This window comes from Balaenoptera ricei, chromosome 3 (genome assembly GCF_028023285.1).
Source record: "Balaenoptera ricei isolate mBalRic1 chromosome 3, mBalRic1.hap2, whole genome shotgun sequence".
In the NCBI taxonomy this organism is placed as follows: Eukaryota; Metazoa; Chordata; class Mammalia; order Artiodactyla; family Balaenopteridae; genus Balaenoptera; species Balaenoptera ricei.
Genome location: NC_082641.1, coordinates 169,159,491 through 169,415,012, shown reverse-complemented (window position 1 = coordinate 169,415,012; position 255,522 = coordinate 169,159,491). Strand labels below are relative to the sequence as shown.

The 255,522-nt window shown below is 52.9% G+C and overlaps 12 protein-coding genes and 1 non-coding gene across 34 annotated transcripts; 6 read left to right on the top strand and 7 right to left on the bottom strand.

Annotated features, from left to right (window-relative positions):
• Positions 1–3,024: 3,024 nt before the first annotated feature.
• COPE (COPI coat complex subunit epsilon) lies at positions 3,025–20,520 on the bottom strand. The gene is made up of 10 exons (XM_059918057.1): positions 20,329–20,520; positions 14,307–14,369; positions 12,290–12,390; positions 9,049–9,201; positions 7,779–7,832; positions 7,197–7,278; positions 5,887–6,042; positions 4,531–4,599; positions 3,372–3,446; positions 3,025–3,221 (listed from the first exon to the last, which is right to left on the bottom strand). The coding sequence occupies exons 1-10, from the start codon at positions 20,452–20,454 to the stop codon at positions 3,174–3,176; spliced, it is 927 nt and encodes a 308-aa protein (XP_059774040.1). The 5' UTR covers positions 20,455–20,520; the 3' UTR covers positions 3,025–3,173.
• Positions 20,521–20,791: 271 nt separating this feature from the next.
• On the top strand, positions 20,792–27,822 carry DDX49 (DEAD-box helicase 49). Of its 2 annotated transcripts, none has more exons than XM_059918056.1 (13): positions 20,792–20,948; positions 21,822–21,945; positions 22,555–22,640; positions 22,729–22,850; positions 23,192–23,379; positions 23,469–23,663; positions 24,406–24,481; positions 24,784–24,860; positions 25,037–25,134; positions 26,221–26,295; positions 26,944–27,032; positions 27,124–27,195; positions 27,287–27,822. In XM_059918056.1, the coding sequence occupies exons 1-13, from the start codon at positions 20,834–20,836 to the stop codon at positions 27,473–27,475; spliced, it is 1,506 nt and encodes a 501-aa protein (XP_059774039.1). In that variant the 5' UTR covers positions 20,792–20,833; the 3' UTR covers positions 27,476–27,822. The 2 variants fall into 2 exon arrangements, with proteins under 2 accessions (XP_059774039.1, XP_059774038.1); XM_059918055.1 differs by having other exon boundaries at positions 20,796–20,948; positions 23,523–23,663.
• A 615-nt stretch (positions 27,823–28,437) lies between these two features.
• HOMER3 (homer scaffold protein 3) lies at positions 28,438–35,763 on the bottom strand. 5 transcript variants are annotated; one of them, XM_059919730.1, is made up of 11 exons: positions 35,576–35,700; positions 34,938–35,067; positions 33,942–34,023; positions 33,698–33,854; positions 33,314–33,445; positions 32,194–32,301; positions 31,072–31,193; positions 30,401–30,557; positions 29,957–30,070; positions 29,761–29,847; positions 28,438–28,906 (listed from the first exon to the last, which is right to left on the bottom strand). In XM_059919730.1, the coding sequence occupies exons 3-11, from the start codon at positions 33,953–33,955 to the stop codon at positions 28,715–28,717; spliced, it is 1,083 nt and encodes a 360-aa protein (XP_059775713.1). In that variant the 5' UTR covers positions 33,956–34,023; positions 34,938–35,067; positions 35,576–35,700; the 3' UTR covers positions 28,438–28,714. The 5 variants fall into 5 exon arrangements, with proteins under 5 accessions (XP_059775713.1, XP_059775714.1, XP_059775711.1 ...); XM_059919731.1 differs by lacking the exons at positions 34,938–35,067; positions 35,576–35,700 and adding an exon at positions 35,708–35,763; XM_059919728.1 differs by lacking the exon at positions 34,938–35,067.
• Positions 35,764–59,516: 23,753 nt separating this feature from the next.
• On the bottom strand, positions 59,517–61,356 carry LOC132363991 (heterogeneous nuclear ribonucleoprotein H-like). The gene is given in 4 exon segments (XM_059919727.1): positions 59,517–59,825; positions 59,876–60,193; positions 60,195–60,850; positions 61,060–61,356. Coding segments are annotated over 4 exon segments (1,344 nt in total). The 5' UTR covers positions 61,310–61,356; the 3' UTR covers positions 59,517–59,705.
• A 19,248-nt stretch (positions 61,357–80,604) lies between these two features.
• On the bottom strand, positions 80,605–110,597 carry SUGP2 (SURP and G-patch domain containing 2). Of its 8 annotated transcripts, none has more exons than XR_009502517.1 (11): positions 110,089–110,597; positions 108,502–108,633; positions 103,108–104,715; positions 100,208–100,328; positions 94,201–94,688; positions 93,040–93,151; positions 89,544–90,064; positions 87,643–87,704; positions 84,180–84,316; positions 82,792–83,541; positions 80,605–81,240 (listed from the first exon to the last, which is right to left on the bottom strand). XR_009502517.1 is itself a non-coding variant. In XM_059918046.1 (11 exons), the coding sequence occupies exons 1-10, from the start codon at positions 110,117–110,119 to the stop codon at positions 83,421–83,423; spliced, it is 3,333 nt and encodes a 1,110-aa protein (XP_059774029.1). In that variant the 5' UTR covers positions 110,120–110,597; the 3' UTR covers positions 80,605–83,222. The 8 variants fall into 8 exon arrangements, 6 of the variants coding, with proteins under 6 accessions (XP_059774029.1, XP_059774030.1, XP_059774028.1 ...); XR_009502518.1 differs by having other exon boundaries at positions 80,605–80,848; XM_059918046.1 differs by having other exon boundaries at positions 80,605–83,222; positions 83,421–83,541.
• On the top strand, positions 110,179–124,384 carry ARMC6 (armadillo repeat containing 6). Of its 3 annotated transcripts, none has more exons than XM_059918051.1 (8): positions 110,179–110,534; positions 114,401–114,570; positions 115,748–115,830; positions 118,664–119,237; positions 120,999–121,144; positions 121,815–121,946; positions 122,321–122,458; positions 123,609–124,384. In XM_059918051.1, exons 2-8 carry the CDS (start codon positions 114,444–114,446, stop codon positions 123,819–123,821), a joined length of 1,413 nt encoding a protein of 470 aa, XP_059774034.1. In that variant the 5' UTR covers positions 110,179–110,534; positions 114,401–114,443; the 3' UTR covers positions 123,822–124,384. The 3 variants fall into 3 exon arrangements, with proteins under 3 accessions (XP_059774034.1, XP_059774035.1, XP_059774037.1); XM_059918052.1 differs by having other exon boundaries at positions 110,179–110,638; XM_059918054.1 differs by lacking the exon at positions 110,179–110,534 and adding an exon at positions 110,651–110,733.
• A 5,077-nt stretch (positions 124,385–129,461) lies between these two features.
• SLC25A42 (solute carrier family 25 member 42) lies at positions 129,462–154,899 on the top strand. 2 transcript variants are annotated; one of them, XM_059918042.1, is made up of 8 exons: positions 129,462–129,670; positions 142,625–142,739; positions 147,096–147,201; positions 148,866–148,891; positions 149,581–149,747; positions 150,144–150,260; positions 150,762–150,913; positions 152,545–154,899. In XM_059918042.1, the coding sequence occupies exons 1-8, from the start codon at positions 129,510–129,512 to the stop codon at positions 152,850–152,852; spliced, it is 1,152 nt and encodes a 383-aa protein (XP_059774025.1). In that variant the 5' UTR covers positions 129,462–129,509; the 3' UTR covers positions 152,853–154,899. The 2 variants fall into 2 exon arrangements, with proteins under 2 accessions (XP_059774025.1, XP_059774026.1); XM_059918043.1 differs by lacking the exon at positions 129,462–129,670 and adding an exon at positions 140,769–140,922.
• Positions 154,900–162,654: 7,755 nt separating this feature from the next.
• TMEM161A (transmembrane protein 161A) lies at positions 162,655–174,919 on the bottom strand. Its single transcript, XM_059918041.1, has 12 exons — positions 174,852–174,919; positions 171,894–171,997; positions 171,162–171,242; positions 170,669–170,766; positions 170,400–170,556; positions 169,397–169,548; positions 165,090–165,150; positions 164,850–164,993; positions 164,633–164,746; positions 164,317–164,491; positions 164,099–164,195; positions 162,655–163,485 (listed from the first exon to the last, which is right to left on the bottom strand). The coding sequence occupies exons 1-12, from the start codon at positions 174,852–174,854 to the stop codon at positions 163,232–163,234; spliced, it is 1,440 nt and encodes a 479-aa protein (XP_059774024.1). The 5' UTR covers positions 174,855–174,919; the 3' UTR covers positions 162,655–163,231.
• Positions 174,920–183,458: 8,539 nt separating this feature from the next.
• On the bottom strand, positions 183,459–221,563 carry LOC132362894 (BLOC-1-related complex subunit 8). 5 transcript variants are annotated; one of them, XM_059918031.1, is made up of 18 exons: positions 221,025–221,563; positions 219,942–220,113; positions 218,153–218,249; positions 216,475–216,992; positions 213,132–213,244; positions 209,945–210,055; positions 208,379–208,454; positions 206,305–206,366; positions 193,554–193,653; positions 192,013–192,087; positions 187,684–187,766; positions 186,946–187,149; positions 185,805–185,939; positions 184,818–184,965; positions 184,519–184,652; positions 184,337–184,430; positions 184,069–184,180; positions 183,459–183,768 (listed from the first exon to the last, which is right to left on the bottom strand). In XM_059918031.1, the coding sequence occupies exons 4-18, from the start codon at positions 216,509–216,511 to the stop codon at positions 183,543–183,545; spliced, it is 1,710 nt and encodes a 569-aa protein (XP_059774014.1). In that variant the 5' UTR covers positions 216,512–216,992; positions 218,153–218,249; positions 219,942–220,113; positions 221,025–221,563; the 3' UTR covers positions 183,459–183,542. The 5 variants fall into 5 exon arrangements, with proteins under 5 accessions (XP_059774014.1, XP_059774015.1, XP_059774019.1 ...); XM_059918032.1 differs by having other exon boundaries at positions 183,683–183,768; positions 184,069–184,202; XM_059918036.1 differs by lacking the exons at positions 183,459–183,768; positions 184,069–184,180; positions 184,337–184,430; ... (5 more) ...; positions 193,554–193,653; positions 206,305–206,366 and adding an exon at positions 212,591–212,655 and having other exon boundaries at positions 187,685–187,766.
• Positions 216,607–222,154, top strand: RFXANK (regulatory factor X associated ankyrin containing protein). 3 transcript variants are annotated; one of them, XM_059918037.1, is made up of 10 exons: positions 216,607–216,706; positions 217,302–217,441; positions 217,946–218,139; positions 219,381–219,464; positions 219,606–219,671; positions 219,934–220,034; positions 220,215–220,340; positions 220,743–220,809; positions 221,221–221,301; positions 221,935–222,154. In XM_059918037.1, the coding sequence occupies exons 3-10, from the start codon at positions 217,953–217,955 to the stop codon at positions 222,003–222,005; spliced, it is 783 nt and encodes a 260-aa protein (XP_059774020.1). In that variant the 5' UTR covers positions 216,607–216,706; positions 217,302–217,441; positions 217,946–217,952; the 3' UTR covers positions 222,006–222,154. The 3 variants fall into 3 exon arrangements, with proteins under 3 accessions (XP_059774020.1, XP_059774021.1, XP_059774022.1); XM_059918038.1 differs by lacking the exon at positions 216,607–216,706 and having other exon boundaries at positions 217,150–217,441; positions 219,384–219,464; XM_059918039.1 differs by lacking the exons at positions 216,607–216,706; positions 221,221–221,301 and having other exon boundaries at positions 217,150–217,441.
• Positions 221,659–223,775, bottom strand: NR2C2AP (nuclear receptor 2C2 associated protein). The gene is made up of 5 exons (XM_059918040.1): positions 223,341–223,775; positions 223,055–223,145; positions 222,730–222,835; positions 222,590–222,657; positions 221,659–222,335 (listed from the first exon to the last, which is right to left on the bottom strand). Exons 1-5 carry the CDS (start codon positions 223,376–223,378, stop codon positions 222,216–222,218), a joined length of 423 nt encoding a protein of 140 aa, XP_059774023.1. The 5' UTR covers positions 223,379–223,775; the 3' UTR covers positions 221,659–222,215.
• A 9,831-nt stretch (positions 223,776–233,606) lies between these two features.
• On the top strand, positions 233,607–251,905 carry NCAN (neurocan). Its single transcript, XM_059919725.1, has 15 exons — positions 233,607–233,686; positions 234,569–234,976; positions 237,495–237,669; positions 237,780–237,907; positions 238,461–238,754; positions 239,662–240,258; positions 240,456–240,923; positions 240,984–241,916; positions 245,775–245,891; positions 246,880–246,993; positions 248,331–248,489; positions 249,625–249,707; positions 250,434–250,578; positions 251,325–251,507; positions 251,760–251,905. The coding sequence occupies exons 1-15, from the start codon at positions 233,614–233,616 to the stop codon at positions 251,903–251,905; spliced, it is 4,023 nt and encodes a 1,340-aa protein (XP_059775708.1). The 5' UTR covers positions 233,607–233,613.
• On the top strand, positions 235,063–235,135 carry TRNAK-UUU (transfer RNA lysine (anticodon UUU)). Its single transcript has one exon. It is a non-coding gene; the product is annotated as a tRNA-Lys (tRNA).
• Positions 251,906–255,522: the final 3,617 nt, after the last annotated feature.

The window sequence follows — 255,522 nt, the reverse complement described above, 5'->3', positions numbered from 1 at the left end:
GGGAGTGGGTGCCCACGTGGGGGAGCTCAGGCTGGATCAAGACCACCACTTCATTGGGACCACCCCCCATGATCTTCCACTATACACCGACCAGGCCGTGTCCAAAGCCCCCAATGGCCATCACTGAAGGCACCGGTCACCTCTTGGGGACATCGTCTCGCCTGCCACTGGTAGCCCTCATCCCAGCCCCCGGGACTCCCGCACGCCTGTGCCCCTCCCTTCTCCCCATCTAGGAGTCCTCCCAGAGCCTTCCGAGGTGCAGCATGCAGGAATCAGTGTGGGCCCTGCAGGGGCCAGGCTGCGTCCCATATGGCCACCAGCCTGACCTGACCTTCAGGTGCACAGGTGAAAACAGGGAGGGGGGGGGTCAAAGGGGCCCTCATCCCCTGTCCTGCAGCAATCCAGTTCTCCCCATCTTCAAATGTTCCCAGAATCCAGCCACTTCTCTGCACCTGTACAGACTTATGCGACCCTCGGCCACCCTTGTGCCTCCTTCCTAGTGTCTCGGCCTCCTCCCTACCCCGCTCAGAGGCCAGAGGAAACCTACCTGTCCCTCCTCCGCTCACAGCCCTCCATGGCTCCCATCATGCAGAGTGAAAGCCCATCTCCTCACTGTGACTCACAACCTATCCTCACGCCCTTCTCTCTCCATCTTTCTCCTTCCGTTCCAGCCACATTGGCCTCATAGCTGGAGGTGGTTCTCCAACACCCCAAGCAGTCCTGCCTCAGGGTCTTTCACTGGCTGTTCCCTCTGCCTAGAATGCTGTTCCCCCAGGTATTGGCAGGGCTCCTCCTTCACCAACTTCAGGCTTTACCTACAAATGTCACCTGCTTGTTGCACCTCCCTGATCCCCCATCAGTCTTCTCCTTGGCACTTGTCACCATCTGTCCTGCTGTACCTCCTACTCATTATTATTTTAAACTTTTGGCCTTATTTATTTAATTAATTAATTTATTTATGGCTGTGTTGGGTCTTCGTTTCTGTGCGAGGGCTTTCTCTAGTTGCGGCAAGTGGGGGCCCCTCTTCATCGCAGTGCGCGGGCCTCTCACTATCGCGGCCTCTCTTGTTGCGGAGCACAGGCTCCAGACGCTCAGGCTCAGCAATTGTGGCTCATGGGCCTAGTTACTCCGCGGCATGTGGGATCTTCCCAGACCAGGGCTCGAACCCGTGTCCCCTGCATTGGCAGGCAGATTCTCAACCACTGCGCCACCAGGGAAGCCCTACTCATTATTTTTGAATGTGCACTCCATGTGGGCAGGGGTCCATCTGTCCCGTTAAGATAAGTAATGCCACAGCCAGCGTGGCAAGCAGATGGGGGCTAAGGGGTCCCGGGCTGCTGGACATGCCCTCATAGGTCCAGTCGGGCCTGTGGGGCAGCCCTGTACCGTCCCAACCACCCACCTCTGCCCTCCCACCCAGGCACTATCTGGTCACTATGGCACCCATCAGTAATGGGAGAGGTGCCCCCACCCACCAGCCCCAGCCCAGCCTCGAGTTTCATTTTGGCAGGGCCCAGATAGGAGGCTGCCAATGTGTGGGTGCAGAGCGGAAACAGAAAGTGGCTCCCGGTGCTGGCAGCTGGGAAACAGAGCTCCCAGGCACCAGGGGCTCAGTGAGGGGCTGCCGAGGTCCCAAGGATGGCACCCATACCCTGCCCCATCTGAAAGGGCAGGCCTCCTCTTCCCCAGGGAGCTCAGCTCAGCCCTCACTCCCCCTACACACCACCGCCCCTGACTGATGCCCCTGCCCTGGGGCATCCGCACCAGGCAGGGAAGGGCTGGGGGCAGGTCCTGATGCTGGGGGTCCCTTGCTGTATGTCTTGTCTTGGCAATCAAGGACAGGGCTTCCCAAGGCCACCTCTGAGGCAAATGAGGCCAGGCTCTCGGAGCCCAAGTATCTTTCTTTCCCTACCCAGACACTGGCCCAGAGACAGAGCCCTGTCCAGCTCACTGAGTCCAGTGTGGCCTCAAGGTCTTTGCACAGGCTGCTCCTACTGCCCAGGATGCTCGTCGCCCCAGAACCTGTCCTGGCAGATCCTTCTTCTTGTTTTGGTGGACACAGCTCAATGGTGACCTCATCCAAGAGGCCCCAGCCACTCCCCTCCCTCCCTCTGTTGTTTAGCTTTTTTTTTTTAAATAAATAAATTGATTGATTGGCTGCATGGGTCTTCGTTGTTGCGCGCGGGCTTTCTCTAGTTGCGGTGAGTGGGGGCTACTCTTCTTTGCGGTGCACTGGCTTCTCATTGCGGTGGCTTCTGTTGTTGCAGAGCACGGGCTCTAGGCACGCAGGGTTCAAGGAGTTGCAGCACATGGGCTCAATAGTTGTGGCTCGCGGGCTCTAGAGTGCAGGCTCAGTCGTGGCACATGGGCTTAGTTGCTCCGCTGCATGTGGGATCTTCCCAGACCAGGGCTCGAACCCATGTCCCCTGCGTTGGCAGGTGGATTCTTAACCACTGCGCCACCAGGGAAGCCCTTAGCTTCTTATTGAGGGGCGCTCACTATGCATTTCTCTCTCTGGGCAGGGAGCTCGGTGCTTTGGCCACAGCAGCGTTCCGGCACCCACAGCCCCGACCACAGTGGGTCTGTCTTGGCTCATGACTCACTACAGGGCAGCAAGGAGCAGGGGTCTGGGGGGCTGATGTTTACTCCTGTGAGGACCCGGTACACACCCTCCCCACTTGGCTGAGCCTGAGTGCCTCTGGCACCCTCACCACCTGCAGACTACCCAGGGGTCCTGCGTTTAAATCCTGGTGCCCCTTGTGATGGCTGTGACTTCTCTGTGCCGCAGTTTCCCTGGATGCCAACTGGACTTGGGGAACATGGCTGTGCCACCTGCAGCTCAGTAACATGAGGTGGCTGTTTGAGGGCAGGGGAGTCTGTACAGCTGCTGCTCACAGACCCTGGTCACCAGGGCCCCCTCCCAGCAACAGCCCTGGGTGATGGTGCCCAGGCCCCTCCCATTTGAGCCTTGGTTCCCACGTGCTCCCCTCAAAATGGCTAGAGCAAACATGGATCCGGTGGGGATACCTGGAGTAGAGACATTTATTGACAAAAGGGGGCTGGGCTGGGCTTCCAGCCTCTGCTTCTGGCCAAACAGCAAGTGCCCGGTTGAGAGGGCAGCACAGCCCTGGCCTTGTATCCCCACAGCTCCGGAAACGCGTCTGGGGCCGGTCTCAGGCGCTGGGGGCGTAGTGCAGCACCAACCGGTCAAAGTCGTTTTCCTTCAACGTGAATTGGGGGCGGGGAAGGGGGATGGGGGTGGGCAGAGAGAGAAAGGGGAGAACTTGTGAGCCAGGCCCCGAGCTCCGCGCTTTGCCTGGCAGAGCCTGGGGGGTCTAGGGCTCAGAGACGGGCCGCCTGCATGGGCTCACCTTGGCCTGGTACTCCTTGATGAAGGGGTGGGACCTGTGGGCGTCCTTCAGCTGGGATAGGTAGCGGTTTGTCACCTGTGGGGGAGGCAAGGTTAGCTAAATATGGGGACCCCATGGTGGCTCTGACCTGCAGGGTAGGGAGTGGGGTGAAACAAGGGCCACCTGGCCAGACCCAGGCAAGAGCCCTGGTTTCCCCACATTTTCTCCATCACACCCTGCTGCCCCGGAACCATGCTGAATTAGAGAGGACCCTGGCGGGTGGGGAGTACCACCTGGCACAGAGCCTGCACTTGGCACATGGGTGAAGCATGCACCAGGTTCAGGGATGTGGGCTGGGCAGGGACCCAGGCCCTGGGAGAGGCAGGGGGCCAGGAGTGGAAGGCAGGTCAGGGGGGGACGGGGTTGGGAAAGGAGATGGATTTGTTCTGGGCACGTCGTATGGAGACACCTCAGAGGCTTGGGGATTGGAGCCCTCGCTCCCAGCCTTGCCCTACCCGCCAGGCTCAGCCCTGACCATGTGGGGCTAGGGGCGTCTGTCTGGCTCTGTTTCTCCAAAACTGATAGTCTGGGGATGTCTCTGCGGTGAGTGGGAGAGTCGTCCTATCTGTCCTGCACCACCCCAGCCCTGAGGCTGTCTGGGGGGCTCTTCTTCGAGGAACTGGTGACAGACCGTCATGAAGCCCTGAGGTGGGTCCCTGGCCAGCTGGGCAAGGCACCTAAATGGGGCAGTGCCCCAGCATCCTCCTCCCGGCCCTCAGACAAGGTAGGCTCAGCAGGATTGCTCCCCTGAGCCCTGTTTCTCTGTCCTGGTGTCCGCCCCCAATCCTGAGGTGGCACAGGCCGAGTCCCAGCCTGGGAGCCCTGAGCCTCAGCCCACTTGTCCGTAGGACCCACATAGCAGCTGACCTGCAGCCCCGACCAGGGTGGGGACCCTGGGGGAGTACCTGCAATGCCAGCTTCCCAGGGCCGATCTCAGATGCACCCACTCGTGGGGAACAGGTTTTTGCCCCAAGGCCAGGCCAACCTTGAAGTTCAGACCCTGAAGCCCCAAGCTCCCTCTAGAGCCGGGGCCACACCAGAGACCCCTGCCCACCCCAGGCTGGCACCGTGAGGGCTGGAAAACCCTCCTGCACCTGGCTGAGGGTGGGGAGGGTCCTACCTCGGGAGGCTTGCCCAGGTGCTGGGACAGGACGATGAGGTTGATCAGCGTCTCAGGGTGGCCACTGTCCTGGCAACACAAGGGGACACCAGACAGGCAGGGTCAGCTCCTCCAGGCCCCCATCTCAAGCAGGGCTGGGATTGCAAGACCCAGCATGCCCCCACCACTGGCCGCTCCGCAAGGCAGTGATCTCAGGGCCCTCCCTTCTGCCTCCCCACACCGGCTGCTTTCCCAGTGAGCGCGTTGCTTCATGTGCAGACCAGGCGGACACAGAGCCCCCTTGCCTGTCGCAATTTGGGAGGGGCGTTTTTATCACAAATCTCAAAGTAATGGAGTCCAGACCAAGGCGGCCTCAACCTATCACAGCCCAGCTAGCTGCTCCTCCTGCTGCAACGATGAGGCCTGAGACCGTGGGACAGACCCCTCCCGCCCTGCCTGCTCCCCAGGGGCATTGGCAGGAAGCTGCGGGAAATTACCAGAAACTCCAAGGGGGTGGGTGACCTCACCCCACCCGCCCATATTGGGCTCTGAGGCACAGGGAGCTCTGGGAATCAGCTCGGCTGCTGCCTTGGCGAGGAACCCCAGCCAGAGCCCGTGGTTGGGGCGAGGCAGGGACATGCCGCTCAGGATGCAGGGCGCCACAGGCTCGAGGGGCTGCAGGAACCCGGGCCTCCTACACAGATCTGGCTCCACCCTGTGCTGCCCTTCTTTGCAGAGACCCGCATTCTCCCCACAAGCACGGGGCGCTCTGGTAGGCGAGGCAGCTCCACACGGGCAGCCTGACGACGTCAGCCAGCAGAAGCACCCAACTGCCCCCCCTCAGCCTGTCCCCCACTCGGCCAACAACCTTCTGACGATAGCTTGGCCCCTCGCAGAGACGAGCACGGAGAAAGCTTCCCATTGGTGTCAGTTTCTCATTATATCAAACAACGTTTCAGATGGCAGCCGTGAGAAGACAACTGCGGCAGCCCTGAGGGCAGCGCTCCAGGCCCTCTGCTCAACAAGGATGGGCAGAGGCGACACCGCCCGTGTAGCTCTCGGGCAGCCTGCTCTCCCCTTGGCAGCAAACGGGAGCTGTCTCTCCCAAGCACACACCCAGGTGAGGGATCACCGCGAAAGGCCCCGGGCCAGCAAGCCAAGGCGTCAGTGAAGAGACAGGGCGTGGGTCTGCTCAGCTCAGGCCGACGGGGGGCCCAGGCTGACGGGATCCTCGCCTTTCCAAGAGAAGCTAGAATCAGGATTGTCGCTTGCAATCCCGAGTTTTAACTGATATGGCATTAAAATCCCCACATGGCCACAGGCAGGCCACGGGGTCTCGCACACCTGTTTCTGGGGTGGGGCTGCGCCTGCCCATACCTTGTCCAGCGCCTCCTGCAGCACGCCCTCCGCGGCCTCCCACCGGCCCTGGGCCATGTGGCAGGCTGCCTGCCCGTTGAGCAGCAGCAGGGTGGACGAACACTTGTCGGCCATCTCCTGGAAGATGTAGTAGGCGTCCTGCAGCTTCTCACCACCCTGCGGGGACAGTTGACGTCACCGCTTTGTCACCCTGCTGCCCGGCCCTACCCTGCCTGCTCCCTCCTGGAGGGATCCCAGCACTTTGTGGAGACAATCCCAGTGCAGCCGGCCCACGGCAGGCACTCTTTGGACACCGCCCCCTTCCCCTAAGAGACCCCTGTGCAGCTAGTGCTGTGAAGGGGCAGAAGCGGCACGCAGACCCCCTCAAACCCGGCTCCCCAAGCCCTATGTTTATAGACTCGAAAGCCTCGGCTTTGAGAGGGAGAATCAGTGCATGGGGAGCTGGGTCAAGGTCTGAGCTGGGAGCACTGGGACACATGGCCCATCGGGGCGGCCTCTGCTCCAGCAGCCGTGACCCCGACCACCCGAATTCTGAATAGAAGGTTCTGTCCGCCTGGTAAAGACACAGCGCCACACTTGCAGGGGAACCTGAGACCAAGATGTGTTTGTGAAAGACTGCTAGGCTATGGGAGAGAGCTGTTCGGGTTTGTCCCACTAAACTGAATGGATACTGTGGGGTGAGGCCTCAGTCCTGCAAAAGGATGTGCAGATGCACACAGACGAGGAGCACAATTTAAAGGCCCGTACGAAAGAGTGACTCAGAGAAAGGAAGCCAAATGTCCAAATCCAGAAATGGGGCTGCTGCCAGGAGAGGGGCGCCCAGGCACGTGGGGACGGGGGGCTGGGCCCAAGGGGGGAAAGCGCAAGGGGGATACAGGCACCAACCCCGTGCCGGGAGCCCGGAGAGCAAGCTGAGCAGCAGCCAAGACCAGGGCCAGACCCCAGAGGAGGGTGCGCTGCCAGCTGGCTGGCTCCGTGCACCCGGGCTGGGGGGCGGGGGGGGGGGGGGTGCGTGCAGGCAGAGGTACGCCGAGTCCGGTTCCATAAACCCCCAGTTTGTTCACTCTGGCTCTGGCCAAGCCACTCAGCTGCAAGGAGCCAGAAGGGGTCAAGCCCGAGAGAGGGGGAAAACGTGCTGGGGCTCCTCCAGGGGACTAGCCCCCAAGAAAGCAGGAGGTCCAGTGCGTCTGTGGAACCCCACGTGCACCCTCCCCACAGGAGCAGCCAGCGCTGCGCGCAGGGGGTCGCCGCCACCTCCTGGCTCCCGGATACTCCTGTCTCTCATGCCCGCACACAAGCCGGGTGCTCACCACAGCCAGGCTGACCCAGGCGGTGGCCAGCTGGGTGAGGGTGGCGTCCTCGTCCTGGTCCTGCATTTTCTTCAGCTCCTTCCTGGGGGCAGAGGAGAGAGGCGGGAAGGTGCCCGGTGGCTGAGTGGCCAGTCACTGTGCCCCGCCCCCCCCGAGTTCCTTGCTCACGAGGCCCCAGGACCTCAGGCCCCGGCCCGGCCACCCCCCATCCACGGCTGCACACGCCTCTGCGTGCTTGCAAAGCCCACCCCAACCCTGCAAGATGGGCCCCGCTGCCTGCCTCACAGAAGGAAACTGAGGCACAGTGACGTCCCTTGTCCCAGGCAACACCCTGCAGAGAAGGGCAGGTAAACAATGGTGCAGTCACCCCAATAGACTAGAATGAAATAAATGGAGAAACACTCGTGTCACTGATAATCAGAGCCAGGGGGAGGGCTCTGGGTGGTCCCCATGCCGCATGTGCCCTTGAAGACAGAGGTCTGGATGCTGGAGAACACAGGGTCCCAACATGGCCTGGCCGTTGCTAAGATACCCCCTGATGCACAGGCCACAGCCCAGCAGACCTGGGGGGGAGGGGCTTACCGGGCGAGGTCCAGGCGGTCTAGCTTCAGCAGGATCTGCACCGTCATGGCCATGCTGTGGGAAGGGCGGGCAGTCAGTGAACTCCCACCCCACTTTATCTTCCACCAGGAGCTCACTCTGTGTAAGCACCACCTTCCAGAAACCTCCCCTTGAGTGCTCAGGCCACCAGCCCCGCCTTACAGAGGGGAACACTGAGGCTGAATGTCAGCCCAGCAGGGCCGAACTCAGACCTGGGCGCTGCTCGCTGGGCTGAGCACCCCATCGCTTCCCAGGCCCTGCACTCCCGCCTGTCTCTGCTGAGTGTGACTGGGCCGGGAGCTCCCGTGGGGTCCCCAGGCCTGTGGCCCGCTCCCTGCCCGCCCCGTGGCTGGCCATCCCATCTGTACCCCCCTCTCCTTTCCAGAGTCCCAGAGGAAGTGCTGCAGGGGAGCACCTGCTCCCTGCCTTCAGGGCCCACACCCACTGCACCCCCGCCTCGGGCCCAGACAGCTGTGACCGCCGATCACTGATGTGGCCACTTGCTCCCAAGTTTTCCCACCAGAATGTGACCCAGCGCCCAGACCAGCCCAAGGAGAAGCATGAGAAACATTCGTGGGGTGCACTGCCTCACCAGCCGTGTAACATGCCTATTGCAAAGCCCCCTCTGGATCACAGTGGGACATAAATGGATATGAAGGAATACGTGGTGACCAACTAACCAAGGGAAGGCAGAAACCAGAGCGCTCATGGGGGAGAATGGCTGCACCCTGCAGGGCTGGAGCCCTGGCCGCAGGGAGCTGGACACAGCACAGCCCAGAGCCACCTCCTGGGGTGGGGGTGGAGCCGACAGCAGGCTGCACGGGGCTCCAGTGCCCAGGCCTGGAGTGCCCTGAGGGGCGGCCTCAGGGGAGGGTCCGTGGGGCCCAGGGAGGACATGGAAAGTCCAGGGCCCAGGGCAGAGAAACACAAGGCTTCATGGGAGAAGGGAGGGTACAGAAATTCTCAGGCAGAAACAAAGGTGCTTTCTGCTCTGCTGCTGGGAACAGAGGGTTTTCAGCCCCGGGTGCTGTGTCCTCAGAGCAACGGCCCAGCCATGCGGAAAAGTGTGTCTCCTGGACGGAGAACAAGAGCTGCAGCCTAAATGGGAGGCCCATGCCCCACCCCAGTCCCTCTCTTTCAGAGCAGCCCCGCTTGCCGTTCCTATGATGATGGCTGACGAGGCCCTGAGCTGCCCGGACACCAGAGGGGCCACTCACGCTGGCCGTTCCCCCAGTGCAGGACAGCCACTCACCACTCCAGGCTGTCCCCTTGGTGCAGGGTGCGCAGGGCTGCGTCTGGGTTCTGGTTGTGGAAGTAGATGGAGGCAGCCATGAGCAGGAAGGTGGTGTTGGTCACGTCCACGCTCCGGCTCATCTCCCGGTCCAGCTCGGCCACGATCCCATCCCTGCGAGACACGCAGCTGCTCAGAGCCCAAGGCAGGGGCGGGAGGCGGCCTCTCCCCCGTGGGAACAGACAGGCCCAGAGAGGGCGAGTCAGGCCCCCCGGGGCACAAAGCAGCGGCGGGCAGGATAGGCCCAGCTGTCTCTGCCGAGCCCCACTAGGTGCCAGTCTCGCCACCTCCCCACCAGGTACTCCTCACCCCTCACATAAACAGGGAAACCAAGGCCAGGAGAAGCGGGGTTGGGTGCTCCAGGCCCTGTGGGGAGTGTGGGGCAGGAAGGGCCACGCCTGGCTCTGCCCACGAAGCAGCACAAATGACCATCCAGGTCTCGAGCTCCCCTGGCCCTCAGTGCTCGGGGGCTGAGGTGTCCATGCCGCCCCGCATGCACAGGGACAGGCTAGCTCAACGGGGACACCTCCACAGGGACACGAGGCCACACAGGTGAACCTCACACTGGCGACGTCACCAACTTCCCAAGGAGGCCAGTGGTCTCAGCAGAGGGTCCTGATCTACCTCGGTCAGCGTCGGGCCTGGGTCCTGAGGGCGGCTGTGCAGGACGACACCCCACTGACGGGGTGGCTGCCCCCGGTTCCCGAGCTTGGTGTGCAGGCTGCTCCCGGCAGGTGGACGTCGTGCGGGACTGGGGGCTGGGAGCCGGCAGCAGGCTGGAGGTCAGGCTTGCCCGAGGACCAGCCGGACGCCCTCACCCGCCACAGGATACCAGAGCCTTGGTCTGCTTAACCGAAACAAGGAGCTGCAACTCCTTGTTTCAAAGGGCTGCTGAGCGGTTAATGAGAGAAGGGAGGCAAGGGCCCGGCCCTGTGTCACCGCTGGACAAATGCTGTGGCTTGGGACACACAGTCTCAACAAGCGCATACGTTTCATGCGGGTTGCTGGGGGCTGGTGGCCAAGTGCCTGTGTACCTGAGGGCCCCTGGAGGGCAGGGATGTGCCTATTACTCCCTCTGCGCCCACCAAAGAGGTGCCTGACAGACAAATGACTTCAAATCTGAGTCTCTTCCCCGCTCTGCACAGAAGGACAGGGATCACACAGGGTTGGCGTGAGGAGCCCCAAGGCCACCTCACAAAGCTTCCTGCCTGGTTCCTGGCACACAGGCTGTGAACACGGCGCCTGCTCTTGTCCTTGTAACGTTAGTGTTGTACGTTGTTACTGGAACACATTGTGGTTATCCTTATGGGCTCCAGCACTTTCTCCACCACCTGCTCGCTGGGCAGTTTGCATGGGGCGGTGGTTTGTACTGCCAGGATGGATGCACCGAGAGCCGCTCTGCTTTCCCGAGCACCTGCCCCACGCCGTGGGCTTCCTGCAGGTTCTTTTCTGTAGTGCTCACAGCAGCCCTGGGGCTCCTTCCCCTTCCGAAAGGAGAATGGGGTTTGTCACCCCAGCTAGAGAAGTGCACAGAGAGGGTGAAGTGATGGCCTCAGGAGGCTGCCTGTCTTAGTGTCCCGGGGTTGCTGTCAGAAAGCCCACGAACCAGGGAGAGGATCAAAACAACAGGGGTTTATTCTCTCCCAGTTCTGGAGGCTAGCAGTCTGAAATCAAAGTGCTGGCAGGATTGGTTCCTTCCTCCTAGGGAAGATCTGTCCTGGTCCTTTCTCCTGGGGCTGCGGCAGTCCTTGGCTTGTGTCTCTTTCACCCCAATCTCTGCCTCCATCTTCATGTGGCCTCTGCGTCTGTGTCTTCTCTTCCATCTCTTATGAAGATACCAGTCACCGGATTTACGGCCCACCTTATATCCAAGATGATCTCAAGATCCTTAACCACTTACATCTGCAAAGACCCCCATTTCCAATGAGGCCAGGTTCACAGGTTCTGGGGGTCAGGACACGGACATGTCTTTTGGGAGTCCCCACTCAGCTGCCACTGCTTAAGCCTCTTTGAGTAAATCCTTCAAGTGTCTGTGGACGAAGGAGCCTGATCACAGAAGGTGGAGCACAGGGCGCTGCCCTCCATGAGGAAGGAGCAGGGGTGGGGGTCACAGCAGATAGTCGTACCCACACTTGGGACTCACAGATGGCTGCAGCAGCCTCCGAGGAAAGCGTAGTGTCAACAAGGTCATGACCACATCCTGGTCTAAGAAGTTCCACAGGGCAGAGATCGGGGGAGGGCCCCTCTGTGAGGCGTCACAGTGCTGTGAGGGGCAGCCTGGGTGGTGGAAGGGCCCTGGGGCTGGGACAGGTAGGCGGGAATCGGTTCACAGAACAGAGTGGCTCCCTATCGTGGGCTGTGCTGCCCCAGCCTTCTATCCCAGCCGCCCTCTGGGGAGTGTTTTACCTCTGAAATCCCAGGGGGCCTCACGACCAGCCCATTCCGAGGGCCGGGGGAAACCGAGGTGCAGAGGGGCCACGGGGCCTGCTGCGTCAGGCTGGTGCTCCACGCACAGGTGAGGCAGGGCCACACGGCCCCCACCTGCAGAGGCCGAGTTCACGTGCACCTGGGCGAGCATCCCAGCCAGCAAGGAACAGCCCACGCGCCTGCCTGTGCAGGAACCACCTGAGGCCAGCAGGGCTGGACCGTGAGCTGTCTCAGACCCCGACGGAGCAGCAGGTAACAGGCGGGCCTGGTCCTGGGATGCTCAGCACTTCCAGGTCCCCACAGCCCGGACCACCCCGCCTCTCCTGGCCATCGCCTGAGGGAGTTTGATGACTGCTGGTCTGTGGCACAGGTGGACACGCCCAGCTCAGGGCGAAGACTTGCTGTCCCCTCCCACCCTCCATCTGGGCAGAGATGAACGACGCGTGGTGTGGCTGCCATTCCCTTCCCCGCACAGTGGGTGAGCAGCAATGGCTGGAAGACTGGCTGCAGGGTCCCCGCCCTTATGTACCAGGGGAGGCCCTCCTGGCAAGAATGAGGCCCTCACAGTCCCTAGGTATCTGTACACAAGGCCTCATCTCTGATCCCCAGCCCCCCGCCCCCTTTGAAGCAGGGTCCATCACTGCCTCCCACTGTGCAAGTGAGGGAAACTGAAGCTCAGAGAGGTGAGAGGGCAGAGGAGGGATGCCAACTAGACATCCTCTGCCCACCCGGGCCCATCCACCGTGCCCCAGGCCCGCCCCCCACCCAACCTCACCGCCGGCTGTCGCTAGCCAGGTACTCAGCAAACATGCGCACGGCCTGGAGCTCTGGGGCCGAGGAGGGCTTGATCTCATCCAGGACCACGCCGTACTTCCTCTGTGGGCAAGACAAGCAGGCTGTCAGCCCCGCCCGAACTCCCCGTGGGGTTTATATGTTCTCAGACCCCAGGAACATACAAGGACTTCTTGGCTCCAGCACTGCCCTGGTGGAGCCCCAATACCAGGGGCTGGTGCCCACCGCTCCCAGGGACCCCCTCAGCCCACGGCTGCCATCCCCACTGGAGTACGCTGTGGAAGCCAGCACAGCATCACCCGTTAGCTGTCGTGCCACACTGCCCACTGCTCTAGCTGGAGACCCTGGCAGGTCACCGTCCAGCCCCCGGTGGTGAAGTGACGGGGTGAGGGCCCCGCCAGCTCTGGGGGTGGGGTGTGGTGGTGTCACCAGGGGCAGGGGGTCTGGGCATTGGCTTCTATTGAGCAGAACATGCACCCCACCGACAGACACCCAGCAGGGAGGTCACTGCAGGGAGGGGAACTGGAATCAGGGACCCATTTTTCACTGTCTTTCTTTCTAGGTAGTTTCAGTATTTTCGTTGCCACCGACATGTATTCATCTTTTAAAGATATATATACACACACAAATATATGAACACATCCAAGGAGATTCTGGGGTGCGCCGGGGCACCCTACTCTGCTGGGGACCACACACACTGTCTGGACCCCAGCTTCACCCTGGAGGTTGGTGGGGGGAGGGTGGTGAGGGGGACTTGGTCCACAAGGGGGAAGTTCCATCAGGCTCCAGAACGCTCCGTAGAGGGAAAGATGCAAAAAGACCTGGGAAGCCACCCGAGGCCTGATGTGAGGTGGGGGCATCTGCGGAGCCATGTACCCACAACAGAGCAGTCTACGGCTGTGGCTGTGGGACGAGGTTGGTGGGAGGTTGGTGGGCCTGGGGTGGGAACAGGGCGGGGCACAATTCAATCCTGTCTGCAGAGTCCAGATTGTTTTTAGAACAGAAGAATGCAGTCTTACTGTATTATCAGGGTAATGTTGCTTTTTAAAAACCCTAGTGTCTGTGGAAGCAACCTAAATGTCCATCAACAAAGGAATGGATAAAGAAGACGTGGTACATATATACAACGGAATATTACTCAGTCATAAAACAGAACAAAATAATGCCATCTGCAGCAACGTGAATAGACCTAGAGATTCTCAAACTGAGTGAAGTAAGTCAGAAAGAAAAAGACAAATATCGTAAGATAGCGCTTATATGTGGAATCTAAAAAAAGACTACAAATGAACTTACCTACAAAACTGAAGTAGAATTACAAATGTAGAAAATAAACTTATGGTTACCAGGGTGGGGTAAGGGGTCTGGGGGGAGGGATAAATTGGAAGATTGGGATTGACACACACACGCTACTATATACAAAATAGATAACTAATAAGGACCTACTGTACAGCACAGAGAACTCTACTCAATACTCTTTAATGGCCTATATGGGAAAAGAATCCAAAAAAAAAGTGGATATATGTATTTGTATAACATATTCACTTTGCTGTATACCTGAAACTAACACAACACTGTAAATCAATTATGCCCCAAATAAAAAAAAACAAAAAAAAACTAGTGTCTAAACTGTGGGCTTCGGTTAATAACAGTATCAATATCACTGCATCAATTGTAACAAAAGCACCCTGTCAACCCAAAATGTTAATAAGAGAAAATGCCTGTGTGGGGGATGGGCATTTGGAATTCTCTTTGCCATCTGCTCAGTTATTCTGTAAACCCAGAACTGTACTGAACAAGTGAAATCTATCGATTAAGTATAAAAAGAAAAGCAAGAAACCCCAACATTGGCCCTCTGGCCTGGTGCTCCAGGGCCTCAGTGACGTGGCCACCTTCTTGTGGGGGCCACACCAGCTGCTCGTGGTCCCCGCCCCTGCCGACACTCTGTTCCTTACTCTCCTTCCCCAGGGTGTTGGCAGTCATGGTCAAGGGCCCACACTCACCTGTGCCAGGTACGCTCTGTACAGGAAGACATCCCTTTCCACATCTCTCTCCAGGCTTGACGGCTGTGGAAAAGCGGGTCAGAACTCTTGGGGGCTCCGTGCCCAACAGGCTCTCAGAGGCCAGAAGTGGGCAGCTTTCCCAGTGGAGTCTGGGTCCTAGTCCCGGCCCCGGCTCTCAGCTGCCTATGACCTTAGGCAGCAGGAGAGCAGCCTCCGCTGAGGGCACGCAGTGTGCCGGGCACCTCATTCTGTGCCACCCTGACATCTCCCTGGGAAAGGAGGCTCGACTGTCACCCCCACCCATCCAGGTGAGGGATGGGGGCACCAAAAGTGCTGAAACTTCTCCAGCCACACAGCAGGGGCCAGGGCAGAGCCCACGCTTCTGACCACTGGACACGTGGCTGCTTGTGTCAATGGGGAAGGACCCCAGGGTGCAGTGGATCAAAACAGAAGCTGCTCAATGGTATGGGTGGTCCGAGGACAGCAAGGGGTGGGGGTGGGGGTGGGGGTGGGTATGGGAACGCCCTGATGCCCAAGTTTGTACAAGCCGAGAAAACAGGCCTGGGAGGATTCCTATCCGGACATGAATGGTGGATACTGGAGAAGGGATGGGACCCAGCGGGAGATGTGCGAAAGGGACTTACTTTCTGTAATGAATACTTCCATGCCTCTTGTTCCTGTCCTGCTTTTGTTTCAAAACGTTCTTTAAACGTGACAACAGGAGAGATGAAGGTCTGCCTCACTCAGAGGACCTTTCTGGGAGAGCTCAGCTTGGCTGTCCCAGCATAGCGATGTCTGGGTCTAGCCAGGCTGGGTGAGACCTTGGGGACCGCCCATACTCGGGGACAAGGCCCAAGGGCCACACTCCCTCAGCCCAGCCACCACACAGAACCCAGAAGCAGGTGCGAGGTGACCTCATACAGGGTTCACTGTGGGACTGCAAGGGAGGCCCCCACGAGGCTACGGGCAGGCGAGGGACCCTTCCTCGGGAGAACAGCTTTGGACCACGCCCCAGGGTGCTGGCTGACTTCCTGTAGGCCCTGTGGCACCTGGGGTGGCACAGAGCAACTCAGCCCAGAGGGCATGCGGGTGCTGGGACAGGCCACCTGGGGGCTGGGAGAGGAAAGTGACATGGGGGAAGGGGGCCCGGCCACCTTGGAGTCACTACTCCAACAACCTCTAAACCACAGGGCCTGGGGAAAAGCACAGAGAGAATGAACAGCCTGTCCAGCTGCCAGAGCACAGGGACAAATGTTCTGGAGCCCCGCCGGTGGGAGCACGCCAGGACTGCTCTCCCCCAAGGCTGAGAACCAGACTCCTAGTCCCCAGGCCTTCTTCCCAGCCTGAGGGGGTGAGGGCGCTGAACGTGTCCTCCTCCCAGGCCAAGGGAGACTGCGAACAAGAAGCCTGGCTCCTGGCCCCAGCCAGACTCAGGCCAACTTTGCCTCGGGGTCCCAGCAGCTTGCTCTGGCCTTGGTGGCCAGGCTGGGGATCCGGCCATGATTTGGAACACGGTGTCCTCCAGATAAGTGACTCTGAAATGACCCTCAGAGGCGGACACTGGTGAGGACAACCCACCTGGGGTTCCCACACCACCCTCAGTAAAAAAAGAGACAAATGTTGGCTGTTGGTATCTTTGAAGCAGGGACACAGTGGGATGCCTTGTGGGGGACCAGGGTCCCAGAGGCAACTCTGAGCCTCAGCTGCCCCCTTTGTAAAACAGGCACCACCACTGACCCTGCAGGACTGCCAAGGGGGGTCACCGAGACCCCACACACAGACGCTCAGGACCCTCTCAATCAGCCACAGAGAGGAGAGCTTCTGGGAGGTGTAAGAACAAGGACAGGTGTACAGACCCGGGAATGCCGGGGACTGTGATGCATGCCACCAGGTGAGCGGTCTGGTCCCCAGTCCTGACGGCTCATCAGAATCACCTGGGAGCTCAGAAACCAGAAAAGCCAGGAGGCTTATGTCCACCAACGATGTCCAACCCCGGGGTGGCCTCAAACTGCCTTCAAACAGCTCAGAGGCGCAGCCAGACCTGAGAGCAAGGGGTACTGTCCAGGGAAGTCGGTGATGGGGTTTGGGAAGGAGGATCACGTCCCCTCCCCTTACTGGCCATCAGTGTCCCCTGACCACACTAGACGGTGAGCTCCTGGAGGCTTTCTTAGCTGCTTCATCCCTAACACCTGTGCGGTGCCTGCCATCTTGTGGGCACTTGCGAAATGTCTGACAAGTGGGGAAACAAACATCATCACGGTGCCAGCACTGAGACACACCAGGTGTTCTACCTGGGGCCACCTCTGGTGGTGCCTGAGGTTGCTGGGGCTGCTATAACTAACCACCAGCTGGGCTGGGGGATGTGCTTAAAGAAACAGAAACTTATTCTCTCATGGTTCTGGAGTCCAGAAGTCCGAGATCAGGGTGTTGGCAGAGCCGTGCGCCTTCCATAGGCGCTCTGGGAGGATCCTTCTTTGCCTCACCCGGCTTCTGGTGGCTCCAGGTAGTCCTTGGCTTGTGGCTGCCTCACCCCCATCTCTGCCTCCATCTTTTCTGTCTGCCTCAAGCCTCTCTCTTAGAAAGACACCAGTCATTGGATTTAGGGCCTATCCCAGCTGATCTTGTCTAGAGATCCTTCACTGAATTACAGCTGCAAAGACTCTTTTCCAAATAAGTCACATTCACAGGTCCCGGGTGGACATATCTTTTCAGGGACACCATTCAACCCAGTACAGGCTGCCTAAGAAGGTTTAGGTGGCCTGTGGACCAGAATTAAATCACGTCAAATGGCTCAGCAGGGATAGGACTCCCACTCTTCTGGATGCGTCAGGTAGAATCTCTTGGTTTGGTGCCGGTGCATCTCTACCACGTTGCTAAAGAGGGTGTATATCCCCCAGCTCAGAGGTTGGGCCACAGTGTGCCTCCAGCAAGAGTGACTGCTGCGGGTTTCCCTGGTGGCGCAGTGGTCAAGAATCTGCCCGCCAATGCAGGGGACATGGGTTCGAGCCCTGGTCCGGGAAGACACCAGATGCCGTGGAGCAACTAAGCCCGTGCGCCACAACTACTGAGCCTGCGCTCTAGAGCCCGCGAGTCACAACTACTGAGCCCACAAGCTACAACTACTGAAGCCCGCGTGCCTAGAGCCCATGCTCCTCAACAAGAGAAGCCACCGCAATGAGAACCCCACGCACCACAACGAACAGTAGCCCCCTCTTGCCGCAACTAGAGAAAGCCTACGTGCAGCAACGAAGACCCAACGCAGCCAAAGATAAATATAAATAAAAATAAATAAATTTAAAAAAAAAAAAAGGAGTGACTGTTGGGACTTCCCTGGTGGTTAAAAATCCGCCTGCCAATGCAGAGGACACGGGGTTCGCTCCCTGGTCCGGGAAGATCCCACATGCCACGGAGCAGCTAAGTCCACGTGCCACAACTACTGAAGCCTGTGCGCCTAGAGCCCGTGCTCGGCAACAAGAGAAGCCACCGCAATGAGAAGCCTGCGCACTGCAACGAAGACCCAACACAGCCAAAAAATAAATAAATAAATAAATTAATTAATAAAAAAAAAAAGTGACTGCTGATCTGGTTTCCTTTGTTTTCCATCACTCTCTACATACAGCAGGTCACGCTGATTCTTTCAGGAGGGAGGTAAAATTTGCATATTATGACACAATAAGACTGAAAGAACACATTGCTGTAATGTAAGCAAAACAGACACACAACGGAAGACAGACGGCGGATCATGAGTATAACGCTGAACCTCACAGGGACCCTACTGAGATGAATGTCATCGTTCCCATTTGACAGGAGGGGAAAGTGAGGCTCAGAGAGGTGCAGTGACTCAGCCCTGGCTGCAGAGAGAACACAGAAGAGACAGAATCTGAGCCCAGGTCTGTCTCAGTCTTCTCGTGGTCTACACTACCCCAGCAAGGAGGCATGTAACAACCATGGCGCTGAACGGATAAGGTCCCCCAGAGATGTCCATACCAGTCCCTGGGACCTGTGAACAGCTTACGTTACATCACAAAAGGGACTTCACAGGTGTGATTAAGATTATGGACCCTAAAAATGGAGACCCTATGCTGGGCTATCTGGGAGGATCCAGTCTAATCACGGAAACCCTTAAAAGCAGAGGACTTTTAGACAAAAGAAATGAAGGAGAAGGGGAAATTCGAGAGACTCCAAGTGAGAACCCTGTGGCTGGTTCTGAGATGGAAGGGTGATATGCGAGGTTGAGGACTGGAGAGAAACATCCAGAAGCCTCCAGGAGCTAAGGGTGGCCCCTGGCCAAGAAGCAGCAACTTGAAGAAGTTAGGAAGGTGCTTCTTCCCCAGAACCTCCAAAAAAGGACATAGCTGGGCCAACACCTTGATTTTAGCCTGGTGAGAGCGGTGTTGGACTTCTACCTACAGAAGCTGCGAGATAATAAACGTGTGCTGTCTTAAGCTGTTGTTTGGTAATTTGTCACAGTGGCGATGGAAAACTAATACAGTCATGCAAATGTTATTTCAATGATTCCTAACCTCTTACTGAAGTCTGTTTGAGGTTTTACCCCCCATTACGCAGATGACACTCAGGGACATGGGGTTCACTGCCAAAGGCCAGAAGGGAAAGCAAGCCTTCTCTACTTCAGAATCCAAATTCCTCCCAACCCTCTGGCTGCCTCTGGGAAGATGTCTGCCACTCCCTTGTGTTGTGTGGTGCTCCGATGGCCTCCCACACCTTCGGAATAAAATCCAAACCCCTGCTGAGGCCCTTCAGGCCCTGCCCCTCACTCTGCCCACCTCATTCTTCATCTCCCCCACTGTGCTCGCCCCACTCCTGCCACACCACCCTCGTATGCCTTGACTATATGGAGCTCACCGCTGCCTCAGCACCTTTGCAGCAACTTATGGGGTTAGAGCCTTCTCAAGGCTTGGTCACAGGTTAAAACGGCAGTCAGAGAGGCCTGATCTGACCACTCCCACGTGAAGCAGCCCCCGCCCCCATTTCTGATCAGCACTTTTTTATCTCCCCTCTCCCTTAGTGGACTCAAGCTGAAACTATGTATTCACTTGATTCGTTACTTGTTTACTCTTCAGGACACTAGACCATGAGGGCAGGCAAAGACCCCGTCATATTCACTGCTCTTAAAAATTCTCCAATGGCTCACTCTCAAAGTGACAGCACCATCCATGTGCCTCCCCAAATGGTGCTGCTACTGGCCCCTGCTGCCCCCTCTCCTGTCACCCACTCAATGCCTGGCTGCCTGGGCCCTGCCTTGAAGGGCTATATTTTCTAGCTCTCAAACAGTCAGGCTCACTCCCACCACTCTCCATCGCACCACCTCCTGACATCTTGTTTATTTACTTGTTTACTGTCTGCCTCCCTTGGGAGCTGAGGCTTCCAAGAGAGCTGGGAGTTTTGTCTATTTTGTCACTGCTTTGAGCCCAGCACGAATATCGTGCCTGGCCCATACAGATGCTCAATGAGGAATGGGTGAATGAATGAATGAATGAGCAAGTCTGGGGAGAAATAACCTGGTTAGTGGGGCAGGGTAACGAGCGAGAAGCCATTTCTCTCTTGAGCCTCCCTTTTCTCACCCGTAAAATGAGGATAAACAACAGTCCCTACTTCACGGGTACTGAGGGCATGGCGGCACAGTGTGGGTGCTCAACAGATGGAAACTATTATTGTTGTTGCTGTCTTTAGTATTACTACTGTAGCGTAATATCATTACCATTGTTATTATTACTATAGCGGTATGAACCCCTCTCTTACTCAAATGCCTCCCAAGGCTCAGTCTGAGTGAGCGCTCAGAGTAAGAAGTATCGCTAAAGTGTTACTGCTTTGAGTTTGGTCATAGAACAAGGATAATTCTTCACCGCGCTCTGAAGAGATGTGGCGGGGGTGGGGGGTGAGGGGGGATGAAACGGCGCGAGGTGAAAAGGGAGGGTTTTTAAAATCAGAGCGCGACCCGCAGCCACCAGGAAGCGTCTTCCGCCTCCGCCCTCAGGGTCCCCCAGCCCCGCAGCCGCCGCACCTTCACCCGCTGCGCCTCGTTGATGCACTGCTGGTAGCTGCCAATGTAGAAGGCATTCTTCACGTCGAACAGCTCGTCCACCTCCCCGGAGCCTCCAGAGGCTGAGCAAGGAGCCGGAGGCGCCATGTCACTGCCCTCTCACCCGCTACTCCCACTAAGAGACACGTCGGCCGGAAAGAGAGAGCCACCGCGGGGCACGCCGGGAAATGTAGTTTACTCGTTCCTCCCTAGAGATGAGCCAATGGGAGACTCTTAAACGGGAGTCAAAGGGGCGGAAGACGCAAGTGCGTCTCTCAGGGCATCTGTAATTCGATTCGATCCTGAGAGCCAACAGGATTCGGGGAAGAGTGGTAAGGATGTGGTAGAGGCTAGGAATGGCAGTGAGCTTGCAGAGGGTGGGACCAGGCAGGAGGCAGATCCAATAAACTGGAAGGCTTTCCTGACGTCATCAACACGCGCCGGAAGCACGGCTCACACGGCTGCTTACACGGGGCTGGCTGCGAGGATGGCTGGCTTCGCGGAGCTTGGGCTGTCATCCTGGCTCGTGGAACAATGTCGACAGCTGGGTTTGAAGCAGCCCACGCCCGTGCAGCTCGGCTGCATTCCCGCCATCCTGGAAGGTGAGTGTGGCTAGGCCTCTTCTCCAGGAGGCGTCCCCGCTCCTGTCGCCTCACTTTGCCTTCTCCCAGCTTTTGCCCACGCCGGCCCCGTGAGGCGAAGGGCAGTCTTGGGCCTTACGGGCGATCCTGGGTTCCGGAGGCAGACTAGGTAGTGTTGGCGTTTAGGGTGTACGGCTGACTCGCCGTGTGTCCGCACCCAAGTGATGTAATCTCTGAAACTTTTATAGCCTCAGAGCACTGGGAGGGTTTGATGACTAACTAATAGTACTGGGAAAATTAGGTAGAGCTTGGATTACTATCTCCATTTTAGAAATGGAAACTGCGGTTGTCAAGGTTACTGGTAAATCCACGGCTCTGGTCCCTAGACTGCTCTTCTCCCCACTCCTCTGGTCCAACCTAGTTTTGCCATTAAAGAGACGCCTTCAGGAAGCCTAGGATGTGACAAATTGAGGCATTAAATAAACAAGGATGAAAGAGTCAGTAGGGAGCATAGGATGCAGATTGTGGGGAGGGCATTCTGGGTTTCCCAAGCCCTGATACCCCGGAAGGAGTCAAAACGAGGTCGTGGTTAGTAGCAGGCATCTCAGGTCAGATGGATGTGGGTTCCATTCCAGCCTGATACTCAACTGTCTGTGTATCCTGGGCAAATCTTTGAGACTCTGTTTCCCCTTCTGTTAAATGGGGATGATAATGGCTTCGCCCTTCTAAAATGTGTCAGTTGCTCTAAATGGAAAGTTGTCAGAATGCCTGGAACGGAAAGGGCACAGGCCAGTACTGAGCACACAGTAATTGCTCATTAAATGTTAGCTGCTGTAAACTGTGCCCGATACAACACCTGCCTACACCTGTGACACTGGTTTGCCCTCTGCCCAGGTCGGGACTGCCTGGGCTGTGCCAAGACAGGCAGTGGCAAGACGGCAGCCTTTGTCCTGCCCATCTTGCAGAAGCTGTCTGAGGATCCCTATGGCATCTTCTGCCTCGTCCTGACACCCACCAGGTGAGCCCCCCAAAGGCCTTGTGGTGAGTTAACCAGCTGTGTTCTCTTGGGCAAGCGCCTTTACCTCTCTGAGCGCACTTTCCATGTGTGCAAGATGGGGACAGAAATTATGCCCACCTCTTAGAAGTGCTGAAGAATTAACAAGACAGTGAGTGAAAAGTTCTGAGCACAGGGCTTGACTCAGGGCAAGCAGGAAGGCCAGAGACACAGGCAGAGAAAAGGCCTGGGCGGAGCTGGGGCTGGGGGCAGAGAGGAGAGGACTTGGACACTGACCAGCCCTAGGGGAGGGGGGACTGACACTTGGGTCTCAGGCTTTGATGACTGTGGTGTTGAGGCCATTGCTGAGGACGTGGGAAGAAGAAAGGCCAGTGTGGGTGGGACTGGCAGGGGACAAGCCATGGGCTGTTTGGGGACCCAGCCTAGTGAGAGGGCAGGGGCCACAAGGGGCCTCCAACACTCAGTATCAGAACCGTTGTCCAAAGGGAACTGGGAGCCTCGGAGGGTGTGTGAACAGGAGAGGTCCAGGCAGGAGGCCGTAGGGTGGAGATGGGAATGAGAGGCAAGCACAAAACCGCTATCTGACCCAGGCTGGCCCCTTCATGCCCACAGGGAGCTGGCCTACCAGATCGCAGAGCAGTTCCGGGTCCTGGGGAAGCCTCTGGGCTTGAAAGACTGCATCATTGTCGGCGGCATGGGTATGGGGGGCCCAGGGAGGCTCTGGGCATGGACCCTCTGCAGTCTCAGACCATCCACCCAGCCCCATCTCTCACCCTCCACCCACAGACATGGTGGCCCAGGCCTTGGAGCTCTCCCGGAAACCACATGTGGTCATCGCCACACCAGGGCGCCTGGCTGACCACCTCCGCAGCTCCAATACCTTCAGCATAAAGAAGATTCGCTTCCTGGTAACTCAGCCTGGGGCCCTGATACATCCATGTGGGAAATTTGTGTCCCACAGGCCATCTAGTACCGCATTGGGAATGGTGACAAGAACAGCTCGGGAACCAACAAAAGGGGGCCTGTATTAGTAAAGATAGTTGGGGGCTGGGCCTCTCTGAGGAGGTGACATTGGAGCTGAGATGGGTGAGGGAGCAGGCCTCCAAGACCTAGAGGGAGAGTGCTCTAGGGCCCAGGTCTAAGACCAGGAAGCAGGCACATGGGGAAGGTGGGTCGAGCCCAGGCATGTAGTCAGGACTCGGACAGCGCCCTCACCCCAGATCCCTACCCACTGCTGCCGGCACTACAGGTGATGGATGAGGCGGACCGGCTGTTGGAGCAGGGCTGCACTGACTTCACCGTGGACCTGGAGACCATCCTGGCGGCTGTGCCGGCCCGCAGGCAGACGCTGCTCTTCAGTGCCACGCTGACCGACACGCTGAGGGAGCTGCAGGGCCTGGCCACCAACCAACCCTTCTTCTGGGAGGCTCAGGCCCCGTGAGTCCATAGCCACGTTCCTGGGGGAGCAGGGCAGGCGGGGGGCCAAGTGGGGGTCACACCCAACAGAGGTTATTGCCCATGGGCAGGGTGGGCTATTGGCCTCATTCAACAGAAGGGGAAACAGGCCCGCCTGTCCCCAGTGTGCGCACAGTAGAACAGCTGGACCAGTGCTACCTGCTAGTGCCTGAGAAGGTCAAGGATGCCTACCTGGTCCACCTGATCCAGAACTTCCAGGACGAGCACGAGGACTGGTCCATCATCATCTTCACCAACACATGCAAGTGAGCATGGGCAGGCCTGCCTCTCCCATCCCCCAGGCTCCCCTCCCACAGCCCTTCACGGAGGCCCGAGAGGTGGCCCAAGGTTGGAGGTATGGGGCACACAGCCGGTCCCGGCACTCTGGGGCCTCTGCTCAGGCCGGCAGTTTCGGAGGATGCACTCAAGGGGGCTCAGAGAGGTCAAGCAGTTTGCCAACGTCACCCCTCCTGAAGGCAGAGCCAGGATTTGGGGTTCCTCAGACCTGCCTTTAACCGGAAGGGCTGAGGGCCTCAGGCTCTCCCCAGGAGACCCCTGCAGCAGCTGAGAAGGCCCTGGAGCAGCCTATTCGCTGTGGTCTCAGGATGTCAACGAGGCCCAGCACATCAGCACCAACACCTGGGGCTGTCCTCTCCGCAGACCCAGGGATTTCAAAATCTTTTGAGGCGTTTAGGGAGAGCATCAAGGAGCTGTAGGGTAGCCTAGCCTGAGCCAGCGTAGAAGGGCAGTCCACAGCATGTGGAGGAGACCTCCTGACTGCTGCCCCCCAAGAATTTCTTGGCCACCAGAAGAGAAAAGTCTGGATGTAGGGCCCACTCCTGTTGGCTTAGGCCAGGGGAGGGGTCAGTGGGCAGGACACTGCACCGCGGCTTCTCCTTCCCCAGCTGTGCAGGGCCACCTACTTGGGGTCTCGGCGGGTGGGAGGGCCAGGAGCGCCTTTCCAGGACCCTAGCGCTAGACGGGCTGACAGCACATCTTTCCTGCCAGGACCTGCCAGATTCTGTGCATGATGCTGCGCAAATTCAACTTCCCCACCGTGGCTCTGCATTCCATGATGAAACAGGTGAGGCGCTGGGCGGCCCCACAGATCCCCTCACCCGCCAGCCTTGCCCTGGGGACTTCTCCCAGCCTCAGGGCTTTTGCCCAGGCCCTTTCCTCTGCCTGGAACACTCTTCCTGCCCCCTGTCTGCCCCAGTCTGGCCTCCTCAAGCTCATCTCCCTCACTGGACTGTGAGCCACTTGAGGGCGGAGACTGTCCTGGCCTCTGCCCTGTCCCCAGGCCTCACACAGTAAGCGCGCAAACGTTTGTTGAGATGCTACCTCACACCCCCCCCAACCCCCAATTCTCTCCCCAATCCGGCACAGAAAGAACGCTTTGCCGCCCTGGCCAAGTTCAAGTCCAGCATCTACCGGATCCTGATCGCGACAGATGTGGCCTCCCGGTGAGCAGCTCCAGGGTACTCCCTTCCCCATGACGCCCCCCACAAAAGGGCCAGAGGGAGAGACTGGCTTCAGGCATGGGTCAGGCAGCCTCAGCTTCACTGCTGAGCGACCGTGGGTGAGTCCCAACCTCAGTTTCCCCACATGGACAGAGGTGCTGACTGACCTCTCTCTCCAGGGGCCTGGACATTCCCACGGTGCAGGTGGTCATCAACCACAACACCCCCGGGCTCCCGAAGATCTACATCCACCGAGTCGGCCGGACAGCCCGTGCAGGTGAGCAGACAGGGCGGGGCAGCCTTTGGGCACCCGCCCCTCCTGCCTGCCCACACCATGAGGAGTCAGAGTCACAAGCTGGTGGGACACGGGAGGGCTACAGGCCACAGGTGAAAGACACTAGAGGCAGCACTTGCAAGTTGGGGGACTCGCCCTTTCAAACCCATAGGTGGGGATGCTCTGTCTTCTCACCCCTGGCAGCACTAACAGCGACACGTGCTATCCCCTGGGGACACGGCACACACTGGCCCCATCCCCACCACTCCCTGTTGCCTCACCCCAGGCCCCTTTACCCGTCAGGGCTGCCAATCCATGCCCAGCAGCAAATAGGTGTACGAGTCCTGGTGGGTATGACGCTGCCCTGTGGGATTTGGCGTCCAAGTTCAATCCCTCGCTGTGACTCTGGCTAGGAGCCAAGGAGGCATCCTTGTGTCTGCTCCCCATCCCCACCCCGGAGGGGCACGGAGTCCAGGAGATTTTCTCACACCTGGAGTGGACAGAGATACGGTTTCTGGGGCCAGACTGGGCCTGGCCCTTCTCTCCTCCCCTGTGGCCTCAGGAAGGTCACATCAGCTCTCTGGGCCCCCACTGCCTCATCCAACAATGGGTAGTAAGAAGGTGACACCTGTTTGGGGCTGCTCCGAGGGTCATGGGCCTGGTCAGCTGCCAGTGCTGTTCCAGCACCAGTCACTGTCACAGAAACGGTGAATGGAGAAAGTGGTGTGCAGAGATCTGAGCTGAAGCCTGTCTGGGCTTATTGCTGACAGAACTTGGCCTGGGCTCCCTGGCGGCCACACCGAAAAGGGAAATCACATCACTTGTATAAGGCCAAGCTGGCAGGAGAGCCGCCTCTCCCTGGAGTCCTGCAGCTCCCCTGGGACAGACCTGCCTACTACGCAGAGGTCAGGCAGGGGGTTGAGCCCTGACGCCCTGAGCTTCGTTCATTTCCACTCACTCACTCACCCACCGAGCTCCTGTACTGTTCCCCTTGATTGAGAGGAGCCCTGAGCCGCCTGCTGGTCAGGACCTGCTTCTACTGGCCCTTTGTCCTGGCCTCCAGCTCACAGCCTGGGTGTGTCCCCACAGGGCGGCAGGGGCAGGCCATCACGCTGGTGACGCAGTATGACATCCACCTGGTACACGCCATCGAGGAGCAGATCAGTGAGTGGAGGGGCAGAGGAGGGGAGGGGAGGGGAGGCGGGTGCTTCTGGGTGAGATGCCGCTCAGCCCTATCAGACACCCGCTAGCCTGCTCACATGGGCAGGCTTTAACTGCGCTTTCCTTCTTATGCAACCCTCAAAGAAGTTTCTTTGCCCAGTTGTTGAAACAGAAGCTCTGCAATGGCCTTCAGCAGCTGAAAGCCACATCTAGTGGGAAGGGACTTTGGTTTCTCAGACCAGAGTGTGTGGGTGGTCCCTGTGGATGAGTCAGAAGCCCCAGGGCTGGGGCCTGGGCATGTTTGAAAAACCCCCTTGGGTGGTTTAATGTGTAGCCAAGACCGAGAACCTCTGGGGCACCTCCAGTCACTGCAAAGACTGTCCTAAGATTCAGAAATGTCTTGACTTTAAAGAACACTGTTTCCAGGGGAAAAAAAAAAAAACCCCTAGTCAAATTCATAGTATTGCTAACAACAAAAAAAGAGCAGTCTATACCATCCTTGGGTCTGAAATCTTAGATCTTGCCCACCTGATCCTTATCTGCTATGGCCCTGGATGGCCTTGCATGCCCTACTACACAGGGAACTTGCTACATGGTTGAAATCCCTCTCCGTGTTGTGCCTGCCCCCCTGTGACCCTGCTGTCCCCACAGAGAAGAAGCTGGAGGAGTTCTCGGTGGAGGAAGCTGAGGTGCTACAGATCCTCACACAGGTCAACGTGGTGCGGAGGGAGTGTGAGATTGTGAGTGTTGGGGAAGGGGCTGGTCCTCGGGGCCCAGGGTGCTTCCTGCAAGATGGTGACCCCCAAGACGGCCTCTCTCTCCCCCCACCAGAAACTGGAGGCAGCCAACTTTGATGAAAAGAAAGAGATTAATAAGCGGAAGCAAATGATCCTGGAGGGGAAGGTGAGGGCTGAGCCAGTGGTGGAGTGGGCGTGGGGCACAAGCTTCCCTGTGGATGATCAGCTTAGCCACCTTCTGGTCCTCCCCGTGCCAGGATCCCGATCTGGAGGCCAAGCGCAAGGCCGAGCTGGCCAAAATCAAGCAGAAGAACCGGCGCTTCAAGGAGAAAGTGGAGCAGGCACTGCAGCGGCAGAAGGCCAGCGGGGCTGGCCGCAGGGGGTGTCCATCCAGGGCCCAGCCTGAGGCCTGCTTGTCCCCAGCACCCGCTCAGGGCCCAGCCTGAGTTCCACACGGCCCCCGTCTGCCCAGCCTGGGATACCTTCATCCAGCTGAAGGTTGGAGGGTCCTCCCCTCAGGATAATCCCTCCTCCCAGTCTGCCCAGTCCCCCTCAGCGGAGCCCACGGACACCCACGTGCAGTGCGCAGCTCTCCACCCCACCCTGCAGCCCCTGGTGGCCCCTCCTCAGAACCTTGGCCAAGAGGCAGGCTGCAGAGGAGGAAAGAACGCTATGAGGTTGGGCCCAAGTCCACGTACAGTGACCCCAGCCCAGGGTCACCCTGGGGGTGCTGTGGGGCCCCAGAGCGAAGGTGTGTCGCTTGCAGGAGATGCTCAATAAATGAGTCTTTTGACTTCCTCAGTCTGACTCGGGGAGCAGGGGCAGAGGGAGGAGGGTATGACTGCCTGTACTTCTCAAGTCTCCCAGAACACCACTTACCACCCCCCACCCCCCAGGTCTCCTTTCCTGTCAGGCCAGGCCCAAAGCTTTGAACTGCAGTGCTGACCATTCCAGCCGAGTGACCTTGGGTTGGTGAAGCCCCTTATGTGGGCCTTGGTTTCTTCATCTGGAAAATGGGCATAGCAACTGCTCTACTCTGCAAATGCAGATGTTTTGGTGAGATCCCTCCCATACCCAGTGAACACAGCCATGTGCTAGGACCTTCCCCTCCTGCCCACCTGCTTGCATTTGGGGTTTGTGGCCAGAGCAAAGTGGTGGGGGGATTCCTTAACCAGGGTCCACCTTAGTCCAGACTGGTCCAGACAACATGGGCAGAGCCCAGGAAGATGGGGCAGCAGAGCCATGTGGCCTGGGCCCCAAGTAGGTGGCCTGGTCAGGCCTGCCTGACCCTGAGGCTTTCTGAGCCTCCCTCATCTCTGAGTGGCTTACCAAACCCTACACAGACTGAGGGCAGAGGGTCCAGTGACGGCGACTAGGTACCTAGGTGCTCACACACCACACACACAGCCACGCTTAGAAATGTAATTTGGGCACCAGCACGTGCCCTGGAGAGTCTAGAAATTCTACACGATGAAGAGCTCAAAAACAGCCCATGAGCTGTGAACAGCCAGGGCCGGCTGGAGTACTGTGGACAGGCCCTCCCCAGGCTGAGTCGGGCCCCACTCCCTGCCAGGGGGAATGGCCCACTGTGCCGCCTGCGGCCTGGCCCGTGCCCCAGGTGGGAATCGTTCATGTAAAACTAGCTCCCGCAGGCCCCTGCTCCCACGTAGACCCAGAGGCCGGACTCAGGGCGCGCCCTCGGCCAGGCGGGCCAGGCCCTCCCGCAGCTCGCTCAGCTCAAACAGCCTGACGTCCAGCAGCTGCGCGGCCCGGCCCACCTCGGCCCGTGCCCGCTCCCGCTCCACCCGTGCCTCCTCCAGGCTGCGCTCCGTTGCCCGCAGCTGGTGCTCCAGCTCCGCGTTTCGGGTCTCCAGTTCCTGCAGGGAGAGGGCAAGCAGGGTTGGGGGCCCCAGCAAGTCTCAAGGGTCCAGCATCTGAATGCTATCCCCACAGCCTCCCCTCTGGGCCAAGCCGTCTCTGTCTCCTGGCCTCCTCCCTGCCACCTCTACCCAAGACACTCCCTGGTCCCCTGGCTGATTGGAACATCATTGAAATGACCACATTCCTCTTCTGCTCAAGACCCTCGTCACCCATCATGCTGGGAATGAAATCCATGCCCCTCCTTGCTCATTCCAACCCAGGCTTGCTGGCTTCCTTGTGGTTCCTTGAACATACTTTCTCCCCACCTCAGGGCCTTTACATGTGCTGTGCACTCTGCCCAGGAAACAACAGGGAGCATTCCCCCAACTTCTCTCTCTTTGGGGGTACCAGCTCCTTTAACTTCTCCCTTCTGCTGGACTCACAGGACATGCTTGAAGCTTTCTCAGATAAAGTCTTCAGTGAGGGCCAGGCCAGCCCACACCTGGGTACAAATGCAAGCTCCTGACCTCAGGCTGGGAATGTGTGAGGATTTGATGGGGTCAAGAATGAAGATTCAACAGAGACTCAAAAACTGCTTGTTGAATGAATGGAAGGAGATGAAATATTGTACTAATAACCATCTTTTATAAACCACCCACTGTGATTCAGTCCTTCCATGCACCTGGTCATCCAAATCCTTCACAACCTTAGATGTCTTCCTGACTCCATTTATAGGTGAAGAAACTGAAGGCCAGGGAGGCACATAGCTGCCCAGAACCCACTAGGTAGGGAAGATGCCAGGTCTGTCCTATGTCAGAGGCTGGCTGCCATGGCTGGTCACCCCAACCCGCCTCACAGCAACCGCACACACCTGCACCTTCTGCTGCGTCTCCTCACGCTCGGCGGTTTCTGGGGCCTCACGGGGACCACCAGTCTGGCTCTTCAGCGTCTGGATCTCCTAATGGAGAAGTTCCCAGAATCTGTTCTGAGAGTCCTGGCTCCCCCATGGGAGATCAGGGAAGGCAGGGCCCGAGGAAACACAAATGCGTACAGACACGCTCACACACCTGGTCCTTAGTTTGCACTAGTGCCTCCAGCTGCTCCAGCGACTGGCCCGGTCCCTCCTTCTCACTGACTGCGGGTGGCTCGGCGGTGGCAGCCTGGGCCTCCAGCTCAGCCACCTGTGCAGACAGGAAGGTCAGCCCCTGACGCCCCAGCCTGTACTCTCCTGATCCCTGGGGAATATGCCTGACCAGCCAAGCCCATGACTGGGCACTAACCCCTTCTGGTTGGGGCTGCCACCCCGCCTCTGGCAGGTAGGTCTTTTGGGTCTGACAACCCTCTGAGGCTGACATTATTTCAGACCCATACTACAGAACAAGAAGCTAAGGCTCAGGGAAGTGATTTGCCGAGATCACACAGCCAGCCGGGGAACCCAGGACAGATAGGAGGCAGGGGCTTCACAGTGGTCCGGGCCACTTGGGGTCTCTGGGAGGGAGGGGCTTCCTCACCCGCTGTCGCAGCCTCTCGGCCTCTGCGCGCTGGGCCTCCAGCTGCTGCCTCCACTGGGCGGCGGCCGCGTTGGCCTCTCGCAGGGCGCTCGCCAACTTGTTGTTACTGTCCTGCAGCGCGAAGAACTCGGCCTCCCACTGCACCTCGCCCACCGAGCTGCGGGGACGCTGGAGTCGGCAAAGGGCAGGGCGGGGCCTCACTGGGCCTGAGGCAGGGTGAGGGAGGTGCTGCGCTGGGGGCGGGGTTATGGGCGGGGTCAAGATACCCCGGGACTAGGGGGTGGGGACTTCCCGGGGAGGCGGAGTCTTGCCGGGGGTGGGGTCAAAGTAGGCGCTTTGGTGTCAGTTCAGTGAGACACAGTCGGAAGGCCAAGCAGGATCAGCCCAGGGGATGTGGACAGAACAAAGTGGGTGGGGAGGCACCCGTGGGTTTAGAATTAGCCGCGGGAGATGTGGACAGGCCGGGGTTAGCCCCGAGGAATGGATGAGGCAGGAGCGGGGTCGGCTCTGGAAGGGTCATAATCTGGGTGTCTCCTCTCCTACCACAGGCCTTGGGTCCAGTGTCAGATCCCGCCGCTTGAACAAGTCCCTACAGTTTCTGAGAACTTCCTCTCCCCTCTTCCCCCGCCCTTCGTCCTGCCACGCCCCTGTGCCCCGCCCTACCCCCTCACCCCTCGGACAGCATCTTTCTGAGCCGCTCGCGCTCAGCGGGGCCGGGAGCGTCCGCGCTCTGGCTGCGGAATAGCTTCTCGTCGCCGGGGCCGTTGGAGCTGACGAGGGGGCTCGGGGGCACCTAAGAGCATGGGCAGAAGTGAGGGCACAGTAAGGGCTGATGCTACTTGGGTCGTGACTGAGGGCAGGAGGTCCTTCCCAGCTCTGGGATCTGATTGCTCCTTTCCCCTCCTCACCCACCACCCATGGCTCCCGATGGCCCCTTTCTGGGCCCTGCCCCCCATCTTGCCTGCTGGGCTCTCACCAACCCCCAGGAGCAAACCTGATGCAGGCTAGCCTAAACCCCGGGAGATACTCATAATCTGCAAAGTGGGGAGCAATCCAAAACTTCCATGCTGTTCCCTCATAGCAATGACCTTCCCTGGGGCCAAATTTCAACATCCATTTAAAATTCCTACAGGAAACCCACTCCATCAGGCTAAATTCATTATGAATCCACCTGCTGCCTGCACCAACCTACTTTTACATCTCCTTAATCCCTGTGCCCAGCCCTGGGCCTGGCACACAGTATGTGGTCAATAAATGATGCTGAGGGACTTCCCTGGTGGTCCAGCGGGTGGGACTCCATGCTCCCAATGCAGCGGGCCCGGGTTTGATCCCTGGTCAGGGAATAGATCCTGCATGCATGCCACTACTAAGAGTCTGTGTGCCGCAACTAAGAAGCCCACATGCCGCAACGAAGATCCCACGAGCCGCAACTAAGACTCGGTGCAGCCAAAATAAATAAATAAAATAAATAATAAATATTTTTTAAAAAATGATACTGAATAAGTTAGTGGGGGAAAACACCCAGGGACAGTTTTTTACTCTGCCCCTCTACTTGGCCATTTCAACTTCCACATTTCAACTCTGCCCTGTGAGCTGGTTTTCTGGCCTTCCTTGATCTAACATTTGGACAGCCTATGACACGCTCCCATGGCACCCAAAGCCCTCTTCCATGGTCCTTGCCATGGATCTAGTTTTACATCATCTGTGAGCGTTTGGTCCTGGGAACCGGCACAGCACCTAGACTCCCCAATATCAGTTGATCTCCTGGCACGCATGCGACAGGGAGTGCTGACCTGGTGGGCAGTGAGCCCCAGGGCTGGACTGGTGAGCTCTCCCCCATCCTGAGATTTCTCCCGTGCCAGCCTCGCTGCTTCCTTCACTTCCTGGAACTTCTCAGCAAACTGAGGAATGGGGGGCAGGAACAGACAGTCAACAAACTCCCAGCCCCCTCCCCCCAGGTTCCCACCACATTAGCTCCACCCAGTGTCAGCTCTGTCGCTTTGGAAGGAACTTTAGAACTGAGTGCATCCTCTCCTCTCATGAACTGGAAGAGTGGGAAGAAGGCTTGGAAAATGATGCCCAATGAGCAGAGTGGGTATCAGGATGGGGGGTGGGTGGGATGTTCATGGAGGTGTATCACATTGAGCCACCTTGAGAAAGGGACCCCCTTTCCCTCTCAATCAGGCTTATTTCAGCAAGGAGAGCCTCAAGTGGGTGCTAATCTGTCTTTCATTTCCAGCTAGGGTAGGATACACTTTTTTTTTTTTCATCTTAAAATAAATTTCCTTAGCTTGAAAGTAATTTTTTAAAGAAACATATTTACAGACATACAGCCACTTGATTTGTGCAAAGGGGCCAGTGCAATTCATTGGGAGTTGGGGGGGGGGGGTAGATGGTTTTTTCAAAAAATGGCCCAAGAGCAACTGAATACTCATGTGGAAAAAAAATACTCCTCCTTTAAACCTCTGGTAGAAATTAATTCAAAGATCTAAATTTGAAAGGAAAACTAATGCTTCTAGAAGAAAAGCGAAGAAAAGCATCATGAACTCAACAGGATTCAGAGAGCACGAACCATACAGGGAAACAATGGATAAGACAATACTGAACTCTAGAAACAGCAGAGGGTGGAGGGAGGCGATAAAGAAGGTAATGCCAGGGGTGCGGGGAAGCACCCAGCCCATCCTAGGCACCCAGAGAGGGGCAGGGTGTGTCCGAAATCAGAGCAGGTGGCCAACAGAGCTGGGATGTGAACCAGGGAAGTGGGAAGAAGCTACTGGCTTGTCCAATTCTGTAGGCCCATTCTGCAACTGGGAAGATGGAGGCCCAGCATCTGTCCAGGGTCCCACAGTGCACCTCCAAGAGAAGACCCAGCCCCAGCCTCATTCCTCCCACCATGTATCCCTGCAGGCCCACCTGAGTCAGATGCTGCTCAGAAGCAAAGCCAAGGCCATAGACGGTGTTGGCGCGACTGTCTGCCCACTGCCCGAACTTCTGGGAGGTTTTGGTAAATGTCATGTTGGGGGTGACAGTGCTGTTGATGATGGCCTGGGGAAGGTGGTGGGGAGAAAAGTTCCCGGGTGATGGGACTGGTAATAATGAATGTGAAACCCCCAGGGGTATAGCTTTGTATCAACACCTCAGAGGTCCTTGGTCTGAGCCATTTCAGGAGGAAGATTGAGACCCAGAAAGACTCAGGGTACTCCCCCGGCCCCCAAGGCACACAGCAAGGAAGCGACTGAACCAGGCTTGTCCCTGGGATTCTTGGCACCTGCCACCCCACCCAAGCCCCACCAGGACCTTGGCACCCCCAAGGCTGATGATTCGGTAGACGTTGCGGGTGGCATCGTAAAAGTAGGAGACAGTGAGTGCGTGTTTGCCCGCGGGGATCCAGTTCCGCTTGGTGGCCGGGTCGATCTGGAACACGTGCGCCCGTGTGCTGAAGATGGGCTGCTCCCTGCATGGGGAGAGGGTGTTCAGCGGGGGCCAGGCACCGGCCCCCCAGGGGACTCAAGGCCAAGCTTTGGTAGAAGCAGGGGCTCACCTGGCTGTGGACATTGGTCAGGCTTGTCTGGGTGGGCTCCAAGGGACAGCCAGGGGGATGGTAGGAACTGCTGGCTTGGCCTCTGGGGGGACAGGAGGTTTGTGAGTGTCTCCGCAGACCAGGTTGAGGGAGGCCAAGCATGTCCAGCCCCAGGACCCACTTCCAAGTACACCATTCATAGAACTTCAATCCAAAAGTGAGGGAACCACTCAGCAAGAAGACCCCAACTCTCTCCATTGGGAGGAAGCTCTTGCAACACCCTGGGCAGGAGACGGCCTCTGATAGGAGCCAGGTGGCATCTAACAGCCCAGCATAAACCTCACATCTTCCTGGTTACTGGACCCCCAGTGAAGTCTTCTCAATCTCTGGGCTGGGTGGAGGAGGCCAAGGTGGCCAACTCCTGTTCAGTACTTCCTGACACTTTCGTCCATCACTCCTCAAAGCAGGGCCTCCATCAAAAAGTGGGGCATTGACAGGTGCCTACTGGGAGACCAGTCCCCCACTGGACCCACAAAGAGACCCCTCAGCTTCCACTGTAGGGCAGAGGCACACCTTGGAGTCAAAGTCCAAATCCCCAGGGAGCCTCCAGCCTAGTTAAAAAGACAAGATGTGGCTGAACAGGTCTACCGTGGTGCCCACCCATCACCACTCAATCCCAGTACCATGGGGCTGGGCGGGATCCAGGTCCACGAGGGACCTGGGGGAGGGGGGGAGGCAAACTAAGGGAAGGGAGGCCCGGACTCGGTAGCCTCCGTGGTCAGAGGGGGGAATGGCGCCCCACTCTGTCCTGGGCAGCTGCTGTCCCGGTCACAGGGTCTGAAACCGGAGCCCCAGGGTGGGGGAGGGGCAGAGACTTTGACCGGGGTTGGGGGTGGGTCCTGGGTCGAGCCAGGGTTCCGGGGCGCAGGGGTCCTAGAAACTCAGGCCCCTCCTGGCCGGACGTTCCTGCAGCGGACGTTCCTGCAGCGACTTGCGGCATTGGGAAAAGTTACTCACCAACTAGTCATGCGCCTCGGACGCTGCCGACCGCGGGGCTCCAAAGGGGAGCCCGACTCCGCCCGGTGTCCGGGATCCACAATCGCGTGCGGGGGCGAAGCCCCACCCCAGGAGCCCCAGTCCAGGGGATCTGATATTCAGTCAGGATCGAGTTCCCAGGGTCAGGACCAGGGTGCCCTATGCGCGCCCCAACTTCGGGAAGTGCCGCCCCCGACCCTGGAACTTCCAGGATCCCTGCGACGCCCCCCCCCACTCCGGGTCCAGAACTTCGGGGACACGTTATCTACCTCCTGCAACCGCAGGTCCAGAGCTTAGGGTATCCTGCGCGCTGTCCCTGACTCCTGAACTTCGGGGAACCCCCTGCCACCCTTCCATCCCCGGGTCCTGAGTTTCGGGGTTCCCTCGCGTCGCCCCTCCACCCCAGGTCCGAAACGTCGGAGACATCTTCACAGCCTCCTCCAATGACGGGTCCGGAACTTCGGGGTCCCCGCGCCCTCTCAAGCCCTGGAACTTCGGGGCTCCCCCAGCTGCCCCCAGCCTCCGTATCCGGAACTTCGGGACCCCCAGCGCCCTCTCCCCGGCCCTGGAACTTCGGGGCCCCCCGCGCCCCCAGCGCTGGCTCAGCTGGCCGGGCTCACCCTGCCGGCTCGGCGCCCCGCAAGTGTCCGGGCGCTAAGCGGGTGCGGCCCCGCGGCGCCGACTCCCCGCAGACGGGCGCCCCGCTCGCTCGCTGGCTCCGGGGCCCGCGCCCTCCGCGCCGCCCTCCTCACCGCCCGCGCCTTTGTCTGCGCCGCCGCCGCCGCCGCCCGCGCCGTCTCCGGTCCCATCGCGGCGAGTCCCGACGCGGCCGCCGCCCGCCCCGCCTCCCCGGGCCGCCGAGGCCGCCCCGCAGCGCCCCCTGCCGGCCGAAGGTGGAGGGAGAGGGAGAAGGAGGGGCGCGAGCAGGGAGGAAGGGGGGAGGATTGGGGACGAGAGGTTAAGAAGGGTGCGGAAGGGGACAGGGAATGGGGTGGAGACAGACACCCAGACCTAGAGACAGAGAGATGAAGGAGAGAGGCAGAGACACAGGAGACAGACAGACAGACAGACCTAGGTGGACAGAGGAGAATGTGGCCTCATCCTCTCTTCAACGGGGGCCCTGACCCTCGGGGCCTCTGCTGCTTTTGCCCGTGATGGGGAATCAGGTTCCTCTTCACCCGATGGGAGTCCAGGGGCAGGGCACATCTGCTGCCTTGGTGGGCCCAGGCGCCTGCACACAGTAGCTCTCAGTGGCTGTATCCAGAAAATGAAAGAGACCTCAGCAGAGAGGGGGCTGGAAGATGAGAGAGAGGCAAACAGTAGGCACTTTATGGGGCTTGATCCCAGGTCCCCTGCTCAGAATTCTTCCTGCCTGCTCTCCCACCTCACCCTGATCCCCAGGTTGGGTCTTCTGTCAACCTCGGGGCTTCTGTGTCCCCTAAAACAACTGTAACAATGCCAATGAGCCTGGATTAGGATTATCGTTGCTGTGTTATAGGGTCCCCAAATCCAGGTGGAGGGAATGTCAGTGTCCACTTGCCACCAAATGGGTGAATTGCCTGGAGGTCCACAGGCCCAGGTTTGCCACCTCTGGTCAGAGGGAGTCCACCCCTTCCTACACTTGCTGGGAGAGGGTCCTTTTAGAGCCAAGCCAGGATCTCCTGGTCTGAGCCTGCCTGTGGAGCCCACTTTTCAGTCCTGTATCTGCCCTTTCTCTGGAGACACACAGTGTCTCCAAAGTCACAGAGTGCCATCGGGTTCATGGACAGAGGTACCGGGGCTCCTCAGAACCAAGCCCTGCACTTCCCTGAAGCTCTGACTCACATGCCAGGTTTTTGCTTTTCCTCTCCTCTACGTCCTTTCCCTGTTCTTGTCTGTCTGTTTCCGCCAACAAGAATCGCACATCTGAGCTGGTAGCTTCCTTCAAATTACCTTTAGATGAATCCCAGATCATGTCATTTCCGGAGACTTACTCCCAGGCCAAGATCTGAGTTTTCCTCCCTCCAGGCCTTTGCCCAAGCTGTTTCTTCTACCTAGAATGCCCTTCCCAAAGGCATATATTCTGTTTCGTCCTTCCAGGCTCAGCTCCACTGCCCCCTTGCCTCCTGGAAGCTTCCCTAACTATCCTGGGTTTGGAAGGGATATCACCTGCCCCTGTTCCACCACCCCATCCCTTTCTGTGGGATCCCTGATCTATTTATTTGTTCGATTGTGGCCAGAGCTGGCCCATCCTGGAGCCCCAGCCTCACTCAGCATGAGAGGTACTATCACTCCAGCTAGGAAAACAGAGCTGCAGACTCAGTTTCCCCAGTTGCCTTTAACTTCACACGGCATCTGCATAAGCAAAGGATTTGGCTTCACTCTCAGGCCCGAAGCCACAAAACGCTTGAACACTGTAGGGAACAAAGAAAATACCGTCTGTTCTGTGCAAAGAATGACTTTTCCTTATTACCGAAAAAAAAAAAGAAAATTTAAAAATTAAAATAAAAAAAAAAGTAACTGGAAAGGTGCCGGCAGAGCCAAGGCTTCTGGAAGCTGCTCGGTGTGTGCTGAGTGCTGGCTGGCTGTAGAGCTGGGGCCTTGTGGTTGTTCTGTGGGGGCGGCTGGGCGAGGAGCCTGGGCAGACTTTACCCCTTATGAGGGCAGGAGGCAACAGCATGAGGGAGAATGGGGTCCCCTCTCAGGTCTCCAGGAAGGACAAGGATGCGGCTGGCCTTGAGCAGCCCTGACCTGACGTTGTCTTAATCAAGTTCAAACTGAGGGAGTGATTTTGTCAGTGTAGACCTCAGTTTTCTTGCCTGGAGAATGGGCTGATGCTTACAGGGCTGTGGGTGGGGGGAGGAGGCAGGAAGGATCCAGGCAACACCAGCAGCTTCTCACTGTCCCCTGGATATAGATGGGTAGGGGGCTGCCCTGAGCTGCCACTACCATCCCAGCCTGAGCCCTCTTCTGCCTGGTTCTTGGGCCTCTCTTACTGGGAATGTCCTTGAGGGGCGAACAGAGGCCACCAACCCAAGGTGGCTGACTAGTAACAACAGCTTTCTCTTGGGGCTGAGGAAGGACATGAGGGAATGAGCTTCCTGTCACAGGAGGAACCAAGCAGGAAATAGAACAGCTTGTTCGGCTCTAGGGCAGCCGCGTTTACAGAGTGGCTCTTAGAGGTCAGGATCTGGCCTCTGCCTAGTTAAATCTGACCCAACCTTTGGGCTGAAGTTATATCATTTCTCCTCCCTGGAGGGTTCCTGTCCCACCAGAGCAGGGGAGGTCTGTCACACTTCCCCAAAGCCACATGCCCAACCTCATGGCATGAGTCACAGTGGCCACTTAGATCTGTTTATGTCATGATTTGGTTACTGTCTACTTCTTCCATGGCTCTGTCTCTAGAGCAAGGCCTGACTTGCAGCAGGAACTCTATAAATGTTTCCAGAAGGAAGGGGTCCCAAGGCCCCGCCTTGGTCCTTGGTGGCCTCCAGAGTCACATGAGCCAGGGAGTGAATCCCAGCCCTGCCTCCTACCAGCAGGGTGACCTTAAAGAAGTCACTTTCCTTCCCTGCACTTTAGTTTCCCCATCTATAAAATGTGCATAAGAATGGTGCTCACTTCTGAGGTTTCCTGTAAGGTTCCAACATGTCCTGGCGTGAAGAGGGCATGACCCTAGGAATTTAATAAATGCTTGCTGTTATAAACATTATAGTTATTCTTGGCATGTGGTTTCGACCCTGAGCCAAGTTCTTAAGATTTTCTCTTTTAGGGTTTGAAGGGTCCCAACCAGGCGTGAGCTCTTGAGAACAGAAATGGGTCCAACCTGGCATGATATCCTCTAAATCTTTAGCTCTGGGCCCTGTATGTGCCTCTCTAACCATTCTCCTTCTCCTACTCCCTATTGCCCCAGGCTGGCTAGTTGGGCCAGCCACTAGACCTTATCCTCCTGGCAAACTCCTATTCATTCCTCAAACCCCCACCCCCCATGCCCTCTTCTCTAAGAAGCCCTCTTTCCTCTTCTGCTGAACCTTTCCCAACATCCTCCCTCCTTGTAGCCCAACCCTGACCCCAGGGGGTGTCTGTGTCCAGCGCTGATTCCCCCAGCCTGAGGGTATCTCAAGGGCTGGGCTGAGGACTCTCTTGGGCTTGGCATCTCCCAGCATGGGGTGGACGCATAGGGGTCATGGCAGAGGAGAGTTTGATGATTCAATACTGGTGATTTTTCTTCACTAGAAAGTGACCCCACCTAAAATTCAGATCCAATTCAATTTCTGCCCAAGGCCAAGGTTAATTAATTAAACAAACAGCCCTCAGGAAGTAATGGAACCAGACCCCCTCAGGCCCAGACATGAAGGGGCTGGTGCAGGGGGTCTGGCACTGGGCTATGGACTCAACCTCTCAGGACCAGGGCAGGTTGGGGGTTGAGGGAAGCGGCCCTTGAGCCCCCTCCAAACTCCAAACCTGGATCCGTGGTTCAGTTCCCACAGACCTAATTACACTCATTTGCCACATGTACTAATTACCTCTGCGCGGTACCAGGTGGCTGGGCGGGGCTGCCCCACTTTTGGGAGGTAGGTCAGGGCCTGATTATTTTTGGCTGTGTTGTCCTTGAAGGCTCCACCATCTACTCATGTGAAGGGCAGAAAGTGGGGCAGAAAAATCACGGCCACATCAGGAGGGATGGTGGGAGACTTGAGAGTCAAGTTGGCCCAGGAGCTCCCTGAGTAGCAGGTTTGGGCCTAAGGACTGAGAGTCTCTGGCACTCACCTCGGGTAGCAAAACCTGGAGAGGCTGAGAATCATTCATCTCCATGGTGGACTGGTCTGGAGGCCTGTTTTGAACGTGACACCATCTGTGGGAGAGGGCTTGGATTGGGGGGTAGTAAGTCAGGCCTGGGTGTGTAAGTCCTGACTCACACCAACTTGATGTGTGTCCCTGGACACATGATCCCCTCTCTCTGCACCTTTGCTGAGGGATCAGATGGGGATAATAAGTCACAAAGAGTGCTCTGGGCAGAGGCACAGCATGTGCAAAGGCCCCGAGGTGGGGATGGGCTAGGTGTGTTGGAGGAACAGCAGGGAGTCCAGGGTGGTCAGAACAGAGTGAGTGGGAGGAGACTAAGGGGATGCTGAGGGCTAAGGGAGCCAGGTGGGAGCTCGTGGATGGCAGTGAGGTATTGAGGGTACTTGGGAGCCATGGGAGAGTTTGGAGCCAGAGAGTGAGGGATGTGATCAGATTTACACTGCAGGCTCCAGACAAGGTTTCAACTCTTTTTTTTGGCGGGGGGGCAGCGGCGCTGTGCGGCTTGCGGGATCTTAGTTTCCTGAGCAGGGATTGAACCCAGGCCCTCAACATTGAGAGCGGGGCGTCCTAACCACTGGACGGCCATGGAATTCCCCAGGGTTTCAGCTCTTAGGAGAGAACGAGGTATCTATACACTGCGCAGAATAGGGGCAGACCCTGACTTTCTTTGAGCCTCAGTTTCCCAATCCCAGACAGAGTCCAGAGGCTTTGGCAGCCCCAGGACACTCAGGACCCTCAGCCAGGGAATCTTCCCTTCCCCCAAGCTCCCAAATTCTGGCCAAGCAGCCTACATGGCCTCCCCTTCACCTGCCCTCTCCTCCTACTCTCCTTCTGTGGCCTTGAAGGAACAGCTGTGGGAACAGAGAGCAGGAGGCCTCGGGGAAGTCTGCATGGAGAGGCTCCGGGGGCAGTGTTCCTGCTTTGTGACAGCCCACGTGGGGCCGCTGGGTGCCGAATGTTCTTGCAGGAACCGGGTGACTCAGATGCTGCACCCTCCTCCCTCAGTCTGCCAGGGGAGGTTGTTGCTGGTCCCCAGGCACAGGCTAGAGTCCGGATTCACTCCTCTGGCCAGCCCCTAAACCAGCATCCCCACCCCCGGGACCCCTTAACTGGTGGCATTGCTCACTTTCCTACTCCAGCACCTTCTATGGCTCTCTTGTTAGGTTTCAGAGGGAGAATCAAGAGCCTCATTTCCATCAGCCAAGCTGCTGAACCCCATTTCTGAACCTATGCATTCGGCCTCATTTCTGAGCCTTTGCACTTAACCCCACCTATGGCCTGGAATGCCAGCTCCAACACTTCCTCTTCCAGGAAGCCTTCCCAGACTCCCTCTACTACCCCAACCCTGACCCTACATGATGAGGGGGTATCTCTGTCTGGCTCTGCCACCACCCCAGACTGGGAGTCCCTCAGAGTCCTGACTTGGGCAAAGGCCCCTCAGGGGCGCCAACGTCGTGCAGTGTGGGAGGGCACAAAGAGGGAGGGAGATGCCTGCTATGGCAGCCCATGGCAGGACCCCACAGGCTGCCTCCTTGATCCGACTTCTGACTTCATTTTTATAGAAGAGGAAACTGAGGCTCAGGGGAATTAGGCCACTTCCCCAAATTAAAAAATGGCCAAGTGGAAAAGCTTGGCCTCGAACCTGGATCTGACAGGCCAGGCCCTGCTCCGTGCAGCCTTTGGAGCCTTATTTACCCATTGGAGGGGGTGGGGGGGCATTCACTTCCCTGCAGGTAGATTTGATACAATCTGGGCTCAGACTCAAACGTTCCAACGGCCCATCTCCATGGATGCACGGGGGGGGCCTCTGTTTCCTCCTCTTTTTTTTTTTTTTTTTTTGTCGTGCTGCGCGGCTTGTGGGATCTTCGTTCTGCAACCAGGGATTGAACCCAGGCCCTCAACAGTGAGAGCACGGAGTCCTAACCACTGGACTGCCAGGGAATCCCCTGTTTCCTCCTCTTTAAGATGGGGCTCTTCATTTGTTAACTCATGTTTATTGAGTACCTACTGCATGCCAGCATTGTGGGAGGCTCTGCCCTCAGGGCGCTCACAGCTATCTGGTGGACAGAATGGATGACAGAGGACAGAGTAGGCTGGCTTCTGACAGCATTATGCGAAGGAAAGAAAACCAAGCAGAGCAACAGTCAAAGACAGGTGGTTGGCAAAGGCTGCTCTGAGGAGGTGGTGATTCAGGGGAACAGCATGTGCAAAGGCCCTGAGGTGGGAACACACTCAGCCCCTTGGAGCGGCATCGAGGAGGCAGGTGTGGCTGGAGCAGGGTGAGTGGGGGGCACAGTTGGGGGCCGTGTGGGCAGAGAGCTTCATAGACTGGGTCAGAAGGGGCCTTCTGGGACCCAGTGAAGAATGTGAACTGGGGAGCCATGGGAGGCTTTAGAGCAGGACAGGGACAGGATTTGCTTTTACATGTTGAGATAAGATTCGCCAGCACACCACATGGCAAATGGACTGAGGAGGGTGATTCTAATACTTTCCTCTTCGTTTATCACGAAACAGAGGGTATCCTACTCTGTGCTTGATATACAAATGACATTGTTATTAGCGCTATCATTATATCTTTGGGGACGGTCACAGGCTCTAAGCGCATCCCTCCCAGGGCTTCCGGGAGAAAGCTCATCTCAGTAACCCTCTTTCTGCTTTGTCTGGCCTTCCTCTTTCTCTCTCTCAAAAACTCTTGATGCTGGCCCCTGGTCTTATCACTGAAATCCCAGGCCTCCAACAGGACGGAAACATCTGGTTTCCGGAACATGTGGATCCTGTAGCCCCAAGGGAGGTCACAGAGGAGCCTGCTTTGCCCTGGGCTGGATTGGAGGAGGGGACCCACTAAGGGACAGAGAAAGGGTCACACATTGGACACCAACCGCATACACAGGGGAGACTACTTCCAGGCTGCAATCAGAGGCCTGGGTTCGGATCCTGCTCTGTGTTATTCTAGCCAGGAGGCCTGAGGGTAGCGGCCACACACTTCCAGAGAGGGGAATCATGGCTTGGCTTTGCTTGCATTCACCTGGCGCAGCATAAATGCTTGTTGATTGATGCAGTGGGAGCAGCGTAGCCTGTGTGATTTACAGGACCCAGCGTGAAAGGAAAATGCAGGGCCCCTTGTCAAAAAATTATTCAGATCTTTAGGACTGTGACATCAGAACAGTAAACTTAGAAGCTGGTCCCAGTTGGGAGCTTTCGTGGACACCTTTTACAGCTGGAGAAACTGAGTCTGAGAGAGGGAAGGGGCATGCCCAAGAGCAGAGGGACACACGGGGACCCTCCCACCTCCCAAAATGTTGGCAAGTGTGATAAGTGTCATGGGGACAACTAGGACTCAGCCTCCTCGTCACATCTTGGGGACCCCAGGAGGGGGATTGTAGAACTCTGTGTCCCCGCTTCTCAAAATCCTTTAATTCTTTGTTATAACAAATCCCAAAGTGAGCACAGACCGGAGGAACTCAGAGTCTGGGGAAGGGGTGTCAGTCTCATCACATCTTGGGGTGTCTCGTCGCACCTTGGGGCCCAGGCAGGATGTGTCTAGTGGCTGGGCTGAGGTGTCTCTGCTGTTCTGGGGGCACCTTCTAGGGAGAAGAAGAGCAGAGGCAAGAGGGAGGGAGGCTGAGGGGCCCCCACAGGGTCGGCCAGGTGGTCAGTGGTTCCGAGTGGCCTGCCCTGTCTTATTCACCCATCCACTCATCCACCCACCCACCCATTGTCCATCCATCCACCCATCCATTCATCCACCCACCCACCCATTGTCCATCCATCCACCCATCCATTCATCCTCCCACCCAGCCACCCATCCATCAATCCACCCACCCACCATTCACCCACCTACCCATCCATCTACCTACCCTCCTAGAGATGCAGGCATCATGCATGATCCACCCCCAGCTCCTCCATCCATACATCCACCCAGCTAGTCTTCCACTTCTTTTTTTTTTTTTATTAATAATTTTATTTATCTATTTTTGGCTGCGTTGGGTCTTCGTTGCTGCGCGCGGGCTTTCTCTAGTTGTGGGGAGTGGGGGCTACTCTTCATTGCGGTGCGTGGGCTTCTCATTGCGGTGGCTTCTCTTGTTGTGGAGCACGGGCTCTAGGTGCGCGGGCTTCAGTAGTTGTGGCTCGCAGGCTCCAGAGCACAGGCTCAGTAGTTGTGGTACACGGGCTTAGTTGCTCTGTAGCATGTGGGATCTTCCCGGAATAGGGATCGAACCCGTGTTGCCTGCATTGGCAGGTGGATTCTTACCCACTGCGCCACCAGGGAAGTCCCTCCTCCACTTGTCAACCTAGCACACTTCTACTCATCCAAGCCCCAACTCTGTGCCCCCTCCTCCATGCAGCCCTCCAGATTTTCCAGGAAGAGCACCTGGCTCAGGCCTGATGGCAGGGAGCAGAGAGCAAGTGTATCTGATTTGGTGTCCCTAGGCCTGGGGCTGAGGCTTCTTGGGGAACCAGGAGCACCAGTGTGAGGTGTATACGAAGGAAAAGACCAGCAATTTCTGCCAGTGGCCCATTGAGAAATCAAACTCCATGTGGGGTGCAACTCCCCCCATCAGTAATAAAGCCACCATCATATAAACCTAATAAAATGGCTGCAGGGTAGGAAGGAATCCGGGCTTGGCCTGAGTCCATTCCAGGTAGCAGAAAGAGCTCTGGAGGCAGACAGCTTCCATTGACACTTACGTGTTATGTGACATTGAGCAGGTCAACTTACCTCTCTGAGTCTCAGTTCCCCCATCTGGAAATCTCTCCATCTCATCCTGCGGCTTGCAGGATCTTAGTTCCCCAACCAGGGATTGAACCCAGGCCACGGCAGCGAAAGTGCCAAGTCCTAACCACTGGACCACCAGGGAATTCCCTCTCCATCTCATCTTAACTGCACATTTTCTAGGAGCCCAGCCCAGCCCCAGACCCTAGGAACTGGGATGTATCAACTCCACTCTCAATGAGAGGTCAGGAGGAGCCAGACTGGAGGAAAGGAGAGGCACCTGGGAAGATAAACAGCCATGATGAGGGGCGGGGGAGGGTGTGAAACATACACGTATATGTTTTCTAATGGACTTAGCTTTATGTGGTTTCTCTTCTTTTTTTTTTTTTTTTTTTTTTGCAATACCTTATTTATTTATTTATTTTTTAATTTTTTGGCTGCATTGGGTCTTCGTTGCTGTGCGTGGGCTTTCTCTAGTTGTGGCGACCGGGGGCTACTCTTTGTTGCGGTGTGCAGCCTTCTCATTGCGGTGGCTTCTCTTTGTTGTGGGGCACGGGCTCTAGGCACACGGGCTGCAGTAGTTGTGGCTCATGGGCTCTAGAGCGCAGGTTCAGTAGTTGTGGCTCGCGGGCTCTAGAGCGCAGGCTAAGTAGTTGTGGCACACGGGCTTAGTTGCTCCGTGGCATGTGGGATCTTCCCGGCCCAGGGCTCGAACCCGTGTCCCCTGCATTGGCAGGAGGATTCTTAACCACTGTGCCACCAGGGAAGTCCCTGTGGTTTCTCTTCTGATTGCCAAAGTCATATGCTCAGTGTAAAAACAGTTTCAGAAAACACAAACAAGCACGACATAAATAATTTAAATAGGTCCTTTGTTATAGCATTTAATTTCCTGGGTGAATTTTTATGATGCACCTATGATGTGCCAGGTGCTCACTGTTAAGTTAAAAAACACTGGCAAAGGAGGGCTGGCACACACCAAGTGCTCAGTAAATATCTAGAGTGAATGAAAAAAAAATTTTAGGGCTTCCCTGGTGGCGCAGTGGTTGAGAATCTGCCTGCCGATGCAGGGGACACGGGTTTGAGCCCTGGTCCGGGAAGATCCCACATGCCACGGAGCAACTGGGCCCGTGAACCACAATTACTGAGCCTGCGCGTCTGGAGCCTGTGCTCCACAACAAGAGAGGCCGTGATAATGAGAGGCCCGCGCACCGCGATGAAGAGTGGCCCCCACTTGCCACAACTAGAGAAAGCCCTCGCACAGAAACGAAGACCCAACACAGCCAAAAATAAAAAAAAAAAAAAAAAAAAATTTTTAATTAATTAAATTATTTATTTATTTTTGGCTGCGTTGGGTCTTCGTTGCTGCGTGCAGGCTTTCTCCAGTTGCGGCGAAGGGGGGCTACCCTTCGTTGCAGTGCGCGGGCTTCTCTTGTTGTAGAGCATGGGTTCTAGGTGTGAAGGCTTTGTGGCACATGGGCTCAGTAGTTGTGGCTTGTGGGCTCTAGAGAGCTGGCTCAGTAGTTGTGGCACATGGGCTTAGTTGCTCCGTGGCATGTGGGACCTTCCTGGACCAGGGCTCAAACCCGTGTCCCCTGCACTGGCAGGCGGATTCTTAACCACTGCGCCACCAGGGAAGTCCCTGAAATTTTAAAAATAAAATCAATGCCCAGAAACCACTGTTACTAACATGATCATCTATTTCACTCTAGATTTTTTTTTTTTCCTTTATTTATCTCAGCCACAATGGAATCACACGGTACACATGATTTGTCAGTCAAGGCCCACTTTCCACACTGATCAGTACCATTCTATTCTCTTGTGTTGAAAGACTTCATCATTGTCCAGCTGGGGGCTCTTCCGTGATTTATTCAACTGATCCCCTATGGTTGGGCATCTAGGTTGCTTCCCTGAGGGATGCTTTTTGGAGCTAGCCTTACAAGTGGAATCACACGTTTTCAGGGTCTCTTATGTATACTTAGGGCCACACCAGCTTCTATATTTCCATATGGAATACCCATATCTCACTCTGCTCCCAGCAGCAGTGGGTGAGTGTGTCCATTTCTTTGAACATCTGATATTTGCAAATAAATATTAGAGACATTTACTTCGCAAAATGTGGATTAAAATCAGAGGCCCCCAATGGGGCCCAAGGGGGCATGGGGAGTGACTGCTTAATAGGTATGGGGTTTGCTTTTGGGGGATGCTTTCATCAATGTTCTGGAACTAGATAGAGGTGATGGTTGCACAACATTGTGAATGTACTAAATGCCACAGGATTGTACATTTTACAATGGTTAATTTCATGTTATGTGAATTTTACATCAAAACCAACCAAGCAACCAACAAAATAAAGGCCCCAACCTGGGGTTTCTGGCTTCCAGGAAGTCCCCAAAACTCTGCTCAAATGTCCTCCAGTAAGCCTCTCCTCACTACCACACCCAAGCCCCTGTGCCCCTTCCAGCACTTTCCATCAGTCCTGTTATTTGTCTTCACAGCTCTCATCACTCCCTGGCATTCATTCATTCATTCACTCACTAGCTGTGCTGGTCACACAGTAGGTCCTCAGCAAAAAAAACACTGATTTGTTAATCAGTGTTTATGAAACAACAGTCACAACCCAATTATTGCTATACTGTCCAGCAAAAAGGTCAGGCACAATATACAACAGAGAAATCCCAGCCAGGCAAGAAAAAGCAAAATCCACCCAGAAAGAGTCATTCCGGCTAAGGGGTGGGGGTAAGGACTCCAAGGGAGTGGGGATGGAGCACACAATTCTCAGCCCTCCCTGATTGTCTGTATTTTCCTCATTTCTATCTTTATGAAAAGCCAAAGGCCAAATGAATTGTGGGCATTTAATCACACAGAGTATGGAAGATGGGCAGAAATTTTTCCAGGAGTCGCTCCCCAAGGTTAAAGGGGAGGGAAAGAAGGTGTCCTTGGTGGCAAGTTGGGGGCCCCAGCCCAAGGGAGGGACCTCTGGGTCTTGAGTGGCTGGGCAGCAGGGCTCAGCAGGGGGTAGTGGCCAGAGAGAAAAGTGTCACCCTCTCCCATGGCTTGAGATGATACCCACGTGGTCCCCAAACACAAAACCCAAGCCCTGGGGCCCCTTGGTTATTTTTCCTGGTCCCTGGTCAGCGTTTACATTCTCTGGACAGAGTTTTTTTTAAAAAACCCAACATAAGCCCCTGGTGGGACTTGCACGGAGGTAGCAGAGGTGTCTCTTCATTGTGTGTCTCCCTACCAGCCAGGGGACAGCCAGACATGCTTCCTGGCTGTATGCTCTGAATTAACATCCCCCCCCCCACCAGCAAAAAAAAAACCAGGAAGGAAGCAGGCTGAGGGGTGGGGCCCCATCTCCATCCCGCCCTTGCCAGCTGCAGGACGGTGTGTTCCCAGCCTCAGTTTGCCTGTGTGAAAAGTGGGGATGAGCGCAGGCTTCCAAGGGCAGCATGAGGAGTCATCACATACGCACAACACTGAGTGCCAGGCGGCCTGCGTGCAGCAGGTGCTCAATGGATTCTGGTAGCAGTTATGGTTCCTGTAGGTATCAGAAGTCCTCCGTAATCCACCTCAGCTCTCTCTCCTGCCATTCCCTACAGTGCAGTGAAATCAGGCCAATTACTGGCCTCAGAACCCCTCCGGCTACTTCCCATCACCACACCTTTGCCCATGCAGTGCCCTCCGCTTGGAATGCCTTCTCTCCTTCCCCCCTTGCAAAACCGTGCTCAGCCTTTGAGGACACTCAGCGCTTGCTCCTGAAACAGACAGGATGTCCCTTGCTTTGAGGCCACTCAACACTTGTGAATTATCGCGATGGGCTTATGGAGTGGTTAAGACAGCTGAGGACCCTGAATTTAGGGTTCAAATCCTAGTGTGCTGTGACGCCTCCATTCCCTTGCCTGTGAAATGAGAGAGAGGAAAGCCCTTTGTCCCTGCCTCAGTGGGCCAACCAGAACTAAGAGAGGGGGGCCAGGCCAGGGTGCCAGGCCAGGGGGATGCCGTGGGCAAAGTGCAGGGCCCTGGAGCAGTAGGGAGGGGACTCAGGCCAGCACTCAGTCAAGGCCGAGCTGGTAGTAGCCTCAGGCCACTAGTGGAAGCTGCACCACTCAACTCTGTAAGGACACAAATTGGAGGCCTTGGGGGACAGGACTGGGGGGCTACTGGGCTGCAGCCTGCCTCTGACCTCCAAAAACCAGGCTCCCTCTGTGGTCAAGCAGCCCTAGGATGAGGTGGGCAAGTGGAACAGGAACCCGCAGCCTCTTCTCTGGCCTCGTCCTGGGCCTTCCGGCCTGCGCACAGCCTTGAGGTGGGCAGGGCTGAGACAGAGCCCCCTTCTAGCACTTGAGGGTGCTGGGGAGACGTGACCCTCCAGGGTGAGCCCGGGCAGGGTCTGGGCAGGAACCCGGGAGGCTGTGGGGACAGCCAGCAGGATGGAGCTGAGAACTGAGGAGGGAGAATTGTCAGGACCAGAAGTCTGAGTGAATGTGGGTTTGAGAGTGAGAGGCATCAGGGGCTTCAGTCTCAGGGGCCTGGAGTGGATGAGGAGGATGGTCTGAGACCAAGTATGCTTTGGGGACATATGGCACTGAGAGAGGGATTCAGGGAACTTCTGGCCTGAGATTCTGGGATGCAGGTCCTTTCCCAGCCTGCAATCCTGCAGATCATGTGGGGCACACAGTCGCTACTCAATAAACATTTACTGAGAGAAAGAATGGAGAGGGCTGTATACACAGGGAGGTCCGGGCCTGGAGGGTGGGGGAGATTTATTCAGCATGCATTGAGTCCTATCGTGTGCCAGCCTTGGGTTGAGCCTGGGATGCCACTGGGGGCAAGTAGAGACCTGGGCCTAACCTCATGGAGTAACGATCCAGTGCAGAAGATATAGTCAGAGAAATAAATGTCTAAGTCTAAATGGAGCTATTTGGAAAGAAAGGAACTAGTTCTATGAGAGCTTTATCAGGGGGCCTAACCTGGGCTGGGGAGTTGGGGAAGGCTTTGGGAGGATGGCTGGAGCTAAGGGATGGAGAATTCAGTGAAAGGGTCAGGCACAGGAGAAGGTGTTTCTTTTTTTGTTTTTAATTAATTTATTTATTTTGGTCGTGCTGGGTCTTCACTGCAGCATGCAGATTCTCTAGTTGCAGCACACGGGCTTAGTTGTGGTATGTGGGATCTTAGTTCCCCGACCAGGGATCAAACCTGGGGCCCTGCATTGGGAGCGTGGAGTCTTAACCACTGGACCACCAGAGAAGTCCCGGAGAAGGTGTATCTTTTCTTTTCTTTTCTTTTCTTTTTTGGCTGCATCGGGTCTTCGTTGCAGCATGCAGGATCTTTCATTGCGGGCGTGCAGGCTCTTCATTGTGGCGCGAGGGCTTCTCTCTAGTTGTGGCGCGAGGGCTTCTCTCTAGTTGTGGCATGCGGGCTCCAGGGTGCGTGGGCTCTCTAGTTGAGGTGCGTGGGATCAGTAGTTGTGGTGTGCTGGCTTAGTTGCCCTGTGGCATGTGGGATCTTAGTTCCCCGACCAGGGATCGAACCCGCGTTCCCTGCATTGGAAGGGGGATTCTTTACCACTGGACCATCAGGGAAGTCCCCCGGAGAAGGTGTTTCTGATAGAGGGTGCTGCATGTGCAACGGTCCAGCAGTGGGGATGAGGTGGATGTCAGTGTAACCAGAGTCAGGCAGAGAGTGGCCTGAACTCACTTGGGGGCGGGGCCATCGGGAGGGGCAAGATGGAGCAGGGTCTTGGTGGGGAGTTGGGGTTTTATTCCTAGTGGGCTGGGGGCCACAGGAGGATTTGGAGAAGCCCGCTGCAGCCGAAGTAGGGAGAGGAGGAGGAAGCAGGGCTTGGGACCTCTGGGAAGAGACCGGGGCACCTTGAGTGGGGGCATCGGGGTGGAGAGAAGTGGGAGGACAAAGGATGTCTTTGGGATAAGAAGATGTCTTACAGTCGTCCCTTGGTACCCATGGGGGGAATTGGTTCCAGGACCCCCCTTGGATACCAAAATTTGTGGATGCTCAAGTCCCTGATATAAAATGGTATAGTATTTGCATATAAGCTATGCACATCCTCCTGTATACTTTCAATCATCTCTAGATTACTTATAATACCTAATACTACGTAAATGCTATGTTAGTGGGGCCTGTGGGGCTGGCTGGAAGGGCCAGGTCAGTGACACTAGAGCAGTGACACTAGAGCCACTGTGACTTCACCCCTGGGGTGAGACCACTCTGCGGTGTGCTCTATCCTGTCTCGTGAGGTCCTCAGTGGGATGGAGCCCCGGTTGCCCACCGCGTTGCCTGCAGAACTCCCCCCGCCTTAGGTCTTTACCCCCCATCTAGGTCTTCCTGGAGCCACTTCCCAAGTAATCCAGGGACCCTCAAGTCTTCGTCGTGGAGTCAGCTTTTGGGAGCCCCAAACCACTACTGATAATGAACAGTGGCCAGATTGAGTGGACTGGATTTGCTCATTCTACAGCCATTTAAAGAGGACCTCCCGGGGCTTCCCTGGTAGTGCAGTGGTTAAGAATCCTCCTGCCAATGCAGGGGACATGGGTTCGAGCCCTGGTCCAGGAAGATCCCACATGCCGCGGAGCAACTAAGCCCGTGCGCCACAACTACTGAGCCCGCGTGCCTAGAGCCCGTGTTCCACAACAAGAGAAGCCACCGCAATGAGAAGCCCGTGCACCACAAGGAAGAGTAGCCCCCGCTCCCCGCCAACTCGAGAAAGCCCATGTGCAGCAACGAAGACCCAACACAGCCAAAAATTTTTTAAAAATAAATAAATAAAATAAATAAATTAAAAAAAAAAGAGGACCTCCCCACTCCGCACCCGCCAACACCTGACCAGACCCTCCCCATCTCTGGGATATTTGGACCTCCCAAGCTCAGCATGATCATCTCCATGCCACAGATGCAGAAACTGAGCCCAAGGACTGTAATGGCCATGGCCACAGGCCCACAGGTCAGGAGGGGCGGGACAGTTCTGGGGTTTGAACGTGGGCCTGGCTCCCTTCCCACCCTTCCAACTCTCCCCAATGGCTTAATTTGTATGGGACTTGGGGTGTGAGTTGGGGTGAGGTGTATTTGGGGGGGCAGATGTGAGGAGAGCCAGGCAGACTCCAGGCCAGGACTCGGCTTCCGGACTTGGTTTCTCAGCCCCTCCCTCACCACATGCCCCATGAAACTGCAGGTTTAATGCATTCTTCTCCTCCCTGACCCAATTCAGGTTGGCCCACATGGGGAGGGTGTCCTGCTAACAGGAGGATCTGGGCTAGCTCCCCACTGCTCACACACCTCTTTGGCTTTTAGCTGCCTAGCACCTGTCCCTCTCCCCACTCCAGCTGGCCTCAACAATCTCGTCCTCAAAAGCCCTAAGCAGGGACTTCCCTGGTGGTCCAGTGGTTAAGACTCCGCACTTCCAATGCAGGGTGCTCTGGTTCAATCCCTGGTCAGGGAACTAGATCCCACATGCCGCAACTAAGAGCCCGCATGCCACAACTAAAAAAAAAAAAAATATCCCACGTGCCACAATGAAGACCCAGCGCAGCCAAAAAAATATTAAAAAGAAAAAAGCACCAGGCTCCCCTGGTGGCGCAGTGGTTAAGAATCCACCTGCCAATGCAGGGGACACGGGTTCGAGCCCTGGTCTGGGAAGATCCCACATGCCCTGGAGCAACTCAGCCCACACGTGCCACAACTACTGAGCCTACGCTCTAGAGCCCGCGAGCCACAACTACTGGACCCGTGTGCCACAACTACTGAAGCCTATGTGCCTAGAGCCCGTGCTCCACAAGAAGAGAAGCCATCACCGTGAGAAGCCTGCGTACCGCAATGAAGAGTAACCCCTGCTCACCACTAGAGAAAGCCCGCGTGCAGCAACAAAGACCCAACACAGCAAAAAAAAAATTAAAAAATAAATGAAATAAGTAAATTAGAAAAAAAAAATCTCCATAGCAGAAAAAAAAAAAAAAAAAGCACCAAGCATATTCCAGTCTCCATGCCTTTGCCTGGGCAGTGGTTTCTATGGGAACACCTGGGGTCTGCAGTGCTAGCCCTGGGCCCCCCCACTTGCTGTCATCTCCCTCAGCCACCACCTCCTCCAACCACTGCCTGTTTCCTCATCTCCTTACCTGGAGGAACTAAGCAAACAACTCCAAACATTTATTGAGTGCCAGCTGTAGGCTGAGAGTCCAATCTTCCTCCTCAAAGTTCTCCCAACAGCCCATTATGAGTGGGGAAACTGAGGCACAGAGCAGTTAAGGTCCTTGCCCAAGTTGACACAGCTGGGAAATGAGGGGCTGGGTTTTGAGGAGGGAGCTCATTGTACCCATTGTACAGAGAGGAAAACTGAAGTCACAGAGGTGAAGTGACATGCCTAAGGTCACACATCAAGGACGTGCCGGAGCAGGTTTTGGGGTGACACTATTCCTGCGTTCAGTGTATAGAGGGGGAAGGTGAGGCTCAGAGGTCAGCACGTTGCCAGAGGACACATAGATGCGAGCATCGAGGAGAAGACTTGAATCTGGCTGCCAGAGGGGTTGGGGCGGGGCTACCCCATCAGGTGGGGCCAGCTGGGATGCACCTGTGCAGAGGTCGTGTGCAGCTGGGAGGATGGGCTTACACGGGGCTGGTGGGGCGCGGCTACTCACAACGGGTGGGTGGAGCCATGGAGTGAGGGGGTGGGATTGTTCCATTTGGTGGGCGAGGTGGGGTGGAGTCACACATGGTGGGCGGGGCTGGGGAAGGGCATTAGTGTGCCACGAGGTTGAGAATATGCTGGGGCGAGGTTAGGCAGGCCAGCCACCCATGGTTGTGCACAAACTGTGGTGTCTGCTCTGGCAGCTCCAGCGAGAAGCTGCAGGGCCACGCTGTCCATGCACTGTGGAAGGGAGGGGGCTGCCGACCTAAGCTCCTCTGCAGAGAAATGGGACTGCGATCCCCACCCCCTGTCTAAGCCCCACTCCCCTAGGCCTCTCTAAGCCTCAGTCTCCAAGTCTGACAAAACATTTGCAATATATATCACAGACAAAGGGTTAATATACCTAATATAGAGTTCCCAAAAATAAAGAAGAAAATCAACTACCCTATATTTAAAAATGGACAAGAGATCACATTAAATAAGTGCACTAGCCCTGAAAACATGCTCAACCTTGCTCTAATAAGAGAAATGGAAATTAAAACTAAACAGAGGTCACTCTCTTTGCTACCTTCTCTATCCCTTCATCATTCCTATGCCTGGAATGCAGATGTGATGGCTGGAGCTGAGGCAGCCATCTTGAACCATGAGACATTGGACATGGAGGCCACCAGGGAAAACAAGGCTGAATTCCAGAGGACTTTGTGGAGCAGTCACCATGCCTGCCCTGGACCATCTACCTCTGGACTTTTACAAGACAGAAAATACACTTCCATTTTGTTTGGGGAAAAATATACATGGAGATAGAAATATGACCCTTCATTCTTGGTGAGGTTGTGAAGAAACAGGCACTCTTATTCACCACTGGTGGGAATGTAGAATAGTATAATGGCATGGTGGAAGTATGTAGCAAATCTGCATGTTCATTTGCCCTTTGAACCAGCAACCCTACTTCCAGGAATCTTGTCCAAAGAGATGTGTGGGAAATGCATGATAATAACAGAGACTGGAAATGACCTAGAGGGGATGATGGGATGAACTATCCATACATCTACCCAATGGAATACACCACTGTAAAAAGAAATGAGTAATGGGACTTCCCTGGTGATCCAGTGGTTGGGAATCCATCTTGCAATGCCGTTTTGATCCCTGGTCAAGGAACTGGGATCCCACATGCCGCAGGGCTACTGAGCCTACACGCCACAACTAGAGAGCTCTCATGCTGCAACTGGTGAGCGTGTGCGCCGCAACTAGAGACAGACCCACGCGCTGCAGTGAGGAGCCCACACACCCCAACAAAAAGATCCCCCGTGCCGCAACTAAGACCTGATGCAGCCAAAACAATAAATAAATAAATAAATATTTAAAAAGCAATGAGTAAAAGCTCTATATTACCGGAGTCATCTCCAAGGTATGTTATAAAGTGCAAAGGACAAGATAGAGAAAAGTGCATGTAATAGGCTATCATTTATCTAAGGGGGATTATGAATGTATATTTACTTACTTATATTTAAAATGGAAGAATAAACCTCAACATTTAAAAGGAAGAAACGGGATGAAAGGGACAGGCTAAAAGCTGATTTATCTTGTTTTGTAAATGTGACTTTGGGATCATGTGAATGTTTTGCACGGTTACAAAACAAAATTAAATGAAAGAGAGAGAGAGAAACAAAAAACTTGAAATAAAAATGAGACAAATGGGGAATTCCCTGGCCGTCCAGTTGTTAGGACTCCGTGCTTTCCCTGTGGAGGGCCCGGGTTCAATACGTGGTTGGGGAACTAAGATCCCACAAGCCGCGCGGAGTGGCCAGAAAAAGAAAAAACGAGAGAGAGAGAGAGACAAATGAATCTAATTGTGGTTCTGAGCTGTTGGCTTAACCCCACAAACAGGAATTATTTCAGATGACTTTAGAACACAGTCATTTGAACACAGTACACAGTACATAAATCATATTCCCTGGTGGGGAATCATAGCATTAGTAATAATATTGGTGTTGCTATTCTGAAACTATTATATATATATATTTTGGATAAAGCAACTAAGTCATTTTGTTAATGTTAGAAACCAAGATTTTTAGTGTTAGAGGAAAGATGTACAAATAAAGCAAAGAAGTTAAGTAAAATTCTGTGATCCTAAATAGTTGAATTGGAAAATCAGTAAGAATACAGCATGTATTGTCTCTCAAACAGAAGAAGTATGCTCTCACTCTGTCCACTGAAAAGGCCTAGAAACAGTGACCAGATGTGCAGCAATGAGCACCCTTGATGCCAGCTGCGGTCTCTAAATACCATTTCCCACAAAAGAAGCCAGGGCTCCTGGAGGAATGGCTGATTCCAGGTCTGGGCAGGAAATGGGCCAGAGGATCCAGGAGCATCTTGCGAGGCCAGAAAGCAAGGATGTTTCTAAAGACCTTCGGGGTCATATTAGAGAGAAGGAGGGAAGGAGGGAAGAAGGGAGAGAGGGAGGAAAGGAGGGAAGGAGGAAGGAAAGGAAAGAAGGAAGGAAGGCAGGAAGGAAGGAAGGAGGGGGAGGAAAGGAAGGGGGGAGGGAGGAAGGAAGGGGGTATTTCCTGGGTCTCCATTGAAAGGTGCTCAGAATCATCTCATTTTTCTACAAGGTGGACTCTCATACACCTGACACTTGTCAGCATTCAGAAGCAGGCGTGTGTTTGGGCTGATTTTGCAATTGTCCTGCAGGGCACAGAGCCAGCCTGGGCCCCTGTTGTCTCAGGAGAACCCCGGCTTTGCCCCTTCCCACTCTACCTCTGGGTGTGTAAGGTAACCTCCCTGAACCTCGGCCCCCTGGTGCCATCCTCAGCCTGTACTGGTGAGGTCCAGAGAGGCGTCGCTTGGAAGACCCCCCGCCTTAGTTCCCTCCTCAAGGCTGGGCAAATAGGGAAGCCTCTCTGGGTCTCAGTTTCCCCTTCTGGGCTGTCCTGAAGCTCGGGGTCCCATGGATGTTCCCTCATTGGGGTGAGGTGGGCGTGGGAACGCCAAGGACCAAATTCCCCACCTACTCTCCAATCCGGGGGTTCAATTAGGGCAGAGATGACATATGCCCCTGGAGCAGGGGTAAGGGGAGGCAGAGAGAAGAACTTGGAGCTCTGCCAATTATGAGCCCAAAGGGGCATGAAGTGTAACCATGGCACCCAGGCCTCCCAGCTCCTCAACCATCCCAGCAATGGCAGCAGCTGATACTCCTGGACTCTGCCCTGGTCCAAATCAGGTAGAGGAGAGCAGAGGAAGTCAAAATTATTATGCCTGTTTTCCAGAGAAGGAAACCGAGTCTCAGAGTGCTGGGGTTGCCCCAGGGCACCAAGCCAGGTGAGTGCAGGTCTGGGCTGCATCCTCACATCCCACCCCGGTCCTGGCCCCTTCCAGAGATGCCCAGTGGCCATGGCTGGGGTCATCTTCAAATTGGGGAAAGTGTAAACAGTCTACCCCGTAGCTGGATCTCAGAAGAGGTTCTTGTGACTTCTGGTCCCTTAACCACTTCTGTCCCTTCATTTATTCATTCATTCATCCATCCATTCATTCATTCCATAAAGATATGTTGAGGTCTAACCATATCATGGGCCCTGGGCTGGGTGTGGGGGGTGTACAAAAGGCATAAAAGGCAAATATATAAATAAGGAGAGGTCACATGACAATAGGTACTGAGAAGGAAATCAAACAGGAAAGGGGAGATGGCTGGGAGAGCATGGGGGTGGTGCACTTGGAGACGTGACATTTGAACTGAGAGCAGAAAGAGTAGAAGGAGTCGGGCACACTGAGATCAGGAGGAAAGGCATCCCAGGTCGAGGGCACAGCACATGCAAAGGCCCTGAGGTAGAAAGGAGCTGGGAGTGTTTGAGGAACATTGAGGAGGGTGGTGAGGCTGGAGCAGGGTGAGCAAGTGTGGGGAGGGAGAAAGAGGAGGCCAAGGAGATGGGCAGGGACTGGGCCTCCTTGGAGGGCCGCAGGGAGTAGGATTCTAGGATGATGGGAGACATGGGTAAGCTGGGGAGTAACCTGATATGGTTTTTTTGTTTGTTTGTTTTTTTAAAGGAATTCCTTTTTTTTTTTTTTGGCTGTGTTGGGTCTTCGTTTCTGTGTGGGGGCTTTCTCTAGTTGCGGCGAGCGGGGGCCACTCTTCATCGCGGTGCACGGGCCTCTCACTATCGCGGCCTCTCTTGTTGCGGAGCACAAGCTCCAGACACGCAGGCTCAGTAGTTGTGGCTCACGGGCCCAGTCGCTCCGCGGCATGTGGGATCTTCCCAGACCAGGGCTCGAACCCATGTCCCCTGCATTGGCAGGCAGATTCTCAACCACTGCGCCACCAGGGAAGCCCCTGATATGGTTTTTAAGTTCTGGAAAGCCCCCAGCGGCTGCTGTAGGGAGAAAGGACTCAGGGACAGTGGTGTCAGGGGGCATGGAGTATAACTATGGCTCCATTCAACATTTATTAGGCACCAACTGTGGCCCCTAGGCCTCCTGGCTTCCTGACCATCCCCAAACCTTCTGAGGGAGAGATGGCCTGCCTGAACAGGGGGAGAATTTGGCCAGTGGAGGAATGTTCTAGAGGCTGAGGGAGGCAAGAAATCTAGGGAGACTCCTGGATATTTGGGTGCTTGATGGAGCCTCTCCCTGACTTGGGGAGACTAGGGGGGAACTGGGCCAGTTTGAGGGTGGCCTGGGAGCCTCATGTTCACCTCTCCCAGTGGACAAAAGTGCTATATGTAGGCATGCACTTGAACATCCCCTTGGCAAAGACATGCTGGACCTTCCGCACTGGGACTGCACACACAGTCCAGACAACTACCTTCCCCCTCAGAAGAAGGCAGAAAAAGGAAAAAAAAATTTAAAGGTGGGGTCAGGGTGGGAAGGAGACAGAGTGAGATGTTTCGCCATCCCTGCAGGAAGGAAGCGAGTTAGAGCTGGCCTCTGCCTCCCCACCCTGCTTCCTCTGGCAAACGCTCTAAAAAAGTCCTTCCATTCTGCTGACAGGGCAAAGCTTGCTTGGCTGGCTAGCTGTTAGGACAGGCCCACAGGCGACCTGGAGACTGTTCTGGGTTAAGTCGGATATTTCTGGGTTGGAGTCCCTGCCCTATCCCTGGTTACCTGTGCGAGCTTGGGTATGGATGGACTTTTTAAGAAAATTTTCTGGAGCAACTGGATATCCATGTGGGACAAAACAAACCTTGATCCCTACTTCATGCCATACACAAAAGTTCCCCTTTTAAAACTCTGAGCCTCTTCTGGGAGATGGTCTCCACCTTGCAGAGCTGTGGTGGGATTGGGTCCCAGTAGGCCTGCTGTGCAGCTGGCACTCAGACTACTGCCATTATTATTTCTTTAAAATTCTATGAGGCGCACACATGAGTACATGTAAAACCGGAGAAATCTGAATAAAATCTGTCGATTGTATCCATGTCAATTTCCTGGTTGTGATAATGTACTGTAGTCACGCAGGATGTTCCCACTGGTTGAAGTGGGATGCAGGGTACCCTAATTCTCTCTGTATGTTTTCTTTGTTTTCAACAGTTTTATTGAGATATAATTCACAGGTCATACAATGCACCCTTTGAAAGTGTTCAACTCAGTGGTTTTTAGTATATTCACAGAGTTGTACAATCATCACCACTATCTAATTCCAGAGTATTTTAATCACCCCCAGAAAGAAACTCTGTTCCCATTAGCAATCACTTCTCATTTTCCCCTCCCCCAGCTCCTGTCAGCCGCTAATCTACTTTCTGTCTCTACATATAGATTTGCCTATTCTAAACATTTTATATAAATAGAATCATATAATATGTGACCTTTTATTTTATGTCTGGCTTCTTTCACTTAGCATAATGTTTTTAAGATTCATCCATGCTGTGCATTTATCAGTATTTTCATTCCTTTTTGTGCATGAATGATTTCCCACTGTATAGATGTCTCACTTTTTATTTACCCATTCATCAGTTGGTAGACATTTGCATTGTTCCTACTTTTTTTTTTTTTCAGTTTTTAAAAGGAAGATTTATTCAACAAGTTTCACTTAGCGCAATACACCTAAAAGGAAAATCACAATACAATGAAAAGATTTAAATCAAGGCCTCAGAATTTCATACAAACACCAAGGCCAAAATCCTAAAGTATTGGTATTGCGTCTCAAATTTTCCCCATGAACTTAAAAAAAAGCTTAAACTTACGTGCCATAGAGGTTTTTAAATGAAACTAGAATTAACAAACATGCCAAATGTTTCACTTTTAATTGTAGACACAGCTATATTGAGTTTTACAAAAAAGCATGTCTTTCAACAATGCATCCAACAGTGTTCAGTGTAATGTGGTGTAAGCAACATGTAACATAATTCAACTGCTTTAACCTAAATACACCTACTGCTTAAGTACATACTACATTATAACTAACGTGAGAAAAGCTGAAAATTATTTAACAGTAATAGATTACTCAACCTAGTTACATCCTAAATGAATGTTTGTGTTAAAAAATACTGAACCTTAAGTCTTTAAAACAATCCTGATTTCCACTTAGAGTAAGCATAAATCACAAGCTTGTATTGCTAAACTGTTAAAACTTAAGTTTTGTTTTTCTTTTAAAAAATGTTGACCAAGAGTCAGTGATCAGGATCAATTACATTCCGCATCCACCACTCACACTGGACGTGCTAGACATCTCTCCCATTCCGTTCACTCCCATAGATGCTCGGCTTCCACTATTGCAGTAGCTGCTGTTCACTGCTCCTTGGCTGCCTATGCAATGTTTGATTGAAAATCACTGGAGTTTTCCTGTAAAACTTGGTCATATCCACTCATGCTGCTCTGGCCACCATAGCCGCCTCCATAACCACCACTCAGCTGCTGGCTGGCTGGGCCGCCAAAACTGGACTGGTTTGACAAGCCCATGCCTCCCATCATTTGGCTACCACAAGCACCACCGCTTGCTCCTGCTGTAGAATTCAAGAAGACTTCTACATATCTGTGTTGCGTCTTTGCTTTGTCTTTTGACATATCTGCCACAGCATCTTCATGAGTTGCAAACTCGACATCTGCTTCACCAGTTACTCTGCCATCGGGACCAATTTCAATATGTACTCTCACAGGGTTGAGTGGTGAAAAAAAAATTATAAATGTCGTTCTCAGTAGCTCTGTAAGGTAATCCCCGCATGTGTACACAGTGTCCTGTTGTGCTCTGGAAAGTAGAGCCACCATCCCCGTATCTGTGATCTGACATTCCTGAAAAACAAGAATTGAGGTCTCTTCCAAATCTATCTGACCCAAATCCATAGCCATCATTATAGCCATTATAATCATCATAGCCTCCATAACCTCCACCATAAGCACCACACCTCATCCTTTCAAAGCCAGCTCCTCTTCCAAAGCCGTTATACCCTCTGCCAGCCCCAGGTCTGTCATAGGGACCTGGCCGCTGCATGGCCGTACGTTTTCGTGGTGAATCATAGTGAGTTCTAACTTCAGCTCGACTGCTCTTAAAGATTTCGATATACCTGTGCCCTATTCTTTCCTTGTGTTTCTTTAGAGCCTTTTCAGCTATTTCCCGTGAAGCAAACTGCATGAAGGCCTCCCCCGTACTCCTCCCCTGGAAGTCCACCAGCAATGTTATCCCATTTGGCACGATTTCCAACCCTGAGAAGAACTGAACAATCTCTTCCTTGCTACATCCTCTAAGCCGTACAAAGCCATCATTGGCCGTGTCAGGACTATTTGGACCAGTGTGCTTCAACACCCAATCCATTTCAACGTTGTTTGACTTGAATACTGAAAGAGGTGCTTAGAATTAGTCAACTTTGGAAAGTTAGAAAACCAAGTTCAGACTTCCTGGGTCTTTAGATAATCTAGGTAGAGCTGCCATAAACTCTTAGATGACCATTTCCATGCGGTCAAATACCTAAAATTCAGAAGGGGTAAGATAGATTTCTATTTGTTTAATGTTTTATTTACTGTTACTAGGGCAATGTAAATCAAACCTTCAACATATCTGTGTCCCATAGTTTCTCTGTCTTTTTTCAGGGCCAATTTGACTTCATCTTCTGATTCAAGTTCAGCAAAAGCCTCGCCACTCGGTCTGCCTTCTCTGGTGTAGATGAAACGAATACCTTGAGCCCCATTTTGAATTTTGCAGTCAGAAAAAAACCGCTGCACTTCGTCGGCCAAGCAAGACCAAGGCAAGCCCCGGACCTTCACCACGAATCCCTCGCCGCCTTTGGTGCCCAACATCGTCGTCTCTTAGGGGGTCCTGGCGTCGAAACAGCCTGCAAACACAACTTTGGCGCGGCTGAGAAGAAAATCTGTTCCTACTTTTGACTGTTATGAATAATGCTGCCATGAATATTCACATGCAAGTTCTTGTATGAACATATGCTTTCAAGTCTCTGTCTTATTTTTACAACCGCACATGAATCTAGAATTATTTAAAAATAAAAAGTTTAATGAAGATAACCAACAAGGACCTACTGTATAGCACAGGGAACTATACTCAATATTTTGTAATAACCTATAAGGGAAAAGAATCTGGAAAAGAATATAAAACTGAATCATATACATAGATATATAACTGAATCACTATGCTGTACACCTGAAACTAACACAACATTTTAAATCAACTATACTTCAATTTAAAAAAAATGAAAAAAAAGAACTTGAAAGCAAAAACAAAAACCAAAGTTTAATGAAAGGGAGAAAAAGACTTGCAACGCTGAGACATTAAGATCAGATAGTGAAAATAATGGAGGACAATAAAATTATTTTTTAAAGTGGGGGACAACCTCTATGAAGATAGTGAGATGCATACAGCTATTTGAAACATGATGTACTGGGAAGGGCACCAGGTGACCTGCCAGGTTTACTTGGGTGGTGGTTACCTGGGTGTGCCCATATCAAAAATTAACCAGGGACTTCCCTGGTGGCACAGTGGTTAAGAATCTACCTGCCAATGCAGGGGACAAGAGTTCGAGCCCTAGTCCGGGAAGATCCCACGTGCCGCGGAGCAACTAAGCCCGTGCACCACAACTACTGAGCCTGCATGCCACAACTACTGAGCCCACGTGCCACAACTACTGAAGCCCGCGCGCCTAGAGCCCGTGCTCCTCAACAAGAGAAGCCACCACGATGAGAAGCCCGCGCACCGCAACAAAGAGTAGCCCCCGCTCGCCGCAACTAGAGAAAGCCCGTGGGCAGCAACGAAGACCCAATGCAGCCAAAAATAAATAAATAAATAAATAATAAAATCCATAAATTAAAAAAATAATAATAATAATAAAGAAAAAATAAAATATATAAATTTACATTTACCAAAAATTTTAGAGAACATTAAAAAAATGTCAGTGGGGGATTAAAGTAGTCCATTTAAGGAAAACAAATGAGGTAGATCTATGCGTATAGATGTGCACATATATTCATAGAACAGTGTATAAACAAAACAATTTGCAGATTAATATGCAGAGTAGAATCACATTTCTGTAAAAATAAGAAAAAAAATTGTATATAATGTCTGCATCTGTATATTTATACCTGGCAGGTATAAACTAACTGGAAGGATGCATGTCAAATTGCTCTCAGAAGGGCAAAGTGGGGATTCTCCCTTTATTCAACAGGACTCTAAATTTGAATTTTTCACACTGAGCATATAATATTTTTGTATTTAAAATAAAATAACATATTATACATATCTTAAAAGGTGCATACTCTATTTGGTAACCTGGATTTTCATATTATAACATATCATAAATGTCTTTCCATACCAATAAATACAGGCAGGCATAATCATATTTCATTTCTGAAACACATTTCACTGTACAAGTGTACCATAAGTTTTGTAAGCAATACTGTATTTCTGAATGTTTTGTTTCTAGTTTTGTATTATTATTAACAGCATTTTCTGAGCACTTATGTGATTATTTCCTCAAGATAAATTTCTAAATGCAGAATTGCTAAGCAAAAGGGCATGCATATTTATAAGGTTTTTGGGATATAATGTCAGATTTTACTTCAAAAAGGATGGACCAATATATACTTTCACTAATTGCAGGAGTTTCATTTTTTTAGGAGTTTCATTTTTTAATCTATAAAATGGTTTCATCCAATAAATAAATAAATAATAAACAAATAAAATAAAATAACAAAAGGAAAAAAATTTAAGAATTAGCTTTTTTCCTAATCACTTGACTCTTTCATCCATGTCATAGATCAAGTCTGGACCCTGGACAAGTCACCTACCCGTTTCTGGGTCCCAGCTTCCTCTTCTGTAAAATGGAGAGAAATAATAGCCCCTGCGAGGGTGGATTTGGATATATTAGCCCAGCCCCCTCACCTCTGAGCGAGACAAGCTCTGGGGTGCTGTTCATGCTCCAGGGCTCCCCGTGGGATCAGGCTGGGGCTGGACGTCAGCTTGTCTCTTGCCCTAACTTGCTTTAGGCTGGGCTTTGCTGGGTGGGGTTGCCAACCTTACCCTTCCTATTAGCTGTTGCTACGTGTGTGTGTGTGTGTGTGTGTGTGTGTGTATTTTTGTGTATATGGTATGTACATCTTAACTTTGTAAGCAGAGGAAAGAAGCATAAAAATCAAGTTGTAAAAAATGTTCTGGGCACAGCAAGTGCATTATCTCAATCTTCACTGTGCCTTGGAAGCATGATGATCATCCTTCCTGTTGTATAGATAAGAAAACTGAGGCCCAGAGAAGTGAAGCTACTTGTCCAAAGTCACACAGCCAGCAGGCAGAGCTAGGATTTGAACCTGAGCTGTCTGGGTCCAGAGTCTTTGCTCATAAGCATTTGCTGTTCTTCATCTCATGAGTATTCATAGTGTGAAGAAACCATAGAACTGGAGTTAACGAGGCTCATCTATGGGTGAAGGAATAAAAAGAAATTGTTCTGCCTTTGGTTTAGTTGTATTTTCTAAATCATTTGCAGTAGACATGAGGTGTTGCATACTAAGAAAAATAAATACTTTAAAATAGAAAGAGTTCTTGGGGGAAAGTGGCTGGGGGCTGGTGGTGGTGGGATGAATTGGGAGATTGACATATATACACTAATATGTATAAAATAGATAACTAATAAGAACCTGCTGTATAAAAAATAAAATAACATTCAAAAATTCAAAAAAAAATAGTAAGAGTTCTTGTTTTGGAAATGATAGGTAATTTCTGCTTACGTTTTCTTTCTCCTTATCTTGTCAGTTGCTTATTCTCCAGGAGAGTCACATTACTTGGATAATAAAAATACAATAAGGCCATTTTTTAAATGCTGGGAGGCAGTACATGAAATGCCAGGGCAGATTATCTCTGAGCTGAGCAATTGTGGGACAGGTTGTGTCTTTTTTTGTTTGTTTGTTTTCTATTCTGTTTCTTTGGTTCCCCATCAGGAAATTGCTTAACATTTTTATAATTAGGGGAAAATGATCATGTAAAACCCTGGGGTGACTCCAGGTGCTCCCTCTGGAAGGGACTGGCCTTGAAAGTGGGCCTCAGCCTCCTGCCATTTTGAACTCGGGGTAGGGGGAGATGGGTGCAGGTGGGGGTCTCAGGCTCTGCATTTCCTTGGAGGCACCAGCACTATGAACCCTCAAGCAGAAATCCTCTCTTGGAGGTTCAATAAATGGAGATCAGACTCTCCTCCCAAGTGTTGGGGGTGAAGATGAAATGAAGTGATTCAAGGAAGAGATGGCCCCGTCTGGCCCAGGCCTGCAGCCGAGTGTTCAAATCCAAAGCCCTGAACCTTCCTGAGCTGCTGTTTTTGCCTCCGGCCATGAGGAGTTAGCATGCAGTGGATGTCCTATTATTGCTCCCAGAGGCATAGAGGTGATGCCCACTTACACTGCAGTGTAAGTTTCCCGTAAGAGAAAGTTTCTCTCTAGTCTTTAGTCTTGCAGGATGTTGACGTGGAAGCTAGTCTCGGGATGGAGCATATGAGGCCGAACTTGAGGAAGACTGTCCACTGCTTCTGCAGGATCTGCTTCCCTCTGAGGTCACTCTACAGACAGGGATCCTTAAGCAATGTCCCCCCTGCCTCCGTGTGCCCACCTGCTCACAGTTCCCCATGTTTGCTCAATGTCCTTGGACTCATGCTCTTACAAATTCCCTCTGTCAGGGTCACTGCCATCTCTTCCTCACCCACTGAACTCCTATTCATCCTTCAACACCCAGTGTCATTGCCCCCTCCTCCAGGAAGTCTTCTTTAAACCCCCAGGCAGGGCCCAGCTCCCTGTTCTGGGGTCCTCCAGCCCCAATTCCTCCCTCCAACCCAGCCCTGACCCCATGGGACTGGAGGAATCTGTGTTTGCCTTTGCTCCCCAGACTGGGGGGATCTTGAGGATTGAGGTTTCGTGAGTCCAGCATCACTTGGTGTGGGGCCATGCACAGTGTGGCAACATAATATTTGTAAACAAATGATGTAGACAGGAACATAGTGGCCTCAGCTTCCTGGAACTCCCTTCTCTTTCAGGAGAAGTTCAGAATATTCATTCATTTTGGGCTCAGTTCAGAGCACTAGCAGCTAGTAATTTTGTAGTCAGAAGTGGAAGATTTGGGGAATTCCTTGGCGGTCCAATGGTTAGGACTTCGCACTTTCACTGCCAAGGACCCAGGTTCAATGACTGGTCAGGGAACTAAGATCCCACAAGCCGTGTAGTGCAGCCAAAAAAAAAAAAAGTAGTGGAAGGTTTGAAGGGAAATCAACATGCAGGAACCCTGTGACATTGGTCACTGGGGACTTCTGGAGGGAAGGCCAGATGGCCATGGATATCAAGGACTCTCAAATGCCCCTGCCCTCTCATTCCTCAAGAGGCAGCTGTGAAATTTTGGCACAGTAATGCACAGCTCAGTGACATTTCTTTTTTTAAAAGGTTGTCCCCAACCTTTGGGAGACAGAACTGGATGCAGACATCCTCAGAGGGGAGTCAGGGCTCTGTTTGAAGGTAGGGAGTGCTTCCAGAGGAGGGACCCTTTGAGTGGGGTCTTGGAGGTTGAATAGGAGTTCACCAAACAGAGAGGTGGGGAAGAGCAAACTAGGCAAGGGAACAACTTGCGTTTGGAAAAGAGTCAGCAATGAGACAGGGCCCAGTCTGAAGGGCTCTGGAAAATGAGCAGAAGGGTTGGAATGTTCTCTTGAGGGCAATTGGGAGCCATAGAGAATGTGAGAGCAGGGGAGGCCCATAGCCAGACTTACATGTTTAAAAGATTCCTCTGAAGGCTGCTGTGGGGGATGGAACGGACGGAGTGAGGGTGGAGGCTTCAGGAATGGCTCAGGCAAGCAATAGGAGAGGACCAGGAAAGCAGTGGGATCAGCGTCTCCATGGTGACATCAAAACTCTGGGGAGAGGAGGGAAAGGAATCCATGAGTCCAGAGTCATGGTTTGAAGGGTGAGAGAATGATGAGAAGGGGATGTGGCTCTTTATTCATTCACTCGACAAGCAGTTACTGAGAGACAGGTGTTGTGGGAACCGAGGATGAGGCAGTAATCAAGGCAAAAAAATCCCACCTTCATGGCTCCATACTCCAGAGGGGGAAGCATAAAATAAAATAAAATTGTTTCAAATCCTGGGCGGTAAGACAGGTGATGTCATAGAGGCTGACAATAGTGGAGAGAGCTTCCTGGGGGTGGTGAAAGTTAAGTTGAGCCTAGGGACGAGGAGAAACTGGCCATGGGTAAAATGGTGGGAAAAGCATTCCAGTCAGAGGAAACCGCCAGTGCAAAGGCCCTGGGGTAGGAAGGTTTTCATGTTTGGGGAATGGCAAGATGGAGCCCGTTTTCCCTGCCAGACTGTCTGCCAGGGGAGAGGGGTTGGCTTTCCACTGGGGGCAGGGAGAGGAGGCAGCCATCTCTAAGCAACAGCTCCCCAGTGGTCCCACAGGGAGTGGGAGGCATTGGTGTCACAGACATTCGCGGTCAGGTCACTGACCTTGTGCAGCCCAAGGAGGTATTTTCTGAAATAACTCCTGGAAGAGATCAGAGGCCTGAACCGATGGTCAGAGCTCAGCATGACAGTTTAGCAACTCACATTCATCCCAGACTGATGTATCTGGAAACTCTTAAATCGGCCCCACCCCCATCCCCACAGCCCTTGGCCCAGACCTTGCCATTTCCTGCCTGGACTGGGGCCTTGACCCCCGCTGCCCCCATCTAGGGGTGCTGAGAGACACATATCAGTCAGTGACAATTTTTTCAATCGTTAGTGTATCCAACCATATCACTCTCCTGCTCTAAAACCTACTTTGGCTCCCCATGGCCCTGGGGCAAAGTCCAGAGCCTTGGCTGGCCTTGGAGCTCTCACCCTTGCTGACATCTCCACTGCCTTCCCATAGATATCCTGCATGCCTGCCCTGCTTGCTTCCCTTCTGGCTCCCTCCATCCAGATGCAGCCGGTCAACATGCCTCCATGTTCTCTCCTTTGTGGCCAGGGAACATCACAGCAGTCTTCTCAGAGGAGGTGGCATTCTCATGGATGGTTTGTGGTGGGGTGGGGACGTGGAAACATACTGATGGTTTAAATTTATGTGTCAACTTCATCAGGCAATGGTGCCCAGCGGTTTAGTCTAAATGGTGCTGTGAAAGTATTTTCTAGGGACTTCCCTGGTGGTCCAGTGTTTAAGACTCCGCACTTCCAATGCAGTGGGCATGGGTTCGATCCTTGGTTGGGGAACTAAGATCCCACATGCCACGCAGTGCAGCCAAAAAAAAAAAAAAAAAAAAAGATAGAAAGTTTTTCTAGATGTGGTTAACATCTCCAATCAGTTGACCTTAAGGAAAGGAAGTTATCCTCGAGACTCTGGGTGGGGCTTATCTAATCAACTGAAGGCCTTAAGAGCAAAAACTGAGTCTCCTGGGATAAAAGAATTCTCCTCAAGACTGCAACATAGAAACCCTAAGCCAATTCCTTGAAACAAATCTCTTCATATGGGACTTTCCTGGTTGCACAGTGGTTAAGAATCCGCCTGCCAATGCAGGGGACATGGGTTCGAGCCCTGGTCCAGGAAGATCCCACGTGCTGCAGAGCAACTAAGCCCGTACACCACAACTACTGAGCCTGCGCCCTATAGCCTGTGAGCCACAAGTACTGAGCCCACGTGCCTAGAGCCCATGCTCTGCATCAAGAGAAGCCACCGCAGTGAGAAGCCCGTGCACCACAACGAAGAGTAGCCCCCACTCGCCACAACTAGAGAAAACCCGTGCACAGCAATGAAGGCCCAATGCAGCCAAAAATAAAATTAACTTAAATTTAAAAATAAAATTAAAAAAAAAATCTTTGGACTTCCCTGGTGGCACAGTGGTTAAGAATCCGCCTGCCAATGCAGCGGACACAGGTTCGAGCCCTGGTCTGGGAAGATCCCACATGCCGCAGAGCAACTAAGCCCGTACGCCACAACTACTGAGCCTGTGCTGCAGAGCCCGCGAGCCACAACTACTGAGCCCACATGCCACAACTACTGAAGCCAGCGTGCCTAGAGCCCGTGCTCAGCAACAAGAGAAGCCACCACAATGAGAAGCCCGCGCACCACAACGAAGAGTAGCCCCCGTTCGCCGCAACTAGAGAAAGCCCGTGCAAAGCAACAAAGACCCAACACAGCCAATAAATAAATAAATAAATAAATAATTTCCATCTCTCAAACCACACACACAAAAAAAGTTAAAAAAAAAAAAAGAAAGTAGATTAGTGGTTGCCAGGGGGTGGGGGGAGGAGGAGTGGCAGTGACTGAAATGGGCACAGGGTTTATTTTGGGGGTGGTAAAAGTGTTCTAAAATTGATCTTGGTGGTGGCTGTACACATCTGTGAATATCCTAAAAACCATTGAACTATATATTTTAAATGGCGAATTGAATGATATGTGAATTATGTCTCAATAAAGCTGTTTTTTAAAATGTTCCCCCCAACCTCCACATTTACTGAGCACCCACTATATGCCAGGCACTGCGCTGGGTGCTAGAACAGAGCCCAGAGAGGGACACAGAGTCATAAACAGATGACCATAGTACCGGAGGATTCCTCTTTTACAGCACAGAGAAGAGAAAGATGTAGCATTTGTGTGGACATGTGAAGGATGGAGGAAGGAGTCTGTGTATTGGGTTTTGACGGATGAATAGGAGTTTGCCAAGTTGAAGTTGGGGACTGAGGGTGAATTCAACTTTGTAAAATTTAATAAACAAAATAAAATAAACATAATTTTAAAAATGAAAATGAATGCATCCTTATTTGTCTGCATGAACTAAAGGAGTGTATATTTGGACACTTCACAACCCACCCCAAACCATGCCTGGCTCACCCATGTCAATTTCTAAGTGACGTTGTTTATGTCTACAGCAAAGACAGTGCTGTAAACTGGCATGTCAGTCTCTTCGTTCGTCAGGAATGTGGAGAAATCCGAAAATTCAGCCGCCCGCACTCCTAGTTGCTGTCTATGGGGATAAACAAAAGATCAAGAGCCAGGCGTGACCAAGACCCTCCCCCAAGGACCGGCCTTCTCTCAGCTAGGCTGGATTCTCTCTGGCCTTCCTTCTCCCAGCGTGGCCAGCGCGCGGCTCTGGCAGGTGGCCATGAGAGTGAGGAGGACCGATGTTCTCGTCCAAAAATAAATCGTGGCCCTGAATGGGTAAATAATAAACTAGGGCGGAGGAGGGGGCTGGGGAGGCGCTGAGGGGAAAGAGAGAATTGTGATTTTCCTGGGAGGATGAATGCAGCCTTCAGAGGCTGACCTCCCAGGGCTGGGCTGGCAGCCACATGCTGAGCCTCTGCTGTGTCTCCAGCTGCTCCCAACCACCTGACACCTTCCCTGCTGGGTCTTGACTCCTGAGCCTGACACCTCTCCCAAAGTGGACCCCATCAGCACTCAGAAAAGTCCTTTCCTTGCATTCTTAATGTGGATCTTACTTTTTGTAAACCCAGTGTGACTTTTGACTGTTCACTGAGTGCAATATGCTCCCTCCCTATGACCCATTTTACAGAGGAGGAAACTGAGGCTCAGAAAAGGGGAGAGAGCAGAGACTGGGATTCAGTGGTGAGGGGTGTGCATCCAGCAGAGTCCCTGGAGGGTGACTTTGGCTCTATCCTGCTGGGAGATCTGGAAACACCTTATGCTATTGATCAGGGCTGCCTGGGGGATGTCAACTCAAGGCACTTCTGGCCTTCTGTTGGTCATGCAGGCAACGGGTGCTCCAGCAGCCCAGGCGAGCCCCTGGCAAGCACAGGCAATCACACAGGTGCCTGTTGTTAAACAGGGAGCGGGATGGAGGAGTGTGGATGGAGCAGCACAGCTCCTATTTGCATTCCTGTCCTTCTAAGTTGCCTTTTAAAAGTACGCATTGGAGAAGTCAGATGTAAAAGGCCACATGTTGTATGATCCCATTTATATGAAATGTCCAGAACAGGCAAATCCATAGAGACAGAAAACAGACTGGTGGTTGCCAGGGGCTGGGGGACCGGGAATGGGGAGTAACTGCTAATGGGGACAGGGTTTCCTCTTGGGATGATGAAAATGTTCTGGAACTACATAGAGGTGATGGTTATACAACATTGTGAAGGTGCTAACTGCCGTGGAATTAAACACTTTAAAATGGTAACTATGTTATGTAACTTTTACCACAATTTTTAAAAAGCATAAATTGGGCTATGCCCCTTCTGTGCTCTGAAGCCTTCCGTGATTCCCCATTGCTTTAGGACAAAATCTATACTTGTCTCCCACCCCAGAAACCCCTCACCCTTGTCTCCCTCCCTCCTCTCTTCATCTCACTCTTCTTCCCACAGCTGAGATCATTTGCACCTCAGGGCCTTTGCACATGCCACTCCCTCTGCCTGGCATGCCCCTATTCATCCTTCAGTTCTCCAGTGAAATGTTATCTCCCAGACCAGGCTCCATTATGGGCCTTTCTTTGTACCTTGGATGTTTCCTTCAAATCACTGACTGCAGTTAGTATTGGGTGGGCCAAAAAGTGCCTTCGGTTTTTTTGTTTGTTTGTTTTTTGGCTGCGTTCGGTCTTCGTTGTTGTGTGCGGGCTTTCTCTAGCTGTGGCTAGCAGGGGCTACTCTTCATTGTGATGTGTGGGCTTCTCATCGCGATGGCTTCTCTTGTTGCGGAGCGTGGGCTCTATGGCACGCAGGTGTCAGTAGTTGTGGCACGTGGGCTCAGTAGTTGTGGTCCACGGGCTCTAGAGTGCAGATGCAGTAGTTGTGGCGCATGGGCTTAGTTGCTCCACGGCATGTGGCATCTTCCCAGACCAGGGATCGAACCCGCGTCCCCTGCATTGGCAGGCGGATTCTTATCCACTGAGCCACCAGGGAAGTCCCACTTTGGTTTTTTAAGTAAAAACAAAAGACACATTTTTCATTTTCACCAAGAACTTTATTGAGCAACATATTCACTGTTTTGTTCTGCTACCTTCTGCCATTTTCAGGCAACTTCATAATTCCATCTTCCCAAAACTTTTTATCTTTTTGAGCAAAGAACTGTTCCAGGTGCTTTTACAGTCTTCCAGGAAAATGAAGTTTTTTCCATTAATAGAATTTTGTAAAGACCGAAATAAATGGAAATCCGCATGTACAATGTCTGGTGAATACAGTGGATGAATCAGAACTTCCCAGCCAAGCTGTAACAGTTTTTGTCTGGTCATCAAAGAAACATGTGGTCTTGTGTTATCCTGCTGGAAGGTTTTTTTTTTTTAATTCTTTATTTTATTTATTTTTATTTTGGGCTGCGTTGGGTCTTCGCTGCTGTGCGTGGGCTTCTCATTGTGGTGGCCTCCCCCGCTGCAGAGCACGGGCTCCAGGCACGTGGGCCTCAGCAGCTGTGGCGCGCAGGCTCAGCAGTTGTGGCGCGCGGGCTCCAGACGCGCAGGCTCAGCGGCCACGGCACACGGGCCCAGTTGCTCCACGGCACGTGGGATCCTCCTGGACCAGGGCTCAAACCCGCATCCCCCGCACTGGCAGGCGGACTCACAACCACTGCGCCACCAGGGAAGCCCCCTGCTGGAAGATTATGTGTTTTCTTTTTTGTTGTTTTAAAGATTTATTTTTTATTTATTTTATTTATTTTTGGCCGTGTCGGGTCTTAGTTGCGGCACGCGGGATCTTCGTTGTGGTGTGAGGGCTTCTCTAGTGGTGTGAGGGCTTCTCTCTAGTTGTAACGCGCGGGCTCCAGGGCGTGTGGGCTCTGTAGTTTGCGGCACGTGGGCTCTAGTTGAGGCACGCGAGCTCTGTAGTTGTGGCACGTGAGCTCAGTAGTTGTGGCACGTGGGCTTAGTTGCCCTGTGGCATGTGGGATCTTAGTTCCCTGACCAGGGATGGAACCCGCGTCCCCTGCATTGTAGGGTGGATTCTTTACCACTGGACCACCAGGCAAGTCCCAGATTATGTGTTTTCTGTTGACTAATTCTGGACGCTTTTCATCAAATGCATCCAATTAGACCAAATTCATCAGTTGGTCTAATTGGGAGCAGTATTTGTTGGAATTAATTGTTTGGTTTTCTGGAAAGAGCTCATAATAGAGGACTCCCTTCCAATCCCACCATATATGCAACATCACCTGTTCTTTGGATGAAGACTGGCCTTTGGTGTGGTTGGTGGTGGTTCATTTCGCTTGCCCCACGATCCCTTCCGTTCCACATTGTTATACAGTATCCACTTTTCATCGCCCGTTACAATTTGTTTTAAAAACAGAACGTTTTCATTACGTTTCAGTAGAGGATTGCATGCGGAAATATGGTCAGAAGGTTTTTTTCGCTTAACTTATGTGGAACCCAAACATCAAAGCGAGTCACATAACCAAGCTGGTGCAAATGATTTTCATCGCTTGATTTGGATATTTTGAGTATGTCGGCTATCTCCCGTGTAGTATAACATTGATTGTTCTCAATTATTGTTTCGATTCGGTCACTATCAATTTCAACCGGTCTACCCGAGCGAGAAATCTCCAGCACGAAACTTCGCAAACCACTTCTGACACGTTCGATCAGTCACAGCACCTTCTCCATACACTGCACAAATCTTTTTGTGTTTCAGTTGCATTTTTACCTTTCTTGAAATAATAAAGCATAATATGCTGAAAATGTTGCTTTTTTTCTTCCATCTTCAATATTAAAATGGCTACACAAATTTTGATGTCATTTTTTTAAATGCACGCCGATATGACAGCTGTCACATACAATCTAACAAAATTGTTTTGAATGAAGTTAAAGACCGCTAAGTGCTACTAGAGCCACCTTATGGAAAAAAAAACAAACGAACTTTTTGGCCCACCCAATAATTTCATACTAGTTTTAGATCTTGGAAGGAAAGTTCCACCTGGAAGGAGCAGTTAGGTGTTCCTCAAATACGTAGTGAATGAATGAGTGAGTGAATGAATGAGTGAGTGAATGAGTGAGCCAACAGATAGATGGACAGAGGCTACTGAGAGTCTGCTAGGAAGATGCTGGAGGGACTTTCATGGCAGCCTACAAACAGCGGTCCTGGAGGAAGCAATGTTTACTCACCCATTTGACACAGGAAGAGACTGTCTAGATTCACATCTGGTGCTTTTTTCTCCTAAGACCACAGCTGCCTCTGAAACAAAGACCGACAATTGCCGCCAGCACATGCTTCATCATTTTTACTTCCTCTGAATGTTCTTCAATGGGTTTTCTTTTCAAACTGCATAAGCATGCACTCTTGGTGTGCCCAGGCGCATGGCTGGGGAAGGGATGGGAAGAGCTTCTCCCTGGCCCCCCCCCCCCACATTCCCCGTGACTCAGACAGTTTGGAGCAAACCCCTCTCACTCTCTGCGTGGGGGACTCTGTCTACATTTTATATATTTTCTACAAAAATCACATCACACTTTGCAATTTCATCCTTTTGGATCCTACAAAAATCACATCACGCTTTGGATTTTGTCCTCCAGGGTCTCTTTTGTGAAAAACGTCATCATATTTTACATCCAGAGACCCCTTAACTTCTCCCTACCTTCCCTCTATTTGCTTTGTTCCCAGGATTCCGCCTCACATCTGTGGACATTGAGAGTCATGCCCTGAGTTGACCTCCGTGGGTTTGCCCCATGAGGGAGAGGATCATGGCTTTTAAAGACACTGGCCCAGATCAGTTGGCAAAAAAGGCTGGAATATGGAGCAACCCCGAGGAAAACAGCTTGGCAGTTCCTCAAAAGATTAAACGTAGAGTTGCTATAGGATCCCGTAATTCCACTCTTTTATGTATAGACCCCAAAGAATTGAAAACAGGTGTTCAAACCAAAACTTATTCACGAGTGTTTTCAGCAGCACTATTCACAATCACCAAAAGGAGTAAACAATCCAAATGTCCATTGACAGATGAATGGATGAAGAAAATAGGGTCTAGCCACACAATGAAATATTACTCAGCCATGAAAAGGAATGAAGCACTGACACATGCTACAATATGGATGAACCCTGAAAACATCATGCTGAGTGAAAGAAACCAGACACAAAAGTCCACATAGTATATGATCAATTTCTATGAAATGTCCAGAACAGGCAAATCCATAGAGACAGAAAGCAGAGTAGACATTATTAGGGCTGGGGGGGGGGGCTGGGGAGTGACTGCTAATGGGCATTGGGTTTCCTTTTGGGGTGATGGGAATGTTCTGGAACTAGATAGAGATGGTCCTTGCACAACACTGTGAATGTATTAAATGTCACTGAATCGTTCACTTTAAAATGGTGAATTTTATGTTATGTGAATTTTACATCAATAAGAAACAAAAAATTGGGGTGATCCTCATGGAAGCCAGCAAGGAAGGCGGTGCTGTCCCTGCCAACACAGGCAACCACTGGGCATTAGCAATTCATTAAACATTTGTCTGGGCGTGTGGTCAGCAAAGACACCCCTTCTCAGGTACCTGCTGGCTGCCTGCATTGCTTTCCTCCAGATCCCTTGCTCATACACACTTCTTGGCTGATGCTCCAGGACGGGGGTAATCTCCTTATTCTACAAATGAGGAAACTGAGGTTCCAAGAGGTGAAGTGAATATTGTAAGATCACCCATGTGGCCCTCCCATCACATCACGAACTTGGGACTTTATTTTTAGGAGGAGCAGGCCAACAGGAAACCTCAGTGACAGGCTCCCAGTGTCACAGAATGATGGAAAGAGTGCAGTGAACGTTTGTGAGCTTCGAAGCATGCTGGTGCTGATTCTCAGAAGCCTGGCATTAGATACTACCATTCTCCCATTTTATAAATGAGGAAAATAAGGCTCAGATAGGTGGATCACTCACCCCAGGTCACACAGCACAGGGAGGACATATTAGGACTGAGGACTCAAACCCTCAAGTTCTGCTTTGCTCTGAGCTGCCTCTGGGCAAAAGCAAGTTATCAAGATGTGGACACTGAAATCCTGAAGCTGAAACCTCAAATCTCACACCTGGACCAGGAATTCCAGGAACTGGGAGGTGGTGCGCCCACAAGTCCAAACAGAGGAATCTCTGGAGAAAAATCAAGCAAAGAAAAGCTCAGCTCATGAGGTCCCCCTCCTTGGGTCCTGAAGGAAGCAGCTGGTGTCAGATTCATCGTGGGGCTGCAATTCCTCAGTGTCAAAGTTCCCAGGGCGGTGAGCATGGGCTTGGTGGGAAATAGGAATGGTGCGTATGCATGCATGTGTGTGTGCACGTGTGTGCGCGCATCTGTGTCTGTAAATATACATGTGGTTTTGAGTCTGCATGTGCACATGTGTCTTTGTATGTGTGTACGTATGCATGTACATGCACACGTGTGTGTATATATGGGGAGCTTCAAAACCAGATGAGACCAACTGGAAATCCTGGCATTTAGTGTGAGTCTGGAGTCAGGCTCCCAGGCCTCAGTTTCTCCACTGGGAAATGGGCCAGTTTCTGCTGGATGTGAAGATTAGAGTCCAGAGAGACCACTGTCTATCAGAAGATTTGTCACAGATTTGTATGAGCTACAGGCTGCGAAGCTGACACCTGTGATCTCCTTTGATTCTCAAAGCAAACCCAAGGCTCAGTTTATCATCCACGTTTTCATAGACAATGAATTTTTGTCACTCTAAAATCATGCAAGCAAAAGCTTTCAAACCACACAGAAATGTATGAGGTAAGCAGGAAAAATTCCACCCGCAGCTCAGCCCACTTCCCAAGGACCCCTGTTGATAGGTGGGTGTGGAGTTTTCCAGAATTTGTCTGTGACGGTGCATGGTGCAGGTATATATGTTGAGTTTTTATCTCTATTTCCATATAGTTCAATACAGTGTATTAAAACAGCGATGTATGGGAATTCCCTGGTGGTCCAGTGGTTAGGACTCAGTGCTTTCACTGCCACAGGCCTGGGTTCAATCTCTGGGTGGGGAGCTAAGATCCCACAAGCCGTGCGGCACGGCCAAAAATTCAAACAAACAAAAAAACGGCAATGTAAATACTGGAGAAAAGTGGCTTTTCAATTAATGGTACATTTTGGACTCCCCAAGCTCATACATCATCATCTGATGTTATGGATGAAGGAGATGGAGTCCCAGAAGTCATGGGGCTTGCTCAAGGTCACGCACTGTCATGCCCCCGGTCTAGGACTTGACTTGGGTCTGCCTGTCCCACCCCAATGCGGGTCCCCTTCAGACACTGTACAAAATACACTTGTTCATTGTCCTTTCATGAAACACTCATTCAGTGCTGGGGGTTTAAAGACAAGAAGGCCCAGGTGAAGGAGCTCTCAAGCCAGGTGAGACAGGGCCAGACTTGGACGCCCCAAGCCAGGGGTGTAAGGGACAGACCTGGGGAAGCCAAAGGGGCAGCAGGGCCTCTGTCAGGGAGAGCAAGACGGGCTGCCTGGAGGAGGAGACATGGGAAATGGGCCTTGAAGGTTGAATGGAGGTCCGGCAGGCATAGTGGAGCCTGGGGGCAGGGTGGAGAGTCACCCCCACTGATGGCCAGCTGGGCAGCTTAGGAGTTTCCCTAACACTTGACATCCAGGAGTAGGAGCCAATACTTGACCCCAGGGCTCAACCGTAAGTCCCAACAACAGGCTCAAAAGTTTGCTGCCTGCTGCAGCACAGTGCCAGCCCTACCTAGATGGGGAAACTGAGGCTCGAGCAGGCACTGAGACTTTGGAGAACTCATTGTGCAGCCTGAGACCAGGCTCTTCCCCTTTCTGGGCCTCAGTTTCTCCATCTTTACAGTAGGACAAGACAGCTGGCAGAGTCGTGTAGCTGGGCAGGAGTTTGGCTCCAGCCCCAGCAATAACTGTCACCCCTGCTCCTCCCCTCCGACTGTCCCCATGCCCCAAACACATGGGAGTTTGACAATTTACCCCTCTCCTAGGGACTGGACCCTAGGCCTCAGCCCCTCCTCAGTGGAAGGGGGGCAGTTTGGGGGTGTGACCCCCACCCTCGGGCTGGCCAGGGAGGGGTGAGGAGGGCACGCAGTGAAGGGGGTTATGGATCCTCAAGGACAATGCCTACTTCACAGGTGGGGAAACTGAAGCCCAAGAGGACAGGATATGGAAGGATCAGTAACAAAACCAGTCCCTCTAAACCCTCTCTAGGAGTGGTCCTGGATTACCCTGCAAATCGGCTGTACCATTTCACTAGAGGAAGCCAGGCACCTTGTCCCACCACCTGCTGTGACAGGCTCCCCTTCCCCTCCCCGCAACTCCCAGCTGGTGCATATCCAGCCCTCATGATGCCCCTTGGGTGGGTGTTGGCCAATTACTGGATAGAGGGGGAAGTCAAGGCCTGGAGAGGCAGGGTCCCCTGCCCAGGCCGATGGGCCCCCTGGGAAAACAAGGTCACCTGCTGCAGCTGTGCTGGCTCCAGAACGGTCAAAATTGGAGGGAGGGGGTGAAGGGGTTAGAGGGATCTGGGGGTAGAAGAGACGGGTGGCAGCTGGACCTGTGTCCTGAATATAGTGCAAGGACATGGTCCGGAGGGGTCAGGGCTGCAAGCTCTGGTTTGCAGTGGAGCACTTCCCAGGGTCCACAGCCCCACTATGCCCTGGCGAGGCAGGCATGGCTGGGGAAACAGGGACACCCCCAGGGTTGCCCCCAAAGTCGGATGACACAGGAACACTGGAGGGAGGCAGTGAGGTGGGGAGACCCCAGAAATGCCATTTGTAGGGCTTTATCCACAAAGGTTTTCTACGATGTCGGGGCCAAAGTTTTGGGATAACCCATATGGCTATGGATGGGGAAGTTGTGAGATAAATGACAGTCCAAGACATATATACATACTTAAATGTTTTTTGGAAAGTTAAGTGGAAAAAAGCAAAAGGCAAAACAGAATGTGAAGTATAATTTTCTTTTTTTTTTTTAAATAAATAAATTTATTTATTTATTTATTTTTGGCTGCGTTGGGTCTTTGTTGCTGTGCGCGGGCTTTCTCTAGTTGGGGCGAGACGGGGCTACTCTTCGTTGCGGTGCGCGGGCTTCTCACTGCGGTGGCTTCTCTTGTTGCGGAGCACGGGATCTAGGTGCTTGGGCTTCAGTAGTTGTGACACGCGGGCTCAGTAGTTGTGGCTTGCAGGCTCTAGAGCACAGGCTCAGTCGTTGTGGCCTCCGGGCTTAGTTGCTCCGTGGCATGTGGGATCTTCCCGGACCAGGGCTCAAACCCGTGTCCCCTGCACTGGCAGGCGGATTCTTAACCACTGCGCCACCCGGGAAGTCCAATTTTCATTTTTAAGGTCTGTATCTAAAATATGCCCATATATACAATCATCTAGGGACTTGCCTGGCGGTCCAGTGGTTAAGACTCCACGCTTCCATTGCAGGGGATGCAGGTTTGATCCCTGGTTGGGGAACTAAGATCCCACATGCTGCGTGGCCAAAACTAAACAAAGAAAATAAAATAATCTACACATAGGGATCTGATACCTGAGCGCTGTGGGTCGTGGAAAATTATCTTCCCACAGAACACACTTCTGTACCTTCTGACTTTAGCCAGGCATTACTTATTCACAAACAGTACTTGAAATCAAACTCATGTGGGAAGACTGTTGAGATGACGCGGAAGCAAGTCTCTAGGCGGCATGCATGGTAAGCCTTACTTTAAATTATTAAATTTATTTTTTGTTATTTTTACATGGGAGTGGGAAAGAGGGGAAACCTCTGTGCTTTGTTCCGCGTCTATCTGGGTCTTGCATTTTCAAAAATCTTTTACAAAGAAAATGTACTCGTGTTGCTTGAACAGGCATGTTTGCATGTTATTACGCGTGCATGTTATGTAGGTCCGTGTGCAGGCATAGCAAAGGCCTGCTTTAACACTGGAGACTGGAGCTTCTCCGGCAGCACCCTCTGCCTCTCAAGGTCCTGGTCCAGAAGGCTTCCAGGGAGAGAAGAGGCTGTGGGGGAAGGACGTGGAGGGGAGGGGCCCTCCAGGCTCAGAATGGCATGTTCAGGTTCCAGTTAGCCCTAAATGACAAGGTAGCAGAGGAAGAAATCCTTCCCAAATCGCAGAGGGGAAACTGAGGCCTGAGGTGGAGAGACCTGCCGGAGGTCAAAGCCTGAACAGCGTCCTGGGCTGGAGAACCTCATTCTGTGTGCCTTTGTCTAAGTGACCTTCCCCAGCCCTGCACAGTGATAAAGGGGAGCTGGGAAGGGCGTCTCCCAAGAGGGAGGAGGAGAATGGGTGGGGTCCTTGTAGGTTCTGAGCAACTTTCTCAGGGAGTGGCATTAAAGCTCATGGTCAGACACCAACCTCCAGGGCTCTGGTGAAGATGATAGCAAACGTGGGGGAGGTTCTTGGGTGACAAGAGCTCCCATCATGATCATATGGGTCCTCGTCACTCCTGAGTGTCCTCTGGGACATAGTGAGAGGAGAGGTTCAGGGGTCTGACACCAGCTTCCTAAGGGGCCCTGTCTCCTCCATCCCCCCCTTTCTTGCTGACAAAGCCCCCCAAACCCTTCCTGGGCTCCCTGCTACCCCGGGCACAACCATACCCCAGGCTCCTGCCCATTACACTGTGCTCAGGTGGAGGTCCCTGCAGGTCCTGTAGGTGCCAGGCTTGCCCACCTATGTGCTCTTTACCTTCCCTCCTCACCAGATGGGCCAAGGGGCTGCTGATGGAGGAATCAGACACAGGCTGGGCAGAATATGGGAACAGCAGGGAGCTTTGAAGATGTCCTACAGGCCAGCTCCTAACTCAGGGGGAAGCCCAAGTGGGCCTTGGTCTAACTCTGGCAGCTGGAACCCCGACCCTGAGATCAGGGAAGGCCTTGAGGTGGGCAGGTGAATTGTGGGCAGCTCAGGTAAAGCTCCCATGTCCCGACACCCTCTCAAAGGCAGATTTCTGTACCCAGCAATAAACCCCCCTCTCCACAGAAAACAGGGTGGACCCACCCACTGTTTGGCCCTGATCACTACCTGCTTTCTGGTACCCTCTAGGCTTTCCCAGTGACTTACCAGGCCCCCCCAGCTGCAGCATGCCAGTCAGAAAGGCCCCCGCAGGCAGAGGGCATGCCTGGGAGGCAGCAGTGTTTACGACCTAGCTCCACGTAGGCCCTACAACATCTACCATGTGTTCCCCAACCAGTCTGATTTTAAAACACATCAATGGAGACCATGGAAAACTGGGTTTCCTCTACATTTATTTCAACTGCTAAATGATTAACAACAACCACAACTTCTTAGATTAAAAAAAAGAAAAAAAACCCAAAGCTTCCATTTTGTAACATCACAAACGTCTTCTAGGTTTTACCAAGGACCAAAAACGCTAAATTTCTCTATATGATTTCCAGTGATGGAAACAAGGCAGAGACAGTAAGCACCCAAAGTGGTGAGTTAGCACTTTCCGGATGCCTGTCGTCCTCATGGAAGAGACCCTGGAACTAGAATGACAGAAAAGACACTGTGACTTTGACAAGGCTATGCAACTGCACATCGCACTTGCTCACGCGTGCTCCCCGTAGAGCGGTCTCTGCTGGAGAGGGCAAGGGCGGGCACAGAGGGCCAGCGCGCTGGTCCCCAGCTGACAGCTGGCACAGGGACGCACCACCACGCTCCTCCCCGGCCCACGCAATGCCTTCACTGCCTCAATGCCAACTCCACAGAAGCGCCACCTGAGTGCTTACAGGACTTTCCAGGCTCAAGAAGTAGGTGCTCCCTTTGACGACTGCCAAAGGCTCACAGTGTCAGCTCAAAGCAGGACACCCCCAGGAGGAGGAGTGGCAGGAGGCTGTGGGAACAGGGCTCAAACCCCGGGAATTCCTAAAGTATTTTACTTATAAATAAAAGCAGAGAAAGCCAAGGATGAGCATACTAGGACAAAGCGAATATGATGGTCAAAGCTACGCTTGAAGAAAGAGCCAGGACCCATGCTGGGGGGTGCACACCTCACTCAGCACCAAAGCGTGCTGTGAAAGGCCATGCGGGATCGAGGCCCTGTTCTCAGAGTTCTATCCCTTTACCTGACCCCCAGCCAATGTGGAAGGCTGTTGGAAAGATTAGAAGAGAAAGGAGGTGAACCCCCATAGCTGTGGTTCCCCCAAACCACACCACCCCTGCAGGCTATTTCAACTCTGCTGAAGAACCTCCAGCATGTCCGTGGCCATAAAGATCTGCCAGTTTCCAAAGCAACAAAAGTGACCAGAAGCAAGCAGAGCCCTGGGGACTACCCGTGGCATGAAGAAGGGCAACATCAGGCTGGCACGTAAGATGCTGGCACAGGCCCGTGACGCTGTGCTGGTGAGTGTGGGCCAGACAGACAAGACAGATCCAGAGAAGCCTGGGACTACAGCCCAGGAGGTCTCGGGCTTTGAGAAAGCAAGGATTTCACAACAGCCAATACAAGTGGCTGACAGGGAAACTCACTGCTGTGTCCCCCAAGCTTATAGTATCAGCAGGATCCTGTTTTCCAGACTTTAGCATGTATTTAAAACTTCAACACTGCTTCTTTATGAGGAAGGGCTGAGAGATTCCCACAGCCTGAGAATTTCGCATGTAGTTGCAAGAGGCAGAGTGCGAGAAGCTGGAAGGGGCGGCAATCATATGCCTTGAAATAGCAAACAGCTGCAGAGCCCACCCCAAGAGGATCCTTTCTGCTCTGTACAAAGGCCCTAATAAAACAATTCTTTACACTGCCACACATGCAAAAAATGAAGAGTCTTGAAGAGTTTACACCTCCCACCCCTTTGTAGGAGAGACTCCATATGTGGTTTAAAAAAAAAAACAACTAGTTTGCTTTGTGGATTCTAAGAGACACGTAAATTTGGGGAAAGTTTCATCGGTGTAATGATTACTCCCCACTGAATACAGCTGCTGAATACATTGCTGAAATTTCGTTAAGTCTCTTGGGATGCATTTAAGAGATGAGACTCCATAAATAACACGTTCATCGAATCCAGTACCTCCACTTGTTTAAAGAGCTTCAGCACTCCGACTGACAGCTATGGTACCAGAGCACAGACCTCATTATTACTGATTTATATTCCCTATTTAAATTTGAGAAGATACGATCTGTGACTGTTTCGGTATCAAGTTTGCTAGCAGATCACTTTTAGAGAGCAATGTGTCCAGGGACAGGAAAACCGACAGGAGCTGGTTCCTGAGCACTTAAAGGGCGCTGGTGCTTTCAAGGGCAGCCCCACCTTCTGAGTGGAACCAGGGGAGACTTGGAGAAGACTTGCTGCCAAAAGCATTTGGAAGAGGGTGAAAGGCAAAAGCAGATTGGAAATGGTGCGTTCTTTTTTTAAGAAAAAGAAAAGCCAGCGGGTGGAACCTCCGCACCAGAAACTGCAGAGACGTTTGTTTTTTGTGTACACACCAAACCTACTTGGGCACTGGTTCCAGGGCAGATCCGGGACAGAGGTGGCGTTTTAAGAGTAATTGCTGCTTCAAGCCTTATCTTTCTCACCAATGGTTTTCATCTATTCAGGGAGAGAACGATTTTGTTCAAAACTGAGATGGAAATTATGGGTGGGGAGGACAACTAAAAGGAGAGGAGAAAGATAGGATATTTATAGGCCAAAGGCCCCGCAGAAGGAAAAGGATTTGAAGACCCTAAGAAAGGGATGAGGCAGAGTGGCGTCCTCTGCAGCACCAGCTTCCAGGTCACCCTTACACTTCCAAGACACCAGGCCGCTCCCGTGGTGGCTTGTTTCCACAAGATGGCCACGTACAGTCGCACCTGGGAGCCCAGTGCTGAGGCCGCACCATGGGATGTGTGCAGTGGCGCTTGGCGAGCATGGGGCTCGTTCCTTCAGCCTGGAAGGTGAGAGGTGGGACACATCCACATCCAAACACTCCTTGTTTCCCTCACAAAATTTTATGATCTTTTGGGGGGAGTGATATTTTGATGTTTGGGTTTTGAGTGGGGCACACTAACTTTTCTAGAGGAAGCGTCTCTGTGTACCAGAACATCAGCTTAGGCAGAATGCCCCCCACACTAGCTCACACACATACCTATTTGTTGGCCCGTTTGTGTCTGTACATCTGCATCATCCTCTGACGGAACACGTCAAACGTGTCTTCTTTGTGCTCCTGCCCGTCGGCACCCAACCCCTCCCCTTCCGAGGCAGTTCCCCTAAGGAGCAAAATGGAGAGTTAGCCACACCTGAGCCCAGAGCCCGGCCACCAGGAGATGGAAAATAGCCTGAGCCATCAGAGTGGGACAGAGGTATGAGGGACACACAACAGTGACAGCAAGGGAGGGGGAAAATAAAGACACAATTCACAGTGGGGAACAAGGGATACTCACCCGTGCAGGCATGCAAACTTTCTGAGAAGGGTGCTCAGAAGCCAGCCCCTGATTACAGCAGAAAGCCTCCCCAGCAGGTGCTAAGCTCAATTTTAACTGAAATGCTTGCTGGATGCTAATGGGGCTTAATAAACTCTGGGCCGTGCTCTACCCTGGCTAGTCTTCATGTGGGCTCCTGGAAAAGGGAAGTGGCTCTTAGCGTAACTACCCAGCATTACCACTCAAGCTTTTATGATAATAATGAATGTGGCCAAATGCCAGGGACCAAGTCTATGCAAGTGCAGCAAGGAGCTGTGTGAACACCTGCATATGTAAATGATCTGCTATAAGCCATGTTTGACATGAAGGAAACCAAGAATCAGGCTGCAGGTCAAAGGACTTAGGACCAGAATCCCACAGAAAGCCTCATCTCCCCAGGCACGGTTGCCCATCCCCACCCCTGGCCCCCAGCGCCCACTGCGTACACGCTGACGGGCTCCCTGATGCCCTTCCCACAGGAGCCCAGGCCGTGGCCCTCCTTCCAGCCCATCTTCTGTAGCATCTGGAACCCCAGGTTCTTGTCGGTCAGTTTCTGCTGGGCGAAATCAAAGTCCTGGGGTTTCTGAGGAGAGAGAAGAGTGTGGCATGTGAGGTGCAGCAAAGCCCCTGGAGCAAGGGTCTGCGTGGGTTACACCTGGACATGGTCCAGTACTAACACCCCTAATGCCTCCCTGACTCCACAGATGCTCAAGATCAAGCCATGGTCCTGGCAACATTCCCTGGGTGGGTTGAGACCTCTAAAGGTTGTAGGTCACCAGCTTGAGGTATCCATCCCCACAGAACCACGCCAGACCAGCCTCTCAGGCTTCACCGTGACCACTCTTGTTGCAGTGTTGAGGCTGTGAATTAAACTTCGTGAGAGGATGGTGGGTCCTGGGGCCAAAGGGTGAGTAGGAAGAGCCCAGAGTGGAGACCTGGATAAAGAGAGTGGCCCTGTGATGACCAGAGGGCATATCCCAGGCTGAGGGACACAGGGCACAGGACCTGAGGCAGGAAGGCCCCTGGAGTGCAGGAGTCAGAGGGGCAGCAGGGCTAAGGCAGGAGGGATCCAGAAAGGCAGTGGAGAGAGGCTGTACAGAAAAATCGGTTCAAAGGGTCCTCCCTATTTGACCCCCACTCCTCTCCCACTGCTTCATTCATTCTCATGGGCTTCCAAAACTCTGAGCAGTGACCCCATCCTGGAAGCTTCCCTGGCTGCCCTCAGGCATTACTCAGCAAACCTGACTGACCTATGTGTCTGTCTGGTCCTTCCCAGGTCTGGAGCTCTGAAGGCTCCCCAAGGGCAGGGACCGGGTTTTACTTGGACTCTGGGGTCCATGTCTAGCACAGAGCAGACCTCACTGAGAGCCAGTGCAGCTGGGAAGAAGGATGGGGCCTGGGAAAGACCCTGTGGATGGAAAGGTAAGAAGCCCTAGAGGAAGTCTGGGCTCCAGAGCTGACTGTGGGAAGACAAATTAAAAAGCCTAGAGGCCTCTGGAGGAGGAGCCTGCCCCGTGTGAGCAAAGGGAATTTCCATTCACTCATGAATATTCATTAGCACCCACAGTGTGCTGGAACCGCTGGGCAGCTGGGGGCTCAGAGTCCCTGCCGCCTGAGCCTGTTTCTTTAATCCGTTTACTAAACACTGAACACAGCCTGTCCCCAGGGCCTCACATGCTCCCAGGGAGAAGGTTCCTCTGTCCTGATCAATGCAGCTGGGAGTAGTGGAGAGGGTCTGAGCAGGGGAAGTGTGGGAGGGGAAGAGGATGGGGAAGGCAGAGGGAAGGCTGGCCACGGGTCCCCAAATGGCAGGCTTGCATCCCCCTTCAGGAAAGCTGTTCAGGTGGGAGCAACAGGAGGAACAGGGGTCCACTCAGCTGGACAGATCTTTGTGAGTGTTCAACTGTGTCTAAGAATCACCCTGCCTGGTTTCCTGGGGCTGGAGCAAAGCCATGCACCATAGGCCAGGCTGAGGTGTGCACAGAGAGCTGCAGGGGAGACCTCCCCCCTGCCTGCAGTCACCCCAAAGAGAGACCCATGTTTGCAGGACACCAGCTGGCTGCACACCGGGTTAACACACATTTCATTTAATCCTCAAGGTATCTCCTACATGCAGGATAGGTGCAACTGCCCCACTTTACAGATGTAAAAACAGAACCCCAGGATTCACATGCCAAGATTAGATGGCCAGGCTGAGCCTGAAAAGGCTGCCTTCTCAGCAGGCTGTGCCTCACCCAGGCCACCAGATGGGTACCCGGGTGCTGGGTCAGCTTAAAACCCAACACAGCTGTTAAGACCACAAGCTTCGGGTACAGGAAGGTCCCTGCTCTCAGCTGTAACTGGGGTCACACTGACGCTTCCTCTGGCCATTGATATTGACGCAATGCACTCAGAACAGGTCTGAGCCACAACTTGGGCTTTGCTCACCCCCTGACAGCAGCAGAGACCTCGCCTGGTTCCCCACTCACCTTCCTGACCTCTAGAGACCTGTGATGTCCCCACATGTATCCCAGGTGAGCTTGTCTAGCCTCACCTGCCCCGACATGTGTCAGCCCAGCTGTCTGGAGTGTGCCCCCTTCTCCTTCCAATGACCTGCTCCCACAGGGGCTCCCCATTTCAGTCAATGGCAGCTCCATTCTCTTAACTGTCCAGGCCGACAACCCTGGAGTCACCCTGGACTCTTGGCTTTCTCTTCCACATCCAATTCATGAGCAAGTCCCACCAACTCCACCTTCACCTCTCCTGGCCCCCCGGCTCTGCCTCACCCCCCACCCCACAGGCTGCTCTCAACACAGCAGCCATAGTGGCCATGTCTTCCACCCAAATCCCCACCGTGGTTCTCCAATGCCTCTCCCAAAGAAGGGGCCACAGTGCTGACATCCATCTACAAGCCCTATGTGACCTGGGTGCTTGCCACCTCTACTTCCTCACCCCATCACTCCATTCTAGGCACAAAGGGCTCCCTACTGACCTGTGACTGATCTGGGGCTTCTCCTAGGCCTCCCTGCTTAAAGGGTACCCCCCAACCCACCTTATTCCTTGTCTCCCTTTGACCTGCTTCTCTGCACCCACAGCACCCACCATTCCTGGTCCTGCACATTTCTGTTGCTGCCAGCCCCGCTCATGGCTGCCTCTAGGTGGGCAGATGGAGCTGGGAGCACAAGAGGTGCTGACCAGTTAATAAACACACACACGCACGCACATGTACTCGGCGTACTAGCAAAGTAGCACACTCTTTTAACCACAATTATAGTCTACTAAATCTGAACTTCTCATTGGCTGAGACATTATCTTGTTCATCTCTCCAATCCATTGCACATATCAGGCCTCACACGTCCATTAAATAGACTAATTACTCCCTCTTGTGGTTTTGGGCAATGCAAAACACTTTTAAGAAGTCCCGAGGGGCTTCCCTGGTGGCGCAGTGGTTGAGAGTCTGCCTGCCAATGCAGGAGACACGGGTTCGAGCACTGGTCTGGGAGGATCCCACATGCCGCAGAGCAACTAAGCCCGTGTGCAACAACTACTGAGCCTGCGCGTCTGGAGCCTGTGCTCCGCAACAAGAGAGGCCGCGACAGTGAGAGGCCCGCACACCGCGATGAAGAGTGGCCCCCACTCGCCGCAACTAGAGAAAGCCCTCGCACAGAAACGAAGACCCAACACAACCAAAAATAATAAATAAATAAATAAAAATTAAAAATAAATAAATAAATACAGGCTGTTGTTAACTGACAAGAGGCTTGTGCTTAAAAAAATATGAAGTCCCGGGAGAGAAAAGGCTGTGTGTTGTGCTTTGTATGCTGACACCTGGCCTGAAGTATGAGTATAGTAGCTTAGTCACGCCAGTGCCCTTTGGAACTCTGGCAAACTCTGACTACGTCACACGTAAGGACTCACAGCCACGCTCACCTTCTTCTTGGTCACGGGACGACCCCGAGGCCTGTCATAAGCAATTCGAACTGGTTCGTGAACTGGAAGACAAAAGAAATGTATATATACACATATATGTACTTTCCCCGAATTATTTAGAAGATGAGGGTGCTGTAGTTTGGGCTTATAGCCCCTCTGCTGACAGAAGGTGGCTAGGAGCTGCACCACAGGGCCAGCCATTCGGCCCTGGCTCCTCTAAGGAATCGTGTGACCCACAGAGTGCAGAGGCAGAACAGAGGCTCAACTGAGGGCTGCCTTGCAGTGGGAGAGTCTACCTAAGTGTGACTCCCACGTTTATGACGAAGGACCTGACACGTGGATCATTTTCCATGACCGTAGGAATACATTTTGCTTCAACAAATGAGCTATTTGCAACACCGTGCCCTCCTCATGTCCCTGCGACTGTTCCATAGATAGAGAAGTAAAGTCCACTCAGAACTTTCTAGTAAAAACAACCATGCTTCTCATACACAGCACCACATCACATTATTATTGTTATTATTATATTTGACAAAGGAGATATCAGCAGGTCTGGTACTATCTCATCAACCACCCTATCAAAATAACTGAGAGCTTCTAAAGTAGAAAGAATTCCACTTTCCCCCCATGAAAGCCATCTTAACAAGCATTCTGATGTGCTACCACACTGTGATAAGTTCTGAAGGACATAAGAGTTTAGTAGAACAGTTAGAAGTCCATTGCAACACCAAGGTTTCCAAACACAAACCACGAGAACTGTTCCTTTAGCAGGAGAAACTATACTGACACTGCTGGGTGTGAATATGATGGTCTCAATAACGTAGCACACACAGGCTCTCCGCACACGATGGAGGCCTGTTCACCAAAACCACCTGCCACACAAGCGTCGCAGCATCAGCTCCACGCAGGCCCGGCTGTGTGGAGACCTGGGTGGGCAGCGAGCAGCCCAACAAAAGGCGGGACATGATGTGGTTCACCTACTGACAGTCTAGAAAAGGCAAAACCACAAGGCCAGAAGATGGTCAGTGGTTGCCCTGGCTGGGTAGAGGAGGAAACTGCAGAGGGACACAGAGACACTTCTCGGACGAGCTCCAGCTAGGCCATACTGGGGGGCTCATGCCTATACACCTTTGCCAAAACTCCGTGAACTGTCCACTTGAAAAGGGTGCACCTTTACTGCTGGTAAATTGTACCTCAAGAACCTTGACCTTCCCCACAGGTAGGTAGGAGATGGTCTTCCATGGCCAAGGCTGGCAGAGCATGGGTTGCACAGCTCCCACTAACCGCTGCCCAAGACTGGTCCCGGTCCGTGTCCTCCTGCCTCATCGTCACTAAGCAGTCATCACTACCCTGGGGTCTTCGGGGGGGTGGGGGCACTCAGAAAGCTGGGCACGCCTCAAGATCACAGGCAGGAAACAGCCAAGATGACCCAGGCCCATTTCTTCCACAGCCAGGACTCCCCTGTTGGAAGCTGAGCAATAATGGAAAATAACAAGCAGCATGTGGGGTGCTAGAAGCCAAACACAGCATCTCCTTAGAATGCCAACCTCAGACCAACTGGAAACGTCAGTTTCTCATGAACGTTTTGGACTGTGTGCAAAACCAATAGGACTATTTTAGGTTAAAAACATAAGACTGAAGAACTCCATGTTGTGTTGGCCCTGGGAGTGTTCTGGAAGGTAATGTCCAGGTTAGCTGGAGCAATCAGAGGCGGAAAGGGTGACAGGGGCCAGCTGGTCATCTTGCACCTGAACTTGGGCTGAGGGCCAGGTAAATTCTTCAAAACAGTCAGACAACGTCTCCACAATTTTTCATGGCCCACAACCGAGCACCATGACTCCTCCTCAGGTGTTAAACAGAAGACCGTGCTGGGGGCACTGTGTCGATAGCCAGGCACTCACCTTTGGGCTCCTGGATGAGACACAGCCTCTTGGGAGCCGGAATCATGCCGACCTTCAACGACTTGCTGCTGACTCTCTTCCGGGGGAAGCAGGCCCCTGAGGAGGACTGTGACAGGGCAGGCGCACCAGCCGGGCCATCCTCGGCCACCTCGCTCAGGAGGCCATCAGCTGGGGGGATGCCCTCCGAGCCCTCGGACTTGGTCGACCCTCCTGCCGGCCTGGAGGCCCCTCCAGGAGTGGGGGCCTCCTCACCCCTTTCCTCGTCCTCCTCCTCATCCTCCTCCTCGCCCTCATCTTCCTCAGGCATCACCTCTGGGCTCTCCAGCTCAGCCTCGTGCTGAGAGGGCTCATCCTCAAACTCTCCTTCCCCCTCCATGGGCTCCAGGGGGCTCTCCTGAGAATCGGCGCTCTTGCTGGCATGAAGGTTCAGCGGAGATGACGTAAAGCAAATCGATGGGCACAGTTCAAATACTTTCTTTCGATAGAATTTGAAAGCTGAACTGTTTTGGTCATGTAGAAACCTGGGATAAAGATGAAATACATTGGTTAACCAGAGGGTTCTCTATAAACATTCCTATTTTCTGAAACTGTCCAAATGGACCTGACAAAGCTAGGGGTGGGACAAAGAAGCAAACGCATGACCTCTTTCCACCAGCTGTGGCTGATGGGCAGCTTTACAATGAGATAGAAGGCTTGAAGAGTATTAGTAATTTAACGAAGGAGCCAGAACATAAGAGGCCTAATTGCTTTCTGGGGGAGGGAGCTGTAGGAACAAGGTATGCAGGGACGACCAGAGAACATGCTAGAACGAGCTCTAACACTACAGCCAGGAGATCCGACCTGGGCCTTACCTCATCTCTTTCTGATTACATCACCGGCCACTCTGGGCCTGTGTGTGCTCACTGTGACTCTCTGGTTCCTCCCATACTCCAGCCATGAGATGGAGAGAGGTGTGTCACCTCCTGCCTCATGTCATGCAGCAAAGCTGCGTGAATGTGCTGGCAAAAAGGCCTCTCTGAGCCTCGGAGTCCAATGGCCCTAGCCACAGCTTGGAGCTGCGGCTGGTGTAGGAAACCAAAAACACACAAAATTTACTTGGGCCAAAGGAAAGACAGCCCTTGTTCTTGGACAGGACAACTCAGGCTCATAACGAAGTCAATTCTCCCTTAATTAAATATTAATGTATAAAAGTAAAAGCATCATTTTTTTCTGGATCTGAACATGATTCTTAAGTTCATATAGAAACATGAGTATGTAAGACTATCTAGGAAACCCCTGAACAAGATCAACAAGGGGCCCAGTTCCACCAGGTATTACAAGGTGTGCGAAGCCTCTATAGTTAAAACAGCGTGCTACTTGTCTATGGACAGACAGACCAAGAAAAAGGCCAGAAACACAGTATCTGATGAAGGTGCCCTCTCAAACCACTGTGAAAAAGAATAGTCTTTTCAACGAATGGTGTTGGGACAACTGGGCAGCTTTTTACAAAAATATTTAAATTGGATCTATGCTGTACTCTCTGCTCCTGAATAACCCTACACCGATCAGAGATCTAAATGTAAAAACCAAGCCATACAAGTTGTAGAAGAAAATACATAAATGTCTTTATAATCTGAGTGTAGGGAGATTCTTTCTAACTGTAACTCTGTATCCAGGTGCAACGAGATAAAACTGAGAAATTTGACTACATCAAACGTTTCTGCGCTGCAAAACATACCATAAGTAACGTGAAAGATAAATATCCAACTATGAAGGAAATAGATACAATTACATTACAGGTAAAAGGTCAGAGAAACTAGAAAGAATAAATCCAAAAAGCCCAATCAAGAAAAGGGCAAAGATTAAGAACTTCTGCCCTCCAAAAGACACTGCTAGAATGAGAAAACAAGTCACAGACTGGGAGAAATTATCTGCAGACCACACACTTGACAAATAACTTGTATCAAGAATATATAACAGGGCTTCCTTGGTGGTGCAGTGGTTGAGAGTCTGCCTGCCAATGCAGCGGACACGGGTTCGAGCCCTGGTCTGGGAAGATCCCACATGCCGCGGAGCAACTGGGCCCGTGAGCCACAACTGCTGAGCCTGCGCGTCTGGAGCCTGTGCTCCCAACAAGAGAGGCCACGATAGTGAGAGGCCCGCGCACCGCGATGAAGAGTGGCCCCCGCTCACTGCAACTAGAGGAAGCCCGCACGCAGCAACAAAGACCCAATGCAGCCAAAAATAAATTAATAAAAAAAACTTATTAGACAAATATGTGCAGTTTATGGCATGTCAATTATACCTCAACAAAACTTTTTTTTAAAAAAGGGCAAATGATATGAACAGTTTACAGAAAGATATTCAAAGGACACAAGTTTATGAAAAGAGGTTCAATTTCACTCATAAGAAAAACGCAAACTAAAACTTCACTGAGAAAATTAGAAATTCCTCACCAATCCCACTGGCTCAAAGGCATGCCAAAAGGTGGGGGGTGGGGACAGGCACTCATGACACTCCTAGGAGAGTGGCCCTCAGGGAGGGGAATTTGCACTAACAAAACTTAGTTTGCATTGAACTATGATTCAACAATCCCCTTCTGGAAGATACCCAAAAATTCTCACCACAAACACAGAGATTGTGTGTAAGGCCAAACTAGAAGTGTGCGCTTAGCCACTACTGGGTCCCAGAAATGCTCCAGGAAATGTAAAGTTTTTAACTGTATTCTTAACTAAGCTGAGGCACGACTCTCCAGCACGTTGGGAGCAGGGTGAGGGCCCGGAACCCCTAGCTGGCAATAGGACACAATCCACACAGCGTGGGAACCCCACCCACTCCAAGGGGAGCCCAGCCGGGTTACGGCTCAGTACTGGGAACACATGGCCCTCAGGCAGCCTCTCCCTGAAGGAGAACCCGCACCCTGCAGGCAGAGTGGGGCTCTGGTTCTGTGGCCTCTGGGCTGTGTAGTGTTGAATGATTACGCCATCTGAAGAATGGAGAGGATAATGGTGCCCCCTCCTGGCACAAGGGTGACAAGCCATCACTGCGTGGAAGTGCTTGTTGCTCACACCTGGACCAAAACCCACCAACATGCTACATGAGCTGCACATTCTCGTCCTGCCCAGAGTAGCCAGCATGACCAGGGACAGTGCCCTCCTCCTCCTCAGACTCATGGGCGAGGACACACTCTCCTCTTTGCCTCTGCAAAGGTCCGGGGAAACTATAAGCCCCTTGGCCAGGGCATTCTCTCCCCCTTCCCCGGGCCAACGCCCACTGAACCTTAAGATCCAGCTTAAACTTCCCTCTGGGAGAGGCTTTTCCTGATGCCCCAGATGAGGGCAGGTCTCCCAACAACCTAAAACAGATGCTCCCTAACAGCCCTGAGCTCAGCAGAAGTGAAGTTGTGATTTATCCTGGGGCGACCCGCTGTGGGCTCTCAGGACACTCATGGGGTGAACTCCTGTGGGCTCTCAGGACACTCATGGGCTCAAATTAAAGGGGTGTGATGGGTACATACCAAAGGTCGGGGTTGTCAATGCTGTTTTCTATGCTGAATTGTTCAATCTCTGGTCCCACCTGAGCAACAAATTTGGCCAGTTTCTCTGCAGTCTCCATTGTCTTCGTATCAACTACAAAATAAAGCAACTGTCATGTATTGGTTCTGAGCTGCCGATTCCCATGTGAACATCGTGGGGTTGTGGAGGCTGATTACAAAGATGGCCCCTCACTGTACCCTTGCCCTTTGCCATGTGACTCTGCAGCTCTGTCCAGCAGAGGTGGACTCTCTTTTCTCCCCTTGAATTGGGGCTGGCCCTGGAACTCTTGCTGGCTAAGAATGTGACAGAAATGTGGAGTCCAGGCCTGAGAGGGCTCAAGCACCTCCTCTGCCTCTCCTGGATGCCCAAACCCGACTGTCAGGTGAACTGCTGGTGGGTGACAGGCATGTAGCCCACTACCCCTATCACCTCAGCTGACAGTTCCAGACAACTGGCCGCTGCCTGCAGACAGTGTGCAGGCCCGGCCCAGCTGACTCAAAGCAACACTGGATGCCTCCTGTTTGAAGCCACAGTTTGGATTTGCTTGTTACGTAGCAATAGCTAGAGAAATGTAGCAGTTGTGTAAATTTTTTCCCTCTCCATTCCCACCTAGTGCTGAGCGGGAAGCACTGGCCAGAGGGCAGGCCTGTTGCAGTAGGAGAAGGTAATGGCTGGGAGAAACAAAAGAAACTGCAGGTCAACTAACTCTAAGGAAGGAAACACAGAGACCTTAGCGGGGAAGAGGAAGCAGAACGAGAACACGGGCAGCCTTATGGAACATATAACGGGCAAGAATAGAGAGCAATGGATCAAGGAGCTCAAAGCCCTAAGCATGGGCACATGGCACACCCTGCTGGCCAGCAGGAGGACCTTGCAGGGAAGCACAGAGTCACCAGGCAGCACCTCGTGTCAGCTCCACACTCAGGATAAGAGGAAGGGGGCAGCAGGAGTCTAGGGCCAGCCCCTTGAGGAAGCAAGAGGAGAGAGAGTGCCCGTGTGTGTGCCATCCTGGCCAGGTCCCTTTCGCTGCTGTCTGCTGCCCAGCCCAGCCCACTGAAGCCACCTGTCTCTGCAGAGACCCCCGGGGATAGATGAGCATTGGGGCTGCGGCCCACAGGAGGGGGACAGGAGTGAGCACTCACCATCAGTAGACAGGCAGGGAGAAGAGATCTGAGGGGCTTCGGAGACATCCACTCCTGCTGGCTTGGGGGATGGGCCTGAGGCTTCTGGGCTGGGGTCCCGAGGAGAGGGTCCGGCTGGGTCTGGCGGGCAGTCCTTGGCAGCATCATTTCCGTCTGGTTGGGGCGGCTTTCCCTGCAAGGAGCCTGGAGCCTGCCGGCCATGGTGTTTCAGCCTGGTGCCTGAGGAGAGGAGGGTCTGGGTCCCGGTGGTCGCTCTCCTCACTTTCCAGCCCCGGAGTCCTTGAGCTCGAAGCAGTCCCCGCCGCCGCCCTGGTAGGAGCCTCTTCTTGAGGCTCCGGACCGCCCGGGCATATAGCATGGCCCGGACTGCACATTCTGCCGCCATCGGCTTCTGATCTGCTCCTGGCAAGGTCTGGCTCATCCGCTGCATTTCTGCCAGCTTCAGCTTATAATATTTATACTCCAGACTACTGTCATCAGATAAAAACCTGTATAACAAAAAAAGAATAGCAGGACATTTGTGAATACACCAGCATGACCAAATTGTCACTGTAAATACACTTCTGCAAACCCTTTCTACTTGGTGGCCTCCCTGCTGTTGGAGAGGCTCTGCCCGGCTCCACCAAGGACCCAGAGCTGGGCCCTGGTCATCTGTCCTGCTCAGAGTGACCACAGGGTGACCAGGAGCTTTGACCGAACACTGGTCGACTCCTCCTCAATTTCCGTCATCAGCAGTCATGAAGGAGCTCCCAGCTCCTGGTGGCCTCGCAATACAAACCAGTTACCCTGAAACCATGGAAGCGCTCTGCTGTCAGGGAGAGGCAGGTGTTGCTCCTGGACATCACTTTCAGGAGATGACGCCCTTCAAATGGTGGACACTCAGCGACCTTTTAACTACATCATTAAGGCCAGTGTGCCACTGCTGTGAAATCACGTGCCAGAGTCATAATGAGGACAGTACAGAAAAGAGGAGTTTGAATTACATGTACTGACATAGAAAGAGATCTGTAATATAGCCCATGGAGAGCAAGCTAGAGAAGAAGATTGATACGTACCATATGAAACTGCTCTGTGTACATAACATCCACGTATATTTGTTTTTTTCACAAAGGTTGAAAGAATATAAAGCAAACTTAAGGATTTGCTCAAGGAACGGGTTAGAAAGGGGAAGGTCACATTATTTACTTTGTTGACCATTTCATTAGCACTTTCTTTCATGTCTATTAACCCTTTCCTTGTAGTCTCTGGGCTTTTTGCACCACTTCTTTCTTGCTTCATGAGTTGAATGCTTACCTTCACTCTTTATTTCTGACACACACGCAAGGTCACACCTTTCCCCCAACCACTGTTATGGCTGCATTCTATATGCAATGCTCTCCCTGCTACTTCCTTCTGAAGAGTTTCTAATTCCAATTCTAATTCTCTTTCATACAAAAGTTATTTAGAAGCCTGTTTTATTTTGGCTGTTGCTGGTTTCAACTTCTATGCATTGCACGATGTGGCCCACGTGATTTTCCTTTCCTGGGATATTCTGTAATTTTCTCCACAACCTCATTCATAACAAGGTTTTTGTGAACGTTCAATCTCAGTTTGTGTTAAAGAACGAGTACTGTTTGGTGAGTATGGCAATATTTCATGCGGCTTTTGGACTGCTTGACGTTGAGATCATATATTAGATGAGGTTCCCAACTACCAATAACAGAAACTGATTGGCTGTGAGGTGGCAGTGCACAGCAGGACACTGGCAGCACCGTGTGATGTGGCATGTCCCTGGTGGGCAGCTCCATATGAAGCTCCTGTTGATGCTCACTGCACAGTCAAGGTCTGGCTGGATATGAGGAAACAGCCTGTGTGCTGGCTCCTCTGCTGCCCTGGACACTCTGCTGGGCCAACAGCAGCATCCTGCAAGACTGCACCCTAACAAGCAAGGGTTCCCACATAAGGGAAGGTTGACCAACACGGAAGCTCCAGTTCTCAAGTCAAACGCAGCCCCTCATCCAGGGCAGAAAGTGGAGTCAGTGCCCAGGTGACCTGGATCCCCACGATGTAAGTCCCTTTCCCCTGGTCGGTTCTAATGCCAAGTGCAGTGTGAGGACATAAGTCACAAACCCATCTCCCCTAGTTCTAGTGGAGCATAACATCAAGAGCATAGAATACTCCTAAGCTAGCCTGCCAGGTTCAAATTCCAGTGTAGCCACTTATTAGCCGTGAGATTTACTGAATCTTTCTGTGCCTCAGTTTCTCCATCTGTAAGATGAGACGGATGATAATAATAAGCTACTACATCATGTTGCTGTGAGGCTTGACTTATACACTTTTCATTATAAGGAAAATGCTTTGAGGAATTCCCTGGTGGTCCAGTGGTTAGGACTTGGTGCTTTCACTTTTGGGGCCCGGGTTCGATCCCTGGTTGGGGAGCTAAGAACCCACAAGACCTGCAGTGTGGTCATAAAAAATAAAATAAAATAAAATAAAAAAGAGCAACATAGGCTTATCATCTCTAGAGATACAGAAGTAACTGTTAAAAGTAGTTTAATGAACTAAAAGCGACTGTCTCCAAGGAGTAGGACTTCCCTGGCCGTCCAGTGGTTAAGACTCTGCACTTCCACTGTAGGGGGCACGGGTTCAATCCCTGGTCAGGGAACTAAGATCCTGCATGCCGCATGGACACAGCCATGGTTTCTGCCATGGATATCATGGCAGAAACATTTTGCCTTCTGTGTTTACTTCAATTCATTTTTTTGGTAAATCACATACAAGTACTACTTTAACTTAAGAATTCAAATATACACACCAAAAACCTAAGTTTACTAGTTCTTTAACACTGTTTTTTGCACACTCTTTCTTCTTACAGGCTCTGGGTAATTCTTTCTGAAGGAGGTCACAGGCGATCAAGTCTCTGAGTCCAGCTCCCTAATCTGTTCTTCATCCAGGTCAGTTCTATCAGCCAACCACTGAGATCATTTCAGCAATCACATTTGTCAATTCCAAGATCCTTAATTGGTTCTTTTCCATAACAAGCAGTTCCTATTTCATGGATACAATATGCTATTATTCACCGAAGACTATTAACTACACATATGTACTTGTAGACAATCTTCTTTTTCTTATAGTAACTGTCTTCTTAGGTGCCAGATCTGCTGAGTTGGGTGGTCTTCTTTCATGCTGCCAGTTTCCCTCAAATACTTGGTTTAGAGCTCAATGCTCATTTCTGATTTGCAACCCCCTCCCACCACCACACATACACCCAGCTCTGGCTATGCTTCCGTCCGCCACCCCTGGCTGTCAGTGATCATGAACTTGCTGGGTAGTGCGCAGTGGTCATGCGGCAGAGAGGCATGCTCCTAGTCCTCTCAGGGTCCCCCTTCCCTCCAGCCCAATCACCTCGGCAATCACCTGGAAATTGCCCCTGGGTCTTCCAAGTCTAGATGACATCTTGCCCAGAGGATTTGGTCTCTGCTTTCATCTGTCAATCTGAGGCTATCTAGCCTCCTTCCTTCAGTATGAGCACTGGTTGAGACCACAGAGCCAGAATGTGAATTTCAGCTCTGTCTTTTACTAGCTGTGCCTCCTTGAGGCAAGAGGTCTCTTTTGAGCCTCAAGTTTTCTGTCTGTAAAATCAGGATGACAACATATCTACCTCAAAAGGTTGTTTATGAGGGTTCGGCCAGCTAATGCTTAAAGCAGTAAAGTGCTTAGAACGGTACCAAGTGCACAGAAAGCAAAAGTATTTGCTAAATAAAAAGTATTCAATAAATGATACTGGGGCAATTAGGTTGCTGGGTTTCTTTTTTTTTTTTACCTTTTAAGTTACATGCCTATCTTATTCAACACATGAACATAATCTAGATGAATTCAAGAATTCTGTAAAGGATTTCCCTGGTGGCTCAGTGGTTAAGAATCCGCCTGCCAATGCAGGGAACATGGGTTCGAGCCCTGGTCCGGGAAGATCCCACATGCCGCGGAGCATCTAAGCCCGTGCGCCACAACTACTGAGCATGCACGCTAGAGCCCAGGAGCCCCAACTACTGAGCCCAAGCGCTGCAACTACTGAAGCCTGTGAGCTTTGGGGCCTGCATGCTGCAACTACTGAAGCCCACGCACCTAGAGCCCGTGCTCTGCAACAAGAGAAACCACCGCAATGAGAAGACCGCACACCACAACAAAGAGTAGCCCCGCTCGCCACAACTAGAGAAAGACCGAGTGCAGCAACACAGACCCAGTGCAGCCAAAAAAAAAAAAAAAACGAATTCTGTAAAAATAAAATCATAACAAGTTCCAACTCTTCTCCTGAAAAATCATGCTGGTTAGGACCAAAGCCCTGGTGCCATTACACAGAAATTTACACCTTTCAAGCATCTTTAGCAATTACAACAGCAAGAATAGAGAGTTTGGTATGAATACAACATTGACTATACCAGACCTAAACAGACCACTCAAAACAGAGGAACTACAACTAGAAGCCCTATGAGTAAACACATTATCTCTTTAATTAACAAAGGAATATAAGGTAAAACATCACACTATGAAATTATCTTAAGTCAAAACACTCATGTGAGGGCATGGCACATGTACGGAGTGGCAATGAGGGTGTCAATCACGGAAAATAACCTGATGATAAAGATCAGTGGTCTCCACCAGGGACAACTCTGTCCCCCAGGGGACACTGAGCAATGTCTGAAGGTATTTTTGGCTGGGATGGAGGTTTCTACTGGCATCTAGTGAGTGGAGGCCAAGGATGCCCAGGACAGTCCCCCCGCAGAGAATTATCCAGCCTCAAACATCAATAATGCTGCAGTTGAGAAACACTGACACAGATCAAAAGCCTCTAAAATGAGCTTTCCTTTTAAACTAGCAATTTCACTCCCAGATATTACCGTAATAAACTGCCAGAGATGTAGACATAAATAAAAGCAAAACAACATTCATCATAACTTTATTAGAATCTAAGAATCCACCAATGGGCAATAGTTGAGTGTAGTATACTGTGTACGAAGGAATAGTATGCGTTCATTGATAATAAGGACAATTATGTTAAGTTTAAAACACAGGACACAACTACAGAGCACACACTGTGGGGGAAAAGTGGGAGAGCTCTGAGTAACACCATCTTTGCCTTTTTACTTTTGTCTATTTTTACGAAGGGCGTATGCCACTGTGATCATTTTTTAAAAAGTTAACGAAGTATAAAACCTTTCCACTTCCAGCAATCTAATCTAGAGATAATCCTAAACACACACAAAAATGTGACGCATTAAGCTATTCACAGAAAAAATTAAAAATAGTGTACAATCAAAAACATTCTAAAAATCCAACAAGAGAGGAATGGCTAGATAAACTGATCACCTACTCTGCGGACCGGTAAACACAGCCATCTGAAATGTTTACAAAAAGTAGGGAATACGAGCATTTTCCTGTGTTATCTAAAAGGAGTAGGGTATATCACAGCATAATCACAACTGTGTTAAAAACCAAACAGCTCACAATGAGCAGAAAGACTGGAAGCAAATACCCAAAAATGCCAGTGAATGCCAGTAAGCACACAGGTGGCTTTGCCCAATTTTCTGTTCTTCTTTACCTTCTCTAATAAGCAAATACTGTATTTATGGTGAAAACCTTAATTTTAAAAAGTTCTAGTCAAGTGAAGAGGCAATAAGGCAAAAGGAAAAGACAGTTTAACAAACAGTAGCAATAAATCACAAACAACTGCTGTGATATATTCCTTACCTTACACTCACTCTTTGCATACACCTCTCACCTCATCCTCAAACCAGCACAGCAGGGACAAAGTGCTCCATGTCCAGATGAGAGAAGGCCACATGGCAGGTAAGTAGCAGGCTGGAGCTTGAACCCACATGAACCTGACCCACCCTCATGCTCTTCCCACTGACTACACCACAGCGCAAAATAAGCATCTCACCCTCTTCTCTGGACATCATCAGAGCAACAAAAACATTGCCATGTACTTTACGGGAGGAATTCTGAAGAGCAACATCTAAAGACCTACCAGTAAGCAGGGTCCTCCTTGAGAAGAGCTCTTTCTTTGGGAGACAGGCTGCCTCCAACAACACGTGTGACCAGCTGGTCAATGGTGTCCACCACCTTGTGGTCTGCTCGCTGGGGGACCTCTGGAACACAGAGAAGGGCTTTTCTGAGAAACACACTGGACTACATGGGGCCTGGGAAGACCAGGACAGAATTGAAGGCTTAGGATGGAGCCTAAGCAGGCACCTGGAACTGAAATCCTCGTTCACGACAGACCAGCATTGAAAAGAGGAAAGGGGCCTGTTATTCTCGAAACCAATATGCAAAATATCCTCTCAAAAGCTATAACAGCATAATCGCTAGGAGAGAAATAGTCACAAACTTATGATGACTGTACAGAGCAATATATATACATATTCTATAGGAGAAAATGGTGTGTAGCAACTCCATATCACTTTTTGCATACATCTTAACTTGAATGTTCACAATATTAAGGGGAGAACAAAAGACATAAAATGTATCTAGGTATAAAATATGTAAAAAGTATATCTAAACTGTGAGTTGCAATACGAAAAAAAGGAAAAGAGATACATAAATACAGACACACAGAAAAAAATTAGAAGGAAATATACCAGAAAGTTAACAGAGGTTATCTATGGGTGGTAGATTTATCAGGGATTTCACTTTTTGTGTTTGCTTTATCTATAAAAGTTAAACACACATGTGTTTTGTAATCATAAAACATATACATAAATTTACAAAGAAAAATTTCCCAATTAAAAAAGTCAGTAGTTCCAAGGTAGGTGTTCACAGAAAATATCTGCTGAATGTACGAAAAGAAAACATTTCTTAAAGTGTGAATTTCCTCCAAGAACTTGTAATTTACAATGCCACCAGCAACACAGAAGAGCATTATGTCCTTAAACACTAAGATTGTTTAGTTTTCTGATATTTGCTAGTTTTAATAGCACAGATGGTCTATTTGTTCATTCATTCAATAAAAATCACCCCTGAACTGGAAAGGTTTTCCAGTTTGTTCTGTGGAATGGTATTTTAAACATCAATGTGAGTTCTTAACACAGGATGAGTCAATCCTTCAATTGTCATGTCATTTCCCCTCTGAAATTACTTTCCCTTTTTTTGTTGTTGGCTCTTACTTTATAGAACTGCTAGTTTTATATGATTTTACAAAAGAATAAGAGATTCAAAGTCAGAAGCTTTCAAAGACAATGAAATTTGTGCATCACTGCAACCATCTCTAGAGAAGATGACCCATAGTAAGGGCCAGAAAGTGGGTCCTACTTTTGGCCCAGCAATCATTCTGTGAATATCTCCTTTAAGGGAGGATTCAAAAACATTTTTAACGAAAATAATAGCAATAATAAATGCAACCAAAGATGTCATCCCAGCATTTCTAACAGTACTGAAGTAATGGCAGGGCAGCGCCCCATAAGGCGTGGGCGCTGGTGCTGTCTACCTGCTGACCGGAAAAGGAGCCAATGCTTTGCAGATGCCAATCTCATGGGAACCGAGCTCTGCTCAGCCTCAGAAGCCTCTAGTAAAAGGCACTATGAGTCCAACATCAAGGGAGAGGTGAGGTAAATTTACATTTAGTCATGATGTTGCAAATGCCGCAGAAACACAGAAAAGAGCCTTTGATAATCCTGTGAAAGAGCAGATTGTAGTGTTTTCAGTACAGCAAGACTGCAGCTACAGGCATGCTTGCATAGCAGCACAACCAGGGGACGGTGGCAGGCAACTTTAGGTTATGGGGGACTTTTTTGTCCTTCTCACGGTTCTTCAGTATTGTTGTTATACTGACTTTCCACCCCACTACTTTGGGGGATGTGGGGAGGAGAGGTCCTGCTTCAGCCCTGAGCCCACTACTGGAAGGCTCTCTCTCTGGGAGTAGGTGTGCCCGCCCATCCATGGAGCGACCTACCCAGTGCCTGTTGCAGTCAGGGCTCCACGAGGGTGGAGAGGATTGAAGAGACTCAGGGACAAATGAGACTTCCCAACTTGGCTGGGGCAATGGAAGCTGAAAACTGTATCAGAGGGAAAGGGGACTTCCTAAATAGCCACATGGCCACTATGTGTGCTCATGACCTCTGGGATGTCTGGGTTGTGAGAACGTCCATCCTGAGAGCAAAGGGGGAGGGACAAGGGACCCCAAACAGCCAGTCATTTCTATTTCTATTACCTTCTTCTAGGTCTTTCCCCTCCCCAGTAAGCCAACTCGTTAACTGCAGGTTACCAGGTATACCTAAGTGATCTCTCAACCTTTAGCCAGTCTAGAAAAGCGAGCAGGTGAAAAGGTGCCTCCACCACGCATCCCTCAAAACAGCTCAAACATGGCCTTCCCGACTCCCCAGGCTGAGCTGAGCTGGGGCCTCTCCTATAGCCCCCTTAATCCCAGCAAAGGAGGGGCTGGGTTTTGTGATTTCTTTCCCTTAGAAGCCTGGGGAATTCTTAAAGAGACTGTGCCCAGCATTTACTCTCCCTTCTAGTAATAAGTTGGCGGGGGCGGGGGTAGAGAAGGGGTGCTGTTGGAACAAGGCTTCTTAAAACTTGGCTGCAAGATGACACAAACACCCCAGAAAGTGCAACATTGTGTACAAACATATATGCATTTTCCCTGGCAAGGACCACAGCTTTTCATCAGATTCCCAAAGGAGTCCGTGACCCAGAAAGTCTAAGGACTTCTGTAACAGACAGAAGATTCCTAACGCATGCTTACATGCTTACAGAATGAATGGCAGGCATGTACACTGGTCATTGTGAGTTTACTACTAAAATTCTGATTTGTTTCCAACTGGCTAAAGGAGTTTTATGTACAAATATCAAAGAGAATGAGAGACATTACAAGAAAACATGAAAAGCAAGCAAATCGCAACAAATAGAAACTTTTGCTGCTTTCCTTACCATCACTCAGACCACTCAGAGCCTTAGCCTGAATTTCAGGTTTGGTAGGAGGAACCGTTTTCTCCTGATCTCGGGTTGGCTCGGGTTCGGCTTTCTTGACCTGGAGTGGACACCCACTGCTGACCAGCCAGGCCTTCAGGTGATCGATGTACTCTCTCCCAAACAGAGTAGAGTCCTCGAAGTTTGGAAATGCGGCAGGAGAGGGAGCTATATCTTGGAGGCCGACGGCTTCTAAGATTTTCTCTTGCCGGAAAGAAGAGGCCAAGGAGAACGTCTGTCCCAAAAGAGCTAGAGACTTCCGGCAGAGAGAATTGGTGGTCTCCAGGGCAATAGCCAAGTCCAGGGGGTTACTGAGGGTCTTCATCTTGACACTCAGCTCGTAGGCATTGCAGGCCATGAGCAGGGGTGTGACACTCTTCAGCAGCCGGTCTTGTAGCCTCATTATGTATTTATCAAAGGGCTTTATGATTTCAAAAAAGCAATTTTTGGTCTTCACAGCACCTTTGTCTAAAAGCATGTTTAAAAACTCGTTATCAACTCTGGGTGTTTTCAAAGCAGAGTGCTTTAAAAATTTGATAGTAAAAAAGCAAAAATCTCTGTGCTCTGGTTTTAAGGAGCATTTGAATGAGGCGAGCATTTTAGCACAGGTTTCGGTTTCAAGTTCAAAGAGAGTCTGGAAAAGCTGGGAAAATTTAACATCATCTTTTATGGTGTGGAATCCTGCCCATTTGATTATTTCTATCCCAAACCTTGAAAAAACATCAGACTTATCTATCAGGTCGAAGCTCATCTTTCTTCTGGGGAGCCGAATATCCTTCAGGTTAAGCCCCAAAGGGATTTTCTGAGTGGGGAATTGGACATCTTCTGTCCCTGGGTTTGTCCCCAGGGTCAGATCAGGACTTGGGGTGGTTTTCTGAATTTGGTTAGTGCCCTGAGTTTTGGGAGTGATACAACTTATAGTGGGTACCTTTTTTGTGCTCACATTTCTCAGCATGACAAGTTTCCCGACCCCCCCTTTAGGCGTGAGCAGGCCTTGAGTCTCCCCCTTTCCTAGGAGGGCACCCTCCTGGTCAACGATGTTTAGACCTCGGCCTCTGCCCTGGACTTGGCTGCTGCCCCGGAGCACAGTGTCTGCCTCTCCTGGACGGTCCACGTCGTAATCCCGACTCTCTTTCTCCAAACACTCTTTCTCAATCAGCCTGGAGGAGCCAAAATCCCCCAGTAATGCAGAAGGACCAAAACTATACTCCTGTGACCAGGAGGATTCTTGAGAAACTGAATGGCCAAAGTCTTGTTCCCAAGAGCCACGGAGTGCAAATTTCCAGTCCTGAGAACGGAAATGTCCCAATTTCCGGTGGCCGAAGACCTGGTCTCGGGAGTCAGGGTGGGAAAATTCCAGGTCCCGACCACATTCTTTGCGAAAGTAGCTGTCGTCACTTACAGAAGGGTTGCTTGATCTGAAGGAAGGTCCTGGAAATATATCACCTCTCAGGCCTTCTCTCCCAGTGTCTCGAGGATGAGCTACAGATCCGCCCAGAGTGTATCTGCTGTTGCTATGAATGTCATCATACATATCTGCTCTGGCTCTTGGGACTGTCCTTAGAAGATCTGAAATAAACAATCCAAAAAGAAACACAAAGGTACTTTAGACCACAGGTTGCAAACGGATAATCCACAGACCACCAGCCAGCAGGGGTGCTTTATCAGTCAGGGTGCATTTTAGAAGCTCATATTTGTTGCCAACATTGAAAACGTGTGTGGTTTCACTTAAAAATAGATTTACTACTTATAAAAACAGAAGACCTCCAAGTACTGGGCCTGCATTTGCCCTTACGACAGTCCATCGAGGCTGGGCAGCAGTGCCTCTCACTCATTCAGATCTCCTGCCCTGGCTCTGTTTTACAAGCCCTCTTTTAGATTCAGGGAAGGGTATTTGGTCCCCAAATAACCTGGGCTTCTTTACTGCGACCAGAACACCTGTGTATTTCTACTTCTATCACACAGCAGATGGGTTTTCTAGAGGATGCCTGCTTCCCCTGCTTCCTATGAGGAACTCTTGGCCCACAGTGCCACTGAGGCAGGAGCCATATCTGACACTGCACCCACCACAGCTGGCTGGGCCTTGGCTGAGCATCTGACCCAAAGTTGGCTGACAGGCTCCCTCAGAAAGGTCCGTTAGGCCAACCAATACCTGAAAAAACAGAGACTGAAGCAGATAGGAGGGAAGGCAGAAGCTAAACAAGCCACAACAACAGAGGCCACAACGGAAACTAAACACTGTGTACTTTTGTCCTCCTCTGTGGAGAAATGAGAAAAATAGGAAACTATGTTTGCATTTGCTCATTTGTGCATAAAGAAACTGTAAGGGAAATTCCCTGGAGGTGTAGTGGTTAGGATTCCACGCTTTCACTGCTGAGGACCTAGGTTTAAACCCTGGTGGGGAACTAATATCCCATAAGAAGTGTGGCGCGGCCAAAAAAAGAAAAAAAAGATGAAACTGTAAGAAGCAAGCAACAGAAGTGAACTATGGGCATATGGGAACAGTGGGCCTCAGAGAGACGGCACAGAGTGCCTTTCTTTCTTTCTAGCTTTTGAATCAGAATCTATTACCTAGTCAAAAAGTCAAATGTAAGAAAAGGGAGAGAGAGATGCCAGGAAGTAGTGATGGGCCAAGAGGGCACAGGAAGCCAGGGCTTTGTATAAATCCAAGTTTATTTGTCCAACCAGTACTTTCTAAGCACCTACTGCATGTTGGCACTGTTATAGGCCCTGAAGTTACAACAGGGAAAGGAGATAGCAAAGACCCCACTTTCCTGGGCCTGTCAGTTGAGGGAGCCAAACATAAAAAGTCCTTGAGGTGTAAGGAAGTGCTAATAAGAAATAAACAGGCAGGAAGGTGAGGAGGGAAGGACATTTTTAGACAGGCTGGTCAAGGTGGGCAGCTCTGAAACAATGTGTCTGAGTAGCAGAGACCTGTTGTGGGGGTCAGAACGGGCAGTTATGGGGAAAGCCTACCAGGCAGAGGGAGTGTGAGGGCAAAGCCCTGAGGTAAGACGAGGAGGGGACAAATGTGGCCAGAATGGAACAGAGGGAAGGAGGGGCAAAGTGGTAAGAAGGCAGAACCTAAACTCTGCTGCACACTGAAGTCCCTGGGGCATCCTGACTTAATTAACTAGAATGAGGCGTGACCTGGGCATTAGGGTTTTTAAAAAGCCCCCAAGGGCTTCCCTGGTGGCGCAGTGGTTGAGAATCTGCCTGCCAATGCAGGGGACACGGGTTCGAGCCCTGGTCTGGGAAGATCCCACATGCCACGGAGCAACTGGGCCCGTGAGCCACAATTACTGAGCCTGCGCGTCTGGAGCCTGTGCTCCGCAACAAGAGAGGCCGCGATGGTGAGAGGCCCGCGCACCGCGATGAAGAGTGGTCCCCACTTGCCGCAACTAGAGAAAGCCCTCGCACAGAAACGAAGACTCAACACAGTCATAAATAAATAAATAAATAAAAGAACGTGAATTTCTAAAAAAAAGCCCCCAAATGATTCTAATGTGCAGCAAAATTAGGGAACTATTATGACAGGAGATGCAAACAGAACGGGGTGGGTACCAGATCAAGCCAGGCCCTTGACGGGACTCTGGGGTTTACTATGAATGAGACAGAAAGCCATGGGGGTGGAGGGTGAGGGAGGGTTGGAGCAGAGGGACGACCTCACTGGCTGCTGTGTGGGGAATAGACCACAAGGGACAAGAGTGGATGTGGATGTTCCAGCAAGGAGTCCATCAAGAGAATCCAGACAGTGATGGTTACTGATGGCCTGGTGAGGGTGGCAGCACTAGAGGTAGAGCAGTGGCTGGATTCTACACAACAGGATCTTCCAATGACTTGGTTTACAAGGCACTGGAAAAGTGCAGAGTAGAGCACACGCACAGAGAAAGGCTGACCGATGGACCATGCAGCTCTGTGACAAAGAGATGGTTCCAGAATCATCTAGCACCCTACTGGGTTCACAGTCTCCCCTGCCCCCAACCTTTCCTGAGGGAACTTAAGATATGTAATAGTGTTTGAATCTCTAAAGATAAACCAAGATTCAAATACCCATACATATACACACACGTTTATGTATATACACATGTATATGCACGTACATATACACACATATATGTATATACATATAAAAACACATTAAGTATTCAGGATCCACATATGGCTAAAAGAATTAAAGGATGCACAAAACACCACAGATATGGTTACTGCTGAGGGGTAAGGAAACAGCAAAGAGGCTTTTTAACCTATTTAGCCTATTCTTAACTACTTAATTCTTCCAATCTTTTGTAACAGGAATGGTTTTGTCTGCTACTCATTTTTGAAAACTCAGAATCTGGAGACAGCCTCTAAGCCTCATTTTCTCCAGGTCCAAAGCACATAATAACAGTTATCCCTACCCCAAGCACTTAGGCTCATCCAGCCAACACTGAGGAAGCCTCCTCTACACCTCGGCTGGCTCAAGGGCTGGTGCAGCAGCAAACAGCACAGGCCCAAAGGAGGCCTGGAGGAGGCCAGTGCATGGCAGAGGAGCAAGTTCACAGTGCAAAATCAATCTCCAGGCCTACTAGAGTCTCCTGGGGGAAGGCACCTGTGAGCTGGGTCTTAGTGCCTGAGGGAATTAACCATGCAGAGCTGGGATGAGGGAGTCAAAACACAGAGAGGCAAACAGTATAACTGAAACAACAGGCCCAAAGCAGGGGATGAGGGCTAGGAGCCTCGTGTGCTGTGAAGGACCTCCAAGTTGTCCTGCAATCTGCGTGGGCACCATTTTTAATTCTGCTGGCATGATGTTTCAAAACTTTGCAAAAGGAATGTTTTCAGGCAGGGCCTACGTTCAGCAGCTCCACAGGACCCCCAGGCCCTCCTGTCTCGCACATACCAGTTACCTGTCTGCTCCTGCACTTGTCTGAGGATGTAAACCCAAAATGGGGAGCCCCAAGAGTCCAAGCAGGGCCTTGGCCCAGCAAGGTTGGCATTAAGAGATCTGTGGGGAAAGCAGATTTGAGGAAATGAAGCCAGAAGCTGAAAGACCTTTCAGGAGGAGATTATTGCAATAATCCAGGTAAGAAATGATAAGAGCTCAAACCTGGGTAGCGATGGTGGGGATGGAGCCAGGAGGTTTATTTAAGAACCGTTCTTTAGGTGGGGGAAGGTGCCCAGGGAGAAGAACCTCGACATAATGACAATACCTCCTTCTACATAATGATGTGACATGACAGGTGGACCAAGAGAAAATTTTCTCTCCCCCTAACAAATAAGAAGGTAGGATCTGAAGAGTTGCAGGTCGGGGTCTTGTCCCAACCCTAAACACACGCTCCATCCCCCCCCAAAAAAACAGGCACTTTAATTTACCTTGAGCTTTAAACTGAAGAGCTTCGCCTACAGCCTCACCACTGGGGTCCATATGATATCGGTTAGCCTTTTCCTGCAATACAGCATCAAAAGTCTCCTGCGCAATTCTCCTTGCTGCCATGTTTCTCTGACCTGTAGTGAGAAGGGGGAAACGAAAGACACTAAGAATGACAACTAATGCTCACAGAGCCTGATCTGTTTCACCTAATCCTCAAAGTAAGGAGGCAGTAATCCATAATCTGGCATGGTACTTCAGAGGGAGGCTGGATTATTTTAAGGGGAGCTCTGCCCTCATGAATCTCACAGGTGTGTACTGGCTGAGAAGGAGTTAAGACAAGCATGTTGATCTTGGACAATTTATTTTGCGTCTCTGAGCCCATTTTCCCGGAGTCCCTTAAAAGAAGCTCTATAAAAGCAGTCCTACCTCCGGGGTTGCTGAAGGACTACATGAAGCAACACACATAACTGAACACAACAATGTAGGGCAGTAGGAGCATAACCGTTGCAAATGGTGGTTAGGAACGATGTGATCTTTCCCATTTCTATTTTCCTATTTTCACAGACATGGCGAAGAGGCTCTGAGAGCTAACTTCCCCTCTGAGAGAGGTGTCTCAACGAGTGAGTGGAGAAATCCCTAACCAGTGAGGATGACCTACTGACAGAGCTTATTCTGTGCCAGGTCCTGTTGCAGGGGAGGGACTCCCACAATCCCGTTTACTTCTTGCAAGAACCCAATAAAAAAGTGGGTCCTATTATGAATGAAATTACACAAAAATGCAAAAGGGAGATTCAGGCTAATTGACCCACCCAAGGTCAGCCAGCCCAGACTGAAACCTGGCAAACAGGGCACTGGAAGTGGGGACAAAGCCCTGAAGACTTAGTAGAAAAAGACTGAGAAGCAACACTGAGCAATCCAGTGGCAGTGTCCTTACCCACCAAGATATCCCTTCCATCTTGAAACCTCCAGCCTCAAAACCCAAGTCTGCCCCTGCCTTATAGTCATTTCTTATAACCATCACCCCCTTTTCCTATCCTTCAGCCCTTTTCCCGGGGCCCCCTTGTTCTCTACTACCGAAGGGCAGGGTCTCCTGGCCAAGTGGCCCGGGATCAATTCAAGTGACCTAACCTTTGCGTGCCTCCGCTTCCCCATCTATGAAATGGGCAGCTCATGATGGGGGTTGCTGTGGGCATGGAACCAGTTAAAAAATGGCAAAGAGCCGGATTCAGCGCCCCGCCGCCGTTATCGCCCCACCAGAGGGGTCGCTCCCGGCTCAGGTTGAATGAATGAACGACCGAACGAATGAACCCCTTCGGGCGCGGCCTGCCTCCTACCGGCCTCCGAGGACGAAGAAAAGGGGGCGTCGGGCCCGGCAGGCCGCAGACAGCCCCCCAGGCCGACCCGGCCGCAACGCGGCCGCCGCGCAGCCAAGGGCCGAGCCCGCTGCGCCATCGTGGAGACCCGGGATTCCCGGGGTGCAGCCCAAAGCCCCCACCCCGGGGCCCATACGTCGACGACGCCCTGGCCCGGGCCTCACCCCGAGCCCACCGCGCGCAGAGCCGCCCCCGCCGCCGCCTCAGGTTCCTCACCCGCCGCCGCCACCGCGCGAGGCGGGGACATGCAAATGAGCCAACGGTCTCCGCAGCGCCGCGCCGCGCAGGCGCAGGCCGCCGCCGAGCCTTGATGCACAGGCGCAGACAGCCGCCGCCAAACTCTCTTGCGCAGGCGCACTGCCCCGTCTTCAGGGCGGACACTCCTGAGGCAAAAAAATTTCTCTGCCTGGAGCGGCGGCAACGGGAACCGCCCGAAAAAGGAGACAAAGACGCCGCCGTCGCACACCTGTTGGCTCCCTCGGCTTTACCTGCACTCACGGTCACCCTTGGTCACCCCGGGAGCGGTTCACAGGGCTGAGGGAGGCCGAGGCGAGGCGGCGCCAAAGCGCCTGCGCACGTACGGCGGCCGAAAGGGATCAGAGGCGGCGCAGCCGGTGACAGCCGCGAACCTCACCGTTTCCCCACGTGGCCGCAAAGACCGGGTGAGGAGCGGTGGCCGCCGAGCCCCCTCGCGCGCGAGGCAGAAAGTGGACGCCGCGGGGTCGGACTAGTGATTGTGGCGCGCCCGTCTGGGACTTGGTTTTGGGTAATGAAAGACTGTTACGAATGCCGTCCAGGGACAAAATCGCCCACGTCCGTGCCCTTCGCTTTTTTTCATTTATTCATTCTTTCACCTCCTATGTATGTACTGACTGCGTGCTGCATGTCCGGCCCCATCCTAGGCATTGTGGGGGGAAGGTGTTTAACAAAACGGGCCCCAGCTCTCATTCAGGTTAAATATCATTGGGGAGGAGACTAGACAGTAAAAGCAAATAAATAGATGAATCATTTTGCTCCATGTTGAGACAGTATTAAAATACTAAAAGAGAGCGATGCGGTAGGAGAGCGGGGCTGCTTTAAACAAAGTGGTTATGAAGGATATCCCTTGGGTAGCTGGGAAGAATGAGAAAGAAGCGGGGAAGCACAGGTGAGAAGGTGTAGGTAGGGAAAGTGCTGGTAAGGGAACTGGGTTTTGTTCTGAGAGGGTTGGGAAGCCACTGCGGGATTTTGAATAGGTGAGTGAGGTGGTCTCTGTGCTTTCAAGTCTCCCTCTGGCTGCCTTGTAGAGCACAGAGGCACGGGGTATGGCAGGGAGGAAGCAGGTGAGGCCACCTGAACCAGGGTGGGTGTGGCAGGTGGAGGAAGATGAATCATTCAGGGTCCCCGGTTTGTCAAGGCCCCATTTTCTTGAGAAGCAGAACCATAGCTTAGAGAGGGAAGCAGGCTGTCAGTTGAGAGCCTTGATAACTCCCTTCCCCTCAGCATGCCTTGGATGCAGCATGGGGGTTGGTAATGCTGTTTCCTCTCCTGGCCTGGGCTGTTCCCCAGGTGGCTCCCAGATGACCATTCTCAGGCACCATCTTTCTCATGAGCTGTACTTTCATCCCTGTCCCTGCCCCCCACAGGCCTGTGCTGGACCCAGGGGACCCTGAAGGACTGTCCTAAGTGGTGGTTCCAGAGCCAGACACTGACTTCCAGCTCAGGGATCTCAGGGCTGAGCAGAGGGAGATTCTTGGGGCGGGGGGGGGGGGGGGGGTACCGAGAGTACACAGTCTCTGTCTGAGTATCTAGGGAAGGCTCCCATGAGGAGGCGGCCTGGAAGGGCTGGTGGAAGCTCCGCAGAGGACCTAGGTGGAGGGAAAGTGTTAATGAGACAGGATAGGATCATGGCCAGGCCTCTTGCTGCCTCTCTGAGCTTCAGATTCCTCATCCTTAAAGTAGGCACAATGACATTCCCGTTTAGGACTGTGCTTCTATGACCAAGTGGCCACTCATCAATGGCCCACTCGGGTCTGAAGCATGGCCAGAGTAGCAGAAGCAACGTCTGGTGGCAGAGCTGGAAGCAGAGTCCCTCCAGCAGCATCCAGCCCCTCAGAGCTGGCCAGGAGCACCCCACCACCACCAGCCTGGGCTCCCCAGTGAGAAATTCTTTATCTTGAAACAGAAAATCCTTATTCTTTTCCTCCACCTTTAATTTGGAAATCCTTAGCAATCCCTAAACAGGCTCCCTGTTCTTCTGGAGAATAAAGAGGGGGATATCTGCAAGGGAGTGAGGTGAGGTGTTTGATGCCCTTATGTCTGCCACCCCCCCAGTAAACTGGCTGAATTACCTCTTAAGCAACAAAGGAAAAGAACAACTAGGTGATGTTTATTGAGCTCTGTGCCAAATCCTGTTCTAAGTGCTTTGTAGAAATTGATGGGTTGAATTTTCACTGCAGCCCTCTAGGTAGATTCTGTGGTTGTCCCTGTGTCACACATGAGAATTGACCAACAGTGAGGTTAAGTGGAGGGCTGGGGATTTGAGCCCTCCTGGCTGGCCCTGGAGCCTGTCCTCCCCCCGACCCCCAGCCCAAGCGTCTGCACAAACACAGATGGAATAATCACATCCCGTGCTGCCTCCACAAAGAGCAGTGAGGGCATGAGTGGCTTGTTTCCCTCACAGCCCAAATTTACACATTCCCATGCCACGGTCCTAGTGCCCCCATGTGCCTTTGTCCCCCTAATGCACTTTCTGTGCTTTCTATGATGCATGATTCTGGAATGGACTCGGGACCAGAAGAAAACAAAACTGTTTTAAAAGACGATATTACAACAATCAAGAAAGTCCATCGTGTACTATATGGTAGAAAATAGCATTGTATCAGTGTTAAATTTCTTGTGTTAAATTTCAGTTTTGCGTGAATGTATAAGAGAGTGTCCTCTTCATGCTGACATCTGTAGCAGGAAGGAGTCCCATGACTAGAACACACTCTCAAATGATGTACGTGTCACACACTCGTAGGCACACACTCACTCACATAGAGAGGTTAACATGGCAAAATGTTAACAATTGGTGAAGCTAGGAGATCCTTCCGCTTATACAGTGCTCCTTGTACTATTCTTGCAACTTTACTATAAGTTTGAAAAGTGATGTATTTTTCATTTTTTAAATTTTTGGCCATACCGCGCGGCATGACCCCAGTGGTCTTCAGAAGCGTCTTTGCTTTCTGGTCTCACTGGATGCTTCTGGCTTCTCTGGCCCATTTCCTGCCCAGACCTGGAATCAACTCTTACTCCAAGAGCCCTGGCTTCTCTGGTGGGAAATGGTATTTAGAGACAACAGTTGGTGTTCAGGGTGCTGCTCATTGCTGCTGTGGTATCATTTCCTCCAGGCATTTTCGGTTCATATTAATAGAAAATTGGTTATTTGCTCAAGAGAAAATGCATCATGAGTTCATATCATATTTCCAGTTCAAATTTAGTTCTGAGTTTTTACTTCTTTGATTTTATGTTAGAATCTTTTTTCTTTTATGCTCATTCCTAATGATATAAACATTATTACTTATTTGCTACATCTATAATTGTTTCTGAATAATATTTCTAATGTGGTTTCCAATAATATGATTACTGAAAACTGTTGAAGATTTTCTTTTGCAGTTCTATCCTTAGGGTAGATCCCAGTAAGAATATACAGTCATATCACTGTGTTTTAAAGTTGCATGAAATGATCTGATCCACATAGAAATACTGTTAGGTTCATGGCTTTCATTTTGCTCTTGATTTTTAGGGATTGCTTTTATTTTTATTTTGGTTATTTTGGCGTATTTCTTTTCCTAATCACATAAAGCATTTAGTTGAGTTCCAAATTCAAACCTGTAAAACAAGGTACGTTAAGAGAGAATAATGCAGCTTCTATTCCTGCTCTCACCATCCTTTTCTCTACCTCCTCTTACAGGTAACTATTTCTATTAGCTTTTGATTTACTTTTCTTTTTATTTATTATCATTTAGTAATAATAATAAATATTAATAGTAACAGTAATAAACATTACTTATTGTTATTATTTAATTAAATAAGTATTTAATATCATTATTTTATTTTATATTTTATTAGTGCAATGGTATGCTATCATAACATATTATTTCATTAGATAAGTACATTTGAAGTACATAACTATATAATAGAGTAATATGTGAATAATATTGTTTATATTGTAATATTATAGTATATTATAATCATACAACATACAACATAATATTACTAAGATATTATTTTATATTTATTTTACTGTTACTACTGTTTACTATAAGGACATACATTATATTAACATTCCCCATTTTTTAGATAAAATATACTGAACTACCTGCCCTTGTCTGTACTTTTAGATATTCTGTGGATGTTGGGAGATCACCCTTTCCTGTGACTCGGGTTGTAAGAATTTTTCCAGGGCGGTTATAGGCTCTGGCCCCTTGGTAGATGCTCCCTAAATGGTAGCCAGGTTCTCATTTGCCCTCTGACCCTTGATGATGCTTACTTCTCACCTTCTCAGCTTGGGAGCAGCTACTGGGTGCCCTTGACCCCGCACAGAGGAGATGAAGATGGCCTCCAAGCGCATCACCCAGGAGACCTTTGATGCAGCCGTTCGGGAGAACATCGAGGAGTTTGAGATGGGGCCAGAGGAGGCAGTGAAAGAGGCCGTGGAGCAGTTTGAATCACAAGGTAGGGCGGTGTGGCTCGGTCTCAGCGCTGGTCTGGCTCTTTGCCCAAGAGTCGCCTCCAGTCCACGGCTCTTAATGTGAAAGGAGTGGTATCCTGCCATGACCACATCCCTCCTGGCATGACAGCCCTGGGCACTATCTTCTGTCTACACACTGCCCCAGGCACGCTGGCCACCCACTCCCACCTCGCTGGAGCCCACCCTCTGCTTGCCTGGACCTTACCCTGACATCTGCAGGGCTGGGTCCTTCAAGGTGGGTCTCATTTTAACTGTCGCTTCCTTGAAGAGACTTTTCTTGACCACCTCCCGAGAAACAGGGCCACCTGTCTCCCTGCCCCACCTGCACCCCAGCTTGAGTTCATGGAGGCAGAAGGGGTGTTGGTCACCAGCCTCTGGAAACAGGTGGCATGCTCCAGCCAGGCCTTGGAAGAGAGTGGTTAAGAGGGAGCTCTTTGCAATAATGTGGGCAGGGTTAGACCCTGCTAGCCACAGCAGGGACCTCCCCCTTCCCATGACAGGCCAAGGCAAGGGATGAGGGTCATCTGATAGAGGCAGAGGCAGGAAGCTGGGGATGAACACCCTACTCTCCCACTCCTCCTGCCCCTGATCTTGAGTCCGGCTTCCCATTGACCAAACCCAGTCAGACGCCAGAGGGCGAGGGAGACTGGGGATCCAGCGTTCGAGGTCAGAAGCTGGTGTCCCGGGCACAGAGTAGTGTATAGACACTGGACAGGGGCTGGTGGGGCCCCTAGACAGGTTCTTCACAGTGGGGGCTTCCTTCGGGGGTGCAGACGAGGCTGGGGATGCAGCCAGGGTGAAGAACAATGGGAGCCCCAAGGGAGAAGGCCATGGGTTCCCCTCCCTTCTCAGCCCACCAGGCAGAGTGTGTCCCTCACTGTGGCGCTGGTGTGTAGCCTCACTACTCCTTTGCTCCCATTGGCTGGACAGGGCAAACACAGGGCAAAGGTACAAAGACCCCCCCCCCCAACCCCACACCCCCGTGTGGGCGTGGCTGCTGGGCCCTGCCCAGGCAGGGAGGGAGTGGGGTGGGGAGCTGGGCAGATCCCTGAAGGCCTCCAGAGTAGGGTGGTCCCAGCTGAAGGGACGTGAGGTGTGACTCCAGCAGGCCCATGGGGATGATGGCTGTCACTTGTTTCCTGACTTCCCCATCCCCCGCAGGGGTTGATCTGAGCAACATTGTAAGGATGACGCCGAAAGTCTCTGCGGATGGACCCCAGGAGCCCACACATGACATCCTGCAGGTAGGAGAGGGCAGCCCACGTGGGCCTTACACGCATGGTCCTGCATCACCTCATAACTCTGTCAGGGGCACCCTTTCCCTGGTTCCCAGATGGCAGACACAGATTCAGAAGGTCAGAGCCTACTCAGCAAGCACAGGCAAGCCTGAGTGTGCAACCAGGGCTCCTTGAGTCCATGTCAAAGGGCCTCTCAGGGGCCACTGTGATCTGCCCACCCACCCACATGCCACATTCTGGGATTGGAGCTGCCAGAGTGGACAGGGAGTGGATAGCACTCCAGACGTAAGGGGCGGACAGCATTCATGTTTGTCTTGGTGTTGGGAGCCTTGGGGTTCAGGGCCCCCTGGAGGAGCCTCTCTCCGGCCTCCCAACCACTGAATTTGCTCAGAAAATTGGACAAGAATCCCAGGAAAAGAAAATGCAATCACAGTAAGGCTGTCATTTACTGAGCACCGACTCTTTACTGGCACATTACAACCCATCCCCTTAGCACTCAAACTGGCCTGCAAGGTAGGTGGTGTCATCTCTGGCTTTCTGATGGGGAAACGGAGGCCCGGAACCTGCCCTTGCTCTCCAGTGACCCAAACAAGGAAAGTACAGCTCACAGAGGTTAAGTCCTTTATTTAAGGTCATCCATCAAACTGGATGGATGTAAACTGTTGGTAAAACAGCAGAAGGTTCTAGTTTTTATTGAGAACCGGCTGTGGACTCAGTTCTGTGCCAGGTGCTTTCCTTATGCCATTTCAGTTATTCGCCCAAAGACACCTGTGAGGGTAGGGTTATCATCCCCATTTAAAGGATGGGAAAATTGAGATCCAAAGAGAAGAAATGATCCCACAAGCCACACAGCATGGACCCCCCCCCCCAAAAAAAAAGGGAGGAGGAGGGGGAGACAGCCGTGGATGTGAACCTAAGGGAAATCATACAGTATCTGTCCTTTTGGAACTGGCTTATTTCACTTAGCATGATGTCCTCAAGGTTCATCCATGTTGTAGTATTTGTGGCTGAATAATATTCCTTTGTATGGTTGAATAATATTCCATTGTATGGCTGTACCACATTTTGTTTATCCATTTGTCCGTTGATGGACACTTGTGTTGTTTCTGCCTTTTGACTGCTATAAATAATGCTGCTGTGAATATGGGTGTACAGATATCTCTTTGAGACCCTGCTTTCAATTCTTTTAGGTATATACCCAGAAGTGGAATTGCTGGATCTCTTGGTTTAATTTTTTGAGGAACCACCATACTGCTTTCCACAGCAGCTGCACCATTTTATATTCCCACCAATAGTGCACAGGGTTCCAGTTTCTCCACACCCTCACCAACACTTGTTATTTTCTGTTTGTTTTTCTTTTCATAGTAGCCACCTGAATGGGCGTGATGGTGTCTCATTGTGGTTTTGATTTGATGTTGAACATCTTTTCGTGTGCTTAGTGGCCATTTGTGTATCTTCTCTGAAGAAATGTCTATTCAAGTCACACACACAAATAGGTTTTAACCTATTTCTTTCACCTTTTAAAAAATTTTCTTTTTTATTGAAGTAGAGTTGATTTACAGTGTTGGGCCAATTAACCTATTTCTTAATATTCTGTTTCATCATAACATATGTTTAGTTAAGTCCACAAATGAGAGCTCAGCGAGGGTTGGCTGACAGGCATTCTTGACTTTCATGGCAGTCAAGGCCAAATCAAAGCACTTTGGGCTGATGGTATCTGTAGACCCACCCTCTCCAGGGCTGGATGCAAATAATGTCATAAGCTCCAGGGTCATGGGTTCATCTTGGGCTCAAGCTGAGACAGGTCCTCAGGTCAGGGCATTGAGTGGCCACTAGACTTGTGTGCCCTATTCAAATTGTCTTCTCTCATTATAAGCTTTTTCTCCAAGGGCTTAGAGTTGAACATGGGTAAACCAACCGTGTGTACAGCATGGTTTCATTTGGCAGGTGCTCAGTAAATATTTGTGGAGTGAATGAGAGAGATGAACAGGTGGTATATGATATGGGCAGGACTGGTAAAGGTGGCTTTCACCTTCCTTAGAGAGCTAGCCATTGGTGGGTATGTCAGTTAGTTATGACTGCATAACGAACAACCCAAGGGGAATTCCCTGGCAGTCCAGTGGTTAGGACTCCGTGCTTTCACTTCTATGGGCCCGGGTTCGATCCCTGGTCGGGGAACTAGGATTCTGCAAGCCACATGGCACGGCCAAAAAACAACAACAACAAACAACCCAAAACAATAGCCATTTTATTGTTTTTGATGATTTTGCTGGGTTGACTGATCTCAGCTGGATGGTTCTTCTGCTGGTCTCACTTGGGGGCCTCTCATGCAATGGCAGCTAGAGCTAGAATGTTTAATGTCTGTACTCGTGTGTGTGGCTCCTTGTCAGGGACACTGAGATGGCAGGGCCTCTCTCTTCCTCTCTCCCTCTCCCTCCCTCCCTCCCTCCATGGCCTCTCAAGCTCAGTGGGGACTTCCCTGGTGGTCCAGGGGCTAAGACTCCATGCTCCCAATGCGGGGGGGCCCAGGTTCAATCCCTGGTCAGGGAACTAGATCTCACATGCCACAACTAAGAGTTCGCATGCCGCAACTAAAGATCCCACATGCTGCAACTATAAGATCCTGCATGCCGCAACTAAGACCCAGCACAGCCAAATAAATATTAAAAAAATAAATAAATAAAAGCACAGGTGTGGAAGCTGTCACAGCTGGAACTAGCCCCACAGAACTTCCACCAAGGCCCAGATCCCACACGAGGGAATCCCACAGGGGTGCAGCACTGTCGCTGTGACTGTCTTTGGACTGACCTGACACTGAGGTTTCTCCCATGTCCCTTAGGCCCTGGATGACCTGCAGGAGTCCATGGCCCGCTCTCACCCCCAGGAGGTGTCAGCACACCTCGCCCGCTTTTGCGAGCACTGCAAGCAGCAAAAGGCCTGCCGCTTCTTGGCAGCCGAGAAGGGGGCCTACCCCATCCTCCTCGCCACCTGGAAGTTGGCCGCAGCAGGTGACCAGGGTCTCCTGCTCCAGGCCCTCAATGCCCTGTCAGCCCTGACTGATGGCCAGCCCGACCTCTTGGACACGCAGGGCCTGCAGCTCCTGGTGGCCACACTGGCCCAGAATGCTGACTCGGCCAACGTGACCTGCTCGGGGATCCGCTGTGTGCGCCACGCCTGCCTGAAGCACGAGCAGAACCGGCAGAGCCTGGTGAAGGCCGGCGTGCTACCGCTGCTGACCGGCGCCATTGCCCGGCACAGCTGCTGTGCCGACGTGGTCAGGGAGGCCTGCTGGGCCCTACGCATCATGACCTTTGACGATGACATTCGTGTGCCCTTCGGCCGTGCCCATGACCATGCCAAGATGATCGTGCAGGAGAATGGAGGCTTGAAGGTGCTCATTGAGGCCGCCAAAGGTAGGAGCAGGAGTGGTAAGAGTGAGAGTCAGGGTTTAGGACTGCTTCAGGTCTGGCTGGCTCTGGGCACCACTTGTATTTGTCAGCTTGGTCCCATCTGCATGGCAGCCCTAGCATAACAGTGTCTTTACTCCTAGTTGCTCCAGGAGAGTTCCAAGCCAGCGCTCATTGGCCCAGACCACATCCCATGCTCATCTCTAGAACCATTTGGGGAGGGGGCTTGGCTCCGTCCAGCAACACAGACTGAGAGTGGAAAAGAGGGCTCCTCAAAGGGAAAAATAAGGGTGCTGTTTCCCGAAGATGGGGGAGTGTTGCTGGCACTCACTGTGGCCGCTCCCAGGCAGAGGTTTACACTTTGGTTCATACTTGGCCACCGATTCTTGTGCATGTCCATGTGCCTGACTCTGGGGTGACCCTGATGAGGCAGCCAAGGGAGGTCACAACACTGACATTTGGGCACCAAAGCCCCTGACCTCTGTCCACTGCACCCACTGGAAAAGGCCTGACTGGGGTCTGGTGCACAGAAGGTGCTAGAAGAATGAGTTCCCCTTTCCAGCCTGCCCTGTGGCTCTGGCTCTCTCGCCAGGCCTGTGTGTGCGACTCTGGCCCTGTCTGTGGGGGAGTAGGGCCTGCCTCAATCTCCCCTCCACATCTCCAGAGAGGGTGAAAACCAGCTGCAAGGTTGGGCTGCTTTTCCGAGGGGTGCTTTGCATCTTCCTTGTTTATTTACAGGAGCTCCTATCAGTGAGAGTGCTACCACAGAGACAGAACCAGTAGGGTGTGTGTATGTGTGTGTGTGTGTGTGTGTGTGTGTATTTTTGTATATATATGTATACATATATACGTGTATATATATAGAGAGAGAGAGAGATTTATTGCAAGGTATTGGTTCATGTGGTGTGGTCATGGGGCTTTTGAATCTGAAATCTGTGAAGCGGGCCAGAGGCTTGGGCAGGAACCAACACTGTACTCTGCTGGCAAGCTTCTTCCTCTTCAGGGAGACCTCAGTTTCCCTCTTAAGGTCTTTGGCTGATTAGATGAGGCCCACCCAGACCGTCGAGGGTCATTTCCATTACTTGAAGTCAGCTGGTCGTGGATGTACCACATCTAGAGAATGCCTCCACGGCACACCCGGATTAGTATTCATGGAGTCACTGGGGACTGTGGCCTGGCCAGGGGGTCCTATAAACGACCATCACTGAGCTCTGTGTCATTATGGCTCTCCGTGCCCCCCTGCTAACTCCCTAACTCTCCTCCCGCCGTCATTCTCAGTCATGCCTCTCCTCCCTGGTGCCTCTGAGCTTTGTCTTCAGCATCTGTGTTTAATTTTGCTCAGGTCAACTCTATCCATATGTCCCTCTGCAGCTTCTAGGTGTCCTGTTGCAGTTAGAAAGGTCGTTCCCTACCCAAGATCATAAAAATAGTCTCCGATGTCTTATTATAGCACTATTATGGTTTTCTTTTTTTAGCGGAGATCATCAGTTGGTCTGGAATTTATCTGGGGCACAGTGGAGGGGAAGGTACAGTCCTGTGTCTTCCCCCGAAGCCAGCAGGGGGCACTGCAGGCCCAGGCAGCACCCCGCCCCCACCCCCGCACCTTGTGGTCCCTGAGGCCCTCCTGGTACAGGCGGCCACCCGGCCAGGCAGAGGGGCCAGGCTTCGCTGGTGGAGCGGGATTCGGGATTCCTCCCAGGACTACTGGCTCGGAGCCTGGGCTGGTTTTCTCTCTCCTCACCCCAGCGGTTCCTCCTCCGTCTGCAGCGTTCCCCGACAACCCCAGCATCCTGAGTGATCTCTGCAGCACCCTGTCCCGCCTGGCTGTCCGCAACGAGTTCTGCCAGGAGGTCGTCGACCTCGGGGGCCTCAGCGTCCTGGTGGCCCTGCTGGGCGACTGCAGTGACCACCAGGTGGGCGTCCAGAGCTGTCTTAGGGTGTGAAGTCCCCTCGCCTGAGTTTCACTCTGTCATTTCTCTTGACACCTGGGGAAGGCTCCAGGCCTCCCAGTGAACTTTGCCCCTCTAGGCCCTGATCAGCCAGCCAGGCTTGAGTCAGAACACACTGGCCCTGTCTGCTGAGCCCAGATCCAAAGATCAGTTTTCACTTCTCATGACCCATGAGAAGGACCTCAAATTTAGGGGGAAAACAAACCCACCCACTCTCTCTCACTGTCCTTTAGTGGTGGGGGGGCTGGTCCAGACCCCAGCTCAGGTGTGTGATGCTTCAGTGAGGCCACTCTGCTCGCTGGCCTGAGCCAGCCACATGCCTCTCTGTGTGTGTTTTGGCGGGGGTGGGGGTGGGGGGGTTGAAGTCATCCAGACGCCTCGCCTGGATGCAGGTGGCCTGAACCACAGGATCCACTTCCCTGAGCCTCCCCTGCCTTCTCTATACAGCAAGTGATGAATAACCCTGCTCTTCCATGCCAGCTGCATGCCCCGGGGTGGCCCCACCTGTGTTCAGACAGCAGACATTGAAACAGCCCCAGACCCTCCCTCGAGACACAGCCAAGCAGTTAATGCCTGGGTGCCTCTCAGGAGAGGGGTGTGGCTGGGTGTGACCCGTGCATTGCCCTCTCTTCAGGACCTTGTGAAGCAAGTGCTGAGCGCCCTGAGGGCTATCGCAGGCAACGATGATGTGAAGGATGCCATTGTCCGCGCCGGCGGGACAGAGTCCATTGTGTTCGCCATGACCCGGCACCTGGCCAGTCCCCAGGTACCCACCCCAGGGCAGGGGGGACACACGAGGTGGGGCTGCATGGCTGGACTCCCAGATCAGTATCTGTATCTACATAACGGTCTTTCCCATCTCCCGAAGCAGGGCCAGGCCTAGGGTGAGGTCAGCAAGCAAGAGGCTGGGGGCAGGGTGAGTGAGGGCCGGGGTGGGGCGAGCAAGGGGCCTGGGGTGAGACCATCACCCCTAAGAGCTGGTTTGATGCACCTGGTGTCGTTTCTGTTACTTCTGGTCCAGTACACACGTGGACTGACAGCGGTCTGTCCAGGTGAGGTTGCAGGGCACTCACCTGGGGAGCTGGTGACAGTGGGGGTCTGTCTGCCTCCTCTCAGCCATCCCCGTGACCCACCCCGCAGGTGTGTGAGCAGAGCTGCGCGGCCCTGTGTGTCCTGGCACTGCGCAAGCCAGAGAACAGCCGGATCATCGTGGAGGGCGGCGGGGCCCTGGCTGCGCTGCAGGCCATGAAGGCACACCCGCAGGAGGCTGGCGTGCAGGTAGGCATGGGGTACAGGAGGAGGGGACGGGAGCCTGGCGTGCACGTCGCCGGGGGCGGGAGGGGGGAGGGTGCAGGTCCTCTTTGTCCCTGTCCCATCCCCATCATGACCCAAGGCTCCAGGGTCTCCTTCCTTCTCAGCCCCTGATGTCCTGCATCTACTTCCCATCCTCCAGAAATGTGCTGAATTCTGCCCGCTGCTGTCTTCTTTGCTCTTCTTGCATTTGCTCTTTTCCTTTCCTAACAGTCTCTTTAGAGGGATCTGAGGAGGAGGAGGAGCTGTGGGGACCAGCAGCTGGGGATCTGCTGGGGTTTGGGAAAGGTTCCCTGCCCCACCTTAGGCTGCTGCTTTGTGTTTTGCATGTGGGGCCACTGTCCACGCCTTGCTGGGGAGTCAGCAGAGATGAAGTGTAGACAGGGCGATGCGCAGCCCTGCCAGAAACCCACATTCCTCCCTGCAGCAGTCCCCAGGGCGCTCCCTGCCTCCCACCTTTCATACCCTCCCAGCACAGGGGCCTCCTTGTTGGTCCTGAGACACACCAGGCTTGGTCCCACTGGGGACCTTTGCTCCCTCCTCCAGGATGCTGTGCCCTTGGCTGGCCCATCACCTTGCCCACTCCTGACCACCCCGGCCGGGCGGGCCCTCACACCTCACCTGCTTCTCACCTGCTCTCCCACTGGTGGTGGATGCCATGTTGGGGTGCTTCTCAGCACCCACCCCCGGCAGAGACACGGAGCACAAATGCCGACTGAATGAATAACAGTATAATTGACAGATGGACCCTGTACACAACCCCACTTTTCCCACTGTTTCCCTGCCCTCCTCCCCTGCTGCCCGGCCAGCATCAGGGGATGTTGCTCTGAGACTTTGGGTCTCGCACCTGAGGGACCAGCCCCACCTGCCAAGCACTTAGCTACCCTGAGCTTTAGTCTCCTCATCTGGGAGCTGGGGTGATTAGCCCTGCCTCCAGGGCTGCCAAGAGGATGAAGTGGAGGCATGAGTCTAGCCTGATGAGTCATAGCGTAGGCACCTGCTGAATGTTGGCTGCAGCCATGTTGTCTTATGATGAGGACTCCGAGGTCAGAGTGGACCCCACCCCCGGCTCCCACCTGCTGGCTCACAGCCACTCGCCTTCTGCTCTCCCTTCTAGAAACAGGCCTGCATGCTGATCCGAAACCTGGTGGCCCGAAGCCAGACCTTCTCACAGCCCATCCTGGACCTGGGGGCTGAGGCACTCATCTCGCGGGCCCGTGCCACCCATCACGACTGTGAGGACGTGGCCAAGGCCGCCCTGAGGGACCTGGGCTGCCACGTCGAGCTCCAAGAGCTGTGGACTGGCCAGAAGGGTAACCTGGCACCGTGAGCCCAGGCTCAGTGTGAGCTGTGACTGGGTGAGTCATGTGACTCAGGAACAGCCGGGGAGAGGGTGGGGGCAGGAATCATGTCCTGCTACTCTGCCTCCAGATTCCTCCCCCATTAACAGGAAGTGCTTTCTGATGGGTACCAAGCATTGGCCAGGGGGTGGGAAGGGAGCATTAGTGAGGTACCTACACAGCAGAAAGCAGCCCCTGGGTCCCGGCCTCCCCGCATGCTGTTCTGCTCACCGGCTGACAGCCTCGGCTTCATCCGTCCTATGCCACCCAACCCCACTGCCCTTTCCTAGTAGAAGCGCCCCCTCAGCATTGCTTAGGGCCAAAGGTCTGTCTGAAACCTGGAAACCATACTGGCCAATCTCAAAGCAGGGCAGGGATCCCACTTCTGTTCCTACAAGTCTGTTCTCATCCCTGCTACTGCTTCTCTCACCTGTAAAATGGATCACAGATGCCTTGCTGTGCTGAACAGAGGGCAGGGACCAAGGCTCGTTTGTCTCCAGGTGTCCCAGGCCAGCCAGTGATGCCTGGTAATAAAGGACTGTTGGTTGATCAATGGAAGGGTCTCTTCTGTAGCACCACGTGGCATGGGAGCCACAGCCAGTGGCCTCAAAGAACAGGGGAGAGGGGTGCATGTTTGGGGAGGTCATGGGTTCACTGAGGAAAGTGAAGGGGTATTGAGAGCAGCCTGCCATGTATGATTCACTGTCACCCTCAGAGGGGTGGGCTGCTGGGGTCATTGTCAGACTTGGGATCCAAGGGTGCCAAGGTTGCTGTTCCTCAATGTGCATTGACTTTCGGGGGCTGGAGCGCTCAGTGTCTAGCCCCCACCCAGCTCTGTGGCCTTGAGCTGGTGACCTAACCTCTCTGAGCCTTGATTTGCTCCTCCGTAAAGCAGGGAGAGGGGAGGGGATAGAGCCCCCTCCGAAGGGTGTTGGAGCAGAGCTGGGCACATGGGAGACACCTGACCGTCTAGCTTTAGCACCCGAGTCATCCCAGGAGACCGTCCTGCACTCTCCCACCTGGCCACGTTGAGGTCCTCACTCACTGGCTGGCTTCGGCAGCCTGGCTTCCCTCTCTGAGCCTCAGTTTCCCCATCTGTAAAGTGGGCATCACTGTTGCTGCCCCCAGTGCCCATCCTCCCCAAGTGTCTTGGAGGAGTCGCCAGGCAGCGGTGCCTGGCAGACCCCAGCTCTCCTTCTCTGCATTCACCCTTGGGGTCATGTGGTCACCTGGCAGCTCGTGCATCCCGCGTGGCCCAGTCAGGGTCAGGGCAGCCTCAGGCCCCCTGGTGGGCTCCAGGCGCCATGCCTGACACCTCCAGCTCACACATTAGGAGCACTTCTCACCTCTCAGAGTCCCCACCCCACTACAGGTCATTCACCTCCTCTAGGCTGAAGAATGTCTTGAGTTCAGACCTTGACATCAGCTCAGGCCCTTGCCCAGAAGGCTTCTGGTTTCTATGGAAGTTGGCCCATGCAAATAGCTATGGGGGGAGCATCACCCTGGTCCCACCTTCCTGTGGTGTCCAAAGCTCCTCCACCCCTGGATGGGTGGGGCCCTGCCAGCTCAGTGGGGCTGATGAGAACCTCTGACCCAGTCACCCGGCCCTGACCTCCCTCACTGGGGACTCAGCCACACCTGCTCCAGGTTGCCCCGACTTGACTTCTAGGTTGGCCACCCATGTGACCTTGGAGCAGTCCTTGGGCCCCGTGAGCATCATGTTTCTTCATCTGTCTCTTGGGGGGGGAGGTGGGAGCTACTAGTCCATTTCTGGGGAAGTCTGAGGTGCCAGCCGTGTAATTCCTGCCTCAGCTCTGCTCTCAACCTGCCTGTGGCTCCCCATTGCCCTCCCCATAAAACCAAACTGTCCTCCAGGCCCTACCCGCCTCCCACCCACATCTTCCCCATGCTCCCCTTTAATCACAGTTCCAGTCACTCCAGCCTGCCCGCCTCAGGGCCTTTGCACATGTTGTACGCTGCATGGAGCATCCTTCCCCAGCCCTACCTGTGGCCAGCTCCTTCCTGGCACCAGGTTCCAGATCACACATTGCCTTCTCAGAGATTCCCTATTGTTCCCCTGCCCTGGCACCACCACCCGCGCCCCCCACCCCCCGCCAATCACCACTTGTGCTGTGTCCTTGATCTCTGACCCCATCTAAGGTCACCTCACTTGTGGGCTTTTCTCCTTTGTCTGCCCCTCCCCCCCGTCCATGAGCTCCATATGGGCAGGCTCCTGGGTCCCCGCTCTGCTCCAGTTTCCCATAAATGTTTTTGAATGTACACCTGAGTAAATTAATAGGTACGCAGGGTGGTTGGAGGGAAGGCCTCTGCCCCTGCAGCCCCAGTCCCCTCCCCTGCGCTTCCAACCAGCCTTCCTACAGCTGCAGGCTTCTTCCAGGAGGGGTGGCTCCTGCTTATCAGTCCTCCCCACCTTGCCTGAGGGTGTCTCCAGCGGGTGTGGGTCAGGGCCTGTTTGGACATCCCCAGGCTGGGTGAGGCCCCGCCTCCAGCTGAAGACCCCACATTTCACTGAGGTCCGCCAGGCCTGTGTTCCAGTCCCTCCTCTGCCACTTCAGGTGAGCCTCTGCCTCCTCACCTGGAAATGAGCTAAGTGTGTCACTGCACAGGGCCACAGCAAGGCCTGGTTCAGGGGATGCCTGGCACAGAGCACTGTTTTAAGGAGTGCTTGCCATACTGCCCTTGTTTTTGACACGGAAACATGGGCTAAGGGGGAAACCGCTACAAGAAAGGGGTCAGCACATTCAGTTCTGCCTCTACTGTTGTGTGCTTTTCGAGGAGGGGCCTGACCTCTCTGAGCCTCTGGGAGGCTGAGTGAGGCTGCCTTTGAATCAGTTAGTCTTGACTGTTAAGGATGTGTCCCTCCAGCCAGGGAAGGGCCCAGCGTCCTGGGAAAGGAACACTGTTGCTTTTTCACTGTGAACACATTTGAGAGGCAGGGCCTGTGAACCCCATTTTCCAGATGAGAAACAGACTCGTTGGCATTCAAGGGGCCGAGATGGGATGAGAACCTGGCTCGGCCTGCCTCCGTGCCCCTCCTCTGTTGCCAGCGTTGCTAACATGACCTTGGGCAAATGGCTCTCTAGCCTCGGTTGATTAAGCCCTGTCACTGTGCCCAGGCCTGGCTCACGGCCATCGTGTCAGATGATTCCTGGGATTCCTGAGAAGTAGCGGGAACTGGCGGCGCAGAGAGTCAGTGTCCTGCCCAGGGGAAGCCAGGCAGACAGGGAAAAGCTGGGATCCCCTGGGCACCCTCACCAGGTACAGCCGAGGTGCCCATGGTGGGGGGTGTCAGTTGCTGATGCCAAGAGACACTGCCTGCCATTGTTGGGAGGTGGCAGGGAAGTTAGCCAGCACCAGCTTGCTGATGAGTGAACGGAAGCCAGAGCCCAGCCAGCACCACTGGCACCATCAGGAGAGGCAGCCCAGTGCTGGGCCACTGCCTGACACTTGCCTCAGTTGGCACTGTCCCTGGGGGTACTGTGAGACCTTCCAGGAGCTTACTGCCTCCCTCACAGGACCTGGCAGGTGGGTGCTGCAGGTGGGGGCTCCTTCAGTATAAATATCTCCCTCTTTGGGTGGCAAACCACTCCCATAGTTGGTCTGTGTCTACATTCCATCAAGTGCTATTTACAGAGAGGGAAACAGAGGCCCCGAAAAGAACAGTTTATCCAACCAACACTCAGCAAGCACTTGCTGTAGACCAACACGTTTGTGGTTTGCTTCCATTCATTTCGCTAATGCTCCCATCGACCCTGGGAGCTACTTGGAGAAACTGAGGCAGGGAGTTTGAGTCACTTGCTGAAGGTCCTGTTGCCAGCAAGGCAGGAAGAGCAGGGATTCAAACCCAGTCCCAGGCCCTTCCAGCAAGAAACAGCGGTTGCACGAAGCTCAGTTTTCCCATCTGCAAAGTGGGCACCATCACCCCTATCTGGAAGTCAGGTCATGAGATGGTGTTTGAGAAGTGCCTGGCTCAGCAAAGACCTGACACCCAGTAGGTGTTCAGCACTCAGCTCCTCTTCTCCAGAAGGCAGAATTCGGAGACTAGGGCCTGGAAGTTGCAGGGAAGCCAACCAAGTTGGGAGATATTTGAGAGGAGGCTCAGGTGGGAATATCCTGGGAATATCAGGAGGCAGATGGTAGCCCCAGGCTAGTTACTCCCACTTGTGAGCCCCCCATTGTTTCCTCACAGGGGCCCTTTGAGAAGTTATAGATTATGCACTTAGCAGGGGGCTTGCACAGCCCTGAAATGTGAGCCATTATTAGGATCTAGCTCAGCCTTGCTCCCTCTCAGGATTCCCTGGTTCTGAACTTGATCTCCACCAACCCCAGCCCACACCTAGAGGAAATAAGAGCCAGTATCTGGGAACATATGTAATCCTCTCTGCCCTAGCACTTGGTGAGTCAGAGAACAGGGTGGGCTTGGGGGAGGTGCCAATGACACAGCCTAGCACTGGACAGCACCTGCCTCCCTATCTGCAAAGAATCCCATGACCCCGCACCTCACAGAAAAGCTGGGGCTCACAGGCCAGATGTGACCTGCAGTGGGTCAAAGGCTTTCACCAGAAGGTCAAGGTGAGGGCTGGAATATAAATTCTCCCAGGGGAGAAGCCCCAGAGAGGAAAGATGAAGGTGTAGGAATCATTGTCCCATGAGGAAACTGAGGCTCACAAGTGCCTTGCTCAAGGTTATGCAGTCAGTGGCTGGACAAGTATTCAAACCCTAGTCACTCAGGGCCCCAGTGGCTGTGCTCTGACACTGCCTTACCCCTTTTCCAAAAAGCAGGCTACTTTGGGCCTGCTGACCTGCAGTGCGACCAGGGGCAAGGAACTTGACCTATCTGTGCTCTGATTTCTGTAAAATGGGGCCAGTGGTCTCTTTGACCTCATGGGCTTGTGGTTAGGATTCGGTTAATTCACCAAAGGTTTAGCAGGAAGGTGGCCCCGATAGGGAGGTCATTTGATCCTGTGGAGGAGAAAGCTTGAACTCGGAGAAGTCAAACATTTCCAGAAAATCACAAAGTGCGTGAGTAGGATTCCACCTATTTCCACGTGTTCGCACTACCCGGAGCTGCAGCTGAGTGACCTCCAGCGAGTCTCTGCCCTCTCCGTATCATTTGCAGGGGAACAGCGGGTAGTGAGGAGATGAAGAATTATCCACGAGTCCTTCAGACGTGATGGCCAAGCTCAGGGCCCAAGTTGGAGGTCCTGCTTCTGCGCTGGGTGGCCCGAGGGTCTGACTTCGCCACAGCCTCAGGGGACCCTGCGCGTGACCCCCGAGGCCACGTCCGGGCACCGCGCTCAGGGCCAAACTCTGCACCTCGTTTGCTCCAAGTCTTGTCCAGGGCGCACGGCCCCTACGATTGGCCGCCGGCCCTGCCCGTCTTTAGCTTCGCAGCCAATCTCCGTCGCTCTCCGGGCTACGCCCTCCGTTCCTCTTGCGCCAGTAGCGCCAGCTTCTTCGGAGCCCCGCCCTTACTCCGCAGCGATTGGTCACCAGGGATGCCCGTCTTCTTCCAAAGCTCTAATCTTCGCCCTCCTCTAGGCCCTAGCCTCCCAGCACCTAGCGCCCCGCAGGACCACCCTGGGGACCCACTGTGTCTCCCGATAGCCCCGCCTCTACTCCTCAGTGATTGGCTTCAGGAGCTGCCCGTCCGCTTCATGTCTACCAATCTCAGCTGTCTCCAGAGATGGTTGGCCAGCACGCAGCCAATCGCAGTACGGCGTGGACCCCTCCCGCGGCGCGCGCGGAGGGTGCGCGAGGCGGGGCTGTGGCGGCTGGAGGTGGCGGCGGCAGCGGCTTCAGCGACACGTCCCAGTCGGTGAGGGGGCACGCGGGGCGCGGGGCGGCGCAGGCGTCGAGGGGGCCCGCGCCCCTCGGGCCGACCTAGGGCGAGGCCCATTGCTGTCATGGGCCCGGGGCGGGGGCGGACTAGGCGGGGCGTGACAGCAGCATCGCGGGGACTGGGAGAGGTTAAAGCCTACCCCCCCCCGCCCCCAACACCGCTAGTCTGGTGCCCCCTTGGGGCTCCCACAGCCGGATCGGAGCCTCTCTCCGTCAGTCCACACATACCTGACACCACATACCTTCTCGCTGACATCTCCCCTCATACACCTGAGACTGTCCGCCTCGCCGACACCCTCCGCACCCCTGGGGCCGCGCCCCCAGGCGCCCCGCACAGTTGACTCTGCACCCCTACAAGCACCTGACTCTGTGCTCGCACTTATATTCCCCCTCACACACCTGACACCGCGCCCCCGCTCATGAACACCCACCGACACGTCGCTTGAGACTTTCCCTCGATGACAGCCCCACACCACAGGGCGTCCTCACACACACACCCCACCCCCGGCCCCCGCGCCACCACACCTGGGCCTGCACCTCCACACCCAACACCTGAGCCTGTGACCCCAAACTCACCGCCCCCCACTCACGTCTGTGCTTGTTCCTATCCCCTCGCTAGCTTTTCTCACAACCAAGTCTGGGCCCCTCTCACTGCCCCCCACCTTAAGTAATCTGGGTAAGCGCCCTCAGGTACTCCCTCCACACATGCACACGCCTTCCCAGTACCCCTGACAGCCCCCTCTGACTCGAACACCCCCAGTCTGTGCACCTACCCATACTTTCTTCCACATGCACCTGTGTTTGTGCCCCCTCTGTAATCCAGGTTTTCCAACATTCACCCAAGCCTTGCTATCTCAGGATCACTGCAACCTCCACCCACCCCCCAAAGAAAAGCCCACGCAGATGTTATCTTTTCACTTATGACGGTCTGTAAAGTGATTTCCGGGCTTAGAATAATCCCATGGGCCAGGCAAAACCGGAATTATCTCCATTTTACCAGCAACAAACCTAAAGCGATTTGAATTGGGGTGGCATTGCTCACCCCTTCCTGAGCATTGCTGCTGACCCTTCTCTGCGGACCTCCCCCACTTTTGCCCATCTGTTGTGTTTATCTCTTAGGGGTTAGCATGGGAGGGGAGGGGAGGGGAGGAGGGGAGGAGGGGAGGAGGGGAGGAGGGGAGCCCCACCCTCCCTGCAGCTGTTCCTCAGGAGTCCTGTCTTTGACTGGGTCTGGAAAGCCTGAGCTGGAAGGGGCAGCCCCTGGTTGCTTTCTGAACACGTGTCTCAGAGCCCTGGGGCTGGTGGAGACGGGGGCCCTGTTGCAGCTGGACTTCAACACCTAGGGTGCCGCCGGCCCAGCTGGTAGGGTCTCCTGGGGTGGTGGTGGGGTTTGCTGGGCTTCCACCCTCTGGCCCAGCTCTTACAGACTGAGGCCCCTCACTGACCTGGGAGAGCTCCTGAGGCCTTAAAGCTGATAAACTGAGAGAGTAAGGCAACACTCTTCAGAGTGAGAGAGCTAATGTTTCAGCCGCTTAGACACAAACTGCAAAACTGGAGCCTGGCATGGTGCTGGGGATAAAGATTTTTCTGGAACTTTTCAAGTTCCCTGGAGGGTGATTTGCAAGTGTGCAGTGTGGAAAGAGGCTGGTGGCTTTACTGTTAAAAAAGCAATAACATGCCGTTTCCTGTAACGCTTGCATAGTACTTCTTATCCCTCTCCTGTCTCTCCCTGCAAAGATGGTGCTGGAATGTTCTGGAGGGTCTTGTCACCATCGGCTTCAGTGGAAACTGAAGCCATTGGGGTTTTCTGTCCAAATTCAAGAGGAGTCATTTAAAATGTGTGTGTATGTATATGCATATATATAGATGTACATATATACACATGCACACATTTTATATATGCGTATGTACATGCATATATTATATATACACACACACACACGTGCAAATATATGAATAAACCTTGACAAGGTCATTGATGTACATGGTAAAAAAATAAATAAATAAAATCAAACAGTACAAAAAGGCGTAACAGTAAAAAACAGGCAGGTCTCCCCATGCTGGTTCCCCATCCCACTCTGGAGGCCCTCATTGTTAATAGTTTCTCATGTATGATAATGTTCCCTTCCAGAGATAGTCTATGGCTGTGGGGAAGATGTGCATATTCCCCCTCACTACCCCTTTTAAACCACTGGTAAATTTGTATCAAATTTTATCAAAAGGGTGAGTGATTTTATAACGAGTCCCTTACTGATGGCTGTTGAAGTTGTTGCTGGTATTTTGCTTTTACAAACCCAACTGCAATGAATAGACAGAATTTTGCATGAGCAAATATGTAGTAAAGGTGTGTGGGGCTCCAGCAGTGCACAGATGCATGGAAACCTCTCTGTCTTCATGGAGTTTAACATCCAACTGCAGCAACTTCCTAGGAGTGGCCAGGCCAAAGGGCATGTCCATTTAAATGGTTAATGTTCCTCCGTGGAGGCTGTGCTGTCATCAGTATTCTCTCAGCTGTGAAGTTGGAATGCCTGTTTCCTCCCCCAGCGGCCAGGACGGTTATTATCAAGTGTTCTGGTCTCTCCAGTCTTCCTATCTTGTCTCTGAGGTGTTCTGGCCCATGGGGGTGGTGATTAAACATTAGATTTCTGTTTCTCTTCCAGAGTCTAAAGTTCAGTCCAAGAAATATTTGAGTCCCTCCTCTGCAGAGCTCTGAAGGAAACCTTGGGGGTTGGGGTGGAGGGGAGGCGGTCCTTCTAGAGAAGGAGATGCAGGCGTTGCCTGGAGTCCCAGGAGGGGAGGTCTGAGATATTGGCTGTTGCTCTTTTTTTTTTTTTTTTTTTTAAGCATCGGGATCCGGCAAAAGAATGAAGGTGTCACATGAGATTGAGACAAATCAGATGTTATATCTATTTGAGAAGTTGTCTTGAGATTTTCTTGAGTTGTCGGTGATTTCCCACTATTGGTGCCAGGTGGAGGGCGTCATCAGACTGAGGGCAGGCCTTTTCCCATGTGTCATCCTGCTTTTTTGTTCTTTTCTTCTATTTTGGCAATTAGACATTAGAAGAATATTGAGATGATCAGAGCTATTAGCTTGTTTGGGTTTTGCAAGCCAGCTTTTTAAAAAATGCATTGTATTTTTTATTTTAAGTGTGAAATACTTCTTAATAATAAAAGTATGTAATGTGTGCATGAAAAGAAAGACGGTAGAAAGAATAACGAAACCACCACCCAGTTTAAGAAGTAGAATGTTCCCCCAGTGGCCCCTCCCTGGTCCCTGTGCTATTTTTTTTTTTTTAACATCTTTATTGGAGTATAATTGCTTTACAATGGTTTGTTAGTTTCTGCTTTATAACAAAGTGAATCAGTTATACATATACATATGTTCCCATATCTCTTCCCTCTTGCATCTCCCTCCCTCCCACCCTCCCTATCCCACCCCTCTAGGTGGTCACAAAGCACCGAGCTGATCTCCCTGTGCTATGTGGTTGCTTCCCACTAGCTATCTATTTTACGTTTGGTAGTGTATATATGTCCATGCCACTCTCTCACTTTGTCCCAGCTTACCCTTCCCCCTCCCCATATCCTCAAGTCCATTCTCTAGTAGGTCTGTGTCTTTATTCCCGTCTTGCCACTAGGTTCTTCATGACCTTTTTTTTTTTTTTTTCTTAGATTCCATATATATGTGTTAGCATACTGTATTTGTTTTTCTCTTTCTGACTTACTTCACTCTGTATGACAGACTCTAGGTCCATCCACCTCACTACAAATAACTCAATTTCGTTTCTTTTTATGGCTGAGTAATACCTGTGCTATTTTAAAAATATGCTTGTCAACATTTGTTTTCTTCACTGAATACCTTTTGCTGCAGCTGAGTGCTTGGGTTCCAGGGTCTCAACAAAGATCAGGAGAAGCCAGGTTTTCTGTTGAAGTTCTGCCAGCTGGGCAACTTGTGAGGTCCAGAGAGAGGTGCAGTGACCTCGGGGTCATGGGCAGGTCACTAGCCGAGGGACAGTACACACTTGGGGGGCTTGGTCTCAGACTCTTGCTGTATTAGTTTCCTGGGGCTTCCATAACAAATAACCCCAAGCTGGGTGGCTTAAAACAACAGAAGTTTATTCTGTCCCTGTTGTGGAGTTCAGAAGTCCAAAATCAAGGTGTTGGCCGGTGCTATAGACTGAAGGCTTGTGTCTCCCCTAAAATTCATGTGTTGAAACTTAATCCCCAGTGTGATGGTATTAGGAGGTGGGGTTTTGGGAGATGATTCGGTTATGAGGGTGGAGCCCTCATGAATGGGATTAATGGCTTTATAAAGGAGGCCCAAGAGAACCCCCTTGCTCCTTGTGCTATGTGAGGACACAGAGAGGCCACCGTCTGTGAATCAGGAAGAGCGTGAATCAGGAAGAGCATTCTGAACAGACACCAAAGCTGCTGGCCCCTTGGCCTTAGACTTCCCAGCCTCTGGAACCGTGAGAAATATATTTCTATTGCTTATAAGCCACCCAGCCTGTGGTGTTTTGTCACAGCAGCCAGAACTGACTAAGACAGCAGGGTTGGTTCCTACTGGGGCTCCTGAAGGAGAATCTTTCCCCGTCTCTGGTGGCTGCCAGAGGCAGTCCTTGAGTTCCTTGGCTTGTTGGCCCCATCACCCTAATCTCCACCTCCATCTTCACATGGCCTTCTTCCCTGGGTGTGTGTGTGTGTGTGTGTGTGTGTGTGTGTGTGTGTTTGTGACCTCTTATAAGGACACCCATCATTGGATTTAGGGTCCACCAAATCCAAGATGATCTCGTCTTTTTATTTATTTATTTATTTATTTATTTATTTATTTATTTATTTTGGCTGCACAGGGTCTTAGTTGCAGCACATGGGATCTTTGTTGCGGCATCATGCAGGATCTTTTAGCTGTGGCATGCAGGGTCTTTTAGTTGCGGCATGCGGGATCTAATTCCCTGACCAGGGATCGAACGCGGGCCCCCTGCATTGGGAGCACAGAGTCTTAGCCACTGGACCACTAGGGAAGTCCCCAGGGTGATCTCATCTTGATATCCTTAACTAATTATACCTGAAAGACCCTATTCCAAATAAAGTCACTTCCTGAGGTCCTGGGTGGACATGAACTTCGGAAGACCTCATGTAACCCCTACAGCTGTGAAGCCAGCATTCTTGTCAGGGCATTATTGAAGAAGGTGCTTGTCCAGCAACCTCTGCTATTTCAGACAAGACAAGGCCAGCAGGGTCGGGGCACACTTCTCAGCCCCTCCAGATGGCCCATATGCGCAGCCCCTGTGGGCTCCCTCACTCACCTGCCTTCCTGCTGGAAGATGGGGGCATCTGCTCAGAGCTAGCAAGCACCCAGACAAGTGAACATTATGTCTTCATTCTGCTCTCTGCCACCCTTTGGCACATGCTTACCAGGCTGTGAGCTTGGTCCTAGATCATCCCAGTTTTACAGAAAGGTGACCGAGGCTTCAGGGGACCTTTGCCCGAAGATACATAGGGAGAACATGGGGAAGCTAGGACAGACCTAGATTGTCCTGAATCCAGATCCCTGTCCTCCTTCAAACAACTCACCCATAGCACCGTGCTTCCAGCCACTGTAAGACACGGACGTTTTATACGGCATCCTGGAATGCCAGCACCAGCACGGCCTCCTGGAGTGGAACAAACTTGAAGCCTTAACAATACTATTTTTCTACAATCTCTAAATATCTGTGTGCCAGGGTCAGGGACAGGTGTGGAGGAGGCAGAAACACTGGCTCAGAAGGGTACGGAACATGGATGTGGCTCAGACCTTCCCCAAGTGATTGGGGCTCTGTAATTGATTGGTCCTGAGCAGAGGCTGGAGGTGCTAATTCAGGGGGCCGGGAAGGCTTCCGGAGACCTGAAAGCCAGCAAGGAGTTAGCTAGGTGACGAAGTATTATGAGCAGAGGCAACTAACAAGCCTGGATTTTGTGGGACCCAAGAGAAGGCCGAGGGGCTGGGGAACACGAGAGGGTCCTGAGAGGGGATTGGGTTGAAGGACCTGGTCCGTGGTGCTGGTGAGAGATGTGGAAGAGGGCCTCACATCGAGGCCGGGCCGCTGTGGGCAAGCCATGATAGTAGACCCAAGCTTAGAACCTCTGACCGCCTGTGCCTCCCCGACTGTGAGATGAGGACCAGAATGGGAGACCTACCTTGTCAGTGGTTTTGCAACTTACAAGATGAAATGTGCCAGGGACTTCCCTTGTGGTCCAGTGGTTAGGACTCCACGCTTCCACTGCAGGGGGCGCGGGTTCGATCCCTGGTTGGGGAACTAAGATCCTGCATCGCATGCTGTGCAGAGCGGGGTGAAAAAACAAAAACAGAAGAAGAGGGACTTCCCCGGTGGCGCAGTGGTTAAGAATCCGCCTGCCAATGCAGGGGACACGGGTTCGAGCCCCGGTCCAGGAAGATTCCACATGCCGCGGAGCAACTAAGCCTGTGCACCACAACTACTGAGCCTGTGCGCTAGAGCCCGCTAGCCACAACTACTGAGCCCTCGTGCCACAACTACCGAAGCTCACATGCCTAGAGCCCGTGCTTTGCAACAAGAGAAGCCACCGCAATGAGAAGCCTGCGCACCGCAGAGAAAAGCAGCCCCCGCTCGCCTCAACTAGAGAAAGCCCATGCCGCAACGAAGACCCAACGCAGCCAAAAAATAATAATAAATAAATAAAAATAATTTAAAAAAAAAAGAAATTCGCTATTACTGGCAACAACAGAAGGGACGAGGTACAATAGAAACAAAAGAATGTGAAGAAACCATCTGGCCCAGTTGCCTGCCTTGGTGCAGAGCCCAGGCCTCTTGCCCTGGAGAGAGGGAGGCAGCAGGGGCCGCAGGGGCTGGAGGAAGTCGAGAGGGAGGGGGCTCCGGCCTCGGAGTTTCAAGCGCCCTCTGAGGCCACCCGCCATATACTCTGGGCCTCACCCTCAGCCACGTGGGCTGTTGGTCACCATCTGACCAATGATGGACTCCAGACAACACCCAAAAGAGCCCATGTTCTTGGGCACAGATAAGGGGGCCCGACCTGGGGGACTGGGCGCGGAGAAGTCCCAGGCACGGTGACCCCACGCTGGTGGCAGAGGGAGCCTGGCAACTGTCCTGAGTATGGATGCTGTGTGGGCATTGGGAACCCCAGTTCAGTGAGGGAGGCCTCTCGGGGCAGGTTGGGGGGTAAATTCAGAACCTTGTGGCAGTTTGGGGGAAGGAAGCCAATAGGGGGCATGGCGGGGGTGCCTGAGTGCAGGGGGAGGGGCTCTGACCTGGGAAGGGCACAGCGGGGGTTGGGTCAGCCACACGTGGGTTGTGTCCTCTGTTATTCTTGAAGAGGTGAGTGGGGGGAGGCAAAATGCCAACTGCTGGAAAGTATGTACATCCACAGTCAGGCTCCCTCCATGCCCTTGTCTCCTCCCCTGTATGGCGAGTCCCCATCACTGTTTTTTTTTTAAATTAATTTATTTATTTTTATTTATTTTTTATTTTTGGCTGCGTTGGGTCTTCGTTGCTGTGCGCGGGCTTTCTCTAGTTGCGGCAAGCGAGAGCTACTCTTCATTGCGGTGCGCGGGCTTCTCATTGCGGTGGCTTCTCTTGTTGCAGAGCACGGGCTCTAGGCACGTGGGCTTCAGTAGTTGCGGCATGCGGGCTCAGTAGTTGTGGCTCACGGGCTCAGTAGTTGTGGCTCACGGGCTCAGTAGTTGTGACTCACGGGCTCTAGAACGCAGGCTCAGTAGTTGTGGCGCACGGGCTTAGTTGCTCTGCGGCCTGTGGGATCTTCCTGGACCAGGGCTCGAACCCGTGTCCCCTGCATTGGCAGGCAAATTCTTAACCGCTGAGCCACCAGGGAAGCCCCCCATCACTGCTGACAGCACTCTATAAACACCTGGTCTGCTTCCAGTCTTTGCATCTGGACAGCCTCCCACCTGGGTTCAGGTAGGTTCACTCATTAGTGACAGGCTGGGTGGCGTCCTCCTGTGAGGGCTTAGGTCACACATTCTCCCTGTCCCCCTCTCCTCGCTCCCCCATAGCTTCCCATCCAGACCTTCATACCTTCACTGGGACCAGCACCTGGCTGTGGCCTTACTGGCCCACGAGGCTTCATGCTCACCTGTCTGGGGGCACAGCACACATTCCAAGGCGTCTGCCAAATCACCTGCAGAGAGATGCTCCCCGCAACCTGCCTCAGTCTCATATACCAGTTGCATTACTGTCCCCACACATGCCAACAGCCCCCCACCAAAGGTTAAACCCACTTTTCTCATTATGAGTGCAGTCTGATACCTGTCATGCTTTTAAGTTTTTTTTTTTCCTTCCCAGTGACCCGGCTGTTTCTTTGCCTTTGTCTTGAGTTTTTTTGTTTTTGTTTATGAAAGGGCAAAGAGCTCTTTACTTCCTAGGAAAATAGCCTTTGGCCTAAGAGGCAAAAGCTTGAGACCTCCCCCCGACCCCACCCACCACCAGCCACTGCCCCAGGACAGGAATGTCCTTCTCTCCGCCCTGCAATCCTGGGGAGCTTCCTGGCGGCACTGGGCCCTGGCAGAAGCAGCTTGCAGACTCTGGCTGCCCCTTCTGCTTGGGATTGGGGGGCCTGAGGCACCCCAGCTTCTCCGCCAAAAAGGATCCTAGTTTCCTTTGGCCGCTGTAACAAATCACCACAAACTGTCTTAAGACAACAGAAGTTTATTCTCTCACAGTTCTGGAGGTCAGAAATCCCAAATTAATCCTCCTGTAGAGCCACTCCTAAGGCTCTAGGGGAAGATTCTTCCTTGTCTCTTCCAGCTTTTATGCTCCATGTGTTCCTTGGCATGTGGCTTGTGTGTATCATTCCAATTTCTGCCTCTGTCTAAACACAGCCTCCCTGCCTGTGTCTGTTTTTCTGTCTCTTATCAGATCACTTGTCATTGTTGTTAGGACCTACCCTCATTCAGGGTAAGGATCTCCAGATCTTTACCTTAATTATATCTGTGAACACTTTTTTCAAATAATGCCACATTCACAGATTCCAGGGAGACATGTCTTGGGGGGGGGGGCCACCGTTCAGCCCCCTGCAGGTGCTTTCCCGTGACTCAGCCTTGGCGCTCCGTCACCTGTAGTGACACGCTCTTGTAGGTCTGCACTGATTTGTGTGGTGCCTTTGTTTCTGTTTGCGTCCACCACACAGAGGCCCTGTCTGAGCCGTCTGCAGAGCTCCCAGGGCAGGCCCTGGGCCCGGGCCAGGGGTTGAAGAATGGTTCAGAGGGCAACACTAGCAGCCTGGGCCTGAGCCTGCACCGCCTGCCTGGGGAAACTGTTTCCTCCTGGGGAGCTTGGAGCAGGAGTCAGAGGGAGGGAGGGAGGCGAGTGCTCAGACTCTAGACTGTATGAGGCTGGGACTAAAGGGCTGGATCCTTTCTCAGGAGGGCAGTTTTGCAGAACGAGTCCACATTCACCACGCCTACCCAGACCTAACAAAGGCCGCACCGGGAATTCCCTGGCGGTCCAGTGGTTAGGACTCCGCACTTCCACTGCAGGGGGCACAGGGGGCACGGGTTCGATCCCTGGTCGGGGAACTAAGATCCCACATGCTGCGAAGCGCAGCGAGAAGAAACAAAGAAAGGCTGCACCATCTGCATCCGGGTGCCCAGGTGTGAGGACAGTCCCCCGCGGTCCATCATGTTGGGGGTGACACTGAGCGGCAGCCGGACGCATGGAGGGTGCTAGAGTCACAGTGTCCTCCACAGACTGATACCCCAGCCACTGGCTGGAAAAGATCCCTAAGGCCTAGTTTCTCTTTGTTTGTTTGTCTGTGAGCAGTTTTAGGTTTATAGAAAAATTGCAAAAGTAATACAGAGTTCCCCTCCACCGCACACACCCCGTTTCCCGTGTTAATAACATCGTCCTTTGGTATGGTACATTTGTCACAACTGATGTACAAATACTGATGCATTATTATTAACTGAAGTCCATTGTTTATTCACATTTCCTTAGTGTTTCCCTAATGTGCTTTTTCTGTCCCAGCATCCTCACGTTACCTTTAGTCGTCACATCTCTTTAGGCTCCTCTGGGCTAAGATAGTTTCTCAGACTTTCTTGCTTTCGACAACCTTGACGGTTTTGATGAGAACTGGTCAGGTGTCCTATGGCCCTTGGCCCTTGGTTGGGATTTGTCTGGTGTTTTTCTCATGGTTGGACTGGGCTTTGGAGAGGAGGACCTCAGAGGGGAAGTGCCTTTCTCATCACACATGTGTCCAGGGCACGTCCCGTCAGTGTGACTTATCACTGCGGTGTTGACCTTGATCACGTGGCTGAGGTGGTGTCTGTCAGGTGTCCTCACTGTAAAGTTACTCCCTTCCCCCCTTTCTGTGCTGTGCCCTTTGGAAGGAAGTTGCCACGTGGCCCACACCTAAGGGGTCGTGCTGACGCTTCCCTTCCTCCAGCACTGAGCATCTGCGTAACTTATTTAGGATTCTTCTGCCTGGGAGATTTGTCTCTTCTCCCCCATTTATTTATTTATTCAATCATTTATTTATATCCATGTGGACTCTTGGCTATTTATTTTACCCTTTGGGTTACAATCCAACACTTCTGGGACTTCCCTGGTGGTCCAGTGGTTAAGACTCCATGCTTCCACTGCAGGGGGCACGGGTTTGATCCCTGGTTGGGGAACTGAGATCCCTCATGCCTTGGTGCAGCCAAAAAAAAAAACAAAAAACACACAACACTGCTTTATTGATTTTTTTGCTCACAGTGTTCCTACTTTGGCCACTAGGAGCTCTTTGATTTGCCTTTGTGTCCCATTTTCACAGTCCCCTTGACTTTGGTTCCTGCCTGGCACCTCAGGGTGGTCCAGGCTCATCGTTGAGTTTCTGGCCCCGTCTTAGAAGCAGCTGTTCATCCCCAAGCCAGGGACCATTTTAGGTAGGAAACAGCGGCAGAGGCCACTTGGAACAGAATCCTGCTTGAGCTTCCTAGGATGTTCCGTACCAGCGGGTGCCTGGGAGGACCTGGAGGGCAGGAGGGGCTTCCAGAGCTGGCTCAGGGGGGCATCTGCCTCATTTGCATCATTTTACAGGAAAGCATATTGATTCATTGGGTGATTTTAAAGCAAGGGATACCTCCAAGCATACCAGTGCCCAGTGGCATCTCCGCGACGCCAGTCCTTCATCCTTTTTTCCTCCTGGTCCCCTCCCTGTGGTTGGCTGAGCTCTGAGTGCTCCTGCACTAGGAGGTTGAAGGTAGGTTTGTTATCTGAAAACTGGGTTCACGTCTTGGTGGGTGTCAAGCAAATAGACACAACTAAGTCAAAGATGGGGAGAAGGAAGCATGTATTACTTGAGGTTGTTAGGGTGGACCCCGATCCAATAGGGCTGGTGTCCTTACAAGAGGAAAAAACATTCTTTCATAAGAGGAAATTTGGACACGAGCCTGTGTTACCTGAAAACTGGGTTCATCTCTTGGTGGGTGTCAAGCCAATAGACACAACCAAGCCAAAGATGGGGAGGGGAGAAGGAAGGATTTATTATGACTTTCAGCAAGTAAGGGGAACACCAGGGACCTTTCCCAAAGCAGTGTCTCCCGAACAGCAATTAAGGGGAACACCGGGGACCTTTCCCAAAGCAGTGTCTCCCCGAACAGCAAAATTGGGGAAGTTTTGGGCTTCCCTGGTGGCGCAGTGGTTCAGAATCTGCCTGCCAATGCAGGGGACACGGGTTCGAGCCCTGGTCTGGGAAGATCCCACATGCCGCGGAGCAACTGGGCCCGTGAGCCACAATTACTGAGCCTGCGCGTCTGGAGCCTGTGCTCCGGCAACAAGGGAGGCCGCGATAGTGAGAGGCCCGCGCACCGCGATGAAGAGTGGCCCCCGCTTGCCGCAACTAGAGAAAACCCTCGCACAGAAATGAAGACCCAACACAGCCATAAATAAATAAATTAATTAATTAAAAAAAAATTGGGGAAGTTTTAAGCTCAGGGTACATGCATATTCATGAAAGGGCTTGAACAGAGGAGAATTCAGCATAGAATTGGGGCAAAGGTCCACAGAGTACAAGCTTTAGTTGATTGAAGTCAAGAGGGTCAACATCATTCCACCCTCCACCTGGGTGGGGGCCTTAGTTCCCAAAGAACTCAAAGATATATTTATTATTATGTCTATCCTTGAGGAGAAACTAGGACTCCGCTTTATCACTGCACTACTGTCTGACTGCCTTTTCTCTGTTCCTGCATTCCTTTGTTCGCTTTAGATCATTAATTACCGAGACCTGTTCAAGGGCAGGCATTGCTGCCAGGCTTAGCTCACAAAATGGCTTAGGCCAAAATGGCTTCTCTTATGTCAAGAGAGCCATTCCTGGTTCTCTTTCTCCGGGGACCCCCTAACTTATCTGCTCACAGGTTTCCAGGGAGGAATCCTCAAGTATTAGGACACTTTACTATAACTTGTCCGCAAAGGGCAGGCAGCCACACAGTAGGACAAAGATTAATTTTCGAAAAGTATTTCTGTGGACGGAGTCTCAGGTCCAAGCTGGCATAAGCCCAGAGGGCATTGGGCTCCAGGGCAGGTGGAGCCCTCCAGCCTCCACACCCTACACCCTGCCAGGCCTCTGCCTCCTGCTGTGTGACCTCGATGTCAGCTTAACCTCTCTGAGCCAATCTGGGGGGTTGGTACTAGGTTAAAAAAACAGAGGACTCAGAGGCCCATTTGTGAGGATGAAATAAAAGAGCTGATGAGAAGAGCTTTTGTGAATGATTAAGCAATCAGGTCAGGGGACTGTTGCATCCAGATGCAGGTTCGGGTGTCTTCATCCTGCAGAGAGACAGAAGCCAGGTTAGGAGAAGCGTGCCACTGGGGCAGTGCTGGCATCGGGCCACTTGAGGATGAATCAGAGGCCCCAGGCTGGTGGAGGAGGCCAGATTCTCACCTCGTCCCTTCTTGCTCCCCAGGACTGAGTCTCCCGCCGTCCTGAGCAGGCCTGGAATGGGTAATGGTGTGAAGGAAGGCGTGGTGCGTTTGCGTGAGGATGCCGAGCCCGTCCTGCCCGCTCATGTGTCTTCAAAGGCAAGTATCCTGGCCCCCCTCATTGGACATTCTCACCCAGTCCCTCTTCTGTACTCGAACCCCATTACAAATAACCCCCTAACACGCTGAGGGCGAGGCTGGGGGGGTGAGGGGGTGATGCAGGCCGCCTCCTATTCCATTTTTATAGCTCCATTTGTGCTGTGGATCCAGCTGCCCTACCACTTGGCAAGAAGCCAAAACCTCGCCCAAATTTGGCTGGGATGTCGAAGGTGTCCTTGAGCCCCTTTTCTCACTCAGATTTGCCAACACAGAAGAATTAGCCAAAGGTGGGGTGGGCTGCAGGGGAACTCCTCGCTCCAGGGAGGAGTTTACCCTCAGCTCTGAAATTCATCTCTGATTACGCCCTTCAACTGAAGACAAAAGCCTTATTCCCTCATAAAGAAATTGGATCAGGGACTTCCCTGGTGGCGCGGTGGTTAAGACTCCATGCGCTCCCAATGCAGGGGACCCAGGTTCGATCCCTGTTCAGGGAACTAGGTCCCACATGCATGCTGCAACTAAGAGTTCACATGCCACAACTAAGGAGCCCATGTGCTGCAACTAAGGAGCCCGTGAGCTGCACCTGTGGGAGCCTACCCGCTGCAACTAAGACCTGGCGTGACCAAATAAATAAATAAGTAAATATTTAAGAAAATGAGAAAAGAAAAGAAATTGGATCAGCCCTGTGCTTGTTCACCATAGAAGCTGGTAGAAGTTCTCCCAGCTGAACCTAGAACATGGACTAACCCACCTTCACTGCCAGGCTGGCTCAGGCACCCGCAGGCAGTTCTCAAAGTCCATGGGCTCAAAGCCTGAAGCAGCATCATCCTCTGGCCCTCCTGACCTTTCCCCAAATTCCAAGTCTCCCTGTGGAACGCCAGGCGGGCAGGAGGACTGATTCTCGGGGCCACCGTCACCATGCTGGGGGCGGCGGGGGGCAAGCCCCAGAGCAGGCACCCATCCCTCACAGTTTAGTGAACTTCGTGGCAGAGTGTGAGGGAGACGTGGCTTTCCCTCCACGGGCCCGATGGATCCTGCCAAGCGGACATGCCCAGCAAAGGCCCCTGTGCTTGGCGTGCACTGGGACACACACAGCGCCGGTTTACCTCTGCGCTGGCTGACACAACCCACGTCAGTCTTGGCCTGCTTGGCCAGCCCAGTGCAGGGAGCTCACTCTGCGAAGTCCCATTTCTTTGGTTAAGGAGCTGGGCATCTTCTTGTGATGTTCACCGCTGGTGTGGATCCCATCTGTGGATCACCTGTTTCCTCTCCGTCAGGCTGCCTGCCTCCTTTTTCATTTGCAGGATCTCTCCGTATGATGGGTATGGAGACTTTGACCATTCAGTGATGCCTATGCCAACCAAGCTCTTTAAAGAATAAGCCAGCTGTGGTCATTTAAGAGTCAGTGGGGGGGGGGGGGGCTTCCCTGGTGGCGCAGTGGTTAAGAATCCGCCTGCCAGTGCAGGGGACACGGCTTCGAGCCCCGGGCCAGGAAGATCCCACATGCCGCAGATCAAGTAAGCCTGTGTGCCACAACTACTGAGCCCGCATACCTAGAGCCCGTGCTCTGCATCTGCAACAAGAGAAGCCACCACAGTGAGAAGCCCGTGCACTGCAATGAAGAGTAGCCCCCGTTCGCTGCAACTAGAGAAAGCCCATGTGCAGTAACAAAGACCCAACACAGCCAAAAAAATAAAACTTAAAAAAAAAAAAAAAAAAAAAAAAAAAGGTCAGTGGGGACTTCCCCGGTGGCGCAGTGGTTAAGAATCCGCCTGCCAATGCAGGGCACACGGGTTCAAGCCCTGGTCCAGGAAGATCCCACATGCCGCGGAGCAATTAAGCCCGTGTACCACAACTACTGAGCCTGTGCTCTAGAGCCCGCGAGCCACAACTACTGAGCCCACGTACCACAACTGCTGAAGCCTGCGCACTCTAGGGCCCGTGCTCCACAACAAGAGAAGCCACCATAGTGAGAAGCACGCACACCACAATGAAAAGTAGCCCCCGCTCTCATCAACTAGAGAGAGCCCGCGCACAGCAGTGAAGACCCAACGCAGCCGTAAGTAAATAAATAAATAAATAAGCTATGTGCTGCCCCGATGCCTCTTTAAAAAAAAAAAAAAAGTCAGTGGGAGCGTCTGCCGAAGGCAGCAGCAGCCTCCTCCACTAAGCATGTGAAGTGGGCTCACAGTGTGTCCCTGGAGCGCCACGTTGAGAGTTAGGGTTTAAGGATGTGTGTTCCCCATGTGCAGAGCTGGCTTTGTGATTGTAAGAACCACAGGTTGCACAGGAAGTAACCTGGTGAAGGAGATGAAGGGACACATCGGCTCCACTTCTGGTGCCCACAGAGCACAGGGACTCCCCGTAGGGCATTCCCTCTGCTCACGGTGGCTCGAGGTCAGCTGTCACCACATTCACTCACAGAGAGGAAACTGAGGCAGAGGGCCTCGGAGCTGGTGCCAGGAACACCACTGAGCCTTCTGGCATCAGATGTCCACACCCCTCAAAGCCAATGGGACCAAAGGACGAGAGCCTTGCTGTGTGACCCAGAAAAGGCAGGGGTCCCCAGTGACAGGCCTCTGTGAAGCAAGAAGATGGAACCCCATGGTGACGCTCGGCCTCAGAAACTGAGAGGGGAAAACACTGCTACGGGATTCTGTTCTTTTAGCGAGAGGTCGGCTGGGCTGGTGAAGGGAGCGCTGAGCCCAGACTCAGGCCAGGAGTGTGGACAGACCCAGCCCTTTCCCATGAGCCACCCGCTGAGCTGAGCAAACTTGGGGCGTAGCCCTGGACTCCACCATGCCCACTGGGACCCAGGCTACCAGTTGTACCCCCCACATGCCCCTTCATCCCGCCCCCCTCACAGCCTCCCCTGGTTCCAACCTCTGCCATCTCCATCCTGGGTTTCACAGGAGCTGCCTCTTCTCTGATTCCAGATAAAATAGGCTGTTCACCTCCCACACTTCTCCATTTCTCTTTAGGCAAAGACCAGCCTCTTCATCAGGCCCTCACACTCTGTGGGGTCCAGCCCCACCCACCTTTCGTCTCTTCTCTCTTCCCTGTGCCCCTCCCTTTCCCTGTGTCAGCCACCCTGCCCTCCTTGTGGTCCCCCAGGGCCCCCCACTCCTTCTCACTGGGGCCTCTGAGTGTTGCGTTCATCCCCCTCTAAGAGTGTCACACGCGCGCACGCACACACACACACACACACACACACACACACACACACGCCCTGCAGTTAGGTGTACCTCATCCTTCAACCTCGGTCCCTTACCCCTCACCCCGCATTCTCCTGGAGCCCCGAGCCCCCTCCTCATAGCCCGTCCCAGATTGGTGATTCTTCACACATTTGTCTGATGAGTCCACGTCTGGCTCCCGCCGTGGCCTGGCAGCCCCGTGCGGGGAGTGGTGGAGGCTTGTACGTACCCCTGCCCCGCTCCATGTGTCTCCAGGCCCCCGAGGGCGCCTGCTCTGAGTGGACTTCACAGATTCCCGGGGTCACTGAGCTACCTGCTCCTCACCATCCTTGCGTGCTGCAGACTGAGGACATGTGGGGCATGTCCAGAAGAACACTTCCAGAAAGTTCTGTGACTGAGTCAGCAGAGGGGATGGAGACTCCAACCCGATGAGCAGGTGGCTTCCTGTGTGACAACTCCGGGCTCCCTGGGCCTCTAGGGAAGGAGGGCCGTTGGAGCCGGGGCTCGGGGAGCCGCAGGAAGACTTGGGCAAGCACTGGCTCTGGGGCTGGCCACAGGAGTGCACAGTGCTGGTCAGCCACATCTATCACCATCGCCCTTGCCTTGGCTGGATGAAGAGCCACAGATGCCAGCCAGCCCCTGAAGTCCTGATAGAAAGTTGTGGAAAGGAGACACGCTGAACAGTCAGGGTCTGCTTGCCTAATACGCCCCACCCACTCCCCAGACCACCAGGAACATTTACCCTGAAACACTGCAATGGGAGAGCCCCTCACACACAGGTGGTGGGTGGAACCAAGGCTTGAAAACAGGACAGGTCAGGGGGGACGCTTATGTTTGGAGTTCGTCCCGTCGTAGGCCGTCTCCGAGAACTGGGAACCTCACGGGACAGCCCAGCCAGTGCATGACCTCTCATGTCATGGTTGGTCCCTGTGGCCCAGGAGGTTTTCACTGTGTCCCACCAGGCTTTGTGGCTGCTGGACCCACCATGGCTCAGCCCGTGCCCGGCATGCTCAGGGCCTAGCAGGGCTGTGTCACTCTGGCCACTGTGTGTCTGTCAGCCCTGGACCAGGGGGAGAAGGAAGACGCTCAGGAAACTTTCCCGAGCAGAAGAGCCGCCTCCTCTCCCTGACGACAGACCGCGTGTTCGTGTGTTTTCTTGCAGAGTGATCACAGGCAAGTTCTTAGCTCCCTCCTGTCAGGGGCCCTGGCTGGCGCTCTTGCCAAAACGGCGGTAGCTCCCCTGGACCGAACCAAAATAATCTTCCAAGGTAAACGCTGCCTGTCCATCTATCCCATGTGATAGAGAAGCTGCCAAGCAATCCTCCTCCTCCTCCGCGGCCCCCCAGACTGCTCTGCAAAGTGGTTTTTAAAATGCCTCTGTAGAATGCACTTAGAAAGTCTGTTAGTGTTTAGGACTGGCGTCACAAAGTACCACAAACGAGGCAGCTTAGAACAACATGAATTTATTCTCCCACTTTCTGGAGGCCAAAAGTCCAAATTCAAGGTGTCTCTAGGATTGGTTCCTGCTGGGGCCCTGAGGGTGGACATTTCCTTACCTCTTCCAGCTTCTGGTGGCTCCAGGCATTCTTGGCTTGTGGCCGCTTCCCCCCAGTCTCTGCCTTCCCCTCTGTGTCTGGGTCCTCTCCTCTTATAAGGACCCATGTCACTGGATTAGGGCCCACCCTCCTCTAGTATGACCTCAGTTTAATTATATCTGCAAAGACTCTGTTTCCAGTTAAGGTCGTGTTCACAGGTGCGGGGGGTGAGGACGTGGATATATCTCTGGGGAGGACACAGTTCAAGAATCCATCTCCCTCCCTTCTTAGGGTTGAGCAGGCACAAGGTCCCCTGAAGATGAGGCCTTTCTGTCCTGCAGATGGTGGCCAGTGCGTGAGGGGTGCCGGGAAGGAGGACGGTCACAACCTGGGACGCCCTCCCCCTCAGCTCTTTAGGAGGAGAGGACTGCAGACTCGTGCCAGGCCCCTCGCACTTGCTCAAGCTGGTCCCTTAGCCTCTCTGGGCCTCAGTTTCCTCATCCATATAACAGGAGCGTTGATATCAACCTCCTCCCTGAGGAGGAGGGGGAGGAGGAGCGAGCTGACGTGGGAAAGGACGGGCATGCAGCTGAGCACACCTCCCTTCCCCACCACCACACACACACACACACACACACACACACACACACACACGCCCAGGCAGCTGTGTTGTTCCTGGAACAAATGCTCAGTGTAGCGCCCCACAGGGAGCTGGGTGTAACTCCGAAGGCAGGTGGTGTGCATACGTCCATGCAGATGGGAGCGCAAGGCTATCCTGGGAACGCAGCCGACCCTTGGGAAGTGGGGGATGGGGGGGTGAGCCAGGCAGCCCTGGAGGGCGGGAGAGTGGGCGTTAGGGCTGCCTGGGCCAGGCCGTGGAGAAGAGAGGGCAGGCCGTGGAGAAGAGAGGGCAGGCCGCAGATGTCAGACACCCCCGTGGCCTTGTCCTGCAGGAGCCAGAGCCCCTCGGCTGACCCCCGCATGGCTGGTGGCTGGGATGCCTCCCCCAAAGGGGTCTGGCAGAACTGGGGTCCAGCAGGGGTGGGGACTGCTGGGTGTCAAGCCCGGCAGGGTGCGTCCTCCCACAGGCCCCTACAGAGATCCTCACTGTCCTGGGGGTCAGGTGGCAGCTGGGCTCCCCTTCCTGGGGAGAAGCCGGTGTGCAGAGGGGCCTGGACGTGGGCCGGGGGCGGTAAGGAGGCTCCTGGGAGGAGGCTGACTCTGCTGCGGAGGCCCCCACCTCAGCCCTTGTGGCGGGGGAGGGGGCATTCCCAGGGGAGGCTCTCACTCCCCATGCTCAGACCAGACCCCTGCGAAGGGGGTCATGCAGACTGGGGTGGGGGGGGGGTCCCGTCCTTCATATCTCACACTCTCTGTTGTGTTTTGTTTTTTTCCAGTGTCCTCAAAAAGATTTTCTGCCAAGGTGAGCCACTAGGTCAAGGACCCCCGGCTCTAGGACCTTCACCTCCGCCCTGCTGGGCTGGCAGCGGCAGAGGAGGAGGGTGGTAGAGGTTGGGGAAACGTTTTTCAAGGTGCTTTTTCCCATTGGTTCTCCCCCAACCCCGCCCCAGGCCAGCTCCAGGGCCGCCGGGTGACCAAGGCCTCCCCTGCCAGGCACCAGGGCCAAGGCCACCCGTCTGCACCCTGAGCTCTGCCTGGACACAGCCCACCCTGGGAATTGACGGGAGACCCCCCTATCCTTGGGGTAGCGGTGAGGGGACTTGACAGTCTAAACTCACAGTTGTCGTATTTGATTTATTTTTAAACACGGAGCAGGTGTTACCTTCTTAATAAAGGAAAAGGAGAATATTTTAAAAAGCTAGACTACCAGACGCCAACAAAACACCCTCTGTGGGGCTCTAAGCCTGCTTTGCAAGCCTGGTTCCCCCTGGCTCGCTTTCCAATTCCGAGGGCCGGAGGACTGGGGCTGGGCGTGCGGGGGTCCTAGCGCAGAGCTCAGAGAACGCGGGGGAGGGGGACGATGGCTCCCCCCAGGCGCAGGGCTGGGCAACATAAGGTGGGCAGGGAGGTCCAGCGCTCTGGCAGCAAAGGCACTGCTCAGGCGGAGGCGGAGGGCACTGACATTGCCCCTTTCCCCTGCCTTCCCCGCAGGAGGCCTTCCGGGTCCTCTACTTCACCTACCTCAACGAAGGCTTCCTCAGCCTGTGGCGCGGAAACTCGGCCACCATGGTGCGCGTGGTGCCCTACGCCGCCATCCAGTTCAGCGCGCACGAGGAGTACAAGCGCCTACTGGGCAGCTACTACGGCTTCCGCGGAGAGTGAGCCCTCCCCCCCGCCCCCCCAATAGAAAAAAACCCCTCTCAGCGCTATTACATCACCCTGTTCTCCTGTCTTCCACCTGCTCACCGTGTCAGAACTTCTCTTGTTTATCCGGTCTCCCCTCAGAACCTAAGTCCCAGGACGGCCACTGATCCTACCTATGCCCCAGAGCGGGTAGGGAAGGTGCTCATTGTTCATTCATTCCTACGAGGAGGGGGAAAGGCGAGGCAGCCAGGGGGACTTCAATATGGCATCCACCCAGAGACTCTCCCCCGCTCCACCAGCTTCAACTCGCCTGGCTTCCTTGCAGCCGGTGCCCGTTCCTCCACCCCTCCCCCCCAGACCTGTGGGCGCCCCGGGCGTTGGCGTCTGACCTTCTCCCCACCCTCTTTCAGAGCCCTGCCCCCTTGGCCCCGCCTCCTCGCGGGTGCACTGGCCGGAACGACGGCCGCTTCGCTGACCTACCCCCTGGACCTGGTCAGGGCACGGATGGCCGTGACCCCAAAGGAAATGTGAGTCTTACCACGCACGGCGACGTTTTCACCGGCAGCGGGGGCTCTGTGTCTAGTGGGGTCCCCGGGTGGGCTCCCTTCACTGGGCCCCTGGGGTTTGGGTCTGGGCCTCCACATCCAGCTGCAGACAGAGCTGTGCTGAGGCTCTGCTACCTACACCTCCCCCCGGGTACCGCAGGGCGGGCCAGGTGTGCGGCTCCGCAGCTGTTCCAGAAAGGCCATAATCGGGTCTCTTAGCTTGGGGATCAGTTTCTGCTTCCATCAAACCCGAAGTGTTCATGTGGAGTCAGACACAGCCAAGCGCTGAGCACGGCAGAGTGATCCCAGTGGTGAAGGTGGCGTATGGCCTTGGGCGTGCATGGCCCCCTCGAATGCCAGAACTTCTGTGAGGTTCTGTCCGTCAGCATCCAGGCCTGTCCCCGCTGACAGGGGGACAGTGGGAAGAGGCGAGAATTAGTGAATTGAGGCCTCCCCCCCTCCCCGCCCCACTCTGTCCTGCAGGTATAGCAACATCTTTCACGTCTTCATCCGCATCTCCCGAGAAGAGGGGCTGAAGACGCTCTACCACGGCTTCATTCCCACCGTGCTGGGGGTCATTCCCTACGCCGGCCTGAGCTTCTTCACCTACGAGACGCTCAAGAGCCTGCACAGAGGTCAGGAGTGTGGAGCCAGGGCGGCGCCTCCGCGGGTCACGCAGAGCTGGAGGCGGGTGGAGGCAGGGGGGCACTAGGACTCCCCTGGGAGGGGCAGGCCGGGGGCCCAGGGTCTGGATCAGGAGAAGACACATATCAGGCCAGCCCTGGGGAAGCTGGACTCCTGACCTTTAATGCCTCATTTTGAGAGCAACCTTGTGAAGTCCAGAGTGTCACCCAGAGGGCTGGAGGCCCCTGGTGTGCACACACGCCTACGGGTAAAACCTAGAAGGAGGGGAAGTGCCCTCGTGTGTTTTGGTAATTTTGAGAAACTAGAAAAGTACAAAGAACATTGTAACCCCACCCATACCTGCCACCGCCCGGTCAGATGAGTCATTAACAAACTGCCTTATTTGCTCCAGGATGTTTTTTGTTAAAGAAGGAAAACAGTCCAGGTAAAGCTGAGATCCCTTGTCCAGAACCCCCAGCCCCACTCCCCTGAGCCTCCTTATCAGGGGTGGGGCTCCACCCCTCACCTCCATTGGAAACCCTTCTACCTGCGCTTTTGTGTAGCGGGAACAAGCCTTGTGCTGTTTCCTGGTCATGGGAAGTGAGTGAGCGGTCACCTCCTGCACTTCTGGGTAGTGCAGCTCTGACCCATCCTTTTAGCAGTGGAGGTGGGGGAGGGTCCCCCGTTGGGGCGCCGTGAGGCCATTTGTGGGTTTTCTGTGATCAGCTGACATCAAGAGATCCTCTCCTTGTGTGGATGTGAGACCCCGTTTTTTTGGTTTTACTCTCCACCCTCTGCTCTTCCAGTGACTGCGCTTGCCCGTGGCGCCCTGCCCCCTTCTCACCCCTAGTGGTGCTGCTGGCAGGTTCCTTAATGTTTTGCCAATCTGCTGAGTGAATAGGGCATCTCCCTGTTTTTAATTCCTAGTTTCCAATTTACAACACATTTTTAAAGAACCCCTGTTGATCCCTTGCTGCCCCTTCCTCCCTCCAGCCCACCCGTCTTCACAGCACCCAGGGGAGGGCGCCTGTCAGGCAGGCTGGGCCGTGGAGAGGGTTCCGGACATGAGTGATGTTTTCTTTTTTTTTTTTTTTCCAGTTTTTTTTTTTTTTAACATCTTTATTGGAGTATAATTGCTTTACAATGGTGAGTTAGTTTCTGCTGTATAACAAACTGAATCAGCTACATGCATACATATATCCCCATATCCCCTCCCTCTTGCGTCTCCCTCCCACCCTCCCTATCCCACCCCTCTAGGTGGACACAAAGCACCAAGCTGATCTCCCTGTGCTATGCGGCTGCTTCCCACTGAGTGATGTTTTCTTTCTTTACTAGATGAGAAACAAGAGTGACTGGGTGTGAGCTCGTTCTTGGTCTTAGGACTTGGTTATATGATTCTTTGTGCTTTTCTGTCTTGTAAAAATCTTTTATCTCTCAAATTTGATTAAAAATGAGGGACCAGTAGGTGAGGAAGTAGGGAAGCCATGGCCTGGGTGGGAAGGCCCAGGAGAGCCGGTCAGGTCCTGAAATGCAGCTGTGACACTGCCGGCGCATGTGAGCGTGGGGCGCAGGGGTGCACGGGTGGGTGCCAGTGTGCCCCCTCCCATCGCTCTCACAGCCCCTCCCACCCCTCCCCCTGCAGAGTACAGCGGCCGCCCGCAGCCCTACCCCTTTGAGCGCATGATCTTCGGGGCCTGCGCGGGCCTCATCGGGCAGTCGGCCTCCTACCCGCTGGACGTGGTGCGGCGGCGCATGCAGACGGCCGGTGTCACGGGCCACCAGCGCACCTCCATCGTGCGCACGATGCACACCATCATGCGGGAGGAGGGCGTGGTGCACGGCCTCTACAAGGGCCTGAGCATGAACTGGCTCAAGGGTCCCATCGCTGTGGGCATCAGCTTCACCACCTTTGACCTCATGCAGATCCTGCTGCGGCACTTGCAGAGCTAGGGGCCAGTGGGGTCGGCTGCTCTCGAGCTTCAGTTCGCGGTGGACCGCTGACCCCTTCTGTTTCTGAGCCCAGCGAGCAAGGGCGCGCTGGGTTCCACCCAGGAGGTGCGCAGATGCGCCTTGTGGAACAAGCTGGGGGGCCTGGGCTCAGTACGTACAGGTCTGAGGGGAAAGCCAGTGGCCCTCGAAGTGCATTGTTGGGACCGGGAGGACCGGAGCTCCCGTGCTGTCCTCTTCCCGCCTCAGTAGGGCTGGGGCTGCCCCGGGAGGTATTACCATGAACGCCCTGAGTGACGAGTGGCCGGCACTGCTTCCTGGTGCGCTCTGTGTCCTTGGACAGGCTCCTGGTTCTAGTGACCTGGTCCCCCCTGGGCTCAGAGCCAGACTCCGCCTGCCCCTTGTTGTTCCGAGTCTATGTCCGTTCAGAGTCTATGTCCTCTGGCGGGGGGAGCCCCAGAGAGTGTGGGGCTGAGGCCTGGCCTCCTGCCCTGTCCCCCGTGAGACCAGCCTCCTGCTCAGCTGTGGCTGCAAATGCAGCCTCTCACCCTACCCTGCCTGCCCCGCCTTTCCTGCCTTCACTACTTCCCCGGTAACATGACTCCTTGTCTGTCCCCAGAGTCTACAGCTTGGGCACAGCCTTCTCCTAAGAGTGTTACACCGATCCCAGACTCTATCCCGGGCCCCTGGGATTGGGTCTTCCCCTCTGTTGTGCCCCCCACGCCCCAGTTCGTAATGTTCTCAGGAGGGTCACGCCTCCTCCGGGCAACAGGGTTTGAGGAATTGCCATGGGTTTGGGTCTGAGCCCCAGCCTGAAGCATCTGCCTGGGTTGCCAGGAAGCTCTCATTCCCGCCCCACTGGCTGCACTAATGGAGGCTGGGCCTCAGGCCCTGACCCTCTGCCCATAGGCATGGGGGCTCATGGGGGGGACCCATGGCATCTGGCACATCCCTGGCTCCCCACCTGAGCAGTTACTTGGCTGGGACATGGGACAATTTAAGGCCCATGGGGTTGTCTGATTTCCCATGAATGGAGTACATGGAGGCAGCTGGCCTCCTTGATTCTCCCAAAGTGAGAGCCCGAGACAGCATCTGGCCTGGGGGCAGGAAGCTTGGAAGAGTCAGGGTACCCCAGAGAGCTGGTCTCACAGAGGAGGCCCCCCAGGGCCCACCGGGAATCACAGGGACTTGGAAACACCTGTTTCCTAATGACATTTGGAGTTTGACTTTTTTTGGTTTTGTTTTGCAATTTGGCTGGCCCTGGGTCTAGACACAGTACACCCTGACCAGTCCAATCTGGTTCCAGGACCAGGACCACCAGAGGGTAGGTTTTCACAGTGGGCTCAGTAGCCACGATGTGTGAAAGGGTTTGAGAGGGTATCTTAGCTGCCACACATGCATTTCCAGTTGTGATTTTCATTTCCTCCCTTCATTCTGTCCTATTTCTGTTTTTCTTGCCTTAGTCCCGTGGGTGTGAAGACCCCTCTTTCTGTCCTTCCTGCATGTTTCCATCAGCCAGCCCCAGTCTTGTCCCCAGACTCTCATTCCCGGGGGCCCAAGCAGCCTGTGATGGCTGTCCTGTGGGGTAAGCATCCGACCCACCTTCTCCCCCAGCCTTGCCCAGTGCTCAGGAGAGGCAGGGGCGTCCCTCACAGGGAGACAGGATGGGAACGTGAGGGCCCCCAGGCGAGAACAGCAGGGACTGGCGGTCCACCCCGGGCGGGTGAGACCAAATGGGTGGTTAGGCAGCACCCTCCTCTGAGCTGCAGGCTGGGCAGGAGCGGGGAGGGTCCCCCAGGGTTGCCGGCCCCAGTGTGCCTCCCCAGGGTGGCTCCCAGCCAAGCGAGCCTCGGCAGCACCGCCCCCGACCCCCCCAGCCCTGCACACAGCCGGACCTGCACCCTCGGCAGTCACCCCTCTCACTGATTGCCTGGCCTGATTTGGAGTTACATTTTGACGCCATGAAGACACTTTGTTTATATATAATGTTTATATATTTTAAAGATTTGTGACAAGAGAGTATATTTAATAAAAATTAAAATGACTTTTTCTCCCGCCCATGTCTCTTCTTCGGCTCTGACCCTCGACCCTCACCCCCCATGAACCAAAAACAGGGTTGAAGTTATTTCGACAGATTTTTTTTTTTTATTTTTTTTTTATTTTTTTTTTGTCTGTGTTGGGTCTTCGTCGCTTCTTGTGGGCTTTCCCTAGTTGCAGCGAGCGGGGGCTACTCTTCGTTGCGGTGCGCGGGCTCTAGGCACGTGGGCTTCAGTAGTTGCAGCACGCAGGCTCAGTAGTTGTGGCGCACAGGCTTAGTTGCTCCGCAGCATGTGGGATCTTCCCGGACCAGGGCTCAAACCCGTGTCCCCTGTGTTGGCAGGCGGATTCTTAACCACTGCACCACCAGGGAAGCCCCATCGACAGATTTTTGAATAAACTTTTTTTTTTATAATGTAATTGCTCTTTGGACTGTTAAATGATTGGCTAGAAAATGCAAACTGCACAAAGAGTTTACCATGAAAAGTAGGTCTACCTCCCAGTTCCCTTTGCAGGGATGTCTCCCATTACCAGTTTCTCGTGTCTCCTTCCAGAGAGATCCTGTGCACACACACTTGTCCCTCTGGGGACGTCAGTCGGGATGGACCGTGTGCTACTCAGGAAGCACTGCCCCAAAGTCCCATGGTTTCTCCCCAGCCCTGTGTCTGCTCCATGACTGGCTGAGGCTTCAGGCGTGAGTGTCACTGTCCGCAGGGGCAGGAGGATGAGGCCACCAGAGGTCTCCCAGGGGCCACTGAGACTCGCTTCACCTGCAGCCCATCGTCTGGAATAACTTGCAGGGGCCACCCAGCCAGAGACCGCCAGTGGGAGCCTCTGCGTGCCTGGGGTAGGCGGGGCCGGGTGAGCGCATGTGCCACGTGTGCACCTGCGCAGGGGTAAATGGCGCCAGGACGGTCCGTCGAGCTCCTTTGCGTGCTGCATTCATCCATTGTATTTCTATCACGTCGGTCCCTGTTGCGTACAGGCCTCATTGTTTAGCGGCAGTTTAGTGTTCCTCTGGGGGATGGCCTGTGATGAGATCCACCCATCCCTTATTGATGGGTAGCTAGGTTGTTAGTGAGCTGTTGCCACGAAAACGTGATAGTGGCTCCTTGGGGGTCCTGAGCTCGCCCCCGCCCACGTCCACCCCAATTTCTGGTCAGTCCCATTTCTCACACCACCTCCTGAGCCTGAGGGGTGAGGTCAACCTCTCTCCACTCTCCTCCACCACTGCGGCATCCCCTAATGTATAGAGGTGGACACGATCCCATCTGGGCCTGTGACAGTAAAGATGTTTGCTAACCTCTTCCAGGGAGAGCTTTGAGACGCACCCTTCCTCTTCCACTGGCCCCAGGGGAAGAAACCCCAACCCTGGGTGGTCGTTGGCACTGTCTTGTGACTGCAAGGTAGGAACCAACCCCAGGGTAAACCTGCCACTGCAGGAAGTAGAGCAGAGATGAGCAGAGAAATTGGATTCTTGGTGACATTGTCTGGGATGCTGGATTCAGCTTTACCTGAAGCTGAACTGCCTCTCAGCTTCCAGCAGCACGAGTCATTTCATCCTCTTTATTTAAGACAGAGTTGAGTTTCCTGGCACTTTCTGAAACAAACCTCCTTGTAGGTACCTCATTGGGTTCATAAGCTAGTGTGCCTGTGGCATAAGTTTCTAGGAATGAAATTGCTGGGTAAAGATCAGGGATATATTAACAGTACAGTTGATGCCGATGCCAAACCTGGAATTCATGGTTCGCACCAACTGTTTTTTGCTGTAAGCCACTTGGACCCAGCCTGGGGTTCCCCTCGGGAACACAGTCCAGGAGCCAATGACTGTGGACAGCTGGAGGGTATGTAGTGCAGCCCCTCACCACCTGGGTGGGACCACTCTCAGGCTGTGTGCTATGTTTTCCCCCCTGAGGTCCCCAGCAGGACCCAGCCCAGATTGCCCAAAGTCGCCTGCTCGCTGGCAACCCCTGCAGGGCTCCTTCCCTCCCTGTCTCAAGTTGCTACCCTTGTAGGGGCTTCCTGAGGTCACCCCTCAGGCCGAGGGCACTGAGTCCTAGAGACAAGGTCATCTTCTGGGGGAATCTATCCAAAGATGAACAGAAGTATCAGCTACTCCTGCAAAGAGATGTTATCCATTTACACCACATGCCCTCAGTGTCTGAGTTTCCTATGGCCAGTGTACCAAAGTACCACGGGTTGGGTGGCTTAAAACAACAGATGTTAATTTTGTCAGTGTTGGAAACCAGAGGTCGAAAATCAAAGTGTTGGCAGGTTTGGTTCCTTCCGAGGGTCACGAGGGAAGGATGTGTTCCAAGTCTGTCCTTGAGTTCTAGCCGGCTGTCTTCTCCGTGTGTCTTCACCTTGTCTTTCCTCTGTGCCTGTGTAAGCAGATAAGTTAGGGGGTCCCCAGAGAAAGAGAACCAGGAATGGCTCTCTTGACATAAGAGAAGCCATTTTGGCCTAAGCCATTTTGTGATCTAAGCCTGGCAGTAATGCTTGCCCTTGAACAGGTCTCAGTAATTAATGATCTGAAGGGAACAAAGGAATTCAGGAACAGAGAAAAGGCAGTCAGACAGCAGTGCAGTGATAAAGCGGAGTCCTAGTTCCTCCTCAAGGGATAGACATGATATCTTTTTTAAAAAAAGTTTTAATCAAAATTTGCTTTACAATATTATGTAAGTTTCAGGTGTACAGCACAGTGATATATATATATATATATACACACACACACACACACACACACATATATATATATATATATATATTCTTTTTCAGATTCTTTTCCCTATAATAATGTATCTTTGAGTTCTGCAGGAACTAAGGCCCCTAACCAGGTGGAGGGTGGAATGATGATGTTGACCCTCTTGACTTCAGTAAACTAAAGCTTGGACTCTGTCGACCTTTGCCCCAATTCTATGCTGATTCTCCTCTGTTCAAGCCCCTTCATGAACATGCATGTACCCTGAGCTTAAAACTTCCCCAATTTCACTGTTCAGGGAGACACTGCTTTGGGAAAGGTCCCCGGTGTTCCCCTTACTTGCTGAAAGTCGTAGTAAATCCTCCTTCTCCCCATCTTTGGCTTGGTTGTGTCTATTGGCTCGACACCCACCAAGAGGTGAACCCAGTTTTCAGGTAACATGGGTTCCTGTCCAAATTTCCTCCTGTAAAAAAAAATTTTTTTTTCCTCTTTAAGGACACCAGTCCTATTGGATCGGGGTCCACCCTAACAACCTCATTTTAACTTAATCACCCCTTAAAGACCCTATCTCCAAATACAGTCACATTCTGAGGGCCTGGGCATTAGGACTTCAACATAAGAATTTGGGGGAGGACACAATTCAGCCCATAAACACTAGCCTTTTTGATCGTCCATAATCTGACAAGTTAAAAAATGGCATCTCACGATTTAACGCTACCTGCTTTTTTGTTTGTTTCTCCCCTGAGTCCATCTGGGAAGTCTTTCCTCCTAAAAAGAACTCAATTTTTCATGTTCTTACCAACTATGTAGTTTTCCCCAGTTTATTTACTTGTCCCTAGGTCAGCTTTCTACCGTCAGAAATAATTTAGTACCTGCCACCCTTGCACGATTCACCCATGTGCAAGAATCTCCCTGGGATGTATCCCTAAGGAATCCACTGGCCATGAGGTCACCTCTTCTAGGTGCTGCCAAAGGGCTCCCCAGAGAGGCCGTGCAATGCAGGCACCATAAGTTCATTTGTATCATTTTTTAAGATTCCACATATAAATGATATATGATATATGTCTTTGTCTGACTGACTTCACTTAGTATGATAATCTCTAGGTCCATCCATGTTGCTGCAAATGGCATTATTTCATTCTTTTTTATGGCTGAGTAATATTCCATTGCATATATGTTCCACATCTTCTTTATCCATTCATCTATCCATGGACATTTAGGTTGCTTCCATGTCTTGGCTATTGTAAATAGTGCTGTTATAAACATTGGGGTGCATGTTATCTTTTTGGTGTTTTGTTTGTTTGTTTGTTTTGGCCACACTGTGCAGCATGTGGGATCCTAGTTCCCCGACCAGGAATCAAACCCGTGCCCCCTGCCTTGGAAGCGTGGAGTCTTATCCACTGGACCACCAGGGAAGTCCCCATGCATGTATCTTTTTGAGTTAGAGTTTTCATCTTTTCCAAATATATGCCCAGGTGTGGGATTGCTGGATCATATGATAACTCTATTTTTAGTTTTTTAAGGAACACTCTTGCTTTTCTTTATGGTGTTTCCACCTTCCTATGTGTCCCTAAACCACATGGTGCTGAGCTCCGAGAGTGGAGAGTACCCACAGCCCAGGCTGAGCAAGCGAAGGGCCAGGTGGCCTGAGGTGCCACTGCTGGGGGGCTGTGCCCTGTGGGCTCAGGGGCCAACCAGGCTTCAGCTGTCAGGAAGTCCCTGATGATTCCTGGGATGCTGGGTGGATAGAGCTAGGAGACAACCCTCCATCATCTTTGATTCCTGAGCCACTAGATGTCACTTGTTGTGTCCTTGTTGGGAGTTGGTCCTCATTCTGGAAGTTCCCAGAGATGTTCCTTGGGATGGGGCTTTTGTCACTCAGCCTCAGGCACCTGGCATCTTTTGGTCCCAGGGAATTCCCTTGTTCCAGCCAGTGTCGCCATCTATTTGCTTGGATCTCTCCTCCCAGAACTCTCACTGTCTGGAAGGTTACTCTGAGTCAATCCTTCCGTTACCTTTTTGTCCCCTGTTGTTTTCGTTATATTTTATCTTTTTGTTCCTTCTGCAAGATTTCCACAACTTCATCTTCCAAGAGCTCAAAAACAAACAAAAAAGGTTCCTTAGCTATTCCTTTTTGTAGCATTCTCTTCTTGTTTCATGAATACAATCTCTTCTTCCTGAGAACATTCTGGACTGTTTGTTTTGTAAGTTTTCTTCTCCCTGGAGAGTCAATTTCCCCAGTTTGCATTTTTTGCTCTTTGAGTCTGTAACTGGACACTTCCTCAGATCCCTGAACACCCCTGGACATCTGCTCATGACAAAGAATGGCGATTGAAACCAGCAGATTGGAAGACCAGCTGTATGGGGGTGGCGGGGTACACTGGGGGGGGGGGCGCACAGCTCAACTGGCGGCTGATGAGAACTCCATGATGCCAGTGTCTTTAGCTCTTTCTTCTTTGGCCATTTGGATTCCCCAGGAGTCTTCAGTCTCATGCCTGGAAGATTCTGTAATCTGCACACAGGGTAAGGGATGGTGGCTCTCTCCATTTAGCTTTATGTGTAGTCACTTAACCCCATTTGCCACCACACCCCCTACCAAGCCTGGCTTCCCTCCTTCTGGCTGCCCAGTGGTACTGTGGGAGGGACACAGGTACCCGAGAACTTCCCAAACAGCTTCCACACCAGAGGCCTCCATATTCCACTGCCATCTTCAGCCCAGCCCAGTGGGGCCTGGTGCACTCAGTGCCTATGGAAGGTTCTAGAGGTAAATCTGGCTGGGCTTTGGGTTTGGCATCCATGGACCAGGCAGTCAATTGTGGCTCCTCCCTTAATTCCTACCTTCGGAATGTTCTGTAGCCTCTATACTTTTACTAGTGTTTTGAGAAGGATCAACACGAGAGGATGCATTTAGTTCGCCTTAAGCCTTGTGTTTAACACACTTTTCATTTTTATCCACACAACAGAAGCACAGAGTTTCAAAAGTCAAACACCCGTCTAGGGGCCAGGACAACAGCATTCCCGGCTCCCCCGCCCCACATGTCAGCACTTTCTTCGGGTATCTGGTTATAACCTCACTTCCCTAAGTGAAATCATGCTCCCTGTTGGTGGTTCTTGTATAAGATATGTAGCAAATCAGTGGGGCAGCTGGGCTTGGGAGGAGAGGTCGGTGAGGGCGCTTCTCCCCTCAGGTGACACACACAGGTGAGGGAGCCTGGAGCAAAGCTCAAGGCCCCGAGGTGGGTCACGCTCGCTGCATTGGCTGGGCAGGTATGCTGGGTCCCACACCATCACTTAGGCCCTTGGCTTCCACCCTGGTGAGGGAAATGGCTTTGCTTTGTCGTCTTTTTTTTTTTTTTTTTAATATTTATTTATTAATTTATTTATTTGGCTGCATTGGGTCTTAGTTGCAGCACGCTGTATCTTTGTTAAGGCATGCAGGATCTTTCGTTGCAGCACACGGGCTCTTCATTGCGGTGCGTGGGCTTCCCTCTAGTTGTGGCCTGCAGGCTCCAGGGCGCGTGGGCTCTGTTGTTTGCAGCACGCCAGCTCTCTAGTTGAGGCGCGTAAGCTCAGTAGTTGTGGCGCACGGGCTTAGTTGCCCCGCAGCATGCGGGATCTTAGTTCCCCAACCAGGGATCGAACCCACGTCCCCTGCGTTGGTAGGCGTATTCTTTACCACTGGACCACCAGGTTAGTCCCACCTTGTCTTTTTTTTTTTTTTTTTTTTTTTTTTTTTTTTTTTTTTAAGCATTATTATTATTATTATTTTTTTTTTTAATTTACTTATTTATTTATTTTTGGCTGTGTTGGGTCTTCGTTTCTGTGTGAGGGCTTTCTCTAGTTGTAGCAAGTGGGGGCCACTCTTCATCGCGGTGCGCAGGCCTCTCACTATCGCGGCCTCTCTTGTTGCGGAGCACAGGCTCCAGACGCGCAGGCTCAGTAGTTGTGGCTCACGGGCCTAGTTGCTCCGCGGCATGTGGGATCTTCCCAGACCAGGGCTCGAACCCGTGTCCCCTGCATTGGCAGACAGACTCCCAACCACTGCGCCACCAGGGAAGCCCCCACCTTGTCTTTTTTATTCTTAATGTACATTTTACATATGCTAAAAGATTACATAGCTTACATTGTGAAAGAAACAAGACGGGCTCAAAATAGAGTCACTTATGCTAAGGCTTATGTCACCAAACCGAGACTTAATTACAGTTTCAGCTCGTCCAGAAATGGACTCTGAAACCAGTCAATCAGAAATCGCCTGATCAGCATGAGTGAGGTGATCTACCTGATAGACAGCTGCCATTCCCTAAAGGAAAGGGACCTTGCCACAAGTCCACTTTTCGCTAATATAACTTCCTTGTTCCCACTCCCTTCTGCCTTACAAAAGTCTTTTATGCAGCTCCTCAGAACTCCTTTCTATCTGCTGGATTGGATGCAGCCCGATTCATGAATTGTTATATAAAGCCAATAAGATCTTTAAAATGTACTCAGTTGGATTTTAACAACACGTACATTAGAATACACACATGCACACACACGGGTTTCCCACCGCATGACCACAGCTACAGGAAAATGCCAGTCGGTGATGGCCCCTCATCCTCGTTCTCCTGAGTCACCATGGCCTCAACAATGTGCTCATTTGCTGTGTGTGACCTTGATAAGAAAGCAGTCCCCCTGTACTTGTGGAAGAGGGCGGTATCCCCCATGGTCCCCTGCCCAGTACCATGGGCTCACCCACCTCCCTCTCCCCCATTTCTCTCACTTCTCACCCTTTGTCCATTTCTTCTCACCCCCTTTCATTCTCTCTTCATTTCTTCCTCCCAGGCCTTTGCTATGCTCTCCCTCCATCATTCCCTTCTTTCAGCACTGAAGCCCCGGACTCCCCACCCAGCCTGCACTACTTAACCTGACAGCATGCAGAAAGCCGCCTCCCAAACCACCTGAATCCTTTTTGTAAAAAGCGGCTCGCTCGGGCTTCCCTGGTGGCGCAGTGATTAAGAATCCACCTGCCAATGCAGGAGACACGGGTTCGAGCCCTGGTCCTGGAAGATCCCACATGCCGTGGAGCAATTAAGTCCGTGTGCCACAACTACTGAGCCTGCGCTCTAGAGCCCGCAAGCCACAACTACTGAGCCCACGCGCCACAACTACTGAAGCCCACACGCCTAGAGCCCGTGCTCCGCAACAAGGGAAGCCACTGCAATGAGAATCCCACACACCACAACAAAGAGTAGCCCCCACTCGCCGCAACTAGAGAAAGCCCGCACGCAGTAACAAAGAACCAAAGCAGCCAAAAATAAATTAATTGAATTAATTAAAAAAAAAAAGTGGCTTGCTCCTTTATTTGTTCAGAATAGTGCCCCCTCCCACCCCCATGCCCACCGCCACTGCAGTCAAACTGGGCACGTGCAATCTGGGAACAATGGCTGGCCGTGGGACCCTCTGCCTCTGGGCCTGGGGAATCAGTTTCTAGACAGAAGCTCAGGGTCCAAGGCGTGGCCACGGCTCAGGCATGCAGTGAAGGGGACTGGCACAGCGGACGCATCTGGGACTCCCAGGACCACCTTGCACCTGGGGACACAGAGGGGGTGGCCCGCGCCCCGCTGGACCAGGACCAGACCTTGGGGCCGCAGGAGTGTCTGCAGGCGGGCTAGGAGCCCGCCAGATGCTGGTGGAAGTACAGGCCGAAGAGGCTGGAGAGCAGTTGGCAGGTGGCGATCCACCAGATGAGGAAGGCGAGGACGCCGCGGAGGAAGAGTGGCGTGAGCAAGCTGCCCAGGACCCCGGCGATCAGGGCCACGATCTGCTGGGCCTCATCCTCCTCGGGGCCGACCGGGCCATCGCGGGCTGAGGACGGGGTGGGGGACAGCGGGGGGACGGGGCCCAGGCCCCAGGAGTAGCCGCCTGCGAGAGAAAGAGGGTGGAGGGAGGGATGGGTGGAGGCGCAGGCGGAGTTGGCCTCCAGGACCCCCACCCATGCTGACACTCACCCGCCCCGCCCCCATGTCCCTCAGTCCAATCAAGGGTGTCTGCCTAGCACATTCTCCTGAGCTTCACATAACTGGAGAACAAAATTGTCCTCATGCTTGTCACAGGGCCTGGCTGCCACTAGTGTGTTCCTACCTGGGGAACGAAAGGATGTCTGGGAGGGGGGCAGAGTAGGCTCTGAGGCCCCAGGGGTCTATTTTGGACACCTCCCTCTCTTTGTCTTCCCCAGGCCTGGCCAGTATGGCCAGTAGGCTCTGCCTCCTTCCACCGCCTCGGCTACCCCAGGCTCTGCCCGCACCTCAGCTTCGGGCCCCACCCCAGGCTCCGCCTCTGACCTCGCCCCATCTCAGGGCCCTCCAGCCTCTGCCCCGCCCCCTCTATAGCCAGGCCCCGCCCCCGCCTCGCTCAATCTCCGGCCCTCCCCTCCCCTCTCCCACCCAACTACAACTGCAGCCCCTCGTTCCAGGCTCAGCCCCGCCCCGCTCCAACTCCAGACCCCGCCCCCGCCGTCGCCCAGGCGGGTTCTCACCCAGCGTCTTGAGCAGCAGCGTGCAGTTGAGTGTGAGGATGAGCGGACTCAGGTACTGCAGGCTCACGACTGTCACGTAGCAGTACACCCGCACCACCTGGTGGACAGGTAGCAGTGGCTGCAGCAGGGGACCTTCGGGCTCCGGGTAACCCCACGCCTGAGGGACAGGGAACCCCGCCCTGAGGCCCAGGTTCCCTCCCCGCCCCCCGCGCCGGTACCCGCCGTTGGATCTCTCGGGCCTCGATGCGGCCGGCCTCCCGCCGCAGCTGCTCCACTCGAGCCTTGGCCAGGCACAGGTAGGCCTGCAGGTGGGGCCGGGTCACCGCCAGCCGCAGCAGGCACAGTGCCACCAGCATCCAGAGACGCAGCGAGTCGAAGGCCGAGTCGGACAGCCTGCGCCGAGAGGGGCGAGGGGGCTAGTGAGGCTGCCCTCTGCCCCAGGATCCTCCCCCAGGACCCACTCCTCCCTTAGCCTCAGAGTCTGGAGTACCCAGAGGGGGCCCCAGCTGCCCTGCCTCCCACTTCCATACGCACAGAGAAAAGGACGTGCTCCCAAAGGGAGCCTGGTGCAGGAAGTCCCGCGCCATGGGCTTGGTCCAGAGCCACAGGACAAACAGGGGGGACAGGAAGCTGGTGTGCAGAAGGAACCTGGGGGCAAGGGCGCAGAGCGGGTAGGCTTGGGCACCCACCATCCCCACCGGCCCCTCCCCTAGGCGCCCTAACCCTCCATCCACCTGGTCCCCCACGTAACTGCAGCATGGGCCGGTCTTCCGACATGGTCAGTGCATCATGGTGGGTCTGGGCCAGCCGCAGGCCTGGGAAGGTGAGGAAGGCACCCAGCATGGAGCCCACTGCCGCCAGCCCCACGCGGATGGCCAGCTTGACCAGAGGAAGACTGGGAAAAAGAGAAGGGTCAGGGCCCCGCGGCAGGTCAGCACCCTGCCTGCAGGTCACAGCATGCCGCTGCTCCCCCTCCCTTCCCAGGACTCACGCCCAGTCCCAGCCCTGTGTCTTCAGAAGTGGCTCCAAATTCTGGGTCATACTGGCCAGGCCTGGGGAAGACAAAGAGAGGGAGGTGTCCAAAATAGATCCCTGGGGCCTCAGAGCCTACTCTGCCCCCCTCCCAGACATCCTTTCGTTCCCCAGGTAGGAACACACTAGTGGCAGCCAGGCCCTGTGACAAGCATGAGGACAATTTTGTTCTCCAGTTATGTGAAGCTCAGGAGAATGTGCTAGGCAGACACCCTTGATTGGACTGAGGGACATGGGGGTGGAGGGCACTGAGTCTGAGCTTCCCCGAGGCTGGAGGGTCATGAAGGGCTCCACAGGAGGAAATCAAAGTCCTGGAAAGAATTCTCAGTTCAGGCCCCAACATTTTCCACGGAGTAAAAGCAAATAATATGAGTTCACAACCAAAGTCACCAAACACACAAGGCAACAAATTACCATAAAGGTGAGTCAGGAGAAAAAAAAACAAAGGACAAGTTTAGACTGCAAGGCTTCTGTGTGAAATGCCTGAGGAAAATAAAAGTTGGAATCACAGAACAGGTGACATGAGACTACCTCAGAGGACCAGGTGGATTTGCAAAGGAATCAATTAAGCTCTTCCAAAAGGAAAATATAATTATTGAAGTGATAAGTTGTTAAACAGCATCTTAGAAGGAGCCAAAGAAGGAACTAATGAATTGGATCTGAAGAAATCACTCAGATTCCAACTCAGAAAGACAGGAAGGTGGGAAATGTGACGGAAGATTAAGAGATAAAGAGGACAGAATAAGAAGTTCAATATAAGTCAAGTCTGAACCCCAAAGGGAGAGAAGAGAGAATGAAGAAGAGATATTGAAAGGGAATTAATGAGAAGTCTGCAGAATGGATGATACATACAAAGTGTATAAAACCAGATAAATACAAAGAAATCCATACCTAGACACACTGTGGCAAAACTGCAGAATACCAAAAACAAAGAGCTCACAAAGCAGTCAGAAGTTATGACAGGTCACCTAAAAGGAAGGACAATTAAGCTGGCAGCCACTGTCAACAGCACAAAAGAAAAGGAACAAATAGAAAGTGAAAATGTAAGATGGTAGAGACAAGGCCAAATATGTCAGAAATCACAATAAATGTAAGTGGATTAAACTTTGAAGTTAAATGATACAGACTATCAGACTTGATGGAAAATATCCAGATAGGGAATTCCCTGGCAGTCCAGTGGTTAGGACTCTGAGATTTCACTGCTGAGGGCGCAGGTTCAATCCCTGGTCATGGAACCAAGATCCCACAAGCCATGCAGCATGGCCAAATTAAAAAATAAAGAAAATAAAGAAAGAAAATACCTATATCTATATATTTATTATTATTTTTTTTTAAAGTAGACATACCTCAACATGAGGTCACTGGAAGGTTGAAAGTAAAGGGATGTCAAAAAGATATAACAAATACTAATCAAAAGAAAGGTAGTATTGTATATTTGAAAGTTGCTAAGCAAGTAGATCTTAAAAGTTCTCATCACAAGAAAAAAAAATTGTAACTATGTGCAGTGATGGATGTTAACTAGACTTATTGTGGTGCTCATTTTGCAGTATACACAAATATTGAATCATTATGTTGTACACCTGAAACTAATATAATATGTCAAGTATAGATCAATTTAAAAAGAAAAGAAGGAAGAAGGAAGGAAGGGAGGGAGGGAGGGAGGGAAGGAGGGAGGAAGAAAGGAAGGAAGAAAGCTGGAAAGGCTATATTAATACCAGACAAACTAGACTAAGATGGAAGTATTATTAGAATCAAAATGGGTCCATACATCATGAAAAAATGGCTGATTTGCCAGGAAGACGTAGCAATTTTAAACTTGTAAACACTTTGTCAATTAGCCTCAAAATACATAAAGAAAACACTGACAGCACTACCTGGAGAAATCGAGATGTCGAAATCGAAATGGTCTCCCTCTGGGAGAAATCATCCCAGAGGGAGATTAACCTTTTAATGACTGATGCGTCAGAAACAAGAAGTTAGGAAAGATGGGGATTTGACTTTATTGGACACATAGAGGCAGGGAATATATGTTAATCAAGAACACATGGGGGCTTCCCTGGTGGTGCAGTGGTTGAGAATCTGCCTGCCAATGCAGGGGACACGGGTTCGAGCCCTGGTCTGGGAAGATCCCACATGCCGCGGAGCAACATGGCCCGTGAGCCACAATTGCTGAGCCTGCGCGTCTGGAGCCTGTGCTCCACAACAAGAGAGGCTGCGACAGTGAGAGGCCCGCACACCGCGATGAAGAGTGACCCCCACTTGCCGCAACTAGAGAAAGACCTTGCACAGAAACGAAGACCCAACACAGCCATAAATAAATAAATAAATTAATAAATTAATTAATTAATTAAATAAATTAAAAAAAAGAACACATGGAGCACTCTTACATGGTCAATTAACCTATAACAAAGGAGACAAGAATATACAATGGGGAGAAGACAGCCTCTTTGATAAATGGTGCTGGGAAAACTGGACAGCTACATGCAAAAAAATCAAAGTGCACTACTTTCTCACACCATATACAAAAATAGACTGAAAATGGATTAAAGACTTAAATGTAGGACAAGAAACCACAAAACTCCTAGAAGAAAACATAGGTGGTACATTCTTTGACATTGGTCTTATCAATATTTTTTTGAACATGCATCCTCAGGCAAGGCAAACAAAAGCAAAAATAAACAAATGGGACTACATCAAACTAAAAAGCTTTTGCACAGTGAAGGAAGCTATTAACAAAACAAAAAGGCAGCCTATTGTATGGGAGAGGTGGATTCATAGGTATTTACATTATTTGGCTTTGTAATATATATATATATATTCTTTTATATATATTCATTATATAATTTAAAAATTGAAAGGTGAGAAGAATTGGTTATGATAAAGCTCAAGGAGTCAGCAGGACCATGTGGGCCATGGTGAGTATTTTTATCTTTATCAAAAGACCATTAGAGTCTGGTGTCAGGCAGAAAAGTGATCCAAATTATATTTTTAAAAGATCATTCAAGAAGCAGAGAAAGTCAAAAGAAAAATGAGAAACTAAGAAAAAATATTTACAAATCGTATCACACATAAAGGCTAATTTCCTTAATATACAAAGAACTCCTACAAATCAATAAACTGTTCGACATCCCAGTAGAAAACTAGGCAAAAGAACAAACCTTTTCCAGAAGGGCAATAGAAATGACTCTTCAACATATGAAAAGATGCTCAACCTCACTTATATTTTCACCTATCAGATCACCCAAGACAAAAAAGTCTGAGAGAACATATTGGAGAGGATGTGGGGAAATATGCGTGTTCATACATCTCTTTCTGAAGGGCAATTTTGCAACATTATTAAAATTATAAATGCACTTTCTTGCACAGGGTCACAAGCACAAGGCTGTTCTTGTACAACATTGTAGTACAACATGGTTTTGTGCAACAACATTTAATAGCGGAAAGACTTAAATGTCCATAAATTGGGACCTGGTTAAATAACCACAGCAAATCCATAAAGTGAAATATTGTATAGCTGTTACAAAATGTAGCATCAAGTTACTATTACTATGTTACTGTAACATACATTTACTGTACATAGCATTTAGGGACAACCTCCAATACTTAATTGAAGTATAGTTCATTTACAGTACAGCAAAGTGATTCAGATATATATATATATATATATTCATATGTACATATATTCTTTTTAAGAGTCTTTTCCATTATAGGTTATTACAAGATATTGAATATAGTTCCCTGTGCCATACAGTAGTCCCTGTTGTTTATCTATTTTATCTATAGTAGTGTGTATATGTTAATCCCAAACTCCTAATTTATCTCCCCCTGATCCCACTTTCCCCTTTGGTAACCATAAGTTTCTTTTCTATGTCTGTGACTCTATTTCTGTTTTGAAATAAGTTCATTTATGTCTGACTTACTTCGCTTAATATGATAATAATATTTATTGTTTCTAAGGGAAAAAGACAAGGCATAGAGACATATACACTACTGTTTTATGTGAATATGGGAATGTGGTGCCCTAGGTTTCCTCTGGGGAGGAGAACCAGCGTAGAAGGATGATTTTCATTCTATATCCTCTTGTACTTTATGAATTTTATACCATTATCTATTTCCTCCCCCAAATTACCCATGGAGACTGCTCGGGCCCCAGGGGTCCCTTCCTTCACCTACTGTGCAGGTGGAAAAGCCACTTAAACCCCGCCTTCGCCAGCTTACATGAGGCAGTGATGGAGGCGGAGACCCCAGGCCCCAGACTGCACATACCTGGCTCCAGGCCCAGCTCAAGGGTCTCCTCCGGCACCACCTGCACCAGCATGGCCAGGAGGAGGAAGAGGAAGGCGAAGGTGAGGCAGACTGAGCGCTCGCCCCCCTCCTCTGCACTGAAGTACAGCCGGGTCACGGTCAGGAACACCTTGCTGGGGGCAGAGCTAAGGAGGCCTCCAGTGCCTGTAGTGACCCCTCCCCCACCCCCACCCCCCAACCAGTGACCGCCCCCCCGACTCCAGATCACAAACATGGAAGTTCAGGCTTGGAGTCCTGGGGAGCAGAGGAGTGAGTTGCTGGGCAAGCCCAGGACACGAGGCTCACTGCTGTTCAGGCCTGTGTCATCAGCGAGCGGGCGGTCCTGAGCCAGGCCTCCAGCTTGGCCTCATCACACTGCCGGTGGTCAGTTAGAAATGGCCAACTCTGCCTCTGTCTGTCTGTCTGTCAGGAGGTCAAGTCTCCCTGACCCACTCAGCCTCCTGGCTGAATTCACAGCTCCTGAGTTTCCCGTTCCTCTGAGAGGCTGCAAGAAATACAAGTCTCTATCTCCAATCTGCCCTTCTTTGCAAGCCCATTCCACAAGGACATTGTCTCCGACTTGGGTCCTCAGTCACAGTTTTGCCTCTCTGCTCTCTATGCAGCTTCCTAAAAAAATTACAGAAGGGACGTCTCTTTGCCAGCCCCTGCATCTGTTCTGGACTGCTGAGTTGCTTTGACCCAGAGAATGGACAGGGCTGGGGTGGACCGACTTCAGGCAAAGCCTCAGGAGGCCTGCAGTGCCCCCTTTTCCTTCCTGGCCCCTGTGGTGAGGAAGCTTGCTCTAGACTGCTGAAAGGCAAGCCCACATGGAGCAGATATGAGGCAACCCAGCTGAGCCCTGGCCCAGGAAAACATAAAATAGTGACTGCTTTACACCACTGAGTTTCTGGGGTGACAAGGAGCCTGGGGTCCAGCTTCCACATGCCTCCACCTTCCCCACCTGGGGAGCTACGAGGAAGGATACATAGAGAAGGCGATGGTGAGCAGGCACCAGAACACAGCGATGTTGGTCTCCTTGGCAGGGCCCAGCACATAGTAGTAGGCCTCTGTGAAGAGGTACACGCCACCCGAGTACACCGCGAAGTCCACAAACCACTGGTACTCCAGGAAGAAGCGCAGGACTGCGGGGAGCATGCAATTGAGCCCCCAGCTTAGCCCGCCCAGGATGCTCCCCCCACCAACCCCACCAGGGTGTGAGCCAAGGGGCAGGGGAGTTGGGGACCCAGCTGTTACCGAGGGCATCAACGGCTGTGAGGGGACAGGTCTCCAGCTGGAAAGGGGTGTCTCGGGGCACGGATAACGGCTTCTCCTCACTATAGCCATTGGCCCACCTGGGAGGAGGGGGGAATGTGTCAGAACAGCACCCTCCATCCTCCCCTCCCCAGGCAGCCATGGTGGTCCACCCCACCCCAGCCTGAGAGGCTCTACCATGTCACCCTCAGAGCACAGGAGGCCTAGGAGGTACCTTCTCCCCCAGCCTGGGTGTCCTCTGAATGCCAGGGTGTGGCCACCACCTACCCATAGGGCTGGCCCAGAGCAAACTTCCAATAAGCATTAGACGCCAACTGGAGGCAACCAGTGAATGACAGTGACCATCTCCTCAGCCTGGGGTGTCCCCAATTCTCCTGTGCCCAGAGCAGTGCCTGGAAGTGGGCAGGGAAGGCCCTGTGCCCTCATGGCCTCCCCTGGAAGGGAGCCACTTACCTAAGGCTGGGGGTTCACTCACCGCTCCTTCCTGCCTCTGGGCCTCTGCTTCCCCGCCAGGGCCCGAAGCTCTTCCTCGGAAGGGTGCTTGTATCGGAAGAGACTGAGGGCAGAGACAGGCAGTCAGGAAAGCTTGGGCATGGGAGGGGGGGACCAAAGCAGTGAACCTTGGGTGCGGGGGGGGATCAAAGCAGGAACTGTAGTCAGAGGGAAGCCTGGCCCCCCAAAAGCCTGGGACAGGATGGGTAGGGGCCATCCAAAGCCAGGGGAAGGCCGGGGAGGTGGGCTGGGGGGTTGGTTAGCGGAGTGCAGCAGGGGTCCTAGACATCCCAGAATCTGCTGGCTAACTCTCCTGGAGGAACTGCCATGTGAATTGCCCTAGAGAGTTCACAATTTCCACCAGATTCTCAGAAAGGGTCCGAAACCCAAACCGGGACAAAAAAAGTTTCAGGAAACAGATCTACAGCTAGAGTAGGGATGAAGGGGAGCAGGAGTGGGGGAAGCAGCTGCTCTTCTGAGTGTGGAGATGGTCTGAGCGATGTGTACAATCTGTCAAAATTGATCCAACTGTGTATTTCAAATATTTGCAGATTGTACGTCAATTACATCTCAACAAAGTTGGGTTTGTTTTTTTTTTTTTAAACAAAACAAAAAAACCTCGTCTTGCAGGGCTTCAAGCAGGGCTAGGAGAAAAACCAGGGAGGGCGGGGCCTTAGGGGCTCCGCCCACCGCCCGGGGAGGGGGTGTGGCTCACCTGCCATTGCAGAGCAGCCAGCGCGCGAAGGAGCAGTGTGGTGCAAGCCTATGCATGAGGGTGGCAGTGAGCAACGTCACCACCAGCTGCACTCCAAGGACAGCCTGGGGGGAGGAAACGTGAAGGGCAGTGCCAGCCAGAGGATCACAAGCTCACGCCTCGGAACCCCGGCTATTTATAGAGACGCTGGGGCCAGGTGGCGGAGGCAGGGCCACCCTGGCTCAAGCTGCTTCTTGGGGAAAGGTCCTGGGTTGGGCTCAGACCCAACCCTGGGAGCCCCAGCAAAACGCACGTCCCTCCCCACCACCTGGCTGGGGTGTGGGGCGGCGGAGAGCACGTGCTGGAGCAGACACTGGGGCTCGCTTTCCTCCTTGTGCTAAGGATTTAAATCTCCCCAAGCCTCAGTTTCCTCATCTGGAAATGGGGTGCTTCCTATTTTGTTTCGTGTACTCTCACGACCACCTTCTGGACCTACTACGAGCCGGGCACACCCAGTGGAAGCGCTCTTCTCCCACAGTCCCACGGACGCAGTTTTTGTAACTGTGTCTCAGGTGAGCTTGTCGTTTCAACGTTCACCCAGGTGGCTCTGTCCCCCAAGTCTTTCCCTTCTTAAATTATCCCTGATAATTGAAGTCACCCTCTCTCCCTCTCCCTCCCTTTGTAATCAACCAAGGAGGAAAGCGGTCTATTTCTGGCCCCACTACCTGTTTAAGGATAAAGACTTACACGTTTGAGTGGGATGACTTTTTTTAATTAGGAATTTTCTTACCAAGTTCTACTAACAAACTTTTAAACAACAATTCATTACACATTTTCATATACTTATTTTAAAACGTTTTAGAAAAAATGTTTCTGGTAATCAGTCTGAAGCTGGGTTTTCCTGCTTGAATGCAGTAAATACCAATTTGCTATCAGTAATTATGTAAAATTAAGTGCTCAGGAGGGCTGTCTGCTAGTACTATGGTATTAACAACTAAAATGAAATAAAGATTACATTAATATTAAAACTAATTATTAAAATTATCCTTTAATCAGGCAAAAATAAGCTAACTTTAACAGGGAAAGCTCTAATGTGATGGCTATCGGGCCTAGCACTGTAATTCAGAATGACTGCTGAGAAATCCATCATTAAAATAAAAGACTAATAGGATATGTTCTCTATGCCGTGACTTGTAAACTGAGACCAGGAACATTTTTTCAATAATGAGGTGGGGCGTCATCTTTCTGGTCTCACTGCTCACCTCCCCCCACCCAAGTGCAGACTGGCTAGCAGGTATTAATGACCCAGAGCACAGTTGGGCCCCTCGAAGCGGCCCCGCCCTTCCTCCCAGGACCCCTCCTCCACTCCTTCCTGGAAACCCAGCACCTCCCAGCAGCTGCTCCCCAGAGCCTCCCTGGCTCTCCAGACACCTCTCCCTTGTGACCCATCATCCCCTGGCAGAACCTCTCTGCCGAGCTCGCAGACCATGCCTCCTCCAGGCCCTTCCCTGGAGGCCCCAGCACCGACCCATCACTCCCGTGGACACGGTTTTTGGCTCCTCCAGGCGGCCCAGGCCCTTCCCAGTCTCATAGTAAACGTCCAACTCCACTCCTCAGCCCGCAAGGCCAGGCGGACCCAGCTCAGGACCAACGCACCTCACTGCCCGGCTCTCTCCCCCGGCGTCCTCTGCGCCCAACCATTCGGGTCTCAGAGACCCTTCCAGACCCCCGGGCTCTCCATCGCTGACCCCATTACCCTCGGACACCTCCCAGGGAGGAGACCCATGGTTCAAACTGCGATCCCAGCACTTGGAGAGGAAGGACGTTACAAAGGAAGGAGAGGGAGAGAGAGGAAGGAAGAAGAAGAGGGAGGAAGGATGAAGAAGGAAGAGAAGGGAAGGAGGGAAGACATGCATCCCTCCACCTAAGGCTCCCGAGGTCCATCCAGGGATGTTTCGCACCGCCCACCCCCAGCAGCCTCCAGTCTTAGGGTCCACGCTCTGCAGATCTCCAAAGATCTCTGAAGCATCCCATCAGCCCATGTCCCTCCTCAGCTCAAAGCTCCTTCCTGGATCTGTGATCCCAGAATCCTGCTAAGTAACATCAATGCGACTTTCCTCTATCCCGTTTCCGAGAGCCCTTCCCCTCACCTCCCACAGCGTCCCGCACCCTGGAACGACATCCACTTTCATCAACCCCTTCCGTCAATGCTCTTACTTCAGACCCACCTCCAACGCCCCTCCTCGGGGTCACCCCCCACCCCAAGCAAGGTCAGGCCGCCTTCCTGGCCCCTCCATCCTCTCTCTCCCTCTGTCCAGTCCTAGGGGCTGGTGGGTCTCCGCCCTCGCCCAGCACCCGCCTGACCCACAGGGGCCAGGCTAAGCTTGAAGAATAAACTCAATGGGTTGGACCCAGAACCACGCGAGACCTGAGGGTTCCAACTGTGCCGTCTCCAATTCTGGGACCCTCCCCCGCTCTGAGCCCACCCAGATCCCCTCCGCATGGCCCCCTCCTCTCAGGATTCTCCCTAGTCCTTCGGCACACGCCACACCCGTAGGGAGCCCCGATGGACCCTGTCGGCGCGGCCCCCACGCTCCCGCAGGACACCATCCCCAGAGTGGGCCCCAGGGGGACCCCAGATCTCCCTCACGGGGCTCCGAAGGTGTTCAAATCCCCAGTACCCTCCACGGGACGACACCCTCAGCAGAACCCCAGGCCCCTAGAGGGCCCCCCAGGGACTTGTCCGAAGCCCAGAACGCTCAAGGCCTTCCAGTTCCCTTGTACAACCCCCCACCCCCTCATAGGTCCCGCAGTAAGACCCTGACCCCAGAGAGGGAAACACGGCCCTCAGCGCGATCCCAAATCCCTCAGAGACCTCAGTGCCCACAAAGGGATCCCGGTCTCCTCGGTGTCTCCCCGGATCCCCCTCGGCGGAACCCCTAGCCCCTCAGGGCCCCCCATGCTGAGTTGCCGGCTTACCATGTTGCCTGCTGGAGCGCTGTGCCGGGACCCATGGGCCTGGAGCTCGGAGCACAGCTTGAACTCGACCAATCAAAACCCGTGTTTGGTCTGACAAGCAGCCCATCCAACCAATCGTCAGGCTTGGAGCCGGGGGGGGGGGGGAGCAAATCAGGAGGACAAGGAGTCTCTCGCATTGCATGCCGGAAGTTATAGTTCAAAGTTGCTCAACGAGCTCCGACCGGGGTCTCCTCACCTGCACCTATTTCGCACGTTTGAGTGGAATACACTTATTCATCCAATCACTGTCTCCCGCTGGGGAGTTCTGAGCGTGGAACTCCCCCGATCAAGAATATTTGGTGGGGGCTTCCTTCGTGGTGCAGTGGTTAAGAATCCGCCTGCATACACGGGTTCGAGCCCTGGTCCAGGAAAATCCCACAAGCGGCGGAGCAACTGAGCCCGAGCGCCACAGCTATTGAGCCTGTGCTCTAGAGTCCCCGAGCCACAACTACTGAAGCCCGCGGGCCTAGAGCCCGTGGTCCACAAGAGAAGACACCGCAATGAGAAGCCCGTGCACTGCAACAAAGAGTAGCCCCCTCTCGCCACAACTAGAGAAAGCCCACGCACAGCAAGGAAGACCCAAGGCAGGCAAAAATAAATAAATTAAAAATAAATTAAAAAAGAAGAACATTCGGTGGCCCCCAATGACTAGATTCCAATTGCTCAGACTGAATTCAGACCCCTCTGCCTGACTTCAATCTGCCGCCAACACTATTGTACGCGCTATAGTACAGCTAGCCACAGGTCATGCTTTCTGATATCTCCAGGCCTCTGTAAATGCCATCTTCCATCTTGGGGTGGCTCCTTCCTCCCCCACTCCCCCCTTTTTTGTCACCTGGCAAAAGCCTTATTTATCTCTATCAGCCAGAACCCTGGTTGCAAACAAACAAACAAACAAACAAAAAAGTCCAACTTAAATGGGTTCCAGCAAAAAAGGGAAAAATTTAGCTCACGTAACAGAAAACTCCAAAAGCATTGTCAGCTTCAGGCGTGGCTAGATCAAGGACTAAATGTCAGCCTCAGGAATCTGATGTTTTCTGTTTCAAGGCTTAGAGGAAAAGGCTTTGAGCCCAAGTTTTGCAGCTCTGTTTCTATGGATAAGTATAAGTATGTTTGCCTGAGCGTGGACATATTATGTGGGTGTGACTGTCTGAGGGTCTTTATGAGGGCTGTGAGTGGATCATGTTTAGTTTTTTTTTTTTTTTAAGGAATAACAATTTTTAATATTGGTTCATTAATTGTCACAAGTGTACCATATTGATGCAAGGTGTTAATAATATGGGAAACTGGGTGTGGGGTATATGGGAACTCTCTGTACTATGTTCACAGTTTTTCTGTAAATCTAAAATTGTTCTAAATTAAACAGTTTATTTAAACAAAAGCCTAGATTGTGTATAATTTTTTCCAGCGTTATTGAGATACAGTTGGCATATAGCATTGTGTAAGTTTAAACGTGATGTTGTGATACACACATATTACAAAATGATTACCACCATAGGATTGGTTAACACCTCCATCACCTAATTATCTTTTTTTTGTGTGTGGTGAGAACATTTAATACTACTGTCTTAGCGACTTTCAAGTATAACAAGGAAAATGAAAGCAGGGGACTTCACAGTGAATAAATTATATTTTGGGGACTATGTCTCATTACTGCTGTCATCTTTGATCATTTATCTGACAGACATCCCCATGGTAAATTTACTAGTTTTCCCTTTGTAATGAATAGTTACCTTGTGGACAGGTGCTTCTTGACCAAATATCTTGTTTCTCATTATACCTTAAACCTCTAATTTTAGCATCTATTGATGATTTTTTTAAATTAATTTATTTATTTATTTTTGGCTGTGTTGGGTCTTCGTTGTTGCGTGCGGGTTTTCTCTAGTTGTGGCTTGCGGGCTCCAGAGCACAGGCTCAGTAGTTGTGGCGCACAGGCTTAGTTGCTTCGCGGCATGTGGAATCTTCCCGGACCAGGGCTCGAACCCGAGTCCTCTGCAATGGTAGGCAGATTCTTAACCACTGCACCACCAGGGAAGCCCATTGATGATTCTTTTTTTTTTTTTTTTTTTTTAATATTTTACTCTTTTTTTTTTTTTAAATAATTCTTTATTTTATTTATTTATTTTTATTTTTGGCTGTGTTGGGTCTTCGTTTCTGTGCGAGGGCCTTCTCCAGTTGCAGCAAGCGGGGAGCACTCTTCATCGTGGTGCACAGGCCTCTCACTATCGCGGCCTCTCTTGTTGCGGAGCACAGGCTCCAGACGCGCAGGCTCAGTAGTTGTGGCTCACGGGCCTAGTTGCTCCGCGGCATGTGGGATCTTCCCAGACCAGGGCTCAAACCCGTGTCCCCTGCCTTGGCAGGCAGATTCTCAACCACTGCGCCACCAGGGAAGCCCGATGATTCTTGATTGCAACAATTATTCCTGTGTGTTTGCTTAATGGTAATTTTCCACTTTTTAAAAAATGTTATTTTATTATTTTTTTTTATACAGCAGGTTCTTATTAGTTATCTATCTTATACATATTAGTGTATATATGTCAATCCCAATATCCCAATTCATCCCACCACCACCACCATCCCACCCCCCGCTTTCCCCCCTTGGTGTCCATACGTCTGTTCTCTACATCTGTGTCTCAACTTCTGTCCTGCAAACCGGCTCATCTGTATCATTTTTCTAGGTTCCACATACATGCATTAATATACGATATTTGTTTTTCTCTTTCTGACTTACTTCACTCTGTATGACAGTTCTAGGTCCATCCACATCTCTACAAGTGACCCAATTTCTTTCCTTTTTATGGCTGAGTAATATTCCATTGTATATATGTACCACATCTTCTTTATCCATTCATCTGTTGATGGGCATTTAGGTTGCTTCCATGACCTAGCTATTGGAAATAGTGCTGCAATGAACATTGGGGTGCATGTGTCTTTTTGAGTTATGGTTTTCTCTGGGTATATGCCCAGTAGTGGGATTGCTTGGTCATATGGTAATTCTATTTTTAGTTTTTTAAGGAACCTCCATGCTGTTCTCCATAGTGGCTGTATCAATTTACACTCCCACCAGCAGTGCAAGAGGGTTCCCTTTTCTCCACACCCTCTCCAGCATTTGTTGTTTGTAGATTTTCTGATGATGCCCATTCTAACCGGTGTGAGGTGATACCTCACTGTAGTTTTGATTTTCATTTCTCTAATAATCTGTGATACTGAGCAGCTTTTCATGTGCCTCTTGGCCATCTGTATGTCTTCTTTGGAGAGATGTCTATTTAGGTCTTCTGCCCATTTTTTGATTGGGTTGTTTGTTTTTTTAATATTGAGCTGCATGAACTGTTTATATATTTTGGAGATTAATCCTTTGTCCATTGATTCATTTGCAAATATTTTCTCCCATTCTGAGGGTTGTCTTTTCGTCTTGTTTATAGTTTCCTTTGCTGTGCAAAAGTTTTTAAGTTTCATTAGGTCCCATTTATTTTTGTTTTTATTTCCTTTACTCTAGGAGGTGGGTCAAAAAAGATCTTGCTGTGATTTATGTCAAAGAGTGTTCTTCCTATGTTTTCCTCTAAGAGTTTTATAGTCTCTGGTCTTACATTTAGGTCTTTAATCCATTTTGAGTTTATTTTTGTGTATGGTGTTAGGGAGTATTCTAATTTCATTCTTTTACATGTAGCTGTCCAATTTTCCCAGCACCACTTATTGAAGGGACTGTCTTTTCTCCACTGTATATCCTTGCCTCCTTTGTCATAGATTAGTTGACCACAGGTGCGTGGGTTTGTCTCTGGGCTTTCTATCCTGTTCCATTGACCTATATTTCTGTTTTTGTGCCAGTACCATATTGTCTTTATTACTGTAGCTTTGTAGTATAGTCTGAAGTCAGGGAGTCTGATTCCTCCAGCTCCATTTTTTTCCCTCAAGATTGTTTTGGCTGGATCATGTATAGTTGATTGCCTTGTCTCTGTGGGTGTTTTTGTCTTTGTATATGAGTCCATGTGGATGTCTGTTTGCAGGGGATTAACTATTTGTGACTTTGGTCGTCTGGACTCAGAGCATTGGCTTGAGAGAGCGTGGGTGACAGTGGCAGTGAGGGTCACTGGGATTTCCCAGGACCTACATGGGGTCATGAGACACGCCTCAGGGCTACAGCATTCAGGTGGGATCCAGGAAAGCTGGGGAGGGTGTCAGAGAAGGTGGACCAAGAAAAAAAGGGGGACATTTGCTGCAGGCCCATTGCTCATCGGGCTGGGGGGCTGACTCGAGTGCTTTCTCCAGCAGTTCAGGGTGCTGGGACAATTGTCCCCATTAAACTGATAAAGATACTGAGACTCTGAGGCCCGAATCTAATTCACACCCTGACTTCTCCCATGGGCACAAGGTTTACGAGTCCAGGCATCACAGCACCCCCATGTGGTGAGCCACAGGCAGCTCACACACATCCTGGCCCCAGGAGCTCTGCATCTTCCCTCTGTAGCCTCCCCATTGCAGAAGGGGCAGTTCCGTCGTCCAGGTGCTTATCACCAAACTCTGAAGTTGGCCTTGAATTCTCTCTCTTGCTCCATACCTGACCTGTTAGCCCCTCCTGATGGCTTCACCTTCCAAGTGTAACCATTGTCCCAACCAGCCTCCTTCCCTTCACAGCCTCCACCCAATCCAGCCTCCATCATCTCCCACCTGCAGTCCCCTCCTCCCTGGTCTCCTGCGGCTTCCATTCCCCACTCCCCACCCACCCCCCACAGTCTGTTTTCCCCTGAGCAGCTTGAGGACACCTGTTAACACTTAAGCCAGACCGTGTCCCTCCTCCGCTCACAGTCATCCATGGCTCCCACCTCACACAGAACAAATGCCAAAGTCTTCTCTTGGCCCATGTACTCCATCCTTCGTTGTTTGCTCAGCATCTCAGTTCTACATTGACTGTTCTTCACTTCCTATTCTACATTTCATGTGCTATGTTGTCTGTTCTCCATTGGACATTCCTCCTTGTCTATTCTCCACTGGGTGAATCCACATTCTGTCCTACACTGAGTATTCCATTTTCCCTGATCCTCACTGGACACTCCCTATGTTTGTTTATGTTAATGTCCCACTATCTCTGTCTACACTGAGGTCCACACTCTCATTCCACACTGTTTCATTCTATGGTGCTCTCTAAAATGCATCTCCATGGTGCTCTCAAAAATGCATCTCTCGGGCTTCCCTGGTGGCGCAGTGGTTGAGAGTCTGCCTGCCAGTGCAGGGGACACGGGTTCGAGCCCTGGTCTGGGAGGATCCCACATGCCGCGGAGCAACTGGGCCCGTGAGCCACAATTACTGAGCCTGCGCGTCTGGAGCCTGTGCTCCACAACAAGAGAGGCCGCGATAGTGAGAGGCCCGCGCACCGCGATGAAGAGTGGCCCCCGCTTGCCACAACTAGAGAAAGCCCTCGCACAGAAAAGAAGACCCAACACAGCCATAAATAAATAAATAATAAAAAATTTAAAAAAAAAGAGTAATAAGATATCTTTGTAATGATCTTACATTAAAAAAAAAAATGCATCTCTCAGATCTCTGACTTCCATCATCATGTTCGTACCCAGGCCATAATTCCCATGGTGCTTCCAACCAGTGACCGAGCCCCTGGGAGACTTGGAACCCGTCTGATAGTGACATTGGCCCTGGCCAACATCACCATGGTGTCCTTAGAAAGACTGGCAGTAGGACACTTCCACACAACCCTCCTTGCTTCCTCCTCCACACAGCCAGCAGGGGCAGAGCTAGGGTCTGAACCCAGAGGCCTTTCCAGAACCTGGTAGCATGCCCACTGTCCCCTTATGGCCCAGGGCACCTCAAGCTGTACATGTATAGTCACACACACATGACATGTGACACAGCCCTTTTTGGTTCCCCAGGCTCATAGACTAAAAACATGGGGCAGACTCCCTGGAAGCCAAGATAGATTTTATTTACTTATTATTATTTCCACTTTATTTTAAAATTTTGTGTGGGGAATTCAGAATCCAAAGGGCACTACTGGGCGCCACCTAACGGCAGATGGTGAAAGTGCAGCCTGCCAGGGATGACGACAAAGAGCCACACCAAAAGGCCCTGGGGCTCCCCAGCGTTTGAAAGCAGACCACATTTTTATGAACTCCACACTCGGCACTTACCCTGTGGGCACTGACTTCAGAGACTGGCCCACCTTCTTATCCACAATGTGGGTAAGATCCAGAGGCTGAAAAAGGAGCCCTTTCTGGACATGTCTCAGTTTCCCCCAGAGGACCTGCTGCCTTGGTCTCTCTCCTCCTCCCAAGTCCCTGGTCCTGTGTCTGGTTGTATGGGGAGCTGTGACTGCGACACTGCGGGGGGCCACCAGGTTGGCGGTTCATCCACCCCATGTGCATGGCCAGGGTCCTTGCGACCTGAGGAAGGGGATCCCCAGAAGGGTAACCCAGTTGGAGAAATTTGCACCTGCGTGGTGACCATGGTGCATGTGGCAATGGTGCTGCTGGGGTGGCAGGGGCTGTGTGCTCAGCCGGATCCCCAGAGGCTACTGTCATAGGCTGGGGTGGAGACAATGCCTCACCCCTCCTCTGAGGGTGGGAAGGGACAGAAGGGAGCAGGTGGGGAGGATTTAGAACCTGAATCTGAGTTGGGTGAGAGAGCTCTCCAGCCTAACTTAAACACTCCACAGAGGCCTTAAGTTAACCCCACACACTCTGCATTCTCTGCAAGTTTCCCTGTGTTGTAAGAGGGGGCTGCGAGTTGCCCATGAAACCCTTTACCCCACATCCGAGCCATCTGCAAGTCCTGGTAGCTCTACCTCCAAACACACCCTGGAGTGCCCCTCCACTGTCCCTCGGCCTCCTGCCTCTTTTGTTCCTGGACCCCACCTCCACCTCAGGCCACAGAAGCCCCAGGGAGGGAGGCTTTCACAAACCTTGATCGTGCCATGTTTCTCCCCTGGAAACTAGGGCTCCAAAGCCCCAACTTCACTGGGGATGAAGGTGTCAAGGACCAGGAAGATCAGAGGACAAAGCCCAGGCTGGATCTGGCATATGAATGGTGCTATACATATGGCTGCTTAAGCAAGTGCGCTCATGTCACAAAAAAAGGTCTGTCACTTTACACATTTTTCCCTCTCTCCCTACCTGTCAAAGGAGTCCACTGAAAGTCTTGGCTGGGAAGGGGGACTATAGGAGAAAGGGAGGTGACTTATTTCGAAGGCTGCACACATTTCTGCCTCTGTATCCACATCCAGGTCTGTGTGCGCTAATGGTGGAGTGCAAGGCATCGAATTTTACTGAAAAAGTCCTCTGTGGAGGGCTGGGATGACAGGGGACAAGGGTCTTGAAATTATTGGTCAAGCTGACTCGCCCACAGCCAAGCTGGACCAATTAGCTTTGGATCTTCGTAGAATGATGGTGGGGTAGGGGCATACAAATCTTATAAACACTGATACCAACACCATGTGTTTTTCACATTCTTGTCCAGATCGGTGATCTCCACTAAGCAGACCCTTTGAGAATTGTCAGAGCCATTTCTCAGCTTGCGGCAGTGAGAGGGCTTCCTGCAGGAGGTGTCAGGGAGCTAGGCCTTGGAGGGTAGGAAGCAGTCTAAAAAGGAGGCCAGTTGGGGGTTGCAGGAGGTGGCCCAGGAGGAAGGACCAGCATGGCCCTAGCTTGGAACAGCAAGTATTCCTAAGGGCCTCAGGGCAGGAGACAGAGTGGGTGAGGGCAGCTGAGGAGCTCAGGAAGGTCAGGGGACAGATCTGAGTGTTATAAAGATCTCACTGAGACCACCTGGGGGGTGGTTGGAGGGGAGGAACAAATGGAGCTCCCTCTGGCTCCCTCCTGGACCCCCAAGTCTGCCCTTACACAGGACAGGCCGAAGTGGAGGGAGTTTGCACCACCCCAAAGTGGGTGGATAAACGCCTGGCTCCCTCCTCCCTCCGGTGGGAATCGTTGGGTCAAGACATCAAGGGATATGCCCATTTAAAAGATGAACAGTGTAGCGGCCGCTCCAGCGCTCCCATAGCCCAACATTCACGGTTCCCCACTGCTCCTTGCTGCAAGCGATTGCAACCCAGCCTGAGCCCTCGACCCAACACCCTCAGGAGCTGGAGCGTAAACAGCCCAGCCCATCACCACTGGGGTGGAACCACTCTAGGTGCCCACTCTATGCGGTGCCCTAGGGCCCCCAGCGGGCTGAGCACTGGCTGCCCACGGCGTCACCTGCTCGTTGGCGCCCCCTCCAGGGCTCCTCCCCTTACGTCCCCGTCCCCCCCAACCCCGACCCCGCTTCTCCCCCACCCCCCTTCCCAAGCAGCACTGGAGTCCTCCTCTCAGGGTCAGGTTCTGGAGTGGGTACCCAAGACACGACAAGGCAAGATTGAGGCCGCTGGGGAAGAGATGGGAGGACCCGGGCGGGGGTGTGGCTCTGAGCAGCGGCGGTTTCGTTCACGGATGCCCCGTGTGTTTTATTGATGGATACACACACACTGGAAGGGGGAAAGGGGAACCCCAACCTTGGACCCGAACCAGGCTTTCCCCCCTCCAGGCCCCTGCCGCGGAGAGGGTCGTAACTGCTGGGTCTTCTCCAAGGACGCAGGGAGGAAGGTTGGGACCCCATGTGCCCTCACCCCGCCTGGTGTGAGGGGCAGAATCGGTGCCACCCCCGGGCCTACTACCGGGGCCAGCCATCGGTAGTGGGCAGCCGGCGCAGCGGGGGCCCAGGCCGTAGGGGGTCTGCCAGGGGCCGGGCCAGGAGCAAGGGGTAGGGGAAGGCCTTTGGAAAGTCGCCGGGGCCTCCAGGGGCCGGCGAGAGGCGCTCGGACTTGATGCTGACTGGTGGGGTGGGCGAGGAGGCGCCGCGGGCTGGGGGGCCTTCCTCGCCCAGGCTGCGGCCCCCACTGCAGGGAGAGAGAGAGGAGCGGGGCCGTGAGCTCAGCGAGGGAAGCCATGGAAGTGGCATGGCTTGGGCAAAGATTGGGCAGGAGGACCTTGGGAAAGGAGGGGGTGGCGATCCCTCTTGGGGCCTCCAAAATAGCCTCCCATCCTCACCAGGACCAGTCGGGAGGGGCTAAGTGCAGAACCGGGAGTGGCCACCAGGGGTCAGCAGTGGCTGGGGCTTGGAAGACTTGGAGGAGCCCCACCCGTGAACCCGAATGGGGTGGGAGGGGAGCGGGCAAGGAGGCAGTCGGGGCACTTACCTGGGCTGGGCGGGGGTGGCCGGGGACCCATCACCCCTGGAGGGCTGCCAGGGGGCCAGGGTGGGGGGCTGCAGCAAGCCTGGGGGTGGAGGGGGGTCTCCCAGGCCATATTCTGGGGGGGCAGGAAGAGTAAACTGAGGCCCTGACCTCAGGGAGCCCCTTGCCCAAGCCTGACCCACCCCACCCGCCAGTTTTCAGTTCTGGAGGGTGGGGGAGTGTGGACCCCCGGCAGGCAGGTGTGTGGACGCCTCCCACAGCGGGTGCATACCTGGGGGACCTGCAGGGAGGAAGGGGAAGCTCCCTAGTGGGGGTCCCGGGGTGGCAGTGGAGCACGGACTCTGCAGGCTACCATAGAGGCCTCTCTGTGGAGAGACAGGGGAAAGGGGAAACTGAGGCCCACACCCAGGCCACCCTGCTCCCACAGCCCTTCCACACCTTCCCCTCACTCACTGAGGTGCTCAGTCCCCCTCGGGCCCCAGCGAGGCCACCAGGCAGGTCTGGCCTCCTCCCATCCACTGTCAGGTACAGGGGCGGTGGTGTCTTGCTGCCGAGGTGGCTTGCTGAGAAGAGAGGGTGCGCCAGGCCTGGGGAGCAGGAGACCCCCAGAGAGAGGGAAGGTCACCAGGTCGCCATGTCATCTAATGGAGTGATGCCCACAGCCAAGCAGGGCCAGAGCCCATACTCCCGCCTTGCACAGCCTCCCTGGGACCGCCACCTCTTCTCCCCGAGGGCCTACGCCCCATGCTCACCTGGGGGGCCAGCTTTGGGGACTCCTGGACGGAAGGGGGATGGGCGGCTCTGGGCAGGCAGGGCCTCCCCAAGCCCACTGGGGTCGCAGCCTGGTGGGGGCAGGGCCCCATATGCCATGTCAGGGCTGGGCATAGTGGGAGCTGCTGGCTGAGGGCAGAGAGGACAGGATGTGGAAATGAGGGCATCAAGTCCAAGACAGAAAATCCCAATGAGTTCAGTCGCCAGCCTCAACCTTCTGCAAGTCCTCAATACTCCTCCCTCTGGCCTAACGCCACATGGCTGGGGGAGTCTGTGTCTGCCTCTGTAGCTACTTGACAGCTAGGCCCAGAGCTGAGGCTTCTTAATCAGCATAGGGTTGGCCCTGAGGGGGCTTCCCAGGGTGTTTGATGAATCAGAGAAATAAAGAAGGAAGGAACTGGGACTTCCCTGGTGGCGCAGTGGTTAAGAATCTGCCTACCAATGCAGGGGACACGGGTTCAAGCCCTGGTCCGGGAAGATCCCACATGCCACCGAGCAACTAAGCCCGCGTGCCACAACTACTGAAGCCTGTGCGCTCTAGGGCCCGCATGCCGCAACTACTGAGCCTGCATGCTGCAACTACTGAAGCCCGCGTGCCTAGAGCCTGAGCTCCGCCTCAAGAGAAGCCACTGCAATGAGAAGCCCACGCACCACAACAAAGAGTAGCCGCCGCTCACATCTAAAGAAAGCCCACGCGCAGCAACGAAGACCCAACGCAGCCAAAAATTAAAATTAAAATTAAAAAAAAAAAAAGGAACTGTCTGCCTGTTGAACTCTTTTCCATCCTTCAAAGCCCCTGCTACAATGCCCACTCCTCCAGGAAGCCTTCCCTGCCCACCCAGGCAGAAACCTGCCCCCAAATTCTGGGATTCCTGGTCTTAAGTCTCTCTCTCAATCTCAGCCTCAGCCATTTGGACCTCAGAAGTGGGGCGAGGGCCCCATTCATGGCTGGGCAGGGAGTCACTTACATAGAGCCGGGGTCGGGGCAAGGCTGGGTCACCCCCATCACCTGCCAGCCTCCGCAGCTTCTCTCCTGGCCCTTCAATCCCCTCCTCTGGCTCCAGCTCTTGTCCATCAAGGCCCACGCCCCTCCGCTTCAGTGTCTGTGGAAGGGGGAGACAACAGGGTGACACTCCCCCAATCCTGGCCAAGAAACCTGGTTCTACGGGAGAGGGGAGGACCTATCCCATCCAGCTCTGTGGGCAGGCAGGGTGCAGGCACAGCCTGCTCCAGCCAAATCCCATTAACCAAAAACCCCAGTGAGTTATCACCTAGTAAGTTCCAACTGTTTGTGAGAGAGGGACTGTCCTGTCCTGGGACCAGAGAGGCCTGGGTCACACAGCAGAGGCCGAGACCCACCCAGGCCTGCTGGCATTATCCTAACACTGCTCCTGAGTGTGATTCGGTTCCTGCATTCTGCACCCACGTGCAGCCTCGGAGCCTGGCGTGCAGTAGGTGCTTAATAAATGTCAGCTGACTGAGCACCTGAGGACAACTTTATAGGTTCTCCTAAGCTGCCACCCACCTGGGAGCAGTGACCAGCACACTCCTGGACCCCTGCCTCTCCTGTGCCAGCTTCTCCCCACCCTCTGCCACATTGGGGCTTCCCGGGTGCAGTCCTAGCCCGCTGCTCTCTCCAGCCCAGTGGCTTTAGCTTCCCGCCCTGGGTAAAGATGCCCACATCCAAAGGTACAGTGATCTTGCCCATCCTGGGTCGTGGGTATGAGGGCTGCCCAGCTAGTGCAGGGGCTGCTCCTGCCTCTTTCTCCTGAGGATACAGCGGCTCAAGCAAAAACATCCCTGGACCTCAGTGAGGTCTGTTTGCTTTGTGGTACCTTTTCTTCTCTGTGTCTGTACTCACCAAATGGGTAACAGGAGCAAATGAGATGATGTGTGTGAGGGGCACATAGTGGGGCCCTCGATGTTTTTTATTTCCACTATCCAGGAAGTTGCCCCTAAAAGGGACACTCTGTTACTCCAAACCTGCTTTGACTAGCAGCAAAGCCAAATTGCAACGCTCATCTTTTGTGCAAACCAAGAGTCCCTAGGCTCTGAGTGAGCAGAGTGTGCTGGGCTTCATGAGGCCGGGGAGGTGGGTCCCAGGGGTACCTCGAGGATGTCGGTGTTGGTGCGGCTCTCATGGGGCTCACTGTACTCTGTGTACTTCAGTAGCACACGGTCCATGTCCGTGCTGGCGTACTGGAAGAGGCGGTTGGCGCTATTGAAGATGATGAGGGCGATCTCACAGTCGCAGAGTACACTTAGTTCATAGGCCTTCTTCATCAGCCCAAACTTCCGCTTGGTAAATGTCACCTGGACCCAGGACCCACAGGCGGGGCAGGAGAAGACAAAGATTTGGGATGGTGAGAGGGGAGGTGGAGGGGCCTAATTGTTCCCTGAACATGCCTCGTGATTCCATGCCTTTGCATGTGCTGTTCTTTCTGGCTGTACTACTCCTTCTCACTTCTTAACATGGCAAACTCCTATCAGTGCTTCAAAACCCAGCCCAAATGTCCTCTCCTTTGGTAAGTTTACCTTGGCCTCCAGGGAGAGCCCACACTCCCTCTCTGAGCTTCCCCAGTTCTGTGCCTCTCTCTGGTCCAGCGCTTTGAGTTGGGTGTATTTGTATTGAGTTCCGTCTCCCCTGTGACTGGGGCTCCAGTCATCAAGAAGAATCAGTGAATTAATCATCATGAGAATGAGTAAATGCTACATCTCAAACTCCTGACATTGCATCAAGTCTCCTTATTCCCTTGCAGTTCTCCCAGATGGCCAGGCCTTTGCCCAGGTTGTGTCCCCTGCCAGGAATGCGTTTCCCCGAACCACTGTCCCACCCACTGAACTCACCTGCCGATTCCTTTGGTCCAGAATGCGTGAGATCTGAATTTTCTTCCTCCCCATTGTCCCAGGCTGGGTGGAGTGTCCTTGGTCTGGGGGTCGGGGTTGGGGGAGGAGAAGAGAACAGAGTAGGTGGGTGGAGAGTGGGGACAGGCACCCCAGTCTACCCCCTATCTTCCTCCTGCCCCTGCCAGGTGCTGAAAGGGAGATGATGGGGGAGATCAAGGCAAGCTGGGTCATCCCCACAGCCCACACCCTCGACCAGTCCAGGATGCAGCAAATGCTCGTTGAACACCTTCAGACCAATGTTTTATAAGGAGAAGGCTGACCAAGGGGGAAAGATTGAGAGGTATGGGTGCCCCCACCTGAGGTTCTAAAGCAAAACAAGCTGGTAACTGTGGGACCTCGGGGGAGCCTGACCCCCTGTCTGTGCAGCGGGGATAACAGTGTGGTGCATTGCCCAGTGCTGCTGGAGCATAAAATGAGCTAACCCACACAGGGCATTCAGATCTGCCTTGCAGACAGCAGGTGCTGTGTATGCACTGCTGTTATGAATACTGGCGACAGCTTAAAAGTCCTCAACAGGCCAGGTTGGAGGGCCATCCGATGTTGATACCCAGCGGTGCTCAGTGATCCTGAGCCTCTGAAAGTAAGCCTGGTCTACACAGCAGACACTTTTGAACTCATTCAATCCCACAATAGCCCTTCGATGAGCAAGGTTGAGGGCTGAGGTTACCAGAAAACATATATTAAAAATATATAAAACGTATATTTAAAAACTGTATTGAGAGTGGAAAAAAGACTAGAAGGAAATGCTCAAGCTGGGAGTCAATGCTGGGTGGAAATTTATGGGTGAGTTTTTTCCCGTTTTTAAAAATTGAGATGCAATTCATATAACATAAAACTCGCCATTTTAACGTGTGCAATTCAGTGGCATTTAGAGCATTCACGACGTTGTACAACCATCACATCTATCTAGTTCCAGAAAATTTTCATCCTCCCAAAAAAAGACCCCAGCCCCATTAGCAGCCACTCCCCATTCCCCTCCCCTCAGCCCCTGCCGACCACTAATCTACGTTCTCTCTCTATGGATTTGCCTGTTCTGGACACTTCTTATAAATTGAATCATACAATGTGTGGGCTTTTTGTCTTTTTTTTTTCCTTTTTGCTCTTTTGAATTTTCTAACATTTCTCCCTCAGTGATTATAGATTTCTATTTTAAAAATTGTGTGTGTGGGGACTTCCCTGGTGGTCCAGTGGTTCAGACTCCACCCTTCCAGTGCAGGGGGCGCGGGTTCGATCCCTGGTCGGGGAACTAAGATCCCACATGCTGCGTGGTGCGGCCAAAAAATAAAAATAAAAATAAAATAAAAAGTTGGGGGGAAGCATAAGAGAAACCCTATCCCTGCCCCACTTTCCAGCGGGAGGAGGGGGGAATGCCCTGAAAAGACTTAAGCTTGGAACCCTCAGACTGGGGAATGGGGTGGGCCCAGGCAAACTGGAGAGAAACCCTGGACCTTCCTCATGGGGATCTTGGATCTCCCTGGTGGGGGCCCCAAGGGTGAGAACGGGCAGCTCAGTGAGGGCAGCAGGTACCCAAGACACGGTTCAGGACTTTCCCAGCAGCCCTCATGCAGGGCTCCTTGGAATCAAGGAATCATGTTGCCTGTTCTGCAGCACCCACCCCACTGTACAGACAGCCACTCCATGGCCCCCGAGACCCCCTCTGCCAACTCTATGACCACACTCCACCCCCACAGCCCTCCCATGTCATAGTTGGCTGAGGCCATGCCACAGGCCTGCCCAGGGTGAAGTGGGCCTGCTCTCAGGTCTCAGCCAGAAGAGCGGTCTTTAGCAAGGGAGGCCTCTCCCTCGGCCTCAGTTTGCTGTTCTGTGAATGGGGTGGGTATGAAATACAGAGTACCTGGCACAAGGCCTGGGAATGAGCTCTTGGGAAGCGTAGGGAAATGTAGGTCTGTCTCTGGGAGTAGCCATACCTGCTTCCCACACCCCAGCCCGAGGGGTCTGGGCGGGGTGCCTCATCTTCTCACAGACCCAGGGCTGGAAGTATGAGACGCCCCAGTCCATCATATGCGGCCCGCTGTGTGACCCCAGACACACCCTCCACCTTCTCTGGGTTGGGTCTCTGAGTGGTCACAACTATGCAAATCCCAAGCCAACAAAAGCCCCCATCTCAGCCCCCCAGCTCCAGCTTGACTTGCTAAATTTAACCTCTGGGGCTAATTTTAATCCCCGGCCGGAATCAGGCTAGTTCCCACGGCTGGGATGCGTTATCCCCGCCCTGACAGGTCCCTGGGGACAGGAGGAGGGCACTGGCCGGGAGGTCTCGGTGCCAAGATGACTCAGGAAATGCCCCCCACGCCTGGGGTCCCATGGGAACATGGGACTTGGACATGAGTCTCTGGGCCTGGAAGATCAACTCTGGCCCCTTCTCAATCTGTCCCCATTTTAGACAAGGACATCCTGGCTAGGGCAGTGTTCACATAACGGGGGAGCCCCAAGAGTCAGAAGGTCGGGGGGTTCTCTCTGAACTGAGACCCAAGAGCCAAGACAGGAAGTAAGTTCCAGGCAGAAGGAATGACAGGTGCAAAGGCCCTCAGGAGGGAGGAGATGCATCAATAAGGCTGGAGTGAGGAGGCCAGCAGGAGAGGCTGCAGAGGCAGGGCCACTCCGGGTCCTCTGAGCTGCGGGGAGGCCTGTGGGTTTTGGTCTAAGAGCAATGTACAGCCATGGGAGGGCTTTGAGCAAGAAGGCACGGGACTTTAAAAACTTGGCCATGGCTGCCATGGGGAGCGGGACTGTTGGGGGTAGGGGTAGAGATGACAGGAAACTACCGGGAGGCCAGGGCTGTGTCCATCTGGGCAGAGACTGGGGGTGAGGCCCTCTCTGTGCTATGCCTGAACCTTGCACTTTAAGTCACTGTACTCTAGGGCTCTTTGGGTCCTCTAGAAGCCACTAGGTCCTCTGCCATCTCTGGAGCCAGGCTTGACAGGTGCAGATGGGCTCACACAGGGGTTTGAGTCTTCTGAACTTTGATGACCTTGGAGCCCCCAATCCTCACCCAGGAACCAAAGTCATCCCCCGCCCTGGTCCTTGAGGGATCTACCCAGCACACAGCTGATCATGTCCCGTCACTGCTCGTGCACTCCTCATGGGTCCTCACTGCCCTCAGGAGGAAGGAAGTTCCAGTCCTCAGCCTGGCATTCAAGGCCCTGCCCCAGGGACTTCCCTGGTGGTCCAGCGGTTAAGACTTCGCGCTCCCCAGTGGTTAAGAATCTGCCTGCCAATGCAGGGGACAAGGGTTTGAGCCCTGGTCTGGAAGATCCCATGTGCCGCGGAGCAACTAAGCCTGTGCACCACAACTACTGAACCTGCGCTCTAGAGCCCGTGAGCCACAGAGACTGAGCCCGAGTGCCACAACTACTGAAGTCCACATACCTAGGGCCCGTGCTCCGCAACAAGAGAAGCCACTGCAATGAGAAGGCCACGCACCGCAATGAAGAGTAGCCCCCACTTGCCGCAACTAGAGAAAGCCCATGCGCAGCAACGAAGACCCCACGCAGCCAAAAATAAATAAATAAATAAATAAAAAGAAAGAAAGAAAAATATTAAAAAAAAAAAAAAAGACTCTGTGCTCCCAATGCAGTGGGCCTGGGTTCAATCCCTGGTCAGGGAATTAGATACTGCACACCGAAACGAAGATCTCGCGTGCTGCAACTAAGACCTGGCGCAGCCGAATAAATAAAATAAATTTTAAGAAAAGTAAAAAAGGCCTGCCCCAATCAGCTCCTGCCCACTGTTCTCTACCTTCAACAAAATATCTCTGCCTGAAAAGCCCTTGTTGCCCCTTCTGCACCTGGCCAACTCCTATTCACATTTCAGAAACCTAGCTCAAAAAATCCATTCCTCCATGAAGCCCTCCCTGCCCTCACTCTGGTCTCCCACAGCCTCCATCCATCCCCTCCAGTTCTGACTCTGTGGGGCTAAGGGGGTTGTATATCCAGCTCTCTCCCTCTCCCCGAGACTGGAAGACCCTCAGGACAAGTCAGAGGGGTGACTGGGAAGATTTGGTGAAGGGAGCAGGTCAAGAGGGACACATTTGAACTCCCCCCAGCTTCCCTCAACAACTTCCTCTCAGACTCCCCCAGCTGACTCCCTACCCAGAAATACACGGGCATGCAAATCCAGCCACTCAGCGTTGACCTGCCTCAGGCCCAGGTGTGAAGGGCCAGCCAAGGAATGCGGAGGCGGAAGGCCCAGGGTGTGCATATATATTTGTACTCACATGCAAATCCCCACCCCAAGCAGCAGACAGACCTGGCGGCCCCTTCTCCAGATGTTGGCGTGACCGTGACCGGAACTGCTGGGGGGAGGTGGCTGTGCGTGCTGAATCTGCAGAGCACGAGGGGGGAGGCTGAGGTTAGGAGAGGCTGAGGTTAGGAGAGGCTGAGGTTAGGGGAGCACTCTTCTGTGCGCATATCCCCCCCACCAATGTCCAGCTAGAAAGCAGAGAGCTTGTGGCATCTGCCCAGCAGAGAGGCACAGGTGGACTCATCGACCCAGGAAAGGGAAGAAGAGTCAGGAGAAATCCAAGAGGGCATCTCAAAGGAGGAAGCATGTAGTTGAGCCTCAGTGGAAGGGCTGGATGGGGCCCTGAGCAGATGGGCAGGGGAGTGGGCATTTGAAGTCAAGAGTCCAATACCTCCCACCCCTTTCTTTGCCCCCCCACACTTGGCATTTATCAAGTGCCAACCATTGTGATAAACTGACCTCAAAAGAAGTAGAAAGCTTAAGTAAACCAATGACCACAGAAGATTAGAAAAGTGACTTGAGACCTACCATTAAAAGGACAATAGGCCCCGACAGTTTTATGGCTATTTTATCAAATCTTAAAGGACAGGAAAGTGAAATGTTCTTTAAACTACCTCAGACCTTTGAAAACAATGGGAACCGCCCAAGTCATTTTATGAAGCTCTTGTAGGTCAGAACCTAAGTCTAAAAAGAGAGAAGTATTGACCACGACAGGGGCAATGTTAGAAGCCAGGGATTTCAAGGAAGATCTCTCTGAAGAGGTGACATCTGAACTGAGACCCAAAGCCCAAGAAAGACACAGCCAAGCAAAGGAAGAGTCAGTTGTGGGGAGATCTGGTGCAAGGGTGTTCCTGGCAGGGGGAACTGCAAGGGCAAAGGCTCAGAGTGATCATGAGTTTGGCATTTTGAAAAAAGCAAGGAAGTCTCTATGGCTGGACGGTGTGAGCAAGGGAGAGAGGGGAGGGGACTGGTGGTGGGGAGAGCTGTGGCTTGGATCACATAGGTCCTTGTGGGCCACAGTGACGAGTGTGGGTTTTACTCTGAGGGCATTAGGAAGCCACAGAGAGTTTGGAGGCAGGGGAGGGTCAGGATATGATTTTACAGTTTAAATAATCCCCTTGTACTTCCATGCATTGCTGGTGGAAAGAGAAAGAGGTAGAGCCATTCTGGAAAACTGTCTGGCACCTACTAAAGCTGAACATGCATCTACCCTTTGACCCAGAGATGCTTCTCTTCAATATTCACCTAAGAGAAAAGTGTCCATGTTTTACCAAAGGACACAGACAAGAATGTTCTCAGCAGCCTCATTTGTCATAGTCCCAAATTGGAAACAACTCAAATGCCCTCAATGGGAGAACTGGTAAATGATTTTTGGTAGATTCTGTGCAAGACTACTATACAGCACAGAAAAAGGATGCATTCCACCTTCATGCAACCACACAGGTGAATCTCCCAGGCCATGTGCCAGTTCAGCAATACTGGGCTCCATAGAGAGGACACACCATGTGATTCCATTTATATGAAGTTCCAGAACAGGCAAAACTCACCTACAGTGATGGATATGAGCACAGTGGCCACCTGGAGCAGGCACTGTGACAGGACAGCGGGAGTCCGGGGGCTGGGGTGTTCGATTCCCCGGGCCAGGACCTGGATACATAGGTGTGTTCAGTTTGTGCAAATTTTTTAGCCCTACTCCACTGACTTTTGCATTTTTCTCCATGTGATTTATCTCAACCAAAAGATTTTTTTAAAAACCTCGTCCCTGGGGACTTCCCTGGCCATCCAGTGGTTAAGACTCCGCGCTTCCATTATAGGGGGCATGGGTTCGATCCCTGGTCTGGGAACTAAGATCTCACATGCTGTGCGGCACGGCCAAAAAAACAAAAATAAAAAAACCCCCAAAACAAACCTCGTCCTTAGTCATGGCTGCCATGAGAACAGCATCTGTCTGGGCAGGAGCGAGGTGGCCTGGAGAGGCTGGGGCAGGTGTCTAGGTGGGAGATGAGGGGCCTGAACTGGGACGGGGGCTGCAGGTAGGCAGAAGAGGATGGATTGTTTGGTGACCAAGGGGACAGGACGTGCTGGTGGCATATGCCTGGGGTTGGGAGAGAGCCTGGGGTCTCAGGCCTGAGCGTTGTTCTGGAGGGGGGAACTGGGGGTACAAAGGAAGATTTCATGAGTGCCTGGAGCATCAGAAACTAAGGTGATACCTGTGGTCATTAAGTCCATCAACAAACACTGCTGCAGTCCTTCAGGTCATGACTGTCATCTCCCTCTAAGAGGTCTCTTAGCCCCCTGGTGATGGAGATGGGGGTCTGGAAGGAATCCCACCCTCCCACTAACCCTTCACTGCTGGCCTCTCCCTGTGGAAGGACTCAGTTTTCTCACCTGTAAATGGGAGCGAGAATCCTTCTCCCACCAGCTGGGAAGGAGGGGACAGTGGAGGAATCTATCAACCTTGCCTTCTGGCCTCCCAGAAGCCAGAAGGAAGAAGGGCCTTGGAACTGGGGATGCTGAGTCAGCGTGCCATCTTGCAAGACCACGGTGACACTTACTGTGACACGCTGGGCGACATCAGACCCCTACTTCCTCCCCCACAAAATGGGTCACAGAATCCTGATCTCAAAGGCTTTGCAGTGAGGTTTGAGAGAAAAGATCAGGGACAGTCAAGTTCCCCTTCTTGGCTCCCAGGGGGGCTTTAATGGAGGGACAAGTGGCAAAGTCACGCTGCCAGACCCTTGAGCTCAGAGGCCTCAGCTTGGTGGGGGACTCAGGCCGGCGAGGAAAGGAGAGGAGGAAAGGAGAAGTGAGAGGCAGGTGGGTGGCCTGGGGGAGGTGAGGGCCCGCGGGACTCGGCGAAGCGGGGAGGGGGCGCTGCTCCTGGGCCTTGCAGCAAATCAGGCCGGTGGCCCCGCCTCACGCAACCCAGGCGGTGGTTTCATCACCTGCTCCCCAAGTACCTCATTACAAGCGACAGGAAGAGCCCCTTGGAAAGTCGGGACCCCCCCTCCCCTCTCTTGAGGGCTCCAGCGGCTCCCACCCCAGCTGCTGGCGACCCCCCCACCCTCCCCGAGCCGGGGCCCTGGGCCGCCTCCTCCCCTGGGAGCCTGGGGAGATGGTGGCCCAGGTGGGGGGGCACTGTGGGTGACCTAGGGGCTGGCTCAGCCCACAACGGCCCCTGGAGCCCCTCACCTGCCCTGGGGAGAAGGCGGGCTCTGGCAGTGACTACCGTGCGACCATACTTCTCTGGGCCTCAGCTTCCTACCCTAGAAGATGGGGAGAGTCGGCGACACCTCCCTGATTTGGGGGCCTCTCTGAAGCAGATGCTCTGGAGATAATATCGCCCTCTTTCTCTACGCAGGCAGCTTTTGCCATCACTGAGCCTGACCCCTCCCAGAAGGCCTTGGGGTCACCTCTCCTCAGACCTGGGGTGCCCAGCTCAGAGTGAGGGCCCCGGGCAAACCCAGGAAGGGTGCTGGGGACAGGGGGTCAGGGAGAAAGCCCTTTCCTCCTACGTACAGATGGGGGGGTTGGGAGATTCCCCTCGCAGGGAGACCCCCCAAACACATGCATCACCCCCAAACACCCACATACATAAGTCCCCAAAACACATGCAATCCACAATACATGCAGAGCCCTCCCAAACCCACACGGCCTGCCAAACACACATCCCCAAAACACACACAGAGGCCTCTGCACACGCAGACCCCTCAGACACACACAGAGTCCCCCAACACCTGCCGATCCCTCGAATGTACACAACCCCCCAATATATGCAGACACCCCCAAACACACGACCCCCAACAACATGCAACCCTCCTAGACACACACAGAGCTCCCCAAACACATGTAGACTCCCCAGATCCATGCTAGTCCCCCATTATAAGCAGGCCCCCAGACACAGATAGGGCCTCTATCCCCTGCAGGGGTATCGCCCACCCTCTGGCTTCCTGAGGCAGGGTGGGAGCACCCCTCAGGGGAGAGATGTGGGTTCGGGGCTGGGGGTTCTGAGGGTGGGGTGTGAAGATCTCAGGGATCGCACGTACGGACACTGCATGGGGAACACAAGCTATGCTGGTGCAGGTGGCAGGGGGTTGAGGGGATCTTCGGGGTATTCCTGGGGACTGTGGGGGTCTGAGGGTGGGGTGTGTTACCCACGTGTGGCTCTGAATCTCAGAAACCCAGAATGTTCCAGCTGGAGAAGGCCCTTTGGGGGGGGGGTCCCTTTGTTTATAGGTCCCTCTGGCACTCATGGGGAAACGGAGGCCCAGTGGGGGACCCTCAGACCCACCTCCACAGACCCCTCCCCAGGCCTGCTCCATGTGCTGAGAAGTATGATGGCCTGGCTGTGGCTATGGGCACAGCCAGATGGGGGTACCCACTCCACTGGCTCCACTGTACGCTCATTGCCTGACATGCTCCAAGCCTCAGTTTCCCCATTGGTACAATGGGCCCTGGGGGCGCCTCAGGCACTCACCTACCTGTCCCTCTACTTCAGACAGGCCTCATCTACCAGCAGATTCCCAGCTCACCTTCCACCCCCTTCCAGGCACCTGAAAGACCAGCCCCAGACAGACCTGCCACTTTCCCATTGCCAGGCTTTTGACCCCGCTGTGCCCTCTCCCCGGAACGCCCTTCTCAGACTCACCCAGGTCTGAGACGCTGCTACACGTCCTTCAAGCCTGGGCAGAAATCTCTCTTTCTAGAGGTGCTAATTTCCCCAGACCAGATTTCTCTTTCCCTGTGTCACTTAGTCCTACCAGATATTTTTGGTGCTTCTTTGTTACTTTCTTTGATGATCCTGTTGCCCCACTAAGATGTCCGTTCCACGAGGGCAGGGATGGAGCCTTCCCAATGCCCGGCACACAGTAGGTCCGCAATCACCCTTCCTTGAACAAATGAGCAAACAACTGCTTAACAAATGGAAGAAACATCGGCAACGGGTTCCGTTTTCTTTTAAACACCTCATGGTTCACAAAACAAATTTGAGGCCCCATCTGACCCGCAGGCCGCCGGTTTGAGGGGGCCCCTGCTCCCCCACCCCTCTCTAAACAGCCCACAGCACGACAGCCCACTGGATGGTGCTCATGCTTCTCTCAGGCCAAGGGGCTGACCCTCTGAAGGTTCCAGTGCCCACCTTGGAAGGAAACTACGTCCCGGGGTCATGCAGGACCTGGCTGCCCTCACTGTCCACTGCAGGTCCTGCCAGGAAGGCCATTTTCTCTGTCACGGCCACTGCAAATGGAGACGTGCCCCATCCCACCTCCCGTGGGGCTGGGGACTCCTACCCCTGGGGCTGAGAGAGACCATACATTCAGAACCCAACTCTGCTATCTCACACAAGTCAGAGCCCTCGGCCACCGAAGGCCCCCAACGATGTCCCCTAAGCTGCAGTGGCAGCTGCAGGAACGACCCAAGGCTTCTCTCTCTTTGTTCCAGAGAAAGATCTCCCCGTAGGGCCCCAGAAATTCATCCCCAGAGGCCCAGGCCTCCCTGCTTGGGAAATTAGCACATCTGTCAGAGCTGAGCGGAAGAGACTCAGCCCATAGCCCAGCAGACCCAAGACACAGCCAGTGGGGAACCCAAGGTGGGGCCTTTGAGGCATCCCCGGTCCCCACTTTCTTCCCCAAGAAATGTCTGGGAGCTGACCAAGGTGCCAGGGACACAAGGGCAGGGAGTGGACAGACCTGTCTGGCCTTTCCCATTGCCCAGTCTGGTGGGGGAGACGACAGACACGTAAACTGTCAGGGACAGAGCCCTCACCAATGAAATTCTATAGGGCAGGGGTCCCCAACTCCTGGGCCGCGGACTGCTACCCGTCCGCAGCCTGTTAGGAACCTGGCTGCACAGCAGGAGGGGAGTGGAGGGCAAGCAAGCGAAGCTTCATCTGCCGCTCCTCGTCGCTCACATCACCACCTGAACCATCCCCCCTGCCCCCAGTCTGTGGAAAAACTGTCCTCCATGAAACCCGTCCCTGGTGCCAAAAAGGTCGGGGACCACAGCTATACGGGGAGGCAGTGGGGGAGGTGGCAGGGGAGGGAGCTGCTTTGGAAAGAGGGGCCAGAAGGGACTTTTTGAAAAGGGGACCTCAAGGACGAGAGGACACCAGCCATGAAGGGGTGTGGGTGAGAGACTGCCTGGTGGAAGGAATGGCAGGTGCAAAGGCCCTGAGGTGGGAATGTGCTGGGTGGGTTCCAGGTGCAGGTGTGGCTGGTATTGCCAGGTATGGGTGAGCAAGGGGCATCTGGAGACAGAAGAGGGCAGGGAGGCTGCAAGGGGCCTTGGGGATCAGGGTGAAAGAGCGGGCTGTAGAGCAATGGAGAGTCATGGAGGGTGTATGAACGGGGGTGGGGGGTGGCTGTGGTGCAATTCAGGATTTTCAGCAGACTCCGTGGCTGCTGTGGGGAGAAGTCCTTGGGGAGCAGGAGGCCAGGACAGCGTCCAGTGGGAGAGGGTCGGGGCTCTGATTGTGGAAACTGGACAGAGGCAGGCCTGTGCCCACAGCAGTGACTCATTATGACAACTTGCCTGGATTGTTCCCTTCCGAGGACCCCACCTCAACCTCTGGTGAACCTGAACCTGGAGGAGATCAGGACAGGGAAGCTGACAGGCCTGAGGCTTGCTTGGCCCCTGGTGGAGGGTGGGGTGAGGGTGGACCTGGATGGGGCTCACAGGCACGTCCACTCGGTCACAGTTCGGATGGCACCTCCTGTTACTGAGTGCCTGCTGTCTGCCCGGGCCCATGCTCCACCTCATTTACACACAGGACCAGCTTGACTCAGATAGCCCAGTGAAGCGGAGACGGCTGCCCTGTTTTCACAGGAGGAAGCAGGCTCCTTCCCAGGGCCACACGGTGGGACCCCAGATCCTCGCTCAAGCGTGGGCTTATACCACAGGGTTGTCTGGCCGTGCCCCAAACTCACCCCCTCCGACCCAGTCTGGGAAGTGGGCCTGGGCACCAGTGGGATCTGAGACATTCATTCCTGAGTTCCCTGGGGCCAGTGGGCAGCCTCACAAGCCCTCCCCCAAGATGCAGGCTCAGGGAGGACCTTTGGGAGGCTGAGAAATGGGACCCAACCTCTGTGTACATCCCACTCGGATTCATGGGCCTGGCCTGGGGTGACCTCTCCGACCCCACATGGGATCCCAGGAGTGTGATAAATACTCTCTGAAAAATGACATCTGTCTCCAGGTGCATATGTGCCTCTAATATTCCAGAAGGGCAGACCCCCAACATGTCTACACTCATTGCATCTGAGTTGGGGTGACAAATGATCTTAATTCCCTTTCCCCTCTAATTTGCATTTTCTAGATGTCTGCCTGGTTGGGTAATGATTTAATGAAATCAATCATTAGTTGGAGATGGGAAGTAAGACCGGGCTCAAATTGCTCAGGTCACAGGGTCAGAAAGGGGTAGCTATTTGTCTGAGGTCACACAGAGAGGAGAGAGGAAGCTGAGGCCCCTCACTCCTGGCTTTAGTTCTCCTAGGGGCTGAGGGGCAGCCTTGAGTCCATCCTTTCTCTGAGGGGTCTGGGTGTTTCCACCTGGCCTCAGTCTTCCCTCCTGCAAAGTGGCAGCTTCAGACCAGATAGCGAGTTCCCAGCTCTTGCAGGTGAGACCCCAGGACTCTAAATGTCCCAAAATTCCATTCCCTGGAGGCCAAGATTCACTCCTGGACTCAGACAGGTAGTGGAAGGCAGGTATGGGGACAGGAGGGAGCAAGGCTGACTTCTCCCAAAGCTCCTTTTTTTTTTTTTTTTAAATTAATTAATTAATTTATGGCTGTGTTGGGTCTTCGCTTCTGTGCGAGGGCTTTCTCTAGTTGCGGCAAGCGGAGGCCACTCTTCATCGCGGTGCACGGGCCTCTCACTATCGCAGCCTCTCTTGTTGCGGAGCACAGGCTCCAGACGCGCAGGCTCAGTAATTGTGGCTCACGGGCCCAGCTGCTCTGCGGCATGTGGGATCTTCCCAGACCAGGGCTCGAACCCGTGTCCCCTGCATTAGTAGGCAGATTCTCAACCACTGCGCCACCAGGGAAGCCCCCAAAGCTCCTTTGACCTTTGGAATCAAACCCCATACACTTGTCCTTCTGAGTCTAAATACTTTTTTGAACCCCGTTTCCTTCACCCCAAGAGTCTGAAAGTTCTCATCCCTGACGCCAAAGATCCAGAGGTCCTGACCTTCCCCAGTGAGGATTCTCAGCCGGTCAGGCAAAAGGCTTCAGCTATTTCTGACTCCTTGGGTCTGCAGCCTGGGGACTGGGAATAGCCAGGGACCCCAGTTGGCAACGTCTGCTGCCCTGGACCCTGAGAGAGGCAGAGGGTGGGGACCATGACCATGAAAGTAACGCAGCCACGGGCTTGTCATGTGCTGACAACCTCGGAGGGCTGTGACTATCGTTCCTATACCCATGTCCCATATGGGACACTGAGGCATGGGGAGGAAGTGGCCCAGGCAGCTGTGGTGCCCCACTCAGGGCTCTGTGCCCACCATCCTGCCCTCAGCCACAGAGGCATCCTGTGGGCCCAGCTGAGGCCCCACGTTCACTGCATGAGGTGCAAACCCCATGGGGTGGGTGAGGGTCATGGCGGTCACAGGCACACGAGGATGTCATGCCACTTGCAGGTCTGGGGCCGCGACACACAAGGGCACACCAACAGCAGGAAGGCATGGGGTCGTGGTTGTGCACAGGGGCCTCCAGGACGCACAAAGGGATGTGACCCAGGAAAGGGGACCACTGCAACTCACAGTTGCATACCAGGGGCTCATGGCACCACAACTTTGGACACACAATTCCCCAACTGACACAACCCTCAGACACATGCCCTTTGGACGCACAACCCCTCAGACATGACACACACTCCTTCAGACATAACTCCTGGACATGCAACCCCTGGGACACTCACCCTTTGGGACACACAACCTCTCAGAACCACAACCCTTGAACACCTCCCCTCGGACACAACCCTCAGACTCACACCCCTTGGACACATACCCTTTGGACACGCAAACCCTGGACACATAACCTCTCAAACTCACAATCCTAGGACTGCACACCTCTTAGACACAACTCTCCCTCGTACAGCAGGACATTCAGACTTTCAAATTCAACCCAGCCCACAGATGCCATTCAAAGGACACCGCACAAACCTCGGCCCGACGCAACACGCACCTGCTACACCTGGACCCTTGGACGCTCGCGCACCGACCTGGAGGAAGCGGCTCAGAACCCCCAGCGCCCTGCGGCCGCAGGGGCCTTCAGAGCGGGCGGCCCCGCCCCCGGGAGCTGATTGGGCGGGGCGTAAATTTGCATCGAGGGCGTGCCCGCGGGCTGCGCCGGGCGGGCACTTGGGCGTGGCCGGGGCCCGGGAGTTCTGGGGCCCGGGACTCAGACGCGGGAAGACTCTGACGTGGGGGAATAGTATAATGAGGGAGGGGGGCCCGGGAGGGAGCTGGATCAGACCTGCCAGGCTTCCCCCGATGTCAGTGGGCGACCCTGACCTTACTGCTGAGCCTGACCCTAATTCGGACCCTGTCTGTAACCCCCTGCTATCTCCTACTCTGGACTAACTCCAACCTGAGGGAAATGTAACTCCGACCCTTCTCGAAGCCAACCCTGACCCTTGCTCTCACCCAAATGGAGGGACTGCAGAAAGGGGCTCTCGGGTCGCTGAGGGACCTCGCCCAGCTGTGTGCCTCCTGCAGCAGAATGTGTGACCCACGTGCTTTGACAGGAGGGTAACAGACCCCTCGGTGGCTGGGCGCCCTCCTCCACTTCAGAGGTCAGCTTCCAGGACTGGACCCCCTCCCTGGGATCCCAGCACCACGCAGCACAGGGCCAGGCCCAGAGGGGGATCAGAGCAGGATTAATGAGTGAATCAAGGTGGAAAGAATTACAGGATGAAGATGACTTTTGACTCGGCAATCCTGGAGAAGCCCCCAGTCTGGAGGAGGCAGAGCTACCACATACTCCTTATCCCTGTGGGATCAGAACTGGGCCAGAGGGGTCAGGGAGGGCTTCCCTCAAAGAGGGGCGGAGCATTTATACTGGGCCTTGAAGCATGAGTAGGAGTTTGCCACTGGTAGAAGAAGAGGGAACAGGACTTGCAAAGGTTCAGAGAAAGAGTGCAGAACATTCTTTGGTGGGGGAAGATGAAGCCAGAGCAGTGAGTGGAAGTAGATTGAGCTGGGCACCCAAAGAGAGGCTTGGAGATAGGGGGAGGGGGTCCACTGGGGCAGATGAAAGGGGAGAGCAGGTGGGTTGCAATAGCTGCCTGGTGTCCACCTTCTAAGAAGACAACAGGAGATAATTGGACCCCTGGACTCAGGGGGGAACATGTGGAGATATTAGTATGTGGGGGACACTGAGAAAGGGAACAGAGACCCTGGGAGGCTTGTGCCTCTCCCCACACCTCAGTTTCCCCATCTGTGACATGGGAAGTTTGGACCCCCAGCCTGGGCATAGATTTCTCTTTGGACCAAAAAAACTAGGGTTCACACTGTGTCATAAAGGTGGGGATCAGGGTTCCTGCCTCTCCCACCCCGTCTTTGCTGCCCTTCAGTGCTCAACACCAGGCACTCAGGTGTCCCAAGAACACACCAGGGCCTAGGCCAGGTTGAGGGTTTCTGCCTGGGCTCGAAGGCACAGAACAAGGCTTGGGGAGTGTGGAGGTGGCTGGGGAGCCCTGGAGCCCTCGAGAGCTGCTCTGTTTACCCAAGACCGCCTGCCTGCCTCTGATGCAACAAGCAGGCTCTGGTTACGTGAGGGCGGCAGCTGGAGCAGCTCTGGGAGCAGCCTGGGCTGAGCCAGCTGGGGCTGCCCACTATGGGCCACAGCTCTTGCCCCCTCACCACTGGGGCTTGCTCCTGTGTTCTTGCCCCTGCCACGTTGTCCCCTTCCACCACTCATGTTCCCAAACACCCTTCCCATTCCGGTCCATACCATCTTCTATCATTCACACCGTTTCCTATAATGGCTCCTTCTTTCTGCCTTTACCCCTGTTCCTGTCCTATACTCTCCCCCATCACTGGCTGTGTTACCCCGTGTGGACCCACACCCCCCACTGGGCCAATCAAGAGTCTCAACCTCAGTCTTCTCAGATGAGGGGACACTCTTAGGTGTTGGAGTAAGAGGTTGGGGGGTTGAAAGGGAGATTTCGGGGGAGAAGGGAATGGAAAAGGCCAGAGAGGAAGATCTGGGAAAGGGGCCTGGAAGGTGGAGACAGGGATGGGAAGGTGAGGAGGTGTAGAAGCTGCTCCCCCCAAGTCTCCCTCTCCAGATCCTCTCCCAGAATGTCAGCAGGGGAAGACTTTGAAGGATCCTCCATGGCAAGGACAGTGTGGTCCCATGGATAGGGCTTCAGGGTTCGAGGACCCTGGGTTCCCATCCCAGCTCCGACTCCCACTCTCTGTGTGACCTCAGGCCAGTCACTTCACCCGTCTGAGCCTGTTTGCTCATGTGAAAAGTGGGGACAATAGTAGTCTCTCCTCTGGGGGGGGAGAAGCGTTTCAAGGTTGGCCTCCAATGCCCCCTCCTCCTCCAAAAGCCTTCCCTATCCCCCCTCCCATCTGGTGTTCTGACACCCCCATCCCTCCTTCCACCTCAGCGCTGACCCAGTGGTTTAGAAATGTCTGTGTCCAGCTGTCTCCCGGAGCCTGGGCCGTGTGTTGTGGTAGCACAAAAGGGGTGTTTCCTTGGGTTTTTTGAAGAACTGGAGTCCTGGAGAGGGTCTGAGTAGTGTAGGGGCATGCGGACCAATCTTGGGGCATCCAGAGACCTTGCTGGGGGATGAGGCAGGGGCCAGGAAGGGGCTTCCCAGGGGCAGGACCCTCAGAGTGCAGAGCAGGCCTGAAATAAAAACTAGGACTTGGATCAGGGGCTAAGAACAAAAAGACAAAACTCAAGTCTGATTTCCATCCTGACCACTGTGGACCAACTGGAGACAAGTCACCGCCCTCCTGGGCCTCCTTTTACTCCATCCACAAATTTGAAGGAGACTGGGGGTGGGGGGGGACGGTTCCCACACTTAACCCAGGGAGCCCTTCCAGGTTACCCCCACCCTTGTGGGTGCTAGGCTCCCTACTTGAATGCCCCGTGGCACGGGGAGTTCCCTGTCGCTCTCCTGGCTGCCCATCTATTTCTGGGAGCAAGTCTTAGTGAGCCAGGTCAGGGCATGCCCACACCCTTCACTCCGGGGAGGGGGTAAGTCGGCCAGAGCGTGGAGGCAGATGCGAGGTGTTGCTGGGTAATCTGGCCTTGCGGAGCCTTAGTTCGCTTTCTAGAAAATGGAAGCAAGAACGTGTGAAGTGAAAAAGGGCAGAGGGTCACGATGCACCCTTCAGGATCGGCCAAGACTGGGGACAGGGGCTTGAATCAGGGGCTAAGAACAGCTTGGAGGCGGAGTGCCCGGCCAAGGCTTTGCCTCTTGCGCCCCCTTGCGGCCGGCAGGGGATGGACGTTCGCCAGGCATGAAAGGCGAGCCGGCCACGCAAAGGAAGCGCAAATTAACCAGCACCTCCGTGAGCCCCAGGATTTGGGGTGGTGGGGCATCTAACAACCCACAGTCCTGCACAGACCTCTTTGAGAGTACTATTAGTCGCTGGCTAAGGTCGTGTTCAGGGGCCGTGGGTGACGGGGAGCCGTCGGAAGGTCTAGGGCACCTCAGGACTGCCCCCCACTAGCTCACAGCGCCTGAGCCATCCAAGGCTGCCTCTGGGATACAGGCAGTTACCTCACCTAGCTGCCCGTCTGTCCAGTGGGTCTGAGCCCTGGAGCCAGGGTTGGTCTGTCTGGCTCACCAGGGCATCCCCTGGGCAGGCAGGGCCTAGCTCAGAGAGAACGGTCCATGTTTGATGGCTACATGGCTGCACGGTAGGAGGAGAGATGGACGAGAGGTGCGTTCAGAGTGGGCGAGGAGAGGGACAGTGACTGTGGGGGCTACACACCAGGCAGGGCCTAAAATAATGTGAACCTGAGGCTCCTCCCTCCCCCTCAACTGAGCTGGGGCAGGGGGAAGGCAGGATGGTGGCACACAGGCCCCCAGTACACCCTAGGAGAGGTGAGAGAGGGCTGACCCTGTTTCCTGGTGGTGGGAGGCAATTATTAATACCTCCTGTGTTCCTGAACCTCCTCCCAGGCCCTCAGGCCCCTCCACAGCCCTGATACCCCACCAGGACCCTCTCTGTCTCCCCTAGGGTGCCCTTGGCCTTTGCCACCCCTCTCTCCCAACCACTTCTCTGTGCCAAGCTGGGGGATCCTCCCAGAGCAGTGAGCCTGGGACCCACCCTGGCTCTACCCTCGACAACTCCATTCTGCTCTTCCTTATACATTTTGCTGGGCACTTTGTTGGCACACAGCTGGCTTCAGAGGTGTACAAACCATGGGCCATGATCTCCCAGGCTTCGCAGGGATCAGATCAGTGTGGGCTCTTCTCAAGTCAGCAGAAACAGACTCAAAGCAATTTAGGCAAATACAGTAATTTTAGGGACTCATGAAACTGAAGAATTGAGATTTTCTAGTGTCAGGTACAGGTGGATCCAGGGCCCCAGGCAATGTTCTCAGGTCCCCTGGTCCATCTGCCGAGCTCACCAACCCCAGAAGGAAGATGGTACTTTTTGCACTTTTCCAGCAAAATCCTCAGGGAAGACCTCTCATTGGATCACATGCCCATCTCAAACCAATCACTGTGACCTGGGAGATGGGGGGCTCTGATTAGCCAGGCCAGGGTCCCACATCCACCCCTGGAGTTAGGGTGGCTTCTCCTTATGGCCTGAGCCTGGGGTGGGCATTTCTGCTCGAGGCAGAATTCAGTCCAGGCAGGCAGGTATACGAATGCCTGCCTCAGCCTGTAGAGAAGGTCCAGTCCAGCCTTCCTTGTTGAGATGGAGAAAGGTAGCACCAGGGAGGGTCGGTGCCAGACCCATGTCACACAGCATGTCAGAGGCAGGGCTGGGACCAAACTAGGCCGGGGTCTACTCTTCTCTGTGTGATCTCACACAAATAATGCCACCTCTCGGAGCCTCTCTTTTTCCATCTGCATTTGGGTGACATCTGCCTTATGGGGCTGTCTGAGGATGAAAGCTGACCCTTGTGAAGCCCCCAGCACAGATCTGGGCACACAGCAGGTGCATGATCAGGACTGTCATGGTGGCAGTTATCGGTCCGAGGGGCCATGGCCGTGTCCATGGCCAGTGGGGGCGGGTAAGAATCCAGAGGCAGCAAAGCCCCGTCTCAGGACATTCATGGCTGGCCCAGAGGCTCCAGGCAAGAGCAAGAGGAATGCACCGGCCACACTTACTTGGTCTTCTGTCCCTGCCAAGTCCCACAAGGCTGTGTCCAAGGGTCCAAGCTTTGGTCGGGCTGGGGGGCAAGAGGTGAGTCAAGGTGAGGTCTGAGAGACCCCTAGGGCTGCAGGGTGGCCCTGATGAGGTGGCATCTGAGGAAAATCCTGGGCGAGGCTGAGGGAAGAGGTGAAGCACTGGGAGTTAGAGGGTCTGGGTGTGAATCCTGGCATTTCCGGTCACGGGTGGTGACCCTGCCTCGCCTCTCTGAGACTCAGTTTCCTCTTCTGTAAAATGAGGCTGTGTGTAGAGCCCGGGGCCTGGAGAAGCAGGGGAGGCCAAGACTTGACCCTGTGAAGGTCACCTACAACCCTTGGCGGGGGCAGTCTGGGGAGAAGTGGGAGTGGAGGCTCTGAGGTGGGGAGTGGGGCGGCAGTTCTGGGGAGGGGCAGAGCAGGGTCTGTGGGTACAAAGGTGGGATCAGGAGGAGCCACAGAGCATTTTGTTCTGAGGGGGCGCAGCAGTAGCAGTAAAGGGACAGCAGATGACCCTGGATGCTCATGGCTTGCCTGGACGCTCCAGGCAGGAGCAGGAGAAACACACTGACTGTGGACGGGTGGAGAGGGCAGCATCCTTGAGGCTTGAGGGTGGGAGGCACCAGGGCACAGGGGATAGGATGGAGGAGATGGTGGGGTGTGGGTCCAGGGCTGGTGGGCAACAATGGGGGGGGGGGAAATGGGGTGGGTTGATGACCCCCTTGGCAGCCCCTCTTGCTCCAGGCCCTCCCAGATGTCCCCCAAGTGACCCCACAGTCTGTGGGATTCCTCACCACACCTATGCCCAGAGCTAAGCCCGTCACATAGCAAGTGCCCGATAAGAACTCTGACTGCACACCCATGAACTCTGCTGCCTCTTGGCTCTCGGGGCTGCTGCTCTAGGAGCTGTGGGGGCCCTGTCCCCTCCCACGCCTCCCTTGACCCTCTGAGAAGACCTCCACAGCACAGAGCACAATCGCAGCAAATGAGCAGGGGGCTGTGAGAGCTACACAAGCTGCGGGCTCAGTCAGTCCCTTGGGTACTGTGTCTGCCCTGCATGAGCACAGAATAACAAGACACTAGGCCTTTCTTGGTGCCACGCTCTCCTCAGATGGTCAACCACACCTCCCAGTACTGAAGCCCTCCTGCAGTCCTCTCCCATCTGGTCCTGGTCACGTGACTGGCCTTGACCAATGGGACAGCCATAACTGAAGCAAGGGAAGGCTGGATGAACACGTGCACACCGGGCGCCCAACCACCAGGAGAAGCTTGGGCTGTCCTGCTGGAGAGGCCACGTGGAGGACCAGACACCCGCCTCCCAACCAGCAGCAGACAGCACTGGTCAAGGGCCAGATGTGAGGCTACTTCTGACTATCTGGCCCCATCAAGCTCCCACAAGAGCCACAAGTAGCACCCAGGTGAGCCCAGCAAAACTGCCCGGCTGAGTCCAACCCAAACTGCACAACCGTAGCAGGCAAATGATTGGTGTCATAAGCCACTAAGTTTTGGGATAGTTTGTCATGCAGCAGTAGCTGACTGCTACAATACACATCACTGTATACAGCTGTGCCTAATGAAGCACTCTGACAGAAGGGAAAAGCAGAGACCAGAGTGGGGAGGGACTTGCTCAGGGTCACACAGTAGGTCAGCAGTAGAATGAAGATTCCAGATCTGGGTGGATAACAGTCCTGCTGGGCTCTGCCTGAGACAATGTGTTTGGGTAAAGCAAGCAGCTGGCATGTGGAAGGGTATGGAAAATGGGGCTCCCCTCTGTCTTGGGGGGCAGGGGTCCTTGGGATCAGGACAGGGCCTGTGGCCTGGATAAGGGGCAGGAAGATGACAGAGAGAGCACAAGGGAGATGGGCTGACAACAGCCCTGAGCAGCGGAGGGCACAAGGTGCCCCTACCCTCTAGCCTCCCACGGATGAAACCATCCTACAAGCCCAGGGAGAAAACTCGAGTGGTTAGTCAAGTAGGTCCGTTCTTGGATGCCGAGAGCATGGGTTAGTTCAGAGCACGGAGCACAGACAGGCTTATGGCCCCACTTGGCACTGACCTGAGTCAGAGGGGCCAAAGCACCTCCAAGTCTCTTCCGGGATCAGGCTGAGGAGGACGGGGGCGACTCCTCGGGGCTGGAACAAAACATGTGCAGCGTCCATGAGGCTGAGGTCAGAGGCCATGAGGCCTGCTTGGCTAGGCTGGATTGTGCATTGGGGTCACACTCCAGTCCCCCAAGACCCCTGGCCTGAGCCTTCAGGGCATCCTCTGTAAAAATGGGACCAGCCACCCACTTCAGAGGTCATGCCTGGGTCTCACATAGGACTGGGAGCTTCAAACCCCCGGGGCTTGCTAAGAGACGCAATAGCAGGTGAGTAGCTACTATGCAAGTTGCTACTGGTGTCTTTCAGAGGCATGTTGCATTTTTGCAACAGCAGGCAGAAGCAGGGCTTTTGGAAGCAGCTGGGAAACTGAGTTAAAAGTAAAAGCTATGGTTTTTGAGGCCCTACTGTGTGTACGGCACTGTGCAAGGCTTGACGCAGTGAACTCCAGTCCCAATGGCTGTCACCCACCCGGGGCAGAGCAGCCAGAGCCAGATGGTTATCTAGTGCAAGTGAACCATCATGAACCCCTCTCATGCTACCCTCAGAGGGCAGGTTGCTGCACATTCCTTCTTACACATTTGCAAGGCTTTTTTGGTTTTTTGTTGCTGTTGTTGTTTGTTTTTTGTTTTTAAGGCTTTTTTGGTTTTGACAGTTCTTTTGTCTCAATTATCACAGGCAGCAACACAGTTTTTTTTCTAAGTGCCTAGTCGGGGACAGGCATGCCAGAACCCCACACTGCAGGAGCCAGACACATCTCAAGGTCGAGTGATGGCTTATAGCACGTGCGCATGTGTTTACATGCATGTTTATTAAGTTATAATGAAAACAAAAACAAAAAGAGCTACTTCTCCAAAAACTCTCTCCCCGGTATGTAAGAACTGTAAGTAGTTTTCATTTTTAGACCGTCTGGTCATTGGCTCAAAGCCTCTTTCAGCTCCGGGCGCCCTCCCAGCTGCCCTCGAGGCCCCTGCCCGCCTCCCTGACCCAATCTCCCTTTCGCTCACCCACTGCAGCCACACCTGCCTCAGATGTTCCTCCAACACACCCAGCTCACCAGGCCCTGGGCCTCTGCCCTGCCACTGACGTGCGTGGAGCACCGACCCCGGGTCATCTCTGTCTGCAGGTTGTTCAAGCCTCTGCTCACACCTCTGCCGCCTCCCCAGAGAGGCCCCCACAGCCCTTTTCCTCCTTCACATGTGTCTGAAATGTTCTTGTCTGTTCCGTGTTTACCTGGTTGCTGTGTGTCTCCCCGTGAGGCCATGAGCACACCCATCTTGGTCACTACCGTGTCCCCAGCACCCAGCCCAGGGCCAGGCACACAGCAGAGCTCAGGAGCTGGGTGCCGAGTGACTGAACTCTCCCACTACAGACGCCAAAGGATGAGAGGAAGTCACCGGCCACCGTAAGATGAAGAGGGGGAGTTGTCTAAGGAGAGAGAAGTAGCAGCTCCTGGCTGAGCAGCGAAGGTCCTTACAGCAAGGAGGCTGAGAGCAGCAGGGGCGGGCGGTCCCGGGAACTACCTGTGGCCCTGGGCTGTGGCGTTCATGTGGTCTCGGATGCTGATGGCCTGTTTGAGGAGGCCCTCCACGCTGCGGAAGTAGACGCTGCTGTCGACAAGGTTCTTCACGGCGCTGAAATGGGAGGATGGACCCAGTCAGCGGCACCACGCTCTCTTCGCCCCCCAACCAGAGCTCAGCGGATGCCTGTGTGGGCCGGCACTCATCAGGCACCTGGAGGATTCCATGGGCCTCCCTGAGGGCTCACTGTGGGCTTAAAGTTTAGATTTCCCTATGCAACAGAGCACTGGATGGCAACATGTAACTTTCGCTTAACGGCTGCTAGACCATCTAATGCTTTGAAGGAGCTATAAGCATGCAAAAATGACCTCAAAAATATCTTGCTTTCTTCTTAGGGAACCTATTCCTGCCTCTGAATCAGGAAGCTTGTCAACTGGACTGTGAAAAGCTCTAGAGGTGAGTTTAGACTCATCGCCATTAGAGGGGCACTACTGCAAAGCTGTGCTAAGCTCTGGTGTTGAAGCCACATTGATGGATGTCTAATGAATATGTCCTTTCCAACAGCACTACAGGAACAGATTCACCAAGCCACGCGGGGCCTTGCTAACGCCAGAAAGTTGCCTGTGCAACGACACCTGCAGTAAAAATAAGAGGGTCGTTTTAAAGTCCTTCTGTTAAAGACAAAGAAATCACTCCCATTTATCATCAGTCAGGGACCTGCTTATGGCTATGAGATCAAAAGGCATTGGCTGTCGCCCGCTCATCTGACACCACCAAATGTAGTCAGCTTTCCTAGTGCCCGTCCACCTTGATAAAAAGCTGTCTAACATAAGCTCACTACTGAATAGTTCACCCCAACCAATATACCATTTTATTATCTTTCAGTTTTACACCAACCGTTAACGCTGCATAAAGCATTTCAACAACTAAAAGGACCCTTTCGTGTCCGTAAAGGAAACAGTCTCTCAGCATTAGAGAAATTCACATCTCACTAAAGAGAAGTGCTCAGAGCTCGGAGTAGACTGGCCCCCTGCCTAGCCCAGGGCTGCTAAGCACTTGAAATGTGGTTCATGAGACTGAGGAGCTGAATCTTTCGTTTTATTTCATTAAAATTTAAGTGTAAACAGCCACCTGGGATCCGGGATCCTGCACTGGATAGCACGGCTAGAGGAACTGGGAGAAAGTACAGACTTTGATTTGTTCTTCCTTGAACCTGGACCTTTCTCATGAACTCTCGGCTGTCTGGGAACTATTCAGCAGCTGCGAGAAAAACTCCCATTTCTTTTCTACTCTTCCTGGAGCTAAGGAGGGTGTCTGTGACCACCATCCTCAGGAAGATGCCATCTGTCTGGGTCACCCTCCCGTCCCAGTGGAAGGGCCAAGGCTGGTGAAGGCAGAACTCCCAGCGGCACGACTTCCTGTCAAGGAACCTTCAACCACACAACAGAAACAGGCAGGCAAACCGCACAGTGCCACGGACGAGAGCTGCTGGGGAGTATCCAGCCTCCACCGAAACAACCCGAGCCAGGGGCAAACAGCACTCCTAATTAAAGTCACCAACTCCTAAAGCAAACGGAACAAGCCAGGGCATGAAATACAGTCATGCGGAACAGAACCAACAGGAGCACAGGAGGCAAGGCTGGCAAAGCTGCAATAATGGGAAGAAACAACAACTACTGCTTTTTATTCTCAGGCACATCTTTCACTTGGGGTTAAAAAATCTGGATATTTAGAGAAAGTTAAACAAACAAAAATAATAAATGGGATACCCACGGTCACAGAAGCTTTATTCATAGTAGCCAAAACATGGAAGCAACCCAAATGTCCATCAACAGATGAATGGATAAACAAAATGTGGTCCATCCATATGATAGAATATTATTCAGCCCTAAAAAAGGAAGGAAATTCTGACACATGCTACAACATGGATGAACCTTGAAGACATTACGGTAAGTGAAAGAAGATGGTCTCAGAAAGACAAATACCGTATGATTCCACTTATGTGAGGTCCCTAGAATAGTCAGATTCTTAGACAGAAAGCAGAATGGTGGGTGCCGGGAATGGGGGGTGGGGAATAGGGAGTTAGTGTTTAATGGGGACAGAGTTGTAGTTTTGCAAGATGAAAAGAATTCTGGAGATGGATGGTGGGGACAGTTGCACAGCATTATGAGTGTATTTAATACCACTGAACTGCACACTTAAAAATGGTAAAGATGATGAATTTGCATCTTACCACAATATAAAAAATTGGAAAGAAATAAAAATTTAAAAATAAACAGTCATATTCATGTTTTGGCCCTCCCCCCCAGCTGCCATCCACCCCACCAGCCAGTCTGTGGTCCTGACTGTGGGTGGGGAACATTGGCCCCTTGAGGCACCTCCTGGAGTCCTTATCAGCCCCTCCTGTGACAGATGGGGAGGGGTTGAGGGCCGGGAAGAAGCCTGCCTGAGACACACGGGCACCAGTCAAATAGCGAGAAGCACAGGTCTGGGCTGGAATTTTGCCCTGTGGCCAGGTAAGTCCAGATCCGCATGCCTCTACTCAGGTGGGTTCGGCAGGGCAAGGCTCACGGGCAGCTGGCTGAGATGCCCCTGAACATCTGGGGCATAACAGGGCAACCGTGGCAGTGCGGAGGCTGTGGCGCTCACCTGCAGGCATACTCCACCGTGTAGATGGCTCCCTGGCTCTGCTCCTCCCACCGCTGCATGTCAGCCTGCGGGGGGTTGGGGGCTGTTAGCAGGGGTGGCTGCTACCTCCATTCTCCCAGCCCCCTGGGATGGAGCACCCGAACACCAATCATCAAGGCTGTAGAGAGCAGCCCCCTCCAGCCCCTGATCTTTCCTCCTGCGACTCCCACCCCTCATCAGTCTGGGCTTTCTGTGAACACACGGTGACTATGGCTCAGGGCCTTTGAGCAGGCTGTTCTCTCTGCCTGGCATATCCTTCCCTCATACGGCTGCCTCCTTCTTACCACACAGGTCACAACTACTGCAGACCCTGCTGTCCCCTTCTTCCAAATCTGCCCCAGATCTGTCCACCCAGCCCCAATCTGGGCTGGTGACCATGTGCTTCCTCGCTGGTGTCCCAGCCTTGACTCCTGCACCGACGGCTCCTGCTCCACAGAGTAGGCCCCAGCTCACGAGGTGCAGACCCTGGGAGAGGTCGGTGGCTGGGGCGGGGACGGCTCACCTTATGCTGGGCCAGCTCGGGCAGAGAGCGGCGCACGTGCTCCTGCAGCCGGTACAGGGCCACGGATGGCTCGTTGGCCAGGACGTAGACACTCTCAGTGAACTTGTCTGTTACTGGGTCCAGGATCGACAGTCGGCAAAGTGGGATGGGAGGGCAGGGTGGACAGGGGGTCAAGGAGACAAAGCATCAGACTCCTGGTTGCTCAACCTGCGAGTCCAGCCAGAGTAGTGAGGAGTATCCAGTGTCCCTCCCAGCGGCTGCGTCACCTGTGGCCCCGGTGATGGGTTGCAGGAGATGGTCACAGCAGGGCCGAACAACTCCATCTGGGAGTCACAGAAGGGCCTTAATCTTTTTTTTTTTTAATAAATGTATGTATGTATGTATGTATTTATGGCTGCATCGGGTCTTTGTTGCTGCGCGCAGGCTTTCTCTAGTTGTGGCGAGCAGGGGCTACTCTTCGTTGCGGTGCGCGGGCTTCTCATTGTGGTGGCTTCTCTTGTTGTGCAGCACGGTCTCTAGGTGCGCAGGCTTCAGTAGTTGTGGCACATGGGCTCAGTAGTTGTGGCTCGCGGGCTCTAGAGCGCAGGGCCTCAATCTTGATGACATTAATGTGTCCAGTGAATTCATGATCTTTCCCTTCCCAAACCCACTTACAGTGGACACTGCTGCCACCCACTTGGATCTACTCACATTCCTTTTACCCCAGTGACAAAATCCAAGATTCTTCTTCGGATGCCCATTGGCTACCGGACCCAAAAGTGCCTGGAAGTTTACATGGGTGGATGGCTCTCAGCCATGACTGACCACCGAGTGGTACGAAAGCCCATGTCCTGCGCTGTGTGTTGGAACAACTCAGAGGTGTGACCCATCCCCGTGAGCTCCCCTGTGGGAACAGACTGTGGCTTCTTTCTGCAGGATTTTACCTGAGGTCACTCCTTGCTCAGCTTCCTCCCCGGCCCTGTCCTGTTTCCCCCTCTCCTCTGTGGGGTTCTCTTGGTAAGCTGACTACACACAAATCCTCATCCCAGGGTCTGCTTCAACAAACAGCAGCCAACTGGTTGTCCCTGCCCTTCCTACCCCATCAATGAGCAGACCCTGCTTGTTCTGTCGCAAAACAAAGCCCAGAACTCACCCATTCTTAACACTGTACTGCCCTCACTGGTCCAGACATAGCTGTCTCCCACCTGGATGACAAACTCAGCTGCTCCCTGGTCTCCCCGCTCCCACTCCTGCCAACAATCCAATCCCCACAAAACAGATGACATGAGCTCCTAATGAACATATCAGATATGTCTTTCCCTTGGTTGAAACACTCTCATCAGCCAGAAATTAAATCTTCCTTCCTTAACATGGCCCTTAAGGCCCTGTATGTTCTACCTGCTGTTACCCCCCTCTGCCTTCCTCGGCCACCGCTCTAGGCACAATGGCCTCCTAGCTGGTCCCTGGACACTCTCAGCACTGTCGAAAAGAACTTTCTGTGATGATGGAAAGTTTCTATAATCTATACTGCCCAATATGGGAGCCACTAGTCACATATGACTACTGAGCACTTGAAATGTGAATGATGTGACTCAGAAACTGAATTTTAAATTTTATCTAATTTTAATTAATTTAAATATGCATAAGTACTGTGACCAGTAGCTACTGTATTGCATCACAGCTCTGAACACTTTGCCACCTCAGGGCCTTCATACCTGTTGATCCCACCACTGACACTGCCCCGCAACCCTCATTTCTCTTAATCCCTCATGTCTCAGCTCAAATGTCACCTCCTGGGCAAGGCCTTCCTTAATCACCAAGCTTAATCAGATGTCCCTTCAACTTCACTCTCAGCCTCAGCACTTTGTTCATTTCCCTTATACTTAAAATCTCTCTATTTTTTTCTTAAATTTTATATTGGAGTATAGTTGATTTACAATGTTGTGTTAGTTTCAGGTGTAAAAATTCTCATTCTTTATTAGGTTACATGTTTACCTAAACCTTGATTTGTGAGGGCGTGGGCTTCTCTGAGCCTGTTTCCTCATATGCAAAAATGGAATGATAAAGGTACCCACCTCAAGGTTTGTTACAGAGATGGACCCCATGCTATTGCGCAGGGCAGTGTAGTTGGTGAGGGAGAGAACCCACGTGTGTCTGGAAGTCAAGGGAGGATGTATATGAGTCTGTCCAGTTTGGGTTTGTCCAGCTCACCACGGTGTCCTGACTCAGGCAGAGCCCAGCCTGCCACCTCCAAACTATGTGTCCTCTTACCTTCTTAGGCCTCCTTGTTTTGAAAATGAGCACAGTAGCTTACACCTCACAGTGCTATTATGAAGGATATGGAATTACATGTACTTGTGACTTCTAAATAATTAACTAGTGGGAGTTGCCTGGTGGCCTAGTGGTTAGGATTCCGGGCTTTCACTGCTGTGCCCCGGGTTCAATCCCTGGTGGGGGAACTGAGATTTCGCAAACCGGGTAGCGCAGCCAAAAAAAACCAAACAAACTATAAACAAATAAATTTGTAAAAAAAAAAAAAGAAAAAATTAACTAGTAATAACATATATAATAAAGTAACAAAGACATTTATACTTTAAAAATAACTTGTGGCATTTTGTAATTTGTAACTATGTGATTTACATATATTTGATAAGTCGATGTAAATGTATGCAAATGCGTAAATACAAAGGAAACAATACGCACAGCAACTGCCACGCCCCAAGCGTTCTTCCAATGCTTTACAGATATCAGATTACTGGGGGCTTCCCTGGTGGTGCAGTGGTTAAGAATCCGCCTGCCAATGCAGGGGACAAGGGTTACAGCCCTGGTCCGGGAAGATCCCACATGCCGCGGAGCAACTAAGCACGGGTGCTACAACTACTGAGCCTGCGCTCTAGAGCCCGTGAGCCACAACTACTGAGCCTGTGTGCCACAACTACTGAAGCCCGCGCGACTAGAGCCCGTGCTCTGCAACGAGAAGCCACCGCAGTGAGAAGCCTCCGCACTGCAAGTAAGAGTAGCCCCCACTCACCGCAACTAGAGAAAGCCCGCACAGCAACCAAGACACAACACAGCCAAAAATAAATTAATTAAAAAAAATATTTATCAAGTTACTGAATTATCACAACAATTTTATGGGGGGAGGGAGGGAGACTATTATACTCCCCATTCTACAGATGACAAAACCGAGGCACAGAGACTTTCTAAAGGTTTCAAAACTAGTCAGCGGCCGAGCCGCGATTTCGTGGCAGTTCAATCACAGCTCCCAAACGCTCCCTCCGCGCCTTGGCCCCCTCCCGCCCCCAGTCAGGTCGCCCTTCTGCGAGTTCCTGACCCCTCCGCCCCGCCCGGGGCCCCACACCACCTTTCTTCCCCTTGAGCTGCATCTCCGGTTCCTCCATAGTGGCTGCGGCCCTATTCCGAGAACAGGAACCGGAAGTCTGGTGGTGGAAACAGCTGCCTAAACCATCCCTGGGAAACTGGGGCACCGCATTTCTCCAGTTCCGATACTCATTGGCCTGCCCGCCTCGATATTTAGTCTACCCAGACAGGAGAAGGGCCGTGAGTTAGAGACTGGGGAAAGAGGCAATCGGCAGGTGGGTGAAGAGGGGCCGGAAACCCCTTGAAGCTCCAGGAGGGACGCTCAGGCGGGGGAGTGGGAAGGGCGCCCTCCTTTACCGAACCCCTTTTCCGGGGGCAAATTGGGGGAATACTCCACACACTGCCCACTTCGGGCCGTATAAACTCCCTTCTTGTACCCCTCTGCTGCTACCAAATCCCTGCACATACTCCTGAGCCCCCAGGACCAAACAGGAGACATTGTTATGGACGGGGACGCCGTCTGTCCGAAGGTGGAGCCCATTGGCTCCGTCTGGGAAAAACCTGTGGGTGGTGTTGAGGGTGAGGGAGGACAAGGTCAGTGAACTCTTGAGAGCCCTCTGAGGCCCCGCCCATCCCTCCCGTTCCTACTAGGCTCTCTCCCGAGCGGCGGGTACGAGAAAGCGCAGGCGCAATTGCATAGCTCTTGCCCCAGCGGAAGCCGCGCCCCTCCCCCAATCCTTAAAGGGCCAGAAACAGCTCCTACAGCTCCAGCCCTTCCGCACTTTCGGGGGGCGGGGGCGCGCAGGCGCAGTGGAGGCACTCTGCGGTGTGGGTAGCGGTCGCGTATCAAGTTGCTCTCTGTCCCGGCAGAAGAAGCCAGGGTGCAGAGGGTCCAGGCTCCATTTTGCTACCCATTACATCAATTGGAAGAGAAAAGTTTGTGAGTTGGGCCCCCAAGTTTGGGGGGACCCGGGCTTGCGGCGTGGAGTGACAGAGGAGGCTCGTAGGAGGTGAGTGGACCTCCTGGATTGACTTGGGAGGGGCGGGTGGGATGCAACCAATCACATCTTTGTTGAGCCCTAACTCATTCTAGGGATTCCCCCCCCCCAGAAAAAAAAAACTCAGCGGACGTTTAAGATCTGCCCGTGTATCAGGCCTCCTGCTTAGATATTTACAGACATGATTTTTTTTAGTCCTCCTTTCCCCCATTTTATTAATGAAGACACTGAGGCTTAGAGAAATTAAGTAATGTGCCCAAGTTTTCACAGCCTATAAGTGGAGGGATTCAAACCCAGATGGCTGACCCCAGAGCCAGGGCTTTTAAGCAGTGCATATTGTATGTGCTCTGGTGTTGGGGAGGAGTGGGCCTGAGAAGCAGTTGGACTCTGGTGTTAATTCCTGGCTGAGTCTTAGTTTACCCACCCTCACTGTGTGAGGCCGGGTATGCAGTCAGTGCCTACTTAATGAGTTGTCAATAATTATTGCCATCTCTCCCTGTTTGGCCTTTCCACCAGCTTCCCCATGGAGCCCACCCAGCCTGCAGAGGATCTCAGCCTGACCCAGCAGCCTTCTACCCCAGAATTTGGGGACCCCGAAGACCCCAGGGGTGAGGCCCCTGACGGCTCAGACACTGTGGTCCTCAGTCTCTTCCCCTGCACCCCGGAGCCTGGGAATCCTGAACCAGATGCTGGCACCTCCTCACCTCAAGGTAGGATACTTACCCTGGACTCCTGCTTCTGGGATGCAAAAATGGTGGAATGTCAGGCCCAAGATGGGACTTCTGTCTTTGTGTCCTTGAATGTGTCTTCCATCTCCACCCTGTGAGGGGTTGCTTACTATTATTTTTTAAAATTGTGGTAAAATTCACGTAACATAAAAGTTACCATTTTAACCAGAATTGCTTACAATTCAGTGGCAGTTAAGTACATTCACAATGGCGTATAACTTCCACCTCTATGTAGTTCTAGAACATTTCCATCCCCCCCAAAGGAAACCCCAGACCCATTAGCAGTCACTCCCCATTCCCCTCCTCCAGCCCTTGGGAAGCAAAAATCTGCTTTCTGTTTCTATGGATTTGCCTGTTCCGGACATTTCATATAAATGGGTTCATACAACACGTGGCCCTTCCCGTTCTGGCTCCTTTCACTCAGCAAGATGTTTTCAAGGTTCATCCACATCGTATGGTGTGTCAGTGCTTCATCTCTATTATAGCTGAATGATATTCCACAGTATGGCTGGACCACATTTAGTTTATTCATTTATGCATTGATGGACATTTGGGTTGTTCCCCTTTTAGTGACTGAATAGTGCTGTTGTGAACATGCGTGTACAAGTTTTTCTCTGAACACATGATTTCAACTCTTTGGGGTAGATACCTAGGAGTGGAATTGCTGGGTCAGATGATAATTCTGTTTGACTTATCAAGGACCCAAGGGTTTCTTTTGACTGGAATCCTTGAACATGTCTAACTCAGTAGCCCTGAGGCCTTTGTCCCTACCATTCCCTGTGTGAAATGCTCTTCCCACACTTCTCTCCAGGTTTCTTCGACTGGCCAAGCTCTCAGTTGGTGTTACCTCCTTGGAGTGACCCTCCCTGACCATTTGCTTTAAAAGGGACTCACTCTCTGCCCTCCGTTCTTTCCACCCCCTCCCACCTACTTTTCATTTCTCCTGAACACGTATTTCAACTTAAGCTCTCATTCTATTTCTCCATTTCTGTCTGACTCCCCAACTTGTCCATGGGCCCCTTGAGGGCAGGGACTGTCTCATTTGTGCAGAACCTTGCCAGTTGCGGAGGAGAAATCCACACCCTGGGTATCTGGGAGGATGGAGTCAGTGAATAGTGGAGCCAGGCACTGTCTCTGGTAGTTCCAAGCCCCCAGGGTCTGGTCTGAAGCCCAAGACATACTGGGGAATGAGGGGAAACTGAGGCCCTTTCTATCTCTCCCAGCAGGCAGCTCCCTAAAGCACTCCACGACCCTCACCAACCGGCAGCGGGGGAATGAGGTATCAGCCCTGCCGGCCACCTTGGACTGTGAGTGGGACCCCGGTCCCCAAGGGGGAGAGAAGTAGCAGGCTGGCAGGGGCTAAGAGGAGCAACTTTGGACAAGGAATAAACTGGGGCATGGAGCTCAGATGGGACAGGTGAGGACTCTTACCTCTCTCTGCCCCCCAGCCCTGTCCATCCACCAGCTCGCGGCCCAGGGGGAGCTGAGCCAACTGAAGGAGCACCTGAGGAAAGGTGTGTGCCCACGCTCGTGTGCCGGTGTGACCGTGCCTGTGTGACCTCACATGCTGGTGTGTGCATGTGGCTGCTGACATGACCTGAGTCTCCACATGTGTACCTATGTCTGTACGTGTGTCTGAGCATGTCCGTGTGTGCATCCACATGTGTGCTTCCCCGCCCCACATCTGACCCCAGCTGCCTGCCCCGCCCCCAATTCCGCAGCACTGGGGAGAGTGGGCAGGGGTGCATCCCAGTGGTACCACCCCCCTCCTGCCAGGAGACAACCTCATCAACAAGCCGGACGAGCGAGGCTTCACCCCCCTCATCTGGGCCTCCGCCTTTGGAGAGATCGAGACCGTCCGCTTCTTGCTTGAGTGGGTGCGTCCCAGCCCGGCTGGGGGCTTCGTGGGGACTCGAGGGCGGGCCAGGGTCTCAGCTGAGTCTGCTGGTGCTGTGTCTGTAAGATGGAGCTAACATGGGGACCCCAAGATTGCAGGGGATGCACCCACCCCTCCTTTTGCCCCCCCTTCTGTCACTGTCCCCCTCTGTTCCCCCCAGGGTGCCGACCCCCACATCCTGGCTAAGGAGAGGGAGAGCGCCCTGTCACTGGCCAGCACGGGTGGCTACACAGACATTGTGGGGCTGCTGCTGGAGCGCGACGTGGACATCAACATCTATGACTGGGTAAGGTGCCACCCACTGGCCCTGGGCACCTCACAGGGTACCAGGCTGGCTCTGGGTGCTAAGAACGCAAGACAGACCCATCCCCAAGCCTAATAGAGCTCCCAGTTTTTTGGGGGGGGGGGCGGGGTTAGCTGACACATAAACAGCTCAGGTATAGTGAATAACACTATGTTGGCAGATACACAGACAGCTAGCTGCAAGAGCCCAGAGGCTGCCTGTAGAGCCAAGGGAAGTCAGGATGGGCTTCCTGGAAGAAGGGGCATCTAAGCTGAAACCCAAAGGAGAAGCTAGGTGGGCCAAGTGACAAGCAGAAGGAGGAACCATATTAAATTGGTGGGTGTGGGGTGTCGTGAGAATCTCGAAAAGATAGTGTTGCTTGCCCCCTACCCCTGTCCCTGACAGAATGGAGGGACACCACTTCTGTACGCCGTGCGTGGGAACCATGTGAAGTGCGTGGAGGCCTTGCTGGGTGAGTAGGAGTAGAGGCTAGCCTGAGGGGCCCTAGAGCCCCATCTGGCTCTGCAGGAATCCTGAGGGCCAGGGAAGGGTCTGAGCTCTTCTTGAACAGCTCTTGGGATGGGTGGTTGCTGCCTGCTTTGCCCAGAGGATTGATGTGGGGACAGGAGGTGGCAGGAATAGCACAGGGGTCTGGCCGACTGGGTTGAGAACCCACACCCTGCGTACCTCAGAGACCCTGGAGGTGGAGATTCTATTGGCCACATTCATCAGAGAGGTCAGGCTCTTGTCCAAGACCACACAGCAACCAGGAGACCTGTGGCTGCATAGTGGGTAGTGACTGGACCTCCCGAGTCTCCGTGCCCCACCCGGGCTCCTGGTCCCCAGGCCCAGCCCTCTCTGCAGTGTCTGCTCTGCTTTGCAGCCCGAGGAGCTGATCTCACCACTGAGGCAGACTCTGGCTACACCCCAATGGACCTCGCCGTGGCCCTGGGATATAGGAAAGGTCAGCCCGAGGCACATGGGGCTAGTGACAGGGGCCATAATGGGGGGACATGTAGGCACTGAGAGGCCCAAAGGAGGCCCTGGCAGGGTGAGGATACCAGGAAGGCCACAGTTCACATGGCCATGGAGCCCAGCCCCCTCCATGGCAAGAGGTGGGTGTGAGTAGGGGCTGTAGGCAGACCCCAGTTTGACTCCCCACTTCAGAAAATGGGGGGATCCTAACAGAACTGACCCCCTGGGGTCATGTGGGGGTGTGTGGGAAATATCCCACTCCTTCCTTGAAGGAGTTTTATTCCATTTGAGACAAGTAATTCCTCACAGTCCCCCTCATCTTTTCATAAAAGTTCCAACTTGACCATTTTGTTTGGTAAGGAATATTTTTGTAATTCTGAAAAGCCTCCAAAAATGCATTTTTACAAACTTAGGGGAAATAGAGGTTCCTATGAGGGGGGCCTCTGTCTTCCCAGCTGTGCTCTGGCAAGGGCTTGGATTTCCCTATGTATGAAATGGGTCCTCCATCCAGGTCCCAGGGCTGAGGCCCCTGTTCTTACCCTGAGGGGAAGGTACAGGTTGGCCTGTGCCTCTGCAGCCGCTGTTCAGTTCATGGCCCACCTTTTCCCTGTTCTGTTTCCAGTGCAACAGGTGATCGAGAACCACATCCTTAAACTCTTCCAGAGCAACCTGGTGCCCGCCACCCCTGAGTGAACGCTGTCTGCCAGGGACTCAGACACTCAGGGAACAAAATGGTCAACCCAGAGCTGGGGGAACCCAGAACTGGCTTCAAAGGCAGCTCCTGGACAGATGGTGGGGGGGGGGCCCTTTCCAAGAGGAACCAATAAACCTTCTGTGCAGAACTTGAAGGACTTCACTGTGCTTCCCGGAGGACGTCCTGGAGGAGGCAGCCACCCAGTCGCCTCACGCCTTCTTCTCCCCTAGCACCCGCAGGTGGTAGATGACCACTCGGCCAAAGAAATCAGTGGCGTCCTCAAATGTCACTTTCAGCCGGTCCACCTCAGCAGATGGCACAGGGAAAGTGTAAGCAGGGCAGTCAAGGGAAACAGATGCCTTATCTTTTCCCACCCACCAGCCCCAGCTCAGGTACTACAAATGTGCTGGGTGACCCAGCACACTGTGGGTCCCTCTGAAACTCTCACACAGAACAGATTATCATCAGCCCATTTTACAGGTGAAGCAGTGGAGACCGAGAGGCCAGTTGCTCGAGGTCACACGCCAGGGCCCACAGCTTTCAGATGCACAGACCACCCCACCCAGAGGCTGGGGCAGGATATCTGAAGCGAGTTGTTGTCCTCAGGATAAAAGTCCACAATCTTGCTAAGAGCCTCACTCCCCTGAGAACCTGCAGCAGAGAAAGGAGCAGTGAGGCCAGCGTACCCTCTCTAATCCCCCATCTTCCAGGGCCTTCCAGTACCTTCTAGGCGGCCCTGGCGACTGGAAAAGCCCCCCTGGAACTGGATCTGCAGCTGGGAGACACAGATGCGCTGGGGAAACTCCAGTATTACCCACTGGGAGGGGCCCTGGAAGCAGAGAAATAGAGGTCCACGGTCACTCCAGACTCAGAGCCCTGCTGTGCCTCTCATTCAGAGTCCATGGTGGGTGGGGAGCACAGTGAGCACGGGTTCCCTCCCTGGCCAACCTAACTGCCCAGCTGGGGTGCACCCAAATTCTCAGGGCGCCCTAGACCCCTGATACTGATTCACACTAGGGGTGGAGGATCCAGGGAGAGGGTGCCTCACCTGGTCCGAGTTCCAGCAGGTCTCCTCGTCCTGGTCGAACAGGTGCTTCTTTCCAAACTGCCGAGTGTTACGATTCAGCACCGAACTCACCCTAGAGGCAACCAGAATCGGCGCGTGGAGAGGTGCTGAGCCCTGCGGCGAGGGCCCGCCCACTACCAGGCCCACCCCTCCCTCGCCACCGGTTCCCCCATTTCTGTCCACTAGGGAGGGACTACATCCCAGGCCAACGGCCCCGTCCTCTACTGCCCGCCGCCATTCACACCCCACCCCCGCCCGGGGCTCTCACCTGCTCACTGTCTCTGGACAAACCAAAGAGTGGGTCATCTCGGTTCCACAAGGCCTCGCAGGACTCAGGGCTGGGCTCAGTCAGGGTTCAAATCCCGGCCACCAAAGCGCGACCTTGTTCACGCTCAGAGTCTCAGAGTCTTCACGTCCTCACCTGTAGCACGGCACAAGAACAGTCACTGCTCCGTCACTCCAGTCCTAAATGTCACCTTGATCACCCCCTTGCCAGAAAAATTTAGAGTTTCGGGGACACTGCCGATGACCCGAGGCCAAGCCTTTCACAGTGGGTCCAAGGAAGGGAAACGGGTTTCCTGTGGGTTTCGGGAGCAGTCGCTCCCTCTCGGTGCCTCAGTTTCTCTGCAAACAGCTTGGAAAACCAACATCAGTACCCGGAACCGCGTGAACGCCGCGCAGGCGCAGAGTGCCTCAGGCTCGCCCAGCCCCCGCTCCCGGGGCGCGGTTTAGTTTGAGCCCCGCCCCCTCAGCGCCTGCCTCTTAAAAGGTCCTGGTCCAGTGATTGCCTATCTCTCGGAGCTGGAGGAAAAAGGCCGGCATCTAAAGCAACTGTGTGCCTACTGTGTGCGGGGAGCTGTCCTTTGGTGCCCGCGGGTATAGAGCCCTAGTTTTGGTGTCCGAGAGCCTTCTTATAATGATGTCTTCCTACCGGCAGAATGAAGTCGGCCGAATTCATTCCCTGATTGCAGTTGCCGCCTGGGAACCCCTGCATTTCACTGCCTCCCAGAGGCCAAAGGAAGAGCTGAGGAAGAGGCTACGATGGTGCGAGTACTGTACTGGGAGTCTTTATCAGCCTCGCGTGTCCCCACTGGGACACAGGAGGCCCGGTTTCCAAATCTGTCTTCTCAGTAAATGCTGCCTGGGACAGGCTTCTTGGAGGAGGGGTAATGTGAGGTGGGTTTTGAAGAATGAAGAGGAGTTTGCCAAACCGGATTATACAAAGCCTCAGATACACTGCTAAAGGTTTGGTTCTCTGATTCACTAAACAACTGCCACTCCCTACTGCCCAGCCCTGTGCTGAGTGATTCTGAGGACTGTGAGAGGCCTCAGTTCCAGCCCCATATCTGAAGATCTCCCAATGTGGGGAAGACAGAACTAGACACATACACTCCCAGCCCCATGGGGCCAGGGCTGAGCCAGGGGGAGAGATAGGGCTAGGGATGCAGGGGGTCTACCTGGAGGGAGGGCTTCCTGGGAGAGGGGATATTGTCCTGCACTTTAATGGGTGGGCAGGAATTCACCAGGGTGAGAAAAATAGGGGGGCGGGGTGGGCAGACAGGGTGAACAGCATAAGCAAAGGCCTAGTTGGATGAAAGACCATGAATTTGAATAAAATATGTGGAGCCAGATCCTGCTGGGCCTAAAGCAGTCACAGAGGTGTTTGAGAAAGGGCAGTACACCCGTCCAATCTGCATGAATGGAGGGTTCTGAGACAGAGCAGCCATTGGCAGGAGGCTGCAGTTCCTGGCTTTAACTGAATGGTCTGGGATCCAGTCCCTTTCTTCAAGGGCTAGGGGAATGGTCCTCCTGGCGTCCTACTAGTGTCTGCCCAAGTCCACACCAGGAGTGGAGGCTGGCTGGGAAACTGGGACACCAGTGGAAGGGCAGCCCCATCAACCCCTGCCTGCCAGGACTTCCTGCATTCAGTCATGGCCTGGTGCCATCCAGACCTGGCTCTGCTGGTCTCAGGGCCGGGGCTGGGGTGTCAAAAAACACCTCCCTACCCCTAGAGGAATTTAGGAAGAGCATGGACCCTGGAGGGCCCAGATCCTGTTCAAATCCTGCTTGGGCCACTCAGTCATTGGCTGTGTGATCTTGGACAAATATGTTGACCTCTCTGAGCCTCAGTTTCCTCATCTGTGAAATGGAGGGAAATATATAGGACTGCTGGAGAATTCAATGGGCTCTTCAGGCTGACACATAACAACAGTGGCTGACATTTGTTGAGCACCTACCCTGTGTTTAACTTGAAGCCACGTTTGTCTCCATCCACAGGATCATTAAATCTGCTGTGCTGGTCTCTGTCACTCCCATTTTACAGCTGAGGATACGGCCACTCAGCCACTTGGCAGCCAAGGTTCCCCAGGAAGGATATGCATGGCCCCAGGGCCCCCCTTGCCACTCCTGGTCTTGGCATGGAGCCACCTTGCCCACTGGGTTAAAGCCAGCTTCATACCCTCTTCCCGCCTCCTCACCCCACCGGTGCCTGGTCATGAAAGAGCCTCCTGTTTCTCCAGGGAATTAGCAACTCTAAGCTCCCAGCAGGGCAGCAAAAAGTGGTCCATTCATTTGCCTTAGTGAGAAGAGACAAGGCACTCCCTCCTCCCTCACCCCAGGGGATGGGGCAGAGGGAGGTCTAGAAGAGCCAGGAGCTGTAACTCTGGTTGGCTGAGGGAGACTGAAGCAAAGAAGTCATTTGGCTAAGGTCACCGAGGGGAACCGGGATACAAACCCCAGTCTGACTCTGGAGTTCCCTCCACTGAGCTGAGTTCTGCATTTTTCAGGAGAGGGCTAGGAGGCTCAGAGAGGGTCAGGGATTTGCTGAAGTCACACAGCAAGTATGGCTCAGCAGGGACTCTCTCTGGGGAGGCAGCCACACTCATGGCAGAAAACAGGTCCCACTTCCCATGAGTTTGTCATCCCGGAGTAGGGCAGGGAAAAGCCCTCAGATTGCTTCAGGCCTCAGTTCCCCCTGGGGAATAAGTGTAATGGTTGCCCCAAGACCCCAGCCTGGAGGGTCTGTGGGGGTGGAGGTGATGGAGTCGCCTGGGCTGGCAGCCCCTCTATGGGGCAGGTCCGGGTCTGATTTATCCACCAGGGCCTGCATGAGTACCACAGGGCCCAGCTCAGAGTAAACGGATGCTCACTTGTTTCCAACGGACTTGTTGGTCCTGGCAGGGGGCAAGCCTGGGAGCCTGGAAGCCTGGGGAAGTGGAGATGACAATAGGCATGAGAGGGGTCAGCCAAGCATGAAGGGATTGAGCTGAGTTCACGTGAGAACAGGGCCACGACTGGCCGACTGGCCGTGCTGAGTATTGAGCATGAGTGGCTGTGCTGTGAGCATGGCCCTGGGGGGACTGTCTCCATGTTGGTGACTTGGGGTCAAGTGATCATGGTTGGGTGCTGGCTGTCTGTAGGTAATGCCATGGCTGTAAACATAGTAGGGTGTAAACAACATGGGGCAAATGTGGGCTGTTTGTGGCTGCCAGGAAGGCTAAGTTTCGGTGGGTGTGCACAGCAATGGGTGTGTTTGAGTGTGAAGGGACTAGGTGCAGCCGGGCTCACAGCTGTGAGTTTGGTTGTGCAGCAGACATGACTTGTGTATGGCCAGTGTGACTTATATGTGGCCTGGCTGGGTATGGTTGTATATGAGCTGCCTGTGCTGTCATTGTGTCTCTGGCATATGACTTTGTATCAGTGGTTATCGGTAACATTGTATGTGACAGGAGTGAATATGGTTGCATGTGCCCTGTCAGTATGTCACCTTGGGTGTGCGAAAAGCACTTCGGGGGACACTGTCCACCCCTGATGCCCAGATGTCCTGGAGGGTCTTGCCTTCTTGCTCCTGTTCTGGCTCACAAGCCCCCTCCCCTGCTCCCTCCCCCCACTCGCAGCAGCCCCTGGCCCAGGCCCCAGTGTAGAAGAGACAGAGAGAGCACTCAGGGCTGGAGGAGGGGGGTGGTTGGCCCATTCCCAGTGCAGGCCTATAAATAGCTCTTTGAGCCCGGCAGATTCCCAGGCAAGGTTGCCTCATTCAAGCCCCCAGCAACAGCCTGCTCCCGGGCCTCAGGCCAGCCCCTCTAAGCTCAGCCCTGGCACCAGCCAGGGGAGCCAGGGGGTGGGGGAGTGAAAGGGTGAGGGGAGTCAGGATGGGGATCAACTTGGTTCTGAAGCCACAGACCTGGGCTCCCACTTGGCCCCTACCCATACTCTGCAACCTCAAGCACATGTCCTGTCTCCCCAGCCTCAGTTTTCCCAGCTGGAAAATGGGCAGCAGCACGATAGCAGCCCCCAGCTTGTGTGTTTACTTCCCATTTCATTCTCCCAGCAACCCTGTAAGGTGGTTACTCTTAATTATCCTTGTTTTCGACAGGGAAACTGAGGCACAGAAAGACGAAATGGCTGGCCCAGAGTTACACCACTGTTAGGAGTTGCAGAGAGGGTTTTGGTTTTTTGGGGTTTTCTGTTTGTTTGGTTTTGCCACACGGCTTGCAGGATCTCAGTTCCCCAACTAGGGACTGAACCCTGGCCACAGCAGTGAAAGTGCCAAATCCTAATCGCTAGACTGCCAGGGAACTCCCCAGAGAGGGGTTTTGAACTCTGGACTTGTGAGGCCAAGCTGCAACTCCCACACATGTCACCCAGACCCCTGTCCCCACCGCCTGTCACCTGCAGACACTTATATCAGTGTGATCCCCGACCTCCATCCCTCCTCTGTGATGAGAAGTTGAACAGTGAGCATAGTTCCCCATTGTGTCACTTTGGCCCCTGGGGCCACCACTAGCCCACCCCCCGAACAGCAGTCTGACACAGACCTTCTAGGGCAACATTGCTCCCCTGGGGTCTTCATCCTTCACTCATTCTCACCCCCTTTTTGGTAATCTTGCCGAAATCACCTAGTTCCCTGTTTGTCCCCCCACCAGACTGAAATCCACCCTCAGAGATGCACACACACACACACACACACACACACACAGATGCAGGACACTGGTGGAGTGCACAGACCCTCTGACCAGCACAGCCCATTCTCAGTGCTGAGAAACTAAGACCCTGGGAAAGAAGGCCAGCTGGGTAGAGGGCTGATTTCTTTAAGATTTTGTTCTCCTTCATTTCCATTTTTCATTGTGGTAAGATACACGGAACATAAAATTTACCATTTGAAAGTGTACAATTAGTGGCATTAAGTATACTCACATTATTGTGCAGCCATCACCACTATCTAGTTCTAGAACATTTCCATCACCCTAAAAGGAAACCCTGTACCCATTTGCAATCACTCCCTGTTCCCCCTCCCCCAAGCCCCTGGTAATCACTAATCTACTCTCTGCCTCTGTATTTGTCTGTTCTGAACACTTCATATAAATGGACTCATACTGTGACTTTTTGTGTCTGGCTTCTTTCACTCAGCATGACGTTTTCAAAGTTCATCTATGTTGTAACATATATTAGTACTTCATTCCTTTTTATGGCTGAATAATATTCCATTGTAGACCTTTTAAGATCAGGGGTCTCCCTGCAAAGACACGCACATGCCACCTGCTCAAAACAAAGGTATTTCTGTAACAACAGTACCTGGTCCACAGCAGGTGCTCCATAAAAGTTGACTAGATAAGGGAATGAATGAATGAATGAATGATAGTTCTGGCTGGCGCTGGCAGAAACAGCTCTGGGTGTGACACACCTGGGCTCTGACTCTGCAAGTCTCTTACCAGCTGTGTGAACCAGGGAGATTTCTGTCCTCTCTGAGCCTCAGCTTCCTCTCTATACATGGTGTAAAAGAGTAACTGTAGCCAAAACTGCTTCAAGTGTGAACCTGCAGGCAGACCAGGGTTGGAATCCCAGCTCAGTCCTTCCCCTCTGCGTGACCTTGGGAGAGACTTCGTGTCCCTGGGGTCTCAGTTTCCCCATCTGTAAGATGGAGCAGACCCCACTGCGGGGGCGTCTGGGGATCCTTAACGTGGCACCTGGGGCGAAGTGAATGGGAAGTCAGGAACAGTCTTCCCCGGGGTGGGGTGAGTGGTCGTAGGAATAGGGAGGGGGTTTTAGGCAGAGGGAGCACCCTCCCTCGCACAGTTGGAGGCGTCGGGCTGACAGGGGCGCATGCGCAGAGCAGCCCCGCAGCCCCTTTATAAGCGCTGAGGCGGCGCTGGGGCGAGCGGAGCACAGGGCTCAAGGGTGGACCCGGCGCGGATTGAGCGCAGCCAGAGCGTCCTTTGTGCCGGTTGACCGCCCCGGGATGCGTCCGAGCTAGGAGCCAGGTGGGGGTCCGTCGTGGGGAGGGGGCCGCGTTGAGGGAGAGGTCCTTGAAAACAGAAACAGAGCCCGAGATTGGGGAGGGGGGATCAGAGGGAAGCCCCCAGAATGGGGAGGGGGTTTAGAAGGGGAGGGAAGCCCCGGGTTGGGGAGGGAACCCCTACTGGGAGAGGGCTTGGGAATGTCAAGGGGATTGGGATTTTGGGGCAAGGTTGTCTGGGGAATTCGGAGACGACCCCGCGATGGGGAAGGGGCCGGGCTGCGGGTGGGTCTTAGAATTGGGGAGGCACTGGGAACCAAGGCTAGGGAAGGGGCACCCTGAGCTTAGAGAGAAGAGGGGGACACCCACACGTTGTGCGAGGGACTCTGGAACAGGGCACCCCGTGTCTGAGCTGAGACACCCCAAGATTTTAAGTGGGGATTCCCAATTTGCAGATGAATGCAGGATTCCAGGCTGGACTGCAGCGGGGAGGGGGCCCCCAGACCAGCCTGAGCCCAATGGACGGGGTCTGCACTGAGTGAACCCCGACAGGGATGGGGTGCCCTGCAGTCTCCCTGTCTTTTTGGCTCAAGTCTTGTCACCACATCTTGACTCAGGGAGGAGGCTCTGGGGGGCTCCTTCCCAAGGTGGTCCCTGTTGTTCCCTGGGACTTGGAGTTGGGGTGCTGTCCCTTCTCCCAGGGAGCACATTGTGTCTCCGAGGTGAATGCTAGTTGAGAGCCTCTTAAAGCCCCCAGTTATGGATCCCAAGGACCCGTAAAGAGCACCCAGTCTCTAGAGGGGAGCCACCCCCAGTACTTCCACATCTGGCCACATCCTCACAGCTAGACACAGATCCTTGCCTCACCCCTTCCGTTCCATCTGGCCACATGGATGCATGTGGAAGTCCTGGCTTGGCTTGGGGGCACAGGCGCTGGGAAGGAGGGGGCTGGGACCCCAGGCCCAGCCTGGGCAGGAGCAATCCCCATCCCTGTTCCTCTTTGTTCCTCTCAGCAGCATTAATGGGAGACAGCCAGGCTGAGGAGAGGGTTGGCGCTGGGCCCCAGTGGGGGATGTGGGGCAAGGGCCGGGAGGGAGGGCTGGGCAGACCATGGGACCCCAGACCCCAGCAGCCTCATTGGCGTGTGGACATTTCCAAACGGAAGGCGTCCCCCAGGAGGTAGGGACTTTGCGTGTGTGTGTGTGTGTGTGTGTGTGTGTGTGTGTGTCTGTCTACCCCGTACTGGGAGAAGGCGTGTGCTTATGGGGGGACCCGGGGTCCTCTGTGACTCTAATGTGACCAAGGTTGTGTCTTCGTCAGGAAACTTGTGCTGGGGGCCACTTCACCAGGTTGCAAAATGATGTATGCCCACCAGTCACCAAAGCCACAATTTATCCAGCCTGGTCTGTGCCAGGGGGCCGGCAGCTACGTGAGTGAGTGTGTGTGAGGAACTGTGTCTGACAGAGTGGCCTCAGCGAGGGGTTTATGTGGGGAGCCTGAGACTGTGGGTGTGTGTCTTTGTGCAGAAGACGTGCTGCCTGGCTTGTAAGTGCCCATATTGTCTCTCTTTGTTAATGTCACTGTGAATCTGTGAGTGTGTGTGTCTCCTAGGCTCTGAGCCTAGAGTGTGTGGCTGTGTATGTGTCCCGTGTGTGCAGCAAGGGTCCTCTCCATGTGATTGGCAGTGTGGACCCTGAGTGGGTGAGTGTGAGATGTAGTCTGTGTACAGAGTTGGGGAGCTAATGGGAGAGACATTGACAGGGGTTCAGGTCTCCAAGGGACAACCTGGGATGATTTACTGAGGCCGGTTTCCTTTCTTCTCCAAGGAGTTTCCATGCTCGAGCCCATGCACACAAATACGCTCTGACTCCAAGGCCAGTAACACATACACACGTGTGCTCATAGCCCTTGCTGAGGGGTACTTGAACCCACACATCCAGAGACCACACTGGGTCCCCTATGCCCCACCCAGTGCATATTGCTGCTGTGGACCCTCGTACATGTTCACACGCCACAGGGTGCAACCTCATGGATATCCTTGCCTGGACGCACACACAGGCACAAAAACACAAAAATGCCTGCTAGCAAACTCACCCTCACTCAGTGCCTTCTGAGACAGGAGGTGGATGTGAGGGAGGGGGAGACACACACACACACACACATGCGTGCGTGCGCATGCACACACACTCACACTCTGTCTCTCTCTCTCTCTCTCTCTCTCTCCCCTCCTGGGCCACCCCTCCCACAAAGCCCCACAGGCCCCTACTTGCATATGTATGAGGCTCATGCATTATTAATGAGGGGACAAGCCCCAGACAGCTGTGTAAATGCTCACCTCTCATGGCCCTGGGGAAGAGGTACTTTAAGAGAAGGGGTGTGGGTGTGTGAGGTGCAACTGGAGGGGATGGAGTGTGTGTGGGAGGGCGTGGGGGGGAGTGCAACTGAACCTTTGTATGTCACCTTGTTGGACCACCATTGCATATTTGAGTGTGTACACAAGGCTTTGTGTATAAGAAGCTGTTGTTTAAGTGAACATTTCTTGGACTTCACAAGTCTTAGCTCATTCCATTCTCACAATAACACTCTGAAGTATGTGCTGGTTGATCCCCATTTTACAGGTGGGAAAACTGAGGCACGGAGTGATGAAGCAGCTGTCTAGGATCATGCAGCATGTAGGGAGTAGAGGCAGGGTTTGAAGTCAAGTCATGTGGATATAGTCTGAGCTCTTAACAATACAGAGTATGGGTGTGTGTGCACGTGCGTGAGAATTCTCTGAACTTGCCCCCTCCTAAAACTCTCTTGGGGTAGGCACAGCCCAGAGTCCTGCCCCACCCTCTAATACCCATCCAGGCCTTGGACAGCCATCAGGGGACCCCGCCCTGCTCAGGGTTCCAAGGGGGAGAAATGAGGACAGCCTGGGATGGAGGCAGAGGTTGCTGAGGTTTACAGGTCGGTAGTTAGGGGCATCGTCCCAGAAGCTGGCCTCTGCCCTGCTGTGCAGTCCCAGGCAAACCGCTCACCCTCTCTGGACCCCGAGATGCTGCCCTAAGAAGGCAAGAAGGAGACCAAGCGGGTAGTGCCACTGCGTGGCCGCCCCAGAGTTCAGCACCACGGACAGGTCCCCGACCTGCCTCCCTATGGGGGCCTCTGGGAGCTGGGAACTGGTGGGGCCAGCTGTCCCCCACAGGACCCTATTCTGGACTCCATCCACACTGGCTATTCTTTTATCAGGAGGAGGGTGCAAGGGCTGGGTTTGTAGGTGATGTTCTAACTTCCCATCTGCCCCCACCTTCTGAGCCCCCCCCCCCGGGGTAAGGGGAAGGGGGTTCCAGAGGGGTGGGACGCACCACCACCCCAGGGTTTCTAGTCTCTGGAAGACTGTGAGGTTTGGGAGGGCACTGCTGTATCCCAGTGTTTGGAATGGGCCTTGCTTACAGGTAGTGCTCAATATTTGTCCACTTTATGCTCATGTGCCACAACCCCTATAGGAGTCTAGACCCACAACTGGAGTTTCTCTGTGGATCTAGAAGGCAACTTCGCCAGTCAGTATGAATTCAGGGGGAGGATGGGGTGGGCGAGGGCGAGGTCCCTTCCTCCAGCTGGGACTTGGCAGGTCTTCAAAAATCCCAGAAACCAGGAATAGAATCTTGGCGACAACCAAATCCTGGAATTGAAGCTGAGAATCGTGTCAGTCAGCAAACCCAGATTACAGGCTGGATTGGAGTCCAGTCTGCTGCCAGAACTAGGGACCCCAGGCAGACTAGGACTGGCTGCTGCTCTCTAGGAGCCCCCAGTTTGATTTGGGAGGCTGACTTGAAAAATGGGACTTTGATCTTGGCTATGTTAAAGTCAATAATAATAATAGGAGCTGAAATTTACTCCTTCATGCCAGGCAGTTCTAAGCATTTTATATGTATTGACTATATTGACTTATCTATCCCTTCCAACTACCTGATGTTATCCCCTGAGGCACAGAGAGAAAGAAACTGAGGCACAGAGAAGCTAAGCTACTTGCTCAAGGTCACCCAGCAAGGAACAGGCAAAAAACAACCCCAGGTTTGATTCCCTCCAGCACCCATGCTCTGAACATAGCACTTCACTGCTCGGATTCTGAAGTCAGTTAGTCCTGGGTTCGGATTCTGGCTCAGCCCTGGCTTGCTGACTGTGTGACCTTGAGTGACACACTGGCCTCTCTGAGCCCCAGTTTCCAGATCTGTAGAATGGGAGGAATTGGTCCTTTCATGCCGATTGTCTAGGAGGGTTGTACTCACCCCTTCCTTCCTCTCCATCTTGTTTCAGGTCCAGGATGGGGGCCATGTCTGTCTGGGTCTCAGGCCTCCTGATTCTCCAGATGCTGCTCTTTGTGGCTGGGGAACAGGGTGAGTTGGCTTGTTGGGTGGGAGAGGTTGGGGTCTGGAGAATTGACAAGATGGGGCAGCGTTTTAACTTGAGAGCCTTCTCCTGCTGGTTCTCTGGCTTGGTCTGGAGAATAAAATGAGAATAGATGAAAAAAGTCTTTGAACAGTCAAAAGCGAACAAGACACCTGAGAGGTTATTTTTAGTCATTGCCAGCGGAGGCTAGAGGTTCCCGCCTCTCACTGTTTTGCTGAGATGAGCTGAAGAGAGAGAGAAAAAAAAGAGGGAGAGAGAATAGTATGAAGATTGATTAGTGATGCCTGCCATGGGTGGGACAATAGAAATAAAGGTCTGTGTGCCTCTCCCTGGCATCTCCCCAGTAGCGGTCAAAAGCCCAGACTTTAGAAACGCCTCCTGATTTGCTCTGTGGCCTTACGCAATTAAAATGATGTCTCTGAGCCTCAATTTCCTCAACTCCCCCAAAAGAGGATGAGACATGGCTACCTCTGCAGATGGTTATGAAAATCAAATGAGCTGATTGCTATTTATAAAGTGCCTGTTATATAGAAGGTACTCCACAAACACTGTTTCTCTTCCAATGGCTGCCTCTTGCTTAACTTTTGGGGAAACCATGGCTCAGAGCAGAATAGTGACTTTCCCATGGACACATAGTGAGTCAGTGACACTGAGAGTTAAATCCCTGGCCTCCAGGGTCTGGACTTTGAGTGGAGGCAGAACTCTGAAGGGATTCGACCCCATTACCCCTCTTCTGCTCACAGATTGGGTTACAGATCACAGATCTGTGTATGGCATTGTGATGTTGTGTAGGCAACCTAACCTCTCTGGCCTCAGTCAGAGGGTCCTTGCCTCTCAGTCAGGCCCTCTCTCCACCTTCTCCACCCCAGGCACACAGGACGCCACTGCTGCTGCCACTGCCGAGAAGGGGCTCCACATGCAGAAGGTGGGGTCTGGGTCGGTGCGGGCTGCGCTGGCAGAGCTGGTGGCCCTGCCCTGTCTCTTCACTCTGTGGCCACGGCCAGGTGCAGCCCGAGAAGCCCCTCGGATCAAGTGGACCAAGGTGCGGACTGCATCAGGCCAACGGCAGGACTTGCCCATCCTAGTGGCCAAGGACAACGTGGTTCGAGTGGCCAAGGGCTGGCAGGGACGTGTGTCACTACCTGCCTACCCCCGGCACTGGGTCAACGCCACGTTGCTACTGGGGCCACTGAGGGCCAGCGACTCCGGGCTCTACCGTTGCCAGGTGGTGAGGGGCATCGAGGATGAGCAGGACCTGGTGCCCCTGGAAGTGACGGGTCAGTTGGGGGAAGGGGAGGGGCCAAGGCTGGGATGGGGAAGCCCATCCACTGAATGTCACCTTAGAAATTACTCCCTGGGGAATTCCCTGGTGGTCCAGTGGTTAGGACTCTGCACTTTTACTGCTGAGGGCCCAGGTTCGATCCCTGGTCAAGGAGCTAAGATCCCACAAGCAAAAAAAAAAAGAAAAGAAAAGAAAAGAAAAAGAAATCACTCCCTGAACAGTGATTTGCTTTCAGTTCTTCTGATAAAGTCAGGAAGAAAGTCTCCATGGGTACGCCTCTCTCTTTAACATCTCTCTCTTTCTCTTTTAGCTAAGAGAGAGCAGCCTCTGGCTCAGTCTCTTATGGACCACAGCATTTCATAGGATTTCATAACCTTGTTTTAAGTCCATTTCATGGTTACCTACTTTCACATAAGGCAAAGGATATTGGCTTTCTATTTAAAATAGGAATACAAATTTCCTTTTAAAATAAATACATGTTTTTAAAAAGTGAAGTTATTTTTAAAAAGTGGATTAAAAATATAGATTAAGTAAATAACAGTCATCAATGTAACCAGTTCCTATATTAAATTGTTTCTGTTGAAATAGTCAGTGTAGTTTCTGTTTTCCTAACCAATCAAGATGAACAAGGCAAAAAAAAATTTTTTTTAATTATTAAAGCAAAGTCGTAGGACAAGGCATGGCACACAGAAGATGATCAATTGATATTTGACGAATGAATCAATGAATAGATTTGTGGGGTCTTTTGGCTGCGTTTTGGGTCTTCATTGCTGCGCGTGGGCTCTCTCTAGTTGCAGCGAGCGGGGGCTACTCTTAGTTGTGGTGCGCGGGCTTCTCATTGCGGTGGCCTCTCTTGTTGCAGAGCATGGGCTCCAGTAGTTGTGCCCGTGGGCTCAGTAGTTGTGGCTCACAGGCTCCAGAGAGCAGGCTCAGTAGTTGTGGCGCACGGACTTAGTTGCTCCAAGGCATGTGGGATCTTCCTGGACCAGGGCTTGAACCCGTGTCCCCTGCATTGGCAGGCGGATTCTTAACAACTGTGCCACCAGGGAAGCCCAATGAATGGATTGTTGTGTGGAGAATGTCCTGTGGACTCCTACTGGGAAGTCAATTTCCCGTAACCTGTGTTGGCCATGAGCAAAGTCCCTGCACCCTGTGTTCTGGAGCACAGTCTTTCCCCAGCCAACAGTGTCTCACTGCATATTTTATGGGGTCAACCAATCGTCCCCTTTCCAAGGCCTTGTTCTCAAAACTGATAAACCTCAAAGAAAACTGATAAGTGGTGAAAGAAGAGAATTCCACCTCTGGGTTTGGTAGTTCGTTCATTCAGCCAAACATTTATTGAGCAGCTACCACATGCCAGCCTGGTGCTGGAGACATAGCCATGACTGAGACACAGCTGCTGCCTTCTGGGAGCTCTCAGTTTGATAAAATGGAACAAAATATTTAATACCTTTGTTCTGCTCAGCCATTTCTCTCATCCCTAAATCAGAATTTGAGTCACAGTGAGCTTATTGATGCTTCATGTCCTGGTTTACATGTCACCTCCTCCAGGAAGCCTTCGGTGATTCCATTTCTAAGCTGGGCAAGAACCACATTTGGGGGCTTCCCTGGTGGCGCAGTGGTTAAGAATCTGCCTGCCAATGCAGGGGACATGGGTTTGAGCCCTGGTCTGGGAAGATCCCACATGCCGTGGAGCAACTAAGCCTGTGTGCTACAACTACTGAACCTGTGCTCTGGAGCCCACGTGCCACAACTACTGCAGCCTGCGCACCTAGAGCCCATGCTTCACAACAACAGAAGCCGCTGCAATGAGAAGTACGCGCACCGCAACGAAGAGTAGCCCCCGCTCGCCACGACTAGAGAAAGCCCGCACGCAGCAACGAAGACCCAGTGCAGCCAAAAATAAATAAATAAATAAATAAATTTATTTTTTAAAAACCCACCACATTTGATCACCCATTGCTGCCTTTGCTTCCCCTATGTATGCATGTACTTAATTCCTAAAAGGCAGAATCTCTCTCTCACTCTTCTCCATGCCTCCTGTCACCTCCAGAGCCTAACCCTAGGCAAGAAGAGTGCTATCTTTGGAGTCAGATCTTTCTGGATATAACTTCTGGCTCTCCCTTATACAGGTTATGTGGCCCTAGACCTGTCCCTCAACCTTTCTGAGCCTTAGTTTGCTCCTCTGGAAATGGGGATAATCATAGGGTTGTTATAAGATTTCAATGAGATGGTGCTTATAAATGCTTTTTACATAGCAAATATTTAACAAATACTATGGCCCTTTATGGCCATTGCTATCAGTTTCCTCATCTGTAAAATGGGGGCATATCAGTCTCACTCCCCATCATCACCCTAGCACTATGCCTGTTGCTGAGTGAACAGACATGGTACAGGGCAGTGTAGGGCAGCAGGTCTGTTATTATCAGACTGGGTGGTGGGGGGGCATTCTGCAAGAGCGAGGTCTGTTCTTGAAGATTACAGCATAAATCATCCTGGATGTTTCCCCATAGGTGTTGTGTTCCACTACCGAGCAGCCCAGGATCGCTACTCGCTGACCTTCGCTGAGGCCCAGGAGGCCTGCCGTCTCAACTCGGCCACCATTGCAGCCCCGCGGCACCTGCAGGCTGCCTTCGAGGATGGCTTTGACAACTGTGACGCCGGGTGGCTCTCTGACCGCACTGTTCGGTGAGGGGGTACACAGGGTAGGGAGATGGAGAGCTAGCCCCTGGAGAAAGATGGTCCTTGGGGGCCCCAGGAGCACACATCTGAGAGGGACCCCCACCTTGTCTTGTCAGGTATCCTATCACCCAGTCCCGTCCTGGTTGCTATGGTGACCGTAGCAGCCTTCCAGGGGTGAGGAACTATGGGAGGCGAGACCCACGGGAACTCTACGATGTGTATTGCTTTGCCCGTGAGCTGGGGGGTAAGTCTGGGGCTGGCAGAACACCCCCTTCCCTGAGCCCCATTACCCTCCCTATCCCCCATCCTTCCCTAAGTCCTTCCTAGCTCTCCTAAGTTTCATCCCTCTCTAAACCTGCAGCCAAGATCTGAGCCCACTGGTTCCCTGAGCCTTCCTCCACTCCTTGAGCCCCTCTCCTTCTCTGTGCCCCTTCCCTCTCTCTGAGCCTCTTCCCTCTCTGAGGCTTTGTCCCCTTCTCTGAGTCTCTCCCCCTTCCTGCCCCCCTCCCTCTTCCTACTTCCCTCCTCACTGAGCCCCCCTCACCAAGGCCCTCCCTCTCTCTGAAGCTCAACTCGTTAAGGGGCCTGAGTTACCTCACTTGAAAAAGAAAGTGAAGCCCCCTCTTAGCACTGCATGAGAGGTAACGACAGTGATGTTCTGGCGATGGGGGCACGCAGCTGCGGCTGCCGCAACCCAAATCCAGCCAGATCAGGGCTATTTGGGGTGGGACCCCCTTCCCGGGCTCCGTGGGAGGGTTCTTGGGGCCCCTCTGACCTTCTCCCGCGCCTTCCCGCAGGCGAGGTCTTCTACGTAGGCCTGGCCCGCCGCCTGACACTGGCCGGCGCGCGTGCCCAGTGCCGCCGCCAGGGCGCCGTGCTGGCCTCGGTAGGACAGCTGCACCTGGCCTGGCATGAGGGCCTGGACCAGTGCGACCCGGGCTGGCTGGCCGACGGCAGCGTGCGCTACCCGATCCAGACGCCGCGCCGGCGCTGCGGGGGCCCAGTCCCGGGCGTGCGCACCGTCTATAGCTTCGCCAACCGCACCCGCTTCCCGGCGCCGGGAGAGCGCTACGACGCCTACTGCTTCCGAGGTGCGCGTGAGGCCACGCCCCTTGAGTGTGCGTCCCCTGGTGGCCACGCCCCAAGGGCATGCACCTTGATAACGGCCGCGCCCCGGGAGCTTGGCTTTCTAGTGGAGGTGGAGGCCAGGCAGGGGAGAGATACGAGAAAACTTGCTCCGCGGTGAGCCACGCCCCCAGGGAAAGGTCATACCCCTGAGACAAGCTTTCCGTAGGAGCCCCGCCTTAGAGGAGGACGAGACCCAGAGAAGACCAAGCTCTGGGGGGCAGTCCTGTTTAGCGGGTGCGCTGTGTCTCCTGAGATCTCTGAGAGACACGCCCCTGGATGGCGCAGTTCTTACCTGGAGCCTTGCCCATGAGCACCCGCTGGGGAGGAAGTGATACCTCAACTAGCCATGACCCCTGAGCAAGGCCACACCCACAGGGATGGGACCAGGGATGACCCTCACCCTTGGGGTGGGGCCACACCCTCAGAAGCTGCAAACCTCAAGTCCAAGGAGCTGAGTCTTATGTGTAAGCGGGGGGTGGGGGGGGGAATCTCTTCGTAGGAAGACCATGCCCACTAGGCACTTTCTCTTCCGTGGGAGGAGCCACGGCCCAGGTCTGACCTGCCCCCCTGAGAGCTGGCCACTGCCTGAGCTTCACCCACCAGCCAAGCTGTCTCTTGACCCTTTACTGTGACCAGTTGACTCTGACCTTTACAGTGGACCCCAGCCTGAACAGTGAGGATGATAACTTTCCGCCTCCGTCTCTCAGTCAGGGGGGATCCCAGAAACAACCCAGAGAGACAGAGGGGCGCAGAGAGACAGAGATACATAGAAGATCTCTGCTGTAGCATGCTGGAATGTGGGTAGACTTCAGGCAGAACTTCCCAGCCAGCCCCTGGGCCTAACACAACCTCTTCTGCTTTCTCCCACAGCTCATCACCCTACATCACTACATGGAAACCCAGAGACGCCGTCGTCTGGGGATGAGGGGGAGATTCTGTCAGCAGAAGGGCCCCCCGCCCAAGAACTGGAGCCCAGCCTGGAGGAGGAGGAGGTAGTCACCCCAGACTTCCAGGAGCCTCTGGTGTCCAGTGGGGAAGAAGAACCTCTGATCTTGGCAGAGAAGCAGGAGTCTCAAGAGACCCCCAGTCCTGCCACTGGGGGCCTCACACTAGCCTCAAGGCCTGCTCTGGAGGCTGAGGAGGTGTGGCTGAGCACGGTGTCCCCCGCCCCCAGCAACGTGGAGGCAGGCACTGCGGTGGGCATGCACACAGAGGCAACCCCAGCCAGCACCATGCCCAGGAGGAGGGGGCGCTTTAAAGGGTTGAACGGGCGCCACTTCCAGCAACAGGAACCCCAGCGAGGGCTGAAGGGGGTGCTCCAGGCCAGCGTCCAGCCCCCCACCCCAGAGGTTGCTGGGAATTACGTGGAGCCTCCGCTGGCCACAGGAGCCACTGACGCCTTGGGGAGTGGCCGGAGCCAAAGCCCCTGGGCTGTGCTGACCAATGAGGTGGATGTGCCTGGAGCTGGTGAGTGGGGTCCAAGGGGGAGATGGGACCTGCCTGGGGATGTCAGGGGGACAGGGGAGGAGGCTCCGAATCACAGTTGGGTGCCCTGGCCTCACCAAGCCTCAGAAGACCCCTCTTCCTCCGGCCTGGAGCCAAGGAGACAATCAACAGAAGGAGCTGCTGAGAGATAATTATAATTACTGTTGATATTGTTTCAGGTTCCCCTGGTGGCACGAGCCCCCCAGAGCCCTGGCTGTGGCCCCCAACCATGGTCCCACCCATCACCCTTGGCCTGGAACTAGAGGAAGCCAAGGGCCCCAGTGTGAGGCCAGCCACCCCCGACCTGCCCTGGTCCTCCTCGGAGGCCACTGCCTTGGCTCCCAACCCCTTGAAGGGCCCCAGCACAGCCCGCTGGGAGGCTTCTCCCACAGTCATTTCTCCAGACCTCCCTGTCATGGCCATGCTTCGTGCCCCCAAACTGTGGCTCCTGTCACACCCTACGCCCCTCCCCGCCGATGCCAGTGAGGTAAAGGGGTATAGTGAAGCCATGGCCGCTGCCCCACCCTCCCCTGCCTCAGAGATCGAGGCCAGCCCCCAGGATCCCGTCCATCCAGAAGTGTATTCCCTGCCCGCCTCCTTGGGCCTGACGGGACAAGGTGGAGAGGCCACATCCCCGACACTCAGCAGCCATGGCGAAGGAGGTCCTACAGCTCCTTTGCAGGCAGCCACAGACACACAAGCTGGAGCTGGTCCTAACTCCTTCAGAGCAGACTTCGGAAAAACTGGGGGGACCAGCCCTACTGGGCTCAGCAAAGCTGAGCACCCCAGATCCAACCCACAGGCTTCTGTGGATGGGAATGTGGTGGCAGCCGTCACTCCCACTGAGACTGCCACTGAGCCCATGGGAGCCAGAGGCATCTTGGGGTCTGAGTCTGGGGTCTTCAACACAGCAGAGACCCCCACTTCCAGCTTGCAGGCCAACATGGACGAGGCACAGGGCATGTGGCCGTCACTGCACAGTGAAGGGCTAGACCCCCATTCCCCATCTGTGCTCTTGGGGGTCCCTGGGGTCTCCTTGATGCCCAAGGTCACCCCACATTTGGAGCCTTCGGCTGCTACAGATGGAGGAGCCACAGTGGGTCCCCTGGATTCCATGGCCACACTAGACACCAGCGATGCTGGTGGGAATTGGGAACCTGGATCCCACGTGGTTGAGGGAGATGAAAGCCCCACCTTGAGCCCTCAAGTGGCTGTGGATACAAGTGTGGTGATGTCCCTCATGTCCCTGGACCTGGGGGACAAGGTTGGGGTCCTGGCCATGTCCACAATGGCCTCCTCAAGCTCCCAACCCCATCCAGAGCTGGAGGGCCAGATGGTGACCCAGGGCACCCTGAGAGGCTTGGAGCCTCCACATGAGGGCAGCCCCTCAGGGGAGCCCGCTCTTCCTCCTTGGACACCGACAGCAGCCAGCGAGGACAAGCCCATTTCAGTTTCCTCGGGGGAGCCTATAGTGCCGTGGGACTCCCCCAGCACCCTGCTGCCTGCCTCCCTGGGCCCAGAGGAGTTTGAGCTGGAGGTCCTGGCGGGGAGCCCAGGTGTGGAGAGCTTCTGGGAGGAGGCAGCAAGTGGAGAGGAGCCAGCCCTGCCAGGAACCCCTGCAAATGGGAGTGCAGAGGAGGGTGAGTTGGAAGCTCGTGGTCTCATCCAGGTCACTGTGTTTGCGCTCAAGAACCAGGGGCTGGGGTAGGCCAGAGCTGGGAGGAAGGATTGTTCTTGGGTGCCTGGGTAGGTTTCTAGCAGGGGATGATGTTAAAGGCGGGAGCTCATTAGGCAGAGTTGAATTACAGAAAGCGTATTCCTGGCAGAGGCACTAGCCTGGGCAAAGGCCAGGAGGTGAAGCTGCGTTTGATGTGTTTTATGCACAGCGAGTAATGAGGCAATGATGAGGTGTTGGGCGGAATTTGGTTTTGGAGGATGAGTACAGTCAGCAAATCATGTTCATGACCACTCTCAGCTGACAGTGTTGTGTGATGTTGGGGTCCTGCCTTCAGCGATGCCTCAGTCTGGGGAAGACAGAGCTGGTTACAGGCAACGCCCCTGGGGTGGGGCCGGAGGGAGGAGGCATGGCAGGGAGGCCTTCCTGGACAAGTGTTGAATTGCAGCTGGAATTCAGTGGTGCAAAATGTGGGGGGCCTCAAGCCACAGGTAAAGTGGGTGCTGGGAAGGGGTGGGCGTGGTGGGATGCATCACCCCCATTTTGTAGACAGCAAACTGAGGCTTAGGGAGGTATGTCACTACCAGCTAGTCAGTGATCAAACCTCAGTTGGCACCCAAATCCACATGTGCCTTGGTTGCTCTATGCCCAGTGGAGTCCAGAGAAAGCCATCACCCTGTTCTCCTGGGGCCAGGTCTGCCCATAACTCAGCCTGCAAATTCCAGCCCTTTATTTTTTAGGTCCTGCCATATTGAGCTATTCTTTCTGTCAAGTGAGCATAAAAAAAAAAAAAAAAAAGCAGCAGCAGCTAATTAAAAGACACACTTTTTCTGAGTTGCAAAACACTCTTATTAACACGATTGGTTTTACACTTGCTCCTTTTTTTTGAAGACAAAGTGTCGTGGTGATGGAAACAGCGGATGCAGGGTTTCATCACCCACCCTGTCATCTCTGGGTTGTGTCTGGGGCTGCATCTTCTTTTCTTAGATGCCCAGGAGGCAGGTGGACCCTGGGCAGGGGCACTTGCATCAATAAAGGCTTATGCTTATTGGTGACTGCCTTTGTGCTTGGGTTGGTCTGAGCACTTTACTGGAATCATCTTGGTTAATCTTTTTAATGTCCTTGAGGAACAAGTTCTAGTACGATCCTAACTTTACAGATGGGGATACTGAGGCACAGGGAAGTCAAGTGACTTGTGCAGTCATGCAGCTGGGGAGTGTCAAGGATAACGTTTGAATCCAGGCTGACAACAGTCTCTGTCTCAATCACTGGGCTCTAAGATGCTTATTTCATTGACATAAAACAAAACAAAACTCCCTGAGGTCTTGGGGAGGGGGTAAGCTTGCCCAAGGCCAAAGGAACTAGAGAAGGAGTGGTCAGGTGGGAGGGAAACCACAAAGAAGGGTGCTAAGGAAAGTGTGTTGAGAGGAGCCCCCAGGGCCACGGCTGGATCTGTCTTGGACTTTGTTGGTTTTTTCGGCTCCAGACTCAAGCCATGGGCAGCCGGGGTGGAGGGAGGCAGCCAGTTCTGGGGGAGACCTGGGCGCCTACTCACCTACTGCTTGCAGCAGAAATGCTAATGAAGCCAAAAATAAATGCAGCACCAGCAAGCGACTGAGTCACCGCCAGTCTGTGGGCAGGTGTCAGCAGCTCAGGGCACCTGGTGGGGCTTACACGTCCCGGCGCCTGGCAACCCCACGCATGTGCCCGCACGTGCCAGGGTGGCACCAGGCACAGACATAGCCACAGGCCTCTCTGGCCATCCGTGGTGGTACACGCCACTGCCCCAGGGACAGGCTTCAGTCACTGCGGGCAGGCCAGCAGCTACCTTTATGCAGTTAGCAAGCAACTATTGAGTGCTTGCTGTATTCCAGGCACCATGTTGAGACCGAGTCCCTTGTCCTCTGGAAGCTGACATTCTAGAGCAATGCTCTAGAACTTTCCCAATGATGGAAATGTTCTCGAGCTACGCAGTCTAATACAATAGCAACAAGCTATTGGTGGCTACTGAGCACTTGAAATGTGGCTACTGTGACTGAGGAAGTGCGTTTTAACTTTTATTCCATTTTAATTAATTTAAACTTAAATAGCTGTGCGTGGCTGCCATGTGGAACATCACTGCTCTGGGGGGAGGCATGGATAAGAAACGATGGTCCTAATAAATTATATTGGAAGTTAGAAAGTAATAAAGACAAAAGAGAAAAGTAAAGCAAAGGATGAGGGATGCCAGTGGGTGGGTTTTGGTTTTGGAAGGGGGGTTAGGATGAATTTGAGCAAGCCTGAAGGAGGTGAGAGAGGAGCCATGCAGAGATCTGGGGGAAAAGCAGTTCAGGCAGACGGAATAGCTTGTACAAAGGCCCTGAGGCAGGACCGTGCTTGGTGTGTAGGAGGAACAGCAGGGTCAGTGTGGCTGGAGCAGAGTAAGTGAAGGAGGGAGAGGAGGATCCGGCAGGGAGATATTGGGGAACATTGCACGGGGCCCTGTGGGCTGAGGTAAGGATTTTGGCTTTTCCTATGAGGGCAATGGGGAGCCATGGAGGAGTCTAGGCAGAGGAGGGACATGACCTGACTCAGGTTTACATGGGCTCCTTCTGGCAGCTGTGGGGAGAACAACCTGTTAAGGGTGAAGGTGGAGTCCAGAAGATCAGGGAGGAGGTGACGGCTTGTCATCGTCTCAGTTTCTTGTGGGCCTCCAGACCAGGACAAAACAGAAACAAATTCTAGGTTATAGGGCCTGGAGAGAGGGCCTTAAACTGGGCTTCCAGAGCCCCGTTGGCCAGTCTTGGCTCTTGTACTGTCCTGCTGAGTCGCTTTGAGCTAGGCCCTGCCCTTCTCTGGGTCTCGGTTCTAGTATCTTGCAGTGGAAGGGTTGACACTGTCCTGACAAGGGATAGGGGTCATCTGGGGTACATGGGGGTTCTTGCTCTGCCCCTCCAAGACTCCAGGGTGGTCCAGAAACCACCCACCAAGGCCTCTGAGCCCCTGAGATGGGGAGGGGTGACCCTCCTGCCTCCAGGGAAACCACGCTGAGGAATGAGAGAGGTGGACAGGGCCTCACATTCAACTCCCCCTGGATGCCCTGTCCGTGTTAAGCAATGTTGAGACCCCTCAAGAGGCCCCAGGCTGATATACAGAGAGCCAGTCATGGCATTATGGTCAGGATTGGGAGAGCAGGATGAGCTATTTTTATTTTCATTTTGTAAATGAGGCAACTGAAATTCACAGAAGTAATTTGCCCAGGGTTCCCTAGTGAGTGGCAGAGGCAGGAATTGAACCAGCCTCTCTGACTGCACAGCCTATGGTTATTACTGCTATAATCCACCACTACTCCACACTGTAACCACTGAGGTTGCATCAGAAGAGGTTGAGCCACAAGGATGAAGGAAGTGATGGTTCCCACTGGTCCCAGTGCCTTTCATACCCCATCTAGAACCTATGTCCACTTCTTTGCTCCAAAGTATGAGAAGCACAATGACCAGTTGGGTATTTCTAGAAAAATGGGGATAAGTCAAGGAGGGCACTTAAACCATGTTCTGTGAGAAGACTTCCTAAGAGAAGCTGCAGGAATCCCATTCTAGTTCACTCCAAGGAAGGACTTTGCCATAGCCAGGGCATCCCACAGGTGCTTTGGGCAGTTCCTGAAAAGAGTAAGCTCATCACAGGGGCATGTGAGAGGAAGTTGGCAATCAGTTATTGGGAAATTATAGAGGGGACTCCACAGAGAGGGGTGAAATGAGAGGGCCTTTAAGGGTCTGAGGTCTGGATTCCCTGCGAGGCAGACTTGGTGGTCTGACTCCTTCCCGTACTCCTGTCCATCCTGCAGTCCCCTCGGATCCCTGTGAGAACAACCCTTGCCTGCATGGGGGCACCTGTAAAGCCAATGGCACCATGTACGGCTGTAGCTGTGACCAGGGCTTTGCTGGAGAGAACTGTGAGATCGGTGAGTACCCCAGACTCAGGATCTGAACACAGACTTGTTTGACTCAGAGCCCTGGGGTCTATCCCAGCAGTCATCCCCATGAGGATCAGGAATCACGAAATGCTGGCTTCAGATGCTCCCTTCCCCTCCCTCACTCCTTGGCTCCAGTAAATCAGCCTCAGCAACAACCATCTGAGGTTTCATCCTCAGGGCTGAGGCTCTGGTGTGCTGCCTCCCATTATTACAAGGCAAGGGTGGGGAAGGGGAAGACAAAGGGATGGTAAGGCTCAGACTCCCACCAGCAAAGGGCCCCAGGGGATTGCCTACCCTCTCCTGGGTGGGCAGGGGTATAGGCACCACCACTAGAGCTGTTGGAAGCTAGCCCCAAAGCCCAACACAAGAAATATGACAAATTATGAAATTATAACAATTATAAATGATACAATTTCTTGAGCTCTTCCATTGACTCTACTCACAACCACCGCTGTGGAGGTGCTATTATTATCACCACTTTGCAAGAAAAAAGAAACTGAGTCTCAGAGAGGGCAAGTGACTTGCCTGGCATCATACATGCCTCAGGCACTATCTACACAGGGACTGGGAGAAGAGGTGCTCAACTGATTGCTCTCTGTACCTACAAACAACTTCGTGATTCTGTGCAAATCCTTGTAAGTGCTCCACATTCTGAAGACCCTTCAGCTTCGACATTCTATGGGTCTGTTTGCCAGACCCACCTTCACTGTTCTGGAGTCAGGGGGAATGTCCTGCACACTCTGGCTTTCAGCCAGCTCAGTGGCATCTCCTCTCACTGATGCTAATTCACATCAGTTGTGTGAGGTTCCACCCCCTTGACCTCCAGAGTCATTGGGCCATCAGTGCAGACCACCGCTGTTGTACTCAGGTCTGGGATAGATGGTAGGGTCATGACCGCATCTTCTGCCTGGTTCTCCATGGGGACTGGGAGCCACGGGGAGGCTGACCTCTGACTCAGCCCCACCTTCCCCTCCAGATATAGATGACTGCATCTCCAGCCCCTGTGAGAATGGAGGCACCTGCATCGACGAGGTCAACGCCTTCGTCTGCCTTTGCCTCCCCAGCTACGGGGGCAGCCTCTGTGAGAAAGGTGAGTCTCTGCCAAGACCCCAGAAACAGTACCAGGAGCAGGGTTGGGTGCTGGACCACAAGCTTCCCACATATGGAGCTCCAGGTCTCTGCCTCTGGTTCCATGGCCGTGAGTCAGACAGGCAGGAGGCGAATAATTTTCTTGAGATAAAATTCACATAACATAGAATTAACCTTTTTAGAGTGTACAATTCAGTGGCATTCAGTACATTCACAATGTTGTGCAACCACCACCTCTAGCTAGTTCCAAGACATTTTCATCAGCCCCAAAGGAAATCCTGTCCCCATTAGCCATCACTCCCCATTCCTCCCCTCCAGCCCCTGGCAACCACTAATCTACTTTCTGTCTCTATGGATTTGCCTATTTTATATGTTTCATATAAATGTAGTCATACGCTCTGTGTCTTTTTGTATCTGGCTTCTTTCACTCAGCATGATGTTTTTCAGGGTTCATCCACATTGTAGCACGTGTCAGTGCTTCATTCCTTTTTATGGCTGAATCGTATTCCATTGGATGGGCCACATTTTGTTTATCCATTCATCACTTGGTGGACCTTTGGGTTGTTTCCCCCTTGTGGCTAATGTGCATAGTGCTGCTATGAATGTTCATGTACACGTTTTTGTTTCAATACCTGTTTTCCATTCTTTTTGTTTTTTCCCCATTCTTTTTGGTGTACCCAGGAGTAGAATGGCTGGGTCATGTGGTAATTCCGTGTTTAACGTTTTGAGGAGTTGCCAGACTGTTTTCCACAGGGGCTACACCATTTTACATTCCCACCAGCAATGCACGAGGGTTCCAATTTCTCCATATCCTTGCCAGAGCTTATTATTTTCTTTTTTAAAAAAAATTATAGCCATCCTAGTGGGTATGAGGTGGTATCCCATTGTGATTCTGATTTGTGTTTCCTAATGATTCACGTTGTTGAGCATCTTTTCATGTGCTTGTTGGCCATTTGTATATCTTTTTGGGAGAAATGTCTATTTGAGTTTTTCCCCAGGAGGGAAATTTTAGGCTTTCCTGAGACCATTTCCTGAGGTCCCAGGATGTGGCCAGATCAGAGAATGAGACATTAGAGTTGGGATAAGAGGGGATGGGTGTAATGATCTTCCAGCTGAATCTCTTCCTGCAACAGAGAAAAGAAGTGAATATGGGAGGAGGGAGGTGAAAAGGTGGGGGGACAGAGTGGGGGCTGGGGGATGGGCCCAGGGAGAGGGTTGATTTAGCCCCACAGTGACCTTGGATTGGGCCCTCTCTCTGGTGGGCTGGTGTGCTCATGGCTGGCAAGGCAGGCCTCGGCTTGAGGCCAGCCCCCTTCATGCTTCCTTTCCACCTCCCAGACACAGAGGGCTGTGACCATGGCTGGCACAAGTTTCAGGGCCACTGCTACCGCTACTTCGCCCATCGGCGGGCATGGGAGGATGCCGAGAGGGACTGCCGCCGTCGAGCCGGCCACCTGACCAGCATCCACTCACCCGAAGAACACGGCTTCATTAACAGTAGGGACTCTGGGGTGGGCAGGGGTGGCCTTTACAGTCCCTTTGTCAGGGCATCCCCCCAGGGTCCTGAAGACGCTACCTTTCTGAAGCTATGTTCATTAATGCAAGCCCTGACCACTTATTAATTCAAGTGTCTATTTATTCACTTGTCAGTTCATTCATTCACTTCATTCATTCTCCAACTATTTACTGAGCACCTGCTATGTGCCAGGCACTGTTTCAGGCACAGAGACACACATTGTCCTGTCCTTAGGGAGTGACGTTCTTGAAGAGGATATAGTCAAACAAGTAAATATCTAATTAAATAAGTCTATCCTAAAATTTAGCTGGTTCTCAGGGCACTGATGACAGTTAAAACAGGGCCAGGGAACAGAGGGTGATGGAGAAGCATCTGTGGTGCAGGGGATGAAATGAGGGAGGAGCAGAGATTTAGAGAAAGACGGGTGTCCCATAAATTAAATCCGGCATTTATTGATTTACTCATTATTCCTTCTGCCCTTTTTCATCCATTTATTTATTCACATTTTCCCCATCCCATCCCCTGTTAATTCTTTAATTTGTTCATTCCCTGGTTCACTGGCTTTTTTCCTCTATGTAATCAAACGCACATGCATCCAGCTGCTTCCTCCCTCCTCAGTGACTGATTGGCTCATTTAGATTCACCTGCCTGCCCTGTCCAGCCTTGCTCGCTGGCTCTCTTAGCCCCTACTCTCTCATTTCTGCAAAGATCTGACTTGTCTTTATTGTTTCCTCTGGCCTTTTGTTTAAGCCACAAATTGTGACAAGGCCAGGAGCCTAATCCCGGCCCTTTCCATGCCTCAACCCCACTCCCCAAGTATGAGGGCAGCCAGAGCCTCAGCCTGCTAGGGAATGGGGGGACGTGGCCTCCAGCCCACAGCCCACAGGCTGGCAGAGGGGCTAGGGTCCTCCCTTCCAGCTCAAACCCAGAACTGGGGGAGGGGCTCTGGGTACCCCCCCTCCCTTCTCATCTTCATCCACTTCCCCTTCCAGCCCACCTTCAGGCTGGGCAGGGGGCTGAGTCTCCCCTCCCACACCCCCAACCTGGCCTCCAGCCAGCAACCTAGGCTGGGGGAGGTGCAAGTACCCAGCCCTCACGACACCCCACACCCCACAGGTTTTGGGCGTGAAAACACATGGATCGGCCTAAACGACAGGATCGTGGAGAGGGATTTCCAGTGGACGGACAACACGGGGCTGGTGAGTGGTGGCAGCCTGGGGACCTGGGTACCTGCAGTTAGACTGTTGACTTGGGCCCTGCCTAGAATGGAGAGTTCTGGGTAAGCTGCAATGACCTGGCCCTCTGGCTTCACTTTAGTAAATTTTATATTATATATTTTTTACCACAATTAGAAAAGAAATCCACCTCCTCTCTTCTGCCATGAGAACTGGCCCCGGCCCACTCTCTGACTACACTCGAACTGGATCAAGCAGCCCCAGCCCTCCTGGCCTCTGTTCTGTTCCTCAGACAGGACAAGCTCAGTCCTGCCTCAGGGCCTTTGCATTAGCTATTCCCTCTGCTTAGAACTCTGTTCCCTGCCTGCGTTGTTCTTATCCTTGAGTCTTCCTTCAGCTCTCCTGTTGCCTCCTCAGGGAAGCTCTCCTGGACTTCCAGTCTGAGGTCACCTTTTGTTCAGCTATTTATCTAACAATGAGTGACCCATGTGGAAAACAGACTGTCAGGGAGTGAGACGAGGCAGGAGGACCAGGGAGGAGGGCACCACAGCCTCGCAGCTAGAGAAGGGTTGACTTGGACTGTAGTGGCAGCCACCCTCAGGGCAGGCAGAACAGTGCCCATTGTAGAGATGGAAACACTGAGTCCCTAAGAGTTTGAGTGGTCTGGCCAGGGGAATCCCACAGTGCCAGTGCCAGAGCCTGGGACAGGCTGCATGTCCCCTGAGCACCCCCTGCTCCCCATTCTTACAGCAATATGAGAACTGGAGGGAGAACCAGCCCGACAATTTCTTCGCGGGTGGGGAGGACTGTGTGGTGATGGTGGCACATGAGAGCGGGCACTGGAATGATGTTCCCTGCAACTACAACCTCCCCTATGTCTGTAAGAAGGGCACAGGTATGCTGCTACTCTCCCTCCCACCCCTTCTCCCCCAACCTTCCCTCCTGCCTGTCACGAATTCGTTGTTTTATTTAAGTTTGTAAATGTAGGAGTCAGTCCAGCCCAGTTTTCACGCTTCAGCACTATGTGAGGGTACCCATTTTCCCCCCACCCTTGCCAACTCTGTGTTCTCAAACTTTTTGTTCTTTGTTCATCTAAGTCCTGAAAAACAGTATCTCATTGTTATCATAGTTTGCACGTCTTCGAGGATGAGAATAACCAGCTCTTCATATGTTGATAAGCTGTTTATATGTATTTGATTTCCTGTGACCTACCAGTTCATTTCCTTTGCCTAATTTTCTATCGGTTCATTGGTCTTATTGATTTGTAAGAGCTCTTTACATATTAAGGAAACATATATATGTATATTCTCATGTCCACCTTTCTCTTATACTTTTCTTCATTCTTGCTTCTGTTTCCTTGCCAATTTTCATATCCTATTTTCCATTCATTTGCTCAGATTATTCTTGCCTCCCATCTCCTTCATTCCCATCATGCACAAGAATTAGGGGTTGGGATGTGTCCAGGAGGTTCCTGCCACTCAGCAGCTCCTGGTTTGGGTGGAGGAGACATCCACTTCTAGCCCTTTGAGGTCACAGCTGGGCAAAAGGTGGGACCTGTTGAGGGTTCATCTCAACAAGAGATGAAACCAGTTCAGCCGCAGTCCCACCCACTTCTTTAACTGGAGGTTCCTCTCTCCCCAGTGCTGTGTGGTCCCCCTCCAGCAGTGGAGAATGCCTTGCCCATTGGTGCCCGCAAGGCCAAGTATAATGTCCACGCCACTGTACGCTACCAGTGCGACGAAGGATTTGCCCAGCACCACGTGGCCATCATCCGATGCCGGAGCAATGGCAAATGGGATCGGCCCCAAATCGTCTGCACCAAACGTAAGTGGCTTCCCCCAGACACCCCAACAAAAGTTTCCAGCTACTTGTAGTCTCCAATTAAGCATCTCATGACTACATACATTGATCTGGTTGAATGTCTGCCTGATAATACGGCCTTGCGGATAAGTGAGAACTTACTAGCTTGCCTGGTGTTCCCTCCATTTCCCGCTCCCCCGAGGAAGCCTGTTCCATCAGGCCACCCACCTCTCATCAGCTTTTGCCACGTTCCTGTCGTCCCTCACTCCCCTGCAGCCAGACGATCCCATCGGATGCGGCGACACCATCACCACCACCAACACCACCACCAGCATCACCACCACAAATCGCACAAGGAGCGCAGAAAACACAAGAAGCACCCAGCAGAGGACTGGGAGAAGGACGAAGGGAATTTCTGCTGAAGAACCAGGCAAAAGAAAGCACAATCCCCTTCCCACACCTCCCCTGGAGGCTTCACCTGGGGAGGCAGAGCCCAGAGAGAAACAAGAGGGTCCGGAAGCCCCTGAGTCCCAAACCACATCTCCCCATACATAACCATTTGTAAAAAGCTCCTCTCTCCTTTTTCTTACATATACAAGGTCCTCTTGGCAGGTGTAGCCATGTGTCTGAAAAGTCAGTTCTAGTCAGGCTGAACTCTGGGAGCATCTCTCAGTGCAGGGAAGCACAATCGGCAAAGATCATCATTCTTTGCACTGGTTTAGTCTTTTGTTGGCAAGGCTGACTGCCAGTTGTGGAAGTAAGGCTTTGATAAGGGTGCAAGAATGTGTGTTTGGATTCGCACTAAGGAATTGCTTTTACCACCAGAGATTCAGATTTAGTAAACTGTCAGATGTCCTAAATGCAGGCTGAAGCCTATAGTGAAGGTCACTGGCTTTGGGAGTAGAAAATTACGTGGACACACACTGCTTGAACTTGATGACTGCTCTTCCTTCACCTTGGACTTCAGCCTAAGTCAGTCCTTAGTCTTGGTGGATGAACTGAGTGTGGAATTCCTATGTACTGAATTTTAGGAATGTTTTTGGAACAACATCCCTCCGTGACCTCAGAGTTAGGGGTCAGAATAGTCAGAGAAATTTGTGGGCAATGAAGGGAAGCTGTATTGCTTGCCCTCCCAGGTCTAGTCCAGTGCTGAGATTTGGTGGTTCTGCATGTGTGGTGAATTTTATACACACACACACACACACACACACACACACACACACACACGGATGAGAGGATGTTTAGGGCTCAACGAACCCAGATTTCTTCCCCCTCCATCTCTCAGGGGACAAAGAACTTTCTTCCTGGACCAAGGAGGTGCCAAGTTTTCTAGCTCGGTGCCCATATCCATCCCTCAAGCAGACATTGGTAGTGCCCCTGCCATGGGTCCCACCCCTACCCCTACTCTATTCCTGTCTCCTCCATTCATCTCCTGGTGGACTAGAAATGCTTAAAACTTGAAGTAGTGACATCTACCTGCGGTCATGTAGAGAGATATGCAGTGTTAAAACTGAAACACACACACACACACACATTTTTCTCTTAGTTTTTTAATTTTCTAAGCTGTAAAGAACTCACCTTGCCTTCCTCCCCAGAATCTGAAACCTGTAAAAACTCTCCCCAAGCCAGAAGTCGGGATTCAGCTTCCTGATCTCTGGCAGGAAAGATCCACAGCTTTTCCTCCATGTCCTTTGTCCACTCTCAACCTCTCTAGTCTGGGTAACATCTGTGGATTAGTGTTAAAAACCACAGTGGAGAATGGCCCTCTGCAGGAAAGAAAAATAAGCAAATATACGGTCCATCTAAGGGTTCAGTAGAGAAAGAAACGTGTTGGCTGAGCCTATATCCCTCCTGGGAAGTACTAATCATAGTTGACAACTATGGAGTAGGTACCATGCTAAGGACTTACACACACTGCCTCCTTGAATCTTCTCAACAGCCCAGTGACTTACGAACCATTATTTTCCCATTTTACACAAGACAAAACTGAGGCTCAGATAAGAGAAAGACACTGGCTTGCAAGACAGGAATAACGATTCAGTCCTGCCTCTGGCTGACTCCAAACCCTGCTCTCTGTTTTGGGGGGAAGGAATTGAAACATAATCATGCTCTAACACACAGGAAGATTTAGGAAAAGATTGAGAAGTGCAAACTAGACCCGCATCCTTGACCATGGTCTTTAGTGTTCCCTGCTGTATAGACATTATCCACTGTTCCATGTTATGGTCATTGTTGAGAAAACCCAGGGATATAGGTTTGCCTTCTAGGTTTGATAATTCCTCTTGGTTTAAGAAATATAAAAATAATAACACATCTTTGGTCATCCATGTCACAAAAGAATTTTCCTTTGTTTGGAGTGGGGGGCTCTGGGGATGCAACTTTTTTGGGGGTGTCTTGGTTTATGCTCCTTACCCTTGACCACCTCAGCCCCTTGCCCTGCCCCCACCCCAGCTCCATGGTGGGAGGGGGCTCTGATATTTTCTAAGGTGGGTGGTTTGTCTTTTGGTCTTTCCCTTTGAGATGTGCGTGAGTGTTTGCGTGTGCCGCGTGTGTGGCATGCGTGTGAGTGTGTGTGCGCGTGAACAGCTTTGGATTCTGTTGGTTATGCTGTCAGCTGCAGTGTTCCGTGGGTCTGTGGTATCTGACACTATGGACATTAATGTACTCCTTGGACATTTTAATAAAATTTTTTAACGGTTCAACCTGCCTCCTGACACCTTCCTTCATTCATTCACTCAGCAAGGACTTATTGGGCAGCTATTATATGCCGTGTACTGTGCTGGGTGCTGGGGAGATAGTGGTGGACAGAACAGATGTGACCCCTGGGAGGTGGTCAGGGGAGGCTTCCTAGAGGAGGTGAATGGAATCTAAAGGATGAATAGCATTAACTAGACGAAGAAGGGAATAAAGGAAGAGAGTTTCAGGCAGAGGGAAGAGTAAAAGTGAAAATCTTCTTGCAGAAGGGAACATGGTTCATTTGAGAAACAGCAAAGAGTCCATAGTGGCTGGAGCGGAGTGACAGAGGTAGACAGTGGAGGGAGATGAGGTCAGAGAGGCAGAGGATGGATCACTCAGGGCAATATGGGCTGTAATGAGAAGTTTGGGCTTTATTCTAAAGCAATAGTGGCAACAAACAACATTAACAAGGTCAAAAGGCGAATGCCAAGCTTGGAAACAATTCTTCAAATCAGAGATAAAGGAATTTTGCCTTAGTACATAAAGAGCTCCTACAAATCAATACGAAAAAACCCCCAATAATCCAATAGCCAAATGGGCACAGGATATGAACAAAAAGCTCAAAGAAAAGGAAATACAGATGGCTCTTAAACTACAACATATGCTCAACAAAATAATACACAATTTTCAGATCTCCAAGGTACACAAATAAGGACATATAAATAAAAGGGAATAAACAAATAAATCTCACAAGAGAAGGGCCTTGCATATTTCAATGATGACAATGTACCTGAACTGAGAATGATTTATGATTTACTCAACTGCTTGCATCTAAAGTCAAAGTGGAGGATAGTCAGCTTCATATAACAGGTGAATTGCAAGTGACAACCACAATGAGATATTATTTTTCACCTATCAGGTTGGCTAAGGTAACAAGTGGTAACACATGATGCTACTGAGGACGTATGGAAATAGGCAAGTACATCTGTTACTGATGGGCTATAAATTGGCCTCACCTCTAAGAAGAGTTGGAGATCACTAACAAAATGGCAAGTTTTGACGCCTTGATCAAACAATTCCTGCTATCATCCTCCAGTTATACTTGTACTTATGTGATGACCATGGTACTTATTACTAACAGCAAAATATGGGAAACAATGTAAATGTCCACCATTAGGAGACTGGTTACAAAGATTATGGTGCATCCAAACAGTGACTACTTTGCTAACCTTCAAAAGAATGCTGGTGGGGGAAGGGGACGGATTTTTACATGCTGAAGGAAACCAGTCCCCAAATATATTGTTAAATAAGAGTTACTTTAAAAGTGTATATGAGGGCTTCCCTGGTGGCGCAGTGGTTAAGA

Bases quoted from the DNA above. Each gene is read 5' to 3' on its own strand.
- ARMC6 (XM_059918051.1), top strand. From the start codon at position 114,444: ATGAAGATGGCCTCCAAGCGCATCACCCAGGAGACCTTTGATGCAGCC. The intron at 119,238-120,998 runs GTAGGAGCAGGA...CTCCGTCTGCAG, and splicing joins GCTCATTGAGGCCGCCAAAG to CGTTCCCCGACAACCCCAGC. The intron at 122,459-123,608 runs GTAGGCATGGGG...TCTCCCTTCTAG, and splicing joins CGCAGGAGGCTGGCGTGCAG to AAACAGGCCTGCATGCTGAT.
- DDX49 (XM_059918056.1), top strand. From the start codon at position 20,834: ATGGCTGGCTTCGCGGAGCTTGGGCTGTCATCCTGGCTCGTGGAACAA. The intron at 22,851-23,191 runs GTAACTCAGCCT...CCGGCACTACAG, and splicing joins TAAAGAAGATTCGCTTCCTG to GTGATGGATGAGGCGGACCG. The intron at 23,380-23,468 runs GTGAGTCCATAG...GCCCATGGGCAG, and splicing joins TTCTGGGAGGCTCAGGCCCC to GGTGGGCTATTGGCCTCATT.
- SUGP2 (XM_059918046.1), bottom strand. From the start codon at position 110,119: ATGTCCCCGCCTCGCGCGGTGGCGGCGGCGG. The intron at 94,689-100,207 runs GTAGGTCTTTAG...TTTGTTATACAG, and splicing joins AAGGAGGACCCTGCTTACTG to GTTTTTATCTGATGACAGTA. The intron at 83,542-84,179 runs GTACGCAGTGGG...TTTGCTCCTTAG, and splicing joins ATCAGGGAGCCCGTCAGCGT to GGGAACTGCCTCGGAAGGGG.
- SLC25A42 (XM_059918042.1), top strand. From the start codon at position 129,510: ATGTCTACCAATCTCAGCTGTCTCCAGAGATGGTTGGCCAGCACGCAG. The intron at 129,671-142,624 runs GTGAGGGGGCAC...CTTGCTCCCCAG, and splicing joins TCAGCGACACGTCCCAGTCG to GACTGAGTCTCCCGCCGTCC. The intron at 142,740-147,095 runs GCAAGTATCCTG...GTTTTCTTGCAG, and splicing joins CCGCTCATGTGTCTTCAAAG to AGTGATCACAGGCAAGTTCT.
- HOMER3 (XM_059919731.1), bottom strand. The intron at 32,302-33,313 runs GTGGGCCTGCAG...CCCATTCCTCAG, and splicing joins CTGAGCAGCATCTGACTCAG to TTTGCTGAGAAGTTCCAGGA. The intron at 30,558-31,071 runs GTGAGGGGGTAG...GCGTCCCCGCAG, and splicing joins AGAAAGATGCTGTCCGAGGG to CTCGGTGGGCGAGGTGCAGT.
- NCAN (XM_059919725.1), top strand. From the start codon at position 233,614: ATGGGGGCCATGTCTGTCTGGGTCTCAGGCCTCCTGATTCTCCAGATG. The intron at 240,259-240,455 runs GTGAGTGGGGTC...ATATTGTTTCAG, and splicing joins GGTGGATGTGCCTGGAGCTG to GTTCCCCTGGTGGCACGAGC. The intron at 249,708-250,433 runs GTGAGTGGTGGC...CCATTCTTACAG, and splicing joins GGACGGACAACACGGGGCTG to CAATATGAGAACTGGAGGGA.
- COPE (XM_059918057.1), bottom strand. From the start codon at position 20,454: ATGGCGCCTCCGGCTCCTTGCTCAGCCTCTGGAGGCTCCGGGGAGGTG. The intron at 9,202-12,289 runs GTGAGGTTGGGT...CGTGTCTCGCAG, and splicing joins CTGGCTAGCGACAGCCGGCG to GGATGGGATCGTGGCCGAGC. The intron at 7,279-7,778 runs GTAAGCCCCTCC...CTCTGCCCCCAG, and splicing joins GACCGCCTGGACCTCGCCCG to GAAGGAGCTGAAGAAAATGC.
- LOC132362894 (XM_059918031.1), bottom strand. From the start codon at position 216,511: ATGGAGGAACCGGAGATGCAGCTCAAGGGGAAGAAAG. The intron at 210,056-213,131 runs GTGAGCCGTCCC...CTCCCATTTCAG, and splicing joins CCGAGCTGGCCCAGCATAAG to CGCCGTGAAGAACCTTGTCG. The intron at 206,367-208,378 runs GTCAGTGCCAAG...CTTGCCCCCCAG, and splicing joins CTTTGGCCCCTCTGACTCAG to CCCGACCAAAGCTTGGACCC.
- NR2C2AP (XM_059918040.1), bottom strand. From the start codon at position 223,378: ATGACCCACTCTTTGGTTTGTCCAGAGACAGTGAGCAG. The intron at 223,146-223,340 runs GTGAGAGCCCCG...GGTTGCCTCTAG, and splicing joins TGTCCAGAGACAGTGAGCAG to GGTGAGTTCGGTGCTGAATC. The intron at 222,336-222,589 runs ATATCCTGCCCC...TGCCCTGCTTAC, and splicing joins AGGACAACAACTCGCTTCAG to ACTTTCCCTGTGCCATCTGC.
- TMEM161A (XM_059918041.1), bottom strand. The intron at 164,994-165,089 runs GTGAGTCCTGGG...TCTTTTTCCCAG, and splicing joins ACACAGGGCTGGGACTGGGC to TCTTCCTCTGGTCAAGCTGG. The intron at 164,196-164,316 runs GTACCGGCGCGG...CCTGTCCACCAG, and splicing joins CCCGAGAGATCCAACGGCGG to GTGGTGCGGGTGTACTGCTA.
- RFXANK (XM_059918037.1), top strand. From the start codon at position 217,953: ATGGAGCCCACCCAGCCTGCAGAGGATCTCAGCCTGACCCAGCAGCCT. The intron at 218,140-219,380 runs GTAGGATACTTA...TATCTCTCCCAG, and splicing joins TGGCACCTCCTCACCTCAAG to CAGGCAGCTCCCTAAAGCAC. The intron at 220,035-220,214 runs GTGCGTCCCAGC...TGTTCCCCCCAG, and splicing joins TCCGCTTCTTGCTTGAGTGG to GGTGCCGACCCCCACATCCT.